Source organism: Equus caballus, chromosome 10 (genome assembly GCF_041296265.1).
Source record: "Equus caballus isolate H_3958 breed thoroughbred chromosome 10, TB-T2T, whole genome shotgun sequence".
In the NCBI taxonomy this organism is placed as follows: Eukaryota; Metazoa; Chordata; class Mammalia; order Perissodactyla; family Equidae; genus Equus; species Equus caballus.
Window position 1 is genome coordinate 79,573,560 of NC_091693.1, and position 288,358 is coordinate 79,861,917.

Consider the following 288,358-nt stretch of genomic DNA (forward strand, 5'->3'; position numbering starts at 1 on the left):
CTGAAGACTTTAGCTTCCGACAGACTTGTCTCCACCAATAACTGCCTTACCAGGTAATCTTGGGCAAATTAATTCATCTCTCTAAGCCTCAGTTTCTTCATCTATAAACAAGGAATGCAATAGAACCTAAGTGGGGTTATTGCAAATTATCACTGAGATGCTCTATATCAAAGTCTTAACACAATGCATGAAACAATGTTAAATTCCAAAGATCAAATCAAAACAACATAATAAAACATTGTTATTATCTGAAATAATCTTATCTATAATATGGAGATAATAATAGCTCGTTTTAAGGGATATTATGAAGAATAAATGAGTTCACATATGTAAATTGCCTAGCAAAATGCTTAAAACAAAAGAGAGAATCAAGAAATGATAGCTATTATCATCATTGGATTTCTTGCCGTTGAAATAAGGTCATCTCTTACATGCTCGTTTTAACTTGCTATGATTTGGAGCCCTCTGGTGCTCGTATTGGGCACTGCAATTTTGAATCAGCAACGTTAAGCTAACTGATCAGGATTTCCCGAAGATATTATCATTTACTGTTTTGCCATATCAAAATGAGCTGTTACTTATTGAATTTTTTAATTTCAACTGGCTTATTTCTTAAGAGAAAATCAATATATTTCCAAAACCAGTTTTCTATCATTATGACAAATTGAAAACCAGTATGCTTTTAGTATACATTAAAATAAACACATAATTATTAACATAAAAAATTTTAATTTGAGTACCAACTAGAATCACATCTCATACAACACTTTGGGAAACGTTTTATATCTATAGACTTTATGATATGAAAGATTAGGGAAGGCTTCACAAAGGAAGCAATTTTTAAAAATTGAATCTTAAATAACTATGAGACACTAGTGTGATGCACAAGAGAACAAAGGACTTTCGCAACAGAGATTAAAGTACACTAAATACACAGAGCTGTGGAAGGACTTGCCTCACTGAGGAAACTGCAGGATGTTACAAATGGCTCCACCCCAGGGTGCAAGTGAGTAACTAACTGGCTGGAGGCCGGCAGTGCTGAAGAGAGGTGGGCGTGGCCACACCGAGGAAAGGCCTTCTGCGTCATGTGGAAGACTGGGCTTGTTTCGAGGAAATCATCATTTCCCCAAAATAGAGTTCCACGAAGTTTTCGTAAACATTTCCCCTCACCTCCCCCTGAAATATGTGCATTGTGTATGTATGTGTTTGTACTGTCAAGGTTGGGAAAAACTGAGTTAAACCAAATTAGAAATTGTCACAACACTGTAAAACTCTAAAGGGAAATTATAATATGCAGATTTCCCAATGTGTTTGATTTTGGAGTCATTTATTTTTTAAAATGTTGTCTTATTTATTTTTATTCATTTTAGGAAATATATATAAAAATATATGTATGTTATATATTTATATGTATATATAATTATATATTATATATTTATATATAAATATATATTACATATTTATATGTCTATATAAATATATGTAGTATATCAGGCAGAATAAATTTTGAGAAATGCTCCTGGGTGATGGAAATTTGGTTTTTTAAATAAAGACAGTAATAACATATTAGATTTGGGTTTTAGAAAGATGGTTGGTAACAGTATGGTAGCTGAGTGAAGAGAAAAAAACCAAAAACCTAGAGGCTGCCAAATGAGTTAGATTAGGGCTGAATCACCCAGAGCCCACAAGTAGAAAATGTAACACACCACTGCATATGTCAGGAATTTTAAACTATGGGACTAAAAACGGTTTTAGGGCACTACAAATTTGGAGGCAGTAATTTATTCCCTTTAAAAGAAGAGACTGGTTAAATAAAGTAACAGACCTTATTGGCAGAAATGACACAACGTAAGAGACAAAAAGAACTGACAAAAGGATGGACTTCTTGGGTGTAGAAATATCATGCGCCGAGCAGAAATTAGTACAAGGGCAAGCAAATCTAAGCCACAGCAAATAGAGAATCCTGCTGATAGAATATAAGATACAATAAATGCCCCACAGCAATTCATAAATTATAGAAAAAATTATTTCCCCTGTATTTGATAATTGTAGTGTGTACTTCAAAATTCTCTTGCCTCTTTTATTGAAAATGACAGATGTAGGTGGAATACTTTATCTAATGAAACAGAAATCAGTTCTTGTGAGTTATCAGAACCAGAATGAGTGTGTGTGTGCGTATATGTGTGTTAGCGCAGAATAGCGTTTTGGCAAAGTGGGTTGGAGATAGCTCCCGGGGAGGTGGAATGAAAAAATATAAAAAGGTAGAAAGCAAAACTCCTTGAATATATTAGAGGAATAAAAAGAGAAGAAAACCTTTTTTCTACAGGACATTGAATTATCCCAGCAGTTTGACGGATTCTCTTTGCTCTCAAACTGATTTTATTCACCAGTACTTAGAGTGGTTGCTCTACTCACCTGACAGTTATGGGGAATAATTACACATTTTTCCTTACTGAACTGGTTTGAAATGTCACGTTGCTTGAGAGTTCCTGCAGCTTGTCAGATTGTGTTAATTTTCTTCATTTTTCTAGCGAATGCTTTAAACTGTTGACCCAGCTCATGAATAGAGTGGCCCTTTTCTTCCTTCTCTGAAAAAGACAGGTAATTGGTTAACATGTTGTTAGGTATGCAGAAAGTGAAGCATCCTGGGACAGATGTAAGTCAATGTTTTTAAGAGAAAGCCAACATAGTTTTCCTTTTTTCGAATTCTTCCATTGATATGATGCAACGTTTATTTCAAGTGAATTTAGTCCATTAAACTTGGTTTTTAATTTATATTTTCACTGACTATTCCTAATATTATTACAGAATAAACTGTGATAGTCACTTTTTAACTATACCCAGGAATGGAGGGAAACAAAATTAGAAATTGGAGGCAGTCTGTGTTAGAGCATCTAAGGAGCATCTGTGTTAGAACCCAGGCGGAGGAAATTAACCTGGGTTCACATCCCAGCTGCACTGTTACTAGCTGTCTGACCTAAGCTAGTTAAATAATCTAAGACTCAGTTTCTTTGTCTATAAAATGGGGATAATAATACCTAACTCCAAAGAGATTTTATAGTACCTAACTCCTGTGTGTGTGTGTGTGTGATTACTTATTATTTTGGCACTGTCCAAAATAAAATTATTAATATACACTTAAATCAATATTCTTACTTTGGGTTTTTTTCTTTCAAAATGAAAATTAGAATATGACCTCTAGTAGCATAAATAATGAAACCATCAGGCACTCCAGATTCTCCTTAGGTTTCGCTTACTTATCCAATCTGATCTCTAACTAATTCCCAGAATTAACCCTCCATTTCAGGGGGGCGGGTCAGCCTTCCTCTACCTGTGCATGCTTGCACCTGTCCCCATGCTTTTTTCAGCTCCTTAGAAAGCATTTCCTTCTCCCCACACACCATCTCACCACGCAGAGCTGAAGACCTATTTACTTGTCCTGGACACCTGCCTGACGTTACTAGTAAACATACTGATGCTGAAATTTTCTTATCCCAATCACAGTCTCTAATGTTTCTATATCTCTTTGCAAGTATAACTACCATATTATAAACGATGAAAGATAGTTCCATAAGTTTGTTTTAAACATTTTTCCAACATTCTTTGGAACTCTTTCTTGCTTTTGATAACTTGCATTCTCTAGGATCTCCAACTGAAACGTCACTTTGAGGCGACATCCTATCTTAGCTTTTCCCAAGAAAAATATATCAAACACAGGTCCCTAATTCTCTTTGAAGTCATTAGTATATGGTAATGAATTAGTATATTACCATTTGTAAGAACATCTTTGCGTTTTAGCAACTGCCTTCAAGTTATCCAGAGAAGTGCCTAGTGGGAAGATTTCGAGCATCATCTGAAGAGTCAGGAGTAATTTTTGGCAAACAGCTGTATTGACACCTCATAAACCACCCCAAGTGAAAGCCTGTCCCCTCTGCCCATACATGACCTCATCCTAGATCAACAGGATGATATTTACATATGGAGACTATTGCTTCTTCAAAGACTCAAGAATAAGGAAAACTAGGAATGAGAAAACCTTGCATTAGTAAATTTACATGTGGCAAATGAAAACTTCTAAATCTCTAATTCTCATAATGTGATAGACAAGAGAGCCTGATACCATCCCATTAGATAAAAATATAAATATTCATAAGTTATTCAAAATGTTAAATACACTTTTTGAATGAAAAGATAAGGCTGAAAAACAGTCAGGTAGATATGAAGACAGGAGTGCATGATGAGTAGATACATGGGGAGGTAAGATACTTTGGAGGCACATGCAGATTCTTATTTCCACTCAAAGAGAAATAAGAAAAAACAAGGCTTGGAGCTACAGCAAATGGGGAGCCACATAGGAGAATGTGCTTCATAAAGTTTAGGCTCAAAAAAGAACTATAATCTGAAATAAAAGACTGTTCAAAGACACTCTGAGCCACAGAGGCACGCAGCAAGGAAAATGACTCAGCTCTGCCTCTGCATCAAGGTTAAAACATTTTCTCCAAGAATGTATATATATATAAGGGCTGGCCATCATGTGAGTTTGGGAACTGAATTAATGTTATTTGCAAGGTTCAAAAAAAAACCCTATCACAATCCCGGAATTGTAATTTAAAGTGGATTTTCGATTGCCCATCAGAAGCAAATGCTTTCTGGATGAATACATGCTCCTTCTAAGGTACAAACCCTCTCTAGGTAAAGTTTCAGGAAATATGAAATCAAAATTGAAAATCACATGCACTTTAAATATCTTACAATTTTATTTATCAATTATACATCAATAAAGCTGAAAAAAAGAGAAACATATTCCAAAAAACAAATTGAAAATCACAAAACAAAGAATGAAACAAGATGTAACTAATGAGTCAACAAAATCAATGACTCTTTTATTAGAATGACCAGAACAGAACACAGATTAAGTATCTTCAGTACATTTGAAGAAATTGAAAGGGGAACTGAAATCATGATTGTGGTAAGCTGAATAATGACCCCCCCCCCAAAAAAGATCTAAATTCTAGTCCCTGGAACCTATGAATATTACCATACCTGGGAAAAGAAAAGGACTTTGCAGCTGCAATTAAGTTAAAGATGAGAATGAGCAGATTGCCTGGATTACCCAGGTGGTTCCTAAATGCAGCCATATGTTTCTGTATAACAAAGCTAGAGATGATTTGACACATGAAGACACGAGAGAAGAGAAGAAGGCAGTGTGACCACAAAGACAAAGTTGGGGGTGATGCCGTCAGTCAAATGCTGGCAGCCGCCAGAAGCTAGAAGGAGTAAGGAACGAATTCTTCCTTGGAAAGTCCAGAGGGAACACAGACCTGCCAACAGCTTGATTTTGACCCAGTGATACTGATTTTGGCCTTCTGACCTCTAGATCTGTGAGAGTATACATTTCTGTTGTTTTAAACCACCAAGTTTGTGGTAATTGGTTAGAGCAGCCTAAGAAATGAATACAATGATTAAGGGACAAGAGACAGTAAAAAATAAGGGACATTTAGAAAAAGAACAAAGCTGAACTTTTAGAAATAAGAAATATGACATTTAATATTATACATAAATACTGTAATTATATAAATTATAATATGAACTTAAATTATGTAATCATACAAATATATAAATTGTATAAATATAAGGAATAAAGAAGATTAGGCACAGTTGAAGAGAGAATTGGTGATTGAAGATAGAACTGAATAAATTTCACAGATCGAAAGAAAATGAGACAGATAGAATATATGGAAGAAAGCTTAAAACACATGGAGGTTTGAGCATAAAGATTACTATACATAAAACCAGAATTATATAAGGAGATGGCAGGGAGAATAGAGGAAAATTAGTATTCAAAATGATTAATGACTGAGAATTTTCCAGACTTGGTGGAAGAGTAGCATGATAAATCCGAGCATAAAAATATAAAGAAATCCAAACATAGACAAATATCGAGGAACTGCAGAACAAAACCCCAAAGCAGCAGAGATTATTTTAAAAGCAACAAGAATAAAAATAGAGGTGACTTACAAAGAAATAAAATCAGTGTGACGCTAATTTTCACTCGTAACAATAAAACGTCGTAACAATAAAAAGTCGTGACAAGAAAAGACATAAGACAGTGGGATAGTATTTTAATATGCTGAAAAAAAATCAACTTTCAATACAGAATTGAATAACAAACTTTCTTTCAGAAACCACCAAGAAAGGAATTTCAAAAAAACATACATTAATATAAAACGGAATGATCCCAGAAGTGAGATCTGAGATGCAAGTGAATTTTAAAAAACCAACAACGATGTACGATGACATAAAACAGTAATAATGGCAAGTTGCTTTTTTGCTTAGCATTATATTTTTGAGATTTAACCATATGGATACTTGTAGCTCCAAATATTTATACATATATAACATATATACTATATATATATCATTTCATACAAATATACATTTATTTCACATTGTCTTATTGGTGACATATTGGCTGTTTACAAATTTTTGCTATCACAACTAATATAGCAATGAGCATCTGTGCATGTCTCCTTGTGCATATGGCCAAGGGTTTCTCTAAGTTCCAGGTGTAGATCCAGGTGTGGATTTGATGGGCTGAAGCTTATGTACATCTTCGACTTTACTAGATATGGCTGAATTATTCTCCAAAGCCACCATACAAATCTACATTCTCACCAACAAGTGAAAATTCACTTGCTCCTCATCCTGACAACACTATTGTTAGATTTTTCTCCCTTTTTTTTTTTTTTTAAGTTGGTGGATGTGTTGTGGTGGTAATTTACATTTATTTGATTTTCAGTGAATGTGAATATTGATTTATTGGGCATTTATATTTCCTCTTCTTGAGTTGCATTATCTTTGCCCATTTTTATTGGGTTAGCGCCTGTCTTGATTTGTAAGTGATTAAATCATTCATCCTTGATTTATACAATTCTAATGTTAAATGGTGATTTTACCTTCTTCCCAGACAAGGCAAGAACCTTAGAACATTTAAACTCCTGACATATATACAGTTGTGCAATATATTTTAATTCCATATATATTTTAAGCCCCACAGAAAATTATTTTTGTTGTATTATACAGTCAATATTTATTTTGCTTTACCCCTCATATTCACCATTTTTTTCATTCCATTATGCATTTCTGACATTTCCTTCAGATTCATTTTCTTATTTCCTAAATAACATCCTTTCCTATTTCCCAAAAATTTGACAGTCAGCTCTCACGAGCCAGTATGAGCTGGCTGCAGTACTCTCCTGTTTTCATTATTATATTTTCTGAAGTTGAACCATCCATGGATTCCCGGGTTTAATCTTGATTGGTAAAGTGATAAACAAACACACACACACACTTAATACACTGTTGAATTTTATTTGCCTTCATTTTATTTAGAACTTTTGTACTGATAGTAGTAATTTTTTATAATTTTATTTCCTAGGACTGTCCTTATTGGCTTTTGGTATCAAGGTTATAGCTACACAACGTCTTTGAGAGTCTAGAAATTTCATCCCTTTTCCTATTGTAGGTGTTGTAAGAAAGTTATTTTCCAACTTGTTGATTTTGGCTACTTTTCATGGATAGAAATTTTAATTTTTGAAGCCAAATATGGTCATCTTTCTGCTTATGATTGCTTTCTATCACATTTAAACCTTGAAAGTACTCCTCAAACCTTAAAACTTAATACATATTCAATTGTATTTTCTTCTAGCTTTTCTACGGTTTAAAAATATTTGATATTTTAATTTCATTAGAATTAATTTTAATGGATGAGGTGAAAAGAATGTATCAATTGAAATTTTAGAAGTTCCTATTCAAAACCTTAAAAGAATGATAGAAATTCTTGGCTTCCCCCCCCCCCCATTTTAAAGATTAAAAAATGGGGAAAAATTGTCCCCATTTAAAAAATCTTTTAAAAAGGTTGCATTTAGTCTTGGTAAAATCATTTCACAGATTTTTCGCAATATAACATGATTGTTTTATGCTTAATTTTCTTAAAGTCTTGAAATTAACTTATCACAACTCTGTATACATGAACAACAAAATAAATTTACATATATATATATTTTTCTTACATAGAGTATGTGTTTGGTTGGAATTAGTGAATGTAAATGTAGATAATTCCTGAGTTAATTATGATATAATACTATATGAGGTCTATTTGAATTACTCATTTTTCCCCTACAATTTGCTTCATCAACTTATTGCAGGAAACTTCCCTGGAGAGATAGATTTTTCCTCATTCATGAGGGGGACTGACCACCAAAACACGAGAATTCTGAGAGAGATCTCCTGAACACGTTTCCCCAGCACAATTCTGTAAGCACATTTTCCCTACTAGCTTTTACTCAAAAGTTTAAATACTAGAATATTAAAATGTGAGAATATTTGAAGAATTGAAGTTTATAGTGCTTTTAAGAATTTTTCAATTCCAAAATGATTCTTTTTAATAATATTATTTATGGGTTTATTTTTTTCTTCTACAAATGTGTTGGAACTTTGGACAATGTGCAGTATTTCAAATTCAAATTGAAATTGCTTCCTTCCATTTTATAGTTTGCAAAATCAAAAGTTCATATTATCCACTTGCTCACATCCTAGCAGAGCTGACTTTCTGAATGAGTCTTAAGGCTGCCCCCACGCCCAGGTCCTTGAACTTCACATAAGCTGGTGTAACAGAGCTTAAGTTGGTATGTTCTTATTGACCAACTGCACAGTTGTTACGATCAATTTGTATTGTCTATCACATTTATTTAAGATCCAATTTAGACAATTTCAGCTTAAGAAAGTCACTTTGCAGTCTTAGAAAATAGCTGTTGCGGTCGCTAAACAATCCTTTGCCATTTGGCAGTGTTGTTTGTGATCTATCCTGTGACCTCGGACAGCAGATGTGGTGCCGTCATCAAGATATCACCCAGATTTCTGCCTACCAAAGTAAAGGAGCCTCCTGGTTCCTTTCCCTTCCCCTAAGGACCTTGTCAATAATCTTTGTGACATTCTACTTCACCTTTCTCTAATTTTTCAATGTCACTTGTAAAAAAGGAAGCCAGAAGTGTACATCGTGTTTGAAAAGAACTGGATGACACCTGACTTTCTGCTTTTGTTTTACGAGAATGGTGTGGTGATATCCATTTACCTAGAGGTCAGACTGGCAAGGACAGCCATTGGGAACTCAGCCACTAACCACAACAGCCCTCTCATTGGCAACAAGCCTCCCTGGCGCTGTAAAGAAATTGCACTTTTCAAAGAACACGTCAAAAATCCCCCGAGGAACAAGAAAACCAAGTAATGCAGGAATTGACTGCGTGGTGGAGGCCTTTGTCTTTTCCTTCTGTCCTTTCCTGCCTCTCTCTTGGAGTTTGCTTGTTTCCAGCACTCCCACCATGCACTGTTCTGGCCTAGCCTTAGTTGGTAATACATTCCTTTTCTGTCTTTCCTTAGCACTATTGAAAGAGTTGAACATTTTTCAAAGGGAACATAATAAGCACTAAGCAGAAAAATATACCAAAAAATAAACAAAAGAGATGCAAGTAGCCTGAAAATAGCCAATTTTGCAAACTACAGGTTTTGGAATCTAAGAAAACCAAATGTTAACCACAAAATGACGGGTGCAGGCCTAGGCTTCCTTCTTCCCAGCATCTCAGATTCCTTGTGTCTGATGGTCACATTCCAACGTGAAAGTCCACGTAAGTAATGTCTTCCCGGTCTTCTGTCACTCTTCTCACAACAAAGGAGATTGGGCAAAGAACACTGGTCACTCTCAGCTCAAGTGTATCCCTGGGCAGAACCGATGTAAATCCGTTCAATCTCCAAAAAGGGGAAGAACTTCTAGTACTTTCCTCAGGCACAGTTAGAGAGCAATAGCCACATGGGCCACTCTGCCTTCTCTAGCTCTTTGTCTTTCTCTTTAGGCATGAGGTAAAGCCCCTCTTTGTCCTTTCTTGGACAATGGCATCTATTCAGGCAGCAGATGAGGAAGGACTGATAAGAGAAGGAAAGAGGAAAACTCCAAGAGCAGCTGTATGTGGAAATGATGGGCAAATATCCCCTCCCTGGCTCAGCTCAGAGGGCCTGGCTGTACCGTAGGCGTCTCTACATTACACAGGGCAATCATTGCTATTCCTAATCATTCTATTCGTAATGATCTCCAAGAAAGAGCTAAAGTTGTGGTTCTCACCTAGGGGAGACTTTGCCCTCCAGGAGACATTTGCAATGTCTGGAGACATTTTTGATTGTTGCAACCAAAGAGTTGCTGCTGGAATCTAGTGGGTAGAGTCCAGGGGTTCTCTTATATATCCTACAACACAGCAAAGAATTAGTCAGCAAAGAATGTCAACAGTGCCGAGGTTGAGAGGCCCTACATTAAGATTTTAGAAAACCAATCCATTTTAAATGAATTTTAGAGATTACCGTTTAAAAATGATTATATATTTTAAAGTCTAAAGGAGTAAGTTTTAGTATTTGTGTATACTGGAACTTCAGGGTACAACGAAATAATATGTCTCTATATAATGGAAAAGAAAGCACTTTTATCCTCTGAATTCTCTGAACATCCATGTGTAATTTATGATCCGGGGAATATGTCTAAAAATTCTGGAGGAATTTAGAAAAGAAGAAATGTGTAAACTAGTTTTTTTTTGTAAACGATTTTATATAGCGTAACCAGTTTATTGAGAAGTTACAAGTTTTTGAGGGATAAACAAGAAATATTTGTACTTTTCCAATAACTGTTCCCTCAACTGGCTTCAAAATGCCTCCCTTACAGGCAGCTGGTCCAGAATCATTAATTTTAGTTAGTTTTTGGTTAGTAGAACAGTCCGATGTTGGTATGTGGTCTAGTCCTCTCAATCTCAGAGTAAACCTCTTCTTTCCTCTCTCAGCACTATTTGGGAAATCTTTGTGCATGTGTGTGTATTGGAGAGTTACAGAGAAAAAACTAGTCTGATTTTTTTTGCCCCTCTCTCTTCTAAGTACCAGCTCCTCTTGGTGGAATATGTGGTGGGAACTGAGAGGAAGGGGTGAAACCCAATGACTCCATATTTAACTGGATGAGATTGACATCATTCAGGCCCCCCTAGGTCTGGGTAGACCCTAACTGATGGCCTCATGCTCCACTCCTCTGAAGTTCACCTCTTGGCTTTCTACTTCAGTGGTCCTGGCAAGATGGCAGCCCACTAACTCTCCTGGCCTCATGGCTGACTCTGGCTGGTGGACTTGAATAGGAGTCACGTTCCAGGTCTTCTGAGGACTGGGGAGTTTGTGGAAATGGGGTGAAGGCAGTCCCTCTCTGAGAAATACCTCGCCAAACTCTCTCCCCCCATTTCCTTTCCCCTGCTTAGCAGCATGACGTGGGTGAGGCCAGCAAGTCCTCTGGCCAAGCAGGGATCCCACACAGATGCTGACTGCCTCTCCCTTTGTGCAGCCCCTCCCATCTTCCTTCCCTTATGGAGCCTCTCTTCCTCCAGCCTCGTGGCAATGTTGGCTCACCAGCTGGTTCTCTCTCCCCTAACTTCCACACCCCACATGGGGCTCAAGGGAACTCCTAGATGTTTTCCTACACCACTTGAAAGTGGGGAAGGATGGATTCAAGGTGACATTCACTCTGCTTCTAACATGTCTCAAAATGATCTGGCCATTATTAGGTTCTCAATGGGACTGTCAAGGCCAGGTCCTCTTTGCTCTGAGGAGGGTAGGGAAGGAAGGGGTAAGAGACATGACAGAGCCATGTCTAAGCTCTCCTTCAAACTTCCCTTCCCTCCCCAACTCCCCTGGAAGGAGGGGCAAAAAATCCTTGCTCTGCCTGCTCTCTTTTCTTTTGTATTATTTTATTATGTATTATATTTAATAATATAAACTATTTATATTTTATTAGTAGTATTTATTTCTTATTTTATTATTTCTTATTTTATTATTTTACTATTTTATTATTATTTATTATTTTATTATTTTATTATTATCTGGGTGGCAACTTTTGAATTTAAAAGCTGAGAATTTAGTACCTTTCACCTTTTCTGTGGACAGTTTCTAAAACGTTCATTCTCAATCTTGGAAGCAGGTCAATATGGCCTAGAGAGCTTTCAAAAAATCAAATCAGAATATGTGGGGAGTGGGGCTGAGGTATCAGAAATGTGTGGAAGGCTGCCCCCCCGTGGTGCTGATGCAAACGAGGGCCGGGAAGCATTGCCCCAGCAACACGGGAGCCCCGGGGCTGGAGGGAAAGAACACACCGATTAATGCCTCAGAGAGCGTGCTGCCCCACAATGCAGAAACCCAGGTACAGAGAGGCTGAGAAACTGGCTTTAGGTTACTCAGCTAGTAATTTTCAGAGTGAGAATCTAATGGAGCTCCCAAGCCCATGTTCTCCTTCAATGGCTTTGGAAGGTTCCTGAGCCCAAGGAGCATACTTTATGGGTCCTTTCCTGCTCCTTCCTCTCGTTTCTGGCTCTGGCCACTCCCAAGAGCACCCTCAGCACCTTACGTTACAGGTGACCCAAACCTGGTTTAGGCAAGGACTGTTGAATCCACCTCGCCTTTGGACATTTAGATTTCCACTGCATCCCCACCTCTGCAGAAAGATCAGTTCTGGAGGAGTGAACCAGGTTTTCACGGACTTAGTCAAATACTCACCTCTTCTTGTCCACGTGGAATAGCTACAGAGATGAAGAGCAAGAGGGGGAAGATGGCTGTGTCACTAACCCTTAAAGAGATGAAGGAAATGCACCATCGTAAGCGAAAGAAAAGGAGAGACATAAAATATACAGTCTTCCTTTTCATGATATGTTAACTTCAACAATTGTCTCTTTGGCTAAGCCATTATTTGGGGGCTAACACAACTTATGGGGCTAATTCCTTCATCCTTCAAGACTCAGCTGAGGCGACACCCTCTTTTATCTCCTCCCCAGTCTGAGCGAGGAGCCCTCCCTGGTTGCTCACATGCACCTATCCTATTGCACTGCCTTATAAAGCCTCATTTCTCCCTCCTTCTCACCAGCCCATGACCTCCCTGCATAAAAAAGATCCTGTCCTTTACTTGTATCCTTAGCATCTAGCGCAGTCCCTGGCACAGAGAAGACATTCAGTAACTATTTCTGAATGAATTTCAATATTTTATTATTATTAATGATAAAAGACATTAAGGGGGTAGTATCTTAAAATTTCATAAATCAGAAAAATGAGTCAGAGTTTAGATGAAGGTTAGATGACACAAGCTGGAAAGTCATTAACTATTTTTAGCTCCTTTTTACAGCTGGGAGTCAGCCTTAACTTGGTGTTTTATTTCCAGGGCACAAAGGACCAGAACAACTGAGCAGACTCTAAAAGTGATTTACTCGCTGATTCTGATTTGTCACTCGGTGCATCCATGGTCACAATCACCAAAAACCATTAAAAAACCCTATGCTTGGTGTTTTATAGAGCAATTTTAATGGCACAGATTACAAATTAGGGACATCTTCAACATAACAAAGAATACTGACTTGTTTATACATATGCCAAGAAATCATGGCTGCTCCTTCTTTCAAATAAAAATGTAAGACTCCATTAATGTTTATTAGTCTTTACTTTGAGAGTAACTTGGACATAGATAAAATAGAACCTACTGGTTAGTTAATTGTTTATTCAATAAATCTTTTTTGAGCTATGAATTTGTATAAGGCTCTTGGGCAGGAAATACGGAAGGCTCAAGATACGACCTATACTGGACCCTGACAGACTTTACCTCTATTTAAGAAAGAAAAGAAAACCCACTGAAAATCATGGCAAACCATTCAAGACCAAATGTAAATAAATACATTGTATGTATTTCACAGAGGAAGATAGTGCGGATGTGAGGAAAAAGGGGAGATCTGGAACGGCTAAAGACCTGAGGAGGTGAGACTTGAGCTGATATTTCTTCCTCCCTTCCGTGCTTTCTGGTCACATTGCCAGGCCAGGCTTGGAGCAGAACTGTAAGCTTCTGGTCTGTTCTCTGAAAACATGACTGCTTCATCAACTGACAGGTAGAGTCTACAAGTTTCGGATTAGAAAATATATACACAGTTGATGCTTATTATTTGCAGATTCCATATTCGTGAATTTGCCTCCTTATTCAGATTTCTTTGTGACACTAAAGTCAGTACAGTGTTTTCGTGGTCATTATCAGACAAGGGCAGAGCGGGAGAAACATGGGCCCACAGGTGCATACCTTCCCAGCCAAGGTCAGCCAAGGCTAAGCTCCACCTCCTTTGTTTCAGCTCTCAGACTGTAAACTAGCGCCGTTTGAACGCACTGCAGATAGACCATTTTTGTGCTTTTCTTGGGTGATTTTGCTATTTAAAATGGACGCCAAGCATAGTGCTGAAGAGCTGTCTAGTGTCCTAAGTGCAGGAAGGCTGGTATGTGCCTTAAGCAAAAAATGTATACGTTAAACAAGCTTATTAAGTTTCATTCAGGTATGAGGTATAGCGCTGTTGGCCATGAGCTCAATGTCAATGAATCAACTGTATATTAAGTAAAGTATCTTTTAACAGAAACACACATAACACCGGGTTATTTGTTGATCAGTTGACAAAAATGTTGGAACCAGAGGGTCAGAGGAACCTAAGTCTGCTTTTCCAGCAGGAGCGATGGTTCAGTATTGTAAACCCACCCTCCTTCCTCTCTGCCAGGGCATTTGCGCCTATGGCCCACCTCAGGGCCTACTTCAGCCGGGTCAGCCAGCTCTTGGGTCCGAGCACGCACCCTGAGCCAGCAGTGGGCGCCCTCGGCCCGCTGCGCAGCGCGGCCGGCAGGTGGCGCCAGCGGTGACTCCTTCCCAGCTCGGTCTGGGCCAGGTGGACTGGAAGGGGCGGAGGGAACCAGAAGCGGCCAGTGGTGGCTGCCCCGCGGTTCCCCACCCCTTCCTCGCCGCGAGCGCGAGGCGCGCGCAGCAAGAGGGCGAGAGCGGCGGGCCAGCTGCGCTCTGAGCTCCGGCACCGCTGCCTGCGTGTCTGCGAAGCGCCAGGGCGTCCTCGCCACGCTCAGCCCGAAGTCGGCCACCATGGAGGCGCAGGCACAAGGTGAGTGGACGCCGACAGCCCTGAGGGTCAGGTCCTGGCGCGCGCCTAAAGGCGCTTTTCCTGCATCACCTAACTTTGCTCTCGGACACAGCGGATCGATGCCATCTCCACGCGTCCGCAACTCTGCTCCTACCCGCGCCGGGGGGGTAATTCCTGCTCCCCAAACTCAGGATTTGCGGCGGGGCTGGGGGCCAGTGAGGGAGAGGTCTCTTCGCAGGAAATGCGCCCACGGAGCGCTCTACCGTTTTCCCCAGCCAGTCGACCCCGCTTCCCGAACCTCGCGGGTGCCCAAAGGACCTGTTGTGCAGCGTCGCGAATCCGCGCTCCGTTCCCTTTCCCTCGGGGGAGCCAGGAGGGAGCGGGGCTTCGCGTCCTGCAGCTCCCAAGTTCGAGGAAGAGCGCGGCGCGCGCCCAGGTGGCTCTGCGGAGACCTGGGTCTCCCGGCTGCGCGAGGGGCTTGCGGCGCGGGGACCGCCTCCCGAGGCGAGGGGAGCGTCACCGCCCGCAGATCTCCAGCAGCCCAGCGCCGGCGTCCCGGTTTCCCACGGCCGGGGAGCGACCTCTGCCCCCCGGGCGCGCGGGGCCTCCGGCCGCGTTCTGGCCGCCGGGCTCCCCGCTCCCGGGGGCCTCCCGCTGGAGGAGCCCGCGACGGCTTTATGAAGGGCGGCCTCCTATCTGGGGTCCCCCTCGGACCAGGGTTAGGGAATCCCGAAGAATCGTGCTAGAATGGGAGTAAAGGGGTTGTGGAAGGGAGCAGAGGTGGGCGGATGCGGAGCACGAGGCGGGGAGGTACGACCCTGACTCTCGAGTCTATCTTGGGAGCAACGCCAAGGAGGCAAGGGTCGCCGAGTTCAGCCTTTTTCAGCTTTTAAAACAATTATCACCACCTTTCTTCTACACTGTAGGAAATTCTGTGATGGCTTTTTATATCAATAGAAGCCCATTAAAAAAAAAAAGGAGCAAGAGGTTCCATGACCCTGTGCGCTCGCCCTCTGCGGGCGGAAGCGTCCTGAATGAGCGCCGTTTGGCAGGTGCCGGGGCCTGGAGCCACCCAACAGATTTGCTGCCAGGATTACAGTTGTCTGAACAGCGCGAACTGTCCTCGTTGGTTCCATCAGCCAAGATCCTACTCATAAAGCTGCCGTTTCCAGCTTCCAGTATTTTTTTCCCCCCATTATCTAATAGGAAAGAAGAATTCAGCCAAAGGTGAGGGCAAGCTTGATTTTGAGTTGGTCAAATTGAAAAGCACAGGTCGGCTTGGAGGCCTTCCCTCCTGAACCGAAACAGGTGGGAACAACACTGGAGCTTTCCAACCTGACTTGCAGCTTAGAGTTGTTTGGCGAGTCTTAGATACTGGCTCTGTCCAGTTCCAGACCAATCAAATTGGAATCTCTGGGGTCTGGGCGTGGGTGTATTTGAAGGCTTCCCAGGTGCTTCTCTTATTCAGTGAGGTTGGAGAGAAGCCACAGCAGGTAGGAAATTTTCATCCCAATTCTGAAGACATCTGAAATATGGATTGGAGCCTCTGGGGTCTTTGGTCAGCTTTACTGGTTTGCTTTACTTGCGAGATTTACTTAAAATGTTCCAGTGCTTTCCTTTGCCAAGCACGTGGTTGGAGGAGCAATCGCAGACTTGATTTCTACTTCATGAAATTAACAGTAGAAGAGACAGACATTAGTTTGATACTTACTTGATTTAAAAAAAAAATTGCAGGCGTGTTACTGCTATGAAAGAGGCCCGCATAGTGCGATGAGAGCCTGAAGAACTTGAGGCCAAATAGGTGGTAATCCACAAAGCGAAGATTGTTTACTGTGCCCCTGTTTCCGTTCTTCGTGCTTTACGTGTGTTGACTCATTTCTTCTTTACAGCAGTTCCATAACGTGGGTAGCGTTCTTATTCTCATTCCACAGAGAGGAAACAGTCACAGAATGTAAATTCCTCCTGACATCAAGTAGGTAATGAGTAGCAGAGTTGATGCTTTGAGCGCCCCGTTCCCACTCAAAACCTGCCACTTTCAAGGGGAAGGTAAAACGTGGGTCCCCACCTGCCTGTCCCTGCCCCCTCTGCCACTCTTCCCCACCGTCTGCTCATGGCTGGGTGGAACCTGAGCTCTGGGGGAAGGACAAGTTAAAAGGCAAATGCATTGTCCTAGGGGGACTTGATTTAGGGTGACTGTCAGCCAGGAGGAGAAAAATGCATAGACTCAAATCCTTAGGAAGAAAAGTCAAACGAACTTGGATTGGATGTGAAGGAGGGTGGGTCAAGGCTGACCCAAGTTTACACTTCTACAGCCAGATGGATGATATTTGCATCTTAAATCCTCATTTTCCTGCTACTTTTAAGTTCTTCATTTTTCAGATTTCTTCTTTTTTTTCCTGTCATTTAAGCAGCCGACATATTAAATTCTTTAAGACTAAAACTTTTTAATAAAACTTGGCTGTATTGTGCTAAGCAAAATAAGTCAGACAGAGAAGGTCAAATACTGTATGTTTTTATTCATAAGAGGAATATAAAAACAGCGACGAACAAACAAGGACACCTAGAGACTGGATTGGTGGTTACCAGTGGGGAGGTGGGGAGACAGGAGGGCGAAACAGGTGACTGGGCACGTGTGGACGGTGATGGATGGTAATTAGTCTTTGGGTGGTGAACGTGGTGTAGTCTACACAAATCAAAAAAGAATGATGTACACATTTATATAATGTTAGAAACCAGTATTACCTCAATTAAAAAACCAATAAAACTTTTTACAAAATGTTTATAGTTTATATTAAAGGGAAAATCTTCTTTCTATCTGGCACATTTTTCTGGCTAAATAAATTGGCTCTTAGATTCTAAGAGCCCTATGTTTTCCTAAGTGCAACTTTCTACCATGGGCACAGTTTATTTTAGAATTATCTAGAATGGAGATGGCTTATCTTTCTGCCTCTTGATCTAGAGACAGTGGAGATGAGTGAGGTTAAGCAGGCAGCGGCTGCTGAGGTGTCCCCTTGTCCTGTCCAGGAGACCACCCAGGTGCTCTGGACACTATTGGCATATATAGTTCAATAAACGGAGCAGCGGGTGCTAGGAACTTTTCTGTAAGTAAAATTCTCCAAATATAATATTTGACTTTATGAAAGAATAGATTACTTCTAGCAAGACAAGAAGGCATTCTGGGAAGTTCGTAGAATGGAAAACGCAGAAGTGGGATTATGAGCAGAGTGATTCAAGGAGGCGGGCTGGAGAAGGTGTGAAATGAGAGGCCCACCGGAGGCTCACGTTCCCAGTGGCTTTCCTGGTATGAGAGAATTTTGCTTGCATATAATTGATATATTAGAGAGGCAATGTGGTTAGGAATGTAGCATTTTCCTGAAACATATGGCAGTCCTTTAAAATAGAAAGTTCCTGATCGCTTTAAACGACCTTTCAATACTTCATTATTCTAGGAAATAACTTTGTTTTTGTCTTTCTCAATGTCTTTAATGTTAAAAGGAAAGTTTTCTTTCCACTTAACACTTGTATATATAGATTAATAACTGTATTAGTTTCCTATGACTGCTGTAAAAAATTACTACAAATTTGGTGGTTTAAAACAACAGAAATGTATTCTTGCAGTTCTGGAGGCCAGAAGTCCTAAATCGCTCTCACTGGACCAAAATCTAGATGTCTACAGGGCCTCGCTCCCTGTGGAAGCACTAGGAAAGAATCCATTCCTTCCCTCCTCCGGCTTCTGCTGGCTGCTGGCGATCTTTGGCCGCATCACTCCCATGTGGTCAGTCTCTGTGCTGACGCTGCCTTGCCTTCTGCCTATGTCAAATCTCCCTCTGCCTCCAATTTATAAGGACACCTGTGATTTCACTTAGGCCCACCTGGGTAACCCAAGATAATCTCCCCATCCCAAGACCCTTAACTTAATCACATCTGCATGACCCTTTTCCTGTAAGGTAACATTTACAGGTTCTAAGGATTGGGACCTCATCTTTGGGAGACATTATTACAGTAACTATTTTTTATATTTGAACATTGTACTCAGGAAGATGCTCAGAAGTGCATGAATGACATAAAATAATAAATGTCAGATTAATCCTACCTTTTTGCAAATTCCATTCAAGTGAAAATGTCATATGTACCTGACATCGTGCTTTGCTCACAGGACATTTATGTACCCTCATACTGTTCCAGGAAGACTTCTGGCAGTTTATATGGGTCTATAAAACCCTGCAAGACAATGTAAATTAGAAATAGGTGAAAGAAAATAAATAACAAGAAAAGAAAATGAAGCAAGGAATGAAGCTCTTGAAAAATGAAGACAGTTATATCCTTTTCATTAATATTGTGTGGAAAATAAATTCTTGCTTTGTAAACAAAGTATGTTTTTTGTTATGAAACGATAAAGTAATCCCTCCTTCCCCTGTCTAATAGCAGCAGCACGAGTCTCCTGTATTGTAGGGATCAGATTACCCACGGAAAAAATTTATTTTGTATATTTCAGGCAATATAATCATAAACCCCCAAATATGGGAGCTAGGTGTTGTACATTTTGATTTATGATTTTTAAAAATATTATTATGAGTATTCTTACTGTCTTCAAAGCTACTTCCTAGTTTTATTTTCTTTCTAAATGAAAGTTTTGAAGTAGGTCGTGATGTGCGTTAGATGAAGTCAATCATTTGCAGCAAATCTTACACTGTTGTTGCAATTCAAATTCTTCTAAAATCTAATTGTACAAATGACAGATATTATCGGATATTGGAACCTCTTCTGAATTGCCTTCCCTAACATACACCTTATTTTCTTAATACTCTGGGTAGGCAGAATTTAAGAAGTTGTTTCAAAAAACTTAATAGCAGGAGAGTCCATTTTTGTGGCCTAGGATAAGATTTGGTACTTAGTGAGATACCATAAATAATAAACAAGTACTTCAGCAAATATTGGTTTGTTAAATATTTCAACAAATAGTTATTGATTATTGCAGTCATAGCAAATATTCGACAAGCACTTACTTATGAGAGGCAGCGGGGGGTAGTGGCTAAGATTCCAGAATCAAGGCAAACTGCCTGAATTTTAATCCTGCCATTGTCACTTCCCATTAATACGACCCGGAACAGGTTACTTGGGGCTTGGTTTCCTCATCTGTAAAGTGAGGATAATAATAACGCCTATGGCGTAGGATTGTAACAAGGATATAAGGACTTAATACAAGCCAAGTGCTTAAAACAGTTCCTAGCACGTGGTCAGGACTCTGTAAATGTTTGCTGTTGCTTTTAGTGGCATATACCAAGAACTTTCCATGTGTTATCCCATTGAATCCTTATAATAACACTGTAAGATAGATACTGTTACTTTTAACTCATTTTATAGGCAGAGAAACTGAAGGCGAGGAAGGCAGGGTTCAGCTCCGTGTCCATCTGAGTCCTGAGTATGAGCTTCCCCATTGTACTACACTGTCCCTCTGTGTGTGCTGGGCAACACATACTAACAGGAAGCAGAGATGAATTTGACGTGGGTCATCTTTCCAGGGAGGGCAGCAAAGAAGAGTCATCCCTAGGGGTAACGCACATGGAACTGATGAAATGACGTTTCCGTCTCAATGGGATTTTTGGAGTACTAGAGTGCTAATTAGAACTAACTCACGTTGATGGTCATAATAACAATAATATTTTAGTGGTTTTTTTCAATGCCAGATACCATGTTATGCACTTAAAAAAAATCGTGTTATTTAATGAATACAACAGAGTCACAAGGAAGGTAGTGTTATTTTCGTTTTACTGATGAGGACACTGAATGGCAGAGTAGTTACACAGCTTTCTCCAACTCATGCAGCTTGGACGTGTTGGAGCCCGGATTTGAAATCAGAGAGTTTGACTTCATATCTTGGGATTTCAATTACTATTCTATATCATCTCCTGAAATTGGCATGCATACGTGGTCAGTGTGCAAAGTTACAAAGAATAGATTTTACTTTATATTCTATATGGTCAAGGGGTTTTAAAAGGGCAGGATTTAATTGTACTGTCCATCTCACATATGGGCAGGGTCTTGATCTGAATATGATCCAGAATTCCTAAGGTCTACAAGAATAAGCCCCATAATATGGCAAGTTGGGGAGCGGGTGCTCATGTAATCAACAGCTTGCTGTTTCAGTTATGTTTTCGAGATGAAGAATTCTGTAGAATTCATAGGATATGTAATTCTTAGAACTGGTGTAGAACCTTATTACTAGCCATGAGAAAAAGCCAGTTAAAATGTGGAATGGTTCAGATATATTATTCCACTCGGTGTTCATCCATGTCCACTAATCTCAGGACTTGCAAATAAATGAAAGGCATAGGATCCGCGTGCTTGTTTCCGGAAAGTAGGATCTGTACTCTTTAGATGCTGTCTGAAAGGACTAATCTCAATGAGGACCTGAAAAAGAAAGATTTTTATAGTCTCATGAGTGATATAATTACTTGTTTCTACGAATATGTTATATTTATTTAACCATCTCCCAAGCATGTTAGCACAATACCTACTTTAAGAAGGTACCTAGTGGGAAAAATGAATAGTCAGAGGATTTGTCCTTAAGCTGCTGTAGCATCTCTGTGTTAAATTTTTATGGTCTAACGTGGCAAGTGAACAACAGGGCTTCAGCCTCGGTTATCAGCCTGGCTTGCTCTCCATACATGTGGACGTTCACCCTTCTGGACTGTCCCCAGGAACACCTTGAAGCCACCTGTTAAATTTACTGGGTTAGGATGCATTTAAGAACACATAAAGATGACCCCAAATTATGGATTTTCAAACCTGTCATTCTGCTTTTCATTGAACATTTAAGTGTATAATTTATTTAAAATGTATGCATCAAATTAAGAATCATCATTAATGTGCTAGGGAAGGCAGCAGAACATTTTAATGAATTTGAGTTGGCTAAAAGAAAGCTTTGGGTCCTACAAGAAAGATGAATTTTAAATAGTTTCTCACAATGTGAGTCATTCATAAATACTGCATTTTGATGGAGAGGAAGCAAAATTCCCAGAATAAAACCACAAATCTCCAAGAATACCCCATCATCACTAAGATATTGCTTTTATTCTCAAAAGACAAAGATCTGGCACTTTGCTGTTTGTGCTGTAGCCAGATAATGTATGATGCCGGGGAAATGTGTGTGTATGTTACACCTCATCCCCAGTTACCTGTGGTTATTTGTACTTTACACAAATTACATTTTCGCTGATGTATATCTGAAACATAGAATCCTCCAGCCCCTTGGCAGTTGCAATCTGCGTTTTTCTTATAATTAGACATTTCTTTTGTCAGTCAATAGCAAGAGTGACTTGTCAAGAATCCTAGAAGCAGATCATTCAAAATATGCTTGATTTTGATTCATTCAAAAGAAAAAGACAAATTGGGATGGGGGTGGTAGGAGGGGATCTCTTCAAATCTCTCAATTTCAGAGTCTTTGGCTGTTGTATTTTTTTCCCACGGATATTTCCCCCTGTCCATGAATGAGCCGAGAGTAGCAATAATGAGAACTGAAAAGAAAATTGTCTATAAATATTTTCCAACATTTTGGCTTCCAAAATGGATTCATTTCTACATGAAGACATCATGGAAAGACAGTTTCACTTACTGAACAGTTAGGACAGGCCAGGAGGAAACTGAAGTGTTTGGACCCTGTTTTTCCTCTTTAGATACCCCAGGGCTCCTAATGGAAGTTTCAAGATATTTGTGCTTCCTGCACAGTTTCTTTCAAGTGATTGGAAGCCGCTTGTAACCACTCTCTACTTTCTTGTATTTTCCCCAATCCCCAAAGGGCATTACTGGCGAGGAAAATATCTACTTACTGTGGGCCTACTGTGTACCAGACATGGTTCCAATTACTCATGAGCCGCTGCATCAGTTGCCACAGCCTGCTCTCCATGACGCTGCCCCTGAAAGAAGGAAGCAGGCTCTGGGGATAAGGACTTCCACTTTTTCATGGTGACAGTTTAGAGGATGTATAGACATAAGAACACACATTCAGTAATTTTTTGAAATATGATCTTGCTGTTTGAAAAAATCTGCACTATGCACGCAGAAGACGTGAGGGGAGCATCCACCAGCCAGAAAGTAGGTGGTTACTTCGTGGCAGTGCTTAACTCATGCACGTTACAGGTTCTCTTGCGTACAGGAGAAGAACCTGGCCCCATCATTCCAGAAGTGGTTTTGGCATCCACAAAGGAGGGAGGACAGCCCTTGTACTTACAAATAAATAATCTAATGTATTTGAAAAGCGTATCTTGTTCAGTCAGGCACCGCATAGTGACTTTTCAGTCAACGGCAGACTGCATCTATGATGGTGGTCCCATAAGATTAGTGCCATACAGCCTAGGTGTGTGTAGTAGGCTCTACCATCTATGTGTAAGTACACTCTGTGATGTTTGCACAATGGTGAAATCCTTAGCAATGCATTTCTCAGAATGGATTCCCATCATTAAGGAATGCATGATGGTATTGGGAGAAAAAAAAGGAGGTGGGCTGAGTAATAGTAAACAGAGGTAAAACCTACATCTGAAAAAAGATTCAGCTATTCATTTGAGAAGAATTCAAGTCACAATATCCCTCCCCTCGCCATTGACTTAAATTCTTTTGACTATGTTTTGGGGTGTGACTTCCTTCATTAAGAGATCTGGGCAAATAGATCAGTGGTATCGAGCACTGGCATTTTATATCCTGCCATCCCAAATCTTACAATTAGAGATGAATATAATTTTTTATGACCTTTGCTAATGGGGGGCACAACCCCATTTATATAATTTAGCTTCATCCCACATTTTGTGTACTTACAGTTAAATATGCTGATTTCCAGTGACCTGGGAATTCACAACCTATAAAAGTACAAAACTACCTCCCTGTGGAGATCTGACCTCGGGAAAAGAAAGAACCTGCCGCCAGTGTCTGTTTGACTTGAGAGGGCCTCAGTGTCCTCTCCTCTCTGCGGTGATGCCCCATGCCCGCCTCTGCAGAGCTGGCCTCTGTCCTTCTCAGATTTTTGTCTGTTCTTCTTATCCCTTCCCCAAGACTGAGGAAAAATAAATATTTTGGATTAATGTAATGAGAACTGTTATATATGGTGGAGGTGTAATGGTCCTGTGTAATGGCTTTGAGATTGGGTTCCATTTGATTTGAGGAAAGAGAAAATTAGCTCTTCCTCTTTAAAAAACATCCAGCGGTTAGTTCTCAGTCCTCATCTTATTAGCTGGCCTACCAGCATCACTTGGCACAGTTGCTCACTACCTCCTCCTTGGAGCTCTTGGTTTCCAGGACACCGACCTCTCTTTTTTTCCCTTCTTCCCAAGCCCTGCCTCAGTCTCCTTTGCTTGCCATCTGTACTCACTCTCTTGGTGAGCTCCTCATGACTCGTGCTTTTAAATTCCATCCATACCCCTACCACTCCCAAATTTATTTTCCCAACCTAAACCTGCCCCACCCCCCCCGCAACTTCAGATGGCCCACTTGATATGCCTGCATGAATGTCTAATAAACATCTTAAACTTAACGTATCTAACATTGAACTTCTCGTCTCCTTCCTACAAAATGCCCCTAGTTTTCCCAGAGTTATCCCCTCCTCAGTTAATGGCAACTCCATTTCAAATGCAAACGCCCCAAACCTATTCCCCCAAGAGGTTTTTGGTTTTTGATTTTCTCCCATCGAACCCCATTGCCAGGCTGTCACGCAATTTCTATTTTCAAAATATATCTAGAGTTGTGCACCTTCCCACCCCCTCTGCTGATACTGCCTTGGTCCAGGCCGCATCATCTCTCACCAGGGTTCTGCACGAGTTTCCTCGCTCGTTTCCCTGCTTGGGCCCTGGTCTAACTTCAGTCTCTTCCCAACGTGGTAACTGGAGCGAATGATGCTCTCAAAACACATAGTATCATGCCACTCTTCCCTTCAGAACTCTACAGGAGCTCCTCATTTCACTCGGAACAAAGGGCAGAGTCCTTACAGTGGCCACAAGGGTGCTGCTGCGTGATCTGTCGTTCCTCACCATTGCTTCCCTGAGCCCAGCTCCTGATGCGCTCCCGGTTAATTCCGTTTGCTTCCTCTTCAGAGCCTTTCAACTTACTAAGCCCGCTGCCTCAAACTCTTCCTCAGATAGCTGCCTCGCTTGCGTCCTCCTTGCTGGCCTGTGTTACCCTCACACCCGGCAACTGGAGCTCTGTCATCAGGAGACAGTTCTCCAAAGGTCTCTCAAGTTTCTGTACAACTGGTCTTCTGAGCAAAGGCCTGAACAGCTCATTTCCTCTGCTCTAGCTTTCCAAGGACATTTGCATAGCAAGCAGCCCCGGAAGGTAGAGACTGTCTGCCTTAGGGGCAGCTTGATTTACTGTCCGGGATAATAAAGATCAGGTCTCCCTCTGGACCAGGTCTTGGGCAGATTTGCTGGCAACCCGTATATCACATTGTGGCTTCGTAAGCTCGGTGTTACTCTGTTGAAACACTCTGTGCTGTGTAAACAGGCAGCATCTGGCCCTCATCACGTCACCCTTTTGGAATTAGGGCTCCGAGAACTGGTGCAATGATGTTACTATGGCTACTGCTATTGCTGTGAGTAATTGTCTTTTTTCTGTGACCCAGGAGTCTTGTGTCTTCTGCCAGCATCCCTGAAACTGGCAGGCTTATTTGTTTGCTTGCAAGTAGGGCAAAATCTGACCCTTCACAATTCTTGACACCTATCCTAAGCCATCGACTTTAGAGGGCCCTGTTTTAGCCTTCTTCTGTCTGACCCTTGTCCCGAATGTGTAGTCTATAGGTTCACCTAGAACCTGTGTTTCTTCTTTTAAACCGTACCGTGGATACATGGGACTCCAGAGTTCTCTACCGAAACAGCCCTCAGTGTGTCACCAGGCTTGTGTGTGCCTTCCATAGGCAGACCATGCTGCCAACATGTACATTCCTAATCCTGAGACACCGTTTCTGGGGGTGGCAGTGTGAGTGGGTCAGACATACAGGCTAGAGTATGATTCTCAAAGTGTGATCCCTTGACCAGCACCGTCACCTTCACCTGGGAACTTGTTAGAAATGCAACTTCTTAAGTCCCATCGCAGACCTGGTGAATCAGAACCTTTGGGGGTGGGCTGTCTTTGTCTTAACAGACCCTCCGATGACTGATGCACACTCTCCGAGAATTCTGATGTGAACTCTCTGGGTGAGGTTGTCCACATACACGTGCATGAAGCAGCACCCCCCCCCCCCCCGCCCCGAATGGTGCCTGTGGTGGACAGACGCTCAAGTGACCCCCAGTGATTCTTGACTTCTGGTATTCCTACCCTTGTATAATCCTTCCCCCTAGGTTTCAGGCAGGATGTGTGACTTGCTTCTAACTAATGGAATGAGACATACTTGATGGGATGTTACTCCCTTGATGATGTTCTTTCAATAAGACTCTGTCTTAGCAGACTAGACGGAGACTCTCCTTGTGGGTTGATGAAGTGTAGGGGAGGAGGACATTTCCTCTCCCCAAATGTGGGTTTGTCTGGCCGGAGAACGAATTAAATTCACGTGAGACAGAATAGCAAGAGAAAATTAAACAAAGCTTTATGAAGAACCATGGCCCGGGGCCTTTCTTCCCGAAGGAAGAAAGGGCACCGAAGAAGTGGGGTGCACATAGTGGTTATATACCCCCAAACGGGGTGTTTCACATGTGATTGAAATGTCCCTCCCACAATAGTCACAAGATTGCCCTGTCGGCACAGTGCCTGATGGACACAGCAGGTAGTGGTCGGCTATCTCGGTGGGCGTAGCAGGAGGCAAGTGGATTGTCTGGAGCTGGGGGGGTCACAGGTGAGCGCAGCAATCAGTTCCTAGCCTAAGGAAAGATGCTTAATCCTTAAAGAAATGCCAAAGTTGGGAGGGGGAGGGAAGTCAGTTACAGGAGGTTACCAGAGAAGCACAATAAAATGCAGATTTAAGTCCTTGCCTTTGGCATTGATTAAGAGTTTCTAGAGAGAAGGTCATCTCCTTTCTTCTTCCTGGTACAGAGAGGGAGGCACCTTTTACAGATAGAGATTTACCTTACAGATGTAAATGTGTCCTAACAAAGGGCAAGTTCCATTCCTCAGAGCCTCCTTCCCTGTCCCAGTTTATCAAAAGCAATCAGCTTCAAATAATCCTGATGCCAAAGAGACATATCTTGGGGTGGCCAACCTCAGGTCCCCACAGAAGTAAGTAGCCATGTGGACAAGCCCACATGGCAAGGAACTTCCGGCAGCCTCTAGAGACGGTGGGTGTTTTCTAGCACCTGAGGAAGGCAGCAGAAACCTAGGGCTTTCAGTTCTCTAGCTGCCAACAACCTGAGGGAGCCTTGAAGTGGACTGCCCCTGAGTCAGACCTCTGGATGAGAATGCATCCGCTGACGCCTTGACCTCAGCTTTGTGAGACCCTGAGAGAGGCCCCAGACCAGCTGTTTCTGACCCACAGAAACTCTGAGATAATGAATGTTTGCGGTTTTAAGCATTGAACTTTGTGGTAATTTGTGATCTAGCAGTGGACACCTAACACCGTGCAGGGTCTGTGTGGGACAGAGGGCCAGCTGTGTGCTCTGCAGATGTTGGCCATGGTCATCATGTCCTGGCCTCTCTGGATGAATGCTCACCTCGTCCCCTCGCCACACACACAGGAACACTTACTATTTCCCTTCTCTGCTTTTTGTCTTTTATTTTTAGCAGCTATTCTCCTCTCACATGCTATGTATTTTACCTTACTTGTTTTGTTCATTGTCTCTTCCCACCCGCCCTAAATGTAAGTTCCCTGAGGCTGAGATAGTTTACTGGGTGTGTCACGGCTTAATCTCCAACGCCTGGAAGAGAGCTTGACACGTCGTCGAGGTTCAGTCAATATTTATTAAATGAATGAAGTGAACTACGATCTTTGGGAAAGTCTGCTGCCTCCTTGTTAATGCGCCACTGAAATCGACAGGCTCTTCCTGCTGTCTCAGCTCAGTGTCAGGTATTGCATGAATGGGAAAAATAAATGTGAAGAAAATAATCGGAGCAAAATAGTCAAATAAAAACATGGGTTCTATTCCCTAGCCCTTCCCCCAGAAAAAGGACCAGTTGGCCCGGGGTTTGCTGTTCTTACAAGACCAGAGTCCGTCCACCCATATCCCCATGAATGTCACTCTGACTTTGTCAGCAAGTCTCTTCTTATTCCGTGGCTACCTGGCTGCTGTGTGTTGGTGTGGAGACATGAGCGCATGCTCTCAGGAGGAATCCAGAAGGAGGAAAGTGTCCACCCTCCCCATTGATCTGTGCCCCATTCTCCTCTCTTCCCTAATTGACAAAGCTGCACTGACTCAGTCATTTAGGCCAGAGGACTTTCCACTTCGAGTCAGGCACATGGTCCAAGGAAGGATTTATAGAGGCCGTGGTTGTCCTCCCCAACATAAATCTAAATTTTTCTCCAGGTAGTTAGTAGTTTTCTGTTGTTTCTTGATGAAGCCCTTTTGGGAGGCAACATGATGTAGAGAGCGGGCACTGGCCTGGGAGCTAGGAGGCCTGGGTCCTGGCCTCTGCTTTGCCACCTTTTGTCACTTGCCTCTCAGGTCCTCTGTCTGCTCATGTCTTACCTGAGAGGGTTGGACCAGATCCCTTCGAGTCTTAACTAGCTCTTTCTTGAGAGGCTTACTCAAATTCTTTCATCACATGTTGCTTTAAAAAAATAATAAAATATATATATACACACACGTATGTGTATATATGTATGTGGAACTTAGATTTAGGAGGGGTGGGAAGAGACAATGAACAAAACACATTAGGTAAAATATATAGCGTATGAGAGGGAAATAGCTGCTAAAAAAAGGACAAAAAGCAGGGAAGGGAAATGGTGAGGGTCCCTGGGTGTGTGGTGGGGTTGGGGTGAGCTATAACATGTGTGTATGTATATATGTTAAGCTGTTGTCCCTTGAACTGGGTTTGCTTCCATTTCCATGTGGGAAGTTTGCAGCCAAGTTAGATATTTCCATTTTCTAATGTAATTCCTAAAATTTTATTCTAGGTGCTGCTGCTTCTCATTTAGAGAATGACTGTATACCCACGTAAGCGGTTTCTCCAGGCAGAAGAGATGCCTGTGGTCATGTGAGGAGAAGTCAAAAGGAAGGAAATAGAAAGGTTCTGTCATAGGAAGGGACTCCAGCCTAGTGCTGGAGAGCATGGATGTTGTCACAAAGATTTGGATTCTTGTCCCAGTTCAGTCACTTCTTGGCTTTGTGACCTTTAACTTACTTAAGTCTCAGTTTGCTCGTCTACAAATGGTGAAAGTGGTGGCTGCCCGGTGAGTTTTGAGATGATTGACTGAGGCGATGCATGTGAAGTGCTTGTGACACTGCTTGGTTCTATTTTGGCAGCTAACAGGAAAGGAGAGATTCATTTCCTGATTTCTCATGAAGTGTGCATTGAGCACCCCCTGTGCAGGGCCCTGTGCTGAGTGTTGGGGAAACAGTTGATTGAACCAAAGTCCTTTCTTCGTGAGCTTACCATCCTATTTTTGTTGTGGCAGTTGCATGTCAAGCTACTATCTTTAATGCATTCTTTTATCAGAAAATGTTTTGGATTTTGTATACCACCTACCACAAAGTTAAAAATAGCTTTCTGGAGCTAAGGAAAGATGAGTAAGTTGAAGATAGAAATAAATATATAAGTTGATGGAATTTGGACATCTGGCCCCCATGCAACGTTCTTTGCTGAAGCACAAATTTTACCTACTAGCGCACACTGAAATTTTGCTAACAGGAGGGTAAATATTTTGAACGTTTGCTCTTTTCATCCTTCTTTATTTACTTGAATGTAAGTTTAAAGGTGCACATAGCAGACGTACAAAGCAATGTTCATTGTTTGGGCACGTGTCGAGGATGAGCGGGTTGAATTTTTTGCTTACGTTTCCATTGCTTCTCTCATAATCATTTGACAAATCATCGGGGCTTGTCTTTTCAGTTAGCAGATCTTATTTCTGGTCTCTCGTGGCTGGGATGGTGATTATTACAGTGCAGCCTTGCTGAAGGATGGCAAAGCCAGTGGAGAAAGGTGTGTGTTCTGGGTGGCAGGGCTGTGAGGATCCTGGTGTCTGTTGCTTAGCAGCGTGCTTGAGATTGCTGAGCATTCTGAAATGCTTCTAATGACAAGTGCCGATTTCTGCTCTTGCTATTTTAGATGTTTCAAAAAATAAATAAGGCACAATGAAAACTTTTAGTATGTATGTGGATGCATACATACATGCATATATATATAAGTGACCCCATCGTGGTCTATCCCCTTCATTCTGCCTTGTTTTTCTTCATACCACTATGGCATTTTATATTACGCTTAATTATTTGTTTCTTTTTTCTCCCAACAAGCATTTAAGCTCCTTGGGGGCAGGGACTTTGACTGTTTTCTTTATTATCATGTTCCCAGTGTCTAGAAAATGATTGGTTCATAGAAAGTGCTCTGTAAATACATGTGGGGAACGTGATGAATGAATGATTCGTATTGAGTAGATAATATCATATATAACCCTGTTATAATGGGGAATGGACATTTCACGTTTTATAAGAAATGAATAGTTTTTTAAAAATTTTATTGTAACTTCTCATTAGAGCTCCCCAAATTAAGAAGTGTGAGAGTGACAGTAGGAGTTCTCAGTACTCCTGCACTGTCAGAAAATGTCGTCCCCAGTGCTGAAATCCTGAAGATGATATTAAGCTTAGGAGGCGGGTATGTCAACATGAGAATACAAGTTGGGATAGAACTAAGCGACTCTTCTTAAGAAAAGGAGAGTGAGGGGGATATGGGGAGATTAAGGGGGAATATGGGAAGTGGGGAGGAAAGGACCCCTGGAGACTGAGCCCTGGAGGGAGACAGAGAAATAGAGCCAGAGAGAAGGAGATGCCTGGAGGCCGAGGAGAGAAACGTAGGACAAGAGATGCTTCTAATGGTGTCTTCCCAGGAAATGCTATACACCATCTCCTACTTTCCCTGTAGTTTCTTTAGTAAATTCTGCATTGCTCATTTGAATTTTTGTGGGAATCGAGTTTTGTTGTGGGACAGCTCAAAAGAAAAGAGGTCACTGGACACCTTTCTATTTTAGAAAGAAATGGATAGTCACTTTCTCCCAGTCTCCGTGAAACAAATATTGAGCAAATACCTAAACTCTCAGTGTGACGTGTGCAAGTGAACCGTGTGCTCTGGGTGCCCATGTTTCTGTCCTGGTGTGGAGGGTCCAGCGTGGTGGAGGAGGGGTGAGAGGGGGAAAGCCACAGCCCACCCCATGCAGAGTGGTCTGCCTGGGCAGCTGATGTTCAGTGCGGTTGAAAACCTGGATCGGCAACAGCTGCTGAAATTATTGTAACTGGACAGATGAAAGTCTCATTTATAGAAAAGAAGCTACAATAATTTGGTGGCGTTCTCTTGTGCAATGTACATGTGCTGCTCGCCTTAGCTAGTTTATAGAGATTCATGAGAAAATACGTCTGTATTCTTGTGTTGCTTAAAAGAGTTATTTTGCATGCGGCAAGCAGTGACTGAACTAACCCTGAAAAACGCTTATTTCCTTTCCTGAATGTGCCCCCTCCCCAAGTCCTCGCTGATGCCTGCTAGGGTTTGAATATTGATGAATATGCATCCATTCATCTCCAAATTTCACTGACTTTTCGATGGAGAGTATTTTTAGCTTTGGTGAGAATTTAGGGCAGAGGAAGTCTCCTAGAGAAATATCAGGTTAGGTGGTATTCTTTCAGTTTCATAGACCTCAAGATGGATTCTGTAAGATGAATATTTGCGTCTTCATTAGCCTTACACTAGTAAAGTAGTATAAGCTTATTTTTAAGTAAGCTGCCAAGAAATTACTGTGTGATTTAAAAGCACATCCTTCTTGTAGAATCTAATCTTAATACAAATAGATATAATAATTTTGATAATCAGTTGTTTAGGTCCTATGTAAATACTATCCTTCTGCTATTAAACTCTCTCTAGCCTCCTAGCAGATAATGTAAAGGCTGCTACTAATACATTAGCTTTTTGAGCATGAGATATCTTCTTCAACACATTAGTGAGGGGCTCTCTTGAGCAGACTTGATGGCTAGCTTACCACTGGACATTTTCCCTGACTCCCCATTTTCCAAACCCACTTTCTACTTTCCCATGTTAGAGCGTTGGCTCACATGGTTTTCTCTACTCCGAATGCTGTTTCTGCTCATTTTGACTTGTCAGATCCACCCAGCTACTAATGAGCCCCTGATTTTCCCAGTGGAAGTAATCTCCCTCTTTTCTCAACTCCCACAGCATTTTGAATCTGTTTTATGTCCATAAGGAGCAGCATCATAATTTAGAGTTGGGAGGTACTTAATAAATGATCTCATACGATCTCCTTATTTGATAGATGTAAGCGCTCCAAGAGGTCAGGCCATTGACGTGGGCTGGTTTCTCCTAAGTGGGGGCACTGGGACAAGAACGGGGGTGTTCTGCCTGCCGGCCCTGTGGTCCTTTCTCTGCGACATCCAGCTTTCCACCTTCTGCAGCACATTGTGGTGATTCTTACCTATGTCCTGTGAAAAGACCATTTGGAGGTTTATTTTTAATTTAAAAGTTAACATTTTCTTCATTAAAGTCAGAGTCAGAAAACTTACACTTTTAAGTTCCGCTTGCAAATCTTATTCTATTCATAAAATTAGTAAATGTTAATATTTACTTTTAAAGGAACTTTGAATAATGTGATCGTCAAATAGTACGATATTAACTGATATACAAATTTAGCAGATGTACTCAATTTCGTATTTTTTTTTTTTAAAGATTTTATTTTTTCCTTTTTCTCCCCAAAGCCCCGCGTACATAGTTGTATATTCTTCGTTGTGGGTCCTTCTAGTTGTGGCATGTGGGACGCTGCCTCAGCGTGGTCTGATGAGCAGTGCCATGTCCGCGCCCAGGATTCGAACCAACGAAACACTGGGCCGCCAGCAGCGGAGCGCGAGAACTTAACCACTCGGCCACGGGGCCAGCCCCTCAATTTCGTATTTAAGTGCTTCAGTTTTCTAATTGACCGCCCTTCCCAAGTACTTAAATCTAATAAATCTAAAAATTAAATATACAAATATAGTAAATCTAAGATTCTCTTAAATGTTCTAATATTACTTACAAATTTAGTAGGATTTCCACTTAAAACTCACATTTAAATGTTACATAATTAAACATTTAAAATTGTAATTACAAGCCTGATAATATCTCAATAGACCAAATTCTCTCGATCTTAATATAGAATACCAAACATCCAGATACCTCCCCACAAAAACACCAGTTATGGTTTTGGTTTTATTCATTTCTTCATTCACTCATTTCTTCAGTCAATAATTATTTATAATATCTATGTGCCAGGCACTCTTCTAGGCTCCAGAAAAATGCGAGCAAACAAAATAAAAATTTCTGCCCTCGGGAATTTCATATTCTAGCTAGGAGGCAAGTAGTAAACAACATAAAATAAAAGATGTTGTGTACTAGATGTTGGTAAATGCTAAGGAAAATGATAAATTGGCAAAGTGGGGATGTGAAATGTGGAGGTTGTGGATGATTCTATTTCTCTCTGGAATTGGTACTCTGCACAGACATTTTTCAGTGATCTGAGCTTCCTTTCCAGCAGAGGGAGGTGGCTTTCCGAGTACACTTGAGGTTGCACAAGGACCAGAGATTTGGGTCCGGAGGTTGCCTGGATGCCCACTGGTGACCCTGGGGTGAATAATCTGAACTTATAATTACTGTGTCCACAACTCCATGACTTCTAAAGGGAAACCTGCAGCCTCCACATTGCTTGATTGGGTTTTGTATTTTTCTGGCTCTTACAAAATGTAAATGTACTTTCCACCCAACTGTCAAGACCTTTGATATAACCCTGAATTCCTTCATATTCTTCACACCACTCAGTCTTAACAGACATGCAGTATCTGACTGAATTCGGAGCATCCCTCATGTGTCCTGCAATTTGAACACAACTTCCTGTCACTTTCCTGATCAATTTTAGCTCTCCAGGAGACAGTGAAATTCGAGAGGAAAAACACTGTGCCTTGGCTCAGTTTTGTTTCTCATTCATCATTGTGTTCCATAGATTACACCCAAGAGGATGCTTGGTACGTGATGTTTAAGGCAGCCCAGCGAGTCCAGAGCCAGCAGGTCATCCCCCTCAGCTGCCTGGTTGCAGGCAGCTGCTCAGAGACTGGACTCCCTCAGGTGTGAATAGGAATTATGATAATCCCCATGTGCCTCAAAGCACTTTGTGACTGAGAACCACTGCAGGAATGCTAGTTTTCCTTCATATTAATGGTTGAATTTTTATTTAAAAAATCGCTTAAAGCATTTCACAAGCAGGTGGTCCTTTTCCCTTTCTAGTTAGGCTTTACGATAATGTGAGTTGTACTATATACTGTTTTGTTTTTACAACGCTGATAATTTTATTGTACTTGCTATATATTTAAGGCACAAGTTCTTTTTCACAGGATGGCTTCAATGTAGCAGAATGATCTTTCATTTCTTTTTTTCCACTCTATGGTGCTAACTTAGTCTTATTTTCTATTCCTTCAATTTACCCACTCTGAATTCCACTGATCTTTTTAAGGATGAAATGCTGAGAAGGCTCTGATTTAAAGTGAGTCTCTTCTACTCTCATGCAGGATACTGTTGTTTGAGCATTCTAAGGAAAATTCGGAAATGGTTTGTAAGAAGGCTGTGTTGCTCTGGGGAGCAGCATCTTACGGCAGTCTGGTTAAGAGAGGGTGTTGGAAAGCTGTTTCGACAAGGAAAGCCACTTTCTACCTGGAGTCTGAGTGCACCTCAATGCACCATGGGACAGGACTCTGATACCATCCTGACAGGACCTTTTCATCACCTTTAACCCATAACTCTGGTTTTTGCTGTTCTTCAGTTTGTGCTCTGTCTTGTGGGTAACTGTTATACTCAGTCTTTGAGATTCTTCAGATGTCTCAGTTTCCTTTTGTCTCTTAAAATAACTGCTGCACAAACTCTAGTTTATTTCGATGTAATGGTTAGTTCATCAGATATGATGGTGTAAGCCGGTTCAGCTCCTTTATGGAGTGAAGGCAGAAGGAAGGTAAGGAAGAAAGAGGAAGGCAGGCTTGTACTGTTAGGTTTTCAAAGACAAATTTATTTGAAAGTGAGTCTTTTCCCAGAATTACCTACCACTTGCTGTGGTTAATTGGACACAGTTAGTGCCAAGCATGGTTTGCCACTTTTTTTAATTGAGCAAAATTTTTCTTTAACTTGAAGCTTCTGAAATTACGGACATATTAGAATTTGCAAATTTAAATTATGTTGTACATAAATTTTAAATTAATAAATAAAAATATATGATATATATATGTATGTATATTTTTTCAGCTGTTTCTTGATCAGAGAACATAAAGGAGAGTGTTAATTACCCCATTCTGGAGAATTCAGCTTACAATTGAAAACATGAAGTGGGACTGTTTACCATCTATATAAAACACTGCTCCCCGTCTTTCTAATGATACATTCAGGTATCAAGAATATTTTCTATTTACTTCTCAGAGTGCTTTTAAATAAAGAAACAGAATCACACCAGCTTCCTGCTCTGAGGACCCACAGAATTGCAGCTACATGACTTGCTATTACCATTTATATTTGCTGACTGCTTTTCAGTACATCTAATTGTGAGTGTTCACAGTGCCTTCTGGCGGTGTGAAGGAGGCTGCTGCCCTTGTGCAGATTACAAAGCTGGAACCAGAGGAGGGGAAAATGATGGCTTAAATTAATGTTAGAGGTTAAGTTCAAGCCTACAGTTTGTTTTTCTCTTTAAGATGTAGAAAGGTAAAGAATCTGATGGCAATGAACCAAGTACAGTCAACCCACCATATTTGAAGGTTCCATATCCGAGAATTCAGCAAACTGCTGATGGAAAGCCCTGTGATGATTGTGTCTTTACTGAACATATACAGACTTTTTTTTTCTTCTCATTATTCCCTAAACAATACAGTGTAACAACTATTTACATAGTATTTATATTATACTAAGTATCATAAGTAATCTAGAGATGATTTAAATAGGGGAGATGTGCTTAGGTTACATGCAAATGCTGCACCGTTTTATATAAGGGACTCGAGCATCAGTGGATTTTGGTGTCTGTGGGGATCCTGGAACCAATCCGTCATGGATACCAAGAGATGATGTAATGAATGTGATGTCATTATTTATTTATACCCTGTAGTAATTAATTTGTAGCAATTAACAAGCAAACCTGATAATACGGGATCTAAGTGATCAGTATAAGTAACAAGGCCAAGACCAAAATTCAGGAAGACTAAGAGGTTAGAATATAAAATACTTCTTCAGGAGGATTAGGAATAACCAAGAGAACTAAATAACAGACCCACCTAAGAGACTGAAGAAACGTTTCAGCCAGGGTTCAACAAGGAGCTAAGGCAGCTGGGAAGTTCAGTGATAATGTGGAGGCAAACTAGCTATTTTATCTTATCGTGTCCATGCCATCTATTTTCTAGAGAACAAAGAGAGAGGAAGCCAAATCAAGACTTAACCAGCATTGTGGGATTTAAATATCAGACTAGATGAATTTGGGTGTCTTACGCTAGCACCAAGGACTGACCTAGCTAGAAGCATAGGCTATTTTGTGGTACTGTTTGTTTACTGACAAACATTTGGTGAACGTCTTCTGTGTGCTACACAATGTATGGATTTTGGGGACATAATCACGAACTAGAACGGATGCTAGAATGTGGCAGCACAGGTAACTATGAACATCCAGGCCTTATTGGTTTGCCTCGGCATGGTGTGAGCCATAGATCTTTGGACAATTTCTGTCTCCTCTCAGGTTGTCGAAGGCCAGGATTTCCCAGGAGAACTGGAGTGAGTCGGTGTTGGATAGTGCACTGATTCCAGCGTTAAGGAGTCTCTAGGACATTTGGGAGATTCTGGGGCAGTTGAGTTTCATTTGGAAAGTTGACTTTGAACTGCCCCTCTCCTGGTGGCTCCTGTCTAGATCACCTCTTCAGGGCAGTTCTTATGGCAAGGCTGCCTCTAGGACGCTTCTGGCTGTAGGGAGGCACTACAGTGCTCCTCTGAAGCTGTACTTTCTAGAAACCAGTTAACCATAATGACCAAGAGTCCCTAGGAAGGCAGGTAGACAGAGCTGTTGAGTCACTGCCAGGGGCCTTTATTAAGCCAAAGTTTGTAAATGTGTGTTACTTGGCCGGGCATTGTACAAACCAATTTAAACAGCAACTGTGCCTTCTCAAAAGCAGATGTACCAACATCAAAAGCACATAGAGGCACAGGGGAAGTATGTGAACAGTGAACAAATGCACAGTGCTGTGTCGCTTTTGACCATGTGTCAGCACAAGCTGCCTTTTTCAGGCATCGTGAGCTGAAGTCGTGAGCAAAGTGTTGTAGGAGTTGCATTTTTAGAGAGTGAGGTGGAGCAGCGTGGCTTCCTCTGTAATAGTCAGTCAGGAAGGGGTTGTTGAGGGGGTGGTTTTTGAGAGTTGGTTGAAGGTAGAAAGGGAGGGAACCTGCCATCTGGGTGTGTGATGATGTTCCAGGCGTTGGGTACAGCTTCTTAAAGTAGCCTCTGCTTTTAGAGTACAAGAAAGGACATGGAAGAAGAGGACATGAAATGAACTTGGCTGAGAACAGCTGAGGGAGTCAGAATGTTAGGAGCACTGGCTCGGCTGTCAGACATCATCATCCCTACGATTTCCTCACCTTGGCATCCTGAACCACTGCTAAGTAAGCATGACCATACAGGATCCCATTTAATCTGTTCCAAAACACAGCTACGTGGCTGGTGACAGTGTCCCCATTTCACAGATGAGTAAATGGAGGCCTAGAGACTTTAAGTAACTTGTGCACTGAGTACTCAAAAATTGCTGTGTGTGTGTGTGTGTTTATATACCACATATGACTACACACATATGTTGTGGGTATTAAAAGTGCAAGGAATATTATTTTTGAGTACTTCATACCAATCACTGTATTATAAACTATGAGGAGAGCCAAAAAGACAAATTCTTCTTTTCTGAGGAATTTCTAATAGAATTAGTCCTTATACAGTGAATAGAGATGAAAAGAATATTTGGAAAGCAGCATTAAAGGGCATGTAGAACTCTGAAGCATCTAGAAGGTTCAGGGTGGCCACCTGGAACTACACGGGAGAACCTATTGGAAGCGTGAGCTTGGGGCCAGATTTTGTAGTTAGAAATGATAGGGTATCAATAGTTGAAAGAAGCATAGATCCATGAAGAGTGCCCAGTGAAGGGCCTTGAATGGAACACATACTGATGTTGATATTTCTCTATATGACTCCACTGGAAGACCTTAGCTAAGTTCCTTTAATAAAAACAATGAACAAAGCATCACTGGATTGCATGGGAATAAAATTGGAAAATATTAATAAAATCTGTGAAGCTGACTATAGAACAAAAAGACAGGGATCAAGTTTTAGCTGTCCTTTTTTTCTGCAAAACCCAATTCCTGGCAACTTGGTTGACTCTCAGATGTTGGTTAAATATAAATAAATAATGATAGTGATTGGGAATGTGTAACATAAGAGCTAAACAGGTAAAGAAGAGACATGTTGAAAGGAAAACTTTGTCTAAAACCAAAAGTACGAAATTATTATCTCAGTAAAATCTGAGAGTTCTATGGGGAGAAAGGGGGAGTATCATTCAGGGTCCAATTGCAGAGGACAGAACCCACTCATCCATTTTAAACAGGAAGGAATCTGTTACCGAGTCACGTTAAATGGCCTCAGAAGCATTATATGGCTGAAGTAGTAGACACTAAGTTTTCAGGAACAACTCTTAATGCTACTCCCCGGAACTGGGGCCCCATGTTCCTGCTGCCCTGGGTACTATTAAGAAGCAGTTGAGACCAGGAAGCTGCTCCCACCATTGGGGCCTGCCTTGTCACCAAGCCGCTGCTCCAGCCATTGGCTACAGAACTGTGCTACACCTGCTTCTGTCTGCACCAGTAAGATGGACGAGTCACACCATGAGGTGAGGGGGGACACAGGGACCTTCTGACTGACCAAAACCAGAGTCACATGTGGCCCTTGACTCTGAGGACGTCAGCTTCTGGGACTTTGCAGTAGAGGCGGGTGTATCCACGTGGGGAGGGACTCCAAGCTCTCGTCCTGTGGGGCAGGGGGAGTGGCAGTGTAGGAATAACCTATCTGGCAGGAAGAAATACTTGGTACTTTGTTTGGGATAAGATAGCAGACATTTGATTTTGTCTGATTACTAGTATTAGGCATTTAATTTTCAGATTTAAAAACAGATATTTGTGAAGGGAAGCTAATTGTGGAATTGAAAAGAGTAGTAGAGCTTTCAAATTAACAAGAGGAAAAAGGAATGAATAGAAGTTCTACCAAGCCAGCAAAATAGGAAAGAGAAAAAGAGGAGAAAACAATAAATTGTAAATATAAAATTAGAAAAACAATCAAGTATACTATTGTTACATTAAAATGTAAAAGAGGGGCCAGCCCAGTGGCGTAGTGAATTTCCTGTGCTCGACTTTGGCGGCCTGGGCTTCGTGGGTTTGGATACTGGGCACAGACCTACACACTGCTCATCAAGACATGCTGTGGCAGCATCCCGCATACAAAGTAGAGGAAGATTGACACAGATTTTAGCTCAGCAACAATCTTCCTCAAGGAAAAGTGGAGGATTGGCAACAGCTGTTACCTCAGGGCCGATCTTCCTCACCAAAAAAATTAAAAAATAAGTAAAAGAGCTAAATACTCATATGTAAAGAGAGAGACTATTGGGATAAAAATAAAAACATAGATGAGAGTTGCTACAAGAAATATAGTTAAAAAAGAGGAGGATTGGTGGCAGATGTCAGCTTAGGGCTAATCTTCCTCAAAAAAAAATAAAATAAAAATAAGATATATTATAGAACTTTATATAGAACTTCATGTTCTTTTCCTAACTCCCTGGGTGCCATGAAACACTTAGAAAAAAGACTGAAGAATTTGGCCCAAAGAATAGCTTAAAAAATTCAGAGGGGCTTTTACAGAGCACTTCCTTTAATCATTGTCCAACAACATTAGAAATAAATATTAAAATGTAACTCCAAATTTTTAACAACTTGGAAATTAAGAAACACACTTGGGCCAAAGGTAATATCAAAATGAAATTCTAAACTATCTGGAAAACAGTGAAAAGTGGAACACTCCAAAATCCATGAGACACAGAGTAACTACAAGTCATAAAAGTTAATAATTAAGAAACTAGAAAAAAAAATACACTGAAAGAATAGAGGGTTTTAAAAGATGATAGCAGAAATGAATGAAATTGAAAACAGCAACAATGAAAAGAGTAGAAAAGATAAGTAAATCCAAAAGTTAATTTTTGCAAAGACAGAAACCTCTTGTGAACCTATTTCCAGAAAAAAAGAGAGCAAAGTTAGAAATGTAAAAAAAAAAAAAAAACCTAAAATATTGAAGAAATTTTAGAAGCTGGAGAATACCATGTGTAACTTTTTGGAAACTAAATTTTAAACCTAGAGCTGGGATCTGCAAACTTTTTTTATAAAGGGACATATAGTAAATATTTTAGGCTTTGCAAGTCATATGGTCTCTGTAACAGCTACTCTATTCTGTCACTGTAGCACAAAAGAAGCCATGGGCATTATAAAAACAAGGGGGCATGGCTATGATCCGATAAAACTTTATTTACAAAAGCAGACAGATCACCAGATTTGACCTGCAAGCCATAGTTGGCTGACCTCTGAACCAGAGGAAGTATAGCAAAATATAAACTACCAAAATTGATCCAAGGAGAACTTAAAACTGCAATAGATAAATTATTAACTATATTCAATGTAAATCCATTTAAAGTCCCAACAAAGGTATTGTGGAGTTGGATAAAATACTCTTAGAGTACTTATAAAGAATAAATGTGTGAGATGAGACAAGGCACTATGATGAAGACAACTGGGTGGAGACGGGAGTTTCCTTAGGGACTATTAATATACATGGTAAAGTCACTCATCAAAACAGTATGGTATTGGCATCATAGATAAGTACCACAAAATGGAGTCCAGAATGGATCTTGGAATATACTAGAATTTAATATGTGCAATTCAGTGGGAAATATGCTTTATTTAATAACAAGTGCTAGTACAATTGACTATCTATCTGAAAAAAATAAATTTTGACTCTTATTCTATGCCTTACAAAGTTAATTTTATATTAAAGTCTTTACTATAAAAAATGAAATAATGCAAATATTAAAAATGAGATGACTATGTACAATGTAATAACTGGGGAGACTCTTTCAACCAAGAAAGGAAACACAGAAGGTACAAAAGAAAAATACTAATAGACATTTTATCCTATATAAAATTTAAAAATATTTGCATGGCAAAAGATATTATCAAATTCAAGAGGCAAACAATATGTTGGAAAAAGAATTTCATCACATATAGCAGTTAATGGGTTAATATTAATAAAATACAAAAAAACGAATCATTTGATATAGCAACAGAAAAATATGCAAATAATTTGAATGGACAATTTACAGAAAAGCATATCCAACAGCATATGAAAAGATGCTTAAATTAATTATTCTGGGGAAATGCAGATTTAAGTAATGATAAGATATTGTGTTATAGACCTTAGACAGGCAAAAAGTTGTAAGTGTGGTAACTCCCATTGCTGAGAAGGACGGAGAAAGAGAATACTTTCACGTGTTGCTGGTGCAAGTGTGAATTGCTCCAGTCTTTTTGGAAAACAATCAGGCAGCATCTATTAAAATTTAAATTCTTCTCTTGGAATTTTTTGAAACTAAAGCTACCTTGTGTAATGATACATGCACAAAGATATTCATTGCATCACTGAATGAATTCTCCATCCAGAAAAAAGTGAAATAAATACATGTTCATCAACAGGGCACTTTAAATACATTCAATATTTGCTTATCATAATTCCACACTTAAAAGAATGAGTTATAGCTGTACCATTTGGCACATATATTCATTATGAAGGGTTAGGTAAGAATAGCAAGACACAGAGGAGTAGATAAATATGCTGCCATTTTTGTCAAACAGTGGCAAAAAATTGTGTATGTATAATTATATACTGTATGTGCATATACACACATACATCCAAACATGCATTGCCAAAGAATAAAGGAAGTCTTGTGTTATCTTAAATCCAGAAACTGTCAGATGCTGAGGAGCAGAGTGTTTTAGCTGGCGGTTGGAGGGAGGAGTAAGGGGAGCAATTCACATTTAGGAATAATTAACAGAGATCTTGTTTTGGAAGTTTCTACTGAGAAGGTGGCTAGGTTTTATGGCATCACCAATTAAGTAAGATATCTCGTAATTATCCAGGCATACTGCACATTCCACCAAAGCCTTCACAGCTGCTTAGGTTTCACAACAAGTTACCATAGCTGAGAAAACTAGTGACTCCAATGGAAATTTTACAGTGCCTCGTTCCTCTGTGAAGATATCTGCGTCATCAACTTGTTATCTAAGTGGAAAGGCACATTTTTATCCTTCAGTGGATCTATCATCTTCATGTGGTAGATGACGATTCTTACTCCCACAGCCACATTCTGAGTAGAGCTAAAAGGGGCCTCTCTCGTCCGTTTGTTCCCACCCTTACCTTGTTGGAAAGAGGGAATTATATTGGTAGTGTGTGAACTTTTAGATTTTATATTAAACAATGAAATTAAATATCCTTCTTAGAAGTGTTTTTCTAACTTTTCAAACCTTGATACAGAATAACAAATACATTTTATATTGCACAGTATCATGTTGCTGTGTGCCTGCATGTGTGTGTGTGTGTGTATATAAAATGACCATAACTGAATCAAAATTTCATGAAATATTCCTTGCCCTTACCATGTGCATTTCCAATAATTTCTACTGTATTTTATTTCATTTAAAAAGTGCTGATCACAGCCCATAAGTTGACTTTGTGACCCATTACATGGGTTAGTGACCTACAGTTTGAAAAAAATACTGCATCAAAGGACTCCTATCAAACTGCATGTATGACATTCCCTGGTCAGAAGATTTCACTGGGCTGGCAGGGCAGTGACTCAGAGAGGTCAAATCCAGACCTGGGTGTCTTTTGCTTTATTTAGTCTATGCCAGTAAAGCCATCCTATGTGAACGACCTTCTGATAGCAGGTTCCTTAAGGTAGTTTTAAATCTTAGGCAAAGCATTGTGATACTTCTAGATAATTAGCTTAAACTGAGGGCAGATACCTTTTTACTGTGGTGGTAGATGGCTTAGGTAATGATTTTTCTCGAACAGTTGGGACTGCCATGAGAAGGCTGGTCATCTTGGTGTAACTAGAAGGCATCGCAGTCGATTTCACCTCTGCCCTAAGCGTTCTTGAGTTATCTTTCCCACTTAGACTTTAAAATTGCATGCTCAAGTTGGCAAAAGAAGAATTTCCATACCAAACTAAGCAGTAATTAATAGTAATTACCCCAGTTGGGCAAACTGCCAAATTAAGTTTTCTTAGGACCAGTAAGATCAGTTGTGTACTCCTTTCCAAATACAGGATTTGTGTGGGCCATGAACACAGAGGAGGTTGATGTACAGGCATTTAAAGCAGAAGTTTGAAAACCTGGCTCATGTTTTGCAAAGGAAAATGATGTGTGTCATATCTGACTGAATTTGGGAGCAAAGAATTTAAAAAAGAAGGTGGAAAATGGACTCTGCCTACGTCATCCTTTGTAGCACATATACCTAATTTGCTATGTGTATAAAAATTTTTTTTAGATATTCGTTAGGAAAGAAAGACTGTTGCATCCTGCCGTTAACTTTCGTTTTTTAATAGAACTTATTTTTTCCCGCTGATTAACATTGATGCCTTTGATTTTGTGGGTGTTGTCAAGAGAGAGTTCATCACGTGGGGAAAGAGCGGAGAGGAAGATTGGCAGTCTCTCTCCTTGGTACTTTTCCATAATTCTCCTTTCACCACCTCGCTGTTATTTCTTTTTCACTCTGAAGTAGTTCCAAATCTGATATGGTAGAAACTTGATTTTATTTCCTGACTACATGAGTATTTGAAATAAACTGGGCCTTTTTTTTCAAGTTTTTTAATAAGTATCACAGAAAGAAGATTGTAAAGTAAAAGCAAGAGCAGTGATAACTTACATTTGAAAAACTACATAACAAGAAGGGTATGCTGAGATGTAGAAAGTCAAATTATAGGTACCCCTAAAATTCACCCTCCACTTTCCTTCCTTTACTAGAATTTTCTACCAACATTGAAGTATTGGGGGTTAGGATAGGAAGGAAGTATGGACAGAGCTTTCTGTTCCTAAGACATTTGGCACTTCTTTCTAAAGCTGAAGACAGTTAACCTCAAAGTAACTGGAGTGCCAGACTAGAAATAGTTTCTATGAACTATATTGGTCGTAATTTGAACTATTTCTACCAGCTGTGACTTTGTGACTGGCAAGAATTAATATGCCTTTTTTGGTTTGTAGGACTGTCAAAAAATGAGACACCAAACTTGTGACCAATCCCAAGTGAAGCAGACTATTGTCCCTGGTGCTCCATTTTGAGAATAAGTCCTAGCTCGTTCTCTCTGAAAAGGGTACTGAAGTAGGTGGCATGTGGGAGTCATTGCAACAACCAACCTGATGATGGGAAATCGATGGGCCCAAGAGCCATCAATGTTACATTAGCATGCTTTAGAGTTTTTAGGATGTATTCAGTATAGTCTCTTTTGCTATACCAAGGAAACAATGTGGAACCATCTGTTTCTGTTGTCTCTTCTCTACACATTGACTACAGTGATTTGCATTATAGCATATGTGTTATATGGAACCTTAATAGAATTTTATTTTCGGTTGTCTTCGAAACTATGCCTAATGTTTTCTCTAAAATTGAATAGTCCTCACTGACCTGGGGGTCTTGTTTTGTTCTTGGTGTGTGTGTACATGCATGTGTGTGTGTGTGTGTGTGTGTGTGTTTGGGTATTTTGTTCAAATTATATTTTCTCCATTTCTTTATTCTCAGTAATATTCCCAGCCTTATTTCCTAGTGGATGATTTTGCAGAAGAACCGATTGTCCTTTGACACTTGCATCCCCTCCATTGTCCACCTGCCTGATGTATTTCCATGAGCACGGGCAGCGGCTTTTCCACTCTTCTCTTCTAAATGAAGAAGAGAGAGACCAAATATCCTACTCCAGGTTCTGTCAAAATATGAATTTAATTCTTTTTCCTTAATTTCAAAAGGAAATGGTGAAGGGATAACAATGTATTCAAAATTGGATGAATTGTATTATTTTCTAACTGAAACAGTGTAGAGGAACCTACCCACTGTCAAATCTCACTGGCACAGCTTTATAGATACTGAGGAACAGCCGTGTTTCCATTTGGCTGGCTGTTCTCACATGTGGTTTGTCAAAATAGAGAAACACGGCACGGATATTCTGAGTATAAGACCAAACACGCTCTGAGCATGTCTCTCTCTCTGTCCTCTGAGGAGAGAGACAGCCATGAGCAAGGAAGAAATGGACAACTGTAGGACACCTCACAGTCCTCTGTGGCCCTCAGAAACCTGTTCTTCTCCCTCCTTGTTCTGTTCATTGGACACACACATACCTTGTCATAATGAACTGTTATTATTTTTTTAACAAGGTAAGTTCAAGAAAAATTTAAAAGAGCCAATATTCGCACGGTGTAATAGCATACGGAACTTGCTGTTCTAAGCCAGAATTGAAGTAGATCATAAAAGATTTGAACAAAATTGTGAATGAAGGACCTGACGTAGTGACTACATGGCCACCAGCTGTCCTGATGACTTCTGTCATGTGCTGTCAGAGGAGAAAACTATATCCTCTCCTCCTTGTTCCCTCAGGGCCTTTGTTGTAGGAGAATCATGGGAAGGATTGAGGATGGCTTTGACTCCAAGTGGGAATTTTTGTTTTCCTGATGAACCTGACTAGAACTCAGCTTTAGGCGTATGACTACCACCCGGTCCTGTTGACATCTGCCCTTAATGCCAAGGGTTTCAAAACCCAGTGCCCCTAGCTGCATGAAGTTCTTTTGGGTTAATCTGTAGCAATTAAACTGTTTCTGGATCCCAAAATGTCCTTGCTGGTAACTGGAAACCCAGTCTATTACGGGGAGGAGAAATGGGCATGCAGCTGTGATGCGACTCATTCAGACTTTGTCCCTTTGATGGAAAAGAACCTGCTGTGACATCACCTATTCACCAGGGGACATACCGTTGCCAGAGAGCTCCTGCTTCATCCACTAGCACCCCCTTCGGAGAAAGGCTGGGTTTTTGTGTGCAGCAGCACCTTACAGGGAGGCCTCCTGCTGCCTATCTTCATTTCTAAGGAAATAAGCATCGATTTTTTTTCCTCTTTGTTAAGTTGCTGGCTAGGGCTGAGTGCACTCTTCTGAGAGATAATAAGAACCCAAAGAGAAAAGAGACTCTTAGCCGTGGTTCCAAACACCCACCAAGTGCTTTGCCATGGTCTGCTATGGTGGGTGGGCCTGCGTCTGCATTGACCGCTGCCCATCCCTCGTGCTCTGCATTGTCCCCTGGGCCTCGCCTCCTTCATGCTCTGCACCTGACGCACACACATACCTTACTGAGAAAGCCAGATCCCTGTGTGGCCACTTCAACGGGAGCTGGGTCTGTCACAAGGGTCCCTCCTGATTTCCTGAAAGATTTTATTAGCATCCATGTCCTCCATGGCAAACATTTAATTATAAGGGCACTGACGGGGGAGGTCAGGCCTGGCTGGTTGTTTATGATAATCATGGCTAACATCTACTCCTTAGCCTTATGTGGCAGACATTGGACCCAGCAGTTTATATAATTTAATCTCATTTAATCCTCTAAACAACTGCTAGAGATAGTAGTTATCATTTTCTCTATTTTACAGATGAGGAAAGTGAAGGTTGAGGAAGCTAAACAAGATGGCAGGATTGGTCAGCTAATAATTGTGTTGCTAGCACAGGGTTGAGGCCCGTCGTAACCCAAAGGCCAAATTCTTGAATTATACTGTGGTTCTCCATTTAGGGAGTGGGGATTGGGGTGAAGCCCTGTCCCCCCACCCCCTTGGGATATGGCAGAAGGATTTAGGGAATTTTTTCAATCTGCTTCCATTCATCTTCCCTTTCCCATCTGCATTCCCATTGCCATTGTCTTCCTCTTCCCTATTCTGTCTGATTTGCTTTCCTGGGTCAGCAGGGTGGGGGGAGGGCCTGTGCTCACCATGCATGGAAGGTCACTACCACACTGAGTCACTGTTCCTGAGGGGTGTGCTGTAGCCCTCAGGAGCACTGTGATGGAAATATAGCTGAGAACCAGTGGGCTGAAGAGGGGCTGACAAATCCCCAAGCAATTTTTCTGTGACTTCCTACATGAAGAGTTCTCTCTGTGATGGCATAGCTTCAGGTGGTACCTACAGCTGTGGAGTGCTGAGAAAGGATGGAAAACAGCCTCCCTATATATGAAAAATGTGTGTGTATATATAATATGAAACATATGTAAAATGCATATATTCATGGAAAACATACACATGCAAAACACATATATGTGAAATATATATACATATAAAAGAAATATATATGAAAAAATGTATTAGACTCTAGGTGTGTCTTTCCTCCTCTCCCACTTCCAGCATCACATTAGTAAGGGTACACGGCTGTTTCCTTTCATTATGTGGCATCTCCTCCATGAGCCTTGCAGAGTGAGCTGGGGAATGGGTGGGGATAAAGCCCGTGCCCAGGCCTTCAAGGAGCTCACAACCCAAAGGGCTTTTGTTTCTCTTGAGGATAACACTGGCAGTTCAATTTATAGATCGGTTCTCTTAGATCATCATGATTTAGACAGTCAGAGAATTCTGTGGAAAAGTTTTCTGAAAAGTGAAAAAAAAAAAATGTTAATACAAGGCCCCAAGCCTTTCAGTATCCAAGAGCTGACCGGGCCCACTTTTGGATTTCAAGCTTATTCACTCAGTTATAGATTAATATTAAGTGTGACTTTTTTGTTCCCTTTGGCAACTTCTAGTTTCCAGTCAATTAGAAATGGCATTTGACACCAGGGAAAGATCTGGAAGAAATACCAGCTCTACATTCTCGGCATTTCTGAGCTTTTTGTGGACGGATGTAAGGGCCATTTATAACTCAGCAGCCCCTGAGGTTGTCCGCGTAGCATCAGAGCATCAGGAAGGTAACATTTTCTTCCTCAAGCACATCTCTTATTTTTTCATTCCCCTGCTCAGAAATCTTCTGTGCTTCTCAGCTGCCTCCATCTCCTTTCCAATTCAAGGCCTCTAGGACCTGGACCAAACATCCTTTTTGGTATCTTTCTTACGACCTTCCCCTAGAAGCCTAACCCCAGCTAGTCCAAGCAGCTCTTCATGCTTTTACCGTACCCGAACTTTGATGGTTCTGAAACTTTGCCCATGCTCTTCCCTACACGATCCCCTTCCCCATCTCCACCTGTCAAAATCCCCTTATTTTGTAAGACCAACCTCAGACAACGTTATCTCTGTGAAGATCTTCAGGATTAGCTGTTGAAATTAAACACTCTTTATTTGTGCCAGTAGTACGTGGTTTAGACCTTGGCTAAAGCGTTTAATACATTCTTTTTTGATTTCTAGCTGGCTGGGTACATTGAGGATCTCTACTCTGTTCTTTGAGGATAAGAAGCATGTTATGCATTTTTGTATCACTCTTCAGTGAGAGAAAGATTTTGTATAAAATGAGTCATTTTTAAATAGCTTAACATTAAGCAAACTTTACATCTGTGGGAAAGGTACTTTTGTGAAATTCCCTGATAATACCAGATAAATCAGCATTGTCCTCTTGAGCATTGCTCTAATCAACACTTGCACCTTTTGGTCCTTTGATGGACCAGGCAGATTTTAACTTTAGGACTGTTGAACTAGCTGTGACCTCTCCCTGGAAATCTCTTTTCTTTTGGATTTTACATGGCAGCTCCTTCTTGGCGCCACACTACTGACCCATCTTAGAGAGGCTTTCTCTGACTTCTCAAACCATTGTTGGTCTTGTGTTGAGACAGAAGCCCTGTCCCCAGTCGCTCTGTCACAGTGCCCTGTTGTACTATAGCACTACCACAGCCAGGTGAGTTGTGGCTTGTCTGCATAGCATGTGTCTCTTAAGCTTCATGAGAGCAAAGTCCTCCAATAGCTGGTCCCCAGTAAAGGCACTGCTGATGTCTGTCGATGCTGTAAGGTTGGCTGTGGCATTCCATGTCATTCCAGAAGGCCGTCCTACCTAGTGAGACAGTGGCACAAGTCTGTTTCCCACAGTTGTAGGCACATGACAGAAGAAGCAGATGTCACCATGGGTCCACTGATCTTCCTGGGAAAGGCTGGTGACCAGGGTATGGAGGGGTCCACCTCTTCTCGTACCTCTGTGGGCTTGGGCGTAGGTCTGACCACAGTGGTATCCCTGATTCTGGCTACCATTGTCCTGGGTCTTGCCAGGAGCTGTCAGGATGCTTCTCACCTTGTGATGTGCCCTGTGTCTGCTTCCCAATAAAAGAAGAAAGTGAAAACAAAATACACATATATATGTATATATAATATGATGTAAGTGGCTCACAGTGGTGCCACTTACATCATATTATATTATTGAAGATCAGTGGTTTTCAACATTGGCTATCTGTTGGTGTCACCTGTGGGGCTTAAAAAAACACAGATGTTCAAGGTTGACCTCAAAGATTCCAACTCAGCTGGCCTGGAATGATGCTCTTAAATTTGGCTCTAAATGTATGAATCATCAAAAGGTCAGGAAAACAAGGAAAGATCAGCTTTCCATAGCTTCCAAAGTTGTGGTTGTTTTTAAGACTGTCTATATTTTTTCTTAAATCCTCATCTCATCTCCTTAATCCTTGTGACTGTCACAGTGAAATAATAAGATCAAACATGAACTTGGCCACAGAAACATCTGGGGCAGTTTTAATTACTGTTTTTGATAGTGTAAGAGCTTCATTATAGTTTTAATATATAAACAGGTTTTGGTATGTTGTCCTCCAGATAAAGGAAATGTAAATAATTATCACCTGGGCTTCTGTCTCAATGCAAGACCAACGATCACCAAGTTATTTTTAAAAAATGTAGTGCATGTTAAATGGCTATTTTTCTGTTAGCTTATATAAAGTACTCTATATTGAGTAACTTGAAATGAATGTTTATTTTATCCATAATTTGTCTTTGGTGTTTATCAGATTCCATTAAAATTGTACAACACGTTTCCCTGTAAATAGAACTTTCCTTTTGCTCGTATTTGTGCATTTGATATCAGACTGTATTCTTAGACTCTCCACCTCCCTCCTCCCCGTGGGATCTGGACAGGTTGAAGTGTGACGTGCGGCCCCCGTGTTTGACACAGGAAGCACAGAGGGCAGAGTGGGTTAGAATCCTGCTCAGAGCCACTTGCCCAGTCAGTGGCAGGCCCAGCATTAGAATTCCTGCCCCTGAGGATCAGAGGTGTGGTCATATTCCTAAATCATTAGGCAGGCAAATAAAAACAGCAACCTTAAAATGATTCCTCAGAGATATCTGGCCTAGTCGGTGCTTTTAATCAGAACAGTCGTGTGGTGAATCTCCTGCTGGGGAGATCCAGAAAAGATTTCCCCAACCTTTTCTGGATCACAGGAGTTACATTTAATTTATAATGTGAAAATATTTCCTAAGACAGACTCATAATCGTGCTTGCTGAGAAAAGAGCTGCTGCCTTTTCCCTTTCACAAGCCTCCCAATGTGGACAGTCTTGGGCGATGTCTCTTTTTCCAGACTAAAATCTGTTTTTTTGTGTTATCACTTTGACCTTCCAAACCCTTGAATTGTTTTACTTCTTCATCTTGGTGGGTCTGTTGTCTTCATAATCTCTAATTAAATGGTTCTGAACCTCATATAGCCACCGACCATCCAGTTCAGCATAGCGTGGGTAGGATCAAGTTCACAGGCTCAGAAATGCAAGAGATGTAACTTTCCTGATTTTCTGCAGCTCATTTGCATGCCCATTTTGAATTCTTTTTCTACCAGGGAGAATTTTAGAGAAACATTTATCCTCAACATCGGTGAACACTCCCTTCTTTCTCCCTGCCAGGCCCCAAAGTAAAGACTTTTTGGAGTGTTAAGTGTGAGGTTCAGAACTCTGAGAGGCAGAAGAGTTGGAAGGATTTTTTTAAAGCAAAGTCTGTTTTCTACCCAAAGTAGAGTATAATGAAAGTACTTATCGAGTATCCCAACTTGCTATTTCTTTTCTTTTCTTTTTTGAGGAAGGTTAGCCCTGAGCTAACATCCGCAGCCAATCTTCCACTTTTTGTTCAGGAAGGTTGGCCCTGAGCTAACATCTGTGCCCATCTTCCTCTATTTTTTGTATGTGGGATGCCTGCCACAGCATGGCTTGATAAGTAGTAGGTCCGTGCCCGGGATCTGAACCAGTGAACCCGGGGCCACCAAACCAGAGCATGTGAACTTATCCACTACATCACCGTCCTGGCCTCCAAACTTGCTATTTCTAAATAACATGTAGTTCAATGTTTTCTTGAAGTTAGGCCACACTTTGGAAACAAGAGTGCCTTTTCAATTATTACTCTCAACTAAGATGGGCCCCAAAAGATTATAACCACCTGCCAAGTTACTTTTCCTTTCATTTTAGTGTTAAGGATTCAGATGAATGGCAGGAACTAAGAAAGCGAAAGTGTACATAACTGGTCAAGTGGGAGAGTCCAAAGGGAATTGAAGCCCATGAAACCTCAGAAGTGAGGGGTGTACCATCTAATTTTCAGAGACTTTGAAAGACTTTCTTTCTAAAAAAAAGTCATTTGGGTGTCCATTACCTGAAATAGTAGAGTCTTCTTTTTTTTGGTCCAAAAAGAAGCAACAAGGAGACATAGGAGATGTCACAGCAGAGTGTGGTTAACAGCAGCTCCCTGCTGGAATCCACAGGTGAGGCTGGGCAAATGCCACAGTTCTAGGTCAGAGTTGGGCTGGCAATGGGATCAGTTAGCCTGGGGACCTCTGAGTGAGCCTGTGGCTCCAGTTAAATAAGCAGAGGCCAGGATCTGGGAAGGTCGACACCATCAAAGCCCTTCCAGGAACTATGATTGTCCCCTGGGCTTTAAGCCAAGACGCTGGCTCTCTGCCTGATCTGAGTGTGATCTTGAGCTCTGCTTTGCTCCCCAGAGAAGGATTCCAAGCTCTCCGCCGTCGGGGACAGAAGGTCTGCGGTTAGCTCCCCGTGATCTTGACTACAGCAGGGCAACCCAAAGGCTCGCGGCCCCTGGGGGCTCCTACGGTGCTTTAAACCCTGGAAGGCGATTTGAGTCTTCTGTGTCTGTTGTCTTTGAAGGTGTCTAGTGCAGTATTTGAAACCTGTAGCGGCCATGTTGCTAAGTGATTTTTCAGCTGTTCGCTGGAGATGGAAAAATTGCAAAGTGCCCCACCTTTATTTTCCAGTTTTACTCACTTGGCAGTGGCTGCCCCCATTCTCTCCCTGCACACCCATGCTTGGATGCATGGGGTCAGGGAAATCCATTTACAAACACATAACCAGCTTCCAAAGCTGAGAGGTCAAGGGACACGTTGAGGTGATAGGTCATCTGAATACAGAAAAGGCAGGGGAACCTAGTTCAACCACTTTCTCTCTGTGGACATCAATTTCCACATCCGTAAATTAGGGATGGTGATATCTACCCATATGAATTAATGTGCATAAAATAAAACCCCTGGCCTAGTGAGTGACACACTGTGAACACAGGTGTCAGCTCCAGCCCAGCAGCCAGAATTGTGGATGTGGGGCTGTCTCTGTGCTAGAGCTCAGCTTCCTCAATGGTTCTCAACTGGGTGTGGTTTGCCCCACAGCGGACATTGGGCAATGTCTGGAGACGTTTTGATAGTCACAACTGAGCGGAAGGGTACTACTGGTATCTAGCTGGCCCAGGCCATACACGCTACTGAACATGCACCGGACCCAACAAAGACTCCTCTGGCCCAAAATGTCAATAGTGCCAAGGTTGAGAAACCCATCCAGCTAAAGTCATAGCAAAAAAGGGATGAGGTTGGCAGATTTTCCTTCATCCTTTGGAAAAAGAACATGTTAACGTAATTATTGACCTCATCTGGTGCTTAAAGAAGCAGAGTGTATAGGTCTAGACACTGCTGTGAAACTAAATCCAATTCTGGTGAAAGAAAATGTTTCCTGGATTCTAAGAAAGTAAAGGATTTTAAAAAAAATTTAAATAAGCAATTCTAACTATTCAACTGGTTTATTGAACTATGGATTGTAGGATCAAAGGCTGGGTTTTCTTGATTTTAATTTTTACCAATAATGCAGCCTAAAACCTTTTGCTAGGTTTGTATGATTTACTAAATAGTTGCTGATATTTGCATGCACACTGGACCAAGAATGTCACTTGTTAAATTCTGCATATAGTCTTATTTTAAGTCAGATGAAACTCTAAAGGAGAAAAGGCATTAAGTTTAGCTTGCCTTAAATATAAAAGTAAAATGTGCTAGAATTGAGTACTCATGTCATAAAATATTGAAAATCAGATGTTGATAAAAATTTTAAAATGACTCAATGCATAAAAATGCTTTGTAGTCATAGGGCTGTTTTTTGTTTTTGTTTTTGTCAGGGAAGATTCACCCTAAACTAACATCTGTTGCCAATCTTCCTCCTGACCCCCCCACCAAAGCTGCCCTACATAATTGTATATATTGTAAGTTCTAGTTCTGCTAGTTCTTTTGTGTGAGCCACCACCACAGCATGGCTACTGATAGACAAGTGGTGTGGTTCCTCACCCTGGAACCGAGCTCAGGCTGCCAGAGCAGAGAGCTCAGAACTTTAACTGCTAGGCCATCAGGGCTGGCTCCATAGTACAGTTTTTAAAGCTCAGCTTTCATTGAGTTTCTAAATTGTTCCAGGTGAAATCTCCTAAGTGAGTGGATCACCACCCAAATTCCTGGGCTGAGTTACCTGGGACCAATGAGAGAACCAGCAGTCATTGCCATGTTTGACACTTCTAGTCTGTGTTAAACTTCTAAAGTGGTGCCTTTTTTAAAGGAACATACATTTTCAAAGCCACTGATTATTATCAAAACCCTTCTTTCAGTCAACTTATTTGCAGACTTTCATCTTCAGTTTTGTTTGCCAACTAGGAAGGATTTTAAAAGAGAACTTGGGTTCCTTCCTGCTTCTGTGTTTAGCATGCTATAAATTCCATTAATAAATTCTTAAGATAGTTTAATCTTCAATTTTTAAAAAAATACCTCTACATCTCAGTAATTTGTTAAAAACGTATTGAAAATAGACCCCAATTGCACTAGTCACAAATAGATTTGGTATGCATTTTCTTTGAAAAAATTTCCATTCAAACTATCAAAAATGTTTTCAGAAACATATATACACAATTTTTCAATAATTCAACATGACCTAACTTTTAAATGTTCCTCAGTAGTCACTGATCTCCAGAGGGATCAAAGACTGTGTGTCTGCGAATATGGGACACTCCAGCAGCTGCTGGTGACTTCTGATTGCAGCAGCAACGTGAGTACTGTCTGAAAGATACCAAGAGCATTCTTACAAGGGAGATGAACTTTGGGACTGTGTGTTCTCCTTGTCCTTGTCCAGCTGGTCTCCACAGACACTGTCCCCTCAGCCACCTTCTAAAATCCAGATCCACTCTGCCTAGACCCGATTTACTTGGTTTGCATATGTTAAGAGTTATTCACTCATGTTCCTTCACCCATTCTGTATTTGAAATAAAATCATCACTCATGATTTAGAAGAGTATGCATTTGCCTCCCATTGATACCAAAACCATAAAATGAAATGAGTTATTTAGTGGTTTATATATATCTATATATATACATATATAGATATATATATATTGTACATGTATTGTCCTTTGGTGATAACATTGAGAGTTGAAAAGACTAATCTATTCTTTCTACTCTTGTACATATAAAAATCTATCTTCTCTGAGTAAAGATTTTTTAAAAAATGGCCTTTGATTTCAATTTTTAATTGCAATTTGTAAGACAGTCCTCTTCCAAAACTCTGTGATCCTCTTGCTTAGAAAGAACTTACCAATCCAGCGATTTTTCTTATTTCTTCTGTTTTTGTGGTGATTTTTGGACAGAGGTTCCAATAATTCTCCATGATTGTGGGATATACAATTGTACTTTGTTTCTATTTAACTATATATTCACTTATTCATCCAGTAGGTTTTAACTCCTCTTGCATACTACAACTGTGCTAAGTGCTGGAGATTCAGACATTATTAAGACAGTGTCTCAACTCTTGAAGAGTTTATCGGTAAGGACTAATAAGCACTAAATTCATATAATATTATAAGTGCTAGGACAGAACCAAGAGAATGGGTAAGACATATACATGAGGAAGCAGTTAACTCAGAGAAAAGCTTCACCATGTAGGCACCATGTGATCTGGGCTTTGAGGGTGAAGTGAAGTTGGACACATGAAGATGGTGGGAAAGGGCATGACTTGCCCAAGAGAAGTGTGAGCAGAGGAATGGGAGCAGAAAGTGCTCAGTGCTCTGAGAACGACTGGTGAGCTGGCGTGACTGGAGAGTAGTCTGCCTGATGAAGAACAGCTGAAGGGCCCTATGCAGAGCGGCTCTCGCTGGTACTGATGCTCTGCGAAGGGGGTTATATTTCACCCAGTGGAAAACCATCAAAGGCCCTACTGTGATGTCATAGACCAGCTTATCCTTGGGTGGAGGATATAGGGGCCCCAAGGAAGCCAATCTAGAAAGTTCTACATTTTTTCCTTAATATCTGTTTATTTTAGAGTATTTGAAGACTACAAGAAAGTAGTTTGAAGTAAATGAAAAAAATCACCAGTAAATCCACTTTCCATTTATATTAATTTTGAAGATTTTTATGGGTTTCATCCCTCATAGTCTTTTCCTATGCATAGAAAATCTATGAATTTTATATAATATTTGATACAAAATTTGAACCTACAGTTTTGTGTATTTTAAAATTAGCCTGATATTTTGAGCTTTTAAAGTAATCATTCATTATTTTTCTGGAAAATGATATTTTATGATGCATAATGTTCGCTTGTATGAATTTACCATAAAGTTTATAAATAATAATCCATTTTTGGACATTTAACACATTTCACCTTTTTTGTTGTCTGTCTTCAGTAATGGTTTGCTGAACATCCCAGTTAAAATTGTTAAAGCATAATAATACCACATCGGTGATATCGTGTATTCATGAATTCCACTGAAAAAGGAGAACAATAAATAAATGTTGGTTGAGCTGAATGGGAATGAGGCATTTGCTTTGATGGCAGTGAGAGTCATTTGGGTTAGATGTTAGGAAGGACTCTTTTACTGTAACAGCTGTGACATAGTATTTGCCATCATGGGACTCTTGAACCTATAGTCCCATTTTCTGAATGTTTGAAAAATAAACAGCCAGGATTTAAGTACTATCTTTCTTACCTGAATTGACTAGGATAGACAGTATCTTATGTCTGTTATCTAAGATTTTCAACTTCTGTAATCCTTTAAAATTTTATTTATATTTAAAATACAAATTTTCAAAATTTTTAACAATTACATGCTGTCATAGTCCACTTGAGCTGCTGTAGCAAAAATACCATAGACTATGTGGCTTAAATAGCAAATATTTATTTCTCACAGTTTTGGAGGCTGGGCAGTCCAAGATCAAGGCCCTGGCAGATTCCTGTCTGGGGAGAGACCACGTCCTGGTTCATAGACAGCTGGTTGTCTTCTCGCTGTGTCCTCACACTGGGGAAGGGGTGAGGAAGCTCTCTGGGGCCTCTCTTACAAGGGCACTAATCCCATTCATGAGGGCTCCACCCTCATGACCTAACCACCTCCCAAAGGCCCCACCTCATAATACCATCACATTGGGGATTATGATTTCAAGATATGAATTTTGGGAAGACACAGGCATTCAGTCCATTGCGCGTGCTTTTTGTAATCAGCCAAGTAATACAGAGGTATGTAAAACAGAGTTAATCTTTTCCCTAGCCAATCTCACCCTTCTGCGGTAACCAGCATTAACAATTCAGTGTGTCTTTTCTCACCTTTCTCAGTGCTGGTACAGACACATGGACATCCATGTTCCCATATAAAAGGTGTTTTTGTTGAGCAGAGTGCTGTGTACTGGTTTGTTTTTTTTTTTCAAAGATTGACACCTGAGCTAACAACTGTTGCCAATCTTTTTTTTTTTTCTCCCCAAAAGCCCCCAGTACATAGTTGCAGATTCTAGTTGTGAGTGTCTCTGGTTGTGCTATGTGGGATGCTGCCTCAGCGTGGCCTGATGAGCGGTGCCATGCCCGTGCCCTGGATCTGAACCTGCGAAACCCTGGGCCGCCGAAGCAGATACACGAACTTAACCACTTGGCCACAGGGCCGGCCCCAAGTACTGATTATTAATCCCGAGAGCAGAACACTGTGTACCAATCCCAGGGGAGGACTCCAAACACTTCTTTCCATTGCCTCTTGGTATTGGAGTTGCCACAGAAAACAACGCGATCCGGCACTAGATGGAACAACACTTTACTTACATAGGAAAGAGACAGAGCAAGATCAGCTTCAATGGTGTGTGTCAGTCCTTCATGGCCAGCGGGTCTGTGTCCCATCCTGTCATTTCCCTACCCCCAACAGCCGATGCAGGGCAATTGGCCTACTGTACATTCCTCATGTTTCTACCACTACCAACAATGATTTGAAGGATCCCAACCTCTCCCGTGGAGTCTGAAATACTGAAAAGCTGAGGGCATGCCTAAGGGCCATTGATACACAAGCTTAAGTCACTGCGCCTGAGATAGGGAGAGAGAATCCCTCACTAGGTGATAACCCAGCACAGGCTATGTGGGGTCTTTATCTCTTGGAGAGGAAGTGTTCCAGGCCCGAGACCCATTCTTATTCAGCCATGTGGGGGTCCAATGCATGCCTTCCCCAACAATTTTTATTCCTGTCCCCAAGTGAATCATGTGCAAACATAACTCAGCAACTTGCTTTCCACATTTAACAACATACAAGGAACATTCCTCCTGGTCAATACACGTCACTCCAGTTGGTTATTTTTAGACTGAAAAATAGTACGCAGTGTGGGTGTGCTGTGCTTGTTTCATTTGTTCCTGATGGGCATTCAGGTTTTTGTAGTTTTCTGCCGCTATCAGCAAGGCTGCAGTAAATATTTTATACCTATCTTCTGAGGTCTGCTCCTTTTTTTCTGAGATTGATCCTTAAGAGTGGATGGCTGGGCCAACGGCTCTCCCCAGTCAGCTGTCACAGTCCAGAAGCCAACAAAGTATTAGAGGACCTATTTCGCTACAGCCTTGCCAACACAGGCTGTTATCCAACTTCTGCATTTTTACTGATCTCTTAGATGAAAAGATGATATATTGCCGGGGTCCCGCCCCGGCTGAGTCCAGGTTCCTGAGGGATGGACGGCGTCGGCGCAGTGAGGGGAAAATAAAGAGGACATGAGACTTGGGTTGGTGTTAGCAAGTCCAACTTTACTGTGCACAAGTGTCGTTTATATATTTTTCAGGATTAGTACAGAAATAGTTCTACAAATATTCTCAGAGAGATAAGGAAGTAAAAAACGAGCACAAGAATATTTATTAGCATTCTATTCTATAGAGCATAAGGTTAATGATCGTCTTCTCCGCAACTAACTAGTGTTTGTTGTCTCTAAGCTAAAAGAGATAGGTACCTAGACACCTGTTGTAATTCATGGTAAAGTTAAATCAAAGAGAGAAGGTCCAGGCCTCCGGACAGGACAGCAGTCCGTCTGGTTACATCCTGGTGGAACCATCCCTGCCTCCCTCAATCATTTACGCCATTAGTGTAGATGGTTAATGGGAACAAAAGGCAACTCCAGGGTGTCTTATCCCCAGGGCTATCTGCATTCTCAGCGGGCAGTTAAACATCTTTACTTTTTCGCTCCCTTTAGGGGGTGAAAGCATTCCTTTGTCTTTTAGATTGTGGAGCTAACAGTCCCTTAAGCACACTGCCGGAGAAAGTATCATTTTGTTAGTAAAGTAAAGGGCTGAAAAGCTAAGCTAAACTGTATATCTTCAAGAATAAAAAACAGAAATAAGTATAGACATAACCTTGATAGAAAGCATGCATATAATTCAGAAAATATCAGGGGTGTCGGCCGGCCATTCTTCACCGAGGGGCATCCCTGCACCCCTCGGCCCTTCTACTCATCAATTACTTATTATTTATTGCTTTTAGGAGAAAACCTCTATAACATTTTCACAGAAAGCAGAAGATCAAGAATAATATATAGATACTTCTTGGTCATCCAATTAACCAGCAAACTTAGAAGGACGATGCATATATATTTAGACAAAGAACTGGAGGGAGAAGGAAACATTAACCAGATGGAGGCCATAAACCTAATTCGACATCTTATCTGGGCAGGATTCCTTTCTGCTTGTCTCAGATGGGACTGTGTGCTCCTCCGTTAATTAACTGAAAAATATCTTGAAAGTTACCTGCAGGTGGTCACATTCTCTTACTATATTTAATTTTCCCGGGAGGTAGTGCCTCCCAAGCAGCCACCCAAAGGAGTGAAAACTGGAGGTTAAGAAAGGAAAAGGAATGAAGGGCAATTAGAAGCAGCACAGGTTTCAGAACTATGTGAGGGGCTGGCCGGTTATCTTCACCAAGGGGCAACCCTGCACCCCTAGGCGTTAATCGGCTGGACCCTGTCAAACAGCCGATCAAATGATGTAGCCACGGCTCCCGGCAATATATCTTTGTGATTTTGCTTTTTTTCCTCTTTAATTTTTTTTCTTGTGGTCATAATAGCTTATAATATAGTGAGATTTCAGTTGTACATTGTTGTTTGTCTTACACCATATAAGTATGCATATCTTTGTGATTTTAACTTGCATTTTTCTTATTACTAGTGAAGTTGTCTTTTCACATTTTATTTGGCCATTGCATTTTCTTGTGTATGACTTGCCTTAAACTTTTCTAATTCTTGCATATTTTATTTTTGCTAAACATTTCATGATTTACAAACACACATTTCCATCTCTTTTAATAGTTATTTTCCTACCCAGATTTCAAGAGAAAAAGAGATTTTCTCCTGGCTGTTGTCAGTAGCAGCTATTTGAAATGATAAAGATTTGATAAGTGAAACTGGAGAAATGTGAATGTTACTGAACGGATTGCTTCAAGTGAAAGGAATATTGCTGATACCTCTCTGACCGATGCTTCTTAAATGATCAGGCCCCCGAGTCAGGCTGCAGTACCCAAAGGCATGAGTCCAGGCTTGACATATTGGTGGCTGCATCCTGGAATCATTTTCTGACTCTCACCCTAACATTGATGTTGTGTAAGGCCTAGATTACTTAAACAATCTCTAGCCTGTCTGAGGACGTCTTTCTTACTATCTACCCTTTTCTTTAAATATGCCTTGGGGGGAAAAGTTACATTTTGTCTTGCTTCGTGTGCATAGTGGATGTCTTCCATTGCAAAGGGAATGGTTTTACTGTTTTCCTCATCTCACCTGAAAGGATGACCCGGAACTTTATAAAGACCAGAGAGCATTCAAGGAATGACCGAGGAGGGGAATGTAGCATGTCCAGGGAGCTGACCACAGGCACAGCTTGTGTCTGTCTCCCTCCCTCAGCAGTTACAGGAGATAGAAACTGGTCGCAGAGCCCTGTGCTGTAGTTTGGGTATCAGAACAACTCACCAAAAAATGCACGGAAAACCCAGTTCTTGAGTGGGAGGAGACGGGAGGAGGGAGAAGACAGGGATTTCCTTTTCTTTAAATGAGTGTTACTTTTTGTTAATGAGTTTGAATTCAGAATAATTTATTACCTTGGAGTTTTCTTGTAATTTGAGACTGTCTCCCTTCTTGCTTAAGGCAAAAATCTATGGCTGGCTGTTAAATTCGGAGGTTTATCCTTTGTCAGGTTTGGCTGCCTTTTCCAAATTCCCTAAGAGGTAAATTTGAATATGTGTGTTAGGGAGGCTGAGAAATGAAGGGAAGATGCAGAGAAAAAGGTGATTTAAAGGTTAAGGTGGTCTACCCATGTTTGGTTTGTCTACACACATTCCTGGAATAGTTTTATTTTCCCTCATGCTATGTAGGAGTTCATTCAGACGAGGAAGTTCCTAGAGTCTATGCATCAGGAGCATTAGCTATTTTTTGTTTTTCCTTAACTATTTGTTTGTTTTTTTATTCACAAATTTGTGGCTGCTGTGTTTTGATGACTTTGTTTTTGAGTTGTTTGGATCTGAGTGCCAGTTTTATCCAGTGTGCATCTCTTTTGTGTGTGTGTCAACCTGTACCTTTTCTAGAGTGGCAAATAGTGTTTTGAAATGGGAGGAATACCCCAAATGCCCTTATACTTGAAGCTGAGGTTTGTGATAAACATTTTACATCTTTTAATTGAAAATTCACTTAGTGTTTTTCTAGGTGGTTTTGAGTGTGGTCACTGAAATGCTCATAACCAGCAGAAGCCATTGGTGTGGATAAGGTCATGTGACCTCATGTGAAGAATAAAAGCTCAGGTCTGAGGGCTCTGGTTGTGATTCCTGTTGGCCCCACTGGAGGGAAGTTCAGAAGCGGCCCCTCGAGGAGCACAGCTACCACATCAACTGTGAGGAACTTAAGCTTTTCTGTTTCTGGCTTTCGTTACAGAAAACCTGATGTCTTCTATACTTGTTCCCTTAACCTACTTATAAAACAATTTTTAAAAAATTTTCTACAGTATTCACATTTTAAACTGAAGTTTTCTTTTACTGATGGATATTCTAAACAACATAAATTATGATGGAGGTTGGAAAGTATGACACAACTATGTCCTGGTAACGTGAAAAGACACCTTTCTACCACAAGTAGTCCCAGGTATACATCAATTTTTGACTTTTTGGCATGTTGGATAAGATCCTGATGTAGGTGTCTTCTATTACTAAATGCAGTTAACATTCTAGGGTCACCTGTCGTGTCATGAAGCTCCTAGTTCATTCTAATCTTTCTCACTTTTCTTACTTGTAACTTTTTCAAGGAAGTGGAGACTTAAATTTTTTTTATCTGGGAATATAGAAGTATAAACTCAGGCAGAACATTGATAGAATGAAAGCTAGCCTCTGGCTTAATGTAGTCCTTGAAGGCACTGAATGCAGAACAAAAATGGAGTGATGGTACCCGTACAGCTCGTACACTGATGTGTGCTGATTCTTACTCTGGTTACATGTTGTTTGCTACTCCTGTCAATGGCCATTGCATTGGTTGTCAGTCTTAGTCATTTTATCTTCAACGCTACAAAAGAAAGATGCTCCCCTGGCTGAGTATCAGGTTTAATTTATAGGCGTTGGAATAGTACATATGTAAGGTCATGATAGCTGATTAAGTTATTCCACAAATATTTACTGAGTGCCTGGTAGTAACAGTGAATAAAGTACCTCATAATCTAAAGAAGGAGAAAGACAATGAATCATATAGTTAAAATATAGCGTAAGTGCTACAATATCTTGAAGTCTTCTAACTCTCTTTATTCTTCCCAGTGTTAACCAGATAATCTTCTGCTGTTCATTTGGTTTCTCAAGAAGATTTTGTTCTGAGGAAGAAAAGAGCACAGAATTTGCCATAAGATATTTGGTCTACTTGGCAAATCAATCTCCCAGGAGATTTGTTAGTAGAAACTATCATCTGAGAAGCTGGTCACCATAGTGTGAACTGGTGAAATAAAATTCTGGACCTAACCACATAGGACAGCTTGAAATATGATATCTCTCAAATATGCAGCCAACCTGGGGATCCCAGCCTGAATGACCAGCTGGTCTTACATAGTAATTGAAACTGTGTTTTACTGCAATGACATTTTCTCTAGTTAGTCCAGTGAGATGACGTCATGAAGCAAGCTGCTCCCATGGCCTTGGGCAGTGTCACTGTAGCCATAGGACAAGCAGGTCCTGCCCATCACCCCAAATTTTCGTATCTCTTAGTGCCTTCAGGAGCATCCTAAAGGCATTGAGTGGGCATGAGACTAGAGAAGCCTTGGATAAATGTGGCCAGTTCAGGCTCTCTGAGATTCCTATTCCTGGAGATGAGTAGAAGTCTTGATCAGATTTTGGCCACAGAAATGATAATTTACATTTACGTGCATCCCTAATTGGTTTGAGCTCCTTGTTGATTGCCTACCTTCCAGCACCTCCCAGTGCTTATTTAGCTGTTGGGTTCCATGTCCTTTCTGCTATCTTTAGTATTCACTCGAATTTTGGTGACTTCAGCAGTACATGATGAATGTGGGAATTTTATGTCGAAGTTATGTTGTCGAAGTTATGTTTCCTCTTGCAGTCAAAAGACAGTCACTTTGTGCATATAGATGAATGAGAAATGCAAGGAAATATTTCCATATGTTTGTTGATCTCTATCTGTAATAACATGTCACTTCCATCTTTAGCCAAAGTTAGGTTTTGGCTAGTCACAAATGGTTTTAGAGATTAGAGTCAATTTTAATCACCATCTAACTATTTGGATTGATACCTAAGCAGCATATTAGAAAAAAAAAAAAAGTGGAAAGACAGAGTGTAAGAATTTAATTTAGTCTACTATAAACTCAGAAGCATCTTCAGATAAAATACTTAGTAAAAAGCATAAAATCTTTCTTTATTCACCTGATCAGTACACTCTCAGACTAAGCATTATAGATATGACTTCTTTTTTTGGCTACATTATTAAATGAAAGCAAACCTTTAGAAAACAATGAATGCTATTAATAGTAGAGACTCATGTGTTCTTCGTATTTTAAGAAGGATGGTAAACTTTTATAGGACAGTGTCTGAAATATTTTCTGCATAAACTTTAACTATAATTAGAGTAATATATGGTATCATGTGTCTTAATGCAATTTATAATGCGAGTTGTAATGTAGCTTGTGTTGCATATAGTATTTACTAGAAATGTAGATAGTAAGATATATAAAAAACAAAAAAGTCAACATTTCAGATCGAATTCAGCACACAACATGTTACGTGTTATTGTAGTGTAATTGGCGGCTAGGTAGGATTCCAGAACAGAAACTGAGGAGGCAGAGGAGAGAGGATTTTGCGAGAGATGGAGTAGCATAAAAAATGTATGATCAAACAGAACATGACTGAGGGACACTGCATATGACAGTCTGCCTGGTTTTGAGGGTTTGATGGGAAAAGCACAGGCAGGCTAGTTGAATCGTCACTTGCAGCCAGCTGTGGAAGGTTTTGAATGCTAGTCTAAGAATTTTCAAATTTAGGCTGTAATTCATTCCATCCATTGAATGTGTTTTGAACTGGGTTTTGACATGATGAAAGTAATGTGTTCAAAATACTGAGTGTTGTGTAGATTGGGTGGTGGAGAAAGAGAATGCAAGCAAGGAAATAAAATTTAGCTTAGATTTCAATAGTCTGAGTGTATAGAGATAAAAGCCTAAATCACTATCATGGCGATGAAAATTCAAAGGAATGCAGATATGACAGATATCGTGAGGAGACTTGATAGTTTGATTTTCCAGCTTAGGGGATTAATTCAACAAACACTAGTTGAACAACTCCTATAAGAGTGGGTTTAGGAGCTGTAAGCCCACCCTGGACTCCTCCCAGTTATCAATGGTGAGGAGGCTGCATATATTGAAGCTACAGATCTTGGCCTTCAGTAAGCCTGAGTCCTGCAGGGCAGAAGGTTTTATGGGTGGGAAAGAGAGACATTCTAGTTGCTGTCTGACCTCTGCGAGAGATGTGGTCAAGTTGAAAAAGCATGAGCTCTGTTACCTAATAGAGTTGCATTCAAATCTCAAGTCCAGGGCCTGGCCCCGTGGCTGAGTGGTTGAGTTCGCACACTACAGTTCAGCCGCCCAGGGTTTCCCCGGTTTGGATCCTGGGAACAGACATGGCATCGCTCACCGACCCATGCTGAGGTGGCATCCCACATAGCACAACTAGAAGGACCTGCAACGAGAATATACAGCTATGCACTGGGAGGCTTTAGGGAGAAGAAGAAGAGAAAAAAAAGATTGGCAATAGATGTTAGGTCAGGTGCCAATCTTTAGAAGAAAAAGATTGGCAACAGATGTTAGCTCAGGTGCCAATCTTTAGGAAAAAAACAAACTCAAGTCCACCACTCATCAATCATGTGAGCTTGGGCAAGTTATCTAACTTTTTAAATCATCATTTCTTCATTTGAAAACTGAGAAAATGCCAGCTATGGAAGATGATTCTCCATAAATCACCTGCATTTCTGCACATCTTTCAAGCAGAGACATTGACAGCCTTTTTTCTGCCCTATCTTTTCAAGGATGTTTATAGTGAACAGTCTTGGAAGATAGAGATAGTGTCGCCCTCTAGAGCAGAAGGCAGATTTGCTTACTGTCTGTTAGAAAAGATTTGGATTCCCTTAGCTCAGGATTCTTTAGCTCTGATGCAAACCCATTATGTGAGCATTTTCCATCTAGGTCCCACCATGTCACCCACCATGAAACTTGGTGGCAAGAGAAACAAGCCTGAACATGATGTTTATGCTGCTTGCTATGCTGTGAGTCTCTGATCCAGGAGTCTTGGCTCCTCTGCCAGCATCCATGAAATTGTGACAAGCTAATAACTTGTTAGCTTATGAGTTGGGTAAAATCTGAGACCCTTTGTCTTGATGCCATCTGCCTAATATGTTTCTGGGGAGGATGAGACAAGATATGATATGAAACACATCTGGCATATAGCCTGTGGTTGAAAAGAAAGTATTTGTCTACTTCCTCCCTTAAGAGAGCAATTGACAAACTGCTGAAAGTTCTCAAAGACACGGCAGCACTTATGCCCTTTCCAATATGGTTTCATCATCAGCGCAGATCCTTTGTCCTACTGTCAGGATATGTTTTGGAGTGATTGACAGAGAGGGACCCAAAAAAGTTTAAGAAGAGATTATTATGCTGCCTGGTTGCAGTTGAGGGTCTGGTGCCCTTCACTGACTTCTCTCAAGGTCGAGGTATCAGAGAGAGAAACAAAGAGCAGCTTGATAGCAATGCTCTATTTATTTTACCAGGATTGAGCTGGGGATAAGGAGGTGGTAAATATGGTTCATCTAAGACGGTGGTCCATGGAGAGGAAAAGGGATGAGGCCTGGGGAAGAAGAGAGACACAGCTCTCTCTCAGTGAATGTGACTCTGAAGGAGAAGATGGAAGAAACTGTCTCTGTAAGAAGGACTGGTTGTCCCCACGAGGGCTTGGCTGAGGAGGGAGCCTCACCCTGGCAGTGTCTTGACCTTCTGTAGTCACCTTTGCACACATGAGTGTGACATTCACGTATCTGATCCTGGGTTACTCTTTTCAGAGACAGTTCCTCATCAGTGGGTCTGAGCACAGCTGTTGCGTTTTGCTCTAGGTTGGGTCTCTCCTTTCATCATCGTGCCAGGACAGATTGTCATGCTAGGAAATGCAGGGAGGCCAAGGTGAACAAAACCGGTTTTCTGTCATTCAGTTGCTCACATTCTAGCACGGGAGATAAGAGGTGTAGTCAAATAGACCTAATACAAGGGAGAAAGTAGTGAGTGCCTGAGGGTGGCACAGGCGCTGATATGGGGCTGAGTGGTGATGAGACCAGTGCTGACAGCATTGCTGAGGGAGTCACCCCATCCAGAGCCCCCATGATCTCAGAGTGAATCCCATGCCTTGCTCCAGACCCTTTCATCCTACTAAAGAAGACACTGTGCCGGTGAAGAGAGCCTTTACGTCCAAAGGACAGGAATGGGCGGGCAGGCCCTAGGTTGCAGCTCAAAACCAGTAGGAGCCTGCACAGAGCTGTTGAGGAAAACTGCTGGGCACTTCCTTCAGGGTCTCAGAATCTCGTCTCTACCATGTGCCTTGTCTCTGGCACAGCTTTGCTTATTTCCCAGACCCAGCCTTGAACTTTAAGACTGGACTTTACCTGTGTCAGCCTTCTTGGAAAACAGCCCACCTTGTTCTAGATCCTTGGCTGAAGGCTTATCCCCTAGTAACCCCAATCGTCCACCTGGAGACACACAACTCTTGGCTGCCACCTATGGCCATATGACCCAAATGGAACCATGGTTCTGACTTGGTCTATGCTGTCAGGAGGTCCAGGCTGTGAAGGGCCAGACATGGTGTGCAATTGTCACCACTCAGCACTAGACCAGTGCCTGTACCACCCTCAGGCACTCGCTGCTTTCTCCCTTGTGTTAAGACTATTTGACTAGATGTCTAGTGCCAGACATGAAAGGCCAAACACTGGAGTAGAGAACACTCATCTGTCACTTCTCAGGGCAGGTAAATAACACAGCTCCTAAAGACAAGCCCGCACTTGTGGGGTCTGCACCAATCTTCCCACATGTAGATGACTCAGGGAACTCTAGGAGTCCAGTCTTGTACTTCAGCTCCAGAAAATTCCTGGTGCCCCCCCAGAGATATTCCAGAAGTATCTCCAGCTCTTCTGGTTTAGCCAGAATCCCTGGGCTTTTGTCTATGCATGTACAGGGATGTTTCCAGATAAACTATGGAAAGGCCAAACCTTAATGACCAGATCAGCTTTCAGAATCTGTATAGAGACCATAGCCCAACAACTCGTAGTAACAGTCGCATCTGTCTGGGAGCATCCAAACGCCGTGAACAAGGTGCTGTGTTGAGAAGTTCTGGAGGGCTGGTGAGACTGAGTGACCCCTGCCCCACGCCTTGCTCTCTCAGAGTGAAGGGGACTGGGCTCGGGGAAAGTAAAGGAGGGTACCATTATGGTTTAGGTATGCTTTAACCTCCTAAACCATTTCTATCAGAGAAGATCTTAAAGACTATACAAGTGGCAAAGTGACCAGGTTTAGAGAGAGCCAGCTCAGGGCAAAAATTTTTAATTAATTTATTTTGAGGCCATGACAAGTCATTGAAGTCATGGAGCTAAAATTTGGTAGAGTTCTTAATAACCTGTGTTTTACCTGAATTCTATAATATTGTCTCTGTTTATCTCAGTTTGTTTGGGGAAAAAAAGACATTCAGACTAACTCAAATGAAAGATGAGGTTTATTTTATGGATAAAGAGAAAGCTCATGGAAATTTAGGAGAACTCAAACAGCTGGCCTTAGGACAGGCAGCATTATAAGTTCTGTGTGAGCAAAGACCTGCACAGTACTAAGTAGATGCTCAGTAAATGTTTATTGAATGAATGAATGAATAAATGAACAAACACATGACCTGAGCAGCAGTGAGAAAGAGTTAGGCCCACACTCTATTCTTCTGCTAGCACTCGAGTTAACCTTACTCCACGAATCCATCCTTTGTCTCAGTTTAAAATCACAAGAGAGGATTCCAGAGGCTACCCCTGGGTCAGGTGTCCAGCCTAGCCCATTAGGCAATGGCAGAAAGATAGTGCCAAATGAACATAGGGCTCCCTTCCAGGGGTGGAGCAGGTTAAGGTATACAAATAAGCAGAACATGGCATGGGGGTTTATGCTTGTCCAGGGTGTTCCCTTTATATGTAATTGCATGCCACTATGCAGTGGTATGACTTAAGGTTAAATGTGAGTGGCTCATCTCCACGGTGAAATTTTTTTAGCTCCTTGAGGACAGAGTAATAGTAGCTTTGATTTTTTTTCTCTCTCCTAGCTCTAGAATTGTATAAATAATTCTGATCTAGGAAGAATGTCACTCAAGTATGACTAGATTGGGTGCTAACCTGTGCAGGCTGATTATTATATACCAGGCACTGTGCCAGGTATTTGGCAAAGCTGGAACTCATGGCAACCTACCCTCGTGGGTAAACATCATTATCCCCATTTTACAGCTGAAAAGACTGAGTTTCAAACTATCACAGTCACAAAGTTAAAAAGGAGTGGAGTTGGAATTCTTCCTGAGATTAGTTTGTCCCCAAAAGCTACACTCTTCCCAATATCATATATTCTTCCAATCACCTGATGAATCGTTAATCAAAATATCTGGATAAATTCACCAAGACAGAGCCTGGTCTCTTCTGTAAGTCATGAATTAGTCAGCTAGAGAAAAGAGGCTTATGGGGCAAGTATGCTGTTGTGGACTAGACATGAATTTGTCCATCCAAGTGCTGGATACAATATGGGATGAAGTGGGGACCTTCGATATGGTCGGGTTTCAGGTGAGACGAAAAAAGATGAGAAAGTTGTCTGAAAAAAAAAATCAACTTACAAAACAATGTCATCTCATTTTTAGTTAGGTGGATGTATCTAAATATATATATGTTAGATATATTAAATCTTATATGTATCTGTCTATATATTATATTTTTCAAATCTAAGATGGCAAAGATGTCTATTGTTTTATGTACCAAAAAAGAGAAAAAAAAGTGCTGCCAATTAATTATAAGACACCGTTGATTGTAATAGGCATCCTGATTTCAGAGATGTTAAGGTGTGGGAAAAAATGTGTGCTACAATACATAGGAAAAGATCTGGAAAGATGTACATGGAGGTTTTATAGTGGTGATCTCTGGAAATGGGAGTATGGTTTGTCTTTATTTATTGCTTGTCCGTGTATGCAGATTTCCTGCAATGCTGCTCTCTCCCTGCTCCCTGTTCCCAACCCTGGCAGAACCAGTCGTAAAATCTATTGGCATGTAATGCAGTAGCGTTCAAGCTTTGGTTTTAGGATGTGGGAGTATAAAGCTCTCATTGTGTTGTTCTTAGCATTTGAGGCCTCTGCCAAAATCCAGGGCAACAGGAAAAACCACATTTAAAGCTCTATCTACTATACACATGATTCAGTTATAGGCTAGATACAAGTAATTGGTAAATGAGTGAAAAGCAGTTCAATAATGGAGGTCCATAGGAAATAATAGTTAGGTTTTTGTCGTAGGTTTAGTAAATGTGCAGAAAGGATTCTAATAAATAAACTTGTTTTATGTCTTTAATTTTCACGCTCGAATTAACATGTCTTAGTTTTTTGTGTACTTAAAGATAATCATAAGTCCAACAGTAATGAGATTAGCTCAATAGTTTTTCCCTTAGTGAATAAATGGAGATATTTTGAAGTTTTACGATAAAAGAATGCCTGAGGTTATTTTTACCAAACATCATGAAAAAAATACAATTAAGTAATAAATATTACAGTCTTAAATTTCTTATTTAAAACGTGGTAAATTTTCATTTAAGCTACCTTATTGCATTCTTTCTTTTATTAAATCCTAGAATAATTTTGTATTCTTTTTGAAAATATACCCTTTTCTTTCTTTGCTTGGTTACACAACCAGATTTATTTGTTAATTCCTTAGTATAGTGCACACATATATACAGGCAAGATCATTTTGCTATTTTTTTCTTCTTTTATATTTTAATTTTTTCTCAATTATTTTGTATTGAGTTCATAGTAGTTTACATCAATGTGAGATTTCAGTTGTACATTATTTCTTGACCATCACCACACAAGTGCTCCCCTTCACCCCCTCTGCCCACCCTCCACCCCACAACATCATTTTGTTATTTAAAAGAAATTCTGCAACTTTTATATATTTGCCCAAATGCAGGATATGGTCACTCATCTGAAATCATAGTTCATAATCGTTTTAATTCATAGCCGTCTGTACTGTTTCAATCATGTGCACGAAGTCAATATCTAATCCACTGGAATGCCTGACAGGATGTATTAAAAGGGTGTTGATGCCAATGGGTGATTTCATTTCAAGGTTGAAGGAGGCACTTTAATCCAAAGTTCATCTCTTGCTTTGTACTTGCCAACAGTTTGTTTACAATTCTGCAAATGGCTGTAAGACAGGGAAGGGCACGCACTTTGGCGTCAGTCTAAGTTAGAGCCTGACAACTTGAGACTGAGCCAGACCCTGATCCCAGGCCCCATGAGCCAGTGTCCTCATCAGCAAGGCTGGAACTGGCCCACAATGGCTTCTCACTTGAATCTGGTTCAGTTTCTTTTGTCATTCAGCCCCACCTGTGGGACTTAAGTGAGTCATTATTACTGGCCAATTGTAGGTTTAGTGAAAGCATATGGTAGCATTTCACAAATACTAAGACCTACCTGCTTCCCAAAGATGTCACCTGGTCAGTGGAGAAGCAGAATTCCTGCATTAGAGTCAGACCTGTGGATATTTGTTACCTTTATTAAAACAAGTCTATATATTTTATTGCATGTAAATGAAAGTAAAATGGCTATCTTTAGGTGCAAAATACTCTTCCTATAGCAGGATCACAAAGTTTATTCACACTACATCTTGGTGTTCATACATGTGCTCCATTTTTTAAAAAATCTATATCTGATCTGAGTATGAGCCCTTAGGCTGTGGGTAGTGGGAAAGAAAAATAAGTTTAGTGCATTCCAATGCAATACTTTTTAAAGCCCCTTTAAATAGTATTCATTTCCTCAGTAAAATTACCCTCTAGCACGGATTTGTCCCTTCTCACCTCCCCTGTGCCTTGTGCCGGCTAAGGGAGTGTCTGGTATGGAAGCAGGAAGAGCCCATGCAGTGTCATGTCTTCTCTGCTGGCTCTTTGGGCAGCTGGGACCGTGATGTCTTCTGATGCTGACATTTTCTGAGGAGATTACTCGTAGTCTTTCTTCCTCAGCTGGGTTTGGGCCCAGTTGCCCTTCCAAGCTGATTCACCCTCGCCTTGGCTCTCATTGGTGGCAGATTCTCTGGGCCAGTAACCCCAACACCACCCCCCTGCAGAGGCACCAACCCCTTGCCACCGTGGCTAGTTTCTCCCTAAGTACTGCAGGGAATTCTGGATCCCAGACATGGTTAATTGACTGCACAAGAGTGAAGTGGGGAACTAAACACCAGGGTCCCATCTGCGCAACCACCCAGCACCTGCCCAGTTCACAGGAATGTGGCTGTGCTCCAGGTGGGTGTGGGAGAGCCTGAAAGATATTTTTTTTCTAGAGCCCGGAAACGCAATTGGGGCAGGATCCAATCTGTAGCAGTCAAGGGCCAGGAAAGAAGCAGATGGATGGTGTGTTCAAAAGGGGTGCCTGAGTCAAGAGAATCTAACGAAGGGAGGATTAGAAAGATAGGAAGAGTTAGGGGAAAGCAATAGAGAATGTCGAAACATCTCAGAACCACAGCAGCAGCAGTCAATACAATCTCTAGGCTAGAGGAGAGGGTGGGGCTCTAGGCACTTGACAGGAGCAGAGCCGTAGAAGAGGACTAGCTAATAGGAGCTGTGGTCTCCTAGTGGAAAGCTGAACCTGTGCAACGCAGCCTGGCAGGGAGGGAGGCAGTCCCTACCCCTTTCTGGAGCCCTCCAGCGTTCCGCTGGGGCTCCCCACGGCCAGTGTGGAAAGGATGCAGAAGGGTAAGGGAATCATGTTGATATAATCCTTAGATCGGTCTCCCAGGGCAGAGCAGAGTAGAGAAGGGTAGAGAGTGGGTCTGGAGGGGCAAACAGAATCCCCAGCAGGTTCCTCTGTAAATCTTTCTGGGCTAAAGCCCAAAGGGAAAGATTGAACATACACATCTCCCAGCTTCTCTCTCCTCCTTTCTCCCTTCCCTCTTCCCACCGTCTCCCAGGAATGAGGCAGAGAACACATACATCCTTGGTAAACCCTAATGCACTGTGTTCCTTCCTGTACACAGGAAGGGGAACTTCCTGGATGACCTGGGCTTGCCTTCTGATTTACGAAAAGGGAAATAAAGATATGAAGAACATTCTCTTCTGGGAAAATTGCTGCTTTCGCAAAGCTGTTGTCTTTCTGGCACATCCAATTGCAAATGCCAAAAATCTGAATATTTTTTTGTGTGTGTGTTTCTTTTGCTCCTCTGCCCAGCCTCAGACAGATGGATGCCTTAGACCAGCTAGGAAAATACTATATTCTTGGGCAGGCAGAAGAGAATATAGCACATTAATATTTTTTATAATTATTACCCCCAATTTCACCAATATGTTACTGTGTTTGTTTGGAATATGTTTGTATGGAAATTAAAAATTTATATAACAGTTTCACATATTGTATCTGATTGAACATCACTTAATCTTAACAACAATTCATTATAAGGCATCCATTTTACAGATGAGATAATTGCGGCCAAGTGTACTCTGCTAGTTAGCAGCAAACCCACAGACAGGGAGATTTCTACATCTCCTGACCCCTGTTGTAGTTCTCTTTGTTCTGTGACAATGGGGCAGAGTTTGCACATTTGGAAAAGAGAACCAAACTCATTAAGTTGGCTTATAATGTACTAGTACCTGCTAAAAATTATGCTTCTTGAGCAGTTTTGCCCACTAAGAATTTATTTCATTACAACTACGTTTTTAATCTTCTCTATCTGCTTCTATGGTAACTAGGTCATTTTATGCTCATTTTTTCCGCCCTTCTCACATTATCATCTGTCATTTGGTGTCCCTTATCATTTGTGCTTTTTTTCCCTCTTGATTCTGATGCACTTTACTGGTTAATCACTTTTTTATCCGGCTCTTCTTTTCCCCTACTCCTTGATTCTGGAATTGTCCTTGGATCTCATAATTTGATTGCTGCTTCTCTGACTCAGTGAGTCGAGCATATTCTGCTGAAAACAGCAGGCCTGTTTTCATTTGTTTGTGTTTACATGGCACCCTGTGCTCAACTGTGTAACTCAGAGAACACCCATGGGAAGAGGCTGCAGCAGGGAAATAAATGCCGAAGTAGAAAAAGAAAATGAGGACCTGGCATTTAATTTCAAAGACAAGAGTGAAGAAGGTAACTGGTCTAGTTAGATCTGAACGAACCAGCACCCTGGCCTCCCAGCAGATTTCCAGAATGGCTGCTTTCTGGGAGTGAGACAGAGAGATTCATGATGTCTCTGAGGAGTGACACGAGTGACAGATCAGAGTTGAAGGCTGGTGCAGAATATCCCACTTTATCAGGTTTATGTACCTCCCTGCTGAAAAGTAGAAGCTCCTTGGTGCACTCAGGGGTCTGTCTGTCCCTAAATTCACTAGAAGTTTCCCAATTCATGTATTATCAATTAAAATGGATTTTGATTTTTCTTTTCCTCCTAGAATATAGGAAGATACTAAAGATGTTTGATGTCTTGAGAAGTCTCAGTACCTGGAGCTATTGTCTGTTCCCTGGCACATGTCCTCTCACACTGTCAAGAGAGGGGATGATTGAGAATTTGGGTTCTAGCTAAGTTTGAGCAATATCCATTAAGTTCCTGGGCCAGGCTGAGTTGGGGAGAAGACCTGAGTGTCTTACAGGTTCCTCCTACGTCTCTTCCCTAACCTCCAGTGCAGGGGGCAGCTTACCTTCTGGGCCCATCTCCTAAACCTGTGCTTGGAGTTGCTGCTGATTCCTGATTTAGACAGTTATGATAGATCATTGACTAAAAATACGTCGCTACATGTAAACATAAATATTTACTAGTGGAAATAAATGACAGTGGGATTTTTGCCCTTTAAATGACCCACTTAGCATTGTACTGAGAGTCTAGAGATATTCTTATAGGTTGCTGATGTTTGCGTAAATCTGGCACAGCGTTTCTGGGGGATAATTAGGCAGTAAATTTCAAAATGCCCATGCCCTTGACTGTGTAGTGCACTATGTAGGAAATCATCAAGATTTTGCCTAGTGACTTGGTTAGGTGATGTTCACTGCAGCTTCTCAATAAACAGGATAAATTATCAATCATACATGAGACAAAATACTGACAGCCATCAAAAATATATAAATGTAGATGTGTGTTTTTTAGACATAAAGGATATTCATTATGTCTTATTGAATAAGTAAGTTAATTAAATGCATATAAATATATACAAGAAAATGCATACATATGCATAGAAGAAATACCAGAAAGGATGAACCAAAATGATAATTGTTTCTGGGTAGTGTGATTAATAGTAATTTTAATTTATAATGGATAATTTTATTTTTTACTGTCTTCTACAGTGAACAGGTATTGTTCATGAAAAATAAAATTATTTAGCGTTGAAACTGGCCCATGGGGTAGGTGATGGGACTAGGGTCAGATGAAGTTGCATCCGCAAGATCCATATTGACTGATGTGTGTTGGTGTCTCGGCAGTGACAGGAGGTGCGGATGGTGGCCCACTGTTGACTCTGACAAAAGGATGTGAGCACAAGGGACTCAAGAGTGGGGCCAGCTTGGGAAGAGCTTTGCAGATTGGGCCGTATTTTTACTCTCTTTATCTAGAATGTTCTGATTTTGTAGATAATTATTTAGCTTTCTCTTTTGACTTTAGACAAAATGTATTTTAATTGTTTCATCAAATAATATTCAAAAGAATATTTACAAAATAAAAGTGCAGAAAATACTCATACACAGAAATTCAGTGTCCCAGAAATGGAGCATTACCATTAATCCTGTAGAGATCCCCTGCAGGGTCTCCGTTCTCATCTCCTCCCCCGCCGAGAAAACCACGGTGCTGAATTTTTTATCATAATTTTGCTTTTCTTTATAATTGGATTCTTAAACAATATTTTATTTAGTTTTACATGTTTTTGGACTTCGTATAAGTGGAATTATGCTTTGATATTCTCCTGCAGCTTGTGTTTTTCACTGAATATCTTGTTTCTGCGTTTCATCCATGTAGTGTATGTAGCTGTCATTCATTCACCTCGCTATTGTCGAGTCGTCCTGGTGTGAATGCACCATGGTACGCTTATGCATTCTCCTGTTTATGGACTTCTGCATGACTTACAGTTTTTTGCTACCATGAGAGTTCTTATTCAATGACCTCAGGTGCTCATGTATGAGTGTCTTGGGTATACACATAGGTGTGGAATTGCTGGGTTGTAGGGTGTGTGAATGTTCAACTTTACTAGATAATGTTTAATTATTTTTCAAGTTATTTGTGTCTATTTATATTTTTGCCAGCAGTAAATGAGAGTTTCCATACTCCACATAGTCATCAACATTCAGTAATGTCAGACTGTTAACTTTCTGCTCATCCATTAGATATCAAATGATTTAATTTGTCTTTCTCTGAACATTAATGAGATTGAGCATGTTTCTTGGGTTTATTAACCATTTGTGATTTCTCCCTATAACAAATCTGTTTTGGTCTTTTAGCCCATGTTTCTATTGGGTTATTTGCATTTTTGAAATTGGTTTGTAGGAATTCTGTTTATTCTGGGCACTAATCTTTTGCTGGTTATACATGTGGGAGATTTCTTCTTCCAATTAGTGACTTGTCTTTTCATTTTCTATATAGTGTGTTTGATGAAGAGACATTCTTAATCTTGTCTATCCTGTCTTTCATGATTTGCCCTTGTTTGTATCTTTCTAAAGCAATCCTTTCCCACTCAGAGGTTCATAAATATAAACTCCTATATTGTCTTCTAAAGTGTTTATAATTTGATCTCTGTGAATACTGTGAAGGTGTCCAATTTTATTTTTTTATATGGATAACTGTTTGTTCCAGGACAATTAATTAAAAGACCTTCCTTTCCCCACAGGTGTATAAATGCCAGCTCTGTCGTAACTCATGTCATAAATGAAGTTTCCATATTATGTGTGGGCCTGTTTCTTGGGTCCTTCAGAGAATGTGTGCATTTGAGTTCTCTAAAAGCCAAGGGGCTCCACTAGGGAATGTCTTTATTTTTTTAATAATAAGGCGTTTCTCTTACATAACAAGTTAGCAGTTGTACGGTTCCAGGTCAGTCTGTGGCACAATGATGTCATCAAGAACCCAGGCTCTTCCCGTTTTCCCTCTGCCAGAATCGGCTTGTCCGTGATGATTCCTCACAGCTGCAGCTGCTCCAGGTTTCATAGCCACAGATTTCCACATCCCAAGTGGAAAAGAGTCTTCAACGCGCCTATCTCGGGGTTGTTTCGGACCACCCAGGTGGTGTGCAATCACTGCCAGCTCACAGGCAGTCCCACTTGGGATTGTGAATTCTCTGGGGGTGCTCTTTCCTCTGTCCGTTTGGGCTGAGTGTCCAGGCAGGCGATTTGCATGGCAGATCCCTGTGGGGAGCACAGGTATTTGTTCCCAGTTCACCTTCGTCTCAGGGGGTAGCTCTGTGGCGACGCAGGTTTCCGCAGGGCTCTCATCTTAAACTCCTCTCCTTGGGTGGTCCTGGCTTGTCCTCTGCCTGCTGCACCCGATGGGACTATGGGACGGTGGAAACTGGAAGCTGGAATTCATCTAGGTGGCAAATGTAAAACTAAGGAAACTTGTTTGTTTACGTCTCTGACTTCTCGTTTTCGCTTAGTTTTTTGGCTTCTTGGTGTTTTTTACTTTCTTGGCAGCTCATCACATATTTAGAAAGGTTTTTTTCCCTGGACTTTTTAATTGTTTTTCAGTGGGAGAGTCAGTCAGTGTATCTAGTCCTGCAGACTGTAGAAATAGAAGTTGGCTAGATTCATTTTTTCAATTGCATTGTGTTCTATCAACCTGTCTAAAGGTTTGCTGGAGACGGAACCATTGCAAGGAAGAGACGAAGATGCAGTAGCCAGTGCTGACTTCTCTACCATGCTCTCTGAGGAGGAGAAAGAGGAGTTAAAGGCAGAATTAGTTCAGGTATGTTTGGTAATCTTCCTATTGTTGCTACTTCTATTTCTGGATCTTGAAAGTTATTATTAGTGGGACATAAGTCCCATATTACGATTATGCTGTCTTTCACTTAATAAAATTTAATAAATGGCATATTGCAAGGTGATTCATTTTTCTGGGGTATTTTTGTAATGCTATTGTCCATTACCTGTTGGTTACAGTAGTAAAACGAATGGTTATGCTGCTTAAGCAACAATGATTAATTAATTAGTTGTACGTGTGCACCTCTTAGTCTTTTTGGTATCCCAAGGCTAGGGGAACAATAAGTCACTTACAAACCTGATGGAATTCCTTCAAGACCTTGGTGTAGATGCAAGCTCCTTTTTTTTTTTTTTTTTTTCTTTCTCTCCCCAAAGCCCGCCGGTACATAGTTGTACATTCTTTGTTGTGGGTCCCTCCAGTTGTGGCATGTGGGACACTGCCTCAGCGTGGCCCGATGAGCAGTGCCATGTCCGCACCCAGGACCCGAACCAACGAAACACTGGGTCGCCTGCAGCGGAGTGCGCGAACTTAACCACTCGGCCACGGGACCAGCACCGCAAGCTCCTTTTTAAGAGCAGTTCTTGTCCTAGGTCAGCAACTTCGTTCAACGAATACTTTGAAATGACTTATTTTTGTAATGAAAAGGTCAGTCATAGAAATGACTGAATTTATTAAGTTGTGTCCTCTTTTGCGCAAGAATAAAGCTCAGAGGGTAGAGAAGAAAGCTCTGCTGAGTTTAGGCTTCCTTAGATCTTGTGTAGTTGCTGGGCGCATCTGGGCCTAGAGGCCAGGGTGATGCCTGGCTCCCCATGAATGCGACTCTTTGTTCAAGCCTTTCCTTGCAGGGTCCGCTAACCTTCAAACACTTTGCTAAGGAGCGTTTACGTTATAGGAGGAAAGGGCTGAGAAAGGGAGCTTTTCCAAGTAGAATGAGCAGTAGAGCAAGAGAGGAAGAGGCCCATATTCCTCGCCATTCCGCATCCCTGGCTCAGAGGGCAAGAAGCTCCTGGTCTGGCTGGAAGCCAGGCTTCAGCCTCCTGTTCTGGCCCCTTCTGCAGGCTGAGGACCCACTTTGAGCTCCACCTGACCCTCACCCCCCTTTGTCCACTCTGGACTCTTCAAGCTCTAATGTTCTGAAACATGTATTTATGACAACTCATAATGATGTGGAAGACTTTCCAGGTGCTTTCACAAGGCACACCCTAAAATAACTTCATTGTAAAATAAAGGAGCAGCTTGTTCCTCTGGTGCAGCAGAAATTATTTCAGTGAGCACAGCGTCTCAAATCAAATAGCCTGGTTCTTTGGCTGCGTCTGTCTGTCTGTGGCCAGTGATCCAGAACCACCCAGTTTACTTCAGTTTGGCCACATGTGCCAGAGTACACAGATCAAAGTCAGCCTTAACGGAGAATGTCCAGCTGTACTTTTTTTTTTGAAGATTGACACCTGAGCCAACAACTGTTGCCAATCTTGTTTTTTTTCCTGCTTTTTCTCCCCAAATCTCCCAAGTACATAGTTGTATATTTTAGTTGTGGGTCCTTCTGGTTGTGGCATGTGGGATGCCGCCTCACCGTGGCCTGATGAGCAGTGCCGTGTCCGCGACCAGGATCCGAACCGGTCAAACCCTGGGCCACCCAAGCAGAGCGCGTGAACTTAACCTCTCGGCCACGGGCCGGCCCCTGCACATTTTCTTAAGGCCTGGAATTCTGGCTCATGATCTGTTCATGTCACTTGCAGTGTCCAGAAGTTGTATTCTCTGTATAAATGATTCTGAGCTAAATTTAACTCCGTTGTTGTAGTCCAAATTTAAATTCAGGCATAAGCTCTGTAACAGACCAACTTTTATAAAATGCCTTGATTTTTCTGGGTTCTGGAATTAATGGACTATACGTAGACACACATATCAATGTATGTTTTTTGTGCGTTCTATATTTTCTAAACGTTCAACAATGAGTGTTTCCTACTTTTATAATCAAAATTAGGTATTGGTTTTAAATGGATGCCTCCATGAATATAAAAAACTAGCAGTGTTTTCAGAAATCCCTGTTTCCTTTGGCCACATTAATAAGCTTCCAGCGTGTCTTATTCATGAGAGTTTCTGAGCCTGACTTCTGAAAATAACACCAGATTCCTTGTTACTGTGTTCAAGTTACCGAGACTCATGTTTTCATCCTTGAGAATGCGTTAGCCTCCATGCATCCTGTCGCATGTTTCTGGGTTCTGCGGAGATGAAGAAATACTGCATTTTGCCGGTTTGCATCATGGCTCCGAAGACACACGGCCACAGCTGTATGACGAGGCTCAGCAAAAAGGAAAGGAAGTGTACTTAGCAAGCACACTTTGTTCTTCTTCACATTTCCATTTCTTCTCCCTCTACCTCAGGCCACCTTCCTGTTATGCTCATTCTTTTCTTAAATCTGCTTTCCCTGCCCTTCTACAGGTGTGTGCACATGCACGCATGAGTGTATGTGCACCCATACGCATAAGCACATGTACACACACACACACCCAGACACCAATCAATTTCCTTCAGATCACAGATGCATTCAGATTACCTCTGATGCTGAGGTTTCATTGTAACAGGAACACACAGAGAGCTGTCTCAGAGTCTCACAACCGGCCTTAGGAAGAACTGAGGCATCTTTTAGACAGCTTAGCTTCTCTGCCTCGACTTTCCACAGACATTCTTCCCAGCCCCCTGGTCACAGGCAACCCCTCTCTCTGTCTGAGGGAAGATCCCACTGGGACTGTTAGCCACATGGGTAACAGGACACCTCACAGGTGAGCCTGTTAGATGACTGCCTCTGAGTTAGGGAATCACTGTGGATTGCACGGATCACTTGTGGCCATGATCCAAAGCAAGACTTCGTGTACAAGGACTTCTTATCTCTGACTGCTTTGCTTAAAAGAGGTCTTGGGGTGTGCTAGGGACCCAGGCTCCTCTTCAATTCACTCCTCTCGCTGGTTTCCTTGGATTCTCCTACTGTCTTCTGGCTATGCTGGATCCCTCCCCGCTGCCTTATCCTCCACTGTTTTGTTGTTAATATTCCTATGAAGATGCCCTTAGATTTCAGGCAGTCTCATAACTCCATTCACCCACACAGCCAACGTATTGTTGTGTGCTTAGCAAGTGCTGGCAATAGGAAGATGTGTCCTTGTGGTGGGAGACATAAAATAAGCCAGTATTGGCCAAAAGGCTACATCTTGGATGAAGTCTGCGTTTTAAAAGAGAAATCTGTTGTTAATACAATTTAGTCTTTAGTTTATTATTGTGGTCATGCAATATGTGTGTTCTTAAAAGTTCCTCGAATGTGAGGCCAGTATCACCTCTGATCTGGTACAGTAGTTGTGCATAGAAGGTGTGCAATTAAGATTTATAATTAACTTGAATTACTTTATAGCTTCAACAAATATTTACATTTCTAAATATCAGAAGTAGAATATGCTTTGCAGTATATAAAGAAATACTATTTTGTTTCAGATATTTATTCTCATTAGTCTTATCACCAGCTGCTCCTAACAGCTTTTCTGAGGTCTTTACACATCTGTGGGGGATTTTTTCCTTTCTCTCTCTTTTTAAATTAATTTGCTCAATATTTCTGTGCTAACTTCCCACTCCCAGTTTCATTTCATTAAGCTGCATTCTATGCTTAGTATTCCATAATGTGTGTTGGCTTTTGAAAAGGATGAAGTGTTGGCATTAATGCTGTAAATTTGTGATTATATAACAGTCAAATACTGCCAACATCCCCTAGATAAAATGACTCAAAGAAAATAGGCATTAATAGGAGGAGGAAAATACCAGACAGCACTATCGAGTAGGCAGAACCTATTTTCAGGCTCCTTCCATCTCACTAGTGGCTCTTCCCGCTTCTTTTGGCGTGTGGCTCCCCAAGAACAGCACACAATGCCCTCAAGCCACCTGGCTCTTAGAATTACAAAGAACTGCCTCAGGCTCTTGACCTTTTTCTCTCAATTCCTTCCTCTAAGACCTTCGTTATTTCTAAACTGAGCTAGTGAACAACCAGAGTATTCATAACCAATAATATCTTATTATAATGCCCCTCTGTATTAGTCAGGGTTCTCCAGAGAAACAGAACCGATAGTATGTGTATGTATATATATAGAAAGAGATTTATTATAAGGAATTGGCTCATGTGATTATGGAGGCTGACAAGTCCCAAGATCTATAATCATCAAGCTGGGGACCCAGGGGAGTTCATGGTGTAGTCCAATTTGAAGGCCAGTGGCTTGAGAACCAGGAAGAACTAATGAGTCCAAAGGCAAGAAAAAAAAAAACAACTGTCCAATGTCAATCACAGTCAGGTAGGAAGAGCTCCCTCCTACGCAAGGGAGGGTCAGCCCTTTTGCTCTATTTAGACCTTCCACTGATTGAATGAGGCCCACCCACTTAGGGAGGGCAATCTGCTCTGCTAAGTCTGCCTGTTCAAATTTCATCTCATCCAGAAACATCTTCATAGAATAGTGTTTGACCAAATGTTTGGGCCCCCCCACAGCCCAGTCAAGTTGACACATAAGGTTAACCATCACACTGTCCCAGATGGTATCTGCATTTTAATTCTAGTTCTTCTGGATTCTTAGCCAAGGGCGGGAGTAGCTAGAAGAAGAGACAGGCCCTGAAGCAGTGGGTACAAGAGACCAAATGCTCTTACTCCAAAACGTCGTCGTGGTGATTAATGGTTTATGAAAGTATTTCTTTTTCTGGATTTAAGTTAGATACTTTATGTAATCTAGCAGATAAAATAGAAAAGTAAATTTTCACCTTTCTAACATAAATTTCATATTGATGCTGACTTATTAGCTAATTCAGATTAATTTATTTTTCTTTTTTATTGAGGTAAATTAATATAACATGTAATTAACCATTTTAAGGTGAACAATTCAGTGGTATTTATTTCGCTTACAATATTGTGTAACCACCACTCTATCTAGTTCCACAATATTTTCATCATCCCAAAAGGAAACTTCATACTCATTAAGCAGTTACTGCCCATTCCTTCTTCTCCCCAGCAACTACTAATCTGCATTCTGTGTCTCCGGATTTGCCTATTCTGGATATTTTATATAAATCCGTCATACAATATGTGACCTTTTGTGTCTGACTTCTTTCACTCAGCCTGATGTTTTTGAGGTTCATCCATGTTGTAGCGTATCTCAATACTTCATTCCTTTGTATGGCTGAATAATACTCCATTTTATGTATATACTACAATTTGTTTATCTGTTCATCGTTTGATGGATATTTGGGCTATTTTTATCCTTTGGCTATTGCAAATAGTGTTGCTATGAACATATGTGTACATATACTTGTTTGAGTACCTGTTCTCAATTCCTCGGGTACATACGTAGGAGTGGAATTGCTAGGTCATATGGTAGTTCTATGTTTAACTTTTTAAGAAACTGCCAGTCTATTTTTCACCATGACGGAACCGTTTTACTATCCCACCAGCTAGGTACTAGGGTTCCAATTTCTCTACATCTTTGCCAAAACTTATTATTTTCCTTTTAATTTATATTTAAATAATCAAGCTTAAATATCTAATCGTGGGCATAAATATTTATCCTACAAGGGGATCGTCTAGGGAGTCAAGAAACCAAAGAATCAGACTATTAGTTTCTAATAAAGAAAGATTAATTGAAAACTAAAAGGGAAAAGATATATTAAATACTTTACTTAAGTGATTTACCTGCACTCCACCTCATTTCAAAAGGAATTTGATGTGGCTCACAGGGGTACTTACAATATAGAGTTTCCATACCTACCTACATCAGAATATCTGGGGGTGCTTGTTAAGTGATGTAAGTAGTCTGGCCCCAGAAAATTTAAGACATCAGAATCTCAGGGCATGAAAGGGATATACATCCAGAATCTGCATTTTAAAGATGCTCTCTGGGTGACGTTTATGTAAACTGAAGTTGAGAGTCACTGGTGTAACCAGACCAAAAAATCTCATTAGTCAAATGAGAGATTGACTCTCACCAGGATTGTCACTTAAAGCATTTGTTCTTAAAGGCTTTCCTATCCTGACTGGACTCCACTCTGTAGAAAGAGATGTGGTTGGCCATTTTAAACCTTGCAAGTTAACATAATCTCAGGTGATTTGTTTTTCCAACTTCTGGGATTTGCTTAATAGATTTTTTGGCATATATTTAGATTTCTGATAAATATACTGAAAGCTTTGAGAAGTGTGAGTCATGTGTTTTATGGAAATGGTGAGAATTTCATTATAGAACCTGAGAATAGACCCAACTAAGAAACCAAATTCGTGTCTCCATCATTAGAAGTGTCTTCCCCACAAATACCTTTTAACTTGTGCTTTGATTTTTAAGTTATTAAATGTGAGGCTTATATTTCTTTCTTTAGGATGATATTTGGTGAGTTGGTCACTTCAGTGTTTCTATCATTTTTTTAGAGCAAGGATTTCATTATAAAACTATAAATGCTTTACTCACTCCTTACACCAAATAACTACTGCCCCTCTAATTTTGAATAAATTTCTGGGGTTCCATAGATGTAAGATTGAGACTATCAAGATTTTTAAGCTTCTTTCTCCTTCTCTCCATCTGCAATTTCCTTCTACAAGTTAAAATGTTTCCCATTATTTTTAGTACACAGTGGAAACTACAGTAATACCTGATGTGTAAAAGAAACAGACTCATAGTAATTTCAGTCACTCAAAGCACTATCATCCAAAAGAAAGCCAAAAAGTTCTTTCTAATAGAGACTAAAAGGCTGACATGAAGCCCAAGCATTTTCTATGGTGAGAGGGCTGGAGAGACAGCCTTGAGAAATACTAGGCAGCAGATGAAATGCAGGAGAACATGTTGACAAGAAAGACAATGTGGAATATGACATGATTGACAAAGAATAGAAGGGTTTAATTTTTAAATCACAGTGTGTTCTCATTTAATGGAGGAACTAAAAGCATTGTCCCCTTGGTGGTCTCTGAGCAGGATCCTTTTGCAGTAATCCATGTATGTCTGCATCCTGAAGACTCTTGCTCATCAAGAAAAGAGAGCATGCTGTTGATTATGACATGTTCATAGAATGTATAATTCATTTAGAAAAGATTTCCATGAGCATAAAACAGATGTTCCATGAATGTAAAAAAATGGATAATGTTAAATTACCAGGACATTTTGCTGATGTTAAAACCCCAAGATATTGTTCTTTTCTACTGTGGCATTTAAGATGCTTCTCATTCAGTATTTCTGACTGTTTTGCATAAGTGATTATCTGTGTATACGAAGGTTCACAACTTTATTCCTGTCTGTTCACCAGTGGGGCAAAATCTTCCTTGTGCTAGTAAAAGACAAATTCTAGCAAAGGTCGCTGTCTTTCTTGAGGTGCTTTTCTAGCAGCTATGTCTCTGGTGACCCAAAGAACACATTTGCAAGAACACTGACAGGGTTAGGGATGCGGCTTGTGGTCAGAAGTAGAGTGACACTTTGAATGTAAATGAGACACAGCTGCTCCATTTTTTTTTTTTTAAACAAGAAATCTTGCAAAGTGTCAGGCTTTTATTACCTCCGTGCATGTGGGATGCTAAGGGAGTACTCATGATTCTCTTCTGGCTTCACAAGGAAAGTCACCGGGATTTATACATTTCAAAACAAAGATGTAAATTTAAGCAATATTGCCAGGGCAATGAATTATAAAATTCAACAACAAATTAGAATCAAAGGTCTTGTGGAGGTTCAAGCTTATTTTCACGGGATATAGCAACACTCTCTAAAATCTGGGTGTTTTACAGAACTCCTTTGTTAGAAATTCCATTTGCAAGAGCAATTTTATAATGCTGAAGAGATTTGCTTCTCTGTGGCACGGGGAACGGAGGAAACATGTCTCTACAAATCCGTGTATGTGAATGGTCGTAGCAGTTTTGTTTGCATTAGCCAAACTCGAATGTCCTTCAGCAGGTGAGCAGAGAAGAAACTGTGGTATATCCACATGGTGGAATACTGCTCTGCAATGAAAAGGGAAGAACCACTGATAATGCAGCAACAGGGCCACATCTCAGATCATCTCAAATCATTAGGTTGAGCGAACAAAGCCAGGCAAGAATGAATATATACTCTATATTTCAATTTATGTAAAGTTCTAGAAAATGCAAACTAAACTCCAATGACAAAAAGATCGGTGGCTCCCTGGGGGAAGAGGGAGAAGAGGGAGGGAGGAATTACAAAGAGGAGCTAGAAAATTTTGGGAGGTGATGGATATAATCACTCTCTTGATTGTGGTCATGACGTCACAGAAGTATGCATACGTCAAAACTTATAGATTTTACACTTTAAATGTGTCCACTTAAGTGTATGTCAATAAAATTGTTGAAAAGAGGAAACAAATCACTCCTTTACGTATATCCCCTCCTCCCTTCTTCCTCCTTCTGGCAAAACCACAATGTCTGCCCATCCGTGCCTGCACCAGGACAGCTGTGTGTGGTTAGCAAACGACAAACGACACTGACTAGTGACATTTGAAAAGAAGTAGTTTCTAAAATAAAGCCAAAAGGTGTTAGCTCAGGGCCAATCTTCCTCACCAAAAAAAAAGCATACCTTTAACAAACATATAAATAGATAAATAAATAATTTTTAAAATTAAATAAATAAATAAATAAAGCAGTTTTTTGTTCAAAAGCTATATCTGTGTACAATTTTAGAAGAACATTTGGAAGATTAGCAACCAAAGAATTAAGCGATGGCTAGTTCCTAGTGGATTACAGGTGATTTTTATTTTCTTGTTTACATTTTGCTGTACAAATGAATTGTTTACAAGGAGCAGTGGTTACTTTGATAATGGTTAAAACTAAAAAAATCGATTTCTACTTTTGAATATAGAGTGTCGTCTCTGTAGGATGGGTTTGCTCCAGCCAAGCGTGGGCCTGTGCCAACAAGAGGGCGCAGAGGCTGCCGTGGGGCCCCCAGAACTTTTGCGGGTGTGTTTTGGCTGCTCTGATGTTTTTCCTCACCGTTTTCCCTCTTACCTGTAGCTAGAAGACGAAATTACAACATTACGACAAGTTTTATCAGCGAAAGAAAGGCATCTGGTTGAGATCAAGCAAAAACTCGGCATGAACCTGATGAATGAATTAAAACAGAACTTCAGCAAAAGCTGGCATGACATGCAGACTACACCTGCGTAAGTCTGTTAACTGAATTTTTAAAAAATTCCTTAGCCTGCTGTCTTGCCACTCTTCTGTTCTTTCTCTTCTATGAGGCTGACTTGGTATTTGTGGCTAGGAAAAATATTTTCTCTAGAAGTAAAATAAAGGAATATGAATAATCATCCAATATGTCACGTGTAAAACAGACTCTATAAAGTAGCTTCATGGAATTAAACTTTATTCACCAAAACTCTGTTTTGACTCAGACTGCTTTCATAGAGTTTTATGGTTTAAATTTTTTTCTCTTTATTATATATTTTTAAACATTCGTTAAATATAGTTTTTTTCTGTATGTTTTCTCGTAATATTCTAAATGGGCAGGTGCTTTTTCCTGAGTACTTGGCATTCCCTACTATTTTGAGTTTCTATCAAAAATGATTGACCATTTTGGTACAGGCCTGTTAGCCATTAATTTAAAAAAGAAAGCTTGGGGGCTGGCTCCATGGCTGAGTGGTTAAGTTTGTGTGCTCTGCTGTGGTGGCCCAGGGTTCCCATCCTGGGCACAAACATGGCACCGCTCGTCAGACCATGTTGAGGTGGCGTCCCACATCCCACAACTGGAAGGACCAGCAACTAAGATATACAACTGTGTATGGGGGGCGCGGGTTGGATAGATAAAGCAGAAAAAAAAAAAAAAGGAAGATTAACAGTTGTTAGCCCAGGTGCCAATCTTAAAAAAAAAAAAAAAGAAAGCTTGTACCTCTCATATTTTGGGGATGTGCTTTTCATCCCCACTGCTCCAGGGGATATTTAGAGCTGAGTTTAGGCCAACGGAAATGCTTTTGGCTTTACTGCCATCTTCTTGTCTGATGTTAGGCAGAGCACGGAACAACTTTGGGTCTTATACAATCATACTTTTATTGGATTACTTTTTAAAGCATGTGAAATATTTGATATTGTGGTCTTTTTCTAAGGATTTAAGATATTTTGCTTGCCAGGTGGTCTCGTACCAAAGGGAAGAAGGTGCCCCATAACGATGTGATTTTTCTTCTTTTTGTGTGTTGGGGGTTAGGGGCTGATGGCGAAACCACAGAGGCTTCCTATCCTAGCCCAAACTATGGCCCCAAATTCAACCATCATGAAATTTTTGTCTTTGGGTTATGCGTGTTCTCCCCTGGTACTCCCCATTGGAAGATAAAGACATTGTATTCCTAATATCTAAGTGGGAATCGATTTTTCTCTTTGCTGGAATGTTTTTCCTGGGCATAGAGAGGCCAGGTAGTAGGAAGAGGTGCCAGTGATGGACAGCAATTATCTCAGTCTTGCTGGAGGCCAACTTTGCTTGCTGGTTCCTGAGAACTAAGGTCTAAGACCTTTTGTTTCTGTGTGAAGGTGCCCTTTGTATGAGGAGTTCCATCTGAAAGGAACCTGATGTCTCCCCATGGTGGTTCTCTTAGTTTTCCTGTAAAGGAGCATGTTTTCTCCCATAACGGTCGTATCCACTTCTGTGATTGTGCACCCCAAGGGCTCATGCAGACAGGGTCAGGACACAGCCCAGAGCAGGGCAGGATGGAGCCAGGGAGCCCATTAGTTTGTTTCCAGAGGCTAACCAACCTTCCCCAGCCCGAGATGACAATTATGGAAGAAGATAAAAACCACTCATTGATGTTTGTTGATTTAAAATATATGTTGCAACACGGTATGAACAATCTGCTAAAAAGCGTAGCTGGATTTTAGGCACTAAATTCAGTGAGTGTATCTGTTGGTGGTTTTGGCCTCCATCTTTGCACTTTGGTGGCCTATACCCATTAATGTCCCTGACTGTGTGAGGTTGAACAATCTCCAGTTCCCTGGGGCTGGTCGTCGCTGTATTTAATCTAGGTCTGGTGGCTTTGTGTCACACTGATCCGAACTTCCTTCTGGAGCCTAAGAGCCAGGCGGGATCTTTCTGCTCAGCCTCCCTGACCACACCGCAGGGTTCCAGGGTTCGGTTAACGGAATGGAGGGCAGGGCAACTGTGGCTGTGCCGTGCTGAAGGGAGGGAGGGAGCAGGGACTGCCTGGGCAGAGGGTGTGCTGGGTTTGCCCCCGGTCTGATGGGGACCGGCTGGGAGGTGGGGTAGTGAGGGGAGATTCGGATTCATCTTAGGACTTGGCGTTAGAGCAGGCAGGTTCTAGGAAGGCTTGTCGCCTCTTCCCACAGGGAGAATATGTAGTTTGTGTGTTTCCCGTGTTCGAAAAGCAAATTGGTTTTATAATCAGGCAGTCTGCTTAGTGTCAAGCTTTTTGTCGGATAAATAAAGAGATTTACTCCCTGAGGGTATGGAGTTTATAGTGTAGTTAGGAACACAGTTTTGTTTTGGTTTTGTTTGTTTTACAACTTATTGCAAATAACCAGTTCAATGATGAGTATGAAAAGTGATGTGAGGGGAAAATACAGGGTATTGTGGGATGTGGAGCGGGAGATTGAACCTTGCCTGGCGTCTCAGGGAAGGTTTCCTGAAGAAGAGATGTTTAAGCTGAACTCTGAGGGATGAGTCAGAATTTAATCAGGCCACGAGGGGCAGGAGGAGCCTCCTGGGGGAGGCACAGCCTGGTGAGGGCCCGCAGAAGGCTCCCTCTCCCAAGGGCAAGTGGTCCAGTTAATTAGTCTTGTTGAGACAGCAGGAGAAGTGGCCTGGTGGCACCTGTTAACAGAGTTATTCTTTGTCCACAGGCAATAGAAGGCCATTAAAGGGGTAGTGGCAGCGCTTTTATCCAACCGTATTAATTAGTTTCTGGTAGTAGACATTATTACACAGGGGCTAAAGTAAGCACTCAGGATACAGGATTCAACAAGATGGACAAAATTCCTACTGTCTTTGAGTGTCAAAAGGAAAAAGAACAAGAAACAACAAAATAAACAAATGAAGAAATAGCGGGAAGTGCTATAATGAAAATATCATAGGGTGGTGTACTGGATGACCGGGTCCCAGTCAGGGTAATCCTGTCCCCGGAGGTTACTTTGAGCTGAGACCTGAATGACAAGAAAGATCCAGTCTTGTGATGATCCAGGGAAGAGCTTTCAAGTGAAAGTTGCTGCAAAGACCCTGAGGCAAGAAGTAGCTTTGCAGATTTGGAGTGCTGTGAGAGGAGGTGAGATCAGAGCCTCAGGGGCCTCCTATGCCCTGGAGGAGGGGGGATCTTATTCCTAGTGCTGTGGATGCCATTGGAGAGTGTGAAGCAGGAAGATCACTCTGGTTTCTTTGTGTAATGTAGATTGTGGAGAGGCAGGATATTGCAGTAGTCCAGGCGGGTGATGATGGTGAGGGAAAGTCATGGACAGAGAAAGAATAGGATTTGGAAGTCTGGCCAACAGGACTTCCCAATGGTTTGGAGGTGGAGGCTGAGGGAAATAGAGGGATCAGATGTGACCCAGGTCTTTGACTTGGGCTGCTGGGTGAGCAGCGGGACTATTTCCGGCAATGAGGGTATATAGCATTGTGCTTAAGCTGGTGGGTTGTGGACTCCAGTTGCTTGGGTTGAAATCTAGGCCCCCCTGCATCCGTGCAATGAGATCATCTTAGTACCTATTGCATAGGTAGTGAGGATTCAATGAGTTAATATTTGTAAAGCATGAGAACGGTGTCTGACACCTTGTAAGCCTGTTTGCTGTTCTAGGAAACACGTCTGGTGAGGAGACCCAAGAATTCTGTTTTGGCTCTGCGCAGTCTGAAATGCCCAGTAGACAAACAAGTTTATATATTGAGAGGGCAACTGGGAGCACAAGTCAGAGATAGAGATGGGCATTCGGGAGTCGTCTGTGTATTGATATCATTGAGATCCATAGGACTAGATGAAATTTCCTCGGAGATTATTTAATAAATAATATGATTGTGGGTTCACTAATTTTCAGGAATCATGTGAACTTTCTCTTGTCAGGAAGAATCATTCCCTTTCTTAAGAGGGAGCATAAGTCTATCAGCAACATAACTTCTGGAGAGCATCTTCTTCCCACCCTTTTTTCTTGGCTGCTGAGGGCAGGGAAAACCTCCTCATCAGATGTTAGTAGGGGAAGGGTGATAACAGAATCTCTTTTCCCTCTGAATTAATTAAATCTCTGCTGTTGATGTCCGTGATGCCCATTCCAGAACAAGATCTACACCTCACATGATGGAGATTCTGATGTGAGGAGTGATGAGCTGGGGTGGGGTTAAATTGGGTAGAATTAGATTTCAAAGCACTAAAAAGAATGTTAGCTGTCAGAGGATTGTATGTCATTCCCAGAGGTGGTACTTTGCATACTGATGAAGCAATCATGACCTATTTAGTTTGACTTGTGAGGAAAAGAAAATCTATGGCATGGTAATGAAAGATCTAGGCATATTTTAGTCTGTGGTAGGATTCCAATTGGAATAGGACCGGATGAGGAGGAATCCTTACACAGCAGACTGAAATTATCTCCTTTACAGAAAGATAACCATACAGTAGCAGGTCAAGAGATCATCTGTGTCTGGGGCTTGTTGTTGCTGTTTTTTTCATAGTTTTTTCAGTGCCTTGATTTGAGAGTATCTGAGAACACACACAAAATTACCCTACCTCCTTTTTTTTTTTGGTTCTCTGCTGCTTTTCATGTTGTCTTTAAGCTTTAAGGAGGCAGGGGAAGGTGGGTGGCTTTGATGTGAATAAGTGGGGAGGCCACAGGAGGAGAAATTGAATGTCTTCTATAGGTAGAAGGAGTAAGAATTTGAAAATGCAACATCGTGGTGGGCTATTCGAACTAATAGGCTTCATTTTAATAAGTGTTCAGCCTTTGCTAACCCATGAAATTCCCCTACTAGTAAACTCCTCTGAGTTCTACCACAGACCCAATGGTAGGTCTACAACGGGGAGAAGATTTTCCTTAAACCATTCTGTTGATGCAAATAATCCATAGTCAATCAATAAATCAAGATTGGGGTCAGTTTATTATGAGCCAGATTTGACAACTATAGCCTGGGGGCTTCCTTCCCTAAGGAAGGAAGGGCACCAAAGAAGTGGGGTGTACAGAGTGGTTATATATCGTCTTGGAACAAAGAGCATACATCACATATAACAGGAATATCTCTTTTACGACTGTCACAAGATGCCTAGCTGGCACAGCAGGTCGATGATCAGCAGGTCGGTGGTCACCAGGTGAGCACAGCAGGTCAGTAATTAATCCTTATCCTTAAAGAAATGCCTATATGATGGCACAATGCATGCTCAGCAGGCCACATCAAGCCCTTTTGGAAAAACAAGGTCAGGCTGAATTAGTTTTAAACCAAATGGCTTCCTCATATACTCCAACATATACTGTTGCTTTTCATTTATTTATCAATTCCATCTTTTTGGAAAGCTTAATAACTTCATCCTATATAAAGAGGAGTAAAATTCTGATATTCAGCATTTAAAAAATGCACAGTACTTGAAAATTGACATTTAGTTTATGATTTATTTACTCTTTGATTTTGGGCTTCTAAGACTTGCAGACCATTATGGTCAGTAATTATTATCATCTCTTTTTATGAGGAGCCTGTGTGGCATTGTTGAGTTCAGAAGCGCCAGTGAAGATTAAAGACCTAATTTAAAAGGACACACGTGGCGCATCTCTGACACAATTGTTCATTCTTCTTACCTTTCGGCTTTCATCTTGGCACACAAAGCAGGAAGTCAATTCTTTTCGGGGTTTGAGTGGTAAACCCATGTTTTGATAACACATTTAGGGAACCTTTGTAGGAAAATAAGCCTAAATATTTTTTGTATCTTTGGTAAAATGCTGTATATGCAACCATTCAAGTAATGCTTTCTTTTAAATCCCATAATAGAAAATCTACTCATGCTTTAAGATCTCTTCTGGTAAAAAGACTGTTGCATTTTTAATTTTTCCTTCTCTCTGTATAAAAAAGTGCTTTAAGTCAAAACCTTTTAGAAGATGACATGCTTTCTCCCTTTGATTATTAACGCTGACTTTCAAATTAGCAAGACAGACAAGAGGAAACTGCATGAAAAGTCAATAGGATGCTGTTTATTTGGCTTGCAGACACCTTACTCCACCCTGCTGAAGAGCTCCTGTGGGTGTGCCGGCCAGACAACTAACCAGTCCAGGCCATTAGATGCTAGCCATTCCTTAAAGAAGATGTGGTGTAAATATATATACACAGTAGAATACCGTGCAGCCATGAGAAGGAAGGAAATCCTGCCATTTGCAACAACATGGATGGACCTTGAGGGCATTATGCTACGTGAAGTCAGTCTGACAGAGAAGGACAGATTACTGCATGGTATCAGTTATATGTGGAACCTAAAAAAAAAAAGTCAGATTCTTGGAAACCGAGGTTGGAAGGGTGGTTGCTAGGGCCTGGCAGGGAGGAATAAGGCGAGGCTGGTAAAAGAGTACAAACTTTCAGTTATAAGATGGATAAAGTCTGAGTATCTAATATGGTGGCTATAGTTGATAACACTGCATAGCATCATTGAAATTTGCTAAGAGAGTAGGACTTAAAGATTCTCACCAAAATATATGTATAAATATGTGAGATGGATGTGTTAATTAACTAGATGGTGGGAATCCTTTCATAATGTGTATGTATATCAAATGCACTTTAAATAGCTTACAATTTTATTTGTCAATTATAACTCAATAAAGCTGGGAAAAAAAAGAAAAGAAAGATATAAAGCTATCCATTCCAGCCAGACTGAATCTCTGACGACTACAGCCTATTTTCCTGGTCACTTTCATTGAAAAATAGGAAGGTTACTTGTACACAGAGCAAAAAGTCTCCCTGTCAGCACTCGACCATGAGATAATGCATATAAAGTACTCAACAAACGTGAGCTGCTGTTTGCCAGCATGGTCAAATCGTTGCCAAAGAAAGGTTGAGCGCTGGACCAGACCCGAGCCTTTTTGGGAAGTCAGGTCCCTACAAAGCTGCTGTTTGTGGAACTGCTTTAGAGCCCAGGAACCAGTCTCCCTTACTTACCTTGAGGCCTGCATCGCTCTCCTCCAAAGTCAGAACCTTTCATGGGAACTTTCATTCGAAGGTCCCAACTCTGCACCAGTAGCTGACGTCTGCCAATCAAACTGGGCCCTATTTCCCTCCTTTGGTCTCCTGCGACCCTTACTCTGGTTAATTCAGGCACTGGGGATACAGTGATGATGAACAAGATGTGGCCCCTGCCCTCTGGAAGCTCAGGCAGGTCACAGAGACAGATTCGGAAACCACAATTGCAACACGTGGAAAAATGTTTGGAAAGACCTATGCAAAGGGGATTATGGGAACACAGAGGAGATGCCCATAACACAGTCTTCTTCAGGCGTATACTCCCAATTTTTCTGCCTCCTAATGACAATTGACAGCAATTTGAGGACATTTTAACCCTTCAACTTTTATTTAAGGAAAATGTATAGTCCGCTGCTTTATGAAGTATGTAAGTCAGCAATGGTGTAACTTATATTTAGCTTAAATAAGAGGCACTAGTAATCTAAAATGCTAAATACCATTTCCATTTAACTTACAAGATTGTCAAGTCAATCAGAAGGTTGGTAGTTAAGTTGTTTTTCATTACTTAAATATTATTGAACATGATTATATATGATATTGCTAAAAAAGTTTTAAGTATTAGTAGTACAAACTATGTACCAAATTCCATGGCACAATAAAGGGAGTAAAATGCAAATACACCAGGTTCCTTGCAGGTTATCAGTGGCCTGACAGGAGGGTCTTTTTCAAGATGCAGGCTCTTAGCCTCTGAATGGGAATGTATATTACTTTTTCTTTCTTTCTTTCTTTTTTTTTTTTGGCTGAGGAAGATTGGCCCTAAGCCAATGTCTGTGTCAATCTTCCTCTATTTTGTATGTGGGACACTGCCACAGCATGGCTGATGAGCGGTGTATAGGTCTGTGCCCAGGATCCGAAGCTGTGAACCCTGGGCCGTCAAAGCATGGCACGTGAATTTAACTACTACGCCACTGGGCCAGCCCCCTACTTATTCAATTTTAAGATCAAGCCCTCTTAGGATGCAGCATAAGGTTACAGAGTCTGTGTGGTGCACAACTCCAGAGGGACCCTTCACTTAGACTATGATGTGGAGCTTTCAAATGCTCTGAGCCCAGTGAGGTCCCTGGTTACTTTGTTCTTGGAAGTCACTTGCTTATGTATAACCCTCTCTCATTATCTGCCCCCTCAAAATCTCTTTCCCTCCATTGTTGGTCTCTGCAGAATCTATGTAGCATGACTGCTAGTTGTTTTCAAGAAATGGGATGGTTAGTCTAGGGAAGAGGTGTAAGAATGTGGGGAAAAAATGGGCGTCTTAGAATTCTTGAAATATGGTATTACAATTTCTCTCCACAAAACACTGGAGCTAGAGACAGCTGACCTAACGCACCCTCAACTGTCTGTCATCTCCGAGGCGACAAGACTTCCGATGGAAGTCAGGTACAGTACCCTAACCCTCCCTCTGTCATTAAAGAATCACACAGCTCTTCTGGGCCTCAGGTTCATCATCTGTCACCTGAAAGGATTGGGCTCCAGTGCCTTTCAGATTTAACGTTATATAATTCTCAAATAAAGAGTTGACAGTCCTAAAAATCCCTCTTTAACACTCCATTGAGCTTTCCATACGGTTGAATTTTAACTTTGAAATTTCACACAGATAGAGAGTTGCATTGTTCCTGGTGAGGACATAAATGTCAATGATAGCTCGCTAAAGTAGTCAGACGCCTGTCTACACCCAGCTCACATTTTGGTTTAGCAGTGGCTTTAAGCACAAGGTAGCTCCCACTTAGCACTTCTCTCTAGCTAACTGTTTTTTTATTGAGGTAACACCGATTTATAACATTGTATAAATTTCAGGTGTACATCGTTATATCTCGATTTCCGTGCAGACTACATGGTGTTCTCTAGCTATTTTTGGATTAAGCCATGGAACTCGGAATGTGACACATGCACAAGAAAGTGTTCAAAAGTCACCTCATCTCAAAATTCAAAGCGTTCTCCAATATATAAAGTTAAAGTACACTGGAGCGGTTTACAAGAAAAAGAAATATTTGATCTAATTGCAAGAGGTTCCTGAAGAGCTGCAGGACCAACACGGGAAGGAATTCTCCAGCCGGCACCCACTCCCACCTCACACGGAGGCCACAGGTGTGGCAGGTTTCTCTTCACTCCCCCTGAGTCGCCTTTCAGGCCTCCCAGTGTCAGTGCCAGTCGATGCCCAGCAGACTTCTTCCCTCCGCCTTCCTCCATTCCCCTTTCTATCCCCATTGCCCCTTTCTCCCAGAACTCTATTCTGCTGACATCCACCTGGCCAAGGCCGCAGAGACGTCCAGCCCTGATTGAACAGAGAGAGGCGGCTGTTAAGTCTTCCTAAGGGTGCAGGCTCAGGTCTGTTTAATTCTTCAAAGTGGGGTATTTACAATACAAAAAAAACAAAAAAAACCCCTTTTCTTGCCATTTTGGCGGCATCACATAGCTGAACAGCTAGAGCTGAGGTGCTAAGGCAGGATGGAGCCTGGCATGTGGGAGGAACAGTGCGGAGGAGGTCAGGGTGGCTGGAGCAGAGGGAGTGAGTAGGAAGAGAAGGTGAGGGAAGGGCTGGGGCCCCGCTTGTGCAGGCTCATCACAAGGCCTGGGGTATGGACTTCGGCTGTTACTCTGAGGGGAATGAGGAGCCAGTGACAGAGGAGTGACGTGCTCTGACTGTTTTAATGGAGTCCTCTGCCAGTTGTGTGGGAGGGGGATGTAGAGATAAGGGTAGAAGTGGGAGACTAGTGAGGAGCCTGTTGCAATAGCCCGGGTGAGTGATGATGGTGGATTGACCTAACTGGAGGGCAGTGGAAGTGGTGAGACAGTCGACAGATTCTAGCTGTGTTTTGAAGGTTGAACCAACAGGGTCTCTCGATGGATTGGATATGGTGGGTGAGAGGAACAGAAGGGGCAGAGATGGTACTCAGTGGCCTATTTTGGGCATTTATAGATTACTCTATATACATGAGTATATACATGAGAATATATACCAATCTCATCAATTTACATGAGAAACTTTTGCATAGTAAAAGTTTTTCTTGGGGCCGGCCAAGTGGTGCAGTGGTTAAGTTCACACCTTCCACTTCTTGGCCCAGGGTTCCCCGGTTTGGATCCTGGGTGCGGACGTGGCACCACTTGGCAAAAGCCATGCTGTGGTAGGCATCCCACATATAAAGTAGAGGAAGTTGGGCATGGATGTTAGCTCAGGGCCAGGCTTCCTCAGCAAAAAGAGGAGGACTGGCAGTAGTTAGCTCAGGGCTAATCTTCCTCAAAAAAAAAAGAAGAAAGTTTTTCTTGAGACTTTTCAGAATTGTAATGTGAGTAGAAAGAGTCCCGGTCCATAGTGCAAGAAATGTTTCATCTGCATATGATTCTGTGCTTTCCTCACTTCCGTCATGTCTGGATTCCAGTTTTTTAATGCATTTTTTGTAGATCTGATTTCATGGCCCAATTACAACTTTGTGAAAACTTTGTCAGTATCCTGAAAGTATACCTGGAATAGGAATTCCAGATTTTTTCTTCATGTGTAAATAAATTCTTTTGTTTTTAAGGCTAAAACCACTACATTTAAATCCCACTTTTAAATACTATTTCTAAGCCGAGTTAATCCAAGTGTTCAGGACACTGCTGTGGGAACCTGTTTAGTAGATGGTTTCTTCTGAATTCTCAGCATGTGCCATTCCAAGATCACACCTCGTTAAAATCTTGTAATAATGACTGATGTTTTTATTTCTGGTCTTTAATGTGTTGTACTATTTTTTTTTTTTTTTTAAGATTGGCACCTGAGCTAACATCTGTTGCCAATCGTTTTTTTTCTCTTCTTTTCCTGCAGCTGTATATTCTAGTTGTAGGTCCTTCTAGTTGTGCTGTGTGGGACACCGCTTCAGCATGGCATGATGAGCGGTGCCAGGTCTGCACCCAGGATCCGAACCAGTGAGACCCTGGGCCTCTGAAGCAGAGCGTGGGAACTTAACCACTCGGCCATGGGGCTGGCACCTATTTAGTACTATTTTAACTGCCTTATCACTAATAGCAAGTTATATATTAATATTTTATTTCATGTTTCAACTGCCTGAAAGTCCACAGTTTCACATGGTCAAAAATGGTTTTTCCCATAATTAAAACCTAAAATTATATGGTAAAATGTAAAAATAAATTTGTAATTTGAATAAGCCAATATTTTTGTACCTTTGCAGAAAACAAAATTAGGCAAACATCCTAAAAGCTGTTCCTTTCTTCCATCTTCTCACCTCTCATTGCTGCTTGACCCGGAGCCACCTGGGTCCACCTTCCCCATTCTGCTCACACAACACTCTCCAGAGTCACAAGTTACCTCCTAGTCACCAGATTCTTCTTTGACCCTTGGACCCCCTTGGTCCTTCCATATTCGCTGGGAAATGTCTGTTTAGTAAATGACTATTTGGCTGGGTTTTATGATCTAAATAATATATGATTTTTACACTTCCTGAAAAACAGAAAGTGTGTAGATAAATAACGTATGATGCTGATAATATTAGAGGCTCATTCCGTCCTGCCAACAAAAAAGAGAATAATAGAATACCATGTTAATAAAGTGATTTCAGTTTCAAGGAAGACCAAGGGGCATGTTTTAAAGCATTTCCGTAGAGTCTGATGGTATATTTGGGACTGGATGACTTGTGGGAGATGGAAGGGCTGGAGGCATAAGGGAATTTCCTACGCAACCGATTTCTTATGACATAAAGTCTTCTCAGAGGTACCACATACGTGCACGTGTTCTGGACGAAGCAGGCAGCTTTGGGGGAACTGACCTAGGAGCAGCATACATTAGAAGAAGACAGTATGTGTATTATAAGAAGTAGTTCATTTTTTAAAAATCTGTACAGAACATTTTCTGTTTGGATTTTTTTTTTTCAGTTTTACTGAGATATAATTGACATGCAGCACTGTGTAAATTTAAGGCGCACAGCGTAATGGCCTGGCTCACGTGCATTGTGAAATGATAGGCAAAACTTTCTGCTGATTTCTTCCTATTCCCGTATGTTAGGTGCCTTTGGTTTCCCACTTTATTAAAGAATTCTTAGAAATTCCTCAGCCCCATGGATACACCACTGTCTTTCCTGCTCAAAACGGCTGGCCAATCTTTTTGGCTTGTTCTACTTGTCACTTACAAGCTCCTGTCAACTCTGTCCATTCTATCTCCAATCCACCCACTTCTGTCTGACTTACTGCCATGACTCCCAGTTCAGAGCCACAGGGGAGCGTCCTCTTTGATCATCCGCTCATTCGTCTAGTATTTACTGCTAGTGTCTCCTGTCTCCTGTCTCCCTCTGCCAGACACTGGGCGCACAAAGATGAATGGCTTCTTGTCCTCAAGGATCAGGCTAGTAGGGACAAGGGCTTATGAACAGATAGTTGCAGTGCTGTATTCCTACAACTGTTTTGAAAAAAGTCACTATCTTATCTTCAGATTATGTGCCCTTCTTGTTCCCAGCTATAAGTATTAGAAAAATAAGTCAATTTCTAGTTATATTTTGCCCTTTTCTGGTTAATTTTACCCACATTAACAGTAGAAGCTTAAATTTCCCTTTGAAATTTACATTTTCTAGTTTCTGTGTTACCTTTCATGGCTAGAGCTTTCATTGGCAAGTCTCTCTTCGTAGTTAATACACTTCTTAAGAATAACTCTCTTCTCAGAGCAGTTCCACTATTTGTGATTAAAAAGCTGGCATATTTACATCTGTACTTGTATGTGTGTGTGTATATATATATATATATATTTTTTTTTTTTTTCCTGAATTCAGATTTAATGATCTGACTTTCCCTCGATTGAGTGGTAGCCAACTCATTACTGCCAAACAATGAATAAAACAATGACTCCTGCTGGTCATCTTCTTCCTAAATCTGTTTTGGAAAGGGAACTTTCAAAGTAAGGAGGGAGAAGGATGATGAACATTTTATAGGCAATCGCGATATATAAACTGTGTTACTGTTGTTCTATTTTACCTCTAGCTACAAGAAAACACACGAAACCCTGAGTCACGCAGGGCAGAAGGCGACTGCAGCCTTCAGCAACGTTGGGACGGCCATCAGCAAGAAGTTTGGAGACATGAGGTACTGTGGGAAAGAACCAGGGGAGTGGTGCTGAGCGCTGGGCTGTCCCAGAGGAGGGGAGCATTATCTGTCGGCGGTCTTCCTAACGTATTCTTTTTTTTAAATTGGATTAAAATTTTATGTGGTTGATAGTGGTTGGTGATTGAGATAAATCTTTATATGGAGATGTCTTCTGCCTGAAGGTCAGCTTAGTTGGCCTGGTCCGGAAGATGCCCTTCCACTAGGACCTGACCTAGTAAAAACAGAAGACAGAGGGTGCCTTCAATTGCTAGTAAAAGGGGAATTTCAAAAGAATGCAGCATACATTGAAGTTTTATCACTGTAATTTAAACAATAAGTTAAAATATGCATTCAGTGGAATATGCTCTGATGAACTATTCTAGGTTACGTTTTTGTATACATCCATCTAATATATATTTTTCTATGCTAAATACATACATATTTATTCTCTCATTCCAAAAAAGTACCATATGGTATATACTTCTGTTAATTTTCTTTCTTCACTTTAGCAATATATTGTGAATAAGTTAATAAATGTTTATTACACCTTCATTTTTAATGGCTGTATTATCTTCCAGTGCATAGCTGTAGCAAAACTTTTAAACAAGTCCCCTTGCACATTTTGATTATTTTCAGTATTTTACTATTATATGAAATTAGGGTAAACATCAAGATTTTGAACTGAGAACCAAGTGTCCTCACCATAGGCATCAGAAAAACAATGAAGTATTGGCCATTTCTATTTTTTGTATTATGTTTAGGAAGTTATTTTATTTAGAGTTGTTACAATCATATGTTTTGCTTATTTAAATAACTATCATAGCTTATCTTGAATTTGGCTGATATGCTTAGGAGATTTTTCTTTATAAATCAATTTCATTTTTCTCTCTAGAAATTGAGTTCATTTCTTAAAATCTTTTGGAGTACATTTAAAATGTCTTCCTTTAAAAAAATACATGCATATTATTTCACTGGATTCTTAAACTATTACTTTCTTTATTACCCACACTTTTGATACCTAGAGGCAAATATTTATATCTTTGTGTTTAAGTTATTTTTTGGCTCCAAAAATTGCTGGATTGTACCCAGTATTCGTGCACCAACTTAACAACTTGGCATTCATGAGGCTGGAGTTAAGTAGGTGCATGCGCATGAATCTGAGTACTTGGTTTTATCTTCATATTTACTAATAATGCAGTAACGAAAAGCAATTGAAATTCTTCAGAGGCCACCTGTGATGAACAGGTAAACATTCTGGGTTACCAATTAACTTTCATTTGATTACAAATTAAATTTTGCTATCATTTCAATGGCATTAAAACATTTATCTAAACTAATTAAATAATTCCTTAAAACAGGAAATACCCTATTACCTGTTATATCCGAGAAAGTATATTTTGCCATGTTTATAAGATTTATTCTCCACATACATAGTTGAAATCTTTCACTTGAATACTGGGACCTCAGCATAACACTAGAATAGTGTTTCTCCATCTTTAGGGGGCCTTACAAATGCCTCTGAAGCTTGTTTAAAATACATATTCCCAGATTCCACCTCTCCAAGATGGTGCCTCCGTGGGTCTTGGGTGGAGTCCAGGATGTGCATTTGTAACACGCTCTCAGGTGATCAAGTAGTCGGGTTATGAGGAGGCCAGATGTACCTTAGCTCGCTTGTACCGGAGTGTTCCCAGTTAGAAAATGAGAAGAGTAGCAGCGTCATCGGGTTATTATAAAAGTAGCAGAAAAGAGCCTGACGTGTATTAAGCACTCAATAAATGCTAGTTTTTATCTTTACTAAGTGACTGCCTCAGACAAGGTGGCCCGACCTGATGGAAATCAGGGAGAGTCCATTGCCAGGAGCGCACAGTATTTCATAAAGGCTCTGCTTATTTTTCTAAGTAGAAAAGAACAAAACTGTGTTTCGCATGTGCGATATGTTGACATATTTATGTGCACACATTAATTGGGTATAATATCAAGGTTGTGTTGACTTCTTTTCCTCCTATTTCAGTGTGGCTCTGTTTCAGCATAATGGATAACCCATTTCCCAGGCGTTCCAAACTTTTCATTAATTATCATTCTGTATAGAGGCTACAACTCTCATTATAAACTGTGGCTAAAAAAATATTAGAAAATGTAGCTTGTCACTAGAGACTCAAATATGGCCCTGTAATATTTTGTAGAGTTTGCAAAATTCAGACCTACATTTTTCTCAAAGTATAACATCTAATGTTTGTATATAAATGAGGATAAGTCCCTGTGAAAGCAATGTTTTACAAAGAATTTTTAGTTTTAAATTATGCAAGAACAAGCAATATACGTAAAAGTCATATTTGAAAATTGCTTATGTTAAATATAGTAAAGATTCTTAAAGGAGGAGAATTAGTAAGTTTTTATTTTTCATTCAAATTAATTTGCCAGTTTATGAAATGATAGTGGGGAAATTTTAAAACTTTATCACAGACATTTGACCTTGAACCCCTTTTATGGTTTAAAAGTATCATATTACTCTATATGTTTGTTAGTTACACTGTAAAATTCTTTTGTACTTTCTGGGAACAAATTTTTGAACTTGTTTAAAAAAGATTGCCACCAAAATTTAGATACCTGGGAAGAAAAACAGTACCTCTAGTTTTTCTTTAAAATAATTCCAAGTTAGTATAACTTAGAGATTTTGAAAACCTAGAATTTGGTCCTTTTAGTAACTGAATGAAAAGCACTGTGTTAGGATTTAATTTAAATATTTGATAAAAATAAGTAATATTTCCCTAGCTAAGATTCTCATTTTATCCTGATTGCCACTGAGTGAAGTCCCCTCAGTGCAGTCACGGAACCGCTCCATCCCCTCCTCCATCTGTGAAATGACACTGTTAATAGCCACCTAACTAAAATGCTTCCTGTGAAGTTAAGATGAGGTCACATTTATGAAAGCCCTCTGAAGAAATGCAAGCTGTTGAAATCGTGTTTATAATAATATTGGCATCTTCTTGGCACTTCTCAGTGAATTTGTTCAAGCTGCGTGTGATCTAGTGGAGATGAAATCTTTGGGGGAGGCATATAATTTTATTAGAGTCCAACTGTCTCTATATATCCATGAGAATAATAGAAGCACAACTTAAAACAGGTTGGTAAAGAAATTGTTAAGACATATTTAAAAAGCCACGTACTCAAAAAAAGGTAATGAATGAAGTTGCCTAATCTTTGCTTTGGGGCTCTTGAAAGGAGACGAGAGGCAGCGCGGTCGTTTCTTGGCATCCTGATGTGCTAACTCTGCTCCTGTTCTCTCATGTGCTGCCCTGGCTGCAGGTCTCACTCCATCGGGTAAGCGCTGCCTGTGGGGCCCTGCGGCTTCCTTGCTGCTCCTTCCTCCCCAGAGCCCGCTGTTCCTTTCACACTGTGGGTGCCTCCGCCAAAAACCTCGATCTATTTTCCCGAGAGTGTTCATGACCAAGGAGTTACAGAGTATAGGGCGCCTGATGCATTTGAATTTATTTAAGCATAGATTGATCTCATTTCTGAATCATATACACCAGTTTCACTTGCTGAGCAATCTCTTAGGAATCTCTTTCTCTGCATCATTCCTTCCTTCATTGGCAGAGGTCCTTAGCTTTGAAAGAAGAAAAAAAGGAAGTGGACACTGAGAGTTGTGTATGTTTATGGAACTTTAGAAAGTAAAGTAGAGAAATAGAAAATTATTTTCTCTAGACTGTCGTGTTTTTCTGAACTGCTTGTAATGGTTACCCGTGTGGATGAATCACCTTCAGCTTCCTGTCCCTTCTGAAGTTGAAAAGGAGGAAGGGTACTGGAAGAGCACGTATGTTGGGAAGTGTGCACTTGTCAGTCCCAGGCCTCTGAATGGAGCTTTCTTTTAGCTGGAATCTTATTATATACTTTGTTTTGGGGAAATTTTTTTCTTAAGAAAACTGCCTATATTTAAAGAGATGAATAGGTTGATAATGCTGACGAATTTCTTTTAATGTAATTTCTGAGGAAATATTTTACCTACAGTTTCTAAATGGAGTTGGAGGGTAAGACCATAAGTGTCCCCTGAATTTCTCTGTCCTTTTCTTTCTGAGTTCTAGTAAAGTGCTGCTCCTACTTATGACCTCAGGGGATATTGTTGGGGAGGGTGATGCGTTTGATGCCTTACCTGTTAGCTTCTTGGGAGAAGAGAAAGCAGGAACAGTGTTGGAAAGTGTGATGGGGGAGCACCAGCTTAGCAGAATGGACCCCATTTTGCTTCACCCAGCCTGATTTCTGAGTGGAACTCACAGAAAATAACAGGCAATCAATCAGAGGGAAGATGAGTCAGCTACTCTAGGATTAATAGGATGAGAAGGCTGACGCTCTTAGAGTTCTCGGAAATGGTGGTATTTGTACCAGATGTTCTGGAATGAATGCAGAAGTCCCTGCTCCTGTGTTGACTGTGTTTGCCTGACACGTGTTTCCTTGACTGTCTTACGTTAAGTATGTATATTTCTCTGGAGAGTTTCTCCACAATGGAATGTTTAGCTTTTACCTGCCTGGCTCTACTGCCTGGACACTGCCCTTCCTGTCGTCCTGAACAGAAGGGAGCTGGACCTGGAGAGGATGCCCAGGGGCCACCGGGCTGACCTGGGGGAAACCAGACATTCTCCTCAGATTGCCTGGCCTACAGAGAACCTACAGGAAGTAAAATAATATGCACCTATGGACTATCTACTCTCCTTTTATTACCCCTGGAAGCCACCGGGGCCCATCCTACCCAACGAAAACAAATATCATCTTGGGGTGGGCAGGGAGTACTTCAGGTAGTTGAAATTGCTGTTTTAGAACTGTGAATAGGGAGTGTCTCGTACTTACATTGTGCTATCTTCTTTTTTCTTTCTTTTTTTCCACTTTAATCTGCCTTTGCCCTGAAGCTACTCCATTCGCCATTCCATAAGTATGCCTGCTATGAGGTAATGTGTGTAAAATACTTTACATAATATTAATGCAGAATGTGTATGAAGTGTTACTTTATTGATATTTATTTTGTAGGGTTTTCCCCCTTTATATGTAAGGAACTTCCATGACCTGTCGTATTCTCTTTTCTGATGGTCTTCAGGAGAAAAGGCTGACAATTCTGTAGAAGTGTTGTAGGTATAATGAGCTTGGGCTTTTGACCAGACACGCCAGCTTAAACCCAGCCTCTCCTGATCTGTATGACCTGAGACAAGTTACTTCACCCATCTCAACCTCCATTCTCTTATCCGTACGCTGGGAGAAATAAGACCTGCCTCATGTGGTTGTTGTGAGACAAAGTAACCTGTGTAAAGCACTTAGCACAGGGCCTGGAAGATTCCGAGCAAACTTGCAAAGGTAAAAATATGTTTCCTATTTCAGCAGAATTAAATGCAAGCCTGGGAGAAAATTTAGATGAAAGGATAGGAGACTAAGAGGAATATGGTTCAAGAAAGGATATCATTAGGATTTTTAAAAGTAGATATTAAGGTGAAGTATCTGTTATACAGTAAGAATGTCATTAAAATTACTGGCCGGATGAGAACTTCTGAGAAGGATGCTCCCCACTTCCAGTTTGCATGGTTTAGAGACACAATCTAATAAAATCCCACTCACTGTAATACAGTATAGAGGAAAGAATGTTAGACTGGGAATCAGCAGATGCATTGTAGCCCACTTCTGCCAAGAATGAACTTTGCAGCCTTGGGAAAGTCACCTCAGTGATAATAAGTTAGATCACGTTTAAAATAAGAGTCTAGAACCAGATTTCCTGCTCTTCCCTTGGTGCTCCCAGGAACCCTAGAGCTGCCTTGGGCTGCAAGGGAGGAGGGGGCGGGGGGCAGGGATGAAGCCTCTGGGACCCTCCCCTCCTTCAGTCAGAACTGCCCCTCTTCCGCCTGCTTTCTGTTATATATTGTGGTGTAAATACGTTATAGCTCGGGTTCAGTTACTCTGAATAGTTTGAGACCGCTGAAGCCAAATTCTTTCTAGGGTCATTTGCAACTGCAAACTGTGTGTAGTTGTAAAAGATATGATTAAATCTGAGTAAACATTTTCTCCCTGTTCTCCGGCACACATTCTGGAGATTTTCTATCTGTTTTATTATATCTGGTGATGTCTTTTCTACACTGGGGTTATTTGGTTACTTTGGAAATTTAACCATGGCATTTGATTTCCCTAATTTGGTGGTAAAAATAGAGAGCATAGATTCAGGATTGCTTAGTCTGTCTTTGAATGACTTGCTCCCCCTAGCATAAAAACACCCAAATTGAGTAGCACAATGTATGGCCCTGAGCTCTTTTACTGTTAACTTTTAAGTCTGGGTGTCCAAACAAGGCTTCCAAAAAATTAACATGGTTGTACTCTGTAAACCATGAATCCATCTAGTGGCTTATGGATCAAATGCAGCCCTCATGAGCTTGCTTGAAATTAACTTAAAAAAAATGATTTTCCTCATCTAGCATACCCATGAACCATGAAGCTGAACTGTTTGCCCGCTGTGGTCCTGTGTAACTGATGGGTGACACCAGTTATGTGAGCAGGGTGGACCAAATAAAACTTGTGGTGGAAGTCAGGTGTCAATAAGAGTATACTTTTGAGTCATTCAAGTGTAATTTCACTAATATTTCATCGTGAAACAGAGGTCTGATGGAGGATTACTTATAGGAATTTGACTTATGTTTGAGTCATATGCAAGATGTGATGCTGTGGTTGGGCCCTCTGAACTCACCGTTGTTAATTCACATACTTGAATGCAAATGCTTTTCTGACCATCTGGAGCGTCAGGGTCTCAGGAGATAATCCTTACGAAAGTCAAATTCACTCAAAAACATATTCTCTACATAGTTTCCTCTGGAAAGTGCTAGAGCCGTGCTTCATCCCACACCATACACTGAAGCCCCTATTTTATAGCCACTCTCTCTTATGAAGTTTTCTAGGCTATTCCTCTTATTTTATTTCTTCTGCACTCTGGAGAGATACCAAGTAGCCATTAGTATATCAAATATACTAACATCCAGGTGAATTATTTGACCTGAAAATCATGGCAGTCGTTGTTAGTGAAAGCTGACATGGATACAAGATTTAATATACATTTTTAGTTCAGTTCCTGTTCTTTAGTTGTACTTTGTGATATCATTTTTAATGGTAATGATGACATTAAATCATCATGCCGTGTGGCCAAATTCAGTACAGGAAATAAAAAAGCACCAAATGAAGTGTCTAATGCTTCAAGTAAGAAGATGGTATAATGATTATTTAACACGATGGATGAGTCACAAATAGTATGTCAGTCAACTGCGAAGGTTCTCTCTGGTAAGAGAATGAGTAAGTGTACCCTCTTTGAGAGGAAAAACAGCATGTGCTTATAATGTCATCTTGATCAAGGCTTAGACAAGTAATGGGTATATTTCAACTTATAATGAAAGCATTGACTTTTAGAAATACTGCTTCATGGAAGTTGACAAAATGATTACTTTTTAAGGCACTGGAAAGAGAAAACTTATGAACCGTTTTTTATCTTGAGCTATTTCTGTCTTGTCTCACATTCACTGAAATAACTAACTTTTAAAATTCCAAGTGGGAAAACTCAAACATGATATTCTTCAGATAGACTTTCCATTGCTTACAAAAAAACTGAGTTGGGAAAAGGAGTTGTTGCGATAGAAACAATTAATTAGTAAATGAAAAATGAAACTACCTTTGACTTATTGGAAATGATTTATGGTTCACCATGGAATTGTTAGAGCTGTATCATTGTCAAATGCTATATTATTTATTCTACAGTTGAGTATCTGACTACTTTACTTAGAAAAATTCTGTGGCAGGTTATGGTTTCTGGATCTAACGTAGCAGAAGTGACATGTATTTCAAAACATGGCCGGTGTAGGTGGCAAACCTACATCCAGCTCTGGTGCAGAGCTGATGCTCACAAATAAGAGCAGAAAACCACATGGCAAGGTTGCTAAGACAGCTTGGTCTTTGGAGCTGACCTCTCTTTTTTTGTTATTTTAGGAATTCTCCTACTTTCAAATCATTTGAGGAGAGGGTTGAGACAACTGTCACAAGCCTTAAGGTACAGATGAAGTGAATTTTGTGTCATTGGGTCCATTGAATCAGGTCAGCTCAGTCATTGCTGTGGTTAGTTCCATAGGTGGGGCTGCCAGCCGCCGGTACAACCAACAAGGCAGCCTTGTATAGAGTCAGTCCTTTTCTTCACATATAAATCTATAAATAAAACCAGCATTGAATAGTGTTACTGTATCCTTACAGAGTTGTTTGTATAAACCATTTAGGGTGAATTGTTCATTAAAGTGAATTAAGGTTTGTATTCACCTCTTCACTGGTTAGAACTCCTAATGCCATCCCCCCAAAAGTAGATATGGGAGAGAGGATTGCGGATAGGATGAAGGATATGTGAATTCTGAATTTAAAGTGTAAGTGAAAGTTCAAGAACAGCTCCAAGCTCCTCTGGTTTGGACGTGCACTAGCAAACATGAACTTGGCTCCATGTGCTATATAGCCATCCGCTGCTCGTCGGCTGCCTCGACTCATTTACTCGGTTCACATGTATACTGAGCACAGTGCAGTATGGTAATCACGGAGGGAAAATAAAGCTCAGCCCCCAAATGCGTTATTTTTAATAATGCATGTAATCCCTGTATATAAACTGAAACTATGCCCGTTACATGGTAGGTGCTAAAAGAATTCATTGAATTTATTGTTTGAGCAGAGGCAGGTTCATCTACAGAGGAGAGAAGAGCAAACATAAAATTAGTCTAGTCTTAGAATGTATAGACCTTTTAAAATGGGAAGAATCATTGAAACTACTAATTTATTTTTTTAAAGATGTCCCTTAAACAGTGACTTAATTACATCTTGATATCATTATCCCTATTTTGTATACAGTCCATTTCTGTATTTCCCTAATCTTAATCTTAATCCCTTAATCCCTGGGAAGATTAAGAATACATATGAATTTTAACCAGATGAAAAGCAGCTATATGAACATGCTGGTTATCCAGCCTCTTGTGAGTCGTCCCTCACCATCCTGCTCTCCCCCGTGCTGCCCAGTGAGCGTCTGTGAGCACATCAGTGACTCCTTCCTAGAGGTTCTAGAAGCTCTTATTGATTTTGCCCTGGAGGGTCTTTCCTTCCTCTTAGGGGAAGGTCTTTCACATAGTCTCTACTTCTGCTTTATTCGGCCTTGATTAGTTGTTTAAGGCAAGAATGAAATTATTACTCAGCATTTACCATGGTTTCATTTACCAGCAGTTTCTAGTTGTGCAATTTCACTACCCTGCTTGTCAAAATCATCACTCATTGAGTAATATAGGGACCAATAGGGACCACTAAGTTGCCCCCTTTTGTAGGGAAAACTTTTGATAGAGAGGGCCATGCAGTATTTTGGACCTTTCTCTTGCTAGAATATCTATTCTCAAAGCAAAAGCCTCAGGAGATCCTAGGAGTCCATTTCTCAACATTTGCTTCTCAGCCTTAGACATTCCAAAGAGGATGGATTCTGTTGCTTGTTAGACAAGTTCTGACATAGGAGAAGTTGTACCTTTTAGGTTTTCTTTAGAAGAAGGAGAGATGAAGAAGCAAAAGAAGAATAAAGAACAACCTATTTTCATTTGCTTTTTAGGAAACTCTGGTAAGCTCACAGCTCACAGATGACCTAAGGGCTTGGTCCCTACTCTCAGCTTCTCACTTTATTCCCCCCATCGGGACGGAAGGTTTAGAGTCTGCCTCCTCCTTCAGACATGCTCAAAACTAACTCAGCCGACTGGATACTGGCTGGTGTCAAGACCTCCTGAAAGTAGATTCTGGGTCTACATGATTGTTCATGGGTTTAACAAGACTTATATCCCACCCACCTTCTATGTCATGGTCAATGCCTCATTCTTCTTTTTCTGCCCACCCAGGCAATGGAGAATAGCTAATAATCGTACTTTGTGTAAAACCTCCCACTTCCTCAATAATTAGAAATTTCTCATTCCTTTTTTCTCCAGACTAAATAATAGATGTTTAGCCCTTTTTTTATCTAATTTATTTTCTGCATAGTTTACTTTTGTGTTCTAAATCTTCTCCAAAATTTCTATAACTTTCTTCATGTATGGATCCTGAGGCTGTTTTCTGCTGAAGAAATGAACCACTAAGGATGGGTGAAATTCCTTGCAGGTCTCTGTGCTGCATTTCCTTTCACACGTCCTGCGTTAAGCTTGATTTTTAATACACCACTTAAAGGGGATCAGGTTCATTTTTGTGTCCTCTTAGAAATAATGTTCTGCCGTGAAGTGAGGTCCATTTCTGCCATCTTCTCACACAATCTGTCACACAACGTGTGGCATTTGCACCAATTATTTGTTCTTCCTTTATCCCCAATTCTGTAGATGTTTTGATTTTCCATGAAAAACCTTCCAATTCATCATAATCATACAAAATTTAGTCCTTTCTGCCTTCATCCTTGTAATACGTCACTATATCACTTGATGACATCTGAGCTGGTGTCATCTGTGCACCCAAAGGGCACACTTTCTATTTCATCCAAAACAAACAAACCAAAAGCAGACCCAGACTTAGCTCCTGTGAAACTACATTTGGAATATTCTGCTGTGTTCCAGTGAATCACAAATAACCATCTCGCTTCCAACCGTTCTGCACCATGTCAAGCAAACCATATTTTCAATGCACCTACTTTTTGATGAATATATTGCATGGCCTGAATTAAAACCTTAAAAAAAGGCAAAATATATTATAGCGATTGCTTCTTTGTGTCCTTTCAACCAGCTATTTTATGAGATTAGGCAGCCCAACTCAGTAATTCAAATAAAATTTTATGTAAAGAACAGTTATAATTTTGGGGACAAATTGACAAATCCTTGGCTGAAAAAGCCATCACGACGGGAAGAGTCCGGGAGAGGTTTGTTGTTCCCATCTTTGCTTGAGCAGGTCCTGGCCCAAAGTATTGCAGTGTGTGGTCACGACACCCACATGGTGGAGAAACTCCTTTATTCCACTCCTCTCTTTGCCAAATTGCTTTATTTCAAAGAGATTCCCTCCTTCTTTATTTCCCCATTTTGATTTGAGAAAATCAAGAACTAGGAGAGAAGAATGAAACAAGGCCCAGAAGAAAATATCAGTAATTAGTATTCACCTAACTCAATACTGTGTGTGACGTCGATTGCAAAAGAAAATCGGAATAAAATAAAGAGAGTGGGAACTATTAATAGCATAGGTTACATTGAATTAATCCTGTTTCTCTCTGGGATGAAATAAGCATAGTGAAAAATCACATAGTTGAAAGCAAACCCTTCTTCCCAGGGCTAAGGTAACACAGAATGGAGCAGGACTTGATGCTCTGAGCCAGAGGTCTGCAGACAAAGGCCTGTGGGTCAAATGCAGCTGTTTGCCTCTTTTTGAATGGCCTATAAGCTAAGAATTGTGTTTACATTTTTTAATGGTTGAAAAAAAAATCAAAGGAAAAATAATTGTTTGTGACGTGAAAATTACATCAAATTCACATTTCAGTGTCCATACATAACAGTCTTTTTGGAACACAGCCATGCTCATTCACTTATGTACTGTCCTTGGCTGCTTTCTACAATGGCTGGTTTGAGTATTTGTGACAGAGACTGTGTGGTTCCTAAGCCTAAAATATTTACTATCTGTCACTTTCCAGAACGAGTTTTCTGAGCCTAAGCAGAGTGGAAAAATTCAGCTTAGTAATTGAACTTAAAAAGGCAGAGGGGGGGGGCTGGCCCCGGGGCCGAGTGGTTAAGTTCATGCGCTCCGCTGCAGGCGGCCCAGAGTTTCGTCGGTTCGGATCCTGGGCGCGGACATGGCACTGCTCATCAAACCACGCTGAGGTGGCATCCCACATGCCACAACTAGAAGGACCCACAACGAAGAATATACACCTATGTACCGGGGGGCTTTGGGGAGAAAAAGGAAAAAAATAAAATCTTAAAAAAAAGGCAGAGAGGGATTTTAGTGATAATTGGAGAAAAGTGTGTGTGCAGGCCAGGCAGGGTGTGGACACATCCTCCTGTGGTTTCTGTTCTTGTGAGTGATGACTTGGTGACTGAGATGGAGACAGCATTTTGGGAACAGCAACGTTATCTGTTCTATACCTTCCTTTTCCCCAAAGCGTTGTTCTATATTGTTAATGGTTAAAGGAAGGCCAACATGACCATTAATAAGACTTGCATTATGCATTTTGGACCATTAAATATTCTTTTGAAGGACTTTTTAATAAGGAAGTTTTCAAAATATGTATTTCTTATATCATAAATTGATTTCTTCCTGATTCTATTCTTTTTTTCTTTTAAGATTTTATTTTTTCCTTTTTCTCCCCAAAGGCCCCCGGTACATAGTTGTATATTCTTCGTTGTGGGTCCTTCTAGTTGTGGCATGTGGGACGCCGCCTCAGCGTGGCTCGATGAGCAGTGCCATTGTCCGCACCCAGGATTCGAACTGACGAAACACTGGGCCACCTGCAGTGGAGCTCCCGAAATTAACCACTCGACCCCTCGGCCACGGGGCCGACCCCTTCCCGATTCTAGTCTTATTAGCCAATAACAAGTACACAAAAAGGGAGCCTCATAAAGCAGCATAACTTTGCATTTTAAGAGGTGTTCGTCCTTTAAAGGCAACTGCCTAGAAAGATGTGCAGTGACCAATGCTTCAGACTTGATGCAGCTCCAGCTAGGAAAGCGGAGACCAGAAATCCCGTTGAGCCTCTCTGCCTTTTCAAAGGACATTTGTCAGAAATCCAGATTGCCTTGCTAAATGCCAAGTAGAAAACCTAAGCTGAAGTCACTTAAAGACGTTCATACGTTTGCAAAATTGGGGGAATTTATCTAAAATCCAGTTCCGTTCTGATTAAATCGGTTCTTTGAGTGAGTGAGTAGAGAGTGCAGATCCACAGATCCGGATATGCTCCCGAAGGGACTAGGAATCAGATGTAGAAGAGATAATGGGAGTGTTGCTAAAATTGTAAAACAGAAGTTTTTAATCCAATCCCGGAGCCCAAGTATGAAGGACATCTTAGCACAGTGCTAAAGGGACCTGACTTCTCCGCATCCTTTATATCCTCTTTCAAGAATAAAAGTATTCCTGAACTTGAAAGTAACCAAGCTATCTTATAAAAACATTACCGAAACAATGAACTAACTGCACTTTTGCGTCTGCACCCGTTTCAGACGAAAGTAGGCGGGACGACCCCCGGCGGAGGCAGCTTCGAGGAGGTGCTCAGCTCCGCGGCGCAGGCCAGCGCGCAGAGCTCGGGGGGCGGCCCCCGGCGGGCCGAGGAGGAGGAGCTGCAGTGCTAGCCCCGGCCCGCGCCCCCGACCTGGAGACCAGACTCCCGCTGGGAAAAGCCAGGCCTTGACCTTGTTCTTCAACTGGCCTCGCGCCAAGTTTAATAAAATGACTTCCACTTGTATTTGTGTTGATGATGGACCGCTTGACCATCCCACTTCAGTCTTCACAGACTGTCCTCTTGTAAAATGTCCTGATTTGAGCAGGTGCACAATTGGTCGTGACCCTTGTCTTTGTGTAATTCAACATACCTTCCAAACCTGTAGCTCTTACTTATTTGCTGTGGTGTTTGCTTGGACTCCTTTACCATGTGCATGTCTTTGGGCGCTAAGTGAGTACCCCCTCTCGGTTGAGTCGGTCCACGGGAGGGAGCTCTTTCCGACCGACCGTCTCTAGCAACGGGATGACTGCAAATTTCATCAACCTGCCTGTGATCGCCCCTCACCTCTATCAATTATGTATGTTTATTTAAGCAATTAAAATAATTGACTTTAATGATGACTTTGAATTCTTGATTTCTTTAACTCCTCAGGGCTGTTGATGACCTTAAAAACGTGGTAGTTAACGATTCTGAAGACGCTATCTTAAATCAGCTTCCACTGCGAATTTAGTGAACATGAGAGTGGATCCGAAAGTGATTATAACCTTAGCCACCCTAGGATGCTAAAATAATCTCCAATTCTAAAATTCTCTCTAACCCACGTGGAGAAGTAGTTAAGTCAGGTAACTACTGAGTAAGTAGGTAAGGGATGTCGGAAAAGGGGTGGCTAGAAAACGAGAAGCAGAGGTCTGCACCCCCTTCCAGTTTGCAAATTGCTCACGTGAATGAAAAAAGCATCGCATGAACACAATCAGATTTCTGTGGTAACGCCTACTTTCCACATCATATGGTTCTCTTTTCTTCTGAATAGGAATATACATTTGTAACTACCAAAGCTACATCCTATAGATACATTTCTTAAATGCACACAGAATAGACGTACTAACTAAAAAATCACAATTCAAATATAAATACTTAAGTATATAATCCACGTAATATATATATTTATATATTCTTGTTAGTATGTTCATTGTTCATTTTTAAATTTATTCTTAAATAGAAGTGGATATATGTGACATAGTGAAATAAAGCCAATCTGAAAATTCTATGCAAAGTAATAGAGCAGGACAATTTGCACACCTAAGTGAAAATCAGACTGGGTCAGGGCCATCATCTCTGAGGCATGGAATCTTAGCAGAGAGCGCTTTGGGGCTGTAAACATGAACCAGAGTGGACAACTGTGAACAACAAAGCCCTGCCAGTGGGAACGTTGGCATTCTCCCTAATTTATCCTTCCAGCCTGTTGGTTGAAGCCAAACCCCATCCAGCTGGCTTGTGACTGTGTTGCTCGCCCGCTGCTGCACCGGTTCCAATCTCTCTGAACCCAATCTGCAGTTGCCTGGTGCGTCTGAAATGGTCACCTCTTCTAAACTCACTGCCACCTTCTTTTTGACAGCACTCAGCACACTGCATTGTATTAGGAAAAGCAGAGTTACGGTTTTATAAACAAATATCTTAATTCACCAACCAATTTCTGCACACAATAGTCTCAGCCTTACAATCTGAAAACACAGTATTAAAATTGGATAGAGAAAGAATCAAGAAAATTAGTGTTAATGCTTCAAAGCTTCAAATATATTTTAGTTGTTTATTTTAAACCATTCTTCAAAACTTCTGATTTCAAATTCTATATTCATGCCACCCCTATTAATTGAAAAGTTTTTAAAAAAATTATTCAGTCTAATCTGGGAGTGATATAATGACAATGACATGGGTATTTTTTCATTTTGTCATAAGACGTGTGTGAATAAGCCACATCACTTGATGGAGCATAATAACTAAATCAGTTGTTGGTAGGGGGGTGGTCTTAGCCTAGCGGTTGCATTTCCTCACTGCCTAGTCACTCAAGAGCTGCCTGTTTCTCCCCCATTTCTCATGTGCCAGCTCATCCCAACTGGAGTGGCTGCTCACTCCCTATTCTGCCCAGCTGGGCTCAGTTCACACACAGTAGTTTAACCTGTTCCACAAGTGCTAAAAGGTTTTTGCACACAATGGACATAACCTTGTACTAACAAATCAAAATGACTTCTGATCCACACCATGTATACAAAATGATGTCAATACAAAATGGATCTCAATAATCGAAAATTTCAATGTGAATTGTGATTACAAAATATACCTGCTTTTCAAAAAAGGAATTCATTCTCTAGTTTAACCATTTACTGCTTTTTAGATACTATTGCTTTGATTGAAAATATTCATAAATTTACACCGCTACTTTATCTTAAACTCACATCTCATAAAGACTATGATTATTGGTAGATCATGTCAGCCAAGCAATCTGCATCTTACCCTAAACTACACGTTCTTAAAAATCTGCTCCTGAACCTGTCAACCAATTGTGAGGTAGGCTCTCATAGACTCAAACAAACAGAGGTTTACTCAGGGTTTTTTAGCACTGCAGCCTGGGTCACAGATTCAAGTAGCACCTGAATTGTGTTCCGGCCTTGGAAAGGAGAGGGAAGGCCTGATAGTCATGGCTAAGAAACGCAAAGAATAAAAGAGAAAGGAAGGTCTCACCAAATCCCAGGCCCAAGGTAGTCATGGGATGAGGGTCGGTTGAAACAAGCCATGAAAATTTAGGAATATAGACGGTGACCTTGACAGGAATGAGGCCTCTGTCCCGATAATCTTATCTTCCTTGAGAAGACATGCAGATGCATTTCAGGCATTTGATGAGTTCAGGAGTTCATTCTGAAGAAGGAATTTCTTCCTCTCCTCTTCATGTCCTCCTGGCTCCATTTTAGGGTCTTAACATGAGAGACTCCATCTTTTTTCAATTCCACAAACCATAGAAAACAGAACAAACTGCGTGATTTATTATGGAATGTCTTGATGTGCCACGCCATTCACAGTGGTCAACGTGAAGAGAACGCTGGGAATTTAAGCTGCTCTCTGCCACTCTTCATTGTTCCAGAATTACCTGTTGGCTTGAAGCTTGTTGAACTTCATTATAAAATGGTGCATAAAGTTGTGAACCGCAACTCTAACACTCTCCTCTCACTATCATCAAATCGGAGTGTGGGTGGGTTTGATAAAGGAATGTCAACAAATAAAAGGCATAAACTGCAAGAGAAGCAAAAAATTTATTTGGGGGAGTCTCAGAATTGCAGTTCGGGGAGCACAGAACCAGGTAGAAACCCAAATAGTGTCCCACTAGGGAGTAAAACATCAGGGCTTAAAAGGCAAAGAAGGGAGGTTGTATTATAAAGAATTTTAATTGGAGTTGGAGGCAGAGAGCTAGTCTTGGTTAAATATTGATGGACTATTGACTCCATCTCCAGTCTTTGTGATCAGGATGTTTGTTCTCCCACTGCCTTTTCAAACAATTGCTTGTAAAACAGTTGCTGTTTTGGGCCAGTCCAAGGTTCAAGATAGCAAGACAGTTTCTCTGGAAAGGCAGCTCCAACTTGATTTTAAAATGGCTCCACTATAGTCAGTTTTGACAGGAAGATGGTGATAAGGTTAAAAAGTGATTTAATGTGAAATGTAAAGCAACTTCTTCAAACTTGATGTTCAAATACAGTTTCAAACTATAATATTTGGGAAAATCTTATGGTTACTTTTGATAATCTCTATTTAAGAAGGGTAAAATCCTTTATTCTACATTTCTATTTGACTTTTAGTTCATACCATGAAGAGTATATATCCAGGAAAACCAAAAATAACATAATCCTAAATCTCCCAGAGAAATCATCCCCAATGTAACTTTGAACATGCAGACTGGCAAATGTCTTAGAGAAAGATGCTGGGTACAGAGGATGCTTTTTCACAAGGTGCTTCATCAGTCATTTACCCCAGAGCATAGAGCACCATGAGACTTTGAACAGGTTGGACATTTTGTTAAAATGGACATTTTTCAAATACAAGGGCATTGAAAATTATGGAACAGCTGATTAAATGCCAGTCCACAAGGGAAAAACAAGGACTTGTTTTTGGGGAATCCCCATATCCCCACCCTAGTCTTCCCCAGGGACCAGGCAGGGCGAACTGGCTTGAGGTGTGTCCCCTGCAGCCTTAGCCTTCCACCCTCTCCTCCACACCTCTCCATTACAAGGAGGTAACCAGGAATTCCTTTTTGTTGAGTTCACCCCAAGAATAATTATTTACTGTGCATCATGATTATGGCGTTTGTTATTGAGAAGACCAATTCCAGGCAAGCAGCAGATATCTTCCAAGAAAAAAAAAATTTTAAGTGCTAATGCTTAAATATTTTTATATTGGCTGGTAAATTCAATAGCTTTTTTTTTTTCTTTTTCTGAGGAAGATTGGCCCTGAGCTAACATCTGTTGCCAATCTTCCTCTATTTTGTATGTGGGTCGCCACCGCAGCGTGGCTGCTGAGCAGAGGTGTAGGTCTGTACCTGGGAACCAAAACCTGAGCTGCTGAAGTGTAGCATGCTGAACTTAACCACTAGGCCACAGGCTGGCCCAATAGTTATCTTCTTTTATTGACCTTTGTTTGTTCTTATTAAATGGTATTTTATTTATAGCATCATTACATTTTCTTGGTTGTTAAATGTATTACCACAGCAAGTGAAGTTTAGGACTAAGCATGAACCCTGACTTGGTAGGTAAATAGAAACCTGAGATGATGAGGAAGTGACCAGTATTAAGTCTGACGCAGTAGGGACTTCCAAAGTCTCTCTGTGAATTTATGAAAATTACAGTAGGCAAAACATCCCAAATAAAACTCCAGGGCCACAGAATATCTTCTGGTTATAACTATTGGAACTTTACCTGTGGTTATTTTCTGTGCATGTTTTCGTGCCAGGAGAAAAAACTCCAAAATACTGATAGGTGGAGTTCTGTTTTCCTACTAAGTGTATCTCCAGTAATAATCAGACTTTGCTGATTTTCAAATGTACAGGCTGTACCGTTGCTAAGATGCAACAGTGTTTCAGCGCAGAGCAGCCTTGCTCTTTTCAATGCAGAGCAGCTCTATGTACACGTGTGTCTGCTTCTGAAAAGATCAGGCACCTCGCTTCCTGCAGATTGGGTATCCATGGAGACTGCGAAGAGTTTCCAAAGAAACGCTGCTGCCTAGCATTCTCCCCATGCCAACCGAACAGGCCTTCTTCAAATGGAAACTGACACTGGAATTAAAGGGCCAGGCAACATTGTTCCACACCAAACCACTGGGCAGGTTTGCTCGGAGGGCCTTCTTTTCCCCACCATTCAATGGGTGTGCGGCATTTAAAGGCAAGCGGCGAGGATTACTTATTGATGGGAAGAAAATGAGGGGAAGAACCCGGGTCTGACGTGTTTCCTACATAAAATCCAGTGACCCCAGCAATATTCATTTTCTTCTATATTTCTCACCTGATGATAAATCTTCTTGTAATCATGGTCTGAAGATTTGTAAATCAGACAGGGAAAAATACACAAAGGAAGACAAGTGACATTTGAAATTGCATGCCTCAATTTATATCCCCAAATGAAACAAAGGATTAGAGGAGGGGGGAACCTGTTAGGTGGGAACGAGTCTGAGATGGGGACCTAAAGCAGGTCACAGTGAAATTAAAAACCTGGCTCCTGACAGTGATCATCTGAAGAAAGCAGCATTTCATCCAAAGAGCGAATGCATTACACTATACTCTTTTTCCTGGATCCTTGTCACTAACTCAGCTGAAGAGTCTGTTCTTAAAAGCAATCATAATTAAATTTTCTATGGTTCAATGAATCTGGCCTTCAGGGATGTAAGTTATTAATTCAGAAGAAGATAATTTAAAATCTCCAAATAAATATTCCAAAATATAAGGTTTTTAAAATTTATTTATTTAGTTCACAAAAAGGCATGCCCGTCACCCCAAGTCTTCACCTATAGCATTGTCGTGACCACATCCTGTTCTGTAGCTTCTTTCGCCACCCAAATGGTATCAGGTTTTTTGCTGGAGTCCAGACAACTGACAATAAACAGACTCACATCTGGGGAAATCAACAGCCTGATGGTGGCAAAACACAGTGACATGAAACAGAAAAGTAAAATGTTTGTTACAGGAGTGAAGCAACTTAGAGACTATCTCAGGAGTGCGGCTCACTGGTGGTGGCAGCAATGTTAGCGTTTCTTTCCGCCTCGAGTTCAGAAACAAGCTGGACTATCTCAGGGTGACTGAATTTTCCTGCAAAGCAAAAGACAGGGGAAAAGACACTGACAATGTAAACCGCAGGCCCTCCCGGACCAGTTCAACTGACCCCATCTTATCAACAGAGTAATTAAGAGTTGTCTTTCAGGAACTGAGACCCCTTGTCCAGTTCAGGCCAGTTGAGGCCACCAACCCATCAACTGGGCCTGTGCAAATGCTTGATAAATGACCTTTCTGGAGTCAAGGAGCTAAAAACTCCACCCTCAGACCACAGTGACACGGCCATTTTGTGACCGTGTGTCCTATGAAGCGGAATGAAGCTTGACTATATGCCTGCACAGATCAACAGTTACCTCACTTCTTACTTCCAATCATCTATCTCCACACTTCAGACACTCTGCCCTTCAGCCCATCAATTGTGCCCCAAGCCCTGGATCAGGGAGACAGATCTGAGGGCACACGCTCCCGTCTCCTTGCCAATTGATCTCACAAAATAAAGCCACATTTCTTTTCCCAAAAGCTGACACTGTAATAATTAGCATTTTTTATGCACATCGGGCAAGAGACCCCCAATGTTGTGTGGTAACAAGAGAATACATCAGTTTCCCTAGCTTGATCACAGGGTGTGTCAGGGGCTCGATTCTGGGATCTAACCCACACTCTACTCCAACGCAGAAGAACGAAAGCCCAGGTCCTGGAGAGGGGCCCAAGGGGACCACTGGGAGCCTATTCTCTGTCACCCCAGATGCCACTGAGTAAGGAACTGTCGATTAGGCAGCGCTGGGGGAAATTCCACCAGGCAGTCCTTGAATGCCTCTACCAGGAATTTACTGGGAAACTCAGGTAGAACAGACCCAGATTGCTGACGACCTCCCTGCCCATGCCAAACTTGCAGTTAAACAAGGGGAACAAAGCACCTACATATGAAAAGACCAGCAGGAAGACCTGGGGTCTCGGCTCTCCCAGGAGGCAAACAGGAAGGCAAACGTCTCTTGCAAACACCTTTACACTGAAACCGGCAGATCTGTGCTGCTGTCTCTGCCCTTCCCAGATTTCCAACCAAGCTCCAAGCTGTCTTAGGTGGCTGGTGGCTGGCACCGGGACTGTTAAACCCGCATGTCTTGCCTGACTGTCTGTTCTTGCCAGGCTTTTGCGGCTTACTGTTCATTCCACAGTAAACTCTATTCCATTTCGTTCCCATGCTCACCCTCTTCTCTGAATCTTCCTTCACTTTCTCGCCCGGACACCCGGCTTGTCATGAGGACAGTTTCCCTGCAGCCCTCTCACGTGGTGGCTGTTTTCTCTCTCACATAGCTCTTACCACCAGGCCTGGGCCTGTCTGCCATGCTCTTCACTGCTTCCAGGCCACCCTCTGCCTCTCTCAGTAAAGGTCATGCTGTCAGACTATACCACTGTGACACTGGGAGTCTTAATAAGAAATATATATTTGGTCTTAGTCTGCATTGTAGCACAGAGCTTCTAAAACCTTGGAATTTCCTATGTGGTGAGAGCGATAAAGGTGTCTTTTGCCATGTTCATGAGGTGACTTTTGGAATGCCCCTAGGAGTGGTTGCCAGAGGACCCAACCCCAAGATTGGTGGGCTGGACTTTTCAGTCCCACCTGTTGACCTCTGGGGAGGGCAAATGAGCTGGAGGCTGAAACTTGCCAATGACCAACGATTTTAATCAATCATGTCTCAGTAATGAAAACTCCATAAAACCCCAAAAGGACTGGGTTTGGAGAGCTTCCTGTTAGTGAACACGTGGAAGTTTGAGGAGAGTGGCGCTTGGAGAGGGCATGGAAGGTCCATGCCCTTTCCCCATACCTTGCCCCGTGCATCTCTTCCATCTGGCTGTTCCTGAGTTACATCCTTTTATAATAAACTGGTAATTCAGTTAAGCAAAACGTTTCCGTGAGTTCTGTGAGCTGCTCTGGCAAATTAGTGGAACCCAAGGAGGGGGTCCTGGGAACCTCTGGTTTATAGCCATTAGGTCAGAAGAATAAGTGGCAACCTGGACTTGCAATGGGCATATGAAGTGTGTGTGTGTTGGGCAGGGGGTGGTAGTCTTGTGGGACTGAGCCCTTAACTTGTGACCAAAGGACGGGGCCGTTGGAACCTTCAACATACACATGTGACAACCTGGGCTTGCAAACTGGCATGTGAAGTGGAGAGCAGTCTTGTGGGCCTGGGTGGCATCTGAGGCCATCTCCCGGTAGATAGTGTCAGACTTTAGTTGGATTGTAGGACACCCAGCTGGTGTCTGAGAATGCTTGGTAATGTAGAGGGACCCCCCCCCAACCCTGTGTTGGAAATTGGGTGACCAGAACCCCTTTAACCACTCACTGCTCCTCCTGGTTATAAACATCTTAGAACCTCAAGTCTTCATGCCTGGAAAATTCTAGCTTCAAGTTCATCGTCAATTCTCTTTAACGCCACCCACTGTTAATTCTTGATTTCAATGCTCACATATATGATCCTTCCAATAATCCGGCCTCTCCATTCTGTCACCTCCTCTCCTATAGAAATGCTCTCTCTGTGCCCCCACCTCAGTCACTCCTCCCACAGGCACACCCTGGAATTCATCACTACTAATAATTGTTACTGAGGATGAACTTCCCCCACTCACCTCTCCACTTGTGCATTACATTCCAACTCAGCAATTCTTTCCCCTTTCTTTCTCTGACTATTTCTATCAGCATATAAACAAGCTCTTTTAAATTCCATCTTAACAAACCCACCCTCACTTGACCATGCATCCCTCTCTAGCTTACAGCCCCACTTATCTGCTGCCCTTTAAGCAAATTCTCAAAAGGATAGTTTATACTCACTGTCTCTCAATCCTTTGCTCTCATCATCTCTTGAACACACTTCAATCAGGCTTTTACTACCACTGTTCCACCAAAACTGCTCTTACTGAGGACACCACTCAGCTCCATGCTGCTAAATCTGATGGCTACTCCTTCCCTCTTGAAACACTTTCTTCCTTCAGCTTCTGGGACCCCTGATTTTCTTCCCCCAAATCAATTCTTCCCCTGTCTTCCCCAACTAATGGCAACTCCATTCTTCCAGTTGCCCAAGCCAAAATCCTTGGATTCCTCATTCAAAATACATCCAGAATCTGACCACTTCTTACTTCCTCTACCACTACCACCCTGGTCCAAACCACCATCTTTCTCGCTGTGAAACTGCCGTAGCCCCCAACTGGTTCCCTGCTTCCAACCCTAGTGACACTTTCAAAACACAAGTCAGATCACATCGGTTCTGTGCTCCACATCCTCCAAGGACTCCTCATCTCACGCAGGCACAAGCCAATGTCCTGTGCAGGCCTCAAGGCCATATGGGCCTCAGCCCACTTCTCTGCGCTTATTTCCCACCCTCTCCTCTCATCTACCCCCACTAGCCACACTGGCCTCCATGCTGTTCCTCAACACACAAGGTGTCCAAAAGAAAAGAAAGAAAAAGAGAACATCAAGTTATGACTGAATCAGAGAAATAAGAATATAAGTGTTATCAAACCAAAGCCCAAAGTCCCCTTCAAAATCCTCATTACGGTCGCAGTCCACATCTTCACCTCTAATTAAACTTGTTTCTTCTTTTTCCTTCAGGCATTAGTTATTGAGATAAGTGAGAAATGACTTCCTACATCAGTTATATTATTTTTATTTATTAATTTCTTAACAGAAGCAGTGCACCAGAGTAGAAAGTGCGGTGAATTTTAATTTCAACTCAGCTATGGGCAAGTCACCATCTTTCTGGGCTTCAGTTTCTTCTTCAATAAAATGTGTAGTTTAAACTAGATGACCCTTCCAGCTCCCATGTTTTTTATCCTACTACTATTCTCATGTTTCATTTTCTATTTTTCATTGTAAATGTATCAAGGTAGAAGATAATAGTACAAAGAACCACATAAACTTACATTTTAAGTGAAATATGCTATCTCAGAACCCAGTCATTGCTTATAACATGGGTTGGCAAAACTTTTCCGTAAAGAGGCGGATAGTAAATATCTTAGGCTTCGTGAGTTATATGGTCTCTGTTGCAACTACTCAACTCTGCTGTCGTAGTGAAAAAGCAGCAGAGCCGATGCACAAAGAATGGGCGTCGCCATTTCAATAAAACTTTATTTACACAAACAGGCAGCAGGCCAATTTGGCCCACGGGCCATAGTTTGCGGACCTCTGATTTACAATGTTATTCTCTTTAACTAACGTTAAACATTTCTGACCACTGCCTATACCTATCAAAGATGGACGAGACAAAGCTGGTCTTGGTCCTCAGACAGCTTACTATTTGGTAGGGTGAGCAAATGGGGTTTTGGGAAGAGAACCCATTAGAGAGGAACATCACTCAGGAGAATGCAAGTCAGATAGTGACAGTACTATGGCAAGCTCTAGACCAAAGAATGCTTAATTTGGACAGGTTAGGTTAGGTTAGGAAGCAAGGTTAGGAAAGGAGACCAGAGAGATGAGTGGCCTTAGACGGGAGAGATTTTCAGGCCACTCAAAAGTGTCAGGATTTTATTCTTTAGAAAGAGGAAAGCCACAAAAGTTTTTAAAACAAAGACGTGATGATACCTAGATCTACAAAGAAGGAAAAAAATGAGACGTGCGGGATGAACTAGCCAGCCTGGCAGGTTAAGTTAGGAGGTTGTAACAACAGTCTGATGGAGAAATAATGAGGTCTTGTCTAGGGCCGAGGTAGTGGGGCTGGAAAAGAGAGAAGAAAAACTGAATCAACTTCACATAACACAAATCCTATCTTAGGACATAGTGTGTGAGCTGGGACCTTCCTCTGTTTGGTGAGGCCACGTGAGGGGCCTGAGGTCCCAGAAAGGCTCTCTCTAAAAGCACTCTCCAGGGAGATGGAGGCTGAGCTGAGCCTGAGGAGTCCTCGGGGAAGAGAGGAAGTTTTACTCCCAGGAGCGACATGAACGCCAGCCATCACTAACACTTCTGCTTACTTAGCTCCTCAGTCTGGGAACCCTATCAAAACGAAGATAGCTAAGGCTTTCTGCCAACTATTATTCTGCGCACTTCATGAGAACTGACCCACTACATCCTCAAACAGCTCTATAAAGCAGAGTCTGTAACCACCCTCATTTTAAAGACAAGGAGACCGAGGCCTGGAGAGTTTGAGTAATTTACTGGAGGTTACACAGATTGTATGTGGCGGAACCAGGATTCAAACCCAAGCAGTTTGACTCCAGGTCCGGGCTATGAAGTGCTATACCGATGATGGGGACTTCAGCTGTTTGCAATTTTCCTTTTTAAATCTTTATTTCTACCTCCATCTCACGTGACCTTACATCTATAAAGCACTTACAAATTACAAAGCACTTTCACATACATTCTCTCTCCTGAATCTCAAAACCAACCTATGACTTAGGATGAGTATTACGATTCCAAGATTTCAGAGAGGACACAGATTCTGAGAGGTCAGGAGATTGCTGGGGGGCACATACTGTTAGCAGGTGGCAGAGGCAGAATGTCAACCTGGTGCTCCAGGGCGGCAATGCTCTCATGCACCAGGCTGCCTCTCACCATGAATCCCACAACTGTCTTTTTAGATGCTCCATAGGAAAGGGTCAGAAGACGTTAACAACAGAGGATTTCACGAATATAACGTTATTCTCTAGACTAAGAGTAAGCCGAATTAAAATGCACGCTTGTTGACAATAGCACTGAGTACCTGCCGTGGAATCATAGAAGTCCTGCAGTCTCCCAGGTTTGTTCTCAAGGTCTTCATACTCAGACGCCTGAAGAATCATCTCACACTGGTCTAACTGCTTCACAAATCTGGCTTCTGCACTAGACTGGGTCTCGTACTCCTAAGGAAAGGGATAAGTAAAGCAGCATGAGGAGGGCTGCATGATGGGGTGGTCAGGAAAGCTGAGGCTGGCACCTGAAACCAGAGTCACAGCTAAAAGCACATTCTGTATTGGCCACATTGCTCTGTATACAAAGAGACGCTTCCCCTGTAATCTCACAGCCTAACACCAGCACTGCATGCAAGAAGCATGCGCTCACCATCTCATATATTCCACCAGAGGCCTCCAAGTCTCATTTGTCCATGTTGACACTTTCAAGCATTTTTCTTCTTGTTTAGCATCTTGTCTTCAAGATCACTATTCTTTAATCCACCTGAGTGGTTTAGGTCTTTTTAACTTTAAGCTAATATTTTATCTTTTGCTTCTCAAATTATTTCCCTGTCAGGTTTCCTGTTCCTTTTTAAGTGAATTGCTAGCTTTCTCATTTAATTCTGGTTGCCATTTTATACTGGGAATCTCTGTCCTTACTTTCTCAGCGGGAGGATTGAATCAGGTCCCTCTGGGTTGGCTCTTGAGGACACAGTCAGGGTCTGTGAATTTTACACGCCCTGGTGTGTGTGTGTGTGTGCTGCTGGCAGGGAGGTGGTGAAGGCAGTGGAGGGGAGCAGCTTTTTGACCTTTCCTCTTCCCATTGGCCCCCCCCCCTCAGTGCAGACCCGAAACAAGAAGTTCTAGGAGGTCTGCTTCTTAGAGCACGACACATGTCGCACGACCACAAGTCGCAATAACACCATCTAGAATCACTCTTCTATGACGACCACAGCGCCCCCAAGTGGTTTCCCTGAGAAGTTCTCATTTGTAATTCCACCCTAGATGTATTCAGATGACGAACCTGTCATGCTTTCTTGGCAGGTGACGTGATGTGAATCACTGAAGATGTCTTGGTTTTTGTTAGATGCCTTATTCTTATAAAGGCAGCTATTTGGATTTTTGATAGAGCTTAAAATTGTACAGGGAAATCATTTTACTGTAAAACCAAATACATTTTGTTTTATTTCAAAGGCACTTAAAAATCACTGCATTTTACTTAAATACTTATTCACATTTATAGTTATATATTTATATTTAATAAATTCAAGTTCATTATCTCACAAAAAGAAACAGAATACTCCAAGTATAGCAGTCTAGGATTTTCCTCTGTGAAAAGTGAGAAAAAAGCTGTCAAGAACATTAGGAAATACAGCACATTTTATAACAAATTCTGGTGAACTACACATTTCTTTCAAAAATATAAATTGTTGGGGCCGGCCCCTTGGCCGAGTGGTTAAGTTCGCGCACTCCGTTTCGGCAGCCCGGGGTTTTGCTGGTTTGGATCCTGGGTGCAGACATGGCACTGCTCGTCAGGCCATGCTGAGGAGGCGTCCCACGTGCCACAACTAGAAGGACCCACAACTGAAAAAAAAATATATACAACTATGTACTGGGGGGATTTGGGGAGAAAAAGCAGAAAGAAAAATTAAAAAAAAGAAGATTGGCAACAGTTGTTAGCTCAGGTGCCAATCTTTTAAAAAATATATAAATATAAATTGTTGTGTTGTTTCTCAAAAAATAATGGTTCAGGCATTCCTCAATTTCACTTTCCAACAAAGAGGCTGGACAGGGAGAAGAATACCACAGACAAAGCTCTAGAAGTGAGATGGAGCCGTGGTATCTTTGGAGAACTTACTGCAAGTAGTTCCTGCAAGACAGAATGGAGAACTGCAGGGGGGAAGAGGAGAGAGAAGAGGCTGATGATGGAGGAAGAGCCAGCTCTGAGAGGCCTTGTGGCTTATGCTAAAGGGCCTCAGCTTCTCCTGCAACTACGGGACACCACTGAAAGCTTTCAAGCAAGAAGGGTCAAGACCAGATTTGCATTTTAAAAAGATCTATTCCAGCTCCAGTGTAGAAAATGGCTAGACCGGAAGCAGAGAAATCAAGTTCTGAGACTTTGTAGCATGGCAGAGAAGTTATGAGAATCTGGTCTGGCCTAATATCACGGCAATGAAGATGGGGAGAAGTGGGCAGATTTGAGAAATGTTAAGGACAAAGAAGTGAACCAAAATGTGAAAGCGAATGAAAGGGAGAGCTGAAAATGACCTCCTAGTGTCTGCTTGGGTAACTAAAGAGGGAGCAAACGAGAAGAAATAGACCAAAAACCTGACAAAGCAAAGACATAGTAAAACTGAAATCTCATGGATGACATTTGTAACAAAACTGAGGGACATGACACAACCATGAACTGCAAAATATACAGGAGCGGAGACAAATCACCTCCAGCCACAAGCCCTGCATGCGATCAGCGTCCATCTGGGAGGAAGCATGGAGGAACAATCGGGCATCTGACAGACCCCAGAATAGGAGAATCTCAAAATAGCCAACAGGTGTTCACAGAATCCTTGAATTTTAACAGAGGTCAACACTGGGAAGGATCCTGTCTGCTCCTACGGCAGATGAGTACAACCCCAGCTCTGGTGAATTCGCCAGTCTGATCTCCTGGGGTCCCTTCCTGGACAGGGCCCCACGTGAGGAGGAACTCCTGGGAGTGGAATCAAAATGGAGTGGGATAAGGATAACAGAGATGAAGAAAAGAAAAAGTCCAATAAAAGTGGGGAAGGGGAAAGAAGCCAGGAAATCTCTGAAAGCAAGCCGCCGTTTTTTTTAATACTATATTTAAAAAAATAAATAAGTAAAAGAGAAGAGGAAGCTCTATGAAGTTATAAAAGCTATCTGAACCAAGTTTCTTTCCAAAAGTTCAGGAAAACCGATTGCACATCAAAATGAGCAACAGAAAAAGCCCAGCAGTCAGATCCATACAAACTTACCGTTAAGATAAAGAGAATAAGGAAAATATCTCTGCAGACTATTCACATCAGAAAGACGTTCTCAAATTGGTTTTAGAAGGATCAAATCTACAAAAACTATTTCAAAAAGAACTAAAAGATACTAAGAAAATAAGACATGAAAGAATAATATAAAAGGAATTAGAGGTAAAAGAAAAAGTCATTTTAGAAATGAAGGCTAAGCAATAAAGAACACGAGGATAATTAAACACGATGAATAATGCCTTGAGAGACACAGAAATTGAAAAGGAGATTAAGTTTAAAAGTCAAAAAGAAATGAAGACGATATAAAGGATTTGAGAGAAAGTGACAAATATTGAAGATAGGCAAAGAAGAACCAAGAAACAGATATATAGGAGTCTTGGTGGAGGGGGGGAACAAAGCAAAAGGAAAAACTATCTTCAAGAAAATTTTCTTGAAAGATGCGCAACATCACTAATTATTAGGGAAATGCAAATCAAAACCACAATGAGGTATCACCTCACTCCTATCCAAACAGCTATTATTAAAAAGATGAGGAATAACAAGTGTTGGAGAGGATGTGGAGAAAAGGGAACTCTCATACACCGCTGGTGGGATTGCAAAGTGGTGCAGCCACGATGGAAAACAGTATGGAGATTCCTCAAAAAATTAAATACAGAACTACCATATGATCTAGCTATTCCACTTCTGGGTACTAATTCAAGAAGATATATGCACCCTTAGGTTCATTGCAGCATTATTCACAATAGCCAGGGCTTGGAAACAACCTAAGTGCCCACCAACAGATGAATGGATAAAGAAGATGTGGTACTTACATGCAATGGAATACTACTCAGCATAAAAAAGGATGGAATCTTGCCATTTGTGACAACATGGATGGACCTTGAGGGTATTATGCTAAGCAACATAAGTCAGATGGAGAAAGACAAATACAGTGTGATTTCACACATACGTGGAAGATAAACACACACATAGATACAGAAAATAGATTGTTGGTTACCAGAGGGCAAGGGGAGTGGGGAGAAGGCTAAAGGGGCACATTTGTACCCTGACAGATGGAAATAAGACTTTTGGTGATGAATGATGTAGTCTATACAGAAGTTGAAATATAATAATGTATACCTGAAATTTACATGATGTTACCTCAATAAAAAATAAATTTTAAAAAGAGAAAATTTTCTTGAAATTAAAAAATAAACACAAATTTGAAAGTATATATTGAAAATGTACACCAAGTACCTAAGGATCTTAACTCAGAATGACCAACACTAAGACACACACTAATAAAATTACCAGACTGAAAAGGAAAAATAAATCCTTTGACACCTATGCAAACAAAAGAGCATCTGACATATAAGGAAAATAAAATTATGATAAGATTTTGACAGCAATGCTTTCTGACAGAAGAAAATGGGAATAACATGTTTAAGATATTCAAGGAAAGAAACGGGGAGCCAAGAATTTTATAGCAAGGAAAACTGGCCTTCAAGTATAAAGAACACAAAGGAACTATCATAAACATGCAAAAGTTAAGGAATATTGTTCCTGAAGAACTTACTAGAGAACATGTTTCAGACAACCGAAGAGACTGGGGAGACACTGACATAAGGACTGATGGTGAGCATCAACTAGACAGTTGCTTGAGAACTAAGATGGTTTAAAAGAGAGAGGACAGAGAATGTAATAGTCAACTGTTTTGACACTGTAGATATAGTACAACTATTTTAAAAATAGGGGGAGAAAGGAGATAGCACAGGCAAAACAATTTTTTAAACTGTTTTCAGTAATCAGAATTGATGACGGTGGTATATACTATTGTTATTCTGAGATGGGTACCTGCGTAAAGAAGGATAAAGCCTAATAAGCAGGATTCCTGGAGTAGAAGAAAGGATATGTGACCTAATATAGAAAAGGTTAAGTAAAAACTGTGCAGTACTGAATCTGAACTGGAAATATCACTATAAACTCACGAGGCATCTTATATATATAAATATATATATACACACACACACATACATATTCTTGCTATGTCTACTAAAAAGCATAGAAACAATAACCAACTCAGTAGCAATGAGCACCCCTAGTACCCATATTGTGGTCTTAAAAGAACAATTCCTATTTAAAAGTAAAGAACAAAACAGGGGTCTGGCCAGAGCACGCTCAAGGTGAATGAGGCTGGACTACCCACTACTCCTGCTATCCAGGAAGCGACCAAAGTCAAGTCTTTGAAATCCCACCTTTCCTATAGGAACTGCAACCAAAGAGCAGATGAGGAAGAAGCATCTAGTAATAAAATTATTTCAGCTACTAAATGAAAACGACATAAAAACATTAGTATATCACTATTCTGCGACCGCTAAGGATTAAGGGATATAAGCAACAAGAAAACCAAGACATTACGTGCCTCTCGGTGAAAGAATCCAACATCATCTACAGTTTTGACAAAAGGATCAAACTGAGTCTGATCCAGCCGCCGGGTCCAGTTGCCAATCTGCAGAAAAGAGGAGGATGGAGGAACATGAACTGCATCGTGAGTGTGAAACTGGCCAAACCCAGACTATGGGAAACTCCATAGGCCAAGCGGTCTGGATCCTCAAAAGGATAACTTGTAAGAAAGAGAACTAAAGGAGATTTAAAAGACCTATTACGATTTTAAAAATGGGCAAGATGAAGCTAAAATATCCAGAGGTGAACACCTGGGTGATAAAACCATCCAGAAATTCAGGTGATCACTATGAAAACCAGGGCAGCGGTTCCTTCTGGAGGAAAGGAGGGAGCTTCCTTCGGGTCAGGGCACAGGAACGGGCTTCTGGGGTGAATGGCAAAGTTCTAGATCTTGACGCGGATGGTAGTTACAAGGATGTTATTCTCCTAATACCTCATTATGCTGTACACTGGTTTTTGCGTGGTTTTCTGTGTTTTATTTTTCAATAAGAAAGGTTTTAAAAATAACAAAAATGGCTGAAGACAATGAGTATGCTCGTGAACCTGGTGAGCTGGATATGTAGGTGGAGTTGTCCATTAGGCTGTTGCATTTACGAGTCTGGATCTTAGGAGGAAGATTTTTTAGGAGAATATATGGAATAGTCAGCACGTGATCACTGAAGCCCAAGAGGAGTGTGTAGAGAAGGCGGCCAAGGACACAGCCCTGGAAGGGAAGGTAGGCTCTGAAGAGATGGGCCAAGAAGAGGAGCATTTGAAGAAACTCACAAAGACCAGCCAAAGAGACACAGAGAAAATCAGGAAGGAGCGCTCAGGCCACAGACCCGAGGGATGAGAGGACTTCAGTAACATCTTCTAGGCAGCCAGGTGTCAGGTGGCACGTGGGCAGAGAAGGGCTTGCTGGATGGAGCCACACAGAAGCTGCCTCTGACCTTAGCAAAAGCAGGACATGGTGGGGCTAAGTCACACTGCAGTGGGCTGTGAGTCAGGGGGAGGAGACAATGCCTTACCCATCTGGTCGTGAAGGAAGTAGGGAAATGTGGCATCCACTGAAGTTTATTTCAACACAGGGTGTGTGAACAAATGCACCAGGCTTACAAAAAGCTGAAAAAGTTCCCATCTGAAAGCCTCTGTTTTCTCAATGAAGAAGAAGAGATCATTTGCTATAAAGTTGGGGGAGAAGCGGCAAAGTAGGTGTCTGAAGAGAGGGATGGATAGCTGATGTGGGGCCAGAGACAGAGGGGACATGGAGTTCAAGGAGGAAAGAGATACAAGCTCTAGGTCCTGAGCACGGGGGACTAAAGAGAAGGGAAGGGCAGAAAGAGAGGAGGATCCCAGGTTTCCTCACTCCCCCTTGGGGAAAGGTTGGCCCTGACTCAAGGGCTGATATATATGATGTTGATCTCTTGCATCTTCCACTCTCCCATGTCCTCGTGACTCTCCCTTTGGGACCCAGGATCCTCATGCTCTCTACATCAAACTCCCCCACAAAATGCTGCACCTGTACTTCAAAGGATAGAACATGGAGCCATTTTTAAAAGGGTACTTGTTAACCCAACTGTATCTCCAATGGACTGAGCTTCAGACAAGGTGGAGAGAAAATGCAGGGTGTGTGCCAGACATTCAGCATGTGGGGGAGTGGCTCCTGCGATGCCTTGGGATTCAAAGGGATATTTCTTGAAAGTGAAATGCATGTGGGGTGGACATCGTTCTGTGATACTTTGAGAAAAAAATGAAAATGTTTTCTCTTGGCTTGCTGAAATTTGATTTCACATTTCTGTGGTGAAAGAAACATTATAATCAAGGATGTTTTAATTGCTTTAAATAGATGCAACCCTCTGGGTGGAGAGCTACTTATCATGGTGAATGGCTGTGATTAACATTTCAGAAATCAATCAACTGGCATTTTCTCTGTAACTAGTACTATTCTAAGTTCCCTGGGTACAGAATGACCATATTTTCTTGCATCAAAATCAGAACATACGGACTGGAGACAGAGGAAAAATAGGGCTATGTGTCAGGCAATATTCTAAATGCTTTACATATATAAATAAATTTGGTTGCCAAACAACCCTATAAGATAGGTATACTATTGTTATTGCCATTTTATAGATGAGGAAATTAAGGCACAGAGAGGTTCAGTAAGTTGCACAAAATCACATAGCTAGTAAACAGAGGAGTCAGTATTTGAACCCTGGAAATCTGATATCAAAGTCCATGTACTAAATTGGACATGAATTATAAAAATCCTTAGGTTAATATAAGAGTCTGTGTACTGGGTTGAATAGCATTCCCCAAAAATTCATGTCTACCTGAACCTAAAAATGTGACCTTATTTGGAAATAAGCCCTTTGCATACGTAACCAAATTAAGCTAAAGTCATCCTGGATTAGGATGGACCCTAATGCAATGACTGGCGTCCTTATAAGTAGAGAGGACTCTGAGCACAGATACAGACACAGGGAGGACAGCATCTGATTAACCAGGCAGAGATGGGAGCGATGTGTCCCTAAGACAAGGAGTGCCAGAGCTGGTAGAGGCATTCACCAGAAGCGAGGGAGAGGCGAGGAGGGATCCTCCCGAGACCCTTCAGAGCAGGCCCTGCCCTTGATCTGGATTTCTGGCCTCCAGAACTGTGCGAAAATAAACTTCTGTTGTTTTAAGCAATCCAAGTTTGTGGTAATTTGTTACAGCAGCCCTAGGAAACCAAGAGAATCTCCCATTAATAATAACTGAAATGGTATCATCAATACAAAAGAACTATAAACGCTTGTTCAATTAACAACATGTGGCATAATGACATAAAGAAAATGCTCAACTAGGAGGTAGGCTTGTGGCTTAGCTTTGTCTCTGTAAAAGGGCTCCTGGACCCAATTCCAACGTACGTTTGTGTGTCTGTGTGAGTGTGTGTGTATGTGTGGACGCTTCCCCACACCAGCAGGCAGTTCTTGGACGCCAGCAGCGTGTCCTAAAATTCAATTCACTTCTGATACCATCTACTGGGAGACAGCATCAGATTCCACAGGTGAAGGGCTCAGTCCCACCAGACTGCCTTCCGTTCAGAAGCCAGTCGCAAGCCCAGGTTGTTACCTGTACTTCTGACCAACAGGCTACAAGCTAGGGGTTCCCATGACCCCCCTCCTCAGGTTTGATTAATTTGCGAGAACAGCTCAAAGAACTCAAGAAAACCTGTTTACTCACTAGATTACAGATCTATTACAAAGGATATTAAAGGATACAAATCAAAAGCCAGATAAAAAGATACATAGGATGAGGTCCCCAACAAAGGTGCTTCTGTCCTCTGGAGTTTGAGGCCTGGCAGGGTAGCAGATAGAACAGTTCTGGTTCCCCAACGTGGAAGGTCTCCAAAAAAAAGAGCTGTCTTTGTGGGTTTTTATGGAGGCCTCATTACAATGTCATGACTGACTAAGTCATCAGCCCTGGGTGACCAATTCAACCTCATCCCCCCTCCACTCCCCGGAAATCAGGAGGTGCACTACAAGTTCAATCCTCTGATCACATGGCTGGTTCTCCTGGCAACCAGCCCCACCCTTGGGTGGACCCCAAAACCACCTTCATTAATATAACAAAATACATCTGCATCACTATCAACACTTAGGAAATCCCAAGGGTCTTGGGAGCTATGAGCCAGGAATTGCAGATGAAGACGAAATATATGAGAAATACATTCCGGTCATCTGAATGACCAGATACATATATTTCTTATAAAGCACAATATTGCAGTCACCCACTGGCTAGGAGACCATGGGGAAGGTAAGGCTCTTCAGCCCTTAATCTTCCCATCCATAAGATAAGGGAGTTGGAAATGGATTTACTCTGTTTTAACTTTATGAAACTCTAACAGATATAGTAAAGAACAAAAGTGACAGAATATAGAGATAATTTAAAAACAGCTAAGACTATAATAAAGTAGCCACTGCATAGTACAAAACGTATCAGAGAAAGGAAGAAAGAGAGAGAGAGAAAAAATTAGTTCGCTAGGGCTGCTGCAGAAAGTACCACAACTGGGTGACTTCAATAGAAATTTATTGACTCATCTTGGAGGCTGGAAGTTGGAAATCAAGGTACGGGCAGGGTTGGTTGCTTCTGTGGGCTGGATCCGCTCCAGGCCTCCCTACTTGGTTTACAGATGGCCATTTTCAAGTTTACACGGCATTCTCCCAAAATGTGCATTTCTTTGTCCTAACTCCTCTTCTTCTAAGGACACAAATCATATTGGATTAGGGCTCACGGGAACGACCTCATTTTAACTTGATTATCTCTATAAAAATCCTATCTCTAAATAAGGTCTCACTGGGAGGTACATATGAATTTTAGGGGGCACAATTCAACCTGTATCAGGGAGAGAGTGAGCATGCGAGCAATATTTTCTTCTTAGGTATCACCTAGAGCTAGGCTTTTTTGTCAAAAGATTCTGTAGGCTCTAAAAAGCATGTATTCGGTACATAGAGAGAGTGATACCCTAGTTCTTGAAACAGCAGAATTTAACAGGCACAAGATGGGGAGAAATGGTCAAAGAAATTAGGGACAATTCTAATGTCCAAAACTCATTCTACAAAATAATATTAGATATTACAGATGTACATTTTCCCCCTTTAGTTTAATGATTCCCGGATAAGTTCAAACACACTTGCACCCACCAGTGTCTAAATACACATACACACTCACACTCCACTCGAGAATAAACACCGAGACTTAAATAGTATGCTCAGTCTGTACCTCTGGGGCCCCTCTCAACCTCACCCTACTGACCCAAAGCCGCTACTTCATTCCAAGGAACGTGTGAATTGGTTAAGGAGAGTTTAAGAGCCATGAATAATATTTTCTATGAATAAATTTCTATAATTCTGTTTGGGAATGCGTTGTTGATTATTTCTATGGTCCTTATTTATTCCTCTCTGACCTTTAATACAAAAACAAAAAAGAGTTCCCGGACCCTTTCATAGTATGCAAAAATGAGTATGCAAACGTTCATGTCAGAAAGTTAAAAAACTCACAATTTTTCTCCTCCCCATCAGTCCTCAACATCCCACACAGTATTACCAATAAAGAAATTTAACCCATGGCCTGCTTCTTTTAAGTTGCTGGTTGCCTGGATGCAACAACTCGAAAGGAGGATGTCACATTCCAGGGTGGCTGCTGGCTATCTGTCCTGAGATCTTTAACAGCTTAATGAATTCAAGCAACGACTTCTGCAAGATCATAAAATCATTACTTGTTTGGGGGTTATCAAATCATTTAATGCTTTGTGTTTTATACTTTCCCAAATCCAAAGTCTTCCTAAGTGACTGTTGTAGTCACTGTGCCTTCCAAATCTTCATTTGGAAGATAAGATACTGTTGTAATTAAAGTAAATTTTGCAGTAAGCTTCATTTAGCTAGTTGTTGACGGCTAACTAAGAAAATAACAGATGTCGGCCACCATGTCTATAATAATTAGGAGGCACAAGCATACAAATTCTTGTAAAAGATATTCAAATTATGAGGGTCTTTCTTCCTTAAGAAACGATACATGAGATTAGTTTCATAAGCTCAGGGGCCAGTTTTTTTCTTTTTATGTATAAAATGCAACCCAACTCCACTCCATTATTCCCCAATTCATAGCGTTCCAAAAGTTCACTTAAAAGTCCATACTTTGGAACAAGAGATTCTTTTCCTAAAGAAACCCTGTTAGACCTGGTAACAGATAACCACCTGAGCCAGGCTCCGGCTCCACATCTCGAATGCTTTGCCAAATTTAATTTTCACAATTATTTGACAAAGTAGGTACTAAAGACCCACAATCTCTCATCTTAAATCCTCAGGCCAGAACTGTTCCAGTTTTTGGTGTTTTCTTTATTTTAGAAAATAAAATGGTACATATAGTATATATTTCAGAAAATCTCTAGTGGGGTCTGGGGCAGACTCGGTTACCAAACAGATGAATATGACTACATCAAAGCATGCTAATTTTCACACCAAGCGGGATGAGTGGGGACTCTATGAGCCTCATGTTGATTTGGGTAAGATTTTGCAGCTGAATGAGTTCAGCTTAGGTCAGGTTTTTTACAAACCGGCTCTCTGAACTTGGTAAATTTCCTAACCATGGCTAAGGGCATGTGGAGCTGTATTATTCTTTTTCTAGAGGAGAAAGAGGTTAACCAGAGCCAAGTAACTCACCCAAGGGCATGGAGCCAGGAGGAGGGGTTCAAATCCATGTCTCTCTGGCTGCAAGCCCCTGCTCTCTGCATCACACTCCACTGCCTTAAAATAAAATATTATTTCCTCCCACAATCCAGCTAAACCACAGAAACAACAGCACACTCCAGAATCTGACCACTGAGTAAAACGGCATTTCCAGGAGAAATGCTTCGGGATTTCGAGCCCGGGCACTTCCATCCTGTTCCTGTCTTCCCAAGTGAAGGAAACGCCTGCCTTACTCAAGCTCGCCTCACGAGGCAGTGGGGAGGGAATTCTGCCAGCTCGGAGGCTCAGGGGAGAGCTCGGCAGGGCAAACTACCCCAAAGCCCGCGTCTTTTTCAAGGACCAGAAATGGGTGGGCGGGTGTGGGGCCGGTAGGGTCGGGGGGGTGAGAGCAACGCATCAGGAAATCCAGGGGTTAAATCCATACCAGGCATTAGGGTGACAAGGGAAAGTGAAGGGAAGAGAAATTTCTATTAGCCAAGAGAAAATTCCTGCAGCAGCTGGGCGGAGAGAAACAGACACAGACCAGGAACTAAAAAGTTAGATACAGCTTGTTAAGAGCATCTTAGTCAACTGAAACACCGATGAGCTATATAAATTCAGTTACAGTAAATAAAAAGCAATCCATCATACACACTTACTTCCCAAAGTTCATAGAGCTCCTTTCTGAGGTCCTCTGGGAGGAGCCAGGTGAGCTGCTTCATAGCTTCCTGAAATATCAAACCATTATTTTAATCATGTTCCCATTTATCTAATTTAACAACTCATCTACGAAAACTAAATCATGGGCTCAAACTCTTACAAATAACTCCCAAAGGGACAATGGAACATTGGGCAATATTTATGGCTTACAAGGAGGGCAGCGTACATTAAATAAATAAGTCTATTTATTCATATGAGCTTCATTGAGCACTTATTTCCTGGCCTGCAGCCCACCAGACACAAAAAAGAACAATGCGGAGGGTGTGAGATGAGCTCAGAAATTTCAGAAGCGAGGTCAAGGATTTCACATCTTGTGGGTGAACTGCAAGATGCCCACGTAAATTTTAACCGTAAGCATACTAGAGTTCAAAACAAACCTGAGAGTGGACAGAACAGGAAAGTAACACTGAATTATAAAGGTCAAAGAAATTCTTTGTACACTAATATATTTATTTTCTATTGTTAATGTTTTTATCACAAAATGTAAAGCACTATACACACGGGCAGTTACTAGCACAAAGGAAATTATATGATAGCATTTTGTAGGCTCAGAGACTCACAGGCTGAAAGGGCATATTAGAGGGTAATTGGCCAAACCATCCAGGTAGTATCTGAGCCCTTCAGCAGCATCAGCGTACCCTTCTTGCCCTCCCTCCGTAAATGATCCAGTGGTAGGAACCTAGCACCTCAAGAGGCTGCCCAAAGGCCCTTTAGGCAGCAGACAGAAAGTACTTTCTTACATCAAGCTGAAAATCATCCCTGCAGTTTTTCCCCGATGGCCAACTCCATCCCTCCTGCTTTGCTCCCTCACACACAACCTCAATGTCATACAGGTGGGCAGTGACCCAGCTGGGTCAGAATCTCTGCGGCCACAGTGATGATCCAAGGAATGGCCATGTAACTCAAATGAGCCACTCGGGGCCATCTGCATGACTTGTCCAGCTGAGATGGGAGAGAGAAGCCACGAGCAGAAGCCTGAGAGACCCAAAACCCAAGGAAAAGCAGAGATGAGAGACTAAGAGAGTGGAGGGTATTCTGTACTTGTTTCTAGTCTCCCAAGTCCGAGAGCCACCCTCATTCCTGTCTCTTCCTTCATTTCTGTGTTGCTCCAGCATCCTTCTAAAATATCACATTTTGGGGGCATGAGGTCTGCATCTTACGCTCAAATGGCTTCAAATTCCTTCACCATCCTCAACCTACACCTCTTAATCTGCTTCAGTTCCTCTAACCTGAGGTCAGGCTCCTTGAAAAGAATACGGTTGTACTACTTTTGGCAAAATGGTTACACAAAAGTGACCAAGGTCTTATGAAATCAAATTATGAGTTGACGAAAAGCAATGAAAATAAAAATGGATATTTGTATGTATATTTCTTTGCTACTGGGAGGAAAAGAAGGTTATAGAATACAACCATTTCCTGAGCAAACAGTATTTGCCAGTGTCAACAACTAGTCTCATCAGGAACATCACCATCCTGAATGGCTGGTAGTGTCACACCACCCTTACTGGTATGAAAGTTACAAGGTATTTTGCACCTGCATTCTCCCTTGTTTCTTTTTCATAAATCTCAGCAAAATATTTGAGAAAATACTTTGCATTTTCAAAAACTAAAGGTGTCTTTATAAATAGATTGCCTTTCTCTAGACTGTTCCAGAAACACAAGTTTGCCCATTGCTTTTGTCAGAAAAGAACAAACTGGGGGGATGGCCCGGTGGCGCAACAATTGAGTTCGCACATTCTGCTTCTCGGCGGCCTGGGGTTTGCCGGTTCGGATCCAGGATGTGGACATGGCACCGCTTGGCAAGCCATGCTGTGGTAGGCGCCCCACGTATAAAGTAGAGGAAGATGGGCATGAAGGTTAGCTCAGGGCCAGTCTTCCTCAGCAAAAAGAGGAGGATTAGCAGTAGTTAGCTCAGGGCTAATCTTCCTCAAAAAAAAAAAAAGAATAAAGTGAGTAACATATATGTACAGGTATATCAAAATCTAAAAATTTAGAACACAAACATAGAAGTCTTGCTTTGACAAGGGATTATTTTATTCCGTTTAAGGTGACTGATGTGTGGTCTGAGCAGTGGAACAGAATGGAATCACTGCCTCCATCATGCTGGATACTATGCCCCTATATATGCAGCCTAAGACTGAATTGACTTTTTGGAGATCACATCCAATGACTAACTTACTAATAAGCTTCCTGTTGACTAAAATCACCATGTCCTTTAAAAAACAAAACAGATAACAAACAAATATGTGGCTGCTCTCTTCCTAAAACTGAGTAATGATTTTTGTGGATCTAAACTCATTGATATCATTTGTTATTATACAATCAGAATTGCATTTTGAGATCTCTTAGGTAGTCCATATTCCTTGTTTGGATGCATACGCCACAGAATCACGCCTATCTTTGTAAATGAACCCTGCGAACCCTCCCTGTCCACGGTACACAGCTGAAGATGCCAGACTTTCCCTTCCTGGTGGTGAGCCCCGCCACTCCTACTTCTATATTGTTTTGCCCTGTTCACATGCAGATTTAGAATGATAATTTCCATAGCTTCTTCCTGTTAGCAAAGCATGTCAAGAATTTGCCTCAAGTTCTGAGCTGAATGAAGCTTTCAGCAAATGTCTTGTGTCAGTTTTGTGACAAGCATCCAGAGAGCGTTACACAGCCCTGGTGAGGCTGAAGAGTACAGTAGTTAATGAGAAACTGTAGATTCAGACGGGGTTTCAAAGCCAGCTCACCGTTTACTAGCTGTGGAACCCTGAGCAAGTTACTTAACCTCTTTGTCTTCCAGGTTTCTCGTCTGTAAAATGGGGTTGATAATGGTACCTCACTGAAAGGACCGTTGTGAGGCTTAAATAGTTAACATATATAAAATGCTCCTTATCTGGCACATGTTCCTGATATTTTTCATTTTCTCCCACTTGCCATCTTCACTCCTGTAATAAAGTCTGGTTCATCTCCTTTTAAACTCTCGGTTCTTTAGCAATTTCAACCCTCACACATACACACATACCATGACTCTGCCTTCCAACTTGTAATATGTTATTCCCTTTGCAAAGGAGTATAACCTGCCATTGCTGTATTTCAGTGTCAAGCATGCCACTAGTTCTTGGTGATCCCCACGAAACATCATTTATCAACTTGAGTAATAATATAAAGTTCATTATTTTATCCTATTTAGGAGGGGGAATCAGCCTATAAGTATTGCTTTTGGCCCCTAATTTTCTCTTCTATGCCCTCATTCTGCCTTTCATCTTAATACCTGCTCTCTTCCAAAACAAACAGCCTTCCAGGCTTATCAAGAATATTCCTTCCTCCTACTTCAGTTTAAGGCCTTTCTGATACAGTTGGCTGGCCTCTGGACAAATGAGGCTTCCTGGTTCTCATTATGTGCATTCATCTCGAGCCAAGAAACTTTCATTTAACTATCTTAATGCATGGTTCAGACATGCAAATTTGTTGATAAATACCATGTGCATAAAGCACTGTTCACCACCCAGATCTTTCTCTCTGTTCTCAAACCCTAACCAGCAGCAGGAAGAAGCAACAGAAGATCAGCGCTCTCCAAGCCTTTGGTTTCTTGTTCAAGAACTTGTGGTTCTTTAAGATGTTTCCCCTGTTCCTTCTGATTTTGATATTTACTCTCCTGTGAATGAGGGAGTGGGCATCAGTCAGGAGGTTTAATGAGGCTGGACAGGCTTTTCCTCATGGCCAGGAGACAGCGTCCAGGAACACTGCCGCGCCCTCCCTGATGGTTCAGGTCCCCTCTCTGCCCCTCAGTGGGGCATCACTAGCCCAGACTCAGCCTTGTCAGGACAGTAGGAGGTGTTCTCTCATCTCCAGTGGCTGGAGATGCTTCTGATGGACTGGTTTTTCTTCAGAAGGTTCTGACTTGCTCCTCTGTGGAATAAACTTCAAACTCACGGTGTATCTGCATAGGGGCGGTTTGTCTTTTTCTCTGTGTCACTTAAGGTCTTTGACTACCCCCTGGTGCTTCAGGAGGTGATTTCTCCTCCACAATGTCCAGATTTACCCTTGCATAAAACTATCATACATCCTGAAATGAGCTGTAGAACTGGGGAGCTTTTTCCACTTCTTTTACTGTATGTCATTGGTCACTACTCAACATCCTCTGGTTCAGGGCTAATTCCTTTCCACAATTCAGAATCTTGAGCTAATGGTTTCTTTTTGTATTGATTCTGCCAATCAATCTAGGAATTCTTTATTCATGACAGTCTAGACTCCTATGGACAACTATTTCCTTAGCTTCCTCCCTTTTTACATGATACAGGCTGAAGCCTATATTCTGGACCTGTATTTTGGCAGCAAGAACACATCCCTTACATTAGTCCCCTTGTTTCCATAATTTAGGATGTGTTGGAACTCCTAAAGTGGAATTCCTCATGGATCTTCTTCCCTCTAGAGGGGTAAAATGCTGTTGGCTACTGAGCTCTAGTCTCCCTCCAGCTCTGGGAACAGCTAGTTAAGCTCACCTGCCCTGTCAAACCATACTGATAAAGGATCAGTCCACTTAGTAACTTAGGATCTCTGGCCTATAGTCAAAGTAGCTTGTAAGAATCCCTGAATTGAGAACCAGCCAGTCGGCATTTAAAAAAAAAGCCTTCCTGGATTTCCCATCCTCTGCCTCAAATACGTCTTCCTCTTTGGCTCTGGGATCTGGCTTTAGAGCCCAAATCAACACTGACAATGTTTTATTGATGTTATTCATTTCTTTCTAATGCAAATTTTTTTCTTTTACTTTTAACCACTAAATTAAAGGACTAATTTAAAATTTACTAAATAATGATTATTCTTATGATATACAGAACTTCTCTCCAAAGAGCTTAACTAGCATCGAGAATTCCTTCAAGTTCCAGCTGTTTCCATTGTTCTAATGAAAGCCATATTATCTATGTCCACATACTGAGAAGGGAAAGCATGTCCCCATGTTATACAAGGCTGGGAGCAGGCAGACTTTTCTGCTCTTGTGTTAAACAAGGTTGAGAACAAGCAAAAACCCATTCGCAGCTTACTCCAGGAAATCCTTACTTTTGGAAGGTAAGATGGTAAACTACCCAAAAGAGAGTAAGCACCAACAGCTTACTCTTCAAGACCCTCTTTAAGACCTTGCCTCACCAATCCCACCAATCCAAAGCCATCATGTCCTAAACTCTGTGCGATCCCAACTAGTTAGCCATCCTGGAAGATCCACGGAAACATCCTCCAGCCTAGGCCCTAAAACACTATAAAGATCCTCCCTGATCTTCCCCTTCCTGAGACACTGTTAAGCTCTATCAAGGAGATACTCTCCCTTACTGCAACAGGTCTAACAAACTTAGCTTGGTTTCAGCAACAGCTTTCTCCGGCGGTCTCTTACGGAGTCAACAGTCAACACTAACCTCTTCTCGCCTATGTTTTTCTTCTTTGGGGATGTTATCTGCTGGTGCTATGTCCCCCACGATGCATTCTGCCATATCGTGAACCAGGGCTAGGCGCACACATCTGACCAGGCAAGAAACGGTGAATAATTACACAGAATTATATTCACTACAGGTTCCTCCTCTACACTATTTTGAAGTTGCATAATACATTTTTCTTTCTCCACCCTCATAGAGAATTTTAATGCAGTATTTTCTAAAGCAATTATATTCTGCCAGCTGGCAACAGTTCTGAATCAAAACTGATAGTTTATTCAACACAATACATGAGAGGGCAGGGGACATTTTTAGCATGCGTTTTTTTTAAAAACTGGCTGGTTTCTCAAATATCACTTTAAAAGATTGATAACTTCAGATTACAAAGCCAGGAGGTAATCTGGTTACAGCATTTACTTACTGATAAAAAATTCAGAAACAATCATTTGTCCAACACACTAGTTAGATGTCAAAATGAGGCCCTCTATAGAGAAATAGGTAGAGCCGGACAGATCTGAGTTCGAATCCAGCAGCCAACATTTATTAGCTGTGTGACCTTTGCCAAGTTACTTAATTTCTTTAAATGCTCAGTTTTATCAGCCTTTATTTTATCATCTGTAAAAAAGGGGTAATGATACTTCACAAGGCTGATATGACAATTAAATTTGATAATGTCTGTTTCTGGCACATGTTGATCATTCAACAAATGGTTATGATTATTAGTGATAATGATCAGTGATTAGGATAATCACTATCAAAATAACACAGGCAGGTCATGAGATGAATGCCCCAGAGGGCCAGCCTCTTTCCTGTTCCCGCTATTACCAAGGCCGTACAAGGACGACAGCCTCCTTGTAGGTGTCCCTGCCTGCAGGCTCTGTCTCATCCAGTTCAAACTGCAGGCTACTCTTAAGTTCATCTCCATCCGACACGGGTTCATCTGATACTGCCTGTCAAAAATCTCCTCCATTCAACACCATCTACAGAGGAACAGGGCTCCCCACGCTCCCTCACGAGCCCTTTGCTGCACTCAAATCGACTGCCTTATCATTTCCAAAATACACCTGGACTTTCCTCCCATCAGAGCTTTGGCTTCTACGCCCTTCCCTCGGTGTGCTGTGCCTTCTCCCACTTCTCTACCTAGTCAGCCCTTTAGAGCTCATCTCAGAGTCTGCCCCCTCCCTTAAGGTCACTCAAGAACAGTGATCTCTCCTTCTAGAACACTTTGCTAATTTTCTAACATCACTTAGTTCGTGCTTTTTTTGGAAGCCAACTTTGGCCTGTGTAATTCATATGCGATTTATTTACTGTCTTATATTGCTAGTAAACTTTGGCCTGTGCTCAAAAAGCATTTTAAACACTGTTGATCAACTGAAGAGGGGGAGGGTATTTCTTTCTCAGCTATATCTTGCACATACCACTCCAGAAAGACACCTCACAAATGGGGGCGCTGGATAAAAGTACATGGTGTACTAACACAATGATAGAATTCTAGACATAACACACTCACCTTCAAGTCCCTGGAGACCCTAATGTCACACTTAGTATCCTTGAGACCAAGACAGGCTCTTTCACTTGTCAAGAGAAAACCCAGAGTGCAATTTACAACAACTGAAGCAATCAACACACATAGTTCCCCATCCTTCCTCCTGAATCTGTATGGTTTGTCTCAAACAATTTTTCTTGACATAAACTAACCTATGAGAATTAGACACAGGCCTCAGTCATGAAAAGTGGTGCAGACTCCTAGACCCCTCACAGGCAGCGAAGTTCACATCGGCTTACCGGTCTTTGTTGAGATGCTCATCTTTGGTCACCAGAGCCATAACTGCCATCCTGTACATGTGATCTGACACACTCTCTGGCCTCTCGACATTTCTGTATACCCAGCCAGTCCGTGGGACTCTCTGATGAAAATGAGAAGCGAAAAAGACGTTTTTAAAAATAAATATTTTAACTATCTGCTACGCTCTTCAAGAGAAGTCCAGGGAATAGGGACCAGAAGCAGGATCATGTTTTTAGAATATATTAAAAAATGCTTAACTAACCAAAATGAGGCCAGCCCTGATGGTCTAGCGGTTAAGATTCGGCATTCTCATTTCCAGGTCAGGGAACCACACCACCCATCTATGGGTGTCATACTATGGTGGCTGCATGTTGCTGTGATGCTGAAAGCTATACCCCTGGCATTTCAAATATCAGCAGGGTCACCCATACTGGCCAGGTTTCAGTTGAATTTCCAGACTAAGACACACTAGGAAGAAGGACCCGGCAGCCCACTTCTGAAAAAATCGGCCATCAAAACCCTATGAATAGCAGAGGAGCATTGACTGAAACAGTGCTGGAAGGTGAGAGGATGGCGCAAAAAGACCAGGGGGTCGTTCTACTGTGCTGTGCACAGGGTCGCTAGGAGACAGAATGGACTGGAAGGCCCTAACCACCACAAACCAAAATGATCAACATCTGGAAACAAATAAACCAGTAAGGTCAGAGAAAGACAGACAGAGATACCCACAAGCATACAACACAAAAGTCCAACAATCAGGTTACTCTGTGTAACATATATAAATTATGGAACATATGCAAGTCCTTTAGACGTAAACTGTAAAGTACCTTATTCCCGTCAACTATAAGAGTTGGGACTTTTTGCCTTCAAAGAACCCCATTCAACACAAGTAGAAAATACTGTGGTGAAAGCTCGAAACTTGACCAAGTGACAGACTTCCAAGTTCTGAAGCAGAAGGGATAAAGGCGTTTCTAATCACTTCCTGCTATCACCAGTCACGACTCTTGCTTTGTTCAGATGATGTGATCTTCCGAGACTGCACTTTTTCCTCCTAAGTCTACATTTCTAAAGAATCTTATAAACAGTAGTCGTAATGGCATGAAACAGATCATCTGCTCTGAACTTAGAAGTTCTGCAAAATCACGACGGGGGGGTAGGACACGCACATGACGTAACTCCAGCGTGACATATATAAAATCCTCTGTAAAAAAAAGGTCCTGTTATTTCTGGAAGTAACTGAGACAGATGTAAAGCGCTCCACGTCACATCGGCGGGACAGGCGGCTTCAGTTCTTCACAACCCCTGCTCGGAGCCCACCCCGACCGCCCCGGTGGGGTCGGAAGCCCCGAGCAGAGGCGACCATGGCCGGGGCCCCCTCGCACATCCCCGCGCCAGCTGCTCCCGAAACCTCCCGAGCCAGGCTCTCCTCCCGGCCCCGGGTACCCCGCGGTCCAGACGCTCCCGGCCTGGCCGCCCGGCCACCAGCCCCGTCCCCGCGCCTCGCTCCCTCCGCCTGCGGTCAGGACGGCGCGACCGGCGCCCGCTCACCTTGAGCTGGCCCACCAACCGCAGGAAGCGCAGCAGGTCCCTGACCCCGCGGCCCGCGAGCGGAACGGAGGCCGAAGCCATGCGGCCCCGGAGGCCGAGCGGGAGGAGCAGGCCGCGCGGCCACCCCGAAGCTCCGCCCCCGAAGCCCCGCCCCCTCCTCTCCTCCCCCTCCCTCCTCCTGCCTCCTTCGCTTTCTCCTTCCCCCTCCTCCCTCTTCTTCCTCCCCGTCGTGACTCCTTCCTCTCTCTCCTCCTACAGTTCCTCACTCATTTTCCCAGACCCTTGTGTCCTATCCTCCACCTTTTGGCCTTGGTGGCCGCCCCTGGGGCATTGCAGCATCCAGGGCAGACACAGTACTGGGCACTCATTACTGCTTGTTTGCTGAACTCTACTCAGATGAACTCTGTCAGTCTTTTAAAGGGATTGCCTTACCGGGGAGGGGCGGAGGGAGTGTGTGTGTAAAGGAGGAGGGCTATGCCGAATTGCACTAAAATCTTGCCTTTTAGCAACTGTGTCGGATTGGAGGAAGAGGTAAAGAACTCTAAGGCAGGCAGTCTAAAACATTTTAAGAGGCATAAGGAAAGTAATTTGGAAAGGAGAAATTAATTAGGAGTGACAAAACTAGTGGGAGGACTTTGGGGCTAGCCATAGCAAAGTACTTTGGAGAGAACCGTAAGTGGGCTAGGAAGTGAAGACAATCCCATGATGAGGGGCAACCTCCCTAACCCGTCGAGAGCTGAAGGATCCCCTACCCCAAAAAGGTGGTCAGGGTCTGTCTCAACCATCTATCTTAATTCCATCAACAACCAATGGTAAATTTTTAAAAGCATTTAGTGGACACCCGTAGTGAAGGACTCAAGGAGAGAGGGTAATGTTGGAAATAGACTGTATCGGGCAGGGAGGAGCAGGGAGTCCAGTTAGGAGACTTTCGAAATAATTCTTTGGGGAGATGATTTTGGTTTGTTCCAGGGTGGTAGTGGTGGACCAGGGGGTGAGATGTTACTGACTTTTGGATACAGTCTGAAGGTAGGACTAACAGGATTTGTGACAGATTGGACATGGGGTATGAGAGAAAGAGGAGTCAAGGATGACTCCACAGTTTTGGCCTGGCCACTTGGAAGGATGGAGTTGCTATTTAGTGAGCTGGAGAAAACTGTGAGAAGAATAGGTTGTAGGGAAGGGTAGGAATCAGAAGTTTAGTTTAGGACGTGTTGGGATACCTGTTAGAAAGCCTAAGAGAGATAGAAATCTGGAGGTCAGAGGAAAGGTAAAAATTTTGTGTGATTAGCATATAAGATGGTTTGTAAAACTGTGAGACTGGATAAGATCACCTGGCAAGAAAGTGTGGATGAAGAAGAAAAGATGTCTAAGCTCAGCCTTGGGACAAACCAACATTTAGAGCTTCAGAGAGCAAGAAGCAGCAGCCAGTGAGGTAGGAAGAGGACTAAGAGACACTGTAGTTGTGCCCTGGAAGCCAATGAAGAAAATATCTCAAGAAAGGATGAACGTGGTCAACCAAGTCAATATGATAGCAGGTAAGGTTGAGATTTGACCACAGACTTAGCAAACTCGGTGTCACTGGTGACCTTGAAAGTGCAGATTCAGTTGTAGCGGGGTGAGCAGAACCCTAACTGCTTCCAGAGAGAACGGGAGGGAGTATTGCAACTCATTTAAAATGGAGTGGGGCTACTAGAGGAGAGATTTTGTTTTTAAAGATAGGAGGTATTATGGTGTGTTTATTTACTAATGGAGGTGATCTAGTAGAGAGGGGGAAATTGATGATGTAAGAGACAGAGGAGAGAAATGCTGGAATGGCAGCCTTGAGTGGAGAAAAGAGGATGCATTCTAATGTATGAGAGATGAAAGACTGGCCTTTGGAATATGGAGACTCATCCATAATACAGGAGGAAGGGAGAGTACATGATGACTAATTAATAGCAGATGTGGCCCTGGGAGGTTGTGGAAGTTATCTTCTGATTGCTTCTATTTTCTCACTGAAACAGGAAGCAAAGTTTAGACTAGATTATGTTGTAGTAATAGCAACTTCTGTATCTCAGTGGTTCAACACATCAAAGGCTTCTTTCTCTCTCATGCTAAATGCCTATTGCTGGTCAGCTAGGGGCCGCCACTCTAACCTCATCCAGGGAGCTAGGTGGCTCTCTGAGCAACTCTATTGCCGAGACTGAAAAAAAGAAAAATGACACCCCACTTCTTAAAGCCAGTCCCTGGAAGGCATATATGACCCTTTTGTTACATATCTTTGGCCAAAATAAGTAACACGATCACATCTAACTTCATAGGAGGCTGTGGAGTGCCATCTTACCATGCTCCTGGGAGGAGAGGAGGCCAGAATACTTGTGAATGGAGGAGGAGGCGGTGGAGGGTTAAGGAGAGACATGAAGACATAAAATAGTTGTTTTGGAGAGTGGGGCAGCAACAGGATTAAATATGAGTAAGCAGCAGGTGAATGCCAAGGACAGTGGGGGCATCTATTAAAAATGGCTGGGATGGTGGACTAGAAGCTACTTTTATGGTGGTAGGTGGTGCTAAATAAAGGAAGGATCAGAGACAAAGTAGTCAGGTCCCCTGGAGGAAAACAAAAATAAATAAACAAAAGGATATAATGAGGAACATTCTAGAGACGGGTGCCATGAAGCAATGGCTAGATGTGTGGGGTACCTGTTATGTTTTCTTCTGTGTGGCCTTGTCCCCTTCTTCTGCCATTAGTGCCTTCATCTGCTTTGAGCTCTTCCTCATTCTTGCAGGCTTGACTTAGTCTTCACGGGTATCTCTACCTGTATTTTCAACTTTCTTTACAAAATACATGAGTTCTCTTTACTTTGTGTAGTGAGCTATAAAGAATTTCTCCAGTTGCCTGAGTTATCAGGAATTGGAAGACCTTAAGTTGCTGAGAAATTATGAATTGAGTATATGCAGTTTTTGAGAGGCCCTATTTTAAAGATAGATATGGATATTTTATTTTGTTAATTGTTTTGATATTTTGTTAATTGCTATTTTGACAATTCAAAAAATAAGGCCAACTTGCTGCTTTTCTAAACTGTAAATGTTCATCAGGGCTTGTAACAGGGCTTGTTCCTACCTTGTCACAAAAAATATCCAGAAGAATGTGACTATAGTAGGTAGACTATCCTGAGGATGTCCATATGCTAATCTCCAGAACCTGTTAATATGTTAGAGTACCTGGCAAAAGGGAGTTAAATTTGCTAATCAGCTGAATTTGAAATAGGGAGATTATCCTGGATTATCCAGATGGACCAGATGTAGTCAAAGGCATCGTTAAAGATGGAAAGGGGAGACAGAAGAGTAAGCATCAGAGGGATGCCATGTGAGAAAGACTCAGCTGGTCATTGCTGGCTTTGAAGATGGAAGGGGACCGTGAGCCAAGGAATGTGGGCCATCTCAATAAGTTGGAAAAGGCAAGGAAATTAGATTTTCCCCTCAAGTCTCTAGAAAGGAATGCAGCCTGGCCAACACTTTGATTTTAGCCCAGAAAGACCCATTTGGACTTGTGACTTCTAGAACTGTAAGATAATGCATTTGTACTGTGCTAAGTTACTGAGTCTGTGGCAGTGTGTCATAGCAGCAATAGGAAGCTAATCCAGTGACTAATCATAATGATGACCTTGACTCCTTTTTACCAGTTTTACCAATTACACTTCTTCATCTTTTTTTTTTTTTCCTGAAGAAGGGAAATTGGCAAGCCTATTTGTACTCTACAAGACCAATGACTTATTTCAAGGACGTGTTGGCCAACCATCTCTCTCTAGCTTCAGGAGAAAGAGGAATCAATTTATTTCCACAGAAAGCCTGCCAGTTTAAAGCGATGGGCAAAGGAAACAAGTTGGCACCACTTCCTTGAGTCAGTTAGAGGAGAAGATAAAATGAGAAGGCTCTCATCATGTCCAGTAGAGGGATTCTTCACTTGGGCTCAATATACACTTCAGAGGAATCTGAATATCCTGAAATTGCCTATAAATTGTTCTGCTTATGAGTAGTTTTCTGTTTATCAGATCCTTAAAGAGATCTGTGACCAGAATGGGGGCAAAATCTGCCGCTCTTGAGAAAGCTGCTTCCATACGCTGCTGTGGTACAGGACACAAAGCTCTGATCTTAGTGTTGTAATAAGAAGAGCCATAACCGATTCATCCTCTGCTAGTGAGACATATTGTTACATCTCATCTCATTTTAGTTCTCCCAGCATCCCTCCAAGGGGTTAATACTCCCACATTTCAGATGACAGCCCTGAGTTGCACAGAAGCTGAACAATTGCCTCGGTTTTCATCGCCAGTGAACAGTGGTGCCAGAATTGAAACTCAGGCCTGTCCTCCTCCAAATCTTTCCTTTCAATGACACTCTGCTGCTCCCCAGCCAACTGACTATCAGTACCCACTTCTTATCATTTGTGGAAATTAAATGAATTCTAGGTATGAAATAAATTTTGTAATCTGTTCTTTATGTAAAAGATTTGGCAAGAGAATAGATGGCAATGGATCGAGCTGAGAAAATTTGTCCAGAAAACATTCATAAGTTTGCTTTAGGAACTGACTAAAGGGTAAAGACCATGTCTGACCAAATTCAAGTTCTTTTTTTTCCTTGAAAACATCCAAGGAGGGAATACCACTTCTGCCTGCTGTATCTTCATAGATAAAAAGGTTAATAGTTGATCAATATCAGTGGTTCTCAACTTTGGGGTGATTTTTGCCCCAAGGGAACATTTGGCAATGTTTGGAGCCATTTTGGGTTGTAACAAGGAAGGGGGCTGTGCATCTAGTAGGCAGGGGCCAGGGTTGTTACTAAAATTCCTACAAAGCAATTGACAGCCTCCCACAGCTAAGAATTATCTGGCCCAAAACATTACTAGCGCTGAGGTGAAGAAGCCACAATCTATATGTCCAAAAAGAAGATGCTTATAATTCACATTGTCAACGAATTATAATCAGCAGAAAATTGATGTTATATTTATATTAAAATGGGTGAGGTAATAAAATAAAGGAATTTCACATGGAATCCCCTCCTTTTTAAATAGGGTAGAAAGGCTTCCGAGCTTAGCTCTGACAGAGACCAGAAAGATGAGGTTTAGAGGAGCGCTTTGATCATGCATGTAACTAGGCTGAAGCAGGACAACTCGGCTCAGAGAAGATACATTAGGATTTTAAGTCTGGGAGCAAAGGAACATTACAAAAGGAATGTTTATTCCAGGGAGAGATGGGTTTTGTTCTGTTTTGCCACTTTCTTGCCTGTGATGCATTATTGCAGTGTGGCAAAAATCAGTGTGCACAACTTCTGCCGTGAAACCAGCCATTGATTAGAGTACGGGAGGGCTTTCTGCTCAAATGAGCAGCTGCAGAGTGAGCCAAGCCTGTGGTGGCTGAGGGTGATGGCAAAGACATTGCCAAGAAAGATGTGCCTTCTGTCCAGTTAACTTAAGTGGAGCAAGGACAGTTGGGCTCCAAGACAATTGCCATTGATAGGTGTGTTAGAGTCACTGCTGGGTGTATCTGGATTATAGAGTGGAGGGGTTCTGCATGTATAAAGACAACATTACTGGGCTGGCCCGGTGGCGCAGCAGTTAAGTGCACACATTCATTTCGACGGCCCGGGGTTCGCCAGTTGGGGTGCTAGGTGCGGACATGGCGCCGCTCAGCAAGCCATGCTGTGGTAGGCACCCCACATATAAAGTAGAGGAAGATGGGCATGGATGTTAGCTCAGGGCCAGTCTTCTTCAGCAAAAAGAGATGGATTGGCAGTGGATGTTAGCTCAGGGCTAATCTTCCTCAGAAACAACAACAACAAAAAGACGTTACTCTTGTGTTTGGTGTTTAATTATTATCTGAGTAAATAACCCCTTGCATCAGTTTCCTCATGAGCCCTCAAATCTTCTCCACAGATGCCCATCTTCAGTAAAGATTTTCCTACTTGCACAAGAATCTCTAGCTAGCCTGTGACCTCATCCTTATCACACGGGATAGACAAACTTTTATCCCTCTAGAGTGACCAAAGCTACAGTCTGTCCCTGTTCACCAGCCTGGCATCATTAGGAATCAGGTAGGGGGTGCAGGTGAATTTCACAGCGGACCTTGACGCCTGCCACTGTCTTGGGGATGTGGTACCCCACGACCCATCAGGTATCTTTGATGTCGTGGCCCAGTCCTTCACCAAACACCGAAAAAGAAGTGAAACTAAGGCACATACTCAGCAGCAGAATTTCCCTTTTAAATCAAGAAAAACAGTTACTCCTATAAAACAGCATCCAAGTTAAGTAATATGTACAATAAGTTATACTAATAGAGAACTAGGAAAAAATTCAAATAATAGGCAGTTTCCAATCATATGGAATATTTTTCTGTACTTCTCACTAAAGGAAATGCTGTTGTGGATGTTCCAGTGCATTCCTAACTGTTAAAGAGTAGACCTACAATTTGCAGCAACACCTCACTTATCCCAGAGGCCAAAATTCCAGTAATCTTAAATATCCGGAATGGCATGGAACCCAGAGGATCTAAAGAGAGAAAAAAGTTAAAAGTGTGTCCAATGGAAAAAAAAAAGTTGACCCAGAGCATCCAGTATTAAAGCCATCAAACCAAAACACTGATTGGATTGGCCCAAGGTGGCACTTGGCACTTAATGGTCTCTTGGTTTGCTATTCAGAAGGAATAGAGCCACTTCAGTATCGTATAAAAATCCTAAAAGGCCAACCACATCAGCATTCAAGCCAAGAAGTGTAGAGGAAGTTTGATGGAAGAGAGAAGAAAACGAGAGAGAAAAACAGCAAACAGCAAAGGCAGCGAGTGGTGAATATTGCACGTGGTCGCAACAGACATTGATACTAGGAAACAAATGAGATGAAAGGGCGGATGCTGCAGCTGCAGAGCTCGGCCTCACTAAAAGCACAGGACAGTGGGGTTAGGGGGTGAGAGGGTGTCAGGGAGCGAGTCCAAGGGGTATTTAGATGGCAGTGATAATACCATTCTTCCAAGAGCAGCTCCTTTGTGCCAGGCCCCTTCCTAGGAGCTCTACCACATTATTCACCTCCTCAGAGTATCGTTATCTGCTTTCTGCAGGTGCACAAACAGGCTCTGAAAGGTTAAATGACTCACCCAAGGTGGTTCCCCTATTGCATTGCTGTGTCAGGATGTAAACTCTGTAATGCCGTGGCTCATGCATTTTCCAGTACCCACACTGCCTCCTAGGACTTTCCAGAATTACAATGCAGGAGTCACGGCGATCACGAAGGTCTCCTGTGTGGAGAGATCGCTTTGCACAGAGAAGCTATGTCAGAATCTGCTACTGCTAAGTAAACGCTGAGTGAATCTCAGGTGGCTATATTGCCAAGCAATTGCATTTTAGAGCTTGGAAAGGAATATTAAGCAGAAAGGTTCTTCTGTGGATAGTGCATCTCACTTTATACAGAATATATATGTTATAGAATATTACCTAAGTATTCTTTAGGGATACTTCCGGGTCTTCATGTGTCTTTGGTTCATCATAACTGAAATGGCAATTTTTTAGCTTATAAGTTGGGCGAAGTTTCCTTTCCTTTAGGCTCCTGTCATTTTAAAGTGGAGTTGACCTTAGAAGGTGGAAAAACCAAATGGCAAACCATGAAGCTGCAGAAGAATTCTTTAACTTTTTGGAAGTACATTTCTGAGCTCAAGGAATATTTCTCAGGCAGTTTTATCATAACGGTGATACTAGACAGGAAGATTCTTGTGTCTGATCCATCTTTTATCCTCAGAACCTGGAACCTAGCATGACATTCCCCTAGATATGGTGATGAGAAAATGGTGATGGGAGCTGGGGAGAGGATGGAGAAAGGAGACCCATTTCAGGGACAGGAAGTGTGAGCAATCAGGATGTTTGCAGAGGGGCACAAATTAGGAGCTTAAAAATGTTAATTTAATTTTAAAAAAAAGTCTGTTTGAGAGATGTGTTCCCAACTTCTGCCAGAGAAGATGCTATTTGTCCAAGGGTCATGACATTTCTTTTAAGCAGGAGTATTCAGGATTGGGACACGCCTGTTCTCTTCTCTCATGCCCAGGTGAGGCTGGGATGCCAGGGAGCTGGGGAGGAAGTATGTCAAACTGCCAGGATGGTCTTCCCTGTCTCTGAGGCCAGGGCCTGTCTACAGCCAGAGCCACAGCAGCAGCCACATCTGTTCTGCTCTTTCTGTTTCTTCCTATCTCTTGATTTGAACCTTTTTTCCGCCCTCCGAAGCCCCAGTACATAGTTGTATATTCTAGTTGCAAGTCCGTCTGGTTCTTCCATGTGAACTGCCACCACAGCATGGCTACTGACAAACAAGTGGGGTGGTTCCACACCGGGCAACTGAACCCAGGCTGCCTGAGTGGGGAGTGCTGAACCTTAACCAGTAGCCATCAGGGCTGGTTCTTGATTTGAACTTTTAAACTGCCCTTAAAACAGGAGCCGCAGTGGGCCTGTATATGCTTTCAGCTGTTTCTAATTCTCTCCCAGGACCGCTCTCCGCCAATAAATGACACATTGTAGAAGGTGTTTTACAGCCTGATTTGTTAATAGGGCCAGACGGTTTTGTAACAAAACCTAACATGGCAATCCGGGTTAAAACATAGAATCAGAAAAATATGAGTTAGATAAACAGAGTGTCATCTATAATAGAAGCTGAACCATCTGATTTTTAAAGTGCCTTCTAATTCTAAAGTTCTGACCCATAAAACAAGATTTCCTTACATTTGAAGGAAAGGCTGCTTTCTACTTGGGCTATTGGATTTTCCCTCTATTGGTGGAGTTCGTTTGTTTTCATAGATTCTACTATGAACAGGTGAAGGAATAGTACAGGGTAATTTAATCTGTTCATTTTCTCTGTCCCAGGGATTCAGGACCGAATGTCTGCAGAATGCTGTAGGACTCCACACACAGCACCATTCTGTTTCACAGATAGTAAATGTCAGTAAGTAACTGCAGGCTGCAGTATCAGATAAAACACCCTCCCTTAAACTTTCCTAATTTACGATGACCATTTTCTTCTTTTCACATGGGGAAGGAGAACTCTGAAGGGAGATCAAGGCCACAGTTTAACTTGCAAATGTCAAAAAGAATCTCATCATCCTTTGTTACTTTGTGATTGATTAATATGTTAGTTAATTGCTGGCACTCTTAATGAGATAATTTATAAGCACAGAGAGGATCTAGTTATCAATGAGAAGAAAAGAAGCCAAACAGTGAAGCGTTGCTGAACAGATCCGTGTGCGCTGTCTGCAGCCTCACTCGAGGTTGCTGAGAGAGAGCAGGACGTTCCCACCTTTTCAAGAGAGACCGGAAGGAGTAAATCAGAGGCTCCTTTGGCGATTATGTCCCCACAGCTTGCAAAGTCGCTGCCTGTAGTATTAGGAGACTACCACTAGGTGGCACCATTTCATCGGTTCACTTCTGAACCGTGGCCATTCATTGTTCTGTTTGCTGTTTTGGGCTTAGCAAAAGCTTTCTGCTCTCATCCTTCTTCCCTGGCTTTTTCAATCTTCCTATTTTTCTGTGTCTTTCTTTAATTCTTGGGACTCTGGGACAATAACTAGGGATAGGCATAGAGATGGTGGCCTCATGTGGTAATAATAATAAAATTCAGTGACATTTTATGGAAAACTTACATGCTAAGGGCTCTCCAGGTATTACTTCCAAGACTCATAGGATCTCTGCAAGGTTGCCTTCACTCTATGAGCGCAGAAACTGAAGTTCAGAGAATTAAAGCAACTTTCCCAAGGATACCCAGCAAGTAGGGAAAAGAGGAACTGCCTGAATCCAAGTTCATCTCATTTCAGGGCATTGTGAGCTTTGGATCATTTGAGTAACTTGAATATTGGGTATAGTAAGAAAAAACAGGAAGAGTCGAGCCTTCATGAAGTTCACAATCTAGAAGAGGAAATAGAGTAAATGAACCAAATTATTTGTAATACAAATTTTTTTTAAAAATATGACTTATTTATAAGTCCATAAAGTTTATAAAGGTCCAAGATTATTGGGGCCATTTACTAGGTACAGAGTCAAAAAAAATCCTGAAGTCGACTCTGCTCTTGGAGGAGAATTTTTCTGTAAGGGAAATTGTTCTGAAAATGAGAGTGGGGAGTGCAGAATAAAAAAAGAATACTCTTGGAAAGTTAAAAATAGAAATACCTCATGACCCAGCCATCCCACTACTGGATATCTATCCTAAGAACCTGAAATCAGCAATTCCAAAAGTCCCATGCACCCTATGTTCATCGCAGCATTATTCACAATAGCCAAGACATGGAACCAACCTAAGTGCCCAACAACTGATGATTGGATAAAGAAGATATGGTATATATGTATATAATGGAATACTACTCAGCCATAAAAAAGGACAAAGTCGTCCCATTCACAACAACATGGATAGACCTTGAGGGTATTATGTTGAGTGAAATAAGCCAGACAAAGACGAACTCTGTATGACTCCACTCATAGGTGGTAGTTAACATATAGACAAAGAGAACTGATCGGTGGTTACCAGGGTAAAGAGGGGGTGGGGGGAGGGCACTGAGGGTGAAGTGGTGTACCTACAAGATGACTAACAATAATATACAACTGAAATTTCACAAGGTTGTAAACTATCATAATCTTAATTTTAAAAAAAAAGAATACTCTTGGGTTTAGCCCTCAAACTCATGAATCTTACTGTCAGTGATTTTGTTTCATGACAATTGAATTTGCTTTATGTCCTTTGAGGTGATGTCTCAGCTAGAGGGCTGCACGTGGGTGAAGGAGACTGAGGTAAATGTTTTGATGGGTAAGAGAGAATTTGCCCAGAAATCCCAGATGATTTGCCCCGCAGAATCATATGAACAATAAGAGCCAGGAATCTCACAATATTTAGACAAAATAAGGTTTACTTGCTGCGGGCTGGACATCCTACTTGGTGCCTTGGATGCATCACTATACTTCATCTTAACACGACCCAATAAGATGTGCACTAAATTGGTGTTCCCTCAAGGTGTCAAGCTTAAGCAGGTAACTCCAGAGGGCACACAGCTAGTAAGTGGGTGAAGCTGGGACTTCATCCAAGTTGGCAGATCAAAGAGGCCAGCTTTTAACCTTTAAACATACTGTCTCCACTTAGCAGATTACATAGCAGTGAACGCTTTGGCCATTGTAATACTAACTTAGATTTGACAAGTTTGAAAGAACTTTCACGTTTATTATTGGATTTGATGCTAGCAGCAATCCAATGAGAAAGGAAGTTTAGATTTTCTCAGCACTCCTTCTCCCCCCGCCCTTGCTGACACACACACGTGCGCAGGCACACGCTCACACACACACACCCCTCTGCTGGGAGAGGTTAGGTGACTTGGGTTAAGTCACAGAGCTACTAAGTGGCAGACTCTGGACTTGAACCCAGAGTTCTCACCCTTAGCCCATTGCTTTTCTCCTGCAATAACAACACCCCTTTATAGTAAATAATATAAGGTAAAGTTTCCTCTATTAGCACTCAGAATGCATTCTATCCAAAAGTCTCTGTTAAAAGTCAAGCATACTATTCAGGAAAAACTGTATGAACATCAAATAATACATGCAGGTGTATGTTGTCAATCACTTAAAACTCCCTGAAAAGAAGAAGAATTTGAAGTGCTTTTTCAAAACTTTTGCATGAATGATTTTCGAGACATGTGCAGTGATTTATAGAACTCTATTTGCAATTAACATCTATGTTTTCTGTGTATTATGAATTGAGATATTTGTACTTTATTAACACAAGCAGAACATAATAAAGAAGATAAAAGAAAAGATAAAAACTCTATTCTGATACAGCCTAAGACGTCACAATTAGTCTTCATACAGTCCCAATCCTTCCAGTACCCTCTAGACTGCAAAATTCTGGGAACCGGAAACAGGGAGAGTGGCCCAAAGGAGAGAGCCTGAGGGGACAGCCAGTGGGTGTGGAGTCAGTCGGGGAGGGCGATGATGTCACTGCATCACTCCACACCCCAGGTTCCACACCTGCGACTGGAGGAGCTTAGAAGACCTCTAAGATCTCTAAAATGCCAAGGAATAATTCTTAATCTGACTGAAGTCTGGAGACTTGTTTTATTCAGTAGAAGATTCAACATTTTTAAGAATGGTCCAGACTTAGAAGTATATTAAGACTTTTCCATTACTCTCTTTGAAAAGTGAATTCATAGGCAGTGAAAACAATATTGACGTAGGAAACTTGGGTTTTAGTTTGACAGCCCAGGGTCACCCACCTCCTGTGTGCTTCTGATAAAACAGCCATGATGTACAACCTCAGGTCCTTTGCCACTGTTGGTAGAAAAGGTAACTGAAAGCTGTGCAAAGAGAACGTGCTAGTGATGGCTGATTCACTCCTCTGGCTGATGGTTCCTCTGACCGTGGCCTACAGAAAGGCCACCTTAGTTTGCTGATGAGAGGTGGCGCTCTTCACCAAAAGATCATCACAGCAAACCTGATGGTTGGGCTGGAGGCTTACCACTTTTATTACTTCCTTTTAACGGGCCACAGATATTCAGTATAAGTGAATGTGGAATGCGTGGATATCAAAGATGTGATTATCAAGGTACCACATTCCTTTGGATGATAAACTAGAAGAGGAAGGATGGAGGAGAAAGAGGAGGTGGAGGGAAAGGATGAAGAAAGAAGAGGGGGAGGGGGAGGAGAAAAGAGAGGGAGAGAAAACTCCTAAAAGACTTCCGATCTTTCAAGAAATGTTACAATTCTCTTGGGCCATTAAACTAATTTGAAAATTTGGGTTCCAAATTAGCATGACAAAGAGATGGGTGTAGAGGGCTTTGGTTCTGCCGGTAGAAGGAATTGGGTTTTCAGGACCTATAAGCCTGAATAATAGGCTGGGCTATTATATGTCAGCATTCATAAGTGCCCTGTATGAATATATATGTCTGGGCTAATATATGTCAGCATTCATACAGTGCCCTAGAGAAGACCATGTTATCAAAGACTTTCAAAGATATAAGCATTATTCTTAGTAAAAAGAAAATCTGAAGTATTATAAATAGGAATTAAAAACTTAACGTTTACTAAACTGTGGTTCAGATTTAACACAGAACTCCCAGAAAGCAAGGCACAAGGATTTGGTCCCCTGGTTTAAACTGATGATATTACAGGATGTATCTTTTCATACCTTACAATATTGAATCCCTTCATAGTCATGAAATAGAAAGTGCTGGAATTTTTCCTTGGTCTGGAGCCAAATGAGCTACCTCTCTTTTAGCCTCATAGAAGTGGTCCACTCTCCAGCTTATGTACCAGTATCTCCAGTTTATGTTCGAATTCCTCCAAAGATGGAGAGCTCACTGTCTCTCATGACAGCCCACCTTGGACAGTGCTTCTTATCGGATCATTCTACTTAAATTACAATGAAATTTGCCTCCCTGAAGTTTTATTTTTTTTTAAACTTGTCAATAAAACAATGCTTGAGGAAATATTTTTGAGCATCTGCCACATGTCAGGCCCTGTTAGGTCTCAGGAATAAAAAGATGAGGGAAATATATATAGTTCAACTGATCTTGTGGAATTTATGGTCTGATTTGATAGCTCTCAAGGTTTTCCATTCAAGTCTTCTGAGGAATAGAGCACACTCCCACGGGTGGCAGTGGGACTCTACTGCGGGCACATTAGCATCTCAACAGAGAAGGGGATTATAACCTGACAAAGTCCCTAAGTGATTCTACTGACCACCACGTCCGCATTTAAAAATCACTGCCCCTTCAACGGGACAGCGGGTCAAATATCTGAAGACAGTTGTCATACATCCTTCTCCCCATCCTAATCATTTCTTCCTCAGGCTAAACAAGCCACAGAATTCAAACTATGATTATTGTATTCTTAAAGAAAAGATTGGCTCAGAAAAAGCTGTTGGTAGCAGCTCTGAATGCATCTACGTCTTTGGTAGGTGGAACTGAACCCATCAGGCCAATCCAAGAGCGGAGGAGGAGCAGAGGGGATGAGCAGGGAGGAGCCTGAGCTCCGTGTAGTGTCCTGCGGATGTGGTGGAGAAGAGAAGGGAGAAATGGCTGTACTCACTGACCCATGTTCTTGTCCTCCTTCATTTTAAGGCACAACAGAGTATTCCTTGATGGTGGTTAAAAAGGAGGTAGAAGAAAGCATATTCTGTACTGATTGGCAAAACTTAAGATTTAAAGAGAGAGAGAGAGAGGAAGAAGAAGAAAAGACAAGCTAAGATAAAAATCGCTCCAGCTTATATAGCTGGAATGTTTATAATGTAAAGAGACAGCTGCATGAAAGGATTAGGCCCCGCTGCCTGATTAACATCATTTGATCTTTTGCTATTGAAAAGACCCTGTGTGTTTTCAAAGGCAGTGGGCTTCTTAAATAAAACCAGGAGTTTGGGTTAGGAGAAAGCTGTTAGAAAACAGCTCACTTTTTGTTTAATAATCTTTTTGTCCTACCTGCTTCATAATCTTCAGTTTACTTCTCTCTATCATCGGGGGGCTGCATTTAAATCTGAAAACTGGGGCTCTGGGAGATTTGATATGACAAAAACAAATATAAACAATCTTTCTGACCTAAATTGGTCAGATGAGATTTTCCCCATGAATATCATCAGAGGGCAGCTTCTTTTTCTGTTTGATTCTGAGTTTATTTCTTACTCCTTTACTCTCCATCCTCAACAATCAGCATGCCATTTCAGTGGGAGAGATTAGCACATCATTACACCGTAGCATTTTCGTGATGTACTTTCTATCTTCTCTGCTTTCTTTTCGCAAGTTTCAAGGGAGGTTGGTACTCCTACTAAATTAGACCGATCGTCAGGAAGTCAAAAATTTCCATTAGCTGACATGGTGCAGCATGTCGGTGGGAGGAAGTGGAGCATCTCCACATCCATACTGTCGTCCCAGGGTGGCCAGGCGATGAGGTGGGGAGGCCTTCTGGTCGTTGGAGAGGACCGAGCAGTCGTCATAACTAGTTCAGTCTCCGTGGCCCATTCAGCTCTTGGCACCGCTGCCAAGGCAGGCAACAAAGGAGCATTGTAATCCTGACAGTTTCCCAGCATTGACTGGACAGGCGCAGACCACCAACCAGCTCCTTTTGCTTCTACTGTTCACAAGTGAGACCATGAATGGAAAAAAGTCGGTGGCAAAAATCCCACATCCTGTTGAACTTGGTGTGTGGATGCTTTTCCAGCAAGTGGGGCTCCCTTCAAGCTGGTAATCCTCATACCTGTTTCCTTTTTCCTTTTTGTTTGTTTGTTTGTTTTTAAACACACTTAGCTTGAATGGTAATTTGTTATCCTCTTGATGCCTACCAAAAAATTAGGTTTGGGTTTTGAAAAAATAAGCATATGGCATGCAATACTTTGGAGAATAGAAAGTGTAATAAAAATGAAATGTTATAAATGTAAAGGGATAAATTGAGATAAGCTGCTAAGATAGGAAGCTAGTGCCAGAGGCCACTGTGATTCTTAAGACATTGAATTTGGGGTTATAAGAATAGAGTTTTCAGGTAGAAAATGGAATCATTTTAACTCAATTTCATATTTTGAATATGTAACCAAAAATCTGCCCCTTCTGTGGACCAAGCCGAGAAAATCTCCAACTCCGATTTTAAAAACAGCAATAGGTAAATAATGCTTAAGAACAAAGTCAATTCAGAGATATTTATCATGTATTTATCATTGATTGACGGTCAGGAAATATTTTTAACAATCAGAAAAAAGGATTTTTAATACATTTCAATGGGAAATGAGGCATAATTCCACTTATTTAAATTGTTTTCTTTGTAAATATACATTAAAATAATAGGATGCCGTATTTACTTATCAATTATCAAATATTCAAACAAATGTTAGTGCTCTGTGGTGGGGAGAGGGGGAATGAGAATACGGTGTTTAAACTGAATCCGTTCCTAAAGTTTTAGAAAACAGTTTAGCAGAATCTTAATAAGAGTCTGTCCCTTTGACTCAATGATCCTACTTCTTAAAATACTTATGTTTATATATTATATACATATATACATAATATTATATTAAAGTCAAAATAAGAAAATAAATACATTATTATTCATCAAAGCAACAATAAAAGCAAAAACAAACAACAGGAAAAAACAAAAGCCCCAAACAAAACACAAACAAGAGAGTTCATTGTTAAGTAAATTGTTAACCCTAAGTAAATCTCCATGATGGGATACTATGTAGCTATTAAAATTGATATATCCAAAATTCTTAATAATGTGGGACAATGCTTATTTAATGTTAGAAGAAAAAGAAAAGAGAAGTTACAGTTAAGTAGCTGGTAATGATCTTAGTGTTCACAAGTGCAATAAAATATTAATGGTCATTGTTGTGGTTGGTGGGATTATGGTTGATGTTTCGTTGTACACTTACACATTTTCAAAATTATTCCCAAAGAGCATACGCCATTTTTTGTAATCATAAAAGAAACAATTTATTTTAAAAGAAAAACAATTTCTACCTTCTGTTGTAAAAAAGACTAATAAAGATTCTAAATTTCTGCCTAACTTACTCTTAGGGGTTATTTTACTTAAACACGATATAAATAAATCAACCCCTTATCCTGTTACCAGGAGGCCCTGGTGAGACAATGTTAGATGGTGATTAGAGAGACTTTCAGTTCCTTTATTCTCTTCTTGATCCACCCCCGAAAGTATACAACAGGCTGAGCAACATAACCTGAGGTTATTCTTCTCCTGTTTCCCTGGTGTGGCCTCTGGGCTTGTCTGAGATGGATTATCTTGGGTACAATTCCAGTCCTGAACTGTGATGGAGAATGCAGCGTGCTGAAGCCTGTGCACTGGGAGCTAAGTGCCTTTACTGACAGCTAAGCCACAGGGGCTCCTCATGGACAGTCTAAACCAAATGAAACAGCCATGAAAACTGCTGATGATCAGAGCTCTTTTGCTCCTTTAGCCTCGTATGTTTCCCATTTTGTTCCATAGATAATACACGAGTCTTTTCTACTAAACTCCAAGAGGACAGGTATTGAGTCTGTCATGCAATCCCTCATTCGGCTAGCAGTTTTTGAGTACGCATTGTGTTCCGTGAAGCTATTGAGTCTAGGGGTTAAGAGATAACCTTTGGATTTAGACCAGGTTGGTGGCACTAACCTCAGACCAAGGCAGGAGGTGGAATGGTACATGGGGATCTGCACTGGGCTCCAAATTTACAACTCCCTATTCTGGCCTCGGGGCCTAGCGCTGAGGGGTATGCAGGGTCAAGGAGCACGCGCTTGGGAGCCTGTGCTCCCCATGTTCACCCTGACTTTTAGGCCATCTACATACCAGGGATCTTGGAATTTCCTGCCCAACAGCCCAAGCCTGTTTCGACCCTGCTCAGGCCTCTTCCCAGGTCTGTTCTGAAAGTGCATTGCACCACTGAGGGATGCTCGCAGGCCCAAGAGGGGCCCTGGGACAGGCACGGTGGAGGAGCTTGTCTGTACAGACCGGCACAGAGGAATTATGAAGACTGAGAACATTTAGCACAGTGCCTAGCATGCAGTAGATGCTCAGCAAAGGTTATTTCTGATATAATCCTTTAGTATCTTATTACATAATATTTTCTGCTTTGAGAGAGAGAGAGAAAAAAAATAATCATGAGAATATAAGCTTTTACAAGGGGACACTGTTTTAATTTTTGTTTTCCACAATGGAATCTTTTTTCCAGTAACTTGGCTATTGTCCTGGCCTAATTCCAATACTCTGTATTCAAGCTAATTACATTCCTCCCCCACTGGATACATTATTCTTCACTTCCCCCGTAAAAACCATCATGTTATACTTGTGAAACAAAATAGCTTCTGTGTTCTGCCACACATGCAAAAAACGGTTGTATTTTAATACATAGTGTATTTCTCTGTGTGACTAATTTGGGGACTGCATGGGGATTTATTACAGTGAGATGTGAGTTTAATTTAGTGATGCTTCTAAATAATCATAGATCCCCTATTAAATGGAGCAATATTACAAGACGTTCTCCTGGTGACTTAATATGAGACGATGTTTTAAAGCAGTACTTGGGTTGAAACTAAGCGATTGAGTTGACTTCTAAGCCATTGCATCTCCAAGAAAGTCGTTTACCTCAGCACTTCGACTTTTAATGCCAGAGGCCTGAGCCTTCAGAAAACGGCTCACCAAGTGTTCTACATTCATCCGGAATAATTAAGAAATGTGCTTTTAAGATAAAACTGTTAAAACTGGAGAGAAAAGTATTGAGGATTGTCACTATCCTTTTTCTACTTTTCTCTGAGTTTAGCACCACTTAGGTCCAAAATCCCTTTTTGGCAATCGATTTAGGAATGTGAGTTTCGTTTCTTAAGATCACAGAGCATGGAGCGGATGGGAGTGACAAAATAACAGTGGCGAATTTTCCTGAGGGATTAGCAGCCTAAGGGCCCAAGGCACAGCTAAGAGCACACTCGGCGGGTCCCCTTTGAGAAATATCCCAAGAAATGTCACCTCTAAATCCAAACTATTGTAAATTCTTGGTTTTTAAAGACTTCAAGCCAGAAATGACTCTCGCTGAGAGAGTTCCCCTTTCCCGCATGGTACCTGTGGGGATGGGACCTTGTGATTGTGAACTGGGAGTTCGTTCTTCGAGGCTTGTTTGTGCAGCTGCTGTGTGCCAGGAAGCGAGCTGCCTCCTTGTGCTGTACTCGGCATCAGTGGAGAATGGCGCTCAGCAGCCCCTCCCTGACTTGAGGACTTACTGAATCATTGTCCCGGTTCAGGCTGAGGTAACCCGGGTCTGTGACATTTCCCTTCTGGCTTTACTCTCTAAACTTTCAGGCTGAAATGTTTCTCTCATTCTAAGTCTCCACTGCAAAAGCAAAGCAGATAATTGAAGAAATGATACAGGTCATTTGGGCCCAAGTAACTACTTGGGAAAGGAAGTATCTGAATGATTCAATCAAAAATAGCTGTTTTATCGGACTGATTCTGAAAAATAATCTCCGTTATCTGTCTTTGGGTTTGCAGCTATTGAGCTATAGTTTACATTTTTTAAAAGTTATTGCCTTATTCTCTTAGCAAGCATTGGCTGTGGAATTTACATTAGATTATCATGCCACTTATTACTGTCTTTTTGCACAGCAAATTTCTCCAAACTAGACTCAAATTGGTGACTCTAGAGTAGATTTCTTTACTATAGTAAGGGTCTAATTGGTATTCTGTGCAGTGATGTTCTTGTGTGGTTTTGGGTCGCTATCTTTATTTCTCAAGGTGTGTCTCTCCACAGATGATTATCCAAGAACGTGGAAAGAAAGGCTCCGTTTTCAGTTTCTCCAGCAGATTGATGTGTGTGACACATGGGGGGTGTTCAATCAACTTCATGCTTTAGCAAATAAAGAAGGACGTAAGGGCGCTGACTAAACTGATTGATTAGCAATTCAGTTAAATAACCAGTTGGTTAGGATTTAGTTGAAAGAACACTTGCTAATTTTGTAGTGCCCACCTGAGCAAAACTTGTGGTTAAAAGCAGGAGAATGATATATGCTAGAAACGTGAACTCAGAGGCAACATGCACATCACTTGTAACTATGGACAAGACAGGTTGAAGTCAGCTGGGTTTGAAGCACGGATTGGCCAATTACTAGCCCTGTGTTCTGGAGTAAGTTTCTTAACTTTTTAAACTCCTCAGTGTCTAAATTTCCTCATTAGCAAAATGAGGACAATAATAGCCTTCAGAGTGCTGTTTCTGTAATGTGTATATAATAATTCTGCCTTTATTTCTGTAATGAGTATAAAGTGCTTAGCATACTGCTTGGGACAAAATAAGCACTCAAGAAATAGAAGCAATTATTTTTATTAAGAAACCCAGACCATTTTCTGTTATACCCTATAAAAAAGAATATGAGTAGATTATATGTATAGTCTCTTACAAAAAAGTCTCTCCCAACTAAAAAAATCCATGAACCTATAGGGAAATTTGCATATTAAGTCATTAGCCTTCGTTGAAGGTTCAAGGTGGTGCAGTAGGAATTTGAAATCTCGTTTAAATTTTGTGAGCTTTGCTATACAACGATGCCTCAAAAACAAGGAGAGAATAGGAGGCTACTGAGAGCAAGCATCTCTTTCTGGTTCTCATAGTTCTCTCAGTGCCACTATTACTCATTATTTCGGCTCAAAACCCTCATTTTATTTTTAAGGACGTCATATTGGTTTATAGCATTGTATAATTTCAAGTGTGCATTGTTACATTTCAGTTTCTGTCTAGACTGCATTGTGCTCACACAGATAGTCTAGTTTTTATCTGTCACCATACATATGTGCCCCTTTACCCCTTTTGCCCTCCCCCTCCCCATCCCCTTCCCCTCTGGTAACCACTAATCTGTTCTCTTTGTCCATGTGTTTCTCTTCCGCATATGAGTGAAATCATACAGTTTTTGTCTTTGTCTGGCTTATTTTGCTTACATCATACCCTCAAGGTCCATGTTGTTGCAAATGGGACAATTTTGTCTTTTTTATGGCTGGGTTGTATTCCATTATATATATATATATATCACATTTTCTTCTTCTATTCATCGGTTGATGGGCACTTGTGTTGCTTCCACATCTTGGCTATTGTGAATAATGCTGCAATGAATATAGAAGAGCATAGATCTCTTTGTATTGTTGATTTCATGTTCTTTGGATAAATATCCAGTAGTGGGATAGCTGGGTCATATGGCATTTCTATTTTTAATTTTTTGAGAAATCTCCATACTGTTTTCCATAGTGGCTGCACCAGTTTGCATTCCCACCAGCAGTGTATAAGGGTTCCCTTCTCTCCACACCCTCTCCAACACTTATTGTTTCCTGTCTTGTTAATTACAGCCATTCTGACGGGAGTGAGGTGATATTTCATTGAGGTTTTGCTTTGCATTTCCCTAATAATTAGTGACGTTGGACATCTTTTCATGTGCCTGTTGGCCATCTATGTATCTTTGGAAAAACATCTGTTAAAATCCTCTGTCCATCTTTGGATCGTGTTGTTTGTCTTTTTGTTGTTGAGTTGCATAAGTTCTTTATATATTTTGGAAATGAACCCCTTGCCAGATGTATGATTTACAAATATTTTCTCCCAGTTGGTGGGTTGTCTTTTCATTTTGTTCATGGTTTCCTTTGCCTTGCTGAAGCTTTTTAGTCTGATGTAGTCCCATTTGTTTATATTTTATTTTGTTTCCCTTTCCTGAGTAGACATAACGTTCGAAAAGATGCTGCTGAGACCGATGTCAAAAAGTGTATTGCCTATGTGTTTCTCTAGGCGTTTTATGGTTTCAGGTGTTACATTCAAGTCTTTAATCCATTTTGAGTTGATTTTTGTGCATGGTGTAAGATAATGGTCTACTTTCAGTCTTTTGCATGTGGCTGTCCAGTTTTCCCAACACCATTTATTAAAGAGACTCTCCTTTCTCCATTGTATGTTCTTGGCTCCTTTGTCAAAGATTAGCTGTCCATAGATGTGTGGGTTTATTTCTGGGCTTTCAGTTCTGTTCCATTGATGTGTATGTCTGTTTTTGTACCAGTACCATGCTGCTTTGGTTACTACAGCTTTGTAGCATAGTTTGAACTCAGGGATTGTGATGCTTCCAGCTTTGTTCTTTTTTCTCAGGATTGCTTTGGCTATTCAGGGTTCAAAACTCTTTATTTTATTTTATTTTTTTGAGAGAGGGAGAGAGAGAGTTTTTTAAGCTTCAGTACCTAGTTGTGTATCCTAGTTGTTACTTTTTTGTTTGTTTGTTTTTTAGTTCTCTACGTGAGCTGCCGCCACAGCATGACAGCTGACAGATGGGTGGTGTTGATATCGAGCAATGGGCTCACTCTACTTGTCACAATCTAAGCCAATCAATCACAATGAGTTAGAGATCGAGAAAGGAAGTTTTAATTCAATTAGCTGGCATAATCGGGAAGATGGCAGACTAATATCTCAAAAAAAACATCTTCCAGGATTACAGAATCTTGAGGCAGTTATATAGGGAAAATGAACAATGAGGAAATGGTCCAGGGATATTGGTCTCCAGGTGTGACAGGCTCCAGGCATCACATTGTTCCATTCTTCTGTCAGCTGTGATGGATACCTTGTAGGTGTGTTTCCAGCCTGTGGTCAGCCTGTTCCTGGAGAGAAACTCATAGAACAAAGTTTTAATGTATCAAGCTATTGGGAAGAACCTATGTAAGTGGAGGCCGTAAATCAGGAAAGCATGTGAATTATTTTAGAGTACGTGCAGAGCAGTGAGTAGTCACACAGAGGAGGGGCTGGGTTTAGCGTAACAAGATGGCCTCACTTTTGCTTACGTACAGTGTGGTTCCACGACCAGGAAATAAACCCAGGCATTGGCTGCAAACTTTAACTGCTAGACCACCAGGGTTGGCTCTAAAACACTCTCATTTTTGATGGTTCCATTCCTTCACATCATAACCAGTCAGTCTTTGTGATCTCACGCCAAGTCCTTCCTTTCTGCACCCATATCCACAACCATAATTGGTGTTGGGGTCACTTATGCTTTGACTGTCACAATAGCGTTCAGTGCCCGCAGGTGCAGCTGGGAGCCCTTCTCTCCCAATCCCTGCCCATGAGGACCAGTGAGACCTGGTCCCCCGGGGTGGGAATGTAGCAGGGGACGCGTGTGTTAAACCCATTTGAAGAGATACTCTGGGCCCTCTTGCTCCTGCAGCTCCTAGCTCTCACCTCTCTGAGCTGCCTTCTCAGACAACTCTTGCCTCACCCACGAAGGGTAGGCCATGGAGGGTTAAGAGTTATGAGGCTGCCTGCCACTTTTTGCTCTAAGCTCTAGTCGTGCCTCTAGTCGGACAGACAGAGTTCTCCGTACAATCCAGCCAGCCAGCTTCAAGCAGGAGGTATCAGTCATTGGGAGTCAAGACTCCACAGTATTGAAGGACATGCATTTGCCAAGACTGGTCCTCTGTACACAACATCCCTTGGGAATCTCTCAGCATTGTGGTCAAAAGTAGTATTTGAAGATTCTGGCTCTTGGCTCAAAGACATCTCCGTTAAATTCATCTACTCCCCCAAAGTCTCCAAATAGATTTTCTGCTTTCGTTTAGTTCTTTCCTCAGCTTTCCAGCCCAGTTTATATGATCATTTATTTTTTTCCCTTCTTCTTCTCCCCAAAGTTTCCCAGTACATAGTTGTATATTCCAGTTGTGAGTGCCTCTGGTTGTGCTATGTGGGATGCCGCCTCAGCGTGGCCTGATGAGTGGTGCCATGTCTGCGCACAGGATCCAAACTGGTGAAACCCCAGGTCTCTGAAGTGGAGCATGCAAACTTAACCACTCGGCCATGGGAGTGGTCCCCAATGAAACCTAACTTTCAGCTTATTACTTGCTTGTTCAAAAATGTTCAATACTGGCCACTGATTAAAGAATAAAGACCAGCAGTTTTTGCACGGCATTCAAGGCATTTCTGAATTTGGCCCAATTTAGCCTTCCAACTAATCTTAGAAGTTATCTGGCCTTCGCCTTCTTGTCCTTGTGTGTAGCTGGCATGACTCCCAACTTGCTTATACCACCACCACCACCCCCAGCGCCACCACCACTCCTGCCTAAGCAAAACCACAGAGAGGGGAGCATTGCTAATTAAGGAGATAGACTCAAAGCCAAGCTGCTTGGATTAAAAGTCCAACTCTGTCACCAACTCACTGTGCAAACTTTAGATAACTTATTTGTACCTTACGTTGCTCATCTGCCAAATGGGGAAAATAATTGTCCCTACCTCACAGGGTTGTTCAGAGGACCAAATTAATGAATTAATATAGACAAATCGAGCTCAACACTTGTTAGAGATTGCTATACTTTGCTGCTGTTAGTGCCCTCTAGTTGATTCCTACTCCAGGTGACCCTATCTCCTGGATGTTTTTTGCACCATCCTCTCATCTTCTGGTGCTGATTATGTCAAACAGCACTCCACTGCTATTCACAGGGTTTTTATGGCCAATTTTTTTGGAAGTGAGTGGCCAGGTCCTTCTTCCTAGTCTTAGTCTGGAAGCTTCACTGAAACCAGTCTACCATGGGTAACCTTGCTGGTATGTGAACTACTGGTGGCACGGCTTTCAGCATCACAGCAACACACAGCCGCCACAGTATGATAGCAGACAGACGGGTGATGTCGTTCCCTGACCGGGAAACAAACCCAGGCCGTGGGGGTGGCAGCACCCATTTGTAATCACTAAACCACCAGTCTGGCATTGCTATACTCCTCAACCTAAAAGCTCACACTGTCTTTGCAGGTTAATTCTCTTTCACTTTGTCTATGTTCTTTGTTAGGCACTTATTAGACCCTGCCTGATGGTACTAGACAATTTAATTGTTTTTAGTAAATACTGAACACACTCACAATGGAATATTTCTAGCATATTTGAGGGATATAAAGATAACAGCAATACAAATGTCTGTGTCTCCATGACCAAACTTTGGATTTAGAATATTACTAACCTCCAGGAGACGCTTAAGTGTTCTTTTCAAATCTCATCCACTTTTATCCCCATTCCTACAGATAACCTCCATTCAGACATTTTTCTTTAAATCAATAGTAATTATTAGAGCTAGCGATTCAATACGGAGTATCTAGTTTCTTTTTTCTCAGGAAAAGTTTCTTGAAATACAAATTTAAACATTTGTCCTGTCCCATTACTTTGACTTTTTTTCCTTGGGAGCTCCCATCTTCCTATCTTCCATATCTACTATATTTTCAAGAGTCTTTTTTCTCTCTTCATTTCTTTTTTAATTTTAAAATTATTTTTTTATCTAATTCTTTTTAAAAATATATTTTACAGCAGCTGTATTGAGATATACTTCACATAACAATTTATTCATTTAAAATGTACAGTTCAATGGATTTTAATATATTCCCAGAGTTGTACAATCAATCACATTATCAATTTTGGAACGTTTCACCACCCCAAAAAGAAACCCCATACCTATTAGCAGTCACTCCCCATTTTTCCTAATCCCCACAACCCACCCAGCTGTGGGGCAACTACTAATCTACTCTCTGTCTCTACAGATTTGCTTATTATGGACATTTTATATAAATAGAATCATAAAATATGTGGCTTTTTAACACTGGCTTCTCTTACTTAGCATAATGTTTTCAGGGGTCATCCATGTTGTGGTGTGTATCAGTACTTCATATGTCTTTATTGCTGCATAATATTCCATTGTATGGATATACCACAATTTATTGATCCATTCTTTCATCAATTGATGGACGTTTGGGTTGATTCCATTTTTGTCTGTTATGCATAAAGTTGCTATGAACATTTATGTAGCAGTGTTTATGCAGACACGTATGTTCGTTATTCTGGGGTGTATACCTAGGAGTGGAATTGCTAGGTCTTATGGTAAATCTGTAAAACCTTTTGAGAAGCTAACTGTATTCCAAAGTGGCTACACCGTTTTACAGTCCCACCAGCAGTGTATGAAGGTTCCAGTTTCTCCACATCCTAACTAATACTTGTTCATATATTTTAGATTACAGCAATCCTAGTGGGTGTAAAGTGGTATGCCATTGTGGTTTTGATTTTCAATTCCCTAATGGCTAATGATGCTGAGCATCTTTTCAGATGTTTATTGGCCATTTGTATATCTTCTTTGGAAAAATGCCTAGTTAGATCCTTTGCCCATTTTTTAGTTGGGTTGTTTGTCTTTTTGTGTTGAGCTGGAAAAATTCTTTACATATTCTAGAGACAAGTCCCTCATCAGATTTATGATATTTCTCTCATTCTGTGGGTTGTCTTTTCACTTTCTTGATCGTATCCTTTGAAGCACAAAAGTTTTTAATTTTGATCAAGTCCAATTTCTCTATTTTGTTTTGATGCTCATGCTTTTGGCTTCATATCTAAGAAACCATTGCCTAAACCAAGGTCTTCAAGATTTATGCCTATGTTTTTTTCCAAGAGTTTTATGATCAACTGGGGCCAGCCCCGTGGCCAAGCGGCTAAGTTCGTCTGCGCTGCTTTGGTGGCCCAGGGTTTCACCGGTTTGGATCCTGGGAATGGACATGGCACCACTCATCAGGCCATGTTGAGGGGGCATCCTATATAGCACAACCAGAGACACTCACAACTAGAATATACAACTAGATACTGCGGGGCTTTGGGGAGAAGAAAAAAAAAATATTGGCAACAGTTGTTAGCTCAGGTGCTGATCTTAAAAAACAAAATACTATCAAAAAAAAAGAGTTATGGTTTTGGCTGTTGCATATGGGTCTTTGATCAATTTTGAGTAAATTTTTGTATATTGGTGAGGTAGGATTCCAACTTCATTCTTTTGCAGTATGGATCGCCAGTTGTCCCAGCATCACTTTTTGAAAAGCCTGTTTTTCCCCATTCAATTGTCCTGGTACCTTATTGAAAATCAATTGACTGTGAAGGAGAGGGTTTATTTCTGGACTCTTTATTTTATTCTATTGATCTCTATCATGATTCTACATATGTTCTTTTGCCACTACGATGCAGTCATGGTTACTTTCTGGGAAGTTTTGAATTCAGGAAGTGTAAGTTTTCCATATTCGTTCTCCTTGGTTTTTTTGGCTGTTCTGGGCTCCTTGAGTTTCCACATGGATTTTAGAATCAGCTTGTCAATTTCTGCAAAGAAGCCGACTGGGATTTTGAGTTACATATTCTTTAATTTCTTTCATTGATGTTTTATAGTCTTCAGAGTATACAGTTTGGACTTCTTTTGTTAAATTTATTCCTAAGTATTTGATTCTTTTAATGCTATTGTCAATGGAGTTGTTTTCTTAATTTCATTTTAAGATTGTCCATTATAAGTGTATAGAAATATAATTGATTCTTGTAATATATTGATTTGTATCATGCAAACTTGGTGAACTTATTAGTTCTAACGGTTTTTAAATGGTTCCCTAGGATTTTCTGTCTACGGGGAGATCACGTCATCTGCAGTTAGAGATGGTTTTACTTCATTTCCAATCTGGATGCATTTTAGGTTGTTTTCTTGCCTTTGTCCTGGCTAGACCGACTAGCACAATATTGAATAGAAGTGGTGAGAGCAGATATCCTTGTCTTGTTTCTCATTTTAGAGGAAAGCCATTCAGTCTTTCACCATTAAGTCCGATATTAGCTGTGAATTTTTCATACATGCCCTTCATCAGGTTGAGAAGGTCCCCTTCTATTTCCTGTTTGTTGAGTCATTTAATTCTTGAAAGATACTGTCTCTTGTATTTACCTACTCTTCTATTCCTTCTAGTTTAGTCTTAAAATTATATCATTTTTCTTTTACTTCTAATTCTTTTGTAAGTTCTGTTACCTTTCTTTTCAAATTTTTCTTTTCTCCCATCACCTCATTTTTGAGTTTTTCTTAATTCTAATTTGTGATTCTTTACATCCTCTATCTTTTTCTTCATTTCATTTAGGTTGCTTCTAAACAGTAGATTATACTTTTTATCTTTTTGTGGGCATGTCTTTTTGACACATTTGTATACTCTGTAGGGGTGTTCTTTTGCTTGCCCCTCTTCCTTTCACTCTGATATTTTCCTGATGCTGTTTTCTAAGGGAAATGAGTTTTCTGGTATTTTAGAGTGGTAGTGGTAGTTTGGATATCTTTTCTAGTTTGATGACTTTGTGTTTTCATGACACGTATCTGGACCTTCTCTTTCTTTCATTCCTGTTGCCTCTTCCTGCCCCAGTTGGATTCTATCTCAGCAATTTCTTCTCATCGTGGGGCTCTATCCTGGAAGGGAGCTTTGGGGAAACCCTCCAGACTAAGCCACTCTCTCAGAAGCCTGTGGGACCTCCACTGAGAGCTGGTGGGATTCTCTTCTTCTTGGGGCTGCCAGATGTCCAGCTGATTCCCTCTGCTTCCTCCTGCACAAAGGATCATTGTACATGGGTCTTAGAGCTGTGGGTGTTCATAGTTTGGGGCTTGTGGGGGATACCTTGTCGCCTAGTTTACCACACATGTTGCCTGTGGGTTTTTGGTTTTTGGTGTCACGGTTGCTCTGCCTGTTCTTTATGAGGGGATTCAAGAATATTTAAATACCAGGCCTCCACCACTGCCATCTTCTCAGTCATGGTAAGCCAGTTGCAATCATTTCTGATGTGAGGCAGGATGTACAAAAACTGAATAAATAAAATGTAATGTTCTCCTTCATATACTGTATAAGCTTCTACATTACCTGTAAATAATTCATACATACAGATATACTCTGGTCAAAGGAGAACTATAGCTGTGCTTTGCAGTTTCTGAGAAGCTGCTTGCTTATTAATTAGCTCTTTAGAGTCGGTGTTTTGGGTTTTCTTCTCCCTATTTCTAGGAAGGACCGCACTGCAAACATTTCAGAAACATGAGAATCTGATACAATCTTGAATCAGAGAGGCAGCTTTCATTTTGTTTCTTTCACTTGTGTGCCTTGCCCATTTACGTGTCCCTTGAGTCCATTCTTTTTGGTTATTTTTTATTGCAGTAACATTGGTTTATAAAATTATGTGAATTTCAAGTGTACATCGTTATATATTTTTTCATTTCTGTGTAGATTACAACATGTTTACCACCCAAAGACTAATTATAATCCACCACCACACACATGCACCTAATCACCCCTTTTCCCTGCTCCCTTCCTCCTTCTCCCCTCCTCCTTATCCTCTGGTAACCACCAATCCAATCTCTGTTGCTATGTGTTTGTTTGTCATTGTTTTTGTCTTCTACTTATGAGTGAGAGCATATGGTATTTGACTTTCTCCCTCTGACTTATTTCACTTAGCATAATCCCCTCAAGGTCCATCTACATAGTCACAATGGCAGGATTTCGTTGTTTCTTATGGCTGAGTAGTATTCCGTTGTGTATATATACCACATCCTCTTTATCCATTCATCCTTTGATGGGCACCTAGGTTGCTTCCAAGTCTTGGCTGTTGTGAATAATGCTGCTACAACATGGGGTGCGTGCATCTTTATGCATTCGTGTTTTTGTGTTCTTTGGATAAATAGCCAGCAGTAGAAGAACTGGATCATATGATAGATCTATTCCTAATTTTTTGAGGTATCTCCATACTGTTTTCCGTAGTGGCTGCACCAGTTTGCATTCCCACCAGAGGTGTATGAAAGTTGCCTTCTCTCCACATTCTCTCCAACACTTATTGTTTCCTGTCTTGTTAATTATAGCCATTCTGATGGGAGTGAGGTGATATCTCATTGTAGTTTTGATTTGCATTTCCCTGATAGTTAATGATGTTGGACATCTTTTCATGTGTCTGTTGGTCATCTGTATATCTTCTTTGGATAAATGTCTATTCAGATCTTTTACCCATTTTTTAATTGGGTTGTTAGTTTTTTTGTTGTTGAGGTATGTGAGTTCTTTGTATATTTTGAATATTAACCCCTTATCTGATATATGGTTTGCAAATATCTTCTCCCAATTGTTAGGCTGTCTTTTAGTTTTGTTGATGGTTTGCTTTGCTGTGCAGTAGTTTTTTAGTTTGATGTAGCCCCATTTGTTTATTTTTTCTTTTGTTTCCTTTGCCCAGTTAGATATGGTACTTGAAAATATGCTGCCAAGATCTATCGATGTCAAAGAGTGTACTGCCTACGCTTTCTTCTAGAGGTTTAATGATTTCAGATCTTACATTCAAGTCTTTAATCCATTTTGGATTAATTTTTGTGTATGGTACAGGATAATGGTCTACTTTCATTCTTTTGCATGTGACTGTCTAGTTTTCCCAACACCATTTATTGAAGAGACTCTTCTTTCTCCATTGTATACTCTTGGCTCCCTTGTCAAATATTAGCTGTCCATAAATGTATGGGTTTATTTCTGGGCTCTCAATTCTGTTCCATTGATCTGTATGTCTGTTTTTGTGCCAGTACCATGCTGTTTTGGTTACTATAGCTTTGTAGTGTATTTTGAAATCAGGCATTGTGATACCTCCAGCTTTGTTCTTTTTTCTCAGGATTCCTTTGGCTATTCAGGGTCTTTTGTTGTTCCATATAAATTTTAGGATTCTTTGTCCTATTTCTATGAAAAATGTTGTTGGAACTTTGATAGGGATTGCACTGAATCTGCAGATGGCTTTAAGAAGTATGGACATTTTAACTACGTGAATTCTTCTAATCTAAGAGCATGGGATATCTTTCCATTTCTTTGTGTCTTCTTCAATTTCTTTCAACAATGTTTTATAGTTTTCAGTGTACAGGTCTTTCACTTCTTTGGTTAAGTTTATTCCTAGGTATTTTATTCTTTAAGTTGCAATTGTAAATGGGATTGTATTCTTAATTTCTCTTTCTGCTACTTCGTTGTTAGTGTATAGAAATGCAACTGATTTTTGTATGTTGATTTTGTAGTCTGCAACTTTATTGTATTCACTTATTATTTCTAACAGTTTTTTGGTGGATTCTTAGGGCTTTCTATATATAAAATCATGTCCTGCAAATAGCGACAGTTTCACTTCTTCCTTTCCAATATGGATCCCTTTTACTTCTTTTTCTTGCCTGATTGCTCTGGCTAAGGCTTCCAATACCATGTTAAGTGAGTGGTGAAAATGGACATCCTTGTCTGGTTCCCGTTCTTAGAGGGATAGCTTTCAGTTTTTCTCCATTGAGAATGAGATTAGCTGTGGGCTTGTCACATATAGCTTTTATTATGTTGAGGTACTTTCCTTCCATACCCGTTTTATCAGAGTTTTTATCACAAATGGAGCTGTATCTTGTCAAATGCTTTCTCTGCATCTATTGAGAAGATCATGTGATTTTTAGTCTTCATTTTGTTGATGTGGTGTATTGCTTTGTTTGATTTGCTGATGTTGAACCATTGCTGCATCCCTAGAATAAATCCCATCTGATCGTGGTTTACGATCTTTTTAATGTATTGTTGTATTCGATTTGCTAGTATTTTGTTGAGGATTATTGCATTGATATTCATCAGTGATATTGGCCTGTAATTTTCTTCCTTTGTGTTGTCCTTGTCTGGTTTTGTTATCAGGGTAATCTGGGCTTCATAGAATGAGTTAGGAAACTTCCCCTTCTCTTGCATTTTTTGGAAGAGTTTGAGAAGGATAGGTATTACGTCTTCTTTGAATGTTAGGTAGAATTCACCAGGGAAGCCATCTGGTCCAGGACTATATTTTCTGGGAGGTTTTTGATTACTGTTTCAATCTCCTTACTGGTGATTGGTCTATTCAAGTTCTCTATTTCTTCTTGATTCCGTTTTGGAAGGTTGTATGATTCTAAGAATTTGTCCATTTCTTATAGATTATCCGGTTTGTTGGCAGATAGCTTTTTGTAGTATTCTTTTATAATCTTTTGTATTTCTGAGGTGTCTGTTGTAATTTCTCCTTTTACATTTCTGATTTTATTTATTTGAGCCTTCTCTCTTTTTTTCTTGGTGAGTCTAGCTAAAGGCTTGTCAATTTTGTTTATCTTTTCAAAGAACTAGTTCATGGGCTCAGTGGAAGTGGAGAATGGTGGTTTGTGGTCATGCTATGAATATACTCAGGGCCAATTGACAGTCTTTTCCAAGAGACTTAATAATCTTAATATCACGAAAACAGACACATTTTAATTTTCTATGGGCTAATGCAATATTTCTTTCAGTGGATGTATCCCAACTGAGTAGTATACTTGGTAATACTGTGTGTGAGTGTGAGCTAGTATTAACCTTAGGGCTCCTGCAGCCTGTTATGCTTGCTCTGAAAGTGACTATCCTATATTGCTATCACAGTCATTTAACTTAACCATGTATATGTGCAATCTAATACACATTGGGGTTTTTTTAAGCATAGTTTTTTTTAGGGAAAAATTTGTTCTGAGCTAACGTCTATTGCCAATCTTCCTCTTTTTTTGCCCCCAAAGCCCCAGTGCATGGTTGTATATCATAGTTGTAAGTCCTTCTAGTTCTTCTAGCTGAGCCACCACCACAGCATGGCTATGATAGACAAGTGGTGTGGTTCTGTGACTGGAAATGAACCAGGGCTTCTCAAGTGGAGTGCGCTGAGTTTTAACCACTAGACCATCAGGGCTGGCTCACCATACTGTTTTATGAAACCCTTTAATGGAATAGTTGTGAAGTAATTGTTATGTCTGGTTTTGGAATCTGAGTAGATAGCACTATGATAAAGATGTGATTGTTATTGGTCAATACTCTTGAAGGAAGAGAGAGACCAAGGAAGGAAAGAAAGAAGGAAAGAAGGAACCTTCGTGTACTGGCATGTAGATGAGTGCTAAGTGATGATATACTGGAGTCCTTGCAAAACGGCCTTAAGAAAAAGAATTAAGACTTTATTTTGTTATTCTTTTGCAGGAAAACAATAAGTGAAGGTACACAATATTTCACGTAAGCAAACTACTTACGAACTCTTCATGTTATACAAACACATGCAAAAGCAGCAAATATCCCTCTACTTAGTATGGGGACCGAGAAAATCAGATTTTTTCAAAAGAAAAGCTCGAGGGTTAAAATTGTGCTTTTATAGACCATTATGTTTGTAGATTAGAAGTAAACATGGATGGAAATGTTTTATGAAGTGCTTGTTTACAGCCACATTGTTTACTATTTCCTTTTAAGTGGATTACACAGATGTTCTTAGAGCTAACACACCATCAATTTTAAGAAAATTCCCTGGGATTCTTCTGTTGTAAAGCTCATCTTTGAAGCTGAATTAAGTTGTAATTGCTGTGTCACATGGAAATCTATCCTTGTCACCAAAAACTAAATCAAAATTTTCAATGACTTTTGTTTATTAAGATTGTAGAAATAGGGGCTGGCCCCATGGCCAAGTGGTTAAGTTCGCGAGCTCTGCTTTGGTGGCAAAGGGTTTTGCTAGTTCGTGGGCACGGACATAGCACTGCTCATCAGGTCGTGCTGAGGCGACGTCCCACACAGCACAACCAGAGGCACTCACAACTAGAACATGCAACTATGTACTGGGGGGCTTTTGGGAGAAGAAGGAAAAAAAAAGATTGTAGAAATACAGTCAATCATCATCAAACAATAGCTTATTATTACATGGATGTGGATGCCCTAGGGGTCAAAGAAGAATTTTATTTGATAAATTGACTTCACAATTTAGAAAATTAGTTTGTTCCTATTCCCAACATGAGCATCATCCTACGGTTCCACTATAAGTATATGTGAGTGTATCTTTAAGTTTTTCAAAATGAAAAGCTTAAATATAACCTTGTAGATTTTCAACTTGCCAGTATGTCATTTATTCCCAATTTTCTTGCCACTTGACTTGATCATTGAGTTTTCAATATTGTTCAGAAAACTGAATATTCAGCCCTATATGCTTCCTTGCCATGTGTGGTGACTCTACAAATATTTTAGACAATTTTAGGTACTGTAGGTGACCCATATCTGGGTTTCCAGTGCAACTTGTGTCTCCATCATAGCTCCTCTCACACTGTGCTGTAAACGTGGTTACTGATTTGTCTCTTGCCTCCTTTGGGTCAATGACCAATTTCTCCATTTCTGTCCCTTATGCCTAGGACTATTGTGGTAGAGAGCAGGCACTCAATAAATATTTATCAAATGAAATAAAACTTATACTTTATGGGACACACTAGAACTTTTCTTCAGTAATGACCTTTGTTCTCATTATTTTACAAAGAATGAAGGGTATGCCCTCTCTCCTGAATGGTTAAAGACACTAAATTATAATAAAAATATAAAGGTGAAAGAAAACATTTAGTGACTATCGGTGGGCACATTACAGGATGGTCTTTATCCAAGGTACTCTTTGTAAACTGGCAGGCAGAATTTTTCATCAGTGTGCATCTATGCACTGACAAGTCATTGTGATGACATTAGGAAGGTGACAGGGCTGGAAGAATGACTCAACAAGGAAACAGACATTGCTATGGTGGGTATTTATTGAGTGACTCTAAAGAAAGTCACAAATGGGTGAAATTGTTGCTCTTTTTCAGGCAGAGCTTACAATGGTTTAATAATCTGTTAGACTTGGATTATTATATACCCTGTGGTCATAAAACAGGATGATCAAGTTCATATCTTTTCTCCTGGGTACTTTTGGTTAAGTTATATCTAATAGTATATCTACAATATTTTTTAATGCCTGTACAACTGTCATTTTCATTTTGAAACTTGGCTTGAGACACTTGAAGAGTGAGAAATAATTTAAACACCACAGCCTTAACAAGCATAGCTGCCCATGACTGTGATGGATTTGTTGTGCAGTATGAATATGTTCTCTCCAAATATTAAACAAGAATCTGGCTAGTTTTCTCTGGTCATGGGCACAGGGAAACACAGATTTGGCTTTTCATTTTTCTGTTAATTGAATTTCAATAATGCTTTATCAATTCAACACATTTTTTTCCTCTTCCTAGGAGTAAGAAAAGACGTTATATATACATTTTGACCCAGAAATCCCACCTTAGGGAATCTCTTCTATAGATAAAGGTGCCTGTGTATAGAGGCTCGTGATTAAGGAGGTCTTCTGGAGCATTGCTGACAGTGGCAGCAAACTGCACATAGCCTGACTGTCCATCTCTAGGGCAGTGTTTGAATAAAATATGGTACATACATGCTATAGATCTATACATTTATAGACAAAATTAAAAATAAAAATACTATCATACCGTATATATCCTTCTCCCTCTTTTTTATTTAAAATATACCTTGCACATTCCTCTGGGTTAATACATATAGCTGTTTATTATTCTTTAGCATGGATGTACCATATTTGATTAGTTAATGAAGATGAGGTTCGAGGGAGAGACAGGAAGGAGATTATTAATTTTTCATAATACATCTCTTTGACTTGTTATAATGGGCATGTATCACTTTCATTATTAAGACTATCTAAGATAAAAATATAATAGTAGAAGTCCATTCAAAGGAGCCAGCTTAAAGACAAGATATTTAGAACTGAATCTCTGAATATGATGGATATTCAAGATGATTAAACAGTTTGATGACACATTTAAGATGTGAACACAAAATAATGAGTATGCTTTTGGTTTTTAGTTTTCACAAACTAGATTCAAAGGTGTTTCTAAAAGAGCAGTTCCACAGGCTTTTGGGTAAATACAGGAGGATTGGAATAACCATATGCTTCCAGGATTAAAGAAATAATAATTTGGATATTTAAGTTCTGGAATTTTTTAAAAAGTCAGTCTCAAAACTTTATTGTCATTTTACTATATATTTGTATGGATGTATGTATGTAGAGAATGATCTTAGAATATGTGAATTGAGCAGCATGAAAAGGAGAATGAATCCACGCATGGCCTATTGGTCATGAACACCCACCATTGAACAGCTAAAATAAATTCTAACTTACATTATTCTCTTCCATCCTTTATTCATTATATTCATACATCTATTCCACTGTCATTTTACTTATTACTTTGGCTAGTTAGTCTTGTGATTTTTCACTATTCAGATGTCATTTAAAAAATCGTACTGACATACTTTCCCTTGTCATGCTGCCCTTGTGAGACAAACATTTTAAGTGTTACAAGGAGGTGCTGTTACTATTACAAAGGTTATTATAGGAAGGATAAAAGGGCTTCGTTGGGAACAGTAGCTCCATACATGAGAAAAAAATGTAACACAGTTCCAGAAGCGTTGTAACAAGAGTGGAGGGTACACTAATGATCCCAGGTCACCAGATTAGTGCAGATAATAGAAGGAAGCATGTGAACCCAAGTTCCCTCTATGGATATAAACTGGGAAATACAGAGGAATCCACAGCATGATGTACTAGGAGCAGAACAGGGCACAAACGTATCCTGTGACCTGGTTATCTACAGAACATTGGGACCGGGTCCAGCTGCTTTGATCCTCAGGAGAAGCAAGCCGGCTTCCTCGTGTAAAGCTAATTTGGTAGAGTTCACGGGGAGTACAGAGTTGGGTCCTAACACAGGCTGCCCGAGTGACCTCACTGCAGGGCACATAAGGGCTTGGGTGCCTGCCATCCTCCTAATCAGAAATCCTTGATACTGCTTGTATGGTGTTGTTTCTTCCTGGGATGCAATTTTCTCACTCTCAGGACAATTCTAAGGCTAATAATACTAATAATACACTGTGTTCTGACAATTCAGGGGGTTCTGTTGCTGTTTCTGATTTCAGGATATCAGCAGTAATCCTTCTTCAAACACTAGTCCTCTGTCCCTCCCAGCAGATGGTACAGTGGTTGGAAACCTTTACAGCATCCCAGAGGAACCATTGTGCCTTTGATGCGTCATTATGCCAAGGCCCAGGAGCTATGGAACATATTACCTTCCCAAGAAAGGCCTGCCTTCCATTGCTTTGGCACTTGCAGAAACGGTCTACACACTGAGAGTCCCAGAGTGTGCCTTACAGCGTAATAAATTACATTACCAACAGCCATTATGACCTCAGTGAGAGATGCATGCAGCCAAGAGCAGCTACATGTTACTGTCAGTTAATTAGCGTTGGTATTCATTAAAAGTGGGAGTGAGAGCCCGGAAAAGATCCATTACTCATTGTGAATGGAGTCATGGGACAGCATAAAAGCTATCCAAGCAACCACTGAAAGCAAGAACCAGGAAGCAGAATCAAGATCAACGGATTGACTACTTGGTTATAGTTCTTTACTATACACACACACACTCACACAAAAACACATACCCATATACTGAGCCCTCTCTTACACATCCACACATGCATTTCAGTTAGCTCACAGAGGTCATGCTATAGGGTAGCTGTGTTCCCCCCGAAAAGATATGTTGAAGACTTAACTCTCAATACCTGTGAATGGGAACTTAGTTGGAAATAGGGTCTTTGGTGATGTAATAGATTAAGATGAGGTCATACACAGTCTGAGTGAGCCCTAATCCAATAGAACTAGTGTCCTTATTAGAAGAGAAAACAGAGACTCAGGAAAGAAAATGTCACATAAAGACACAGAGACATACAGAGGGAAGATGGCCCATGCCTCATGATGACAGAGACAGAGGTTGGAGAGATGCTGCCACAAGCCAGAGGTTGGAGAGATGCTGCCACAAGCCAAGGAATGCCTGGGGCTACAGGAGGCGAGGATGGATTCTCCTCAAGAGGATTTGGAGGGAGTGTGGCCTTGCCAACACCTTGATTTCGGACTTCTTGCCTTTAGAAATGTGAGACGACACATTTTTATTGCTTTAAGCCACCAGTTTGTGGTATTTTTGTTATAACAACCCTAGGAAACTAATATAGTTTGCTTTTATGAAATGGACACTCACACTCATGGCACTCATGTTTCTGTCTCACAACAATTCAAACTTAAACACAATAAGCTCACGCATTCCAACTCCACTGGATTCATGTCGTGCTGTTCTGTTTTGAATAAAATGAAAGATGAGTGAGAATTGCAAGTAGGCAACTACTACTTTGCGCACTGTTTGGGAAGTAAGGAAAATCTACCCCTTTCGTTATGATTCTTCAACCCAGAAAACAGTTGTGATAGAATTATAGTAAAAATCTTTATTTATAATGTATTTCTCTCATTACTAACTCAGTTTTGGAACTCTAATAAATTTGCCCGTAAGGAAAATAATCTTTGGGTGAGATTTTAATGTGGCAATTTTTAATCAATTTGAAACTCTGGCAGAGAAAAATGTTGTGAATATTCACAGCAAACTTAAAACATGATTTTTCTGTCATTCACTGTCTTTTTACTATGTCTCTAACAAAAAACTTTCCAAATGAACTTTTATTTCGCTTCCTTAAAATAATCTGGACAATTTGTCTTCACATGTATTTACTACTTGCAATGGCCAAGTTAATTTGTATTTGTGTGTTGGACTCCATGGTGAGTATAATGACACAAAGTGGTCCTTATCATTATAACGTTCATGGGCTGAAACTGTCTTCCCCAGCGTATACCTCCTGCCCACCATATATCTTTTTGAGTTCCCTGTTCCTGAATCCAGCTGTCTACTTCTGCATCTCCTCTTGGATATCTTAAAAGCATCCAGATTCAAGATATGGAAAACCAAACTTTTGATATTGTTTGCCACTCTAATTCTCTTTCATGTTTCCTTTGGTGCCACTATCCATCCAAGTACACATGCAAGTCAGAAACCTACACTTCAGGCTTAACATCTCCATCTCTTCCCACCCTCCACCACTCCACCTGCATCTGCTTAACACCGCTATTTATTTTATCTCCTAAATATCTCTGGAGTCTGTCCCAATTTCTCCATCTCCTCCGCCACTAGGGCGGACCATGCTACCATGATCTTTTCTCTAGATTATTGCAGCAGCCTCCCGATGGCAGGAAGGGTAGTAGCCACATTAGCCACACCCAGCCTCTTCTTTACACTGCATGCAAAGGGATATTTTTAGAAGGGAAATCTTAAGATGCCATCTGCCCGCTTAAATGTGCAATGATTTTCCAAAGCCCTCAAAGTAAAGCCTGGGTTCCTTCACTTGGTCTAGAATCCCCGCAACTTCTCTAAGTCTCAGTTTACACTGCTCTCCTCTTTCCTTGGACTCCAAATATGGTCCCTTCTTATGGTGCAACAAATGCGCTGTGCTCCTCCTAACTCCAGGCTTCTAAACTTCTTGTTTCTTCTATCTAGAATGCTCTCCTCTTTCCCTCCCCAAATTCTTCCAGATTCTGCTCAAGCAACACTTCTCCAGGAAAGCCTTTTCTGATGTCCCAGGAGAGATCAAGGCTGCTGAGAGTATGTTTATTGATCCTCTCATTCATTCGACGGTTATCCAGCATCACTGCAGGCCAGGCACTCTTCTAGGCACTTAGGCTACATTGCTGGACATGAAGGCAAGGCTTCTGCTCACATAAGCTTATAATATAGTTGGAGGGAAGAGATAATACACAAATAAATGAGCAGGAAACCACCAGGCAGTGATAAGCTAATGACAGAAATAGAACTGAGTGAGGCATTAGGCCTCTCTGAGCAGGTGACATCTAAGCTTACAACTGAGTGTCAAGAAGGAGCCAAGGGTCTGAAATTCCATGGGAAGAACATTCTCAGCAGAGGTTCCATTGGGGGAGGGAAAGTTCTAGAGACGGGAAGGATACCTTGGGAGCCGGAGTGAAGGGGATTGGGTGATGGAGATGACATCGTAGGAGGTAGGATTGTGCAGGTCAAGCAAAAGTTTGCATTTTACTCAGAGTGTAATAGGAAGACACTGAAGGGTTTTAAGCAAGGAAAGGATATGCTCCCACCTACATTTCTGAAAGACCACTCTGGCTTCTGTGTAGAAGGATTTTAAGTGTGTGAGCATCCAAGAGCTATCCGATGGTGGTTACCGCCAAGGTCCAGGCAAAGATAATGGTGGTTTGGACTCAGATAGTAGCCATGGGGTTGGAGAAAGATAGATAAAAAGAAGACGTTAGTTGGAAGTAGAAACAAATAAGAGAAATTGCTGGTGGACTGGATATAGAAAATAAGAAAGAAAAAAAAAGACCCAGGGATGATTTCCTGATTGAGCAATGAGGTGAATTGTTGAGTAGGGATGCTGAGTAGGAACAGGTTTGAAGATGGGGAAGACAAGAGCTCTGTTTCAGACATGCAAAATTTGAGATGAACATTACATGGCCAAGAGGATGTGTCAGGTAGGCTAAGGCTTCTAAGAATCTGGAATTCAGGTGACAAGTGATGCCTAGAGTCATAGTTTGGGAAACCATCGGCATATACTATTAAAGCCATTGGCCTACAAAAAACAGTGAAGAGGGACCAGGATTGATGTTTGGGACACACTATCATTTGGAGGTGGAGCTGAGGACAAGGGACTTATCAAAGAATGAATGCTAAAAGGAGCAGCCAGTGAATGCGGGCAACCCAAGGGCGGGGTGTCAAGAAGGCCAAGACTAAAAACGATCCCATTAACTTAATTCTGCTTAGGGTAATCTATAACTGTTGCAAGTTCAGGGAAAAAAAAAATCTAAACAACCCCTTCTTAATATATTTGACAAGAATATGAATCCTTCTTTGACTCTCAAAATTAATTTCTCCTACCGAGAGGAGAAAATGACTCCTTTTGAGTAACAAACCTCATTCTCATTAATAAGTGCACATTAGTAGTAGATTTTCCTCCTGCTCTCAACCCAGTAGTCCTGGTGATCTCCCTCTTTTCCTTCTAGATTTCAAATACCGATCAGGTAAAAGGGGAATTTAAAACACCTAAAAATAACAAATTTATGTCTGAGGGTCATGGTCAAATATATTTCCAACAGCATGTGGACACATCAAATGTTGAAAGTAGGAGACAGGATACCCAGTGTGTAGTTGGTAATTTTACAGCGTTTCATTGGATATGTACGCATTTATAGCTTAAAAAGCCCTGGAATCTTCAAAAGAAATGAAGTTTAGGAGGGCAGGGAACAAGGGGAGATAGTTAACATAAATAAATAAACATAAATAATTTGTGTTCTCAAAGCATTTTCGACCTTGGGGTGTGTTTGCATACAGCCGTGTGTGTGTGTGTGTGTGTGTGTGTGTGTGCGCTTAAGGGTCAAGCTCCAGCATGCTCACTGGGGGTAGCAGAGGCTTGCATCAAAACACTCATCAAAACGCAGACTGCATTCCATTTCCACAGCCCGATATCAAGATTGCCCAGAATTACATCTTTATGCCATTAGACATCTAATGCAAAGCCATCAAGGCTTTCAGGTTTCCCTGGGGACCCCTTAGGAGGAATTTCTGCAGAGAGCCGGCAACTCAGCCCTGATGCCTGTCAGGAATGAACCGTGGTGCAAGCTTCAGGGAGGGCTTCCGTTGTCAAAACAATAATAGCTGTAATTTTCTCTCCCTCTATTTACAGGAAACAAAGTCTTCCTTCCTGTCCTCTGCCTGTAGCAGAAAATAGACAAGCCAAGCAGATGTCCAAGGATGGCGGAGGAGTACGTCGGGCTGCAGCTTCCTTGGAGAGAAAGCCAGCGCTAAGAGAACCCTGGGCGTGGGGGTGGGAGGAGGGGAAGGAAGGTGGCAACGTATTTGCATCCTGATTCCTAGTGCAGCCCGTACCTCTTGCCTTCCTTTCCTTCCTTCCAACTCCCTTTGTCTCTTTCCAGCTCTTTCCTACCACTGTGAGGCGTGTGAACTAAATATGGCCAGGGAAATCTCCAGCAGTCACTGTATTTTTAAACTCTGGTAGCCTCCTGTTTGCAGACTCATGTGACGTAGATGAACCAGATCCAGAAAGTTTCTCATGGGAATCCAGGGTGCTTCGCCATAACTGCTGCCTTGGGTTGCACCATAACTGCTGGCCCTCGTTAATGTGGCCCTTAGGGTTTCGTTTTACTTCTTCAAGACTTGGGAAGCAGCAGACCCTGTCAATGTACCAGGAATGTACCAGGGCGGCGTTCTTCACGGTGCCGCTAGAGCATGGCCTCCGTGGGCCTATGAAAATTTGCAGGCCGTGTGGCTGGAGCCCAGCTCCTGATGTAGGGTAAACTGCCTGGCATCTTAATAAAAACATGGGCACTAGGAAGAGAGAATTGTTTCTCTCACCATTCTAAGAGCCCTTCACGTCCCAGCCCTTCTTGTTGTCACCGTGTTCCGTCTTGCTCTCCTCGCATATTACCCAACTTTAGCCAAGATAGTCTGCCTTTCCCCTTCAGCACTGCTACCTCCTGTGACTGTTATTTCTCTTTCTGATGCTCTTGCTGAGGTCCTTTTTCACAACTGAAAAGATGTTTCAAAATATCCTGGAATAGAAAATATTTTCTTTTATTTAATAAATACCTTTATTTTCAAGCAATTTCTTCACAAGAATGAAAGTATATTTGAGGATAAAATGAAGATAGGGGAAGCACTCACATACTTGATGAGAAAAATTACCTTTTAAACATCGATGGAAATATGAGATGGTCACTGTAGTTACAGTTTCTTGCAGGAATCCTAAAAGTGTGGTTAGCTAAGTTATACTATGTGTAACTCTGGGGTCACCATTCATGCTGTGGATTTAATTAAATATGATGATTTCCTGGCAGGTGTCATGGAAGTGTCTTGAAGGAGGGGTGCCTTTTTCTGTTTTATGCAAAAGGGCCGTATGGACTAGCAGTATCCACTTTTTTATCTTATTGCACTTTGTTTATCGAGGGCTAACTTTTTTTTTTTTTTTGACGAAGATCAGTCCTGAGCTAACATCTGCTGCCAATCCTCCTCTTTTTGCTGAGGAAGACTGGCCCTGAGCTAACATCCATGCCCATCTGCCTCTACTTTGTATGTGGGACGCCTACCACAGCATGGCTTGCCAAGTGGTGCCGTGTCTGCACCTGGGATCCAAAACTACGAACCCTGGGCCACCAAAGGGGACCGTGTGCGCTTAACTGCTGCACCACCAGGCTGGCCCCTGGAGAGCTAACTTTGTATCAGCTACTAGTACAAGCAGTGTTGTGCTGGTAATTAAGCTCTGAAAAAAAGCCCTGCATTGCAGCGTTTGCCAGTTTCCATGGTGTAAATATTTCCCCCCTCAGCCAAGTTCAAGGTCCTGAAGCTCTTGAAAGTGACTGTGGAATTGAGAAGACGTGCTCGCGATCAGCTTTCCTGAGCCAGTACAAGTTGGCTCCAGCATACCACTGGTCATAAGTATTAACTGATATTAACTGCCTTAACTATAAACAAGTGTTAGTACTCTATAAAGTGATACTGTTGTTATTCTCATACAGATAAGGAAACTGAGGTGTGGTGAAGTTATGTTACTTTGCCAAAGGTGGCAGAACCAGTTACCGGTGGAACCAGGCTTTAAACCCAGGCAGCCTGACCCCAGAGCCCACGCACTTAACCCCTACACCACCCTGACGTGACAGTGCAGGTGCTCAGCAAATGATTCCAAATGAGGAAATGTCGATTTCAAGAAGTATATACTCCTTTAGGTTTTGGATCAGTCAGGGGTCCACCAGAGAAAGACCCAGTAATATTTATATGTATTTATGTGCGTTAAGAGATTTACTGCATAGAATTGGCTTATGTGATTCTGGGGACTGGCTAGGCAAGTCAAAAATCTGTAGGACAGGCCACCAGAAAGGGTAGGCTGGAAACTCCTGAGCAGGAGCTGACACTGCAGGCCACAAGTGGGGTTTTTCCCTCAGGGAAGCATCAGTTCCATTCTTAGGGACTTTCAACTGATTGAATCAGGCCCTCTCAGATAATCTAGGATAATCTTCCTTACATAAAATAAACTGGTTATAGACTAATTAAGCCTACAAAAATACCCTCACAGCACATCTATATTCATGTTTGATTAAATAAGGTGGACTATAGTCTAAGTAAATGGACATGTAAGGTGTTAGGAGTTCAACTGTGTTCCCCAAAAAGGGATGTTGAAGTCCTAACCCCTGGGACCTGTGACTGTGAACTTATGTGGAAACAGGGTCTTTGCAGATGTGATCAGGTTAAAATGAGGTCATATTGGAGGAGGGTGAGCCCTTCATTGAATTTGACTGATGTCTTTACAGGAAGAAGATGGAAATTTAGACACAGAAAATCAGAGAGAACACAGTGTGACAGTGGAAGCAGACATTGAAGTCATGTATCTACAAGTCAAGGAATGCCAAGGATTGCTGGAAACCACCAGAAGGTAGGAAAAGGCAAGGCAGGCTCCTTCCTTAGAGCCTTCACAGAGAGCGTGGACATGCCAACACCTGGATTTGGGACTTCCAGCCTCCAGAGCTGTGAGAGCCTAAATTTCTGTTGTTTCAAGCTGCCCATTTTGTGGTAATTTTTTTATGGCAGCCCCAGGAAACTAACCCGACAGGGATCTTAAAAATAACACTAAATGCTAATAAATTCAAATAGTGCCTACATCACCATCTAAAACTTCACTTCTATTTAAAAAATAGTCTTCTTCCCACGATTTTCTTAGGGCATTCTCAGCAGTGGCATCTCTGTGGATCGTTTAGAGTTTGACATGTGTCGGTAAGCTAATTTGAACAGTTTTTATTTAATTAAATACATGATGGAATTTATACACTTTTCTATCAAAGCAATCACTTGAGGAAATATTTCACTTAAGCCAGTGGGATTGATATTGTAAAAGCATCTTTTGTAGTGCATTGAAATAAATATTTATGAATGAATGAGGAATAAATTCATTCATTGCTTTCAGGCCAGTTATTCATTCTTTGGACTTCTTTTTAAGGCTATATAGGATTTTGAGTAATAGTCACAATCAAAGTCAGACGCGATGGGAAACTAAAATGGATTTGATTAATTTTTGCCTGTAGCCTATCGACTGTCTCTGAGGGCCTTTCCCAAACAGAAGAACTAAGAACCTTTTTAGCCATCACAGCAGTCTTAGAATAAATGTACAGACACATCTTACAAGGTGACAGCCTTGAAGGTCAACCGTCCTTTTGATTTGTAAATTTTGGCATGGAAGTTGGTTTTTTCAGTCCATCCTGCAATCTTATAGTCACATCTGTAACGTCATTGCAGCAGGCCAAATGAATTACTAGATTATTTGTTGTGATCCAGATAGTCATTGTACCTACATAATTCTATATCATTGTGCGAGACTGAATTAGACTGATTCCAAGGCCCCAGGCTCACTAACACACAGACATTAATTGTAACATTGGAATTCTTTCCACGTGTATAGCAGTTGAATTTCCATGCTGCATATTTGATGCCTTCTATTATATATAATTGAGTTTATTGAGCACTTGCCGTCTATCAGTAGATACTATTATTTTCAGCCCCATTTATTACTGAGGAGGAAATAAGTACAGCTAAGTGGAGTGATTCTCCCTGATGGCACAACTAGTAAGTGGCAGATCTAGGATTCGATCCTAGGCAGCCTGACTGTAGAGCCTGTACTTTTAACCTTTTCGGTATGTGAATAGCGTGGAAATCACCTTCAGCAACATTTAAGGCACTTCATTTAAGAACAGTTTGCAGGGCAGGCCCAGTGGCGTAGCGGTTAAGTTCGTGTGCTCCACTTTGGCTGCCCAGGGTTCATGGATTCAGATCCCAGGTGTGGACCTACACACTGCTCATCAAGCCATGCTACGGCAGGCGTCCCACATACAAAAAATAGAGAATGATTGGCACAGATGTTAACTCAGGGACAATCTTCTTCAAGCAGAAAAAGAGGAAGATTGGCAACAGATGTTAGCTCAGGGTCAATCTTCCTCACCAAAAAAAAACCCAAAAAGTTTCCAGTCATTAGCGTTAAACCAATAATGGTTGTGGAGACTTTAAACGGTGAGTATATGGGTTGATTGCCTAAATGCAAAGTGAAGAATGAAAAGGACTTTATCCAATTAATCTACTAATAGAGGGTTAATTAAAAGCTAATTACAACTAAAAACTTCACACACACTTCAATGTTTCATCGTAACAGAGTGCCTACTATGTGGCGTCTCCAACTACAGCAACACATTGTATCAAGGTCAAGAGCAGCAATAAATTGCTAGGCCAGGTTCTGAGGATGTGCTGCCTCCTTCTAAGTGTCTTGGATGGGATGATTTCAGGCCACTGAGCCCCCTTACTTTATAGATTCCAGCCCTGAGGCCTTAGTTTGTGTGCGTGGTGACCCAGGTCTTCTTTCTGCGGCTAAGACTCCTTGGACTCATGACTCATTCGCTGTGTCTGGAAGGAAGTTTAGCAGCAGGACTACTGAAGAAATGGCTACTTTATATGTTGAGATACATTGAGGCTACAGACGTGATTGGTAACCATTTCTGCTTGTATGTTTTTTTGACTCAGGAGACTAGGTTAGCAAGCACTTTATTTCAGAAAAGGAGGGATAAAAGAAAGCCATGGCAAACTCTGTAAGTGACCATTATGCATTCGGCTGACTTTCTCCGTATCTGATTCCTTACTATCTTATTTGCCTCACAAACATGCCACAGCACAGGGATGATACTAGAAGCACTTGGACATATTTCAAATTGAATTATCTTCATTCCTTTTTATTTGAATACACCATGAGAAAATTGAGCTCCCAAATGCTCCTCCTGGGTACGCCTTGACAAAGAGCATTCTTGTTTCCCTGAAGCCAAGAGGACTGTGAGAAAGGGCAAGAAGCGCCTGCTCTATTTTCAGGAGGAGCGCTCCACTGCGAGAGTGGGTTTTCTCATGGCTGTCAGTTGACAAGGGAATTCCACGGGTCAAGCCTATAGTTAAATCAATTGCATGCCTATATGGGAAAAACTCTGCTTATCAAACTTCTCAGTGTAAACACATGAGTCTGGACTCTTTCACATACATTCAGGTATTCAAATTATTTCAAAATACATTTTAAGATTATGGCCACTAAATAATTTGACCAGTGCTAGGGATAAATCAATTGCATGCTTTTCTAAGACACTAAAAAATTAGTTACCACCCAGACTGCCTGTCTACCTGTTGTGCTCCAGGCCTTTTGGAGGCATAGTGTGTCTTCCAAACTACTTTTAGCTCCCCTACTTAGAATGAATGTGCTCCTGGACTCCAGCGACGTACTCCTGTGGTGTTGAAATGTCCTGTTTTGTGACTAGATTTCCATTTGGTCTTAAGGTACCAACTTGCAAAAAGTCCAATTTAAAATGTATTTAAAAGAAGATAACTACTTGGACCGAATTAACTGACCTATTTAATTGAATCACTCTTTTGAATAATCTAGTGTAGATTTAATCCAGTCATTTATCCCCTCAAAAGTTGTCTACTCAATAGCAATCACGTGTCTTAGTCTGCTAAGCTCCCACTGTTTCCTTTTTCCCATTGCTCTAGACAAACCCATAAAGCCATGAGCACCAAACATGTCATTGATCATCTGGCCTCTGTGCTTTCCCCACATGTAGCCTGCTGTCCCTCATTCCCCCTGTGGAATAAGTGAGTTAGAGAACCAAAGGCTCAAACTCCCCAGCTCTCAGGTGAACCAATCTATGTTAAGTATTTTTATTTTGGGATGTGCATAGGTTGGGACTAAGTTCAACTGCTAGTAACAGAGAGGCCCCTAGAGGGAATTAAACAGTTTAAAGGTCTGTTATCACATTAAAAAAAAGTCCAGGAGTATTTGGTCCAAGGTTGTGCGGTAGCACTTTAAAGTTATCAGGGACCCAGCCTCCTTCTCTCCTGCTACTCTGCCTTCTGTTCCCAAGGTGATGAGAGGGCTGATAGAGGTATAGCCATTCACCTCACCTTAGAGGAAACAGTAAGGAGAGAAGGGGTGCCTCTCCCTTCTAAAGAACTTCTGTAGGTACCACACAGTATTTCTACCTTCATCTCATTACCGTGCACATGGCCACATGACCTCAACAGGGAGGCTGGGAAATGTAGTTTTGGCCACATGGCCTCACCAGAGAGACTGGGAAATGTAGTTTTTCAGCTGAATATATTCAAGTTTCTGTTACAAATGAAAAGAGGAGAAATGGACATTAGAAGCGATGAGTGGTTCCTGCCACAGTTAGTATGAAAACTCAAGTTATAGAACAAAATTTTCTCACTTATTCAAGACTCAATAAGCAAATATTTATTATTAAGACACTGACCTATGCACTAAGAATTCAAAGACCAAAATGACGTTGTTCCTGCCCTCAAGGATATTATAGTCTATTATAGAAGATCATCTATGTTCATGTCCGTAGATGCTCACATAATAGAGGTATGCAGAGATTTCTATGAGACCAGCTAGGACAAGCTCCTTGTTCAGGCAAGGGGGAAGGAAAAGAAAAAGGCTTTACAGAAGCCATGAAAGAAAACTTTTGGGAACTGAAGAAGTAATCTTCAGTGACAATATGTTGGGTAGAGTCAAATAAGATAAAGACAGAAAATATGTTCATCAGGCTTGTTAAGAAAGGAGGTCTTTAGTAAGCTTGGGGGCACTGTTTCAGAGGAACGGAGGGAAGTGAGTCCAGTGTGGAGGTGTATAGGATATAGCACTGGGACATTTCAGGATGAGTATATCATAGTTGCATCATTTTTGCTTAATGGTTAATGAGGAAACAGAGAGAGAAATATAGAAAACTCTTTAAGAAACTTAGCTCTAAAGGGGAATAGAGAGGGAAAATGGCAGTTGAAGTCTAAGGGAGGGAGAGGTTTTTTAAGGATAGGAAAAATCTGAAGGTATTTCAATACTACCAAGAAAGTACAAAGAGAGATGATAGAGAGAGAGAAAAAAGGCCTTACTCCCTGAAATGGTGGAAATGCAAGTAAAATCTAATGCCAAGGCATCTGATATATAAGAAAATACTTGTAAAACTGAGGAATGGGTCTGGAGATGATCTCCATATTTTCTATGAAGTAGAATTCACGGTACTGAGATACAAGATGAGAGTCATGAAGAAGGGTGACACCTTTTAAAGCAGCTCTTACTGGCAATGAGGAGGACAGTGATGGATGACAGAAGAGAGGGAGGAAGAGTGGGAAGTACAGAAGGACGTGCCTTCTCCCCGTCCCCAGCCATCCAGGTCCCCATCACAGAGGCAGTTGCTGTCATTAATTTCTTGTGTATTTTTCTAGAGTATCTATACCAATAGAAGTAAATACCAAATTTATCTCTCCCCCTTTTTGTACACAATGGTGCATACTACACACAATATCACCTTGCTTTGGATGCCTTAAATATACAGGGTTGTCCTACTACTCCCGAAATCTCTGAGGTAGCATCAACTCCTCTTTGTCCACTCACAACCAAGGAGACCACATTTCAGAGATGTAAATTGTCTTGTTCAAGATCCATAACTGCTAAGTGGCAAAAAAGAAAAAATGGATTCCAGAATCCAATACAGATCTGGTATTAAATTTGCAACTGTTCTCTCAACTGGAAATTAAATTCAAGAGAAAAATGCACTTGGAAATTTAACACTAAAATGAGTGACAAAAATGCTGCAGCTATGCTATAATCACCATGAAATGTCCCAGCGCTATATCCTATTTCTATTTTGAAATTATGTCAAAGACCAATTGATAGCACAATCAGAAGATTCCAGTTATGTGTGGCTTTCAAAAGCCACTTAGCTCTGTTTTTAGGAAGGTAGTTTTCTTATGCTTCTTTCAGAATTTTTCTCTCCAGTTTAGTCTGAAGCACGATGGCCACACCTACCCATTTTAGGTTACTCTCTCTACTCAATTTACATTTCAGCTTTACTTAGTTACCTACCTGCCCGGGCCAATGACCTCCTTGAATCAGCTTTGAGCTCTGTCTCCTGAGTCTCAACACTTGGAGCTGCCCCTAATGCTGTCTCTCTTGGATAACTTCTTTATCTTTCTAAAGGCAGATCTAAAACGCAGATTAATTCATTGGTTCATTCAACAAGTATATACCAAGTGCCTGTTATGACCCAGAAAGTGTCAGCCCAGAAGATATGATGGAACACAAGATAGGCAAGGAATCTGCCCTTGGGACTTTACAGTCTGGTGTGGAAAATAGATAATAAATAAATGTATTAACTAGAGATCTTTTTGGGTTCTATGAAATAAACTAGGTTCTGGAATGGAGCATTATAGGAGTGAGCCATTTTAGTTTGTTAGAGAGAGATGATATTTAAGTTGAATCCTCAAGGATAAGAAGGAGCCAACCCTGTGAAGAGCAAGGGAAGAATATTCCAGACAGAGGAAAATGAATACTACAGCCCTGAAGCAGGAAAGGTTTCGCTTTTCTGGGAACTGACAAAAGGCCATTGTTGTTGGTGCATGATACACAAGAGGGTAGGTGAGGAATGTGAAAGGAAGAGATTGGAGAGGTGAGGCTGGCCCAAAGCATGGAAAGCTTTGTAAGTCAACGTAATTGAACTTAATTCTAAGGGTAATAGGGAATGATGAAAAGATTTTATGCAGAGTAAAAGGGAGATGTTTTAAAACATCTGATTTTGTTTTTAAACAGTAAATTTGGCTACTTTGTAAAGAATGGGTCAGAGGAGACAAGTATGAAAGTGGGGAATCTGATGGAGGTGTGTGTGTTAGGCTGCATACAAATGATGGTGGTGTGAGCTAGGGTGGGCTGTGGACATAAGCTGGAATCAGTAGGACTTGCTGATGAGTTTGACAGGTGCCGAAGATGATCCCTAGTTTCCATCCTTGGTAACAAGGTAGATGGCAGAACTGTAGTTCACCTACCCAGATCTTTTGTAGGGATGAAAATGATGCCTCTTCTGGGCTGACACAACCCCTCTAGGCCTCAGCTGTTGGACAGATGTCACCTTTGACAACGAAAGAGGGCCTCTTTCATCCAGACAGATGCAGCCCTGCTCTAGGACATATAGTCCACTAAGGATGTGCAACCTGGATTTCAGACCTCCCACCCCTCTGCAGGGGGCCTTTCTGGAAGCTTACTTGGTGGGTCTGGTATCATGCTACTAGTACAGCCACTGCAATGAGGGAAATTGGAGGTGGTCCAGATTTGGTAGTAGGGTGAGCGTGGAGAGGAGAAATCAAGAGTCCCATTTTGACCATATAAAGTTTGAGTTGCCCAGTGGATAATAAATAGGTGATATCAAGTAAGAATTTGGCCATACCAGTTGAGATTAGAGGGTAGTGGAGGACTACAGTGAATAAATGTTGGAGTTGTTAATAATCAGATGATACTAAAAGTCACAAGACGAGATGGGATCACTTAAAGAGGGAGAGAAAAAACCCAAAGTAGTGATCTGAGGGACTCTTAAATGTCAAGTTCAGGTGCAAGAGAGACACCAAAAGTGGAGACCAAGAAGGAAGAGCCAGTGGGGTAGATGGAACACTAGTGAAATGGAGTGGCCCTGAATCCTAGAGTGGAGTGTTTCTGGAAGAGGGTAGTAGTCAATGCGTCCAGTGCTGCCGAGAAGTTGAGTGAGATGAAGCCAAAACAGCATCCAATGGTTTTGACATCAAGAAGGTCACTCGTGACTTTTGCCAGAGTGGATTTAGGAGATTGCTTAGGACAAAAGGCAGTTAGAAGGAAGGAATGGAAAAGTAAATAGGTTAGGAAAGAACACTCTAGAATTGTTTTTCTGCAGAAGGTCAGAGAAATGGGGCAGTAGCTGAAAGACTGTGTGAAGCCTATAAGGGTACATCTAAAGACTCTGGTATTGGCCACACTAGGCTGTGACTGAATACTCCAGCGTTCTCAGGCTTCTGACTGTCACTCAGGAGCAGTCCTGCCCTGGGAGTGGGCAGCAGGTTAAGTTCCCACTTATTTCCTACTGAGCTCACTCATTCATAGATCATCAGTGTAGGCGTCTTTAGAGAAATCTCTATATTCGGTTCAAAGATAAGAAGGCAAATAGCCATTTATTTAGAAATAGTCTGACACCCGCGCTGCTCAAGCTCCCTCATTTGATATTTGACTTGCTATAAAAAAGAAAAACATCTTCTTGGAAATTGTTCTTCTAAATAGAAAACACTCCTCTGTCTGGAAGGTGACATTGTTGGCACATACACTGCACTACGTTCTACTGGAGGTTTTCAATGTGCACAAGATACAGTTACAAAGAGCGAGCTCATCCCTGTATAGACCTGAACAAGTGTGTGTTATTAACCCCAAAGACACCCAGACTTCACATGTTACTTCTTTACTGATTCTGTTCACTCTGAGAACTGGTCCCTGTCCTGACCTTTCATGCGCCTGTGCGTTCTCCTTTCTTTTTCTCCAGCAGCAGCAGAAGCAGCATCCTGCAGGGCTCTGTGAGGTTTCCCCTGCCAGGAAGCGAAGCGCCCACACAAACTTTGGTTTGTTTCTAGGACAAGGCACAGTAAGTAGGTAGGTCATGTCTGGCCTCCTCCCAGCTGTGTGAACTCCATGTCAGAGTATGTTGGTGGCCCGAGAGTGATTTCAGAAGGAGGGGCTGCCTGTCAGTCTTGAGGAAATGGTATCAAACAAATAAACTGCTGCCAAGCCCCTGGGTCAGCCTGACGTGCGGGTCCCCACTCCAACGGCTAATTCTTCTGTCCTCTCTTGCCTTTGGTTGGCAAGATTAACGCCAGAAGCAGGTGAGAGAAAATGTGGCAACAGAGGGTTTGCATGCTGACAAGGAGAGTGTGAGAGAGCTACACGTACCTCTCCATCCTCATGGCTTGAATTAGATGACTTCCTTCTCTGGGGCTAAATACAGGTCACAAGGGAGAAAATTGTCAACCCAGGAAAGAGAAGATGTTTATAGCTTCTGCTACTTTTACAAAAATAGATGAAAGGAAAGATTGTTTCTCCCCCGTTTGCAGCCTGTGAACTTCCTTAGCACTGTGCATAACTTGCTGCTTCTTCCAGAAATAGGAGAGTCTGGTGGGACATTGTGTGTTGTGGTTGTTGGGTGTGTTGTGCATGATGCCTACAAGGCAAATCTCTCCAGCTTAGAGAGTTGTTTCACTGCAGCGTCTCCTTCCTTCCTTCTTTCCTTCCTTCTTATTCTTCCTTCCATCTTTCTTTCTTTCTTTTTCTTTCTTTTTTTCCTTCCTTTTTTCCTTCCTTCCTTCCTTCTTTCTTTCTTTCTTCTTTCTTTCTCTTCTCTTTGTCTTTTTCTTTCTTTCAGCTTTATGAGTTATAATTTGCATACCATAAATTCACATGTTTTAAGTATAATTACAGATTTGTGCACGCATCATCGCAATCCAATTTTAGAACATTTTCATCATCCCAAAACAGCCCTCCTGGCTATTAGCAACCACCTCCCATTCCCAACTCCAAGCAACCACTAATCTGCTTTCTGTCTCTGTAGATTTGTCCTTATGAAACATTTCATATAAATGGAATCATACATACTTTTTGTGTGTGTGTCTGGCTTCTTTCATTTAACGTAATGTTTTTAAGTTTTATCCATGTACGTGTGAGTGCTTTGTTTTTTTTTTGTTGCTAAATAGTATTCCATTGTATGGACATGGTACATTGTGTTTAATCATTCATCAGTTAATTGATATTTGGATTAATTCCACTTTTTGACTAGTGTGAATAGTACTGCTGTGAACATTTGTGTACACGTGTTTATGTGGACATATGTTTTCACTCTTCTAGAGTTAATATGTAGCAGTGGAATTGCTGGGTCATATGGTAAATTTGTGTTTAACATTTTAGAAATTGCCAACCTGTTTTCAAAGTGCCTGCACAAATTTACGTTTCCATCAGCAGCGGATGAGAGTTATAGTTTCTCCGCACGCTCACCAACACTTGTTAGTGTCTCTCTTTTGGATCAGAGCCATCCTGGTGGGTGGGAAGTGGTACTGCAGCCTTTTTTACACGAGTTGGATTTAGGGAACTGAGTTTTTCTGGTTGTCAAGGTATTATCTAGTTCTGCTAGCCTGGCAGGAGATATTCTGAGAAAAAGAGACCAAACAAAATGAAGAGAAAGTGATGACTAAAGTGACACTGTGGTTACAGTTTTAAAAGAGAAATGATGTAAAAAGAATTATTCCTTTTACAGGTCAATAATGATGAACAATTCACTGTATACTCTAATTCTCAAAAAAGAAGAAGGAAAAGAAGAGGAAGAGGAAGAATCAGTTTGTCATGTCTCCCTCCTTGCTTCCATACAATAAACAGTCCTTATCTGCCATTTGAGCCATCCCTATTGTACATTTAGGTCTCTTGGGACATCCGTATGTAAAGCTGAGATATAGGCGATGCCCACCATCTGGTTTGTTACTCCAGAACACTGGTGAGGGAAGTATGTCAGGTTTTCTCTGTACCAGTTTTCAGGGTATATGGTACCCACACTAAGATGTTCTGATCCAAGGAAACACTTCGGAGATCTTCCTGTTCCCATGGCAAATAGGTAGGAGATGAGGCTCTGAAAAATGTATCAAAAGAAAACTGGTTTTTTAAAAAAACTCTGGTTGAAAACAAAAACTGATAAGCTAGTCAAATTGAATAATTCTGATTACCATTTTCCCACATACTTATAATTTCCTCCAGTGAATATTATGTGCATCTTGGGGCATTAATAAAACTTTTAGAGTGTTTGGTCATTTTTGTGACTGCTGGGAAGTTCTTAGTCTTTCATTCTGTTTTTGGAAGTTTTATTAAGCAAAACACTGCTGATTTTCACTTAGCAATATCTGCTTTGCTCATATAGATACAGGTTTTCACTTTTGTCTGTGACTCCAGGTAAATTATTTGAAAACTCACTGGTTAAAAATGAATATTTCTCAACATGAGTCGACACACTTTTGAATGTTTGTGCATCCTGGAGTGACTTTACCACTTTTTAACCAACTTTTCCCAAGCTAATTAGCTTTAAAAAATTATGTTTATTTATGGCTACTCGTGTTTTCTTTACTGTTTAGGCATACTCCCAAATATTCTTCAAATGTATGTATTTTTTATTCTTTTATTCATGAAAGTAAAAATAAAACCTCTAATCGGGATGCAGACCTGACCATTTTTGCTGTGGTTCTTGATTGGCGTTACTGAAAAGAGAATATATATTGTAATTGTTTTCCTAATGTTGGAAAGAAAGCAAAACCTAGAAAAGTACTACCTAAAGTACAATTAAGTAAATTATGGTACATTCATTCAAGAATGGCATTCCATCATTTTTTTTTTTTTCAAGATTGGCACCTGAGCTAACATCTGTTGCCAATCTTCTTTTGTTTTTTTTTTCCTTCTTCTTCTCTCCAAAGCCCTGCAAATACATAGCTATATGTTCTAGTTGTGAGTGTCTCTGGTTGTGCTGTGTGGGATGCAGCCTCAGCATGGCCTGATGAGGGGTGCCGTGTCTGCACCCAGGATCCAAACTGGCAAAACCCTGGGCCGCCGAAGTGGAGTGCACGAACTTAACCACTCGGCCATGGGGCAGGACCTTCCATCATTTTTTTATGAGAGCAAAATCATTATGTAAAAGCATACAAATGTCCTCGATATTTTAAAAGTGCAAAAGCAAGTTACAGAGCCTTATATGTAGCATGATTCTATTTGCATCCAAATGGTATACATATATATATGTCTTTTTATATCTATACATATATCCTTTTATATAAAAACATATATCCGTTATCATATATATATGTGTGTGTGTGTGTGTGTGTGTGTGTGTGTGTGTATGTGATTATGCAGAGGAGCCATTTTGACATATACCCACCTGTTAACAGCAGGGACCCTGGGGATGGAATGAGGTCTTTCAGTTAACATACAGTTATTTGATTTTGCTGAAATGGGAATACTTTTTTATAATCAAATCTCATGTTTTTTGGGGTTTTTTTTTTTGCCGGGAAAGATTTTCCCTGAGCTAACTTTTACTGCCAATCTTCCTCTCTCTCTCTTTTTCTTCTCCTCCCCAAAGTCCCAGTACATAGTTGTATATTCTAGTTATAGGTCCTAGTTCTTCTGTGTGAGCAGCCACCACAGCATGGCTACTGACAGGTGAGTGGTGTGGTTCCGTGTCCAGGAACCAGGCCTAGGCTGCTGAAGTGGAGTGTGCCAAACATTAACCACTAGGCAATCAGGGCTGGCTCCAAAATCCCATGTTTTAAAAGAACAGGAGTATTTAAATTTTGGCATATCTGTTTAGTTGATGTACCTCTTTACATACTTCTATTAATGATCATCAATGGATGGGGCCTGTGCTATGGTTGAATATGAGTATGTCTTTTCTCAAAAGATTTATTATTGCATATTGCTTAGTGAAATCTTAATAGCCAAGTGTCCATTCTAATGCTTTCCTTTGACTTGACTCTACTTAATTTCTCTTATCTCTGGCTACACCCTAGGCCAAGCCCTTTTCTCTAGCAATGCAAACCTGCCTGATGTGCCCTCTGAGCATATTTCTCTATTTCTTTTGGTCAAAACTAGTCTCTCCTCTCCTTCACAGCCGTGCTCACGGCTCGCCACTCTGTGGAGTATCCACATAGCAGTTGGCTCAGAGACCATGGTCATTACTGCAGCTTATTGGGCTGACTTGGTTCTTTCTCTTTCCCACATCACTCATCTCTGACCATCAGCCCATGTGACCTAAAGGCCCACTGACAGCCCAAACTGAGAAAGAATACTATTTAGAACCACCTGAGTTTGTAGTATCTTCTGGTTACAATGCATTTTGAAAAAAGACGTCTGGATTTTATCTTACATCAGACTTCAGATAACCAAATTAAGCCAAAAAGAGCCTTTCTAGGAGAAGTTCACACTTGGGAAATGTTGCTTGACTAGTTCATATGGAGGCATGTGTGTTTTTATTTTACTTGTATTAAATAAAATCTAATAGCTGAAGAGATTTTTAAATCCCTAAATGGTTCTACTTTGGGATTTTAGTAGATGCTTTTACTTATAGACCATGTTATAAACCCTGTCACTTGGGCTTGGTTAGTTCATTTGGCTTCTGCATGGCACTACTAAGCCCAATATTCCCATCTTAGCTGATCTCAGTCCTTCCATGGTTACAGACTACACAAATGTGTGCCCTTGGTCAGAAGTAGGTGTGGCAGGATGCATGCCAGGGGCAGCCCTGGAAGGAGTTTGGGAAACAGGTGTGGCTGTTTCTTTGACACTTTAAAATGTCCTTTATTTTACTTTAGATAGGCCATCCATAAATGAATAGTGTCAAAACACTATTGGGCACTGCATGGGCACTTTGTGGATATTTTCAAGGCTGCATCAATTCAGCAAGCCACTAATCATCGTGCCCATCTATCCCAGGGTATGTCAGAGGAGACAGAGAGAGATGAGACACGTGGACCAATTACTAGCAATGTACAATAATTGCCTACAACTGATACAAACAAGTGTTACATGTCCCAAGGAGGGAACCAATTTTTTCTCTGAGAAGCTGGGAAAATATTCACAATAAAAGTGATACTTGGCTTGGACTTTGAAAGATGGGCCAAGTTTCAATGGAGTGGTGAAAGGCGTCCTGGAAAGGGCACACTACAGAGGCAGAAAGGCATGAGGGCATTTTCAGGGAATTTTTGATGGATTATTTTGACTCAATCAATGAGTTTGAACAGCCAGGAGGCAAATAATGTTGATAAATAAAGGTTTTGCAAAGCCTTGAATGTTGACCAAAGAGTTGCACATTTTTCTGTAGAGAACAGGGAGTTATCTGATGTCATTGAGCTAATCAGCATATGACAACGTGGCAGCAGGGTGCCCTCTGGACTGGGGTCAGATGATCCGGAGACAGAGATAGCAGACCACCGTTAGGGGCCAGGAGGGGAAGAGAGGTGATTGCCGGAGCTCTAACGGTGTCCATGAGAACATCAAGGAAAAGACCGCAGTCAAGACTGTGCGCAGGAAGCAGGGCACGGATTTCACGGCTGGTAGAATGTGCCAGGCAGGGTGGAGGGCGAAGACAAGAAGACCTCAGAGCTGCAGAACCGGAGGACTACGTTCATACGGTAATACTATGCGTTCAGTAGTGACATGTCTTATTTCAAGCACCTGGAGGAGGAAATTTCAGCAGGCATTTGGAAATGCATTTGCCTAATGCAAATTAAGTATCCATTTTTGTTTTTAAAGTGAATTAAATTTCCTACGCTCAGGGTAAGTTCCCGCCCAGGAAAAGGGAGCATGAGTCACACTCTGAAAAGCTCCCCCAGGGAGGAAACTGCAGATGTCACCTCCGTGGGGCCAATTGTTGTTTCACAAACGAGGTAATGTGAAACTTCCAAAGACAATCCTGTCGTCTTTGTCGTTAGCGCCAGGTAGGCGGAAAGGGGCATACCACGCGGCAGTGTTTACAGGCGCGGGGCTTTATCTGCGTCCGTACTCGCTGTCTCCATCCCGGCGACATTCCTGCTGCTTTCCGGTCCCATGGGATAGCGCCAAGTCTTCCCCCTCATGGCAATAAATATAAAAGCCCCCGTGCACCGGCAGCCAGCTTCTTTCATGCCACCAAAAGACACTCTTCTAGCAGGTGTTGTCCAAAGTTCAGGGAGCGCCAACGACCAGCGGGGGCGCCTGGCTGTGCAGGGTGGGCCGGCGGGGACGCGCGCTCCCCCGCGTGCGGGCTGCAGGAAGGAGCGGGGAGGGGCGCCCGGTCCAGCTGCCGGCCTCCCGGGAGAACAATGCATCTGTCACCCAGTGAATGATAGGGCGGCGAGGCCTGAAAGGGTCTCGTCTTCCCACCAAGCTGGCTTGTGCACCTCCGACTGCTTTTGGGCAAAGAGCCAGCAACAGGGGCCTTGGACGGTTCTTGACAAACACACACTCGGTCAAGGAGGACTTAAAAGAAAGAGGAACAGCCAGGGCTGACTACTGCCTTGAAAGGGCCCAGCGGATGGGAGTGCACAGGCAGAAGGGCAGTCACTGCCTTCATCCCGCCAAGCCTGGGGTCTCTCTCCTGCCTTCCTCCCGCTGCCCACACCACCTCTTTCTGGAGAGGATGGAGAGAGGGCATGTGGACTGATAAGCCAGCGAGCCACTATCCGGGAAGCCTGCCTGGGGTCACGCTGCTTGATTATCGCTGAGGAATCCTGCTGTGGGCTATTCCTGGCTCCAGCCCGAACCTGCTCTCTAACCTCACGCAGGCCCCTTTGATTGCCCTGTCGCTCAATTTCCCCTTTTCATCAATACTCAGCCGCGCTCCAGGACAAAAACCAGAGGTGAGGCAGCAAAATATCCCACCACCGGGGAGAAGGCTAGTGTTCTGTTTTGTTCTTGTTAAAGAACAAAATCCTGCTTATTACTTTCAAATGTGAATATAAGCATACATACAATACACACATTCATATATATTCCAATATGATTATTTCACGTACACATGTATTCATTGCTAATAAACTATCGACGGTCCTTTAGGATCTGATAAAATGAATAAACAAGACAGATAATTCAACTAATCCACAGCAATTCATTTAGTGATAGTCTTAAGATTATATGTGCTTCCAAACATGGTCCCTCTAACCTTGTTTCCACTTTTATTTTGTTTAAGAAGCCCCACGTGGACTTCAGTTCTCTGGAACCCAGGTCAACCTCACAAATCCTTTGCTCCCGGGTTGGTGATTAGGTTGCAAAGAAGAAGCAAACCTTCATCAAGGCCTTGAAATTAAGTTAGGGACAGAACTGGAATGGTCCCCAGGGGTCTGGATTTCCAATGCAATACTTTATTTAGTACATCCCATGACTTATTCATGACCCGATTCCACAATTAGATTGTAATGTTCTAGACATCAAGACTATGCCTTACATCTCTATTTATTCTCAACACTGAGAACTATGATTTGCATACAATAGGTGCTGAATAACTGCTGCCGCTGAACAAGTTGATTTCTCTAAAATCTCAGAAAGAAAACAAGATGAACAAAGAGAAATAAGGACCCCTGTAGTGTCACAAAGGGGGAAGAAACTCCATTATTCTATAAAATACAAGCAAGGTTGAAAAAAGAGGCAGAGAACACCTATCTGTGGATAATAACGTGGGAACTTTGGTTGTGCGGGTGCCTGGTATAATTCTGAGAGACATTTCTATGCCAGTCAAAGGTCACGGGTGAGTGCATATAAGGCAAGTTTTAAAAGAAGGATAATAGATGATGATTTTGGAAAAAAAATTCTGGAAAAGAAAGACAACTTCTGGCTTGATTTTGCATCACTATTATAATAAATAGGTCACAGATAAAAAGATCCTGTGCCCAGTGTATTCGGAAACCCGATGATTGCCGGAAGAGCCTAGAGACATACTGCAAAATCACAAATCAGATGAAGGAGACTCTTGAGGGTTTTAGTCAGGAAAACATAACTGTGAAGGAGATGTGAATTAGAAGAGGCCAGAAAAGACGTTTTGCCAAAGAAATATTTGGAGTGGAGAGAGCAGACCTGTCAAATTTCTGTGGACATATAGGAAGCAAATATCTTCCCATGAGGTGAACAGTCACAAAGGTCCATCCCATCTGGGAAAGAATCAGTATGGAGAATCAGAGAAGAAGGAAGGAATAAAAGGACAACCACGTTAAAGTTCTCCAAGAATGACTGCTGGAGATACAGAAAGGACCCACAGGTAAAAGACAGTGAAGAGGGAGAGGCGGTGGAAGCTGGAGCTCAGAAATTCAAAGAAGACTGGTGCACCCCTGTGTTCCACTCCGAGGTTTCCTCCGCAGGTTCTCCTCAACATTGACTCTGCGCAACCTCATCATCAGAAGGAGAGACAGCACTTAGGGACATATGTCTACCCCTTCTTCTTTTACTTTTATATTCGCTAGAGAAGATGTGGAATTGGATGAGGATACTGGGCAAGGCTGAAGAAGGGAATTCTCTTCTGTTATGAGCATGAATTAAGATGATGTTACTGTCAGCCCCCATCCGTGTACCTGCCGGAACTGGGAAAAGGTGAAGCTTGCAGCCTTTCGATGAGTCTAGATTTCTTACTTCAGGCAGCGGGGTCTAAGGCAGCCATATCCACAGCTCTGGGCTGCAGAGGGATTCTGTGCAAAATGACACAATATGCAGAACTGGGCTTTGTGTCCCTTTCACCTCCTTTTCTGAATCTGTCTCCTGTCTCTTGCTCCTTCCCTCATCTCCCAGATACTCAGCATCCCAGGCTGCCCTCAGAAATTCGTGTCTTTAGCTTGCCTTACAAAGTCTCCCAGAACTTGAACATGAACTAAAAGGCCAGCATCTTACACTAGCCCCAGAGTGGAGAGGCTGTGGTCTTGTTTGTAGCAGACCACAATCGAGTTCTGGCTCTGTCACCTCCTTTGTGACACTAAACAAGTCACGTAGCATTTGAGCTTTTGTATTATCGAAAACATTGGGAGGATAATAACTACCTTCACTCCATCACAAAGTCGTGAAAATCTGTCAGATAATAAGTCAAAAGATTGCACAAAATAGTACATTTGCAAAGGTAAATTATTTTCAATGTCTTTTACTATTTGGGCAAAAAAAGCCTCTCTTATGTAACATAACTTTATTGTCATACAAAATCTTTGTCAGGACATAGAGACATTTTTAAAGATGTATGATATTAGATTTCCAGTGATAAAGAAAAGACATGTGGACTACACACATTCATGCTTAAAAAAAAAAAACCTCATGGAAGAAATATTCTGCCTGCCAACCACATGGCGAGTCTTGTTTAGATGGGATTTTAAATTTTCTTTCTTTCTTTTTCTAGTCGAATCCTTTCACATTTATCTTTATATATATACTTATGCGCACAAATTTATCTTTTTCGAGTAACTCAGTGTGTGTAGCATGTTAAGAAGTTTCATTGCCTTCTGGAACAGTAAGGTAAACAGATTTTAAAAGGGTCTAGTGATTTTTTTTCTCAGGGAAGCAAAAGACCGGGGATGATAGTCCAGAGCTTGCCTTCACAGTGGCTTTCATTTATTCTTGCTGCTGCCATTTGAATAAGGAGAGGGAGGGCACTGTGAAAAGAGGTGTTCCAACCTTCTCACTCAAAATTATGACGGGAGAGCTCACTCTTCTCAAAGAGAAAGAGGTGGGAAAAGGGCAAGATAGTAAAATAACATTGGTGAGTAATAAATCGATGATAATTGTATCACAAAAATGGAAGATAACCCACGCAGCCACTTTGAAGGAAACTTATGCAAACAAATTTAAATGCAAAAAAGAACAATGAAAATACATGTCAAGAAATCCTAAGAAGATAGTAATATAGAAAGAAACGGGTGTACAGTTGGACAGGACTGATTAAGAGCTAAAAAAAAAAAAGGAAGAAAGGTGTTGTTTGTTAATTTGCTCTATTTTTGAAGAGAAAGATGATTACAAATATTGATTATGTTTAATGATTATAAATAGAAGAATAAAGCACGGAGCTCCTGAGAATAGCAGGGTGATGGCAAGAGTTTTGGGGAGCAAATTATGAGGAACATAGAAATGTATGAATAAAATGGATGAGGGAATAGGTTATATAGAAATGTAATGAAAAGCTGCCAGTACTAGAGTGCCCAAGAACGGTGACCTATCCACAGACGCTGATGGTTTAGGAAGACAACTGGCACTGCAAACATTCTTAGGACAAAATAAATACTGAAGTCAGAGCAATACTATGAAGAGAGAAAAGAAGACAGCTAATAAGTAAGGGAAGTCATATAAATTAGAAAATGGAGACATAATGGAAGAAATTATATAAAGAAAATCACCCATTATGGATTATTGTCTGCTTCGGTTTGGTGGTATGTTTGTGGGTTTGACATTTCATAGATTAAAAATAGAAAAGAAAAGAAAAGTAGGTAGCTAATTACAATGGAGATGAGAGGAAAAGACAATGATAAAACCAAATATAATTTAAATATTTAAATTTTTAAAAATGGATTTAAAGAATATCCAAGAAGTTTCTCCAAGACCTACGAGGAGGTTCTTCTTTAACTCCATACACTTCTGTGAAAAAAGGGGAGGAGGCTGCTTTGTATGAAGTGTAGGTGTTTTCCTAGTTTAAATCTATAAGGAGACAAACTGGATTTAAACCCAGTTTAAACTATGAACTATAAGTTTCTTAAATGGCCAGGATATAAAGGAGGACCCCCAAAACAACTTGCGAGTGATGGTTTTAATATCTAATACTTACCACATGTTAAGTGTATCTCTGCTCCAAGGAATTTTAAAAATATTCAAATATTTCATATCATATAAAATTGTTGTTTTACAATTTGTGTTTTGGCTTAAATAATTTTATTCTGTCAATATTAATTTTTAAGCTATCAAATGTTGACTTTTTATATCATTGGGGAAAATGTCATAGGAAACTCAGAAAGTAGTTTTTTGAAGCTTTCTAGAAGTTTGTTTAACTATCAAGGGAAGTAATGATAAATTAGAAATTTTTTTGCTGGTGGTTTGCATTTCTGCTTAAAATCCTAGGCCAAAGTGTCAGCTGATGCATTCCTGTCAAATCATTTACTTCACAGATTAATGAATAAATTTATTTGAGTCCTTGTTTCCTAGAGTAACGTGGATTTTTTTGAAAATCCAGTAAGTATTAAGCTTACAGGTGTCTTTTTCCTGGTGCTCTGAAAAAGTGACCAATCTCTCTGTGTGACAGCATCACACCACAGCTCGTAGCCACTCTGTGCAATAATCTGCAAATGATAAAGACTTTACAGGACAGACCCACATGTCTACTTGCAGAAAGCTCTCTGTCAGACACAGCGGGTGCCTGTGACATCTGAGAGTGGATCAGCAGAAAGACATACTCAGCAGCTCAGGAAACCAATTTACAGACCCTGGAGCAGGGCCCTCTGTGTGTGACTCTGAGGGGGCAGGTGGTCCTTGAGGCTTCCCCAAAGCAAATGACACTGGATAAAAGGAACATCATTTACCCATCAAACTGTTAAGTGGCTTAATGAAGAAGAGAAATGCCAAGAGTAGACTGGAACCCTAAGATGACAGCAATTCCTGGGCAAAAAGCAAGTCGTTTCAAAATACCAGGGAAAGAACTTTGAGACCACTGGGAGAGACGTTTCAACTTGGAATAAAATGAAAGAGTGAGCCTGGCAAGTAAGCGTGGGCTGTGGAGTGTTAAGTTCTCTTCTCGAGCTGGGGTACCCAAAGCCTCGTATCTGATACCCTCACCAACGCTGAACACGGAGGAAGAACTCTCTTTGCTGGAACAAATAGCACTCCTCTGTATAAAATGAAGTTTTAAAGCTTATGACCTTATTTGGGCAAAAACATTAAATAATTTCTTATATAAACCTGGCCGTGGGGCATTTATATGGGTAAATAATATTTTCTCACTTTAAACTTGTTTGAATTTTAAAGTTGGATATAGGGAGAGGTCAGGAGGCAAACCTCAGAAAGGCTGAAAAACATAATCAAGAGACAGAACTTGAATCCAAAGCCTGATTTTCAGGAAACTTGGGATTTCACAGATGTATTTTCTGAATATTGTTATACAAAAAAAGAGAGGTAACATACAACATTATATGTTTGATTAAAATGAAATGAATACAATAAATTCACCTTCGTCCTCATTGATAAATATATATATGCTTAACGCTTTGAATCTAAAGAGGTTTTTTCAAATAAAAAGTATGAGCTATTTAAGAAAACTAGCTCCATTAATTGGGAGATTTGTTTTATTTTAATCAAGCACAAAACTGAGCCGGGGAAGGGTTATGGGGTTTGTTATTGCTTGCTGTTGCAATTATTGGGTTATTTTTAAAATGTCAGATTAATTCCAGTCTCTTATTCATTAGTTTTTTTCCTGAATAATTTGGAGATCTATGTAAATATACAATAACATTTAAAATTTGGTTATCTGCCATCATTAAAGACATTTAAATAGGAGGCTTTAGGAAATGGCAAGTGAGAAAGAAAAAAGAAAGGGTTGCAACAATAGTATCAGCATTGGCAGAAAGTCATAACCATAATCATGACTTTATGGTTAACTCTTATGACTGTTCCCATAACTATAAACGCGTGGATGCCCGTATGACTGCAGGTGAGCTTAGAATCAAGAGAGATGAAATCAATCCCCATTCTATGTGGTCTACATTTCAGTCTCCTATCCTTCTGCCCCTTGCTGGTGCATCAGTCTGCTCTCAGGCCAGGTGGACTCTATCCCAAAGATAAGTCATTGCTCAAGTTGAGAATAACATGAATAATAAAAGCAGCTAATATTTGTTGGGCCCTTAGCGCACTCTGAGCTGTGCTAACCATTTACATGCATTCACTTATTCAACCCTCGCAATTCTGCAAGGTACGTGTCTTTGTTAGATTTCAAGGATTCTGTCACACACTCTCCTCACCTCCCTCAACATTCTAACATTTCTGAAATTAGAATGCATTTACAAACAATGACAAGTCATTGATTTGTGCTTTCTTAGTTGGATATCAAATAACGGTATGGGGCCGGCCGGTGGCGCAGGGGTTACAGTTTTTGTGTTCTGCTTCGGCTGCCCAGGGTTCACAAGTTTGGATCCCAGTGCAGACATGGCACCACTTGGCAAGCCATGCTGTGGCAGGCATCCCACATATAAAGTAGAGGAAGACGGGCACGGATGTTAGCTCAGGGCCAGTCTTCCTCAGCGAAAAGAGGAGGATTGGCAGCAGATGTTAGCTCAGGGTTAATCTTCCTCAAAAAAACAAAAAACGGTGCATCTCACAATTGATGTCCTAGAATTAAAGACACATAGCACTGTCCTCATTTTACAGAGTTTCAAATTAAGGTTAGAGAGGTTGTGGCACTATTCCAGGGTCACATGACCAGGGGAATCCTGGTGCAGAGGTCACACTGGGAGCAGTCTCGCCTCCCAAGCCCTCAGTCTCCATCAGTGTCCATGGTCCCTTTGGGGGATTTCTCACAGAATCATAGCTCACCCTCAGGAATGAGGAAGTCCATACATTCTGCACTTGAGCTTGTCTCTGTATTACCTGAAAATCACCAACACTAAAAATCTAGGATTAGGAAAGACCAATTAAAACTATTTTGTTTAAAGAAAAAGATGGAGAAAATATCCCATAGTCAGTCACTCCTGATTTAATATGATTTTATTCTAATTCAAAGTTTCAATTTGAAGAACTCAACTTTTAGACTAGGAAAGGTTTGCTGATCAAGAAAAAGACATTCCTTGATTTAATCAAGCTCCAAATGCTAATTTGTGTTTGAGATTGTACTGAGTAACCAAAAGCAGCAGAGAGTATGGATCATTTTTGCTTTTGCTTTGTTTTACATTTCTTCTTCCTTTTAACCATACATTTAAGTTGATCAGAAAGACTTTTCTGTGGTTTTGAGTTAAATTTAGAATAAAAAACATTGAGAACACAGTCACTCTCTTGTGGAAAGAGTGTGACTACCAGCATTATCTCTAGTAGCTCTCTTTATCTTTTTGTTTGTTTGTTTGTTTGAGGAACATTAGTCCTGCGCTAACATCTGCCACCAATCCTCCTCTTTTTGCTGAGGAAGACTGGCCCTGAGCTAACATCCATGCCCATCTTCCTCTACTTTATACGTGGGATGCCTACCACAGCACGGCTTGCCAAGCGGTGCCGTGTCTGCACCTGGGATCTGAACTGGCAAACCCTGGGTCACTGAAGTGGAATATGCACATTTAACCGCTGCGCCACCGGGCCAGCCCCTCTCTTTATCTTTTTATTGTTATGAAATCCCTTCGTTAAGTGTCCCAAATATTTCATAGAGTGACATCACTAAAGAATAAATGCCAACATGTTCACATTTAATATTCCTGAAATTTAAAGCAAAGACCTCATTGACATTATTATGTTTTTATTGGTTCATCTTAAAACGGTTTACAGGGCAAGGATTGGTAGTCTATAATAAGCTTGCTACAAAGTGCATAAATGAACCTGGCTACAGTTTTAGACAACATTTCTACTTCTAAGAAGTGTGAGCATGCCTTGGTAAGAGGAATTTTAGGAGGGAAAGACCGTAGACACTTACTTATTCTGGCATCGTTATGTTAGAAAGCGTTAGATCCTTTTATTGATAGTAAACTTACCATATTGTTCTGAGGCTAACAGTTATGCAGGCAATGCTTATTTATTAATCCCCTCCCCTGTGTGAGGAGATGAGCTAGACATGAGGTCCACGAGTGACTAGAAAGAGATCATGCCCTGTCTGGCTCACATTGCAGGAAACATGTAAATAAACAAATATAGCACAGTGCTGCCTGACATCACAGACCTATGAAAAAAGTACTACAGGGCAAGTTAATTCTATTTCCCCTCAATTACACAGAGAGGCAGAGATTGTGCCTTACTTTCAGACTGCCTATCCCTCAACAGCTTCATGTTATTACCTCTTAGGAGAATCTGTAAACCGCCTATTGGCTTTCTACTTCCTTGTAGCATTGTGACTTCTTCATTCTATTAATATCTTCTCTGATTGATTGCCCTCACTACTTGCCACCCAGCTAGAGCTGCAAGGGAAGGACAGTTAAAGCTTCTTCCTTTTGAACACAACATGTTCAAATCCCAGTAAAGATGACAGTGTAATCAATATAATGAAAGAGAAAAATGACCGTTCCTATATTTACGCTTTCCACTGCATTGGACTAAGAGCCGCTGCCGATTCCCAGCTCCTCCATGGGAAACAGACAAGTATAGTGGCTTTCTCACATTTATATTAGAGCAAGTAATGCGTTCTCTTCGTTTAAAAAATTCGAAGGCATAATACATTTCAAAATATTAAAAAGGTGCAAAGTACATGCCCCAGCTGCCGGTTGCTATCCCAGATGAGGCTTCCAGAGATATTTCATGTATATGCAGGTAAACATTCTTCTTTCTCCCTTTATTTTCTCTTCCTTCCTTCCCGTCTTCTTTTCTTCCACACCTTCTTTCCTTCACTTTTCTTTCCTTCCCTCCTCCCTCCTGTTTTTTCTCTCTCTCTTCCCTCTTTCCTTCCTTCCTCTCTTACTTTAAACACATTTAGCAAAAGAAAACTTTACTCACTGCACTTTCCCTTGAATTTTTTTTCATTGAACAATATATTTTGGAGATCCTTCCACACCAATATATGGTGAACTTTGCCATTTTTAAAAAAGTTTTATTCTATTCCCTTGAATGGACAAATCAGAATATATTTCATAGTCGTCACTTGTGAGTAACCTTGAGCATATGTCATTTCACTAATGCACAGGTATATTTACGGGGCAAATTCTTAGAGGTGGAAATGCTGGTTGAAGGACATATACAATTGGAACTATAATGGGTATTGCCAAGCAACCAAAGATCACGCATTAGGTTTAATTATTAAAGAGTGCCTTGGGACTCTAGCTAAAATATCCAACAATGACATTATGAGAATGATTTCTATAGTAACAGGAGTATCTGGTTTTCAGTTTACTTGTCATTTTCAAATTATTCATGTTTGCGCTCTTTCCTCTGCAGTCACGATCAAAAGTTATCTCTTGAGTACCAAAGCAGATTGAAATCCAGGGAGTATAGAAAGATCTCCCCACAGTGGTTTAATCATAAAGACAAATAATTTGTAGATAGAAATGCCTATTGTACTCCACCTCTGTCTTCTCTCATCTTCTTGATCATTTTGGCCACTGATGTGCAAAGCAAATCTGTCTTTAATATAGTTACTAAACTCTGTAGGATTTGGATAATCTTTTTGCATGCTTTTATAAGCTGGAGTTAGAAACAGCAACACAATTCAGCCTCTTGCTGTGGTAACCGCAAACTTCTAAAGGGCACCCTGCCTGGACATCACTTCATAGAGAATAAGCTTTGTCCCTTGGGCGCCTTGAAGACTGCCCGCATATGACTTGTTGCATCATGTGACCTTTGGCAGTAAACTTAAATTTAAACCAGAGACAAAACAGGGTATTTCGCCTTTTAACAACTGAAATCCCTCTGATTTCTGTGATGGCGCTCTTCCCATTTTACTCCCTGCCCACTGTCCTGCCAGTTTATCATCTAAGAATTCCCGATTTGAAACCCATGTGAAAAGGGTCAACTTTATCCTAGAAGATGATTCAACATGGGCCAAGTGGCCCAAAGAGTAACAGTTTTCCCTTAAGGAAGTAGGTAGAGGGGAAGAATATTGACGGTCCCTTTGTCTTCAAAATTCTCTCTAATATGCGAGGATCACGGGAATCTGCCTCTTCACCTTGTGGCAACCAATTAGGCAAGAGAATCCCCAAATGAAAATGGGTTGTGATGTTATGTGGTGTGGTGAAATGTTGTGCAGTGAAAATATGGCCCAGTATTTTCATGAATTGTCTTGAGGGAGTGGGGGAACAAGCAAGTTTATGAAGTACATGGACTTTTTGTTCTATCTTTGGTTAGTCTGGCACAAGAGAATTCCTTGATCAAGAGAAATGAATCCCTGAAATTTATTCAGCAACATCCTTTGTACCACTAACATGGCAGTGCACTCAATGATTCATTGAGGAGTGAAATTAATACATGAGTTTTCACCTTTTTTCTCTGAGTACATTGCTTTGTTTCTTGACCAGCCAGGAAAGACCTCCTTCAGGCAGATAGCTAATTTGGAAGTAATAAGACAGCAAAATAGCTAGAAAAGCCAACTTGTTTTAAATAAAAGGATGACACTGCATGATGGCACATTGCTTAGCCAATGTTTCATTAGCCAAATCTTGTAGTAACTTTGGCTTTGGGATCATGAGAGGGAGGGTCAGCCTAGGCCTCAAGTCCCATGTGTAATACCGGAGCCAAACCTCCTTTGAATGGTCAAAGGCTGGCAGGGCCATAATAAAGGCTGGAGACCATCATCACTAATCAGGGCTGACCTATGCAGAGAAAGAGGGAGGGTGAGTAATGAATATGATCATGACAACCAGCGTAAATGACAGAGAAGCAGAAAGGCACTCTGAAAAACAATGGAAATGAACATTGTGGGAAAATCCAAGAAGGGGAGATGAGTCTAAACCACTTTAACAGGAGAAAGAATAGAAGGAAGTGGCTATGATTTGACCAGGTGGTGAGACTAATGATTGGCAGTCCCTTGTGAGTAGCTAAAAGCGTGATAAAGGGGCCTGTTGAGATGAACCCGAGACAGGAGGTTATCTTTTTTTAAAGTCTTTTTAAAACCAAGCAGTGAGCAAAATGCTTTGGTGTGAAGTTTTTAAGAGAAAAGGAATAAATGGAAGAATATTGGGTCTTCCTGCAACCAGATCTCCGTATCTCCTGGGCAGGCGTCCATTCACTCTACTGAAAATTCCACAGCCTCCTGGAAGCTGTTACTATCCATAGGGCCTTACAGCTGGCCGGGTTACGTGACAAGAACAACAGCCAAGTGAGGCTTCTGCCTGGAGGAAGAGGGACACACAGTGCTTACCCTTTGCCACCCCACACAATGTGACTCAACTCTCTCCCTTCTTCTTGAGCAAGCAGAGGGCGACTGAGTTTTTTCTCTCGATCTTTTTCTTGTGGTGGATACACGGGTCCATGTTGTTCAGGCTGACATCTCCCATGTAAGAGAGGCTGACTCTGAGTCACCAGAAAACCACATATGGTTTCACTTCCAGTGACATCTGGAAAGCAAGGGGTCAGATATCATCTTGCAGAGATGTCCCGGTGAACATAGGGAAGGAGCCGACTCTGTTCTCTTTGGGAGATTAGTAGGGAGTGAAATAATCAGGGCTCGATGTGGATGGAATTTTAATGAGGAATTAAAATAATGTTTCTTTTCCTTTACTCTCCTTCTCACATGACCTCTAAGAGGAGAGGTAAGGATAGAGAAAAGACAGGAAAGGAAGGCTACTGGAGCAATCACAAGAATTTAAATCAAGTCACAATCCTCCAGAGAGAACTGAAAGATTTTTCAACCTCGTTTAACTACTTACCTTGTGTCTTGGCGCTGAGTGGATTCTAATTAATATTTTATGTTTAGAGAATTTGTAAATGACGTCGATACGGTCACAGCATTTTGTTTCTCAAGGTATAATAATTTTCATTTTACGTGGTCTAATAACATAAGCATTGTCACATTTACATAAATAAAAATCAAATTGGCAATAAAGAAAGCATGTTCTTCTTATAAGAGAAGCAATTTTTGAACAATTCCTACCCTCCCAACAATTGGCACTGAGAAATGTGATAGCACAATAGAAAAACAAAGCAAAGAGCATAGTCTCCCCATCCCCATGCATATAACAAGTTCCCTCAAGTCTAATCCCCCCAGCAAGGGGTCCTGCATTTTTCATTAATATAATACAAAAACATATGGTTAAAAAAAGAAAAAGAACATAAAGAAATGAGTAGAAGAGCTGCAGAATTCAAAGAAAACACATTCCCTAGTCCAGACCCACATCTAACTGCCTAGGAAATTTCAATGAAGATCAGATGTGATTTTCAACATGTAGTCTGCTTAAATAAAATGTGAGTGAAATACAAGGACTTCTCGATGCAGTGGTAATAGAATTTTCCTTCCCTGTATCGGGTTATAATAGTATAGCGTTCTTGTGAGGATTAAAATTAGATAGCATTGTAAACTGTTGAAGAATTATATTAAGTTTTCATTTCTAAATTCTGAAAATTACTGGTCAGGAGATATAGATGTGGTTACAAAAGAGAAGAAAAGGTAGATTTTTGGGCTAAATGTGTACCAACCTCAAGGCATAAATTGGAAGTTGTTTTAAGACCAAAAAAAATCCTTTATCAGCCTTTGTTTTTTTTTTAGAATTGTTCTTTTTCCCAAAAGTAAATTCCAGAGAAAAGTAACCCAGTACTCATTTCGTGTGTGTGTCTCAGTGGAATACAAGTGGAAAGAAGCACAGGGGGAAGAAAGGGCCTGCCCATCAGGTTCCAAGTTTCTTGGAAAGAGCTGAGATAAAGCTAAAAGAGTGAAAGGAGCAAGGGAAGGAGGAAAGAAAGGCAGGAAACTAAGGGGAGGAGAGAGAAGGAACGAAGAAGGAGAGAAAGCCAAGGTAAGACCCAACCAGCCAACAAATCTTAGCTTATTATGAGTCACTCGCCACTCTCCTGTTGTACACACTGCAGCCCAGGGCCACTATTTGGGAGTTAGGTTGTTTTCTAATCTGAGGCTTTGACTTCCTTTCATCTTTCTGAACCTGATCTAGTTCATCTTTAGAAGGTGCTTAAGGGACTGAGGACCGCAAAGACTCACTCTAAAGAAGATTAAGATAAATAACAGGTTGGGGAAGGGCTTTTTCTCTCTTTTAACTTCACGCCTTTGAGAACATTTTCATATTTATTTCTATTTAAAGCAAAATATAATTCCTTTACTGGAGTTGAAAGCCAGAGTCATATTATTGGTAGGAAAGAACATTCATTCCCTATTTATCTATGGGTGATGGCAGGATGCTTGAGTAAGGATAGTCATTCATTTGTCAGAGATTATTGCTTTAAATACTCTCACATATACTTATACATAGTAAGTCTAAGAGTAAGAGCTAAGATTTTAAAAAATTCTAGGATCATGAAGTAAACGTTTTAAAAATCCTAGAACATTTGAGAAAATTGGAATACAGAGAAAACGAAAGCATTAAAACAAATCTAAAATGATTTTGTTAGTTTGAAGAGCAAAAATATGTTATACATAATCTGTTTTTTCAAGAATTTTTAATTTTTTATATTCAGTGATTGAAGGCTCAAGTGAAACATGAGTAAGGAAGAAAAATATTTTCCCAACGTATTTCACAAGAGAACGGAGTTGGAGGGAAAAGTTCTTAACAATATTTCTCCCCAACTTTTCTAGTTTCATTTTTGTTATGTTTCCATAAAGCCTAGCCCAGTGTCTTGCCTTTCATAGCTTTTTGGTGAATCTATGTTGCACAATTATTTTCTGAGTATAAGACAAATTCTTGATTTAGAGACCACCTCAAATTCATACTAGGAGAAAACATTTTATTGGTTTGAAGCTGAAAACTGACCATTTCATTATATGATTTATACTTAATTCTAACCTTTTAATGCTCAAAACCCCAAACTTTCCCTTAGGAAATTGGCAATGCTTATAGCCTATTGTTTAAAATTTATTGGAAATGATGACATTGTTTTATTTTATAACCCATTAAAACATAGTTATTATAAAATTGCTTCATTATTTTATAATTCCAGGAAGTCTACATTATTGAATTACTTACAACGTGACTTGATTCTGCTTAGTATAGTTTGAGAAATAAATGGTTTGCTTTATCAGTCGGTATAGGACAGTTAGGTAAAGCTCTGGAAGGCATGATGAAAGTCTGAGCAGATCCAAACCAAAGGGTAAACATAATCACGAAGAAGCTATGATCAGAGGACTTGGGTTTATTTTGTGGTCCAGGAGGTGGAGTGTTAGGGATCAGCCAAGGTTGATCACTGGGAACCAAGTTAGAAAACTACCAGAGACATGGCTGGCAGATGGACCAGAGAATCTGTAACCTGTAAGAGCAACCCAGGAACGTGGAAAGTCAAAGAAGTCAGATGGCTCTTCTTTAGTCATGCTTTTAAAGACCCTGCCATGTCTTTCTATGTACTCTTCTTAAAGGCACTGCCCAACACCTGATACTAGGATTAATGGATTTTAGTTTGGGGAGGAAGTAGACATTTTTCCACAGAATTCCCAGTGGGTTCAATGAGATCAATGACTATATTGGTATTAGTTATCTGTTGTGTGACAAAGTAACCCAAAACTTAGCAGCTTAGAACAATGAACATTTATTATCTCATATTTCTGTGAGTCAAGAACCCAGGAGCAGCTTGGCTGAATGTTGCTGGATCAGGATCTTTCACAAGGTTGCAATCAATGTCAGCCGGGGCTACAGTCATCCCAAGCAGGAGAAGATCCACTTCCAAGGTCACTCTCCTGGCTGATGGCAGGTCTCATGTCCTTGTTGGCTGTTGGCTGAAGATATTATTTCCTTGCCACATGGGCTTTTCAATAGGGTAGCTCACCACATGGCATCCAGTCTTCCTGTGGAACAAGTAAGCAAGAAAGTGAAAGAGAATGAGAGTGAGTGAGTAAGATGGAAGTCACAGTCTTTCTAGTCTAATCTCAGAAGTGACATCACATCACTTTTGTACTATTCTGTCAGAAGTGAGATACAATGTCCAGCCCACACTCAAGCAGAGGAGATTATACAAGGACAAGAATGTTAGGAGGCAACGATCATTGGGAACCTTCTTAGGGGCTGCCTACCACAGTACTCCACAAAGAAATCTGTATCATTAGATATTTTAGATCAGAATAGACAACACTTGTTCATGCAAGGAACAGGTATTCACCTGCCTAGAGGTAGAAACTGATGTTATCTCAAAGTTCCTTACATCCCTGTGATTATATTCTCTTTACTGAAATGGGTTCTTTCTACTTTCTTGGTCAAGTCTGTCTGATACACTATGGTAGTTCAAACAGCATCTCCTCTCTTGTCACATGGGCCAAAGTGTGGCTAAACTTTCTCTAAGCAATACAGCATTGTGCTAGGCTTTGAATCCCAGATCTTGACTTACTAGCTGCTTGATGTTGTGCCTCAGTTTTCTCAACTGAAAAATGAGGATAATAGTTTGACTGAGCTCATAGGGTTGTTGTAAAGATTAAATGAGTTAAGTGTTTGGTACAGACTCAGGTGCATATTATATGGTCAATAAATGTGAGCTAACTAAAGAAATTTGACCTGTCCTCTAACTGCTGACAACTTTGAGGGAGAAAAAGAAGTTAACCTTTTTCCATATGATTTCATATGATTTTTCACGTGTCAGCCACATACAGCCTTTCTCTTTCTTGACTTCCTAAAATGAACCTTCATCAGGTTAGTCTTACCTCTAACATTCTGACTCAAATACCTAAGCACAGTGGCAAGATAACATACGTGACTATAGAGCCAGCCGAGGAGGTGAGGACTTCCATCTTCTATTGTCACGTTCTAAGCCATATCAAGCCCTTCACATGTTTATAAAATAATGATATTTCAGAAATTATTTCTCAGATATTAATCTTTTCAATTTCCACAAAACAGTTAGAATTAAAATTAGAAAGACTCCTTTGATGTCTTCTTAGTTGATTCTCTATAACCTGTGATGTTTTTATTTAAAAAAATTATACTTATTCTAGAAAAATCAGAGAATACAGATCAGTAGAAAAAGAGAAAGTAATGTAAAACATAAAAATACACAGATAATCCCAATATTAGTGATCTCTTCTTCGTTGGTTTTTAGAACTTTTGATGTTTAATTTAAAAAATCATGCTTATTCTAGAAAAACTAAAGTAAAAAGGTAAATAAGTGAGAATTTTTTTTTAAAAAGAGAGAAAATACACTGGTAATCCTATATCCATAGAGAATCATGACTAACATATTTGAGTCTATCCTGGGCATTTTTCTATATGTGTGCATAAGATGTAATAATACTAACATGCACGCTGCTTTGTAATCTTTCTTTTTACTCAAAGACATGTTGTGAGCAAGTTGGTTTACTCTAAACATAAGTAAATCAACATGGGAGAAAAACTGTTTGCGATATGAAAATGAAGAAAGGGAATCAATTCACAGAGAACAGGGGGACATGGGGAATAATACTGGGAAAGGGAAGATTGGAGAAGCACAGGGAGAGAGTTCATTTGGTTTCCCAGGAAATGCTGGATTTAACTCTTCTTTCTTAGGAAATTCTGGTTTTAATTCTCTTTCCCCTGAAATATGCAGATGCCTAAGATGGCTCAGTGTTTATTCTGGGTCTGAGGGATCCAGCCAGCTTGGGAGCCAGTAACAGACTTTCTACATAGTCACATTTTATGTGTTTGATGACTACCCTGTGTGTACAGAAGGGGGTCTTTGAGAATACGTTCTGCTGAACACCTGACATATTTTGATATACTTTCAAAATTCATCTCCATAAAGACCCCATATATGCCTCATTGGGGACTGAACTGAAAGAGCCAATATCCATTAAAAATTACCTTTTCTTCCAAAAATATCACCTCTTGAATTAAAATCCATATAATCAGCTAATATGAAATTTCACCTAATCCGAATGAAGATACTAGTCTAATTCTTTCCACTTTTAAACTTGAGAATAATAATATATTTCCTAGTATTTTCAATGAAAAATAACTGATCCAACAACCACATTTGGCATTTTAAAAAAATCTCGATAATCATATGCTTCTCAATTAAAGAAGGAAATCTAGTCTTAACTATCAGAAAAATAATTTCTATTTTCCATTTATCCCCAACCCCCTTTCTACTTCATTCTAGGCCGATGACCCATTGCTTAATTTATTGAGAAGTCATTCAAAATGAGATCCTTCAGTTGACCCTGAGCTTTCAGTTTTCCTCTCGCTTCCATTTTCTTTTGATCTAAAAGAAATAAATGCCCCCTTCATTTTATGCATTTACCTACTTTACGTTGGAATTTTCAGCTTCTTCAGTTTTTTGATTTATTGGCCTGAAACTGTTTATAATGTTCCTTCATTACTGCTTTAATATCTGTAGAATATGTAATAGTATCCCTTTTACATTCTCAAAATTTGCAACTTGTGGGAATGTTTTCTAGGTCAATCTAGTTAATTTATCAAATTTATTAATCATTACAAAGAAAAGGCTTTTGGTGTCTTTGATTTTCTCTAGTGTTTCGCTGTTTATTGTTTCACTGATTTCCACTCTTATCTTTACTATATCCTTCCTTGAAATTAATTTGCTGTTCTCTTTTTGGTTTCTTAAAACAGAAATTTATACAATTGATTTTTGGCCTTTTTTTGAATGTGAGCATTCAGAGCTACAAATTTCCCTCCAAGCACTGCTATACTTATATTTCACAAATTTTAGTGCATTTGTATTTTCATTTTTCACTATCATTCAGTTTCAAATATTTATTAATATTCTTTGGGATTTCTTCTTTGATTTATAGATGATTTAGAAATTTGTTGCTTAATTTCCAAATATTTGAAGATTTCCAGAAATGTGTCCTTTTTTGACTTCTGAAGTTGCATTGTTGTGTTCAGAGAACATATTTTGAACTATTCCAGTTCTTTAGTATTTACTTCATGGCCCAGCTTATGATCTATCTCTGTCAATGTTTCACGTGCACTTGAAAAGAATATTTGTTATACTGTCATTGAAGTAATATTCTACATATGTCAATTAGGCTGAGTTTGTTGATAGTATTGTTCAAATCTTCTATATCCTTAGTGATTTATGCTAATTTTTCATCATTTACTGAGAGAAGAGTATTGAAATCTTTAACTTCAGCTGTGGATTTGTCTATTTCTTCCTTCAGTTCTGTCCATCTTTATGTATTTTGAAGCTCTATTTTTAGATGCATATCAATTTATGATTTCTGTCTCCTTGATGAATTGATTCTTTTATCATTATGAAATGTTCCTCTCATCTTTATCATGTTCTCATCTTCTCATCTTGTTCTAAGGCCTACTTTGCTCCTAATATAGGCAAACTTTTTATGATTAGTGTTTGCATGATACATATTTTACCCTCCTTTAATGTAGCCTATTTGTGCCTTTATACTTAATGTACTCCTGTTTTACCCAGCTTATAGTTGGGCCTTGGTTTTTAAACCAACCTCGTGAACTTTATCTTTCATTGGAAAGTTTAGTCCATTACATGTAATATAATAATTGATATGTTTGATTATCAGTCTACAATCTTATTGTTTGCTTATTATTTGTTCAGATAATCTATAGGCTTTCCCCCCTCTTTTCTGCCTTCTTTTGGATTGAGTGTTTTTTAGTATTTCATTTCAACTTCTCTACTGGTTTTCTTCATACTTTCTAATTTCTTTTTTTTTTTTAGTACATAGTTGCATTAGATTTACAACAAATTTTAATATATGAGTCTCTCCTTAATAATATTATATTAATTCACATATGTTGTAAGAATCTTAACAGTATAATTCCATTTTCCTCGTTCTCATCTTTTGTGTTATTGTTTGCCACGTATTTTATAAACCCCATGATAGTTTATTGTTTCTGCTTTAAAGAGTCAATTCATTTTTGAAAAAATTATGATATGAAAAAATATTTTATATTTACCCATCCAGGAACCATATCTGGCACTCTTCATCTCTTTGTGTAGAATCAGGTTTTCATATAACATTATCCTCCAATCTGAAGACCTTCTTATACACTTCTTGTAGTCTAAGTCTCCTGGTAATGAATTCACTCAGATTTAGTTGATCTTTGCTTCAACTTCATTTTCGAAGGCTATTTTATCCGGTTATGCAATTCTAGGTTTGCAGTCTTTTTTCTCTTAGCAATTTAAAAATGGTGACCCACTATTCTTTCTTCCATTATTTCTGATTAGAAGATAGCAATCATTCTTATTATCATTCCCCTAGAGGTGATATGGTTTTTCTCTGTCTGCTTTTAAGATTATGCACCTTGGGGCAATCATGGGGCTCATCTTATTTATTTATTTTTTTTAATAGGAACTTTTTCTTTTTTTTTTTTTTTTAAGATTTTATTTTTTTTTCCTTTTTCTCCCCAAAGCCCCCCAGTACATAGTTGTATATTCTTTGTTGTGGGTCCTTCTAGTTGTGGCATGTGGGATGCTGCCTCAGCGTGGCTTGACGAGCAGTGCCATGTCCGCGCCCAGGATTCGAACCAACGAAACACTGGGCCGCCTGCAGCGGAGCGCGCGAACTTAACCACTCGGCCACGGGGCCAGCCCTGCTCATCTTATTTTTTTATCCTCTCTCAGGGGTCACAGCCCTGTGTCACTTATTGTCAAACATCTAAAATAGTTATTTTATTTTGTCCCGTTGTATAGTTGTTTATACCTTAGAGCGAGTTTAGCACTAGTGGCAACATCACAGGTAGAAGCAGAAGTCGAATAGGGTAGATTTTAAAAACAAATAGGTAAGGAGTATCCTGGGAATAGTCAGTTCCATAGTTTGATTTTTTTTATTCAACACTCAGTAGTTATTGGTGATTAGTGACTTAGTGACATGATTTAGAAAGTTCTGGCTAATAATTGTAGCAAGAATATATCAAAATGAGAGAAATAAGGAGGCTAAGTGATCTATTAGGATACTGTTTCAATTGTGTAGGTGAGAAATAATAAATACCTACCCTAAAATGAGACAGAGAGAAGGGAGAATTGAAAGATACAGACTCTATAAATATGGACGAGGCAGAAATGGCCCAAGCTGCAGAAGCTGAGGGGCATGGATTCTAACCAAAAGAAGGTAAATGCATAGTAAGGAGGACATTTCCTTCTTTTAGGCCAGAAGAAGGTGAAAGGGAGAGAAAGACTGAAAACTCAGGGACAATTGGAGGATCTCATTTTTGATGACTTCTCAATAAATTAAACAACGGTTCATTGACCTAGAATGAAGCAGAAAGAGTGTTGGGGATAAAAGGAAAATAGGAATTATTTTTCTAATAGTTAAGACGAGATTTCTTCTTTTAATGGAGAAGCAGCAGATTATTGAGATTTACCAAAAAAAAAAAAAAAAAAAAAAGCAAAAGAGCACCTTTGCATAATCCTTACAGGATTTAAGAGGCAGAAGATCTCAGAATAACTGGGTCAGGAACACCTTCCTCACAGTCAGGGCTTTACCAGTGATATGTAGCAAAATCTTTCATGACATCTGGCATCTAGGCACCACGGTATCACATCATTGCAGCCTGCTTATTTTTCTGCTAAAATACTTTAGTTAGAAGTTTGGATTTTATAATTCTATTCTGCTTCTAAAATGGTTCCTGAAGGATATTCACAAACAAGGCAGTTTGTTAAAGAAGTTACTGTCTGGATGACAGAAGGAAAAGGTGATATTTTCTGTAAATCCAGCTGACGGGTACATTTCCATTCACCTGGCTCCAGCATTCCCAAATGCCTGGTGGCAGTGTATTTTAATTAATGGAATCTACATCTGGGAAGCACATTAGCCATCTCATTCAGGCCACCTTCTTTATAGATAAGAAAGTCGCATAGCTTCTCTCCGCTCACAGATGTGAAGTGATTAGCACAAACTCACGTAACTAGTTAGTGACAGGCCATAACTGAAAAATTACAAGGTGTCAAACACCAGGCAACCTGTGCCCAGTGTTATGCTGGGTGCTTTAGTATCATAAGGAACTCTGATGAGAAAACAGTGTCAGAGAGGTTGAGTAAATTGCCAGGATAACCAACTTGTAAATGGCAGGACCAGAATTTGATTCAACCTCTGCCTGACTCCATGCCCTGTGTACTTATCCAATACCCACAAGTCTTTTTCACCCCATTTGTACTGTGCTTTTTGTCATTTCCATTGGTAAAAATGAAAGCCTGAACTGATAGTCCTATCAAAAGTTAACTGATAGGTTGGTAGAGAAACAAACATGCAAGACCATTAAAGTAACCCACGCAGTTGCACATCAGCTTCTGACCCCAGGAAATCCAACCCTGGTGAAAAAAATGTAGGTTTTCCTCCTTGGTGGCCCTGCAACCCTATACTTCCTCTTTCTCAGGCCATTCTGCCTTAAAAAATTACACATCTGGGGTACTCACAGGCTCAATGCACCAGATCTAAATCTTTTCCCACTCATGAATGGGCTCCCATAAGACCAGTGTTTTTGCAACTGAGGATCATGACCCATTAGTGCACCATGAAATCAATTCAGTGGGTCATAACTAATGTATTTTTTAAATTAAATAAAATAGGATACATTCTCTCCTTTACCATTCGACCCCTACTAATATTTTAGGCTTGAAGGGGATTTTCTTTGATTCATATTGGGTGGCCTTGGGTAGAGGTAGTTTCTTTTAATTTTCATTTTGCTTGAGTTAACATCCATTCCATATTTAGTTTACTGGAATCAGCATAAATCCTGACCAAGAAAATTCCCTTGCAAAGGGTCCTTATAGAAGAGACCATGTTTGCCTATGAGCTGTTTATGTAATAATTATCTCAGGGTGTTGTTTTAGTATTTCCAACTTTCTCCTTGCCAGGGGGCCTAGGAGCTATGGACTTCGCAGGTTAATTGCACCCAATCTAATTCCTGCCTCCTCTGTGCAAGTTCAAGTCCAAGTGTCTCCTTGGAGCCTTGAGGGCTCTTTGAAGTTTCAGCTGCTGCATAACATGGGGCTGAGAGGATGAGAATCAGCTGGAGTTCAAGTGTCAGTCCCACCCCCTCCCCAAATGGAAAACCACATTGAAATATTTGTCCTCTGTGCTTTGTTCCTAAAGCAAACAATATTTAGCTAAGTATGGCGTAAAGGGTTACCATTTGCCACAACTGATAAATAAACTGGTAACCACAATGATGAGGGAGCAGTGGGGGTAGTTTGTGGTCTTGGGGGGAATTGAAAGCTTTCTTTCAGTGGAGACAGGCAACAAAAGACACAAATCATCAAAACAAGGGAATAAATCTTTTTCTTAGAAAAGAATCTTTGTTAGCTGCAGTGGGGGAACATCTTTTTACTTTTAGATGAATGCTCATTAGGAGGTAGAAGAATTTGTTGAATTATTTGGCTGACAAAGAGATTAAGAGTGGAGGGGCAGCTCAAATTTCGTATTTTCAAATTTGTATTAAAAAATCATATTTTGGGGCCCTAATAACTGAAAAATTGGTCAGATGACTGGATTTTCCTGGTCAAAGCACATTTAGTGGGGGAAAAATGAAAAAACAGATACCAAGTAAGTGATGCCATGGATTCAGATTAGTTTAAAAATTTAGCTGTGTATAGTAGTTCATGTTAATCCAGAAGAACCCATCTTTTCTACCCTCATATTGCAAGTGTTTCTATTTATGTAGCTTTTAGTTTTAGAGAGATTTGATGAAATTTACCTTATTTAGAACTAGCAACGTACAGATTGGTGCTAAAGAATTATACCAAATAATTTCACATTGTCTGCTAATCAGGGGAATATCTAAATTTACACTTAGTTGTCTACAAAAACAAAAATGTAATTTTGGCAATATTTTTGTGTCTTATCCATGTGTACTAAATGTGTTCGAAGAGAAAAATGAACTAGGGAGAAAAAGCTCTTAAAGTTCCATTTATATTAAAAGCTTTTCAAATCATGTGTAATTGAAGCACGATTGTGAACTATGTGTGATTTGGTAGTGTAGAGTAGCATGATTATGTAAAATGACTGGAAGTCAACTACAGTGACATCTATAATACCTATAATTTAAAGCAGCCTCTTGACTTTTTTTCTAGATGTACATAGTCAAGGTTCAAAGAGAAAAGCCAGTGTTCACTTTGTCCATATACGCCCTTAATAATTTCATAGGTTTATGAATGGCTCATTTCAGTGTTTCTTAATTGATAAACATCGTCTATTTTTTTCCATTGATAAAAATGTATAAATAGCATTTTGGCCTGTTTCCTTTCAGTCTTTTTATATACACAATTTTATATATTTATATATGGATTATGCATATTTATGATTATACTGGATATGTAGTTTCTTGAAACTATGTCATAATTATTTACCATATCAGTGAAAATTGTCAAAAATGTAATTTTTCGGGGCTATATAATATCTCATCATATGGATCTGCCCTAGTTTATTTAGCCATTCTGCTGTATTACAGGGCAGTTGGTTGTTTCCAGCCTCTTGTTATTTTAAACAATGTGTGATGAATGAGTTTTTCAGGAACTCTTGACTTTCTCTCTTGTTAATTCCTTGGAACAAATTACAGATGGTGAAAATACTGGAACAAAGATACCTTCCTCATTGATTTAAGATGCTTCATTTATCATATACTAGATTCCTGTATATTATGGTCAGCACCAGGCCTGCATGGTCTGTTACATTGATCTATCCATTGATTTCAGGACCATATTAAATTTTTATAAATATTTTAATACCTAATAAAGCAAGTTCTTCTGCAGGTACTCTTTCTATTTTTTTAATCTCCAAATATTCTTGGCTAGGCTTGTCTCTTTAGTCTTCTAAAGAAGTTTAGAACAGTTTTTAGTGTTCCAAAACTATACAATTTTTGGGGGGAGGTGGGGTAGAAATTTCACTGGAATTTGGATAAGCATGTAAATTAATTTGGGAATAATTAACATATTTGCCATATTCCATCTTTCTTGAAATATGATACATCTCTTCATATAGCAAAATTTCTTTACATCTCAGTAAATATTTATGGTTTTCTTAACACAGGTCTCATACATTTCTTGATAAGGTATTACTAGATTATTTTACTGCTAGATTATTTGATTTTTATTATACTTTACATGTTCATTACGTTTTATAACTTCTTACAATTGACATATAGTTTTATTAATTATTAGATTATCTTGGGTTTTTTCAAAAGCAAATCATATAATCTACAAATTATGATTTATTCAATTCATTCAATGACAAATATTTATTAAACATTTATGCTGCGGGGAAAAGTTTAGTGTCTTTCTAGCTGGAGAGAAGGACAATGATCCAAATTTTACAAAAGTAACATAAATTGGGATAAATAGTGGTTAGGGCAAAGGAAAAACAATTGAGCAAACAAGAGGCATATAAAATAACTAGGGTGGGGGTTGAAATTTTAGTTAGAGTAAAAGGCTTCACCAAAAAAAATATCTTCTGAGTAAAAAGATGGAATAAAATTAGCAAGAGAGTGATAGTAAAAGAAATTTTAAAAATATATAATGAGGGGCCAGATCATGGAGGTCTTTGTGGATTACAGTAAGATTCTGGAGTCTCCATTTGGAAGGAATTGGGAAGACATTGGATGATTTTGAGCCAAAAAAAAAAAAAAAAGTGAAGGAAATGCTTTAGACTGCTCTGATTCTGGCTGCTGTGTTAAGAACACATTTAAGAGGGTGGAAGCAAGGAGGCCAGTTGGGAAGTAGAGCAGAAGCTGTAGTTCTCTGTCCGTATAGCCTTGGTTTACCCCAAAGGCACCTGTAGACAGTTCTCATATATAGTGACTGCTTCCTGCTTTTCTGCTTGAGACCAGCAGCAGGAGCAGAAGCGCCAGACAGCTATACCTACAATGACCCTCAGAGGGCACATCTACCATGTGAACTAGGTCATGGATGGGCAGAGGAATACAAAGACGGATATACACGGTTTCTGAATTAAATGAGGCTTCGAGAAGACAGATGGAAGCAGATAGATAATAGTGTGGTGCACAGAGAAGGAGGTCTGCCCCTGCCAGGATGAGTCAAGGAAGGTTTTACAGAAGGGGAAACCCTGGAGCTGGACCTTGAAGGCAACTTAAGTATCTGCAAGGTGGGACACAGAGGAGGAATCACACAGGCACAATCCAGTGAGTTATGTTTAGAGCCTGATGGTTAGGGCAGGAAATGAGCATGGAAGTTTGGTGGGAAGCGAGGCTGGGCAAATGGACCAGAGCTGGGAAATAAAAAATTTGCTTATCGTAATAAAGACCCTGGGGTTTAACTCCTATGGATGAAGTAAGCATGTGGGGAGATGTGATTAGTTTCTCCAATTAGAAGGTCATTGCAATAGGCCAGACAAGAAATAGTAAGGGTCTGAACTCAGGCAATGGATAGGCATGAACCAATTTAACATATAGTTAGGAATAAACACTCATATAATTTTGTAGCTATATCTATCAGGGTTCAGTGGCAGAGAACAAATTCCACCCTGGCTAGTTTAAGCAGAAAGGGATTTTTTTTTTTTCCTTTTAAATAGGCTATAAATGGCTTGCAGAATGTTTGGAAGGCTAAAGCTTCAGATTATAGGCTGAACTTCTGGGAATAATTCTCTATGTCACACAACGGAACTGGGCAGCTAAGGAGCTGCTTTTCTTGCTCTAAGCATAAAAACCATATGATGAATCTAGAAGTTTCTGGAACGACCATGTCATCTGTTTTAACGTGCACCCGCAAAAAGGATGCTTAGTCTCCTGCTTATCTTCCTGCTAAACTCAATTTTGAATCAAGCTTCTGTTAATTCAAAAAGCAAGTCCTCCCATTATTTTACCCTCAAAATGAGTTTATTTGGGAATAGCCAAAAGAATCACAATTCAGGATATGCATGCTATGGTGAAACATACGCAAATCCAGAAAACAAAGAAGGGGAGCTGCTTTTGTAGAGAAAAAGGGGGAGTAGGGAGGGGCTGTTCTAAATGAAAGTCCATTGGGGGAAAGTAACAGTTTAGGGCAGCAATGTCTCCTCATTGGCTGGGCTGTTGCCAGGTGAGGAGAGAAATCTTCCTTCAGCAGTAAAGTAGTTGTATTTCCAGGCAGAGATGCAAGGACACATCTCTTCTTGTTTGGAGTAATATGACAGGAGATGAGACCCCCCCCCCCCCCAAGGCCTTCTCAGCTCCAATTTAGATGAGGTTTCTTTTATTTCTATACTTTACAAAATGTATCTGATTAGTGAAACCTAAATTACAATCAGATCTAGCTTCAAGAGCATCTGAGAAATGTTATTGTTTAGTTTTCAAGTCTTTTCAGTACAGGAAGACACAGTAGAAGGCCATTGGAATAGATATTGGGTAAGCAAATATCCACCATTCTATCCACCACTGTGGACAATTAAATGTAGGAGGTAAGAGTGCAGATTTAAGAATGATTCCCTGGCCCAGTTTAGGTGACTGAGCCAGGAAATAGCGGAAAGAGAAAAGAAGTTTTGGCATTCAGTTTTGGACACACAAATGGAGATTCCCACCAGGCAGTTGGATAGAAAATTTAAAAATTTGGAGGTCATCTTTTCATAGGCAATAGATAGAATTAGGGAGTGAATAAGGTCATACAAATAGATCATCATAGTAAAGAGAAAGGAAAGTCAATGACATTACCTAAGGAATACTAATGTTTGAGCAGAGTGCTAAGCAGGAATCCATTGTACAGGTTTAAGAATGCGATTACAGGGGGAAAAAAATCAAGAGAGTACTATTGCTGAAGGTAGGAAAGAGTGGCAGGAATGAAGTCAACAATGTCAAATGCTGCGAAGAAGTCACATAAAATAAAGATTGAAAAAACATCACTTGAATATGACAATTCTGAAGATGTTTGTAACCAGTCTTAGGAAGGACTATCCTGATGGAATGGTGGGTAGAGAAACTGTACAGTGAACAGAGGGATGACTTGGAGGTGAAGAGAGGGAAACAGTAGGCACAGATGCCAGTTTCAAGGAGTTTGACTATGAAAGGCATGTCGCAAGGGGCAGAAGAAGAGGGAACTGTGGATTGGAGAACACTGCTTAAAAATGGGAGCGATTTAAGCAGGTTTATAAGCTGAGAGGATAGATTCAGCAAAGATGGCAATATTGAAGATACAGGAGAACAGAGGGGACTCAATGGAGGAAAATTCTAGAAGAGACAGTGTGGTAGACAGAATAATACAAAGGTGTCCATGTCCTAACCTCTGGAACCTGTAAACATGTCACCTTGCATGGCAAAAGGGACCTTGCAAATGTGATTAAGGATTTTGAGACAGAGAGGATTATCCTGGATTATGTATACTGGTCCAATGTAATCACAAGGGTCCTTATAAGATTCAGGCAGGAGGATCAGAATGAACAATAGGAGATGCGATTTCCTCTGGGAACGTTTCTCAGAATCCTTGACCAGCTAAGGGCCCCTTCCAGCGTGCTCCATGTCACCTAATTTTTTCTACTCCTTTCTTGTGATTTTATTATGTGTCTTCTTCCCTGGAATGTACTCTGTGAGGGCAGGATCCCCAGAACTATGTCTGTCTTATTCATCACTTATCCGCGGTATGTAGCAAAATGCCTGATTTGTAATTACTATTTATGGAAAGTATGAATTGATAAATGTAATGATTTTCATTTAAGCCACTGTAGGAGTTATCTTTTTTTTTCTTTTAAAGATTTTATTTTTTCCTTTTTCTCCCCAAAGCCCCCCAGTACATAGTTGTATATTCTTCGTTGTGGGTCCTTCTAGTTGTAGCATGTGGGACGCCACCTCAGCGTGGCTTCATGAGCAGTGCCATGTTCGTGCCCAGGATTCGAACCAAGGAAACACTGGGCCTCCTGCAGCCAAGAGCACGGACTTAACCACTCGGCCACGGGGCCAGCCCCTAGCAGTTATCTTTCTTAAGGGGCATCAGAATTAGTGTGCCTTTCATCTTTTACAATACAATCGCCCTTTAATGACTGATACTGTTGTGAAATACAATAAAAACAAATTGCTAGAAAAATGAAGCCAGCAATAACAAGAAAGACACAGAAAATGGAAAGCCCCATTTTTCATTGCTAGATTCAGCAGACTTAACATACTCCGTGGGATAATTGTAAAGGTTTCTGAAGGTTTACTTTAAATTTCCGTAATTTTCCTGGCGCTGAATAGTGACAAATAGTTCATAAGCCAGCACCAGACAGCGGACCATACTTTGAGCAGCACTGGATCGGGTGACATAGGTAGTCACACCTCTAGATTTTTTTTCATCCTACCCTGATCATTTTATTGCCGAAGAACATTAGAGATAGTGCTTTTTGTTTTTGCAAAGCAAGTAAGGAGCTGATTCTCTCATTGTCACACTGGTCAATGAATTGAGCATCCCTCATAGTTTAACCCTGAAGTGGGCTACAGGTTACAGATGTCCCGGATGGTCCTCCAAGGCCGTGTGGGGAGCATCAGTGCGCATGTGTACAAGTGGAGACCTGCTGGAGAATTTGCTGCGTGACTATTACGCGGTCTTCGATGGAGTGACTACAGAGTTGGTGCCCACTCTGGTGCAGCCTTACCCTTGGACTGAGGACTGTAAAACCAAAGCCTTCCTGAAAATACCATCACTGTTTATCAATACTGTCTCCATAACCCCTCAAAAACTACAGTTTTTCCGGCCTTTAGGAAATTATTGCGCTGCTCCTACTAAGCATGTGAGAACTGCAACTTCTCACGGAATTGCCAACTGTTGTTGTTGTGGTTTTTTTCTAGAACCAAATATGCATGGACATTAAAAGTTCAGCGTGACGGTGTCTACTGTTTTCCCACATATTTTTTTTAACAGTAAAACTATGAGGAAGTTTCAACCTCTTCCCCTTGTCAACTTGGGAGTATTTCTCTGTTTAACATTTGAAGAACTGAAAAAAGTCCAGCCACACACTGGAACCTCAGTTTATATCAGGCAGAAGTTGCTGGACACAGAAAGTTCTGTTTTTAATGTCTTGTTAGGGTTGCCAGATTTGACAAATATAAATACAAGACACCCAGTTAAATTTGAGTTTCAGATGAACAACAAAAAAGGTTTTTAGTTTGGATGTGGGACATGTCCCTTGCGTGGCACATACTTGCACTAAAAATTTATTCTCTGTTTATCTGAAGTTCAAATTTAACTGAATGTCCTGTATTTTATCTGGCAACCCTGTCTTGTGTAAATTATTTTATTTAGATGGGCTCTTTTTCTTATGTCACTGCTGTGGGTTTTTTTGTTTTTTGTTTTGTTTCTGGACTCTTTTCTTCACTATTAGAACACACTTTTTGAAAGGATCTCTGCCAATCCCCAGCTCATTATCCATGACATCATTAGCATCACCATAGCTCTAAATTATGTTAAAACAGGATTAGAACTACTGACAGATTGTAAAGACAAGAGGCTCCCAAGGAAGTTAGGATCAAATTATGATCAAGAAAGGAGAGGAAGGAAATGCCAAACTTAGCCTGTAGATAATGCGCAGCAGAGTGAATGCTCTGTGATGGGGTCAGACACAGAATACCCCTGGGAGGCCGACGGGCACTCGGCCTTGCATTTCACAGATGGAGAAACTTGAACACAAAGGGAGTTAGTGACTTCTCGAGGGGGCAGGAAGCAGCTGTGTAAAGGAATGGGGGAAAAGAAGAGAAAGAAAATCTCCTGAAACCCAGTCTTACCTGGCAGGGCATGGAGAAGGCAGGCATCACTGAAATGTGGCTATTTTATTAAAATGTTTTTCTTCTTGGGGCTGGCTTGGTGGCGTAGTAGTTAAGTTCATGCCCTCCACTTTGTCACCTGGGGGGTGCAGTTTCAGATCCAGGGCACAGACCTAGCACCCCTCATTGAGCCACACGGTGGCTGCACCCCACATAAAATAGAGGGAAATTGGCATAGATGTTAGCCCAGGGCCAATCTTCCATATATATATTTCTTCTAGACAAGTGGGAAAGTTTTGTCTCTACAATCCTACCCTTTACATGCACAAATCACGGAACCAGCACATTCTAAAATTTAAAAGAGACGTTAAAGAAGATTTATCCCAATGTCTTCATTATATTGTTGAGGCCAAAGGCCAAGAGGCTGAGTGACTTTACCAAGTTGTATAACCAAATTGTATAACCTAGGCTGCTAAGAAAGCTTTAGACTCAGCTTAATTTAATCTTCATATTGCTTTGGCTCCTCTATAAAATTCTACATATTTGCTTGACTTTTGCTGTGAGTTTTATGACGACCGTGATTATAATTATCATCCTTTTTAGGAAGCCTGTAACTATACTTATGGAAATTAAGAAATGCATCCTCCAAAGGTAACTAATGAGGTCTTTAGAAACTTATTGATTTTAATGTACTTTTGTTTATCCATTCATTGCAGGGTTTTTTTATGTTCAAATTTTTCTATCTTTGACCAGGCAGATTTCCTTCAAGTTGTCTCTGGAGTCCGTCTGATACAATTCCAGTAGTCTTAGGAAGCGTTCATGCTTTTTGATATGACATGTTCCAGGCTCATCTTTTACATCCTGCCCCAGACCTGGAATTGGCCATTTCTTCAAGCTCTGGTTTCTATAAGAGGAAAATAGTATTTAGATCACATAGTCTATGTGCCAGGGGAGCACGAATTCAGAATAACATTAAGAATATTAGGAAACCAACTCATTATTCTAATAACAGGGGAGGAATGGAAATGAATCAAACATTTATATTGCTTTCCATGGGCAAATTGTACTCAAGGTAACTAAATAAGAGAACATTCTTCTTTAAGATTTCCAACTAATAAATGCATAAAAAATGGTAGAACCAGAATATTACCATTTTGCAACCCCTAATGAAATAGCACATTTAGAGAATTATAATCTATGGCTACTGAAATTATTAAGTAGAAGGTAGATAAACAACTTGTAATAGATGAGTCAGGCTGACAATATCAACTATTGATGAATTATAATGATATAACAAAAAGAGAGAGAACCGTAAATTATGTGCCTCCTGGTATGATGTAATAGGAAGGACAGAGCACCAGGTATAGAAAATGTTTGCCAAAAAATAAAACTGGAACCTAATCAAGACTCTAGATCTAACTACCAGTTCGCTGATATGCTGGACACAATGGAACATCTTAAATGACACAAGAGGGGCACAATTCTACAGCCTGGTTTCTTTAATGAAAACTTTAAAAAACTTAAAAAGGAGGGAGGAGGAATTTATACACTAAGAGAGACTCAGAGGACATATCAACAAAATGAGTGTGTGGACCTTGTTTGATTCCTGTTTGAATTATCAACTGTACAGAATATTATTAGACAATCAGGAAAATTTGAATATTTTTGTTGATATTAAAGAACTGTTGAATCGATTGTGGTATTTGGTTATGTTTAAAAAAAGTGAAGGAGTAGATTTCAAACAAGGTTGAAAAGTGCTGATAATTGCTGATTGTGGAGGATGGGTTCATGGGGTGTCACTATCTACATTTTGTAATCTCCCTATTTTTGTGTTTGTTTGAAATGTTCCATGATGAAATATTAAGAAAACTTAAAATGCGTGTACTCTTTTGCTTAGCAATTGTATTTCCAGGAGTTTATCCTGGAGATATACTTGCATTTGTGCTAAACAATGTGTATTTGTGAATATTCATTGCAGCAGTCTTGCAATATCAAAAGATTAGAAAGTGTCTAAATGTCCATCATTTAGGGACTGCTTACATAAACAAAGGTATAGTCATACATTGTAGTACTATGCAGTCATTAAAAAAAGAATGAGGTAGTATTAGATATAAAATTAGGAATGATTTCCAAGATACAATATTAGCTGAAAAAAGCAAGGGAAAAACAATTTATGTATCTATATATCATTGATGCTGGACATAAATTAGGAAGCACATAGTCTCAGGTACCATTGGAAAACATTTTGTTATCGTGAGGAAAGCTGGTATGAGAACTAAGCTGATACAAGTGCAGAACTGAGAGGATGTCAAAGAAATGGAGCTATTTTATTTTATTTCTTTATTTTTGTTGAGGAAGATAGACCCTGAGCTAACATCTCTTGCCAATCTTCCTCTTTTGTTGCTTGAGGAAGATTGGCCCTGAGCTAACATCTGTGCCAGTCTCTCTCAATTTTGTATGTGGGATGCTGCCACAGCATGGCTTGATGAGTGGTGTGTAGGTCCCTGCCCGGGATCCAAATCCACAAATCCTAGGCTGCCTAATCGGAGTGCGTGAACTTGACCACTATGCCACTGGGCAGGCCCGTATTTTACTTTTTAAGTCAACTTGGTTTGGGTTTTCTGAACTTGCAAACCCAAATAGACTAATGGACTCATCATTTGAAGAGCTGTCTTACATCACCAGGAGAAGATCATAGGAAGGGCTTGGGGCTGGGATGTGGCAAAGACATACATCACCTGTTCCAAAATGTGATAACAAGTCAAGCAGAGATATTAAGAATATATAGTTGATAGCAGAGCACATTTTTGAGCACTGCCTTTAAAAGAAATTCCTTTAAAAGATCATTAGCATAAGTATATTCCGATAAGATATCTAAGATTTCTCTCTGATTTTCTGTCCTAAAAAACTCCTATTCACTCAAATGTCTAGGAGTGTATTCTGATATCTATAACACACAGGATGTTGGCCAGAATTGTAAACTTTTTTCAAAACCTGAAATAAGCAAAAATTTCCTCGTATGAGTTTTTCCCAAATGCTAACCCAACCTGGGTATGTGTTCATGACTTATAAACCACAAAGGAGAATCCTGGGCCAAGTTTCAGGTGAAACTTCTCTTTTCCCCTTGGTTTTAATTCAGGCAAAAATCAATCTTTCAAGTCCATTAAAAGTGAAAGTTATTGAGGTCAACTGACAGGAATTCAGATAAAAGATTCTCCAACTCTGTGGTCTGAGCATCGAGCTGCACAGAAAAATCTCTGTTATTCAGGTCTTGCCATTCAGTAGCCATGATTCTCCACAGACAAAAGGGCTTTGCTTAGTTTCTGTTTGCAAACCAAACTTTAAAGTAACAAGTGAGAGCGGGTAACTTATCCAAAGCTAAGAAAGTTTAAGGCAAAGTGATCTCAAGACCGAATGATCAAAGTGAGCCTTTAGGGTGCTCATTTTAGGTGGTTTAAACACAGCCATTAGTCATCCAGTCTGCAGAGTTCTCATTTGGTCTATTAAGGAATAAAAATGGCCCAAGTCTCTTATTTGGCTTATTACGTTCCTACATGCTCTCAAGGGTAATAAAGGAATCTCAAATAACAATTTTTCCAGAAGTTTATCTGGGCCTTTAAAGCCCCTGGGTTGAAATTACTCTTTCATTAACCAGATTCTTAAGAGGACCCAGTTGCCTGATGATGTGGAAGGGGTAAGAGAAGGAGACACAGCTGCTTGCAAGTGCTGTGGGGTGGGGGTCATAAAGGAGGAGACTGCATCACAGATGAAGGGTTCTGATTCCTAACCCAGGAGAGAGTCGTCTTGTCCCCGCTCCAAAGGAGTGAGCTGTGCTGAGAAATAGGTGCGGGCCCAGGTCAAACAACCAACGTCCACAAGCATGTATATCTATGTGCACATCAGCTGTCTAATGAAATAAAGTAACGCAGCCAGGAGCAAAGTTCTTTTAAGCCTGTGGTTCTCAAAATTTACAAAACATGAAAAACCTCTGAAGGTCTTGTTAAAAATGCCAACCCCTGAGGCCGGCCCAGTGGTGTAGTGGTTAAGTTCACGCCCTCTGCTTTGGTGGTCTGGGGTTCACAGGTTTAGATCCCGGGCACAGACCTACACCATGCATGCTGTGGTGGCAACCCACATATAAAATAGAGGAAGATTGGCACAGATGTTAGCTCGGAGCCACTCTTCTTCACACACACACACAAAAGTGCCAACCCCTGCGACAACACCTCCAGAGTCCGATTCAGTTGGTTTAGAGTGGGGCCTGCCCTTCCACACTTTTAATAGCTTCTCAGGTGATTCTGGTCCAGTGAACTGTGTCTCTCTCTTTGAGAAATGCTGCTTTAGACTGTGGGCAGCTCTAACCCCAGCTAAATTATGGAATAGAAAATGCTGTGCCACTTGGCATCATCCTATCTTGAACTCCAACACTCTTGCCAACCCCTTTCTATGAGTTTAGTTTCCTAAGACTAGAGGGAGACAAATCTGGATTTATGGCCTGGCTCGATCTGCACTAGCTGTGTGATCTAGCATAACATACTTAACATTCAATCGCTCATTTATTCATTCAACAAATATATGAAGACCCTGGGCATAAAATCTTGGACAAACCCTTATATGGTTTACCTTAAGCGGAGGAGGTGAACAAACATATAAACAAAGAAACAAGTAAACTTCAGAGGTTGGTGAGCAAGACTTAAAAAAGAAATAAAATAGGAAAATGAGATAGAGAATGACCCGGGGGCAGGGAGGGGCAGGTGAGGCCTCTTAGGGGCGGATGGATAGTTGAGCAGAGACTCAAGTGATGTGAAAGAGGCCATGCAAAGCTGTGGGGGAAGGGCAGCAGGACAGCAAGCCCCAAAATAAGCTTGGACAGCCAAGGGACAGGAAGTAGACCAGTAAGATAGGAGCAGGACTGGCAAAAGGGAGAGTGGAAAGAGAAAGATCGAGTGAGAGAGAAGGATGAGCCAGATTATCCAAGGGCTTGGAACCATGGTAAAGCGTTTAGATTGTTTTCTATCAGAATGGAGAGCCATTCGAGCGTTTTAACAAGCCACAGTATCTCATTGGAAAGTGGTTAGGTAGCTTCTTTATAAAGGTGAATCACAGAGTGCTTGGTTCTTGCTAAGCCTTCAATAAATGGCAGCTATTGCTATTCTTTCCTGGATGAGAAAAATGCTGCCTACCTTTTTTATTCTTTTAATTCTTTTAATTTTTAATTCTTTGCTCAACAGTGCCCTAGTCCCTCCAGAGGGCATCTTACCCGTCCTGTATCTCATCATGTCAGGGTCAACTAATAAGTCTGAGAAAGCTACTTCTGCAGCCGTGTGTGCTATGAGAAGCTCCTGGAGAATGTGTGCATGGCAAAGATGGCTTCCAGAAACCTTACGATATTCCTGTTCTCTCAGAGTGGAAGGGTCTACGAGGATCATTAGTTTCCAGGTGAAAAAACCATCTAAGGGTCTCTGAGTAAATCCTAAGTTGAAAATGTGAGTTGAAAAAGTATCTTGTGTGGGGTGATGGCTCCTATGCTTCCCCTGGCCCCCAAGAGATCTCCTTAACCCCACACATGGGTCAGGCAACAGCAGCATGGTCTCCCCAATCTTCACCCTGAGCCAAATCAATAATTATGAGTTCATCTTCTACAAAAACATATGGCTGTTTCTAATACTCTCTCGTGTTGTTATTTTAAGTAAGAATTAACTATGATTGATCTAGAAGAATCATTTGTGGATCAGGTAGTCTACTCTTGGCCAACAAATATTTTTTGAGGGCCCATCACCAGCCAGGCATTAAATTTATTTAGTATAGTGGTTTTAAACTTTTTGTTCTTTTTTTAGAGCAGACACAATTTTCTTCAAACAAAATCTTTCAAGGCAATCTGACATAGGAAACAGACCACTATAAAGCACTTTTGGTAAAAGCAGGGACGGGGTCTCAGGCCTGAGATGGACCTCTCAGATCGGCCATTGCTTTCCAAGGGGATTCCCGAAGGGTTTGGAGGAATCTGAGCACACCTGAAAACTGGTACCCTGGGTGAAAAGATTCAGTAGTCCTCAGATACTGATAGAAAATACATTTAAAACACAGCACTTGGGGATAATGGCCCAAATATTAATTGTTCATTCTTTTCTCAATAAAAGGTGTTTTTGGGGTTATAGATTACATTTCAAAGCCTTTATAGTTTTTACACTTAAAGTGCCTTTTTAGTCAAAGTTCCTGCAATCTACTGCCCACGTAGCTGTCCTGAACCCTCTCTGTCTAAGAAGCCCCACCCCTTTCAGGCACTCATCCCTGCTGCATCCCACCAGTAGCATGTAGGACACAGGACCGGAAGTCCCACCAGGTGCCAGGTGCGAGACTCCTTCACACACGTGCAGGAGAGCTAGTCCAGCAGCTCCTAATGCACCGTCAGTGAAGTTGGACTGATTTAAGTATGTTAAAAGGTAAACTGAGACGTTAACTATTTTAAGAGTTTGAGTAAAAATCCATTCTAATCAGGCAGCGCTAAACCGGAAGTGGTTAGAAGCTCTCCGCCAACAGAAGCTGGGGAAAGACGTTTACCGAGAAGGGGGTGGAAGCAAAGCAGGGAATTATTTGATTGGCTGTAGCTTAAGTGTTTGCCTTATTTGGGAAAGGCTGGTCGGCTGTTTGTGATTGGTTGTCGTCAGTTTCAATTTCTTAACCTCGAGGCTAAATTTACAACTAAGGTTTTGGTTTCCTTACTGAGGCTGCTGAGGTATTGGAACCACCTCAGTCTGATGGCCTCCTTGTTTAATTAACAAGTAGGAGCAATGGAAGATGAGAGTGCTGTGATTTTAGAAAGTGCTTGCTTCTACTTGCCAAGAGTGTGACTTGAGACAGGTATCTTAATTTCTCCAAGTTAGCTCTTTTCTGTTCTATCAAAAAGGGATAATAATACCTTTCTTAGCCAAGAATGGTATGTAGTTGGTACTCAATAAATGCTCATTTCCCCTTGTCACTCTTTCCTTTTCAATTGTGTAGCACAGTGTTTCCTTTCTGGGAGTCTTCAGGGTTGGGGGAGAGATGGGGGAGGGGAGGGCTGTGCCACTATTTGTACACTCTGCGTACCCACTGTTTCCCCATGTATGCAGCTGCTGTTGAGCAAAGAAAATACAGATTCATTCAAAGTGTTTACCGAATTCAAGGTAACCTTTAAAAATATACATATACATATTTTATATATATAATAAATGTATTTTTATCTAAATATATAAAATGTTTTGTATATTATACATTTTATATATGAAAAACATATTAACATATTTATATAAAATAAAATTCATCTCCACTCATGTAAAAGCCCACAAAATAGGCTGATATTAAGAGGGCCTTCAACTTCCCAAGAGTGGGAACAGCTTTGGAATTCATAAGGCTGGACCAAGGGTGCGGCCACAGTCTCTGGCCCTCACTGGATCCTGCCGTCCCCCCCAAGAACCTCTCTCCCCATCCTTCATTTTGGTTATCAGTGGGGAGATAAGGACAATAGCTTTGCTTTTCTTCACTTCCCCTGTGGTGTTTCCTGGCTTCCTGCCCCCTCCCCTTCCCAGGTCCAGGCCCCTCCAGGGTGTCGCCTGAGAGGGCTGGCCAGAGCGGGAGAGTCACTGAGTCACAGGCTCTGCGGTGGTGCTGGCGCTCCACCCGTGGGAGAGAGCCCCTGTGGCTGCCTCTGATTGCTAATGAGCTTTCTGGTGGCCGCGCCTTCTCATCAGCACCACTTGTTTTTACAGGCCGCCCTTGTAGACTTAAGCAGACTTGCCGCTTGTTTTCCTTGCCTCCGAGGCCCTCCAAGTTTTTCCTCTCTGGGCCTGGCCGTCTCCTCTTCTTTTGAGACTGTGTGGGAGCTAAATTTAAACTCGATTAACAACTTTTAGTCCAAAGAGGGTCGGGTTACTATTTTCATGTTAAATGATGCTTTTTCTGCTTCCATTTTGTTTTGTTTTAAGACACAATAGGCCCTCACAATGAGAGCCCTTCTGATATTGTTCCTATGGTGTGAGGGACAAATAATAGCATAGAGTACTGGGGCAGTTTGATTCTGATGGAGAAGGGACCTAATACCTTTTCTGTGAGAATGCAGTTTACTATTGACAGCTGCGTTTGAAAAACTGCACGAATACTCTTAGTGATAACATTTTGACTCTTTACTTCTGAGTAATCTCCACCTACCATTTGAGGCCCAGCTTGAAGTCAGTTGCTCCGGGAAACTCCCTGACTGCCCAGATACATCAGGTCCACTAATAAGGATCCCCTTCTGCACCCAGAAACATTTCCTTTCTAGCAGTTTCTAAGGCTTGATTAAACCATTATTCATCACCTGCCTTTTCTACTAGACTATAAGCTCCATGAGAGGAGGCACAATTTCTCTGGTTCCCCACTGAGGGGACTGAGAAATACAGACAATGGCCAAACCACATCTGACAAAAGAAGGCTGACCCTCAACCTCTGCAGCAACCAGTTCGGGTAGCCAAACTACAACCTCCTGGTCCAGAATGGTCAGGTTGATGACTGCCAGCTTCTCTAATTTTGTCCCCATTTCAAACTCAGGACCAACCAGGCAAAGTAAAATATGCTCCCCAAAGCTATCACACAGGACGCCCCGCTCCTTGTCAGCCCACCTCCAGCTTCCCCAGGCCAGCAGCCTCTAATCAGGGCACACCTGGAGCCTCCCCTTTTTTCGCTGTAATGCTTTCCCACCCCCCTGCCTGCCTTGGAGTCTCTCCTGAACACAAGTGATGGTGGCTGACCCCCTCGCTACAGCAAACTCCAAATAAATGGCCTGTTTGACCTCATTTGGATTGTCTTCGTTTATTTCCACTGCTTAATTGACCTCGTATTCAGGATAGTGTGTAGCACATAGCAGAACTCAGAAAGGATTAATTAAGTGAAGAAATGATTAAATGCACATCAATCCATTTCTAGATTAGAGTTCAGTCTTTCAGTACAGGAAATTCAGGAGCCGAAAGGACCTGAGTTTTCACCTTAAGTCATGAAGTATCTGACTTGTGGCTTTGGAAAAGTCACTCAGAGAATCTAGGTACCGTTTTTCTCAAGATACAAACCAGCAAGTTTGGATTGGGTATCTGAGCCCCATGTTTCAAATATCCCTCGTAAGACTCTCTCTACAACCACGAGCTCAGGACATCCACCTAAATTTCCCCACATTGTGCTTAAAGAAGACGTGGACTGATAATCCACTTCTGCTGAATAATGGAAGGAAAGGATAGATTTAAGAAAATGAATTTGTTTCTCCTGAATCATGAGTTGGTGAGCCATGATGTATGCAAGGAAATAGAAAGATTATTTTTATTGTTGTTTATTTATTTGTTTGCTCAAGATCCTGGGGATAGAATCATGCTTCAGGCTGGAGGGACATGCTGTTAAACTCCTTCACCTCTCCTTCCCACAGCTTATTCCCCTCAGCTAGGAGGCTCCCTCCTCTACTGCCACAACGCAGACCCTCCACCTTCAAGGCCTGCCTCACATTCCATAGTCTACGTGAACTCCTCCCCAGTTACTCTGGTTCCTGACAATCTTCTTTCTAAATTCCAGTAAGGCATCACTTAGAGTTTATATACAGTCTTTCCAACTGGATTAATAATTGCGGTATCAACTCCTTCTGTGTACTCATTCCCCACACAAGTCTCTTGTCCTTCTGTGAGATCCTTTCCCAGCTGGCACTCTTCCCACGATTACTTTACCTCAGGGCTCTGAGATGTCAGTGATGGCCACCTCAGCTCTCTGACCTGGAGAGGCTAACGTTGCTGAACAAAATCACAAATCTCACACAGATTTCTTCAGAAATCAACCACTTTCCAAAAGGGCATCCATCGAGCCTTGCAATATACAATCTTAAGATCTAGCCTACACCGAATTATCATACTCCTCTTGCCATTTTTTCTGTAGGACAAAGACAAAATGCAGTGCCTGCAATCAACAGAAGTCTCCTCTCCAGAATGCCCTATTAGCCCAGAATGCCCAGCATCACGGGAAAATGTGATGGTTCATAAAAAGGACATGAGTGAGAATGATGGCAGCCGAGAACCCAAACTCGGGCCTAATCTCCATTGCTTAGAAATAGAACAGGGCAATCAGGTAGAGGGTTCGATGAAATACAAACAACCTGAAAAGACATGAATTCCACCCCAGTAGCCTTTCACTTGTGGGAGAATTTTCTATGTGTTTGCTGTGTGAAAATACTTTCATTGTGTCAATCAAAAATTCTGAGAGTCAGAAAGTGTGAGTGAATATGATTGCAATAGGGTTGAGAAGGTAGGGGAGATATCAATAAATGGGGCCACGCCATGAGGTCCAATCAGAACCTCACTTTGATCAGAAAATATGGTCATGTGGTCACTCTAATCACAGCGACGACCTCCTCCCCCCAGCACAGCTCTCATGCACATCACTCTATAGACTTGAATTTTGTTATACGTAGTCATATGTACAATAGCCCCCCCTTATTCACAGGGGATGTGTTCCAAGACCCCTAGTGGATGCCTGAAACCACTAAGGATAGTACTGACCCCTAGATGTATTATGTTTTTTCTATATGTACATACCTATGATAAAGTTTAACTTATAAGCTTTAGAGATTAACAACAATAACTGATAATAAAATAGAACAATTATAACAATATACTGTAATAAAAGTTACCTCCTGCTGGCTCTTAAGTGTCTTGAGGTCAGTTTTTATATCTAAAGTATTTTCTGTCCTTCTCCCCTGGTTTACTGTATAATTCGTAGTTTTGAATAAATGTTACTGATTAAGATATATACATTTTGTAAGCCCAGAGAATTCCTTATGGGAATAGTGAAAATGTTATGGGTTTCTATAGCTATCAACATGACTGTGACAGAAGAGTCTGGCTAATCTCATTGTGGTGTCTTATTTACATGTTAGGGGATGTATGTTTTGAGGATAAAGCTACCAATTTTCATCCCATTTATTCATTTATTTTTGAAACTATTATTATCAAGTGCCTGAGTATTTTTTGAGGGGGGGTTGTTTTCTCAGTGTTCTGTTATGAGAGTTCTTTATATATTCTAAAGGAAAGTCCCTTTTTTTTTTAAAGATTGGCACCTGAGCTAACAACTGTGGCCAATCTTTTTTTTTTTTTTTTTCTGCTTTATCTCTCCAAATCCCCCCGGGTACATAGTTGTATATCTTAGTTGCAGGTCCTTCTAGTTGTGGCATATGGGACGCTGCCTCAATGTGGCCTTATGAGTGGTGCCATGTCTGCTCCCAGGATCCGAACCAACGAAACCCTGGTCCGCTGCAGCAGAACACGCGAACTTAACCACTTGGCCACAGGGCCGGCCCCGAGCCTGAGTATTAAACTTAGTAAACATCAGAAAAGAAAATGGAGATTCAAAATATTAAGACAGCCATTGACTTTTTGCACTTTTGCTTTTAACTCTATTTTATGAATTAGCACATCAGTTATCTCTTATTGCACAGCAAACAACTCTAAGACATAGGGGCTTGAAATAACCGCTTTTAGCTAGCAATTCTGTAGGTTGGCAATTTGGGCTGGATTCAGTTGGATGGTCCTTCTGGTCTCGACTGGGCTTATTCATGCATCTGTGGTGAGCTGGCACTCTGGCTGGGGATGAAAGGGCCGAGGCTCAGAGCAGACTGTTGCTTCTGCTACATTTTATTGGTCAGATTAAATGACATGGCAGCCCAAATTCAAGGGGTGGAGAAACAGACACCTCTTGGAGAAGGGAGCTGTAAAGTCACATTGCAAAGTTGTTTGCATACAGGGATGGGAATCATTGCAAATAGTTAAGTTGTTTTTAAAATGTTTAAATAATACATGTTCATAATCAAAGTTTCAAACACTCCAGAAAGACATCTTCTGATATCTCAGCTTCACACTATACCTTCGCATATAGTATTCTGGAAATGTTATATGCATATATAAACATATATCTTTTTTCCCTCTCACAAATGAGATATTATTCTACATACTGCTCTGACCTTGCTTTTAACTCAACCGTTCATTTGGGGTGTCTTTTCCTAATATTCCGTATAGATCTAAGTTATGCTTTTTTAATGGTGGCATACTATCCCATTATATAAATGTTCTATAATAACCAATTCTCTATTGATGGATTTTTTTGTTGCTTTTTTTTTTCCTTTTACAAACTGTTATGGATTGACTTGTACCCCTCCCAAATTCATATGTTGACGTCCTAACCCCCAGCACCTCAGAATGTGACTGTATTTGGAGATAGGGCTTTCAAAGAGCTAATTAGATTAAAATGAGCCATTAGGATGAACCCGAATCCAATCTTCTAAGAAAAGAAGATTAGGACATGCAGAGAGACACCAAGGATGGTCACAGAGGAAAGACCTTGTGAGGACACAGCAGGAAGGTGGCCATCTGCAAGCCAGGGAGAGAGATCTCAGAAGAAACTAACCTGCTGGCATCTTGATCTTGGACTTCTAGCCTCCAGAACTGTAGGACAATAAGTTTCTGTTGTGGAAGCTCCCCAGTGTGTGGCCCTTTATTATGGTAGCCCTAACAACTAACACACAAAAAATATTACATTGAATATTTCTTTACATACAACTTTCCTTATGTGTAGAATTGTTTATGGAGTTTCAGTTCTCAGATGTAGAAATGCTGGTTAAAATATCTGTGCATATTTTATTTTGACAAATACTGCCAAACTACCTTCTATAAGATTGCACTAATTTTATACTAATTTGTATTGTACTAATTTATATTTTGTGTAACAAAAGGATAAATTTTTTACACCCTTGCTAATAACACCTTTTATCTCTGTCAGTCTGATAAGTAGAAAATGGTGTCTTACTCTCATTTTAACTTGTATCTCTTTAATTACATGAGAAGTTAATCTTACTTTCATATGCTTCTTGTTCAGTTACGTTATTTTCTGTGAACTATTTATGTCTTTTGCTCATTTCTTTGAAGTGTTATCTTTTTTCTGTTGCTTTATAAAAGTTCTTTGTATATTAAGAAAATTAGCCCCCATTTGTCATAAGCATCTTAAATACTTTTCCAATCTCTCTTGCGCTTTTTCAAATTCATATTTCTTATTTACTTTATGCCTTACTGGCCATTAATTGTTTTTATGCAATTAAAATTTGTTGGATTCTTGATTTAATGTCATCTTTAGAAAATCTTTCTTCATTTCATAATTATTTTGAAAAACCTAGTGCTTTTATGATTTTAGTTTTTTAAAGTTAAATCTTTGCAGTATCTGAAAAGCCATAGGCTCTTTAAACATACATAAAATTATTGTTTCTCATCACAAGTGAATTGTAACAAAAGCAAGGAATAGAGAGTCAAAAATTTGGAAGCAAGCGCTGGCTCTGACACTTTACTTCTTCTAGCTCTAGCCTTTAATCTGTTGTCTTATTTGCAAAATGTGATGTCATGGACTGAATTGCATCCCCCCTGAATTCATATGTTGAAGCCCTAATCCTCAATGTGACTATATTTGGAGATAGGGTCTTTAAGGAGCTAGTTAAGGTTAGATAAGATCATAAGGATGGAACTCTAATCTGATAGGACTGGTGTCTTTATAAGAAGAGGAAGAGACACTGGAGAGCTCTCTCCACAGGCACGCTGAGCAAAGGCCATGTGAGGACATAATGAGAAGGCAGCCATCCTCAAGCCAGAAAGAGAGTCCCCACCAGGAATGAACACTACTGGCACCACGATTTTGCACTTCGAGTCTTCAGAACTGTGACAGAATACATTTCTGTTGTTTAAGCCACCCAGTCTGTGGTATTTTGTTATGGCAGCCCGAGCTGACTAATACATGTGAATCAAGATAATATATTTCAGACGGATTTTGTGAGTGTTCAAATTAGATTTGCAAATGAAAGACTCTTGTAAACAAAAAAACCATGCAATAGCTAACTAAGAGTAATATTTAATGATAATTGGAACTGGTAATTATATGTACTTGAATTTAACAATTGGATTAAAAGTTTCCAAGGGCATGTTAACAGGGTAGGGACCAAGTTGGTGAGGGAGTTTGAAAGGATTTATTAGCTAGGGGAGAATGCCGCTCCTCATTGCTGTTGTTATTGACTCTGCATATCATGCAAAGAAGCTGCCTAATTTCAGGATGATGAGTTGAGGAAGATTTGTGCTTTGTCCTGTGTTAGGCCCCTGGCATACAACATTTCATGTCAATGTGGGACAAATGACCCACGTGATTAGACTCCAAGTTATGGAAATAATCATCAAAAGCTAAATGGTTTTGCTTCCAATGCAACACTTCAAAGATTAGTAAGTCACATAAATAAAAGTTGAGAAAACTCCTAAGAGTGGATGGTAGAGTATTTTCCAAGACTTAAAAAAATTTAACCAAGTTAGGCTGATATGTTTTCCTGATGTTTTTCTATTTTAATCCATTAAACCAAATACATGAATGTTTACTGCTGTATTATTTTTGAGATGCCCGCCAGATCCCCTACAATCTCCTTGTCGTTATGAACTTAGAGTTTCTAGTTTTATGACATGGTTTAGAAGATGGACTCCAGGCTCTGTTTTGGAATATGAAGGCTCATCCCATGGTAGAGAGTGTTTTCTTATGTTTTAAGTGAGACCTACTTGGCTCCTTATCAAAACTTGAGGAGAAAACAGAAGTCCTATGGTAATAAAAACAAAATTGGGTTCAATTTTTCCCTTTCCATCTGGGCTGCAGGAGAGAATGGTTTAGTCACTGGAGCAGCTGGGCATCCAGCAGCCAAAAGCAGCCTTTCGGACATCTATCTGCAGGGAGATGCTGAGCTCAGTGCAGCATAAGGCAGTGAGCAGCACCAGCCAGTGAGACACCTTCCCCACTTCCAACTCAGCATAAGCCCAGGTGTTCTAGGGTCTGTGTGGCCCCAGGGAAGAGGATTCTGTCCATGAATAAGGACACAAGCTTTTCTATTTCAGCCACTCCCTTTGCTCCACTTATTTTTTCATGTACTGGGAACTGCCTAGCTTCTCTCTTCCTCCTGAGAGGAAAAAATGTCAACTCCAAAATGACATACTTGTCCAGCATCATTTTCTCCAAAGAGCCCAAAATATATTAAAAATTTTTTTTTGTTTGCATAGCTCTTGGAAGGATAGATGACAAATATTAAGTCTGCAAAGGAGAAAATCGCAAGAAAAAGACTATTCGGGATTTTCATGAGAGAAAATTTACATAGCTAGAATGAGATGTTTGAATGTTTTTCTCTATATTATATCCCATTACAAAATTCCTGCCAAAGTATAGTCTCTGTGTTCTTATACTTACAAATCACCCACGATACCTCTGACAAATTAAAAATTGGGGTAGTAAACATAAAGAAAGGAGGCGCTATAGGATCCTCAATAGTGTAATTCCGGAATTTCTAATGGGATGTGGGTGACGGATGGATGTTATGGTATTCCTTGCGCCCGCCCCCCCCAAATTTCTAAAAATACGCAAACTAATAAAAACATCCCAATGATTTGTAAAGAATGATTTTTAAAATAAATCCAGGTGAGATGCGCATGTAGAAGGCACTGGGGCTTGATGATCATTAAGTGGAAAGACAGGAAGGGATTGTGGTCTGGTGACATATAAGATCTTTGGGATTTTTTAAAGCCCAGCTGGTGAAGCCATAGCCACAACTGCTGGTTGTTTCCATGAGTCACATTAGAGAGCTTAGACCAGTGCCGTCTTCCAAAAAGCTGTGCCTTTTGGTTAACTCTGCTTATAAATATATCACAGCTAGTTCCTCCTGGAGCTACAGAAAAATTTGGTTTGCTCTTTGGGTCATTTTAATGAAACGCTGACTTTCAGTTTGTGATTCTTGGCACTATCCCAATTACTAATAAAAAGAATTAGGAAAGAGACCCTTCTAAATATATACCATCAGCTCCTAAATATACATCCGTATCTGAGAAAACTCCCATTGATTCTGGGATGAATTTGTTTATGTCTGTGTCTATGTAAGAGCCTACACATGGTCTTAGAAGGAATTACCCAGACTCGGGGATCAAAGTGTACCTTTCTTAATATGTATCCTAGTTCCACCAAGCCAAACAATCAAAATAGGCTTTGCTGCCTTGTAAGCAGCCCAAACAGAGATTTTAGACTAATCTAGGATATCCAAGAAAGACGATCCTAGAAATGGGGTAGAGGGAAGCACTTTTGTGAATGAATGCACAGAGACTTGTGTGATTCTAGGCAAATAATTCAATCTTTTAAAGTCTTAGTGTCAAAGACTCCTTCCAGCTTTAACAGTCCCTGGTTTGTAATCCCCCAAAATTGAAAATTTCAATTCCAAAGTTATCACTGAGCACAGAAGATGAGCCAGTTATGTCCTGGAGCTATAGGGAGCTAAAATACTGAAGAACTAAATACAGTCCTTGCCTTCCAGGATTATGCACCAGACAGGATATACACATGAGAAACAATGAAATAAAGATTCAGATTGAGGACATGCATGCTAGTAAGGAAAGTAATTGCCATGTGAGTAATGTGGCCAGAAAAATAATAATAAAAAGGTAATTCTCAAAGGATAGGTTAGATGTGATGTGTTAAAGGGTTGAATGTGATCTGATCTTTTTCACTTAATTTTTTCTCTCCACTTTGGCATATTCCCCTTGCCAGTGGCCTTCCTTCCACCGACATGAATTTTCCCAGTCCTTGCCCGTCTTTGAATGCCTCCTGGAATTTCTTTTTCTAACGAAATTTTTTCTTTATGTCATTCCTTCAAGACAAATCATAGAACAGAGCAACATAGAACATGTATTTACTAAATGTTTGTTGATAATAATGGTAAAAACTCATTTCCAAGGTAACAGCTAAATAATTTTGTAGATTAATATAATCTATTCTGAGTGTTATTAAAAAGAGAGACATATATATGTTAATTTGATATATGTGATAAAAGGAGAAACTATATATATATATATATATATATATATAAAATAATGAGCTTCTAGAGGATGGAGAAATTATGGAGATGATGGAGCTTCTAGATGATGGAAAAAATGAGGTAGTGACCACCACTGGGTGCCATCTTGGATTCAATAAGAACAAGTCATAGCGTACTAACTTCTTTTCTCTAATTAACACAGTTGACAAAAGGACAGGATATTGAAATGCGTAATCCAAAGATCTCCCAACAGGATTTTATGAACAAGTAAGGTCTGGAAGAAAGTCAGTTGAATGGATTCTTGTGTTGAACAACTTGCTCAATGAACATCCTCAAGGTGAACCTAATGGGAGGTTCCAATTGAGAGTGCCAGACCCTATCCTCAGTTCCATCCTGCTCCACATTTTAATCAAGGAGTTAGATAAAGTTATACAAAATTTGCTTATTAAATTTTCAGATGCTTTGAGGCTGGGAAGAATAACTTACTTTGTTTTTAGAATCTGAGAGATTTTTCAGAGACTTGAAAGTAGTGAATCTAAGATTGAATTTTACAGAGATAAATTTGAAGGCCCGTGTTTGAGAGTAAAAACAAAACACAGGATGGATGAGTTACGGTGTGGTAGGGTTAATGACTTGGAGACTTTAGTTGAGAGTCGGTTCTTAATCATCAGAGATGTGATGTGGCTTTTAAGTAAGTTAACATGCCCATAGAGTATGTAAACAAGAGAGTTACAAGTTTTATTCTGCTCTACTCTGGGCTGTTTATCCAGACTGCACCTAAAATATTTTCAGAGCAGTATATTTAAAAAGTAGACAAATCAGACTGCATTTAGCAGAGTACCACCAGGTATGGTTGAAGAAACTGGAGATAATTAGGTATAAAAAGAAAGCTTCCAGGAGTGAGGAAAGGAGTAGAGAAGAGGCATGTACATTACAGTTGCCTTCAGATATATATGCTCTCTTTAGATGAAAAGTATAAAAGAAGGCCTAGTAGATAAAAATCACAGATAACATAAGAATATTTGAAGAAAAATGTTTAAGAGACAGACTGAGTTGCTTTACAGGACTAGGAGCTCTCTTCTTGGAAAGGAATTGGGCATCAGTGGGTATTTGAATCAATGGCTTTTACAATAGCGTCTGTAGGGAGACAATTCTCCATTGACTTCTCACGTGTTTGCGTGTTTTGTGAGCAGAGTTACTGACTGTGTTTTAATTATGATTTAATTTTAATTTAGGTATGACGAGGCCATACAGAGATCAAAGAGAGAGCTGCCTTGAAGTCATAGAAGTTTATGATACTAACAGTTCCCTCAGGAGAAAGGCAGCACTCCACATAAGGGCACGTGGGGAAGCACAAGGGTCAGTCATGAGGCAGAAAGGGAGAGACAGTGGAACATTAGAAAACCCCTTTATTGCGGTTTCCACAGGAAGGAGTAGGCAAGGCAAGGAAGGATGCTCTGAGATTGATTTGCTGTATTTAAAAGTAAACTCATGCTGGGCTAAGAGTATGGGGAGAACAGGTGGGTAACTCAGGATGCTCATTGTTTACCTAAAGTAGCTGACATCCATCTTGAAGACGGTAAAGCATCAAGTTACAGAAACTACAAAACATGCTTAATACAGACTGCTTTTATTCAGAACCCTCTTTTCTAGTTTGTTTATACAGAAAAGAGCCTTGGAAGGGAGATATAGTGTCTCCCTCCAGAGCAAGGAGTAGGTTTGTTTACTGTCCAGTATAATAAAGCTAGCGTCTCCTTTCATAGCAAAGGGCAGGCAAAGTCACTGCCCATTATAAAATATTTGGCTTCCTTAAGCTCGGGTTTCCTCTCCTCTAATGCAGCCACTGCATGTGCCAGTATCACCTGGTCTTCTTTGCATTGCCTTATGGGAACTGCAGCTCAGGAAACTAGAGAAAATGCTGATACTTTGGCTACTGCTATGTCTGTGAGTAATAAACTGCCCTTTCTCTAGGACCCAAAGTCTCCTGTCTTCTGCCAGCATCCAATAAACTGTGATTGGCTAACTCGTTAGCATGAAGTAGGATAAAATTGGAGACCCTTCACAGTTCTTGGCAGTACCTTCTGATACCATGATTCTGTGATTTTTAAGAATCTAGAGATAACGCCTTAGTGCAAACAAGGTATTCTAATGGCAAGAATTCCAGTGCCTGTCGTGTGATAGAGAGCTGGCTGAGAGCAGGTAGGACGTTGAAGAGTCTGTTGGGACGAATTCACCGACAACAATCTGTTCAGCCTCTGTCATGGCCAGTTCTAGTGTAGTGCAAGATCTTTAGCACACCATTAATGGGGGTAGGAATACAACCACTTTCCAGAGAAATTGTGTTGTTTCAGCTTCCACTGAATAAGGATATTCTGTTTTGGAAAAATGAATTGCATTTGAGTCCATACAATAATAGAATAATTGGTTGTATCACACGAAATTCCTCTTATTTTATAGTATGTTGTCCCAAGAAAATGTATGAAGCTTATCTGGAAAACATGTGACATATTAATTTTACTGTCAACTTCTTATTACATTTCTTTTCCAAGAGTCCTTCCCATTAGTGTGGTCAAAATACTGAAATTATAGTGTAGGTGTTTTAAAAAAAAAAATCAGTTCTTCTTGGGAATAGTGATAAAGGAGTGATTTATTTCCCTGAAATTCCAGCAGCTTTAGCAAGACTGATGTCTGATTATATTTATGGGGTTTTTTTTCACAAGTTTTTATAATTATTTTATAAGTATTTTATCAACGCAAAGAGTGTGAAATGTCACATGTACCTGAGAACTCATGTGTGTGTTGACTTATGTGTAACATGTGCTCATGTTGACATGGGATTTACTGTCTGGATTCTGCAGGTCTTGAGCTGAGTGAGAGGAAGCTCTAATGAGTGTCAAACCTAGCCTCTCATTCCACATCTCACATGACTGGGTTTAGGACTGATGCTTTATCCAAGCTTGCTCTCCAATAAGGGGAGGCAGCTGGTGTAACATCCGGACTGGAATGGGAGCAAGGAGTGCCTGGATCTCCTTGTGGACAAGTTGACAGCTGGAGACTGTGTGTGCCAAACTGGTGTCTGGCACAAGAATGCCTCTGGTCTATGACACATCACAGCCTGCACCATAAAGACTTTGAAAAATGAAAGGGAAAAAAGTTTGCTTATTGAAATACTTGTAGTTAGGGTGGGAAATTGGCTTTCATTGTTTATAGAAATAATACATTCTGAGAATGGAGTCTAGGGGAGTGCTTTAATTTTCTCACTCCTCACTAAATCTTTTCCCTCAACTTTCAGAGAATAATATGGGGAAAAATGGACACTGATAGTTTGTGTTCAATTGGTTGGCTTATGATTGGAGAAGGGACTGTCTTAAAGAGGAAAAGAATTATCTCATGGATGAAAAACTTCACAGTCATCGGAAACTGAGCAACATTTAGGTGACCTATTAGAAGCCAGAAAGCATCCATACTTACATCCATGGACTGATCAGTGGAACGTGTAAAGCCCTGGTTCATTCCAACGGACTTGTAAACCGTGTGAAAACCGGCTAGAATTTCAGGTCAGGCATAGGCCCCAAACGGCGCATGCCGTGTGGCCCAAGCATTAGACACAATTCCTGAGGAAGATCCCAATCTCTCTGGTTCTTCTGACAAACTTGCTTTCTGAATTTTTCACGGATCCTGTATCTGACTGACTTTGTTTCTCATTAGACAAATCAATTTAGCTCTGTGTTCCTCGTCTATTCTCCGGTTCCTGAACTTGTTCAGCTTCCCATTCTTTTCCCACTAGTTTCTCAGTTCAAATTAATCACTCATTCCCATTCCCTTTTGTTTTTTTTTGGCGTCAGTTCTCATCCCTCACTCCTTCCACCTGCATCCACACCTGTGACTCCCACCTCAATCATAGCATCGTTGTCTAATGATTGACACAATAGCTCACTTGCCTCTTAAGGGCATGTGAGCCCACCACTCCAGGAGTGCTTTGCTTTGGCCACTCTGTTAGTGAGTATCCCTCCCTATGGTCACGGAGAAAAACTCTGGCAGCCTGGACTTAACTCTTCAAATTTTGACCATTATTTATGTCTGGCATTAGGAATTAGTACTCAGACTCTTCTCTGAACTTTATTAAATATTACAGAATGGAGAGTCCAGTGAAACAAGTTGGTAAATTAAATTAAATTCTTCAGAGTAATGAAAGTCCTTGTTTGAGGAGAAAAATTTCATAAAAGCGAGTAATTAGTAGAAACGTGGCAAATAAATTTCAATGTGAGCAATTGTAAGATAACGCATTTTAGAGGGAAAAAAAACAATCAAAATATTACTTACGATTATCGTCTCTGAGCTACCAAAGAAACTCTAAGCTGTCCATTGGCATGATCCTTGCAGAGTATTCCAACATTTTGCCATGACCAAAAAAGGCTAAATTATCTCTGGTGTAAATGAGATCCAGAAACACACCACCACCTCCCTCACACATACTATCCTTTCCTTGCATAAAACCTGGTAGATTCACACTAGAGGATGCTGTCCTAATTGAAATATTTCAAAAGAGACATGATAGATCGAGAGGAGGCCCAAAGAAAGGTTAAAAAATTCAATTTATAAAAGGAGATTTTCATAATAAGAGAAAGTAAAAATATTTAAAATATGTGGACATCAATCTCAAAATATACAGGCAAAAGGAGTACATTCTCCTGATAACTTTTAGAAAACACACTTTTAAAAGCTGACAAAATAGTGATTTTAAACCAGCAGCCATCTTTTTACTTAACGATGCCCCACCAGAGAGGCATTCTCATTAAAACCAGAACAACATAAGGGTGTTTCTCTAACCATCTTATCAGGCTACTATTTCACTGAGCTGGAGCAATCAAAGGAGAATGTCCACAAGCTCCCATCATCACAAGTCCACTCAGCTAGCTGCATACACGACCGTTCACTCTTTCTTCTTTTCTGTTGTTATTGATGAACTGGCTGTGTTGCCAGCTAAGGTCAATCCCGCCACTCCAGGACTAGACCCCATCAACTCTTACTCACTCCAGAATACTGCTCCAGCAATTCTCCTCTGTTTGTATCATGATTTTTCCCTGTTTACTTAATTACTCTAATGAGTATAGAAATATGCTATTTCCCCATTAAAAAATTCTCTTGATTAGAAAGCTCAGTACTGTAAAGATGTTAATTCTCCCCAAATTGATGTAAGGATTCAACATAATTCTAACGAAAATATCAACAGTATGTATGTGTGTATGTGTATAAGCTGAAAAGCTGCTTCTAAATTTTTATGAAATTCAGTAAGACTAAGAGTAACCTCAAGGTGTATAGAATTGGAGAAATTACACCACTGATTATTAAAATTTACTTTAAAGATATAAGAATAATCTTCAGGAAGAACAGAGTTGAAGGAACTACATGCTGGATATTAAAATTTATTATGAAGTTACCAGACATTACAATTTCATAAAAAGTAATCTTCAAGAACAGAGCTGGAGGAATTATACTGACAAATATCATGACGTATTATAACTTACAGAAAATAAAAAGGTGGAGTCTTTGTGTAAGAATAGACAAATAGGCTATCGGAACAGAATAGAAAGTACAGACAAATACCCAAGCATTTACGGTCACTTGATTTTTGACAAAGGTAACACTACAGTGTAGTGTATAAAAGAGGGTCTTTTCAGTAAATGGTGCTGGATCAACTGGATATTCATATTTTAAAAAATGACTCCTACCTCGTACTATATACTAAGTCTCTTCCTGATGGCTCGGACTCTTTCCTATTTCAATTAATGGAAAATTTATCTTTCCAGTCGCTCAGACCAAAAATTTTGGAGTCATCCTGATTGCTCTTTCTTACATTTCACATTAAATGCATCAGCAATATTTTCAGCTCCTCTTTAAAGTATATTCAGCATTAAATCAATTATCCCCACTTTAAGAGTAGACTTTGGTCTAAGTTATTATCCTGTCTTGCCTGGATTACTACAGTAGTCTCCCATCTTAGTTCGGGTTCCTCCAGAAGCCATCTCTAAGAGGGTGACCCCAGGGAGCATAGTGAGGTAGATGGAGAGTGAAACAAGGCAAGATGATGAAGCCGCATTAATGAGTGAGACCCTGCTGTGGAACGTGGGAGCTCAGTTCTGTTGGGAACCCTCCTAGAGACAGTGGAGAACATGCCTTGGAATTCTCAAGGGAGAGAAACTGGAATCTTTATGAGCCAACTCCCTTCCCTATTTGTTGATAAATGTTTGAGTAATAAAGATATTGGTCACAGAAAAAAGAAGAAAGAAGGAACATAGAAGTTCAGTCTCCACCATCAACAAATATTTATCAAGTGCCTACTAAGTTAGATTCTAGGAATATATGGTGAAAAAGTCATTCTTTCTTAGAGCTTATAGTCTAGTTGGAGAGACAGTTAAAAAACAAATAAACAAAATGTAAATAAAATAATGCTAATTGGTAATAAGTACCCTGAAACAAACAAACAAAAGGCTGAAAAAAAGCTGAAACTCTGGAATTACTAAAGGGAATTTCAGTTTAGAAGGGACAAAATTAAACTTCCATGTATCCATGGTCCAAAGGGACAGCTCACTAGAAATTAAATCCTTTACAAGATTTCTTGCTGCATGCTTCAGTCCTTGCCTTATTCTCCCAACCTTAGGCTCTCTGTCCTCATAGAGTACATACCTTCTCCAGTATGTCATCCTTTTTTGGTAAACCTCCCATCCTTGCTTCAGAATCAAGTTTCCTTCCTGATTGCCCAAGGTTGAATTATTCAGTCTAGAATAACGTCCTTGGGGCTTCTGTAGGGCAGACTAGCATGGGGGCAAATGAAGTCTTGACTCCTTTGAGCTCTCCACATCAATGTACACTTAGACCTCTTAACTTCCTAGCTGCTTAGTGGATATCCATTAGGTGGCTCTCTCATCTCCTCTCTCTGTCTCTCTCTCTCTCTCTCATCTCCTCTCTCTGTCTCTCTCTCTCTTGCACGCACTCACGTACACACACACACATACATACACACACATCTACCAAGGGTAAATATTAATTCTTAAAGTTTAAACCATAATAAGGAAAAGAAAGATTTTCCTCAAAGTCCCACAATTTGTTAGATTGTCTCTCTCACAGTAAAGCTAACATTTCCCATTGTTACTGAAGATCTGTGTCCCAGGTATGTGCTTCATGCTGGGGATACAGAAACAAGAACCAAACTGACCCTGCTTCCAAACACTGAGAGTCTCGTCTACCTCAGAAAGATCTTTTGCATCTCCAGCCTTTTCTCTCCATCCCTTGTCCGTCTTCACTGCTTAACTGGAACAGCTTCCTCTCCCTGCCCTGAGCTTGCGGTTTGGTCTCAACTTCTTTTCTAGCCCTTGTTACAAGAGACTTTATTTTATTTTTAGAGTCTGTTTCCCTTCTAGATGATAAGCTCTTCAGGGAGAGGACCCAGTTTTGCTCACCTTTCCTGTGCCTAACACATTGCTTACCAGATAACAGGGCTCAGTAAACATTTTTGAATGAACATCTCTTTGATGCTCAGAAAAGATTACCCAATGACATCGAGTGGCTTTTCAAACTCCTGTTAAATATTTGAGACAGATATGAACCATCTTTTCTTGTTGTTGGAGAAATTGAAGTTCTAAGAAGTGAAGCATAGTAATCACTTGCAATTGTACGGTCTTTTTCCTTTCAAAGCTCCTTTGTGTGTAAAAGAATTTTGTAAACAGTAAAGAATGATCTCTATGTAAATGACTATCATTATTATGTTATCCCTGAGACATAGTTGTGGAATAGCTTGTGTTTTCAGTATTCCCATTTCACAATCGCAGACACTGAGAGATACGAGGCATTAGTGATTGACCTCAAGACCAGGGCTCGGTTCTTCTGATGCAAGCAAGCACTGTGAGAATTTAGTTAATTTTTTTTTTTGGAGTTGCCGATGGTTTTCCCAAGCCTCCTTACCACTGGCTAAGAGAGCAAAGAGGAGAAGTCAGATGACTTGAGTTTGAGGCTTGACCCCACTTCTGACTGGCTCTGGGTTAGCTCCAAGTCCCAAGTCATGATATTTGCTATGTCAGCTCTTGGATCAAGAGAAATAATACATGCCTACGTTCTACAGTTTATGAGAACTCTGCGTGTGGTACCATTTCTATTTTCTCCCTTGTAGATCACTTGTGAAAACCACTGTGTCTTCTCCTGGCTTTATAACACCAAATCGGAATGATTAATTTAGTGCAAGACCCTATATGAATGATAAACATGTTAAATATGTAAATAAATATATATGTATATATCTCATGAATGAGGCTATGATGAAAAATAAAGTGAATGAGTGCTTGAAAGTAGAATAAAAACACTCCAAATGAACAAGTAATTCAAATAATAGGAAAGAACCCAACATTTTGCTAGCTTCCTTCCTTTTGATCACTCCAAACATAAAATAAATATAGAGAACTAAGCACAAAACTAAAGAAGGCCATTAAAACTTGACTCAAATGCATTTCTATCCAAAATACCTAAGCCTTTTGGCTTCAGTTATATAGATGCAGGACAGTTAGTCCTTTCCTAAAACAAGAGCTGTACCTCAACTTGCTGATGTTTCAGTGGTAGCTGGAACAATTTTTGAATTTCATTTGATTTCATATTATGATACTTAGTTATGGCTTAATGAATTAACAACATCAAATTAACGCTTTCTTAGAGATTTGAAAAATCCCGGACACCACAGTCTTTAAGAGAAATCCCTTTAACCTAGTGCATCGTTTCTCATCTGGTCAGTGATGTCGAAAGTCCTGACTCAACTCAGAATCTCTTCTCAACAACGATCCACAGAGGAGACTGCATTGCGGTTTAGTTTTTAAGCTGAATGCTTCTGGGGATATTTGGGGGAAAACCCAAAGGACTTTTTCCAAAAGGTAGTTACACACCCTGCTCTCCTGCTTGCCAATGTGATCACGCAAAACCCAGTGAGTTTCCAAAGCTGGAGGACCAGCGACAACTTCTCCTTGAGGCCAAGAGTCCCACTGCCCTGCCACGCCGCCAAACTCAAGGGCATGTCCCAAGGCAACGCCTGTGTCTTTTCAGGCTGAAAGCTTTATTTGTCTTCAGTTCTGCTGAGACCCCAAAACAAAGCTGCTTTGACAGCCACCCACTCTTGGAGGAGGTCACCTGTTGCCTCACCCAGGTCAAGGAAGGTCAGCTTCTCAACAGAAATTTTAAAAAAGGAGGCAAGCACGGGTCTGTCCATAAAAGGATCTCTTTGAGGTTGGTGAAAAAAAAAAAAAAGGCAATGCATTTTGTGCTCCCAGTTAGACCCTCTGGAACGAGGCCGCCTGAGAACAGGCCTGGGAGCAGCTCTTCTTGGAGGACGGCCAGCAGAGGCAGCCCAGCCGATTTTCACAGGACCTCTGGCTGCCACTTCTCACCCAGAGACAGCTGGAACTGGAGTCCGGGTGGCCACCTCCTGGCCCAACCACTCACCCCCACCCCCGGGTGGCTGCTGAGCAGCTCAGGGCTCTATAAGAGCGGCTGCCCCCTGATGGAATCAAGTAAGTCAGGGTCAAGGACAGGAAATCAGATTTACATGGACCAGCGAGATGAAAAATGACATTTGCTTATGACCGAGAGGGGAGTCTTCACGCTTCTTTGCCTCTTTCCCTTGTAGTGAAAAATTCGAGAAATCCACTCCCTAGCTCCCTTTCCCACACAACAACCCATTAAGCCACTATACCTGCTGGATGAGAACTCAGTCACATTTTGACACAAGGAGCAGGCCTGTGGGCGGTTCCCGGGACTGTTGTTTCTTTCCCTTTGCCTCCTTCCCTTCCCTCTGGAGACCTCGGGCACACTCGAGTGAACAGCCCAGTGTGCTGGGCTTGCACAGCGTGGGAAATCGGGGCCAAGGGGCAGCCGTGGCCAGCACTCAGCGGCGGTGGGAAGGAGGCCTGGAGGCTCATTCCTAGAGCAGAGCGAAGCGGCCACCCGATCCCCACCTCGCTCCCCAGGCAGAGGACCCGCCTTACAGCTCCCTTGAACCTGAGCGCCTTTCCTCCCTTCTCTCCTGCCTCCCCTGCCACTATGACAACTATGCATTTAAAAAATACAATTTCAGAGGATCTGAGTTCAGAAACTGAAAATAATGGGGGGCTTGCCCAGTGGTGCAGCGGTTAAGTGCAGACATTCCACTTTGGGCGGCCCAGGGTTTCCTGGGTCAGATCCAGGGTGCGGACATGGCACTTCTTGGCAAGCCATGCTGTGGTAGGCGTCCCTCATATAAAGTAGAGGAAGGTGGGCACTGATGTTAGCTCAGGACCAGTCTTCCTCAGCAAAAAAGAAAAAAAAAGGAAAAAAAAGAGGAGGATTGGCAGCAGATGTTAGCTAAGGGCTAATCTTCCTCAAAAAAAAAAAAAAAAAAGAAAAGACCTTGGGATCAGACTCTCAGGGCCAACTCACCTGTCTTGCTCCTAAAAAGCTAAACTTGCCCTCTTCTCTCAATGTTGTCTGAAATAGAACAATTTTACTTACCGCACTGTCTAAAATTGGTCATTTCTGCTTTTATAAAGAAAAAATGTGAATACTAATAGAACATCTGAATGTGCCACAGGACTTTGTCTCAGCCTTCGGGCTTAGGCTCTTATTCTGTCTCTCCAGGGCAGCAACGCTATCTTGCTATTCTCTGGACCCAGTTCAGATATCTCCCCACCGTAGAGCCTTCTGGATGCCCATGGATATTCTCTCATCTCTATACTCTGTAAATACCATTACTACTTAGTTTCAGTGAAGTTCTCTAGCTGCTATTAGTGCAGCTTGGGTTTTAAGGCTCTTCTCCAGGCATTACAGCATGGAAACTTCACCAACGCCTTACCCCAGTGCCCCTGTGGCCATGCCCAGGTGCTTGTGGGGTGGCTGGAGGACACTGAACCCAGCAACCCCATGGGCTGGAGCTCACAACTTTGACTCATTTGAGCAGTGCTCTAACAATTCCCTTACTTGCCCTGTCCCAACCCTAAGCAATGAAGAGGCAGCACGGTCAAAGGTGAACGGGCTCCTTATCACAGGAAGCGTAGATTTGGGACCACAGCTTCCAGAAAAATCCAGGAGGAAGACAAAAGAACTCCAGCATCATCTACCCGCCCAGCCTTTGGTGGCACCAAGTCTTTATTAGATTTGGTGTGTGTTCTTTTGGAATCCGCACGTTCTTATTGTTGTGTGTTTAAGCCTGAAGCCGTCTTGGCTCTCTCGGCTCACGCGCTCATCAGAGGCTGATGGATGCCAGTTACTGTTTAGTTGCTGGTAGGATGCTATTCGAGCAAACCACATCTGAGGATGCTGGTGCTGGTAAAGCATCTTTTTAGTTGAATAATGCAAGACAGCACATTTGGGGAGGTGGAAGGCATGCGGTAGTAGTTCAGAAGGAAGACAAAGAGGAAACAGACCGCTGGCTCTGGTGGGAACCAGGGTGGTATGTGGCATCCCTCACAGAGAGACAAAGATCCCAGCAAGTCACCACAATATCAACCAGAAGGCTGTGACAGACATGACGGAGCTGTATCCCTCCTTTGTCCAACAATTAAGACAAAAATCACAGTATATGCTTTTGTCATTTTCAGCCAAGAGAATTAAAAGACATGCTTAGTTTCCCTTTAAAATGACCTCCAAAAACTCCTCAGGTGAAGCAATGGAGGATGCATACTTCCATAGGGCTGCAGCCACTACCTCAAGCTGTAAGATATTTCCTTTCAGAAATTAATGATTTCCCGTTGCATGTTTATTGGTTAATTCCTCCAACTCCTGAAGGGCCACCTGGAAGTCTCCAAGTTGCTCACCCACCTCTTCCCTTTTTAAACCCCACTTTCTTCTCAGCAAGTGGGCCTCCGTGCGGCTCTGTGGAGCTTGCCAACTCTGCTTCTGGGTGGTTGCTAAGTGGATGCATTACAGCCCTCCCTGTTTGCTGACTCCTTTGGTTGCACATAGTGGCATGACACCGCCAAAGGAAGGGAGCGCTTTCTTTGCACGGTTTTGTGCAAATCTCCTTATCAGTTGCTTGTTGTTGTTTTAATGGAGAAATGAGGAAGGAGGGGCCGCCCACTCTCCATGCTGCAAAGCTCCAGATGTTTTACCAAAACACACGGCAAATGCCAAGAACATTTTAGGCTATTGAATAAACTATAAGATGCTCCTGAGCTTGTTCAAAGCCTCTCTTCCCTCTTCTTCTCCCTGATAGCTCCACTCTGAACTGAAGATCAGGCTGAAGAGAGATCAGGAAGCTGCCCAGGTGACTCAGACAAAACACATACAAGGTGCTTTGGCTCTGCTGTAGGAAACAGAAGTCTTTCAAATAAGAAGCTCATGAAAACTTTTGGTGACTGAAAGGATATTAATGTCTTGTAATAATGAGATACAGGTAATAGTGACGTAGATACACTACAAGGCGTTGTGCTGTAGGAGGACGGAAGCTTGGAAGTTCACAGAACAGGGTGACGTCATCAATGGCAGACGTAACTGTAGGTGGCTTGAGAGGAAGGTGGGATTTAAGCTGTGCCTTGAGGATACATGCCATTTTATAACTGTCTCATTATCTCAACTCAAACCTGAATAAAACAGAACAGCTTGTCACTGTCCTGTTCTCCCTTATGTCCCAGCCATGGTGTCACTTTTCAGCTCATCACTGACTTTCACCAAGTCGTTGACCAAAACATTTTAAAACTCTTCTGAATTCATCTCCTCTTTTGTTCCTACAACTGCCAAGTGGGTCACGGCCTGGTTAATGCTTACCTGGCACATCACAGTGCCAGAATGCTGCCTCCTCTCCTTCCTTCAACGTTCCCACTGCTAAGCGCAGGTGGCATGGACTGGGCCTGCCTTCCCACTCACTGCTGGGCTCCAGGGACTAGAAAACTGCCTGCCAAGGTCAATAAATGTGGAGCTCACGTGGCGTACCAGGCATGTAGGTTATGAGAACATACTAGGACCTGTCACATGATCTTTACATGTGTAGCTGATGGAAATGATAGCAGAAGCCTGAGTTATTGACTGCTAAGCCAGTGTTTGGGGCCTAAAAAACACTCAGAGCAGAAAAAGACCCAGTTTACATCTTCATATGGTTGTACCATTGTGAGCCAAATGGCACAGACACGTAATGAAACAGTGGGACAAGGGCTATAGAGTGAGTGGCACACATTACGACTGGAATGGTTGTGCTGGAGAGAGAGGTGCCGTTCATAACTGAGGTGGCCCACTCCCAGAAATTTGGACTTGGGCAAGAACTTGAAAATGATCAGGATTTAAACAGATGGAAGGAAGTATAAAAGGTATTTCAAGGAAGAGAATAACGTATTTCTTCCAGCATTTCTCAAAAATGGTCAGTAAGAATGACATTAAAAAAGAGGTAGGAGGAGCTTAAGCATTTAAGGAGTTAAACACAAAAGTGAACTGTTATCATCCCCACAGGACCGCTTAGAAATACTAAATGATCACATGTCCAGTGAGGGAGAAATGTAGTGCTTCTGCATCCTGGAAACTAGTGTGAAACAAAATGCTCTGTTTTTTTTGAGGAAGACTGGCCCTGAGCTAACATCCATGCCCATTTCCTCTACTTTATATGTGGGACGCCTACCACAGCATGACGTGCCAACTGGTGCCATGTCCACACCCGGGGTCTGAACCGTCGAACCCCGAGCCGCCAAAGTGGAACGTGGCACTTAACCGCTGCGCCACCCGGCCAGCCCTTAAAATGCTCTGTTTTTATCATATGCGTATACACATAGTATTATCATGTGTGACGGAAAGTCCAGAGGGAGATCAGGCTTCAGGGCAGGTTGATTCAATGTCTCACCAACATCATGTAAGATCCAGGTTCCTTCTATATCCCCACTCCCATATCCACAGCATTAAGGCTGGCTTTCCTCAAGCTCATGAATTGCTATCAGCAGCAACTGGGGCCAGTACTTCCTTGCTCACGCTCAGCAGGACAGAGAGAAGCTTGGTTCTCTATCCCGGAAGGTTCAGGCAAGCCTCATCTTGGGTCTCACAGGTCCAACCTGGCTTAGGCTTGCCTGTTCTTAAACTGATCACTGGCAAGGGGATAGATAAACAGGATTAGTTAGACTGTGTGCTCTACACACACTTTGGAAACAGGGACCTTCATTCATTCGTTTTTTCAATCTTTTGTCTCTCCTTCCAAAATAGATTCCTGAGCGCAAGCTGTGTTCCCAGGTTCCTGGTCCCCTCCCTTAGGAAGCTCACCATCTGGTGAGAGGAAGATAACACTGCACTCTAACTAGCGTGCAGAGGGCACTTGTGCAGTCCAGATGAGCGGGCCTAACGAGGACTTCACAGGACGGGTACCCAGCTCTGCTTGGAAGAGAGGGGCAGACAGGAGTGTATTCCAAGTAGAAGTTGCATTTTGGCACTCTGGGGGAAAGCACGCAATTCAACAAAAAGATATAAAAAGAGAAGACGCTCAGAAAGAACTCTCCAGGAGAAGGAGTCAAAGATCTTGTAGTGCTGAGGAGATCAAAAGGAGAGAAGCTCTCAAGAAGGAAGTGCCGTGTCTAATCCCACAGAAAGGTAAGTGAGAACAGCAGTGACATCTTAGGAAGTGTCTAGCCCTGTAAATTTAAACCTCTTAACAGATGAGGAGTCTGAGGCTCCAGTAACTTCCCCCAGGGCAGGGTGCCTAGTAAGGGACTGATATGAGCTGCATGCTTGTGTCTTCCCAAAACTGGTATGTTGAAACCCTAAAGATTCATATGTTGAAATCACCTTAGGACATGACGGTCTTTGGAGATGGGCCTTTGGGTGGTCTGCCCTCATGATGAGATAATGCCTTTATACGGAGACGTGAGCTCTTTCTCTCTCTCTGCTGTCCGCAGTGTGGGGACGCAGCAAGAAGATTGCCGTCTGCAAACTGGTAAGAGGAATTTCAACAGGACTCAACCCTGTTGGCACTCTCATCTTGGACTTTACAGCCTATAGAACTGTGAGAAATAAATTTCTATTGATTAAGCCACCTGGTCTATGGTGTCTCTCTATAGCAGCTCGAACTAAGACAGGGACGGGGTCAGGATTTGAACCCAGGGAAGGCTAGCTGCAAAACACACACTGCTTTACCACATTGCTCTGTCTTCCAGTGAGAATGGTGACAGGATTTTGAAAATGGGAGATGCAGTGTCAGGAAAGAAGGTGAAAGGCAGAGCGAGGGGGCAGGTGAGGAAGAGGTAACTGCAGACACTCGGGCTGAGGAACTAGGCGCGCCATGAGGAGAATGATCCCGGGATCAACAGCACGGGCTCTACTGCCCTTCTGCCTTTCACTAATGCCTTCAACATTTTGTTAGCGGCTGTTTCTGAGGGTCTTTTCTCTTTTTCGATGCAAGTTTCATACTTCCCTGCAATTCTTCAGCTAATTGTAGGCTTGCTTATTGGTGCTTATTTCTTCCTTTAATACCTCCCCTTCATACAGTCCTTCTTGCTCCAGCTGTAAGCATTCTCATATTCACACACCTACACGACATGCCTTTTGCTCCTTATTGTTTCATTCTGTGGACTTTTTGAGACAGAGTCAACAATCTAGCAGGAGATGTTAGTCACTGAGCTCAGAATTTGTGCTTCTAGCCCAGTGGGTTATAATTCTAGCTGCGTATTTGAACCAACAAGGAGCCTTTTTTAAAAAAATGCAGATTCCTGGTTGCCCCCCAGACCTCCTGAATGGGAATCTCTGGAGATGGAGTCCAATACCCCTATTTTTGAAAGTTGCCCAGGTAAACCCATGCAGCGGGCCTGGCACTTGTCCAGGGCCAGGTGTTTCGAATCACAGCGCTAGCTTCTGAGTCACTCTTTCATTATTTAGACTCTGCCCTTCTCTAGGTTTTGAGAGCAAAGTAGAATCACCCTTGACTACGGCTGCTTTATTACTGTATCCCTCTTGCTTACAGAGTCACCTCCCATGGCTTGGGAACATTGTGGGAAATTATCCTAGGTTGACCCTGCGTTTACTGCAATTTTAAAATCATTTCATAATTATATCCTATCTGTCTCCTACATTTCCCCTGTCTGGAACCCAAATCTCTTCTCACTAAATTTTCATATCTTGTCTTAATCCAGAAAGGAACACTGCTCTGTACTGGTCTATTCTTGTAGTCATTTAAAACCAGAGTCAGCTCTCTTTGCCTTTATTCATTTAGTCTTTACCATCCTTCTTGTATTCCATATTTACATTCTTGATCCAGTTGGCGGTCATGGCACAACTCTTTGTCATATCTTTTCTTATCTGGGTTGTGTATGGCTTATACTACCTTTACTAGGGATCCAGGTTGGGGCCCACAGGGTATAACAGCGGACATTGAGTTGGTGGAAATCTAGTAGGTCAGGATGGGAAGCAGAATCACCACATGATCCTGGGGAGCCTAGAATTTTTAATTACTTTCTAGTGAGAGTTCTTAGTTCATGCAAAAGAGGCTTTGAGCGTGAGGGAGTGGGTCCTTCCTTGTAGATCTCTAGGGTGGGGAGTCAGAGCCTGGGGTAGTTTCCTAGGGATGTAGTGGGGCTTAACTGGAGCCTTGGAAGCCTCACTATGATTGGCGTTCCTGAAGAATGGAACCTGGACTGAATTCTGTGACATCTGGGTCTCTAAGAGGGATATATGAAACAACCAGAACAGGGAGTGCTGAGGAATGAGAGAAATAGAAATAGATAGAAAACAGTGATCCAGGAAAATTCAGAGACCAATGGCGTTTCTAGAAAATCCAAATTCTAATTCCATGTGAATGAAAGGAGTGGGTTTAGCATTTATGTAGCTATTGTTTGTTGAGGGGATGTGATGCTAGGAAGGACCAGAGACTGAGAGAAGCAAGGGACGGCACCAAAAGGAAGGTAATGGACATCCTGGGGAGAAGCCTGCAGAATGTGGGAGAAGCTGGGGAGACCCCGTGGCCTCTGAGGTCTTCAGTTCTTCAAGTGCTCTCTAGTCAGGGCTTAGCGTGTGTGAAAATGATGGTTGACTGGACCTTGCTCAGTTACCTGACTACTCATTCCCAATCAGGAATTTCTCTTCCAACAGTTGTGAACTGTCTGCCTTAAAATTTTAAGTTACGGGAGAATCTTACACAAGCCCTTTTGGGTATGAAAACCAAAGCACACTTGCTTTTCCCAATTTGCATTTTATGTATTATCCATTTGTGGAAACTCCTTGGTGACCAGTCTACAAGAGATGCCATTTTAGTTTCATTTTCACTTCTTCTGGAATTATTTTTTTCACTCCTCTTGGCTTAATGTATTACTAATGTCAATGTCAAGATATGTAGTGTCATTCAACCAAAAGAATATCAATAAAAAGTCATGGTATTTACCTGATAACGCAAGATGATTATCATAAGGTAAATCAGCACTTATGCACAAGTAAAATACTTTTTAAAATATATTTACACGCTCCCACCTCCAAACTCATGAGACTGGACTGTGGAAATTATTCTTGGTTTCAGCACATCAGTGGTCCTAAAATTAAATAAAATGTGGCCGAAAACTTGAAAAATTAAACATCTAAAATGAAAATGTTTCCCTTTTAAGAAAATTCTTTGTTTAACTCATTCAAATGGGACAAGGAATTCCTATACTCAACCAGCACGATGCTCCTAATTTGTGAAAGATGTTTCTTCTCATAATGGGGAATCATCAGATCCAAGAAAGTCAAATCTAACCTAGGGTTTATTACAAAAATAAGAATTGCCCAATGGCCTCCCCACTTCCTCTCCTTTTGGTTTCTTCATGATGGAACTTTTTGGGGAGGAACATTGTAATGGTGTTCTCAGATCTCTTGATAATATGGAACCAAACCACAGAATTAAAGTGTTTTCCACTCCAGTCCATAATCATTTTCCTCTTGGTATCTTAAAACTTCAGATCAAACCAGTGGATCTTTTGCATTCATTTAATAAAGAATGAGAGAATCTTAAAAGTTTACAATTTACTAGCAGAATTTAATTTTTCAAAAGATCTTTTCTTTTAAAAGTATGGCAAAAGTTAGTCATTTCTAGTGCAGGAGAAAAGTAAATTCAGCACAGCTTTATGCATTCAGCAATTTGGGCAGCTCAGTTGTTCAAACTCCGTGTAAATCCACGTCACTGAAGATGAAGCGAAACATTTCTGGAATACTCGATAATAAAGTCAAGGTTACTGTTATCACAGATACAATTTGGGAGGAGAAATATCTGTGAACATAAAATGAATTTCATGACCTTCAGCAACCCCTCCTTCTCCCTCAGATAGTCAACTTCTAGCAGTATTACAAGTGCATATTTGTAACCTTGTGTCAACAGCAAGGAACTCGCAGCAGTGAATAATTTCACAACCACATATTCAGTAACCTGAAAATAGGTGTCTTAATTAGATGATTAAATCATATAACTAAATGGTCTAATCAGTAGATGGTTCTCGTATAACCAGTGGATGCTTCAGTTACCATTGGTTCAATTACATTTGATGTCTAAAAATATCAGATAAAATTGTTCTGTTTTAGCCTCCATGTGAAAAAATAGGACATGAGCCGAGGAGACAATATATCCCCATCATCAGGAACGTAAGCATCAATCGGGCAGACCTCTGTTGGTTGATTCTTCTGTGCCAACGGGAAGCTTCAGCTTGAAAGAACTGACCCTTGCTAATTAGTATTTGCTTCAGTTTCTTGCAGAAGTTCTTTGGTGTTGACATAAAATTATTCCCCTTTGTTTCTGAGACTATAGTAAATCGATATTTGGGGGACATATTTCACAGCTGTGACTAGACCACTCCTTACATGGGCGTTGCGATGTTCCCTTTTCCTATAGCCTTCTTTCAACACTTTTACTCTCTTCTCATTACATTTTCATGAGATTAACATCTATGCAAGCGACAGGATACTCTTTCCTAGCATGCTGGAAATTGAGAGCAATAAAAGATGTTACAGACGATTTTTTTTTAAAAGAAGCTAAAATTCATATCCACCAGATTATGATTAAGAATACAATACCTGTCCAGCACTAATATAGATGCTGAGGAAACAGGGATGGATAGGACGGAGCGCCTGTCCTCAAGTAGTTGACCAAGTGGAAGTGCAGATTCTTACACAGTGGTATGAGAAACACTAAAATAGTTATAAGGTCCTAGTTTTACAAGAAAACAATGAAAAGCACTATTTGGATACATTTCACAAAAGAGAGGACATCTCCTAGAATCTCAGGATTGAAAGGAAAGTCATCTACTCCAGGCATTCCCATGGACCCAATCTCATAGAACCAAAAAATTGAACGAAAAAAAAGCAGAGGACATACATCAGGTTGTCCATTTTTATTTTTCCAAGAGTGGCTATCAAAACAAATCATCAGGCAATTGCCTAGGATCTATTATCACCATCTGCTTTTATCTATTGCTACAGAACAACTACCCTCAAAACTTAATGGCTCACAACAACAGCAATTCATTATTTCTCACAATTTTGTAGGCTGGCTGAGAATGCATGCCTCACATGCTGTCAGATGGGAAGGTCAAAAGGAGCCTCACACATATGTCAGCTCGGCAATTAGCTGGGGCTGTCAGCCCAGGACGTTGCTTCTCCTCCACGTGGACCTCACCACACAGCTACCTGGGCTTCCTCACTGGATGGTGGCTGGGTTCCAAGAGGAAACATTCTATGAAATGAGGGTGATAGCTGCAGATCTCTTAAATCCCAGCCTCAGAAGTTAAATAGCATCACTTCTGCTGTGTTCTGTTCCTGAATATAGGTCATAGGGCCAGCCAGGTTAAAGGGCAGGGAAAATAGAGTCTGCCTTTTGATGGGAGAGTGACAAAGTCACATTGCAAAAGGTCATGAGGGATGGGCAATTTTGTGGCCATATTTGGAGACATTATCTACCATCCTTCATTTGAAAAAAGATGAGACATTTTAACACTGATATATTTAGAAGGACATAATCTCAGACTAAAGGATCGTCATTTAAATTGGATAAATCTAGCTTAATGAAAAACTCACAGTGTTGCTTATACTGTTCTCTATTCCCTAAATACCAAAGAGAACTTTATTAGGAACTAGCACTGGTTCAAAGACCAGCCAAGGTTTGGAGAGCAATTTTTGAAGCCAGCAGCTTTTACATTTATTCGATGACTCACAAGAAATATATTTTTACAACCCAGTGAACACATACACATACATAAAACAAATCAAAAGTTTCACAAATGTTGCACTTCAAAATATTTCTCTTCAGGGCCGGTCCCACGGCCGAGTGGTTAAGTTCATGCACTCCGCTTCAGCATCCCAAGGTTTCACTGATTTGGATCCTGGGCATGGACACAGCACTGCTCATCAAGGCATGCTGAGGCAGTGTCCCACATAGCACAGCCAGAGAGCCCTACAACTAGAATATACAACTATGTACTGGGGGTCTTTGGGAGAAGAAGAAGAAGGGAAAAAAATGGAAGATTGGCAACAGACATTAGCTGTTAGGTACCAATCTTTAAAAAAACATTTCTCTTCTTTTTTTCCTATTCCATTAAAAATAGCGCTATTAATATCCTGTTAAATTAATTTCATAACCTAATAATTGGGAAATACCTATGGTTTGAAAAAAACTGTTCTAAACCATTCCCTCCATATTCTCTCTCTATTAAACAACTGAAGTTATGACTGTCTATCAAGGCAGCTCTTATTAGCCTGACCAGTTCTCTTTGTAAGAAAATTATCCCTTTTATTTAGGTGAAATTTGCTTCCTTGTGGCTTTCACATATTCTTCTTGGAGCCCATGTCTAATGTTTCTTCCACCTGAAGGGTCTTCCAGTATCTGAGGACAGCTATCATTTCCCTCAAATCAGCTTGTTCTTGAGCCAAACACCTCCTGTTCCTTCTTCTGATCTTCAGAGAACAGCATCCTAAATTCTATAGGGAAATGGGTATGAGGGCAAGCCCTAAGTCAGTCTGCCGGGATTTGAATTTTGGCTCCATCTTTTATTAGTTGTGTGGCTTTGTGTAAGTTACTCAACTTTCCAGAGCCTCAATCTTCTCATGTGTAAGCTGGAGGATAATGATAATGCCTAATTCATAAGTGACTAGGCAGGTTAAATGAGGGAATATAAGTGAAATGCTTAGAATGATACTTGGCATGTATTAAATGTTCAAAAATTATTACATATTATTTTTATACTTATCACTCTTCAGTTTGTCTATATTCCGTTTAAGATATGACATTCAAAATAGAACACCTTATGCTGTGCATTTACATTATATATTATTTTGTATCTATAAAATATCTAACGATGGATACATAGCATTCAATGCTTCTGGTATAATTCTGTGACCTGCAGTATGAAAAGAGAGTATCACTTACCTGGATGAGCATCCTATGCTTCTGTTAGAGCACATGAAGGTGCATAACTTTCATGGTAGCCACTTTTGGTTTTCATTCAAGTTGAACTAACTGGTGTCTAAAATCCCTTAACTGTTTTTCAAACATGCTTCTGCTAAACCAGGTCTCCACCCTCCTATATTTGCATTTGTCTTTTGGGGCCCTGTTCAATTTTATCTTGTTTGATTCAGACTGCTGCTAACATCTGTTAAATAATATTATCTTCTCAGCCTGCTATCCCGTGAATTACAGCACTCTTTGTCTCCCTGTCATCTGCAGAAACGATGGGGCCATCCTCTGCATCTCTATTTAAGACGTAGATTAACATGTGAAGAGGAACAGGATCCAGCCAGAGCCCCACAACATGGCACCAGAAACACCCATCAAGACACCAAATGAAAGATCTTGTCATATGGGTTTTTCAGAGTTTGGTTACACTATATCTTCCACATTTCCCTGAAATAACAGTCTGGTAATAACCCCATCAAAAAAAGAAATAGAAGCATCTATGGTATAATTAGAAGATGTGATTCTGTCATCTCCTAGTCTGAAGCTTTGGGCAAAGTCCAATCCAGTTCCATGGTTCCGTGACTATTCATGGATCACCTAACATGTATCTAAGTGCCAACTGGACACCTCCACTTTTGTGTTTAATAGGCATCTCAATATTTATATCTCTGTACTAGTTAGGTTAATTCAGGGAGGAGGAGAAAGAGGGAAGGGAAAACAATAAAAAGAAACCCAAAACATCAGCGGCTTAACGCAATAGAATTTTATGTTTGGTTCGTGTAACTGTTTAATGCATATGTTCCTGGGTTACCAGGGAGATTTCTTCCAAGTGGTGACTGAGGGAACCAAGATCATTACTGCTTGTGGCTCACCATTCCCTAGGAACTCAATGTCCCCTGCATCCAGCAGAGGAAAGAGAGTGTGGAGAAGGCATGTGTACTCCTTAGAAGCCTTGGCCAAGAAGAGAAACACATCATTTCTACTGACATTGTATTGGGGATACTGGCAACACGGCTATACTGAGGTGCAAATGGGATTGTGGAAGGTGGCCTCTGGCTGGGCAGCTGCTTCCCTGCTACCACTCTACTCTATGGAAGGAGTAGAGATTTAGCGGACAGTGAGCTGTCTCTGCTGCAACGTTAAAATGGACTCTTAATTGTGCCCCTCAAACCTGCTCTTTCTCCATTGGTTCCCATCTCAGGAAATCCTACCTCCATTTCATCCAGTTGCTCTGGCAAAATCCCTTGACAATATCCTTAACTCTGCTCTCCCTCTCACTCGGCAGATCAAATCTGTTATCAAATCTTGCCTACCATACCATTGAGACATACCCAGAACCTGAGCATCTTTCACTCTCTCTCTGCTGTTAAACTCTTACTCCGAGTCTATACAATTTTGATTTTTCCTCATACAGTTGCCTCCCAACAGGTCTTTCTGCACACAGCAACAAGAGGGAGGGTTTTAAAACAAAAGTCAGACCATGTTATTGCCCCAGACCCCTAACGACTTCTCACCTCACTAAGAATAGGATCCACAGCCCTCCGTCCTGGCCCCACATGACCCCTTCACCTGCCTGTGACTCCATAACCTCATCTCCTACCCTCTCCCCCAAGCTTCCCTGCCTCCTTGCCATTCCTGACACTACAGGCCTGCTGCTCTAATGCTTTGCCTTGGCTGTTCCCTCTACCTGGAATCTCTACATGGTCCACTCCTTCACTTGCTTCAGGTCTCACCTCAAATGACACCTTATCACAGAGACCTTCCCAGACACCCCGTTTAAGTAGCACCGTCGACCATTTCCTAGGTCCATGTCCTAATTTATTAGTTTATCTTCCCCTTTTAAATAGATTTTATTTTTCAGAGCAGTTTTAGATTCACAGCAAAATTGAACAGAAAGTCCAGGGAGTTCCCATGTACCCACTGCCACCGCACAGACACAGCCTCCCCACTGTGAACATCTGGCACCACGGTGGTGCGTTTGTTATAAGTGATGAACCTACATTGACACGTTATCACTGGAAGTCTATCATTTACATTAGTGTTCCTTCTTGATGCTGTACATTCTATGGATTTTAACCAATGTATATAAAGAAAATGTACCCACCATTATAATGTATACTGTACCATAGAGTAGTTTCACTGCCTTAAACATTCTCTGTGCTCCACCTATTTGTCCCTTCCCTCACCCCCACCCCTGGCAACTGCTAATCTTTTTACTGTCTGGTAGCTTTGCCTTTCCCAGAATGTCACATAGTTAGAATCATACAGTTTATAGCCTTTTCAGACTGGCTTCTTTCACTTAGTGATAGGCATTTAAGTTTCCTCCACGTCTTTTCATGGCTTGGTAGCTCCTTCTTTTTAGTGTTGACTATAGTCCATTGTCAGGATGTACCACAGTTTATCGATCCACTCATCTGCTGAAGGAAATCTTGGTTGCCTCCAAGCTTTGCCAATTATGAACAAGGTTTCTATAAACATCCCGTTACAGGTTCTTATGTGGACATAAGTTTTCAGCTTCTTTGGGTAAATACCAAGGAGCACAATTGCTGGATTGCATGGTAAGCGTTATGTTTAGTTTTATAAGAAACTGCCAAACTGTCTTCCAAAGTGGCTGTACCATTTTGTGTTCCCAGCAGCCAAGAACGAGAGTTCCTGTTGCTCCACATCCACATTTAGTGATCAGCATTTGGTGGTGTCGGTATGCTGGATTTCGGCCATTCTGACAGGATTAAGGTGGTATCTCATGGTTTTCCTTTGCTTTTCTCTGATGACATATGATATGGAACATCTTTTCATATGCTTATTTGCCATCTGTATATCTTTGATGCAGTGTCTGTTCAGGCATTTTGCTCATTTTTAAATTAGATTGTTCAGGTTCTTATTGTTGAGTTTTATGAGTTCCTTGTATATCTTGGCTAATAGTGCTTTATCGGATATGTTATTTGCAAATATTTTCTCTCAGTGTGGCTTGCCCTGTCATTCTCTTGACAGTGTCTTCCACAGGGCAGAAGTTTGTAATTTCAATGAAGCCCAACTTATCATTTATTCATAGATCATGACTTTCATGTTGTATTTAAAAAGTCATCGCCTGCCTGGTGTACTGTGAGCATCCTGGATCTGTGGTTTGGTGTCTGGCGTTAATTTGAGGAAATTCTCAGTCATTATTGCTTCAAATATTTCTTCTGTCCCTTTTCCTCTTTATTCTCCTTTTGGTATTCCCCTTACGTATATGTTACACTTTTTGTAGCTGTCTCACAGTTCTTGTGTATTTTGTTCTTTTCTTTTTTTTCAGGCTTTTTTTTTTCTCTTTGCTTTTCAGATCTGGAAGTTTCTATTGACATGACCTCAAGCTCGGAGATTCTTTTCTTAACTGTGTCCAGTCTACAAGTGAGCCCATCAAGGGCATTCTTCATTTCTGTTACAGGGTTTTTGATCTCTAGCATTTCTTTTTGATTCTTCTCAGAATTTCCATCTCTGCTTATGTTATCCATCTGCTCTTGTATGATGTCTATCCATTAGAGCCCTTAGCATATTAATCATAGTTGTTTTAATGTCATGATCTGATAATTCCAACATACTTGCCATATCTGAGTTTGATGGTTTGGTTTTAACGCTTGCTCTATCTCTCCAAACTGTGTTTTTTGCCTTTTAGTATGCCCTTGTAATTTTTGTTGATAGTCAGATATGATACCCTGGATGAAAGGCGCTCCAGTAAACAGGCTGTTAGTGTTGTGCTGGTAAAGTGCAGGAGGAAAGGAAGCATTCTATTTTCCTATAATTAGACCTCTGTCTTTTAGTGAGCCTGTGCCCCTTGGCTGTGAACTTTACAACCTTAGATGGGACCTCCTCCAACCTTAGATAGAACGGGATGGCTGGAGGGGGCTGGATTTAGGTACTCCCCTTCCCCAGGTCACTTAGGCTCTGATAAACCCCCTCAGGTTAGGATCTGGCAAAATAGTTTCTCTTGAGGACTGGGCTTGTTAAGAAGACCAGAATGATCTGGTGTGTTTCAAAATGGTTCCTTTTCCCCTCCCTGTGCATGAAGCACAAGGAAATTTGTCTCTGATCTTCATGATAAGAACCTAGTAGAGCTCCAGAATGTAAAACTCACAAAAGTGTGGAGCCCTCGGGAGTTGTTGACTCATGGACTTGTCCACAGTAAGCCTCCAGCAATTCATCAACTACAGTTCAGGTTCTGCCTGCAACCGGCCTCCAATGGTTCTTCAGGGGTGGGTTTCTGCTGCAATAAGTTGTGATTCTCTGTGTCTGCCTGTCTTTCTCTCCAATTGGGGGGTGGAGCTAGGGGAGGGGTTTCCCCTGTGAACTCACTTCTCCAATGGAATTAAGAAGAGTTCTTAACTTTTCAGTTTGTTCAACTTTTTACTTGTTAGGATGGAACATCAACTCCGAGCTCCTTACGTGCCAGCCTGGCAACAAGAAGTCCTCCTAATTTATTTTTCTGGCAGGTGTCACTACCTGATAAATTAGTGGTAGCTTTTTGTTTGTGGGGTTTTTTTCCAGTCTCCCCCACTGGAATGGAAGCTCTCTGAGGGCAGGAAAGTATTTTATTTTCTTCACTACCAGGTTTTCTGAACCCACATTAGTACCTTGAACTCTTCTAGGTTTTCAACAAACCAGGTGCTCAGTAAAGGCTTTTTTGGATGAATGAAAGACTTTCAGTTTTTATACTAATCCTAGTTCAGCCACATCCTTTTTGTGAGGAACCCCAACCAGAAAATTAGGAGAGAAAAGCCTTACTCACAGAGCTGCTGTATGATTTAAATTTGATGAAGAATCAGTATAATAATCGGGAACAAAGGTGACTTCCAGCACGTGTCTGCGTGGTCAGAGGCAAGTTTCTATACCTGTTTTGTTTTGTCTCATCCATTTCTTCTGAGTCACACGTGCTGAAGTAGAGAAAGCAAGGACATGGGCTCCAGACAGACCTGAATTTACTCGGACCTCCATGACTGACTAAAAGGTTCAAGTAGGGTGAATTGCGGCAAGTGTGTTGTTTGTTTGTTTGCTTTTTATAATATTCAAAAAAAATCTTTTAATTTCGGAATAGTTTTAGATTTACAGAAAAGTTGCAAAGATAGAACAGAGAATTTCTGTATACCTCAGACCCAGTTTTTTCTATTATTAACATTTTACATTGCTATGGTGCGTTTGTCACAACTAATGAACCGATACTGATGCATTATTATTAACTAAGCTCCATACCTTATTTGTATTATGTTAGTTTTGCCCTAATGTCTTTTTTCTGCCCCAGGATGCCAGCGAGGATACCACATTAAATTTAGTCATTATGTATCTTTAAGTTCTTCTGGACTGTGACACTTTCTCAGACTTTCCTTGTATGGGATGACCTTGACAGATTGAGGAGTACTGGTCAGGTATTTTGTGGACTGCCCCTCAGTTGGGATTTTTCTGATGTTTTTCTCATGATTACACTGGTGTTACAGGTTTTGGGGAGGAAGACCAGAGACATAAGATGCCATTCTCAACCAATCATCTTAAGGACACAGGCTGTCAGCATGGCTTATTACTGGTGATGTTAATTTTGACAACCCGGCTAAGGCAGTGTTTACCAGATTTCGCTCTACTGTAGTCTTTAGAAACAAGTCACTAAGCATAGTCCACATTTAAAGAGTGGGGTGTTATGCTCATCTCCTTGAGAACACTGTATCTATACAAATTATTGGGAATTATTCTGTATCGATTTGTGTCTTCCTCCCCACTTATTTATTCAATCAAATATTTAGACTCTGGACTGATGGCTATTTATTTTATATTTTGCATTATAATTCAATGCTACTATATTTTGATCCATAAATTGTACCATCTTTGGCCTTAGAATGTTCTTTCAGTAGATTCCTATACCCCTTTGACATACCCATGCCATTTTTTTGGAGCACGTTTTTATTTTCTGGCACTACAAGATGATCCAAATTATCTTGTATATTCCCTGACCAAGCCTTAGCACCACTCATTTCACCAAAGATGACTGATTCATTTTATTGGAGAACGGTATTGGCAACCAAGATCTGGGTGAAGTTTTGCTCATTGATACTGGGATAAAACTGTTTCTAGCCCCTCTTAGCAGACAGATCTGGGAAATACACGTATGCATACTAACCATGTGTACATACATATCTATAATTATTTCTAAATGGATCCATCAGTATCTATTCTAAGCTAACCATGAGTTCATAATCATGCCTCCAGCTCTAATCTAGTATCAGATGGTTCATTCTAGCCTTGAATGTGGTATTTTTAAAGTTTAAACTGTTACAATAGTGTGAGATTGACTGATAAGAGAAAATTGGAGGCTGGTTAGGGCCTGACTAGCCCAGGTGACAGATTTGGAATATTATTTGAGCAATCCACGGAGATACAATGAAGGGAGCCACTTCAAGAGGAGAATGACTTACTGACTGCATCCAACATAGCAGTGGCAGACATTAAATAAATGCCCACTGTACGCACCGGCATTAAACAAAGAACTAGGATAGATCCACAATTATAGACCTAACCTTCTTTCCCATTTATTTATTGAACAAATATCTATTAACAGTCCATGATGGAGTAGGCCCAGACATGCACTCTGGGTATGCAAAGGTGAGCTAAACTGACCTGATCCTTACCCTTGAAGCACTAGACCATAAAAGAGGAGAGAGAGACAGTAAACAAACAAATGCATATATAAGTATATGGCTGTAAACCATGCTGTGGGCTGTGAAAGAAGAGAATATGAGAGAGATGAAAGGAGGAACCTAATTTGGACTTGCAATCTGGCTTCATGTTCTTTGTTTCCCCTGAGAACAGGAGAAAGTCTCCTATTTTAACAGAAAGATTTAGATTTGGGCATTTCTGATGATAAACAATGCTACACGTTGGAGTGCTTTACCAAAGAAAAGTAGAGTACTTTCTACTTTGCCTTTTTGAGGAAGGCTAATTGGCAGGGATGCGTGCCTGTATTAATCTTTTTACTACAAGTCATATTCAGTTCTGCATTTCCAGGATGGGGAAGAGGCCCAGATGCCACTCTGGTGCCTGGGTTCTTCATGTGGTTTGTCTCAAGAAAACTGAAAAACAAGCTCTTTATCCCCAGCGTTTACAGGAATCTCAAACTGGGTTTTATAAAAGGAGTCATTTATTTACATGCAGCAACACAGGAATAGAAATGGCAGTCCTATTTGCTGACAGGAACACTTTGCCTAATGTCACTTATTGCAAACAAAATGTCTTTTGTAAACTCCCCAACACACTTATTAAATATATATCTCTGTGTTTTGAGAAAGCCTGGGAAGTGGTTTGGTAATTACAGCCCAGAATTCACCCCCACTTATTCAGTTCCACTTTTTGGATTCCCACTGCTTCCCTGGGACCCCTGTGGACCATCCTGACCACATCTTTGCCTTCTTGATACTTATCTTTCCAACCCAGCAATTATCAGCCAAATCTGTCCTACCACCATAGTGGTCAGAACCTCCTGACCTTAAAGACTTGCCAGGACTCAGCATTAAACAGCCTCTGGCTCTTCTTACTGTGCTGCTGACAGCTGTGTCCCCCACATTTGGATTGTGCAAACCACATTCCAAAGAATGCTCTCTCTCAAGCTGTATGCAGTGTGTGCTGATTCGTAGTTTATTTAATGTATACTGTCCTCCATATTTCCCTTTTCTTTTCTTCCTTATCCTACATCAAACTCATCATTTTTCGCCCACCCTGCCCTCCCAGCATTCCTGTCTCTCTGTGGTGTGACTCTCTGCGCTCCATTTACTTGTTCAGTGATCAGATTCAGGATGCCATTCTCGCCCTTGCCTGTGCTGTATCTCAATTCCAAGTGTCACTTCTGCCCTGATTTTGCTGGGAGGCAGTTTGCTGCAGTACTGAAAGCATGGGCTTCGGGGACAGACTTCCTCAGTTGGAATCCTGACTTGTACTTCGCAGCTGTGGAAGCTTTATCTTCTTTGAGCCTCAGTGTTCTCATCTGTATACTAGCAATAATAATAGTGCCTTCCTCAAAGTCATTGTGTGGATTTGATTAGTTAATATATGTAAAGTGCTTAGAACAATATCAAGCATATAGTAAGCCCTATAGAGATGTTAGCTACCATTATTCTCATTACCACACACTTCCTAGGAACAACATGACTTAGTAGTTAGGAAAGCTCACTCTGAGTCAGACTTCCTGGATTTGAATTCCAGTATCATCAACTCCTTGCTGTGTAACATTGGGCATTTTCATCTCCCTGAGCCTCTGTATTCCTCCTTTGAAAATATAGATGCTAATAGTACCTTCCTCATAGGCCATTCATTATACTTCAAATGAAGTAATGAATATGAAGCACATAGCATGGGGCCTGACACATAGTAAAGAAAAAAAAAAAGACCCAAATGGAAATTCTACAACTGAACAATAAAATGACCAAAAACCAAGAACTCGCTGGATAGGCTTAACAGAAGATTAGATACAGCAGAAGAGAGAATTTTTGAGCTGGAATATAAGTCATTAGAACATATGCAGAGTGTAGCACAGCGAGAAAGAAGGATGGAATATACAGAAAAGAGGATTAAAGGCAGATGAGACATAGAGAAAAGGTCTAACAGACATGGATCTGGACTCCAAAATGTGAAGGGAAAGAAGATAAGGCAGACATAATATTTGAATAGTCATCAAATATCATATATTTAAATAGTCGTGACTTTCCAAGACTGATGAAAGGCATCAAACCGCTTCAAGAAGCTCCAGGAATTCCAAGAAAGGTAAATACTAAGAAATTCATATCTGGGCATCAGAGTAAAACTGTGGCATATCAGAGAGAGAGGGAAACTCCAGTAAGTAGCCAGAGAAAAGAGAAACATTACGTCTAAAAGAGAAACAATACAATTTCTATTTGACTTTTTAACGGAAATTATAAAAGCCAAGAGAATCTAATTGTAGCTTTAAAATGAAATGCCAACTTGGAATTCTATATTTGGAAAAAAATATTCCTCAGATTTGGAGGGAAAAATAAAGTTGTTTTCTGACAAACAAAAACAGAGAATATTTTTCATACCCACACCAAAAATATAGCAATGGAAATTCTTCCTTCCCATTCTTTAAGTAGAAAGAAAAGTATCCCACATAGGAAATTCAAAATAGAATGAAGATCAACTAATAGTAATAAAATTGGAGAATTTATACTATTGGGATTTGAATACTTATTTTAAAGTTACAGTAATTCAGCCAGTGTAGTTTTGATACAAGAATAGAAAAAAAAGTCCAATGGAAAAGAAATAGAAAGCACAGGAATAGAATAGAAAGTCCAAAAATAGGCTCACACATATACAGTCACTTGATTTATGACAAAAATGCCTGTTATGGGTTGAATTGTATCCCCCCAAAATATATATCAAAGTCTTAACTCTGGTACCTCAGAGTGTGACCTCATTTGGGAAAGGAGAGGTTTCAGACGTAGTTAGTTAAGACAAGGTCTTACTAGAGTAGGCTGGGCCCTTAATCCAGTATTACTGGCATCCGTACAAGAAGAGAGACATGAGCACAGACACACACACACACAGTGAGATAAAACCATGTGATGAGGGAGGCAGAGATTGAAGTGCTGCAGCTGCAAGCTAAGGGATGTCAGGTACTGCCAGCAAACCACCAGAAGCTAGAAAGAGGCAAGGGAGAACTCTTTCCTCCAGGTTTCAGAGGGAATGTGGCCCTGCTGACAACTTGATTTTGGACTTCCAGTCTCCAGAGCTGTGTGACAATGTATTTCTGTTGTTATGAGCCACACAATTATGGTACTTTTTCAGGGCAGCCTTAAGACACTCATACAATGCTGCTGCAATGGAGTTGGAATAACAGTCTTTCAACAAATGGTGCTGAGTAAATTGAGTATCCACATTATTAAAAAATGTATCTTAATATTACACTAAAGAGGATAAAAATTTTGCTAAAAAGCATAAGGGTATATCTATTTTAAGAATGAAAATATTCAAATGTCACTAAACGTATGAAAAAGTGTTTAAAGTCATTAATTTTTATAAAAATACAAGCTAAGCTACAACGAAATTCCACTGTATGTCCTCCAGACTAGCTAAAATTTGGAATAAACTTGATAATATCCTGCATAGATAAGGATGAGGGGTGGCTGGAACACTCATTCGTTGCTGATAGAATTGCAATTGGTACATCCACCTCGGAAAACGATTAAGTAGCTTCTACTAAAGTAGAAAAAATACACATCCATTGATCCACCAATTCCATTCCCAACAGAAATGGAAAATATTTGCATCAAAAGACACATATAAGAATGTCCATACAGCATTACTACTAATAAACAGTGGGAAAAAAAATAAAAAACAAAAACCAGCTGTCCATCAACACTAGAATGGATTTAAAAAATTGTGATATATGGCAATAAATATAAATAAAATACTACCACCTGAAACAACAAGGAAGACTATCAAAAACATGATTAGAGAAAAAAGGTCAGGTACAGAAGAGTATATAATGCTTGATTCTAAATACATAAAGCCCAAGAACGGGCAAATTAACCTATAATGATAGAAATCAAAATAATGATTCTCGTAGGAAGGGGGTTAATGATTTGAGGGGTAGAGAGGCTTCTGGGTTACTGACAATGTTCTATTTTTTTTATTTGGATGGTAATTATATATGTGTATTCCCTTTATAAAAATTCATTGAACTGTGTCCTTATGATTCACGTGCTTTCCTGTATGTGTACATTCAAAGATAATGTTTACAAAAACAATGCATGTGGTATTAGTTATCTATTGCACTGTAACGAATTATCTCAAAATAACAGCTTAAGACACATTTATTATCTCACAGTTTCCATGGATCAAGGATCCAGACATGGCTTCAACAGGTCCTCTGGCTCTCTCTGGGTCTCTCATAAGACTACAGACATCTCAAGGCTCAGCTAAGGAGGATCTGGATCCTAGCTCACTCCTGTGGTTGACGGTAGGATTCAGCTCCTTGCAGTTTGTTGGCTGGGGCCTCTGTTCCTCCTGAGCTTTTAACTGGGAAGCTCTTTTCATTCTTTGCCCTGTAGGCCTCTTCACAGGGCATCTCGCAACATGACAACAGAAAGTGCCCACAAGAGAGAGTGCTAGCAAGATGGAAGCCACAGTCCTTTGTAACCTAATTGTGGAAGTGAAATCCCATCCCTTTTTCCATGTTCTATTCATTAGAAGCAAGTCATTAGAGCCAGCTCACACAACATGAGTGCTAGGAGGCAGGGATCATTGGGAGCCATTTTAGAAGTCTTCCTACCACAGCATATCACCAGTTACGGCAAAGAAAAACAACAAAATATATACAAATATTTATGTCACTATACTTCCTATGCATTTCCTAGTACACAGGATAAGGTCAATCAAACAGAACTCTGTGTTGAATGGAAACTCTCTATTCCTGTTTCACTTTGTTGTGTAGATGGAGTGAGTATGGCTTTTTAAGTGACCACTGGTCTTCTCCCCAAAGAAATTAAATTAAATTATATAGAGAAAAAATATCCCCACAAAAATAAAGGGCCGAATACTTTGTTTTAATGGGTTTTGAAGAGACTCTGCCCCACTAACAAATGTTCTTAGTTATCCCACCACCCACTTGAAAAGCAACTGGCATCAGAGGGAAGAACAGTATTGTCTGGCCCGTTGCAGGAAGCCTCACTTTATTGGAATGCAAGCATTACTGCGAAATAGGGAAGAAGAGAAAGAAAAGGGGAAAACGGCCTTCAACAACTGCTTTTAATGGAAATGGCATGATGGCCACTCACCATCCTCTTCATGGTTTTAAGTCAATGATCCCCAGGGAACATATCTGAGGCTGCAATGAAAAGGCTTCATTTGAGAAAGCCTGCATGCAAGTTCCCTCTTCTTTGATGCCCCAGTGAGAGGGAATGTTTCCATTGTGTGTGGGTTTTTGATATGTAGCTTTGAAAGGAATACTAAATCCTTCCATGAAGAAGTTGAATATTGTGCTCTTTGCTGAGTCAAGAGAGTTGTTGTTTTTGAGTAAGACTGAAATCCCACACAAAGTTTCCTCTTGTTCATGATCTGCTCCTTCCTCGGGAGGCACATAAATGTTCCCTTGCTTTTATTTATTTATTTTTTCTTTTCCATGGAGGACTTGACCATTCTATGCTTTAATGAGAACAGAAATATCAGACAGAAAGAGGACAAAGCATGAAAATGCAGGTAAAATTTTTTTAAGGTTGAGAAAGAAATGAGAGGTGTTGTGTCCTCTCACTAGACCAGAGCTAGTCTAGATATACTGAAGTTGTAGATGTTGGAGGCCAAATTCTTTCACTCTGAGGGCAAAGGAATCCAGTGGAAAGTACAGTACCGTGTTAACGCATATAAATCCATTTAACTGGACCTTTCAAATAACTGGTGCTGTTTGGTGCTCAACGCTGCTGGGAAAATAGTAAGAAAGCAAAGGAGAGCTGGAGTTGGTTTAAACAGCATGCTGCATGCCCCACCCCAGGAAAAGATTCTGTGCTTCCCAAAGTTGGCTGATAATCAAAATTACCCTGCTCTTCCAAACTTAGATTTCTACAGCCTCTCCAAATCTACTAAATCAAAATCTCTTGGGGGGGGGGGGGCGGGATCTTTATTTTGAAAAAGCTATTCAGGTGGGGAATTCGGACCAAAAGTTTTTTAGCTGGAAGTATAAGCACGCTTTTGCTATGCTTCTATTTACCCATGAGAAGCAGATAGAAACTTCCAGGTTATAGCAATGGTCTAGGTTCACAGACCTTCCACCCGAGAGCTCCAGTAACTGCACTTCAGCTGTGTAGATAATGCCTGAATCCCTCCATTCATTTGACGTCCACGAGGCCCAGAGGAAATAGGGCTCTCCTCATTTCCAACCTTTTGCTAATAATTTCTTTCACAAATATTTCTATGCCACTGAATGATATTTTGTTATGTCAAAAGCTCCCTGTTTCCTTCTTTTTAGAAGATATGTTAGTATCTGAACTATCTCTTGAAAGGAACAATTAAACCCTCCCTAATTACACTTTCCATACGGTTGTCATCTCTTTGTCTCCCACTTTCCAAATGAAAACAATCTGTCCCTCTCAGTTTTTCTCTTATGCCAGGCAATTGGAAACAGGGACATTCTTCTGATTTTCCCAGAAACACTTACTTTTCAGCCTTTGGACTTCAATCTCCAGCCCTCACAGTAATAATAGTTTGCAGCATCCCGCCTAGTGTCTGCAGGGCTGGACTGGAGAAGACTCATTTCTTTCTTTTCTGTCTCTCAGGGGCTGGAGAGCCACAAATACTCTGGTAAACCTGTCAGGGATGTCTTCCTTAACAGCCGTTAGAAAGATCTTCCTTCTGTCCAGCCTAGATCACAACTGTGTTAAGCAAAGCCCCTCTTCTCTGGTTCCACCAGATGATGCTCATTCTCAGGAAATGCACACAAATCCTTGAAGCCTACGACGGCAGTGTGGCACCAGTTGATAAAGAAACTTTCTCAAAGTCCTCATTCGTGTTCATTCACCACCAGATTTCTTCCTACCAACAGAATGTATCTTTACATCAGTCTGAACAAAGTTGTGTTCTGAGTCACTATTCACCCAAACACTGAGTAATTTCACACATCAGGTACCGACATAGGTGCCTCCACACTCAGCACACACTACAAATCCCAGATGAGTTTCTCTTGAATTCAGTAGCTGCACCAACTGAAAACTTACTGGCTACTTGTGTGCAGCTGCTCAGCTAAGACAGACAGAGGGTGTAGATAACAGGCTCCATTCTTTGCAAAGCATTTTAATTAGGGTCCACATGCCTGGTGTAATGGAGAAAGGCGGAGAACTTGGGAGTTTCCAGATGCATTTTGAGTCCTCACTGGCCACCTGTTTACTGTGTGACCAAGTGAAGTGGCTTTATCTTGCTAAGCCACATTTTCCTTATTTTTAAAGTGTAGATAATACACCCAACTGATTCTCCACATTGCTGTGAGGACATGGTTAGAAGATGAATGTGAAAGAGCCTTGTAAACTGTAAAGGGCTATGAAAGTGAAGGGAGTTGTAATTGGCCATCGACTTGGTCTCCAAACCATGCTGTTCTACATCCAGTGCAGGTGAACACACAGTTGCATATGATAGACACACTTTTCATGATTTCCTTAACACATTTTTTGTGCACAAATCATGGATTGAATGATAGGCTGGGGACCTGGAGATACGAAAGTAAAAAGTCATTTACCACTTTATTGAATACTTCTTTATTTATCAGTGTGTCCTCACTATAAATCTACTCATGATTATGTTCATTCAACAACTATTTGTTGAACACCTGCTGTCTGCCAGACGCTGTCCTAGGTCGTGGGAAGGGTCAACAATTTAAATATATATATATCTTATATGGTAAATGGTGACAAATGCCAATAAGGAAGATAGAGAGTGTCTAGTGTTATCTCATACAGAATAATTATGGAAGTCTTCTCAGATAATGTGGTATTTGAGCAGATTCCTGAAGAACAGTGGGAGTGCCACAAGGCCATGAGGCAGAAGAGTGTTTACAAAAGAGGGAAGAGCAACTGCAAATATATAAGGCAGGGGTGTGCTTGGGGTGTTTGAGGAAGACTGAGGATGCCTGAGGCGGGAGCACAGTGCTCAAGGGGGAGAGTAGCAGGGGAAGGGGTTGTTAGAAGTAGTTGGGGTCTTATTCACAATAACCAAGACTTGGAAGCAACCTAAGTGCCCATCAAGGGATGAATGGATAAAGAAGATGTGGTACATATACACAGTGGAGTACTACTCAGCCATAAGAAATGATGAAATCTGGCCATTTGTGACAATATGGATGGAACTTGAGGGTGTTATGCTAAGTGAAATAAGTCAGAGGAAGAAAGTCAAATACCTTATGATCTCACTCATAAGTAGAAGATAAAAACAAACACATAGCCACAGGGATTGGACTGGTGGTTACCAGAGGGGAAGGGGGGAGGGAGGAGGGCAAAAGGGGTGACTGGGCACATGGGTGTGGTGATGGATGGTAATCTATCTTTGTGTGGTGAACATGATTTAATCTACACAGAATTCGAAATATATTATGATGTACACCTGAAAGTTATATAATGTTATAATCCAATGTTACAGAAATAAAAATAAGTAAATTAAAAAAAAAAACAAACAAGTAGCTGGGGCCAAACAGAACTTTGTAAAGACTTCGATGTTTACCCTGATGAGACGAGCAGCCACTAGCAGATTTTGAGCAGAGGAGTGGCATGCCCTGACTCAACCTGTAAAAACACTCTGGTTGCTGTGTGGAAAATTTCTGGAAGCTGGAATTTTAGTTAGGAGCCATTGTGGTAATCTAGGCAAGAGATGATAGTGACTTCGAATGGGGGGCAGTGGAGAAGGTGTTGAGAAGGTGTCAGGCTCTGGATGTCTTATGAAGATTTAACAAGATTTGCTGGCAGTCAGTATGCAGCGTGAGAGAAGGAGAGGAGTAAGGGATAACACATGATTTTTAGCCTGAGAATTGGAAGTTTGAATCTGCAGTTTACTAAGGTGGGAAGACTGTGAGTAGGTCTATAAGGTGGAAGGAGAATCAGGAGTTCCATTTTGGACATGTTGTTGAGCCTGAGATGCCCGTCTATATCTGCATCATGCAGAGCAGGTAGTTGGATATATAAGTCTGGCATTCAGAAGAGGAGTCTGGGTTGGATACAGGAATGTGGGGTCTTGAGCGTTTAGACATTTTAAAGCCCTATGAGTTAGATGACATCGCCTGGGGAGGGAGTATAGACACAGAAGAGAAGATGGCCAAGCATTTTTCTATTTCTATTTCTAAAATTCCATTTAGTTTTTAGTGAAAAACCTTCAGGGAACCTTCGCCATGTACTTAGAGACTCCTCTGTCTAGTATAAGACTTTCATCACATTAGCGCAACACAAATTCTCAACCTTCTGTCTCCTTCTTCCTTATTTGTTGCTCCAAATGACTGTCACTGACTATTTTCTCAATCTTACCATACACTTTCCTACCTCTGCAGCTTTGCTTGTCTTATTTTTTCCACTGTGACTGGCCACCTACATTTCTGCCTCTTGAGATACCGCCATTCTCCCGAGGCCCAGTTCAAATCCTAAATCCATGATGGATGGAGTGATTCGTATCGTCCCACAACCAAATCTGACCTCTTACTCTTTCTCAGCAACCATGCAATCATTTGTTTCCACAGCAGATAAGGCAGGTCAGATCATGTAACACTCACCCTAGCCCTCTTTTGGACTGCCTTTTGGACTGAGAAGCTTGAAAACTAGAAAATCACTAACCCTAGACTCCTTCTTGGCTAGAGTTTCTACCTATGATCGAGGTTC

The 288,358-nt window shown here is 40.8% G+C and overlaps 2 protein-coding genes and 3 long non-coding RNA genes across 24 annotated transcripts; 3 read left to right on the forward strand and 2 right to left on the reverse strand.

Annotated features, from left to right (window-relative positions):
* The first annotated feature begins 14,745 nt into the window (after positions 1 to 14,745).
* Positions 14,746 to 113,520, forward strand: TPD52L1 (TPD52 like 1). 15 transcript variants are annotated; one of them, XM_023651011.2, is made up of 8 exons: positions 14,754 to 15,032; positions 77,352 to 77,467; positions 86,493 to 86,641; positions 99,622 to 99,723; positions 103,030 to 103,044; positions 104,625 to 104,663; positions 107,719 to 107,779; positions 112,908 to 113,520. In XM_023651011.2, the coding sequence occupies exons 1-8, from the start codon at positions 15,014 to 15,016 to the stop codon at positions 113,034 to 113,036; spliced, it is 630 nt and encodes a 209-aa protein (XP_023506779.2). In that variant the 5' UTR covers positions 14,754 to 15,013; the 3' UTR covers positions 113,037 to 113,520. The 15 variants fall into 15 exon arrangements, with proteins under 15 accessions (XP_023506781.2, XP_023506779.2, XP_023506780.2 ...); XM_023651015.2 differs by lacking the exon at positions 14,754 to 15,032 and adding an exon at positions 61,552 to 61,661; XM_070223741.1 differs by lacking the exon at positions 14,754 to 15,032 and adding an exon at positions 61,590 to 61,909.
* Positions 47,623 to 56,860, reverse strand: LOC111775365 (uncharacterized). Its single transcript, XR_002811008.2, has 3 exons — positions 56,696 to 56,860; positions 56,172 to 56,275; positions 47,623 to 47,899 (listed from the first exon to the last, which is right to left on the reverse strand). It is a non-coding gene; the product is annotated as an uncharacterized lncRNA (long non-coding RNA).
* A 5,361-nt stretch (positions 113,521 to 118,881) lies between the features above and the next one.
* Positions 118,882 to 146,321, reverse strand: HDDC2 (HD domain containing 2). 5 transcript variants are annotated; one of them, XM_070223737.1, is made up of 7 exons: positions 145,933 to 146,091; positions 144,384 to 144,505; positions 142,584 to 142,686; positions 137,127 to 137,195; positions 130,245 to 130,331; positions 124,901 to 125,039; positions 118,882 to 119,246 (listed from the first exon to the last, which is right to left on the reverse strand). In XM_070223737.1, the coding sequence occupies exons 1-7, from the start codon at positions 146,011 to 146,013 to the stop codon at positions 119,149 to 119,151; spliced, it is 699 nt and encodes a 232-aa protein (XP_070079838.1). In that variant the 5' UTR covers positions 146,014 to 146,091; the 3' UTR covers positions 118,882 to 119,148. The 5 variants fall into 5 exon arrangements, with proteins under 5 accessions (XP_070079838.1, XP_070079840.1, XP_014590263.3 ...); XM_070223739.1 differs by lacking the exon at positions 145,933 to 146,091 and adding an exon at positions 145,212 to 145,873; XM_070223738.1 differs by lacking the exon at positions 118,882 to 119,246 and adding an exon at positions 122,857 to 123,918.
* Positions 146,322 to 161,034: 14,713 nt separating this feature from the next.
* Positions 161,035 to 200,096, forward strand: LOC138915842 (uncharacterized). Of its 2 annotated transcripts, XR_011422198.1 has the most exons (4): positions 161,035 to 161,138; positions 186,653 to 189,412; positions 197,385 to 197,491; positions 199,143 to 200,096. It is a non-coding gene; the product is annotated as an uncharacterized lncRNA (long non-coding RNA). The 2 variants fall into 2 exon arrangements; XR_011422197.1 differs by lacking the exon at positions 197,385 to 197,491.
* A 2,713-nt stretch (positions 200,097 to 202,809) lies between these two features.
* LOC138915843 (uncharacterized) lies at positions 202,810 to 265,628 on the forward strand. Its single transcript, XR_011422199.1, has 3 exons — positions 202,810 to 203,046; positions 264,806 to 265,186; positions 265,492 to 265,628. It is a non-coding gene; the product is annotated as an uncharacterized lncRNA (long non-coding RNA).
* The last annotated feature ends 22,730 nt before the right edge of the window (positions 265,629 to 288,358 follow it).

Bases quoted from the DNA above. Each gene is read 5' to 3' on its own strand.
- TPD52L1 (XM_023651011.2), top strand. The intron at 77,468-86,492 runs GTATGTTTGGTA...TCTTACCTGTAG, and splicing joins TAAAGGCAGAATTAGTTCAG to CTAGAAGACGAAATTACAAC. The intron at 107,780-112,907 runs GTACAGATGAAG...CACCCGTTTCAG, and splicing joins CAACTGTCACAAGCCTTAAG to ACGAAAGTAGGCGGGACGAC.
- HDDC2 (XM_070223737.1), bottom strand. From the start codon at position 146,013: ATGGCTTCGGCCTCCGTTCCGCTCGCGGGCCGCGGGGTCAGGGACCTG. The intron at 137,196-142,583 runs GTTAGTGTTGAC...TTGATATTTCAG, and splicing joins AAAAACATAGGCGAGAAGAG to GAAGCTATGAAGCAGCTCAC. The intron at 119,247-124,900 runs GTACTCAGTGCT...TTTGCTTTGCAG, and splicing joins CTTCTATGATTCCACGGCAG to GAAAATTCAGTCACCCTGAG.